At 39.0% G+C, this 266,206-nt stretch overlaps 8 protein-coding genes and 1 long non-coding RNA gene across 13 annotated transcripts; 4 read left to right on the top strand and 5 right to left on the bottom strand.

The window, feature by feature from the left end:
• Positions 1 to 6,231: 6,231 nt before the first annotated feature.
• On the top strand, positions 6,232 to 11,967 carry tmed10 (transmembrane p24 trafficking protein 10). Its single transcript, XM_042391358.1, has 5 exons — positions 6,232 to 6,459; positions 7,682 to 7,802; positions 8,271 to 8,344; positions 10,273 to 10,399; positions 10,560 to 11,967. The coding sequence occupies exons 1-5, from the start codon at positions 6,283 to 6,285 to the stop codon at positions 10,679 to 10,681; spliced, it is 621 nt and encodes a 206-aa protein (XP_042247292.1). The 5' UTR covers positions 6,232 to 6,282; the 3' UTR covers positions 10,682 to 11,967.
• Positions 11,968 to 14,914: 2,947 nt separating this feature from the next.
• LOC121882418 lies at positions 14,915 to 16,978 on the bottom strand. Its single transcript, XR_006092081.1, has 2 exons — positions 16,746 to 16,978; positions 14,915 to 15,241 (listed from the first exon to the last, which is right to left on the bottom strand). It is a non-coding gene; the product is annotated as an uncharacterized LOC121882418 (long non-coding RNA).
• Positions 16,979 to 17,089: 111 nt separating this feature from the next.
• Positions 17,090 to 20,171, top strand: eif2b2 (eukaryotic translation initiation factor 2B, subunit 2 beta). Its single transcript, XM_042390672.1, has 8 exons — positions 17,090 to 17,356; positions 17,867 to 17,987; positions 18,801 to 18,952; positions 19,098 to 19,261; positions 19,369 to 19,464; positions 19,544 to 19,681; positions 19,763 to 19,829; positions 19,966 to 20,171. The coding sequence occupies exons 1-8, from the start codon at positions 17,185 to 17,187 to the stop codon at positions 20,121 to 20,123; spliced, it is 1,068 nt and encodes a 355-aa protein (XP_042246606.1). The 5' UTR covers positions 17,090 to 17,184; the 3' UTR covers positions 20,124 to 20,171.
• Positions 20,172 to 27,957: 7,786 nt separating this feature from the next.
• zc3h14 (zinc finger CCCH-type containing 14) lies at positions 27,958 to 35,655 on the bottom strand. 3 transcript variants are annotated; one of them, XM_042390532.1, is made up of 17 exons: positions 35,514 to 35,655; positions 35,166 to 35,208; positions 32,710 to 32,824; positions 32,531 to 32,571; positions 32,228 to 32,396; positions 31,803 to 32,124; positions 31,555 to 31,718; positions 30,827 to 30,927; positions 30,578 to 30,736; positions 30,226 to 30,303; positions 29,900 to 30,056; positions 29,588 to 29,793; positions 29,327 to 29,465; positions 29,080 to 29,219; positions 28,719 to 28,798; positions 28,441 to 28,547; positions 27,958 to 28,177 (listed from the first exon to the last, which is right to left on the bottom strand). In XM_042390532.1, exons 1-17 carry the CDS (start codon positions 35,547 to 35,549, stop codon positions 28,174 to 28,176), a joined length of 2,061 nt encoding a protein of 686 aa, XP_042246466.1. In that variant the 5' UTR covers positions 35,550 to 35,655; the 3' UTR covers positions 27,958 to 28,173. The 3 variants fall into 3 exon arrangements, with proteins under 3 accessions (XP_042246466.1, XP_042246467.1, XP_042246465.1); XM_042390533.1 differs by having other exon boundaries at positions 28,719 to 28,801; positions 31,555 to 31,715; XM_042390531.1 differs by having other exon boundaries at positions 28,719 to 28,801; positions 35,514 to 35,654.
• A 53,922-nt stretch (positions 35,656 to 89,577) lies between these two features.
• Positions 89,578 to 96,163, bottom strand: bmf2 (BCL2 modifying factor 2). Its single transcript, XM_042390916.1, has 5 exons — positions 96,086 to 96,163; positions 95,726 to 95,765; positions 95,251 to 95,484; positions 93,681 to 93,898; positions 89,578 to 90,507 (listed from the first exon to the last, which is right to left on the bottom strand). The coding sequence occupies exons 3-5, from the start codon at positions 95,459 to 95,461 to the stop codon at positions 90,391 to 90,393; spliced, it is 546 nt and encodes a 181-aa protein (XP_042246850.1). The 5' UTR covers positions 95,462 to 95,484; positions 95,726 to 95,765; positions 96,086 to 96,163; the 3' UTR covers positions 89,578 to 90,390.
• A 29,398-nt stretch (positions 96,164 to 125,561) lies between these two features.
• On the top strand, positions 125,562 to 145,539 carry ptk2bb (protein tyrosine kinase 2 beta, b). 2 transcript variants are annotated; one of them, XM_042390056.1, is made up of 31 exons: positions 125,562 to 125,686; positions 131,770 to 132,005; positions 132,390 to 132,568; positions 132,712 to 132,799; positions 133,137 to 133,216; positions 133,501 to 133,563; positions 133,827 to 133,881; positions 134,035 to 134,175; positions 134,292 to 134,366; positions 135,334 to 135,435; positions 135,600 to 135,717; positions 135,860 to 135,899; positions 136,119 to 136,150; positions 136,326 to 136,370; positions 136,471 to 136,568; positions 136,782 to 136,863; positions 136,955 to 137,055; positions 137,311 to 137,426; positions 138,607 to 138,707; positions 139,168 to 139,257; positions 139,575 to 139,779; positions 140,574 to 140,682; positions 140,804 to 140,863; positions 140,965 to 141,087; positions 141,242 to 141,394; positions 141,635 to 141,670; positions 142,822 to 142,846; positions 142,986 to 143,020; positions 143,217 to 143,351; positions 143,505 to 143,585; positions 144,275 to 145,539. In XM_042390056.1, exons 2-31 carry the CDS (start codon positions 131,808 to 131,810, stop codon positions 144,488 to 144,490), a joined length of 2,982 nt encoding a protein of 993 aa, XP_042245990.1. In that variant the 5' UTR covers positions 125,562 to 125,686; positions 131,770 to 131,807; the 3' UTR covers positions 144,491 to 145,539. The 2 variants fall into 2 exon arrangements, with proteins under 2 accessions (XP_042245990.1, XP_042245989.1); XM_042390055.1 differs by having other exon boundaries at positions 125,563 to 125,674.
• Positions 145,540 to 147,213: 1,674 nt separating this feature from the next.
• baalcb (BAALC binder of MAP3K1 and KLF4 b) lies at positions 147,214 to 252,797 on the top strand. Of its 2 annotated transcripts, XM_042390060.1 has the most exons (10): positions 147,214 to 147,302; positions 147,699 to 147,867; positions 158,003 to 158,215; positions 159,089 to 159,264; positions 200,569 to 200,624; positions 247,460 to 247,530; positions 248,279 to 248,498; positions 248,984 to 249,225; positions 251,316 to 251,515; positions 251,743 to 252,797. In XM_042390060.1, the coding sequence occupies exons 8-10, from the start codon at positions 249,045 to 249,047 to the stop codon at positions 251,905 to 251,907; spliced, it is 546 nt and encodes a 181-aa protein (XP_042245994.1). In that variant the 5' UTR covers positions 147,214 to 147,302; positions 147,699 to 147,867; positions 158,003 to 158,215; positions 159,089 to 159,264; positions 200,569 to 200,624; positions 247,460 to 247,530; positions 248,279 to 248,498; positions 248,984 to 249,044; the 3' UTR covers positions 251,908 to 252,797. The 2 variants fall into 2 exon arrangements, with proteins under 2 accessions (XP_042245994.1, XP_042245995.1); XM_042390061.1 differs by lacking the exons at positions 147,214 to 147,302; positions 147,699 to 147,867; positions 158,003 to 158,215; ... (1 more) ...; positions 200,569 to 200,624; positions 247,460 to 247,530 and adding an exon at positions 247,547 to 247,857.
• chrna2b (cholinergic receptor, nicotinic, alpha 2b (neuronal)) lies at positions 147,299 to 155,826 on the bottom strand. Its single transcript, XM_042390057.1, has 6 exons — positions 155,752 to 155,826; positions 150,862 to 151,013; positions 150,491 to 150,535; positions 150,168 to 150,277; positions 148,078 to 149,245; positions 147,299 to 147,826 (listed from the first exon to the last, which is right to left on the bottom strand). Exons 1-6 carry the CDS (start codon positions 155,807 to 155,809, stop codon positions 147,701 to 147,703), a joined length of 1,659 nt encoding a protein of 552 aa, XP_042245991.1. The 5' UTR covers positions 155,810 to 155,826; the 3' UTR covers positions 147,299 to 147,700.
• On the bottom strand, positions 252,692 to 256,563 carry nme6 (NME/NM23 nucleoside diphosphate kinase 6). The gene is made up of 6 exons (XM_042390059.1): positions 256,295 to 256,563; positions 255,979 to 256,074; positions 255,006 to 255,108; positions 254,633 to 254,672; positions 253,515 to 253,675; positions 252,692 to 253,063 (listed from the first exon to the last, which is right to left on the bottom strand). The coding sequence occupies exons 2-6, from the start codon at positions 256,069 to 256,071 to the stop codon at positions 252,912 to 252,914; spliced, it is 549 nt and encodes a 182-aa protein (XP_042245993.1). The 5' UTR covers positions 256,072 to 256,074; positions 256,295 to 256,563; the 3' UTR covers positions 252,692 to 252,911.
• Positions 256,564 to 266,206: the final 9,643 nt, after the last annotated feature.

Raw genomic sequence — 266,206 nt, 5'->3', positions numbered from 1 at the left:
GAGAAAGTAGACGGGCTGCACAATTAAAACACTTTCTCCGCTAAAAACACTCCGATTTAGATATTTGTGTCTCCGTTTCTCTACAGAGAAAGTTGATTTGACTCGTCGGGTGTCTGTGGGAAAGATGAAAAAGGTGATGCAGTGCTTCCCTAACAGATGCGATACGTGGTCGTTGCAAGACAACCGCAGCACACACACATACGGTTATACAAGAGACATCGCAAGAGGATCCGAAAGCAACATTTTTAACAACCATCTACGTTGGTTTCATTTATGCTGTTCCCTCAGAAGCCCTGGCACTCCCACTTTCAAATGCGCATTGTTTTAAATAAAGCACAATATGCGACCCGAGAGCCCTCAAATAATTTATAAAGGCGCAGACAGCAGTTTGGACTTAACCTGCCTTCTTTAGCTGTTCTTGTAGTGCTAATGGACTGGGGCATGCAGACAGCTGGACACGACGTGTAAAGTGGATGTCTGTAAAAAAAAAATAGATGTGTTTTTAATTTGTTCCAGCTGTTCTTTTCCACCAGACAGACTCTAAATCCACCTCTTCTGGAAGGACAGCTGGGCCACAGGGTTCATATTGTGTGCCAACATCTCCTCAAGTCTTGTTTGATGAAAAGGTCACATATAAATACTTGATTTGAAAGATGGTGACCAAGGAACTTTATTCACAAATAGTATATTTCACCATTAGTTCTTTGAAGCAATACACATCAAACTGAAGGTCTGCAAGCAAACACCTGGTGATATACAGCATAGACCTACTTACTGTAGGTATTCTTTAAATCCACAGACACATTAGATCGCTTCTTGTAACTGATTGAATTACATTATTTTATATAGGAGAATTCACATAAAGGGGCAAAGTGATTATTTGCTTCTGTTATGTTTGAGGTATTTAAAAAAATAGAGTGAACAGTGAATTCTTAAAGAAGATTGATCTTACCTCACTATTACTTTCTTATCTTTTTTGGTTTTCTGTATGGTTTTTACATCTTTAGGACATTTGGGTACTTAATTTCAACTCATGCTTTTATGGTGCAGGAGTATGTAGTTATATACATGTGTCTGGCTCTGGATAATTAAATGATGTCTCTCCCATTATCCCTAAACAGAAAGTTGTTATTCAGAAGGCCAATTTATAAGCATAAAGACCATAAATTATCACTGACATAATGGTCAGAGATCAATTTAATTTGAAATTAAAGTAGGTGAGTGATCATAATTTGACACTTTTGTGCTATTTTTACTGCTGAATTCAGTCAAACATCATGTTTTTCCCATTATCATATCAGGTGGTGATGATTTATTAGTTTAGTCTCAGGATTTTTACAACACTTGGCAGCTTTGTCAAAAATGGGGCTTATTGTTACACAATCTGTCATCAAACCAAACCCTTACTTCTCCCTTCTACTTATCATTCTTTCAGCTGACTTGCTCAATCAATCTTTTATCAATATTTCACCATGCAAAGAATCATCGGAAGGCAGATTGCTTAATGGTTTAAACACAGGAAATGCGTTGTAGTGTGCGCGTGAGGGACATGTTCGGCGGAAGACTACAAGTGCATAATAAGTAACTTACTCTGACGTTTGAGGCCTTCCAATATGAACACACCCTTTTGTGCAACACAGCCAAGTTATCAGCAGCTGTTACTCTGCTTCCTGTATGGACACAGGCCTGCTCCTCCAAAGTACAGCCTGAAATAAATCGAAAGATTAAGATGAATAATACAGTTTAAAGATTCTAAAATTGCAAAAGTACCTCCTTCCGTCTTTCTTGTGTTACACTTTTAAATTGCATGGATTGAACCTGTGTTTTTACACAGCCTCTTGTTCTATTAACACCGTGCTGTTGCATAACAGCCGAATTCCTGAGTGCCTATCTGTTTTCCTTTGCACTTAAGCAGAGCCTCCTTTTCCTCAATAAAAGCTCTATGTGCGACCATGCATTGCCTAATAACTCTGTCTATTAATACCTCTTTGCCAGCCCCAGGGAGATGGGGTGGCAGCAGAAATAGCAGGTGCCTATTGCTTCTTTTAACATCAGCATCAACAGCAGTAAAATTAGACCACTATGACGCCAACCTGCGTCGGTGCTGCAACCCAGGGGAGGAACCAGAGGAGGAAAGTAAGAACGAGGCGAGGGGAGGCGGAGGAGAGCAGAAGATGATGAGGATATGAGGTAGAGAGGATGGCAGTGAGAGGGAGACGGACAGACAGAGAACCCTGCCTGGGTGTAATTGTGAGAGCTGAAGTGATGATGAAACAGCCAGGTACGCCTCCATGCCACGACGACAAGAGCTCAGTTTGGCTCGGCTCCACATGCACAGAAACCTATCCTCTGATGCCTTTGTGTTCTCCAGAGAGGATCATCTTCCCCCTGCAGCCGTGTCTGTCTGAAATGATAAAGGGATACAGTAGTGTGTATAGAATGACGCCAAAAAATACATTTACAGAAGCAAATGAAGAAGAATTTGATATCTCTGATGTGTCTCTTTCTTTACTCTCACATTGCAGATATTCAGTGAAGTTTCTGTGGCACAGCCTGTTTGCTCATTTTTGGTAGTGTATGACAAATCAAATCTAGAATGAAGCTCAGTCTCTACTGTGCTCTTATCAGCAAATGTCTGCCTTTTGTTTGTATTTTCAGTATCTATAAGTGATAACAAGCACGACAGCAATTAGTCTTAGGGTGTGTATACACTTGCGTCAGCATACACGCTCATTTAAGGAAGTTCTCTACTCTGTAAAACAGGGCTTTCATTATGACATGCAACGATGAAACTGTGCCCAGAGGTGATAAAAGGTTAGTCAATCAATAGAGAGATTTGCGTTATAGCTTTCCAGATAAAGGCAGCATCTCACCCTCAAGAAATATTTAATCCACAATAAATATGGACCCAAATGTACTTTTAGTATAGTCAAAACATGTAAATTATACAGTAGATTAGTCACAGGTATATGAATATAAAGTTTTGTTAATTTCCTCTCTTGCCTAAAAGCTTCATAGCACGGAGGAGTGTATGACATGCTATTCTTAGAGGTTATTTGACACAATAAGCTACAATACTGGTGGGATTTCTCTGGCCAGTAATTACTGTTCATTTAGTGCCAGACTCCCCACTCAGCAGCGTGTCCTCCTCTCTTCTCGTGGGATCAGTAACAAGGATGTTTCCCTGGAAACTGGACAGCTCTATCATATGTAATTGGGTAATCCCTGAGCTGCTGACAGAAAAATAATAGCTTTTGGGATTTTGAAAAAATACCCCAGCCAACACTGAGCATGATATGTCTGTTTTGTAATCCGGATTTACCGATCACGTACACTGGATGGATTATTATGCAATTGGGGTAATATTAAAGACACTTTTGAGTGTAAATCTATAAATATTAGTAAGCTAATTGTGAACCGCTGGAAGACTATAGTACAATAAAATGAAAAGAGCTGATTCCTGATCTTAGGCGGTATCAACATAAAAACCTAAAGCACATTTCTACAGCCTTAAAAATGTTCACAGGTTCTGAAACAGTTTCACTTCAGCAACACTGTCACCACAACAGACGAAACTCTGGCTTCCTGACTGGTATCAAGGACCTGCAAGGGGGACCTCATCCATTAAACTCCATTAAAAAAATATTTAAGAGCCACAAACTCCCATCTAAGATTATTATTTGTTATTCTGTAAAATGAGTGAAATCCCCAAATCAATCAACTGTGGTTTCCTCAACCACAAACTCACATTTTGGCAGAAGTCCTCCTGTACTCTGCCAATAGCATCAGACTCTGGATCATGGCCATTTTGACCCACTAGGGGGCCCGAGCTCAAAAAATTACTAGGCTACAGGACCCTGCAAGGACTGGGATCTGACTCGCTCTGTGGGCAGTTCAGGAAACATATCCAGTCTGTACAAAGCACAAAGCACATCCTATATTTTCACCTTTGGCTGCAGCTCATTGTGTGCCATTTATAGTCCACCATCTATTGTTTGTCTCATACTGTCCCCCTTGAATGATGAAAACATGCAACTATATGTCACAAAATACTCCAAGCTCAGATCAGCTTACTTATTTTCAGAACTTTCAATTGCATCTCATGCATCTTCTTTGGTGAAAGGAACTGGATCAGGTGTGTGGAGTTTCAATCATAACAGGTGGTTGTGCAGGTATATGGGGGGAGGTTTAACTCCTGGTCAGTTGATGCTGTTACTGGTTTTGGTCTAGTTTTCCAGGGATTATGCTGGTGCTAATGGGGATCCTAATAAAGAAAGAAAGAAAGAGAATAAGGACATTTTTGTCTTAAAATTGACTCCAAGCGACTAATCAATTATCAAAATAGTTGGCTATAATTTAATAGTTGACAGCTAATAGATTAATAGACTAATCATTGCAGCTCTATCCACTGTTTTGTTCCCACGTAAAGAGCTTTCATGCCCATAGTTCATTATTATGAACTTATGTTTCCATCTCTATGTTTTTCTAATGTTATTAAGGCATGGTGGACTACTCCCAGGGGCACAAACAGGTTTATCCGGCCCTGCACAGTCAGGTTGACCTCACCCTAACCTCATGGGGAAAGACAGGCGTTAGTTGGAGCAACTCCTATTTTTCTAACAATCATTGGAAAAAGAAATGAGGAAAACACAACTAAACATTTATTTTGTGAATGTCAGTATACATCTGGATTCTAGGAAAAAAAGATTATTTTGACACTAAAACCAACCATTCAATTAAGCCTGGAGCCAAGGATGTAATATTACACTATGAAAACAAAAAAACAGAAAGTTCAACAGACTGTCAATTTATTGATTTTACTGGGAAAATCTCACATCCATAAATCCCAGTTCTCCAGGTCTCGCCCATTTTTTGAACTTTTCATGATTGAGTTTAGAAAGTATTTTGAGTCTATCCAACTTATAAACAATAAGACATGTGCACATACAGTTAGTATGCTCTAAGAGTTTTTAAAAGAAATCTGATTTTATTGTATTCTTTTTCTATTCTTTTTCTATCTATGTATTTATTATTATTACTTTTATCTCTAATGATACTTTGGCAAATACCTTTCTCTATAATTTACTATGCTTACATTCTTACATTCAAACAAAATATGATACTCGTCTCCCAGACGGTTGTCATTACAAAGGTTGCAGATCCTGTGATTTCTATCCAGCGCTTTATATCTTCCAGTGACCCTGGGAATCCTAGTATTGTTCACCCTAAAATAGTAAATAGCCTTCCAGTACTTTTTTTTTTTTTTTTTTTAACAACAGATAGGGTGAATTAGAGTAATGTGGGAAAATTTCTGCAATTGGCACTTCAGCAATATATTTGGATATGAAGCCAATATATTATGTTCATCTAATCCCTAAGGTGTTTTCTAATCATAACAGAAAAGCCAAATTGTCCCAGATTATGTGCATTTACTAGTGTGGGACAGTTCAGGCTGAAATATGGGACACTCATTGGGAGGCTGAAAGGTCTAAATCACCTTAATTCATAAAATAAAAACTCTGGTCAGTAACACCTAAGGCCAAAGTGTATGCCCAAATTTGATCATTTCAGTAATTCCAATGTTTTTGCTGTTACAGATAGTATTGTATTGTATTATATTATGTATTATGTATTAATATTAGTAATAGTATTGATAATGTATTTAAATGCATATTTCACCAATTTAACAACATATATGACTGTACCATATTAGTAAACCCATGCTGTCTGACATTTCAAACCACATTTTCTAAAGTGGGACAATGAAAAATGAAAATGAAAAAAAACAAACATCTTTTCACCATATTATAGTATATTTTGAGGTATGAATGTATTGTAAACACAACAATTGGCAATATTGCTTCAATTTATGACAAATTTGTATCCTTAACATTAAATTACTCAAAAGCCTTTGTCACTGACCTAAGACTGGACTTCACAGCAAATACTTTCTGGTGAAAGATTGCCCAAATCTAATGGCATCACATGTGTGAAGTTATGTGATTTTAATTACACGACACCCCGGGTTTAATTAGAAAGCAGTCCTATTCATTAGCATTTGGTAGCAAAAGAGAGAGATGCATTTGAGCTTACGTGTACCTAAGACCCTTGTTTTTTCAGTTTGGGCCCTTGTTTCAACATAGAGAATATGACATGATGTAATTCCCCCTCCAGGCCAGCGGCGGCGCTGGAGTGCGCAGTAGGCCGGCTGCCTGAGCTCGGAGCTCGGCGTTAAGCTGGTTCGCTGGCACGGGCTGGTTGGCTGGTCGGTTGAGGGTAGCCATGGCTCGACTCGCTGTGCTAGTGCTGTTACCGGTCCTTATTGAATCGGTTTTTTCCATATCTTTCTTTTTACCGGTCAACTCAAGAAAGTGTTTACGGGAGGAGATCCATAAAGACGTTCTCGTCACGGGAGAATATGAAATAAGCGAACAGGCGAACACCAAAACTAACCTGAAGGTGAGCTCCGAGCCGCGGCTAACTATTAGCTGCAGCCAGCGCAGCCAGCGCAGCCTGCTTTCACGGAGGCCGAAATACCTCCAGACTGCTAATGTCTGTGTTTAACCAAGCAAGAGGTGGTGAAAATTATATTTAATGTTAAAAAACAATCTCAGCTAGTGGTTGTATACAGCTGAGATAAGTGACAACTGTTATGACTGTAGCTAACTCAGGCCCTGAAAACCCGTCTTCCTGGTTTTAGTCGCGTTAGCTAATTAACGTCCAGAATATATTTGTTTGCATCTTGGCACATAATAAAGCAACGTTGACACTAATAGACATCTGTTATATAACAGATTGCTGTGGTTTGTTGGGTTATTGTATGTTATATTGTGTGAAATAATCTCGTCAGTGTCATCATTTGGGCTCTGCTGCTGTTACACGTCAGTCTTACTTAAGCTAGCCACATTAGCACATTAGCCACTTAGCTAATGGCACGTCAACGGCTTCTTGAATACAAGTTTAATTTAATTTAACAGACTTGATTCCCCCCACATATCATACAAGAACGTCTTTTCTCATGATGTTGTTATTAACCCTTTGCATCCTCATCAATAATAACTAATAAGGTTTAGTGTAACAGTCTCCATCTTCTAACAGCTGACACATTAATAACAGTAATTGGTTTGCTGGTTATGGAAAAGAAACTTAATTATTATCCTCGATTAATGTTTTGAATTAATTTTAATGCAGTTAATTAGGGCTGCAAGTAGCTGTTATTTTTTCATGTTTAAGTTGTTTTATTTTTTCAATTTAAAGTTAAATCTGTTTTTTTTTTTAAAAAAAGGACAGAAATTGCAAAAAAGCACGTCAAAGTTGCCCAGAACTCATTTTAAAAACATTTTTAAAATTACATGTTTTATCAACCAACACTTTAAAACAAACATCAACAACAACAACAACAAAACTATTTACAATAATGTAAAAGAGAGAAAAGCAGCCAGTACTCATGTTTCTGAATCTGGAGCAAGAAGAATATTTGATATATGTAATAATAGTAATAATAATGCATTTAGTTTGTGCTGCACTTTTCATTTGCAGTGAATCCTAAAGTGCTACAGTGCTGCAGCTGAGCAGAAGGCTTTTAAAGTTATTGATTTTCAGTATTCTTGACATTTAATTTTCTGTAGATTAACCACTTCAGCAAAGTTAATATTTCTATAATTGTTTTTTTTTTTTGTAGATCACAGACTCCTCCAGTCACACTCTTTACTCCAAGGAAGATGCAACAAAAGGAAAGTTTGCATTCACCACAGAAGACTATGATATGTTTGAGGTGTGCTTTGAGAGCAAATCCCCCATGGGTAAGTGTGTTAACCTCCAAAACCAATCAACACATTCAGAGCGTTGTGATATAAAAGATCTCGTTTCTCTGCCACACATGTTTACTGATACATAAATAAATACCATGTTACTGTTATCAGCATACACATACAATTAATTTATCTTTATCATTGTGCAAGGAAAAAGAGATTATCGGTGTCTATGATGAAGATTTGGCTCTTATGTCCAGAAATAAAATGGGCAATGACATTTTAACCCATTTCTAAAATGTTTTTGTATGAAAATATGAATATTTATTTATATATTTTAAAGCAATAATTTATAAGTTAGGAGATAAAACTAATGTTGATACATGCAGGGAGGTTATGATTGGAATGACAGTGAAGAAATCTTAGTGCGTTAGTTGTATTAATGAAGACTTTTTTCAATGCTCAAGATGATGTGAAAATATCAATTAATCATGTTAAATTTGTGCTGTTTTTAATCAGGAACTGGAAGAGTGCCTGACCAGCTGGTCAATCTGGACATGAAGCATGGTGTGGAGGCTAAAAACTATGAAGAGGTAAATGTCTGAGTCCGAGCTGTTGGCTCACTTTTGTTGAATGATGCGGCTACTGCATGCACATCAGGAATGTCTGGCTGCAGCTTGCAGACTAGGTCAGTGGATGAAGGACATTGGTAATGCAATTTGATTTTTAATATGTATATTCACTATTCTGCTTTGAAAAACTAGAAAGCCACAAATGAATTTGATTGCCAACATTCTTGAGCCTAATGTCAGTTAGAAGACACCCAGATGTCTAAAATACTTAATCCAAACTCTGGGTTGAAGTTGGTCTTGGACTCTGAAAAATGAGAGATTGACCTACTTGGTTAATTATGTACACATGTATTAAGTACACGCGTCCACAAAGTAAATACCCTTATTTATCAAACATCTTAGAAACGAATGCAGATTCAAGAGATAAATGACTCTTACAAACCTCCCTGGAACTATTGCACAACATCAAATTATCAAATCAAGTTGAACTGTCAAAACAGGAACTTTCTTATTCAATACCTTATTTACATTCATGCCACAGTAAATATTTTTCTGATTGCAGCAATGCTGATGCCTTTTACTGTTTACGTGGCAATAAGTGTCCACTGTAGAAACACAATAATGATGCCAAAGATGGCCTAATATTAACGTTATGGTGAAATCAGTGGAGGAGGATTAACATTTATCTAAATAGGGACACAGTGTTGTGCATCACTGCTTACGTTACACCACTTTATTTCATTTACCGCTTACTTTTCAGGGCTTTCAGAGTGGCTTAGCGCTCGGTACTGCTGCTGCCTCAGGCAACGCTCGATAATAAGCACAGAAGTGATAAAGCTGAGAATCACCCCTCTTCCCACACATGGCGCACGAACATGACGTTCTGTTATCCTGAGTGGGTGTGTAGGTGGGCGTTCAGGGAAAGCTCTTGTGGGCATGCCCGTTTGCGAACTGGTGGGTGGAGCTGAAATGACACATGTATTGACCTACATAGACGGGTGTGTCACTTTGAACAAATTTACAAGCAGTTCAGTACACAGTGTATTAGTATTTGGTTATATGCTGGCCGGAGTCCCTGTGTGTTTTACACAATAGTTGAGAATATGTACTTGGCAGATGCAAGCGGGAGCTTTTAGTGTTTCAAAATTCTGCACTTATTTGATGTTATTTGCAAGATGCAAGTTCTTAATGGTCAAAATGTCCATATCAGGTGCTGCTATACAGTGTAGTGTTGTAGTTCGGTTTCCGTGGTCCACACCTAAGAGAGAGAGAGATCCGTTGTTGCCATTAAATTCTAATCAGTTCAAGGTTAACAGACTTATTCGAAGTCAACCAAAAGTCGGTCACATGGACTGACAACACAGCACAGAGAGCAGCTTGTCCTCGAATCGCGAGGTTGGCGGTTTCACAACCTCAGGCTCCTCTGGTCCACGTGCTGAAGTGTCCTCGAGCGAGACATTGAACCCTAGTTGCACTCTATGGGCATCTCCACCACCATCACATGAGTGTTAGTGTGTAAATAGGTGAATGAGAGGGAGTAAAGGAAGTGTCCTGCACCACAACATGAGGGGAAAAGATTGTTGTTAATGTTGTTGTTGTCGTTATTATCAGGTAAATTATGTAAATGTAGCTGTTGAATTTGTCACATGTCACATAACACATAATGTGGCTGGTCCACAAACCAACCACACCAGAGTTTGTTCAAGATCAAAAGCCGCCTTTGCCTGCAGTGCAGCTGTTTGGTTCACACCAAAGATTAAACAGCAGGTTTATCACCAGCCTGCAGTAAATGAACACGACTTAACTGCCACACACGAGACATGTACACAGTCCGAGAGTGACACCTACTGGACAAACTATATAAGAACACTGTTTAAAAACTGAAGTTTTACCTTTTTCTATCACTTCTCTGTGGTTGAGTATCCTCTGTTTTGTTTGTTTTCTTCCAGATTGCTAAAGTGGAGAAGCTGAAGCCTCTGGAGGTCGAACTGAGACGACTGGAGGACCTGTCCGAGTCCATCGTCAATGACTTTGCTTACATGAAAAAGAGAGAGGAGGAGATGCGGGACACCAATGGTAAGAAAACACTGAAGTGAAGATAGAGGGAATAATAGAAAAGTTCTTAAGGGGAAGTTTGTTTTTGTTGGTTAGTTCATTGTATGATCAAAAAGTCAAAAGATCAAAAATCTCTATAAAAATAACACAACAACCGTCTTTTTTTCCCCCTTCTTAACAGAGTCCACCAACACACGTGTGCTGTACTTCAGCATATTTTCCATGTGCTGTCTCATTGGGCTGGCCACATGGCAGGTCTTCTACTTGCGGCGCTTCTTCAAGGCAAAGAAGCTGATCGAGTAGAGCAGCCCCTGGCTCCGTACCTCAGGGGGACGCTGTCAGTCAGCCAACACATCCCAACATCCACCCTCCTTGGACTAGCTTCAGCAAACAACAGCAAGTGGGGTTGAGGGGCTCAAATTCTAATTTCTTCATGGCTGTGAGCGAGAGAGAGTACCAAGGTTGTCCTCTGAGAAAAAAAAAAAAAAAAGATTCACCTGCTTATTTAGTGGTTTGAAACATGAAAAGCGCTGTAGGGAGAAATGCACTGTGAGACATGGGGAGACGTGTGTCACCGCATAGGTGAGATATGTCCATCTCATAGTAGTTCACGTTTCTGTCTGCACTGTTTTTTGAATGTTGCAGCTTGCTGAATAAGAACTTGTTCCTTCAAATCTGTTGAACAGTAACGTTTGATTTTGAGCTCAGTTTGAATGGATGTGCCATGAGAGAATGTCTTTTGCCCTTCTGTTGATGTACACATTCTTTGCCATGCCAAGCAAACTAGATCCTTGGTGCCCTTTTTATCAAGTGAAGGCTATTTGAAATGGTGGCTTGTTGATACTTTGATGAAAAAATTGGCAACCACTGAACTTCTGTGTTAAGTCACTTAATTTGCATTCATGTTTGGTAGCTAAATTTAACCGTGTCTTTAGTTTGTTTTCATATTGTAAATGCTACTTAGTTGCTTCTACAGGTTTTTTTTTTTTTGATGCGGGGGGTTGTGAGTTGTCAGAGTGATTTTCTCTGGTTTATAAATTAGGTCACGTCTATGAGCTCTTGCACATTCTAGTCTTGTTTTTGAAACACCTGAACAGTCACCAATCAAAACAGGCAGCGTCATATGTATGTGTGGCTCCAGCCCCGAATAACTTAACCACCTGACTTCTGTGAGATCACAGTTCATGTGCAGCAGATGGAGGTATTGAAGGGAAATGTACAGTAGGTTGTCTAAACATGTTCTGGTATTCCCTTTCAGTCATTCGCCCCTTTTCTTCACACACACTGGTAAATTATATATTCTTTTGAATTTATCAAAATATCACTTCCCAATTACAGTACTTGCAGATCCATCCAGCGTGCTTGTTTTCTTTAGAAATGCTTATGAGGTTTGGGTTACAGGAGAATGTGGGTGGTTGCAAATATTCAGATTGTTTCTGATGGGGATTAATTAAGGCATCTGTCATGGGTACATTTTTAACAATGAACATGCGCTTTGTGCGCAATCAATGATTTTTATGTTGACTGATAAATTTTGTAAATTTGTGTTGGGCTTTTATTCAATAAAATATTGGATGGATTTACATTAATGTTGATGTAGTCTAATGTGTAATTTTGCCATTTAGGATGTTAAAATATGGATTCTGAAAGACTTTCAGACTTTAAAAAGCATTTTAATGAGCTACAGGTTTAGGCTGTAATCATATCACAGTATTATAAGTACTAGTACTTAAATTGGTAAAGGACAAGATTTCTAGCAGTATAGCATGAAATGGAAAAGGTAGAAATATTTAAAATATTTTCTATCTTCACTATAATGAAGCAAAGCTTAGATTGTGTGGCTGGTCACAATATTGACCAACAAAATCTATTTTTCAGTTTCTACGGATTATGTGCAATGTTCATGTATAATATCTTAACTTGTCTTGAGGAGGTTTGATCAGTGTCACCATTACATTCATTTGGATGACACTTTTATCCTAAGCAACTTACAATAAGTTCATTAAAACTCCATAGCAACAAGCACAAAGTGTGATCAAAAATGTGGAGCTCATCCCTCCCAAATGAACAAAAACTAAAAGTGTGTACGTTGCTACAGTACAAGGAATCATTCTGAAACTCATACGTCATAAAAAAAACTCCACAACGGAAGGTGAGCAATCCGTCATATTAGTTAGACACAACAAATGGTTTTGTTTGATAAAATCTTGGAAAATCCCATTTGTTGACCAGTGGGATAATATAGGAGCTTTAATATAGGAGTAACATTTTAGTCACTCATTCTTGTTACAGTTTCTCTTCATTGATTCAAATTGGCTTAAAGTGAGGTTAGAGACATCCTCGGTAAAGACGAGCACTCAGAGGATACCAACAACATTACAATTATCCCCCAGACTGAAACACAAATGCCATTTCAATTATTATTATTATTATTCTGACTGTAACAGCTCAGACCTCATCTATGATGGAGAAACTTCTCATTTCATCAGCTGAACTTTTTCTTTTTGACGGACCAGACAGTTATCAGATGGTGGAAAATTGTAGTTTAAATGAGACCCCCCATCACCTTACATGTTACAACACCACTATATGAGACAACAGACAAATTTAATAAATACCATGATGAGGAGCTCGCTTACCGTATAATGATGTCAAAACAAAATCTCAGATGAGATAAGAACCGGGGGAGCAATGCTACAAATTATCCAAGAATTCAAATGTTAAGCAATATTCCAGCATATGACGTGATCTATGAACTGACTGCTGTGAAATGTTCCAAGGAGAAAAAGTCAAATCCAGTGGAAAAGTACTCAGACCATGGACAAGCAACTCAACCTGACCACTGATGAACTGTTGACAAATAGAACAATAATCAGGCATAGATAGCTATTTAAAAACAGATACATAGAAATTAATGGCAATAAATAATCTGTTTTAAAATATATTAAAATCATAGACTGCAACATTGTTATGGTGTTAGTGTTAAATTGTTATTGCATACTTTGTTCATATATTTTGAGTTGAACTGTGTATCTTTTTTTTGAAAAGGGATAATTGAATGGGTCAGATTAAGTGGAACAAGGAATTAAAGATGACCTGTTCACATGAAAATAGTTTACTCAAATGGGAAATGACTAAAATAAACAGGTTTAACCCATTAAATTAAGAAAATACAGACCAGTCTTAAATGAAAACATACAGACGGATGACAAATCAAAGGAAATGCTTGACCCCTACAGTGAGGGGATCTGGTGGCTCTGTTATGCTGTGAGGGGCATTTTGCTGGTATGGTTTGGGTCCACTTGTCCCCTTAGAGGGAAGGGTCACTGCAAATCAATACAAAGGTGTTCTGAGTGATCACCTTTATCCTGTGATGAAACATTTCTATCCTGATAGGAGTGGTCTCTTCCAGGATGACAATGCCCCCATCCACAGGGCACGAGGGGTCACTGAATGGTTTAATGAGTATGAAAATGGTGTGAATCGTATACTATGACCTTCAGTCACCAGATCTCAACCTAATTGAACACCTATGGGAGATTTTGGACTGACGTGTTAGACAGTGCTCTCCACCACCATCATCAAAACACCAAATGAGGGAATATCTTTTGAAGAATGGTGTTCATCCCTCCAGTAGAGTTCAGAGACTGAAGAATCAATGCCAAGGTGCACTGAATCTGTTCTGGCAGCACATGTTGACCTAAAACCTTATTAAGATACTTTACATTGGTTTTCCCTTTCATTTGTCACTCGTCTGTAATTCACAAAACTAATTTGACAAGATGGAAAATGGATTTATTCTAAAAAAGATAAGGAACAAAAGGAGTTGAATGAAACTTACCTATGTTTTAATAATCGTAGGTGTTGTGTTACGTAATATTTGTTAGTAAACTGCCATCTTATTGATTTAAAGGTTCTCGTCTCTGCTTTATTTTATTCATCCCATCCTCTCCTTCGAACCTAGACCTGATCCAGTAGCTCACAGCTCTGTGTGATACAGTGACATGAGTGCTACACGTCTTTCACCAAGAACCTCATACAATGTAAACAACTCAAACTGATGGGTGAAAATCATTCATCATATTGAAATCATGTCTGTTTTGGTTTCAAGCTCTGAAGTGTATTTTAAGTATCATACTTAACCAACATTATAGAGTATAGCTTTGTGTTTGACCTTTTAAATCAAACAGACGTACACACATGGCTGCGAGTTCAAAAACCTTGTGAATGCCTCTCAGTCGTGGGATGACATCAGAACAGCTTGTTTCATGACCTCGCCACACCCATGACAGACTTTGAAAAGTCACTTTGTTTTGACACAAAGTAAAACATTTTGTGAGATGGAAGGACGGCAATATTATTATAACGACAAAAATATCAGTCAACCTGTGGAATAAGAAAAAACAGACAGGATCCCACAAACAAAACGCATTAATGCTTTGAACCACAACATCTGTAGTTGATCTGTCTGAGATTTCCACATCTAAAGCTTCAATATTCCAGTACAAATAGAAATTGTCACTCAACAGTCATTGATGTAATTGGTGAGAATTGTAATCTACTAAACTTCCAGACAATAGTTGGACAAAGGTTTCCTCCAGTTCGGAGCAACTGTGACAACACTTCCAATGAACCATCAACTCTGGGGATCAGTGTTTGAGATGCTTTGTGTGTGACTAATCTACCACGTTCCATTTCATATCCAGTTTTACACTGTAGTCACGGAGTCTGTTCTCTGCACATCCATCACTGTCTTCTTTGGGTCGGCTACCAAACAAGACAGGAACAGACCACAACGGACAGTCAGGTCTGCAGAAAAGATTATCGATGCCGATCTGCCCGCCATCCAGGACCTGGACACCTCTAGAGTCAGGAAACGGGCAGAGAAAATCACTGCAGACCCCTCACACCCTGGACACAACCTGTTCCACCTTCTCCCCTCTGGTAGGTGTTACAGATCACTGTTCACCAAAACCTCCAGACACAGGAACAGTTTCTTCACCCTTGCCATCACACTTATGAACTTATGTTAACTCACTGTGGCGCTGCAGTAACCCTGAACACTATAATACCCACTGAACCTACACATTATACACATTTATTTTAGTTTAAAAGTGTGCAATACATTTCATTTATTACTGTATATTTGAACAGGCTGTATATACTGTACATAAAGTATAATGTGTACGTACTGTATATAAAGTAACATGTCATTTTCTTTTTTACCATTTAATATTTATCTCATCACCCTTCACTTCTTTACACTGTTTGTATCCTGTTTACAGTTCACAGAAACAGTTTCACCTGTGTATAGTCATTCCTTGTGTATCTTTCTGAAAATTGATGTGTTGTAAGCACATTCAGAGCAACTAAACTGGAGTCAAACTCCTTGTATGTGTAAACATACTTGGCCAAAAAAGATGATTCTGATTCATACTGACTGTCTACAAGCTACCATGGACTATAAATCAGAGGGTTAAAGAAAAGACAGTTAGGGAAGAAGGATGGAAATCATCATTTAAATGACTCTGAACTCAAGTCTGTGCTAACTACAGGATTTGGATGCTTGCAGCATATTTGCATCTGACTTGTTTACAGAGCTGTTACATATCGAATGCTTGTTTTCTTTTATTTCTAGTGACTGTATGCACTATATATTTACAATAAATTGACATTGTTATGAGTTTAGATGATACCTGCTTAGGTATAAAAATGTTTATCTGGTATTTTCCTGTATGTATGAAATAAATGTTAAACATAATCTGGCTATTTACTTTTTTCTATCATTCTGCAGGAGATACAGAATTTATCAATATACCTGTGCCACATTTTGATTGACCTGCTTGAGCTAAAATGTTTAAGGAAAATTCACGACAAATTATATTCTCTTAACTGTATATGCAGATCTCTTATTGTTTATAAGTTGGATAGACTCAAAATGCTTTCTAAATACAGTCATGAAAAGTTCAAATGATGGACGAGACCTCAAGAACTTGGATTTATGGATGCGAAATTTGCCCAGTGAAATTAATAAACTGACAGTCCTGAACTTTCTGGTTTTTGTTTTCAGAATATAGTATTACATCCTTGACTTCCAGTTTATTTGAATGGTTGGTTTTAATGTCAAAATGATCATCTTTTTTTTTCCAGAATCCTGACGCAAACTGACATTCATAAAATAGATGTTATCCATAATTTTGTAATGTACTTCTTTCAATTTGTTGGAGGTTGGAGATGTTGTTTCCCATTGAATGTTAGAAAAATGGGAGTTCCACACAAAGTCCCCACGTAGAATAATTTTCCTTTTGCTGTAAAAATAATTTCTTACATGTTTATCCAAAGTCATGCTTATTTGTAGCTGACTCACCGAGAAATTGATGCAACAGTTTGTAAAGCGGTCCTCCAATAGACTGGTCGTGTCTAGACGGTAACCCTAGATTTGCTAAACTCTCGCGAGAGTCATACACGTTGTTCTTTCATTGCGTGCGTTGTTTGTCATTGTACAGACTAATTATGTTTTATGGTGTGACAAAGCTATGGTTAAGGTCTGGTTAGGTTTAGGCACAAAAAGACGCTTGGTGAGGGTTAAAAAAAGATCATGGTTTCAGTTGAAATGATCACTCTCGCGAGATCTTTCGCGAGGGTTACCAACAGTCTATGGTTACCATCCAGACACGATCCAATCAAATGACGCCGCAGTCAAAATAACCCGGATGTACTCTTGAAGTTCTTCCTCATCAAAACAATTGCATGGTAGATAAACTGCCCAGTTATTTGTCTGACAGAGAGACGTTTTAACAACAACAATGCCGGGCTCGGATAAAGAAACGGACCTGACGGAGAGGATAGAAGCGTTTCTGTCCGACCTGAAGCGAGGAGGCAGCGGGACGGGACCGCTGCGGGGCTCGGCGGAGACAGCCCGAGAAACGACCGCCCTGCTCCGCAGAATCACAGCCCAGGCTCGATGGAGCAGCGCAGGTGCTTCATGCTGATCATTTCTTTAATTTACCTCTTAAACTCAGACAGTATAGCGGTGCAGGGAACCAGTATGGAAGCTGTCAACAGTGTAGGAGTTTCTAAAATATGTTGAAAGTGCTAAAACTACAATTTAGTGGCGACTAACAGCTGCCAAATGTGTGGGAATAGTTTGATAGTAGCTAATTTTAGAAGTAAAGGAGGTTTTGATTATGTGACTCAGCTTCTAATAAATGACTTTGGTGAGTTGCTGAGTGAGCAAGCAGACATGGAGGCCTGTGTTTACTGTCTGAGTCAAGTCACTAAAGTAAGGAAATACAGCTTTAATCATCTCAAATGTAATTAGGTGCTTAGTACACAAATACAATCAATTATAAGGGGGGAAATATGCAAACATCTAGGTAAATGGAGATTTCAAAGTAAAAATGTGATTAAGACAATAGGGAAAAGTAGTTTAAATAGTGTCACCATCTTTAGCATTTACAGATATCTTATTTCTGCTTTCTGTTTCAGGTGATCTGATGGAAATCATCCGGAAAGAGGGGAGGAGGATGACTGCCGCTCAGCCCTCAGAGACCACTGTTGGTAACATGATCAGGCGAGTGCTGAAGATCATCAGAGAGGAGTATGCCAGGTGATGATACACACATATGTCCCATTAAAGATTATGTTTGCCGATTTAGATCTAATCTACATTTGTACACAGGAAACTCTTTGGGGTGTCACCTTGTATGCTGTCAAGTTGGTAATCAAAATCTATTCCAGCAGCTGAGAGATCAAGAGGAAGTTTTTCTTATTGTCAAGAAATCCTATAAAAACAACTAAGAGCAACAGTGAATTTATCCTTCTAACATTGTTGCCTGTGTAGCCAATGCCTGATATAGTCCATTTAAACAATTATAAAAATGATTGCTGATTTATTTTTGTCAGTGGACTCACTAATCATTTAATAATAGCAATTAAATGATATAAAATCACAAAAATGAGTAGTTTGCAGCTTCTCTGATGTCAAAATTTGCAGCTTTTCTCAATCACATTTGTATAAACTAAAAACCCCTTTGCTTTGCTAAGCTAATTTACCTCTAGAGGTTTCCAGTGGTCATTTGTCCTGATTTAGTCAAATTTTACAAAGTGAAAAATTAATCTATCAGGGGGAAAAGTTTATCAATTTATCAATAAAGCAAATAGTAATTTGTTGAAACCTCTATATTTGTACAAAAACTATAAAAACTGTTCACACTGTTGCACAATCCCTCAAACACCATCATGCTGCAGTAAATACTTACTCGCTCTCTAAATGTGTATTAACCCGCATCTGAAAGTTATTTTAATTATACCTGACAAAATGTTTAAGTTTGAATTGTTTGCTATTTGTTTTTTAAGATTTACTTCTTGCATAAAAATGTCTTTGCTGAATTCCCTGTTAACTCCACTTTGTTTCCTTCAGATCTCGAGGAAGCAGCGAAGAGACGGATCAGCAGGAATCTCTGCACAAGCTGCTGACCTCAGGAGGACTCAGCGAAGACAACTTCCGACTGCATTTTGCTCCTCTTAAAGCCAACGTCATTGAGGCCATCAATGAGCTGTTGACAGAGCTGGGTAAGTTATCCTTATTTAATGTTTTTTAGCTACAGCCCATTTCTTCTGCTGCTGTTAGATTAAATTTGTATTAATTAAGCTTGAGAAAAGTTGATATTTATTCTGTGATTTTAAACAGTTTTGTGGGTGTTTTTATTTTCTCCAGAGGGAACAACTGACAACATTGCAATGCAGGCCCTGGAGCACATCCACTCTAATGAGGTCATCATGACGATTGGTCGTTCTCGCACCGTGGAGGCCTTCCTCAAAGACGCTGCTCGCAAACGCAAGTTCCATGTCATCGTAGCAGAGTGCGCCCCCTTCTGCCAGGTAGGTGGAGTAGCCTCTTCTCAAACATATTAGATATCAGATGAAATTATTTTTTTATGCAGGGACGTTTGTTTTAACTTTCATCTTATTTGTTCACCTCTCACCAGGGGCACGAAATGGCAACCAGTCTCTCAGAAGCTGGCATAGAAACAACTGTGATTGCAGACGCCGCCATATTTGCAGTCATGTCTCGCGTTAATAAGGTATTTTTTCAACCACAGGAGACTATGAAACAGTGCTGTCAGAGCATGTGGGTGAACTGGTGCGGTCGTCTCTTTTCAGGTCATCATCGGTACGCAGACAGTTCTTGCGAATGGAGGACTGAGGGCCGTCAACGGGACACACACTCTAGCCCTCGCAGCCAAGCACCACTCGACGCCTCTCATTGTTTGTGCTCCCATGTTCAAGCTCTCACCTCAGGTAAGAAGACACTCAGGTCAAGTCAGGTTATTATAATTTCCGCTGGCAATAGATGACGATGAAACTGTTTTGTGTCTGTAGTTTCCAAATGAAGAAGACACCTTCCATAAGTTTGTCTCTCCACATGAGGTGCTTCCTTTCACTGAAGGTAACTCTCATATTGTGAACAAAATGCTCGTGAATGACCACTCAACCAAATTTTCATCTTTTAAAGCCTTTAAAATAAATGTTCCTCTTTTGCACAATAATATCCAACATTTACAAATTTCCTGCTTGTATTTTAGGTGAGATTCTCTCCAAGGTGAACGTGCACTGTCCGGTGTTTGACTACGTCCCACCTGAGCTCATCACACTGTTCATCTCTAACATCGGAGGACATGCACCGTCATACATCTACCGACTGATGAGCGAACTCTACCACCCGGAAGATCATGAACTTTAACCAGTGTAATTAACAGATAAATTAAATTAAAATGGTCCATGCAGTGTCGTTTGGTGTCTTTTTTTGATGTGATATGTTGTCTCTGGTGGCTGGAAACCTCAACAACTAGAATAGGCTTTAATTTACAAATAATTTTGTATAAAAAGAATCTTGAAGATTTAGATGAATGTGTGATGTGCAGTTTAATGTAACTTACAATGAGCAGTCACATGACACACCACTTCAAGTTTTTATTTTATTTGTGTTTAATTTAATTTTGGGAGAATACCTAAAATGGTATTACTCCTAGTGTGAGAAATCTCATGTGAGAAAGTTGTGAAAGTGCAAATTTGCATAACATTTAGATTTGTATTTTAAGTTCCATACAGCTCCTCTGACACCAAAGTTTTGCAAAATGCATAAGTTATTTCTCTGTAATCAAAGCTCAGTATCCACACAACACAATGTTTTACATTTAGAAATAAAATGAAATAGTGAATGTTATTGCAATGGGATGAAAAACTCAGAATAACTGATACAGTCTGTATGCAGGACAAACTGACAGATAAATGTGAGATAAAAAGAAAATATCACTTCAGTCCACATAAACACAGACTGAACAAAACTGAGTAGTTGCTTCACAGCAGAGATGTTTTGCATTGACTACAGCAGTGGCTCTCAAAGTGGAGTCCGGGGACCCTGGGGACGAAGTCCAGCTGCAGTGATGAAGACTGAGCAGCCAGTAACCAGAGTAAAGATCAGAAACCAGAGACACACAATCAAAACAAGTCACAACATCTTCATATCAATCATATTTTCAGAACTCCTCACAAAAAAGACAAAGCAAAACCAAAGTAAAACAGACAAAACTCAACATAAAACGACATGATTTCTGCTCTGAGTCAACTCAAAAACTACATTAACTGACCGAAGAAATTATGAATACAATAAAAACACACGAAGAGGGTTTTGATGAGTTCACAAAACGGTCATAAACTGACAGTTCAACTTGATTTCTCAGACAATCAAAGCTTCATAATGAGAATCCAAAACCACAGAAAAACTGTCTGTTGCAACAATTTGACTGTAACATAAAAGGCTGAAACACTTCAGCAAATCTGTCATCTCTCAGAAAATGATTAACAACATCAATGTGAGAAACGACATTTAAATAAACAAATAATTTGTCAGACATTATAACACCTCTCCGCCTTTGTGATCACATCAGAAAAACACTGAATGACTTGAACTCGTGAATTTTTGCTCGGCTCTTTTTTAACACTCGAGTCCTTGATGTCGTGTTTAAACCCACTAAAACCAAAGTGACCCACATTTTATTCTCAAACAGAATAAAGGAGGTCGTATCAAAGGTCTGTATGTTATATCAGCATAAACACCTTTAATAAACATGCCTTAATTACTGTAATATTTTTCTGAAATTAAACATATTGTTGGGTTATTGGATAACAGTGAACTGATGCAGGAGAGTGAATGAACGTTAACATGTCAGTTAAATCAAGTATCAGTGGCTTCAGACAGCAGATATCAGCCTCTAAACATCCAATTAACAGCTTTCACACCAAATTATACAAACAAACTCATTTCAGTATAATGGACAAAGAACCTGGATGGATCAGTTAAAGGTAATAATAACAACAATAATTCTTCACTTCAGAGTTTTCTTTGGTTAAACAACTGCTCACTTTCACATTTCACTAGAATGAAACTTTTATCACAAAAACACTGATAAAGGCGAATGGAGAGCGTTCATGATGAACTGATCAGGAAGCTGTTTACAGTTTTTATCTGAATGTTTAAACATCAACAGTGATTCTTGAAGCATCATCTGCGAAACCTTTAAGACTTGTGCGTTTATCGAGTGTGCCAAACCGAATGCACGTTCTCTGCTTTACACTCAGTTTGTAATTTATTAACTCACTTCTAGCAAAACTGTAAACATTTGTCTCTACATTGCACAAACTGACACATGTGAAAACACTTTGAGATCATGAGCTCACTTACAAATCAGAGCTTGAGTTCTAGAAATAGACCACAGGTGAACATTTGGCATGTCATGTCAGGCCTTGATATGGGACTCTAGGCGATACTTTCCATGCTGCCTGACTCATGACAACATCGCATGTGATGTGCATGAAGTCTTATGGCCAAACCCACAAAGAAGGCGAGATTTAACGTTTTTTGTTGTTGTTGTTCTCACACAAATGTCTTTGTTTTCTTCTACTGTGCTTTTGTTGTTTGAGGAGTGTTACAGTAGAACATTTTGAGAAGAAATAAATAACTTTTTCCCTTATTTGTGATGATAGTGTGTTATGTTCAGAATACACATCCATAGATTACACATTTGGATACCTGTGTGTGTGTGTGTGTGTGTGTGTGTGTGTGTGTGTGTGTGTGTGTGTGTGTGTGTGTGTGTGTTACTACATGTATAACAAAACTGTTTTGCAAACTGCTACAGTATGCCCTGCACACAGAAAAAAGCCCCTGTACTGTACTGATGAAAAAACACATTTTTTAAAAACAGTTTGAGGAGTTTTGCAAGAATTGTTTGCAAGAGCTGTATGATGTTTTGCTGGTTTGGTTTTGTGGTTAGTGTTAGTTTCGCAAAAAAGACCCTGTAGTTTCAAAGACAGTGTCTAATGCAATCAGACAAAAACTATAATCTGTGTAGTTTTAGTTTGCCTCCACCTGCAGGGCAGCAGCAGTATTTGCTGTGGTTGATGTAGTGTCTCCTGTCCTCCAGGTGGAGGTGGTGTAGGACGAGGAGAGCAGCTGCTTTATGAAGCAGTTTGAGGGGAATAAAGAAGGTAAAGAAGCGGCGATGTAGCTGCTGTGTGATGTAAAGACGTGATGTTTGAGTGTGTGTGTTGTGACAGCAGTTTGTTGGTGAGTGTGCAGAGTGTAAAAAGACTGGGTCCCGCTGTATTACTCAGGCTGCACTACAGCGTCTATTCACAGGCGCGATCCCACTACTGAGCGGCACGGGGGCTTTGACCTGCTCCGTTTCCGACCTGGGCCGGTGCACCCCTCCTTAGACGACCTGGTGGTCCCGGGCTCCCCCAGGAGCACCATATCGATACCGAACTTAGTGCGGACACCCGATCGGCATAGTCCGCTGCAGCTCAGAGCTCCTGAGCTCAAACGATCCGCCAGCCTCAGCCTCCCGGTAGCTTGGATTACAGGCGCGCGCCACCGCACCCGGCGATCAATTCATACGCTGACAGGGCTTTTGACTGATACTGAAGTGACGTCACCAGGAAGAAGAGAAAAAGTGCAGCTGCAGTGATGAAGACTGAGCAGCACTGGAATAATTTACTAAACTGATAAAACATCAGTGTGTCTGTTTGCACTGATCAGACTCTCTGTAGTGAAACTAACTGCACGTGATTATATTCTCGTCAAAGACTGTCCTGCTTCAACAAGCTGCTGTGAGGAACAGTAACCAGAGTACAGATCAGAAACCAGACACACAATCAAAACAAGTCACAACATCTTCATATCAGTCATATTTTCAGAAAGAAAAGACCAACAAAGCAAAACCAAAGGAAAACAGACAAAACACAACATGAAACAACCTGATTTCTGCTCTGAGTCGACTCAAAAACTACATTAACTGACCGGAGAAATTATGAATACAATAAAAACACATGAGGAGGGTTTTGATGAGTTCACAAAATGGTCACAAATTGACAGTTCAACTTGAAAAAACTTTAGATCACATCTTAAAACACTGAATGACTTTTGACCTCATGATTGATGAATTTTGTCAACTTTTCCCCTGAAGGTTTATACAGTTATTTGACTGAAATGAAATTATGACAGGGTCTTGACCTTTATGTCATCAAACGTCATTATCTACATTTTTTCTTTTACTTTCAAATAAAAATCAAGCAGTGTTGGTCTCCTGAAAGACAATACTATACAGGAGGAGGCTTACTTCAGCCAGGTCACTCTATTGCAAATTAATAATACTGGAAATTAATGTGGCCAAAACAAAATAACTTATAATACAAACAAAACCAAAGGGAACCAGTAACATCCTCCCTGTCATACTCAATAACCAGCCTGGAGAAGAAGTAGAACATTTTATGTACTTGGGCACAATCATTAATCAGACTCTGACTTTTAATGAGAACTCAGAGAGTATTTTTAAGAGAGCCAATCAGCGACTGTTTTTAATCAGGAAGCTGAGGATCTTTGGCGTTAGCCAACACGTACTAGAATTGACATACAGGGGCCATGTTGAAAGCATCTTATCATTTAACATAAGAGCTTGGAACGGCAACTTGAGTGTAAAGAGCAAAAGGAAGCTCTCCAAAATTGTTAACATTGCAGGGAGGGTGATTGGCAAGTCACAAAAACAACTCTAACATATTTGAAAGTGCTGTAAACAGGAAGGGTAAACATATAACTAGAGTTACCACACAACCATTACATTCAGAGTTTGAGCTGCTCCCGTATGGCTGTTGATTCAGGGCCCCGAGGGCCAGCAGGAACATATAAAAGAAGTATTTTATTCCCTTTGACATACAGGCATTGAACTAAGAGTGACTGCATCAGGGAACACTTGTTATTATATAAGATTTGCTCTCTGGTATTATTTATACCTATCTGCTGCCACCTGCCTGTTGTTATGTTGTATATGTTTTATGTTTTTTAATGGTGTGTTGTGCTATGTGTAGTGTATGTACTTAAACTGTACTTTGGGAGAAGCCAAAGAAAAATTTCCGCTGAGGTGGACAGTAAAGTCAATATCTATCTATCTATCTATCTATCTATCCATCTATCTATCTATCTATCTATCTATCTATCTATCTATCTATCTATTAACACTGTGAGACAAAACAACAGTCAACATGTTTGCTGGATTTTGACACAGTCGTGAACATCATACTGTACAGATTCAGTATATAAGGCCTCAGTGTCTTTATAGCCTTTAATAAAATAAACTACAGAGAAGTAAAGAAAGAAAAGTTTGTATACGTGATGAGAACAAAGTGAGGTTGAAGCACAAACAGCTCTTTTTTAACACTTGAGTCCTTGATGTCGTGTTTAAACCCACCAAAAGCAAATTGACTCACATTTTATTCTTACACAGAATAAAGGAGGTCGTATCAACACCTTTAATAAAACAGGCCTTAATTACTGTAATATTTTACTGAAAAGTAAATATGTTGTTGAGTTATTTGTGGTTTCAGATGGTTTATGACCTTGGTTATAGTTAACATTTCACTAGAACGAAACTTTCATCACAAACACACTGATAAAGGTGAATAGAAAGTGTTTTTATGATGAACTGATCAGGAAGCTGTTTAATGTTTGTAGTGTAGTTTGCCTCCACCTGCAGGGCAGCAGCAGTATTTTCTGTGGTTGATGTAGTGTCTCCTGTCCTCCAGGTGGAGGTGGTGTAGGACGAGCAGAGCAGCTGCTTTGTGAAGCAGTTTGAGGGGAATAAAGAAGGTAAAGAAGCGGTGATGAAGCTGCTGTGTGATGTAAAGACGTGATGTTTGAGTGTGTGTGTTGTGACAGCAGTTTGTTGGTGAGTGTGCAGAGTGTAAAAAGACTGGGTCCCGCTGTATTACTCAGGCTGCACTACAGCGTCTATTCACAGGCGCGATCCCACTACTGAGCGGCACGGGGGCTTTGACCTGCTCCGTTTCCGACCTGGGCCGGTGCACCCCTCCTTAGACGACCTGGTGGTCCCGGGCTCCCCCAGGAGCACCATATCGATACCGAACTTAGTGCGGACACCCGATCGGCATAGTCCGCTGCAGCTCAGAGCTCCTGAGCTCAAACGATCCGCCAGCCTCAGCCTCCCAGTAGCTTGGATTACAGGCGCGCGCCACCGCACCCGGCGATCAATTCATACGCTCACAGGGCTTTTGACTATTGCTGACGTGACGTCACCAGGAAGCACGCTGCAGCGGCGGGAAGCTAAACTGCAATTTCCTAAAAGACAAATATTTTCTAGTTGGATATAAAGAATTGGTTTTTGTAATAAGGGATGTTCCTACGGGTATAATTGAGTTAATGAAATGTCAATAGGTTATCAAAATATTCATGTCCAAGTTGCTTAAAAGTTGGTGGGATAAAATTAACAGACATAAAATGTACAAACAAACACATAAGAAAATCAAATTATAATAAAATTTCACCCAAAGGAAAATCTTATTGGAATTCACAATTAGATAACATAAACTGGTACAAACATGTTTACAATTCTGTATTTCAAACAAGGTTGGAGAAGTTCATTTTAAAATCTTACATCACATTTACCCATGTAACGTAATAATTTCCAGATTTATTGACATAGATGTGAAGTGTGACCATTTGTGGCGATGAGCCAGAAACAGTTATGTATTTGTTTTGTTACTGCCCCTAGTAACACATAGAAGTTTTTTTTAATAATAAGACTGGACTTTCTATAACAATTACGCCAAAAACATTATTACTAAATTCTAAACAAATAATAAACCTTTGAGTTACATGACAAATCTTACACTTGAGATTGGTTCATAGATACATTAACTCTTATGAAGAACAAAAAAAGTGAATATACGCTGCTGTACTTCAATGACTTATCTTCTGTAACCCCTGATTAAGTTATATTGACTTACCGATGTTATTGTTTGTTTATTGTGTTTAGATTTTTATTCATTTATTTATTACAAATATATATGTATTATATCCCAATCTGTAACCTTCTCATATTTTATTTGATTGATATTTACCATTTTTAAGCATTGAAATCTTAAACTGTACAATATCTAAAGCTGAATGTCTGTATGTTCAGAATGTCCAATAAAGAAGTTTTGAAGCCTTAAAAAAAGAGAGAGAAGCAAAACTGCAGCTGCAGTGATGAAGACTGAGCAGCTTCAAACTATGAGATAACTTGACTAAAATGTGCTGATGTGTTTATGTGAATTTGAATAATATGAATAATAATTTACTGCATCTGTAATGTGCTGATTCGCCTGTTTGAACTGTTTACCTTCATCAGCCCGTCTTGAGTAGCTACACAGAGAAATCTACAAATTAATTAATGCTTGTGTTTTCATTTTGAACATAAATGTATTATGTTTACCTTTTAATAAAGTGAGGTAAAAAGAATACCTTCTGTTCTTTCAAGTCTTCTCAAATATCACTTTGCAGGAAACACCAAGGCTATCTAACTACCTCCCGAAGACTCACTTACAGTTCTGTAATCATCTTATATTACAAAAATCCCACAAATTAGACACAATATTGAAAAAAACCCACATTTACACCTTGATCTTGATTACAGAGAGACACACACACTCAAACCTTCACAATATGGAAGATACAAATGGAAAAAATGTAAGAAAATGCTACATAGTGACCCTGATGTGATATATAATTGTCAGGTGTGGAAAAGTAAGTTTGGATACTGTATTTTAATAGTTGTTAATAAATTTCTTAACTTCCCAGGAATTAAAGCAAGAAAAGATTTGTGAGCCTGAAAACTTGTCCAGGATGAAATGTGTACAATGTATTGAATTAAGTATTATATGAATTTAAATCTGCTCTATACCTGAAATCAGACATGATGCCTTTAAGAACTTTAAGCTCTGACTTCCACATTTTAGTAGAATAAAAACTCATCAATCATACAGCATATTCATTAAAAAAAGGCTTCATTTGTGTGTCAGCATCTCATAGTTTATCAGTAGGTAACAACTGCCTCTTTTCCAAATGTTAACAGTGAATCAAAACTTTTTCATTCAATGTACATTGTTTATATTTGAACTTCCATATTCTGCATTTTATCATCTGCTACATTTCAAAGAACAAAAGACAAATAATGAGGAGATAAATGTTGAGTTCATCATCATGATGTATTTTAATGTTCTCAGAACATCAGCAAAAACCTGACAACTTACAAAACACTTTTCTTAAAAACCGGTCCAAACAATACAATAACAGAAATGAGAATTAAACATTTAAATCTAAAAATGAACGTTCGTAGACAGCATTACAGAGCATCTTCCACAGTTTCACATCATCAGACTTCAGTCAGACTCCCTGGACTTTATTAGCTGCGAGACAGAGAGACAGAAAACCATTAGTGGCTGCAAAGTAATATAACAAAGATGCATTTCAGCCTTAACATGTCTTATATACTGTACATGATCAAATCAGATGTAATGATGACATTTAAAACATGACTTTAACAATCTTCTCTGTCATACATTGGTTGAGTCCTCTTTTTCTACTTGCTCAGTATATCACAGCAGCTCCCAACAATATATAAACTTGTTATTATTATTATTTCACTTTGTATTTCCCCCCTTCTGTTCACCTGCTATTTGTCTTTGTCCATTTCAGAGCGTGTCTCGGAGGCACAGCTGTGTTTGGGTGGTAAAAGGTGCATCCAGCTCGTTTACAGAGGCCCGCAAAGCGACAAGGCTGTGAAAAGACAAATTAATTCAGAAAAATCTAACTTCATTTCATGGCTTGTTTATACTGTCCTCAATGAAAGCATGAGTGGAAATTAATTTTAACTGAAGTCTGTTCCCTTTTACCAAACCCTATGTGCATAAAAAAGAAACACTTCCCAGATACTTCCAGATGTTTTACCTTTGGATGATAAAACGGACAATCCATCTTCTTACACGCCGGGAAGAAGCGACACACACTAGTGGTTTGCATTGGTTGCGCTGCTGTAAACACAAAGAGTCAAAAAGTTAGAGACACAGACTGGAAGATCTTAACACCAACCTGAAGAAATTACAATGACGGCTAAAATACAGACACAACCGGGTTCATGGAGACACTTTCTTTGTGGAATCTGAATGAACTCTTACTGATTAACTGCACTTTTATTCTGTGTTTGAAATGTTCACACAGAATATATAAAAAGGAATAAAAAAAAAAAAGCCTAGCAGATTTTTTCATGCGGAACAGAGTTAATCACAGGAGGTAATGAGAGTGAGAGCACCTGGCCGGGGCGGAGGAGCCGCTGGGCCTCTGCGGCTGACATGAGTGAAGGGACACTCTGGTTTGGTACACCTGGCGTCATATTTACAGTTGGGATGGACGAAAAGGCATTTATCCCCAAACTTGCAGCTGGGAAAAGTCCTTTGGAAAAAACAAAAACACATTAAATCATGAATATCGACTAATAAGTCAGCGCTGAGCGATTGAAAACTCCTCCATCGTTTTTGCAGTTCAACAAAACTACTCACTTGCACTGTGTCGTCGGGTGATGGTACAGACACTCATCTCCACTCTTACACACTGGCCAGAACTTGCAGCGCTCCATCACTTTCTGTTTCTTCAACGGGGCGCCATCATCCTCTGCCATGTCTACATCCATCACATCCTCTGTTAAAAAAAGGAGAAAACAAGACTTTTACTATCTCTTTACTAAAGCACTTTGTAACCCTGTTTAGAAATATGCTATTTAAATAAGGTATATTGTCATTATTGCAGTATTATCTCCGTACCTTCTAGTGATGTAACTCCGCCTTGTAGTCTGTGAAGGACGCTAACTTTAGACTCCCTGTTGACATGAACAGTTGCCTCAGTGACCTTTGTGGGTGGTCTCACGTCATCCAGCTCCATGTCACATTCTGCAAAGTTCCCCAGCGGGCTCGGTACCCCGTCTAATGTCACGATGAACTTGGGGCTGCCAGAGTCGACTCTCTCCTTACTAGTGTAGAGAAAATCCACAGTGAGGAGAGGACAAAACAAAATATGTGAGGACAAATGACATGCACTTTGGTTTATGTACTCGTATAGTGCACATCTGTATGTACCTGGCCTGGATGGTGCGTGGTAAAGCAGGCAGGACTTCCTCTTTGGCTTGAAGACGCTGCTGGCTTCTGATTTGAGGTTCTTCCAGTTGTGGCCGACTCATTATGAAGGAGCGGGTATCGAATGTCTTTGACTCGTTGTTCGCAGCAACCTCCACACCTAGAAACAAACAGAAATGTGGTCACAGATATCTTGTTGTTACGCATCACCGAAGAATCTTCTGGGATATTGATAACGTTTGTTTGGGAGAACAAACTACAAATAATGTAGCATTTTACTGAAATTGCCCAACAAAAGCAAAATGGGGCAAAACAAATAAAACACTCACCGTAGTCGCTCTGTTCTCGTCCATCATTGCTCTCTGCTAAGTCCAACTGAAGACGTGAAGCTAAAGATCTGGCTGGAGCTGATGGGAAACATAACAAAAAATATAAAAAACTGAATTTTGTCCTGTAGTCTAAATATCTAATTTAATTATCACTTGAAGAAACACTAGAATTTAACTATTTTGGGTGTTGAATCATTGGAAAGCATTAGTCAGCGCTGCACATAGTGAAATATCTTGTCATACATTGATTATGCAAGGATATTCAAAATCTATGTGACAAACAGGACGTGTGTTAACTGTAAGACTTTGGGTGGCTGGGTGTTGTTGTTCAGCGGTTCAACTTTGTACATACCAAGAGATCTGGATGGAGGTATCTCTGCAGAGGTGTAGGTCCGCACCCTGGGGGCCAGGCTGTGGAGGTGTTCTTGGACCAGCTGGATGGCTGCAGTCATCTCCTCATTGCTGGCTAAGCGAGTACGAGGCGCAACAGGAACAGTCTGCCTCTGTGGTACTGTGAGGGGAACAGCCGACATCAGAAAGTGATGATGACCGCCTAAAATAAAACCACATAATGTTTCTAACACGGCGGTGTGCAACATACTTGTCGGGTAGGCTGTAGTTTTGGTGATTGAGTCCTGGGCCTCAGAGATGGCCTTCAGTATCAGATTCCTGTTAGCTTGCTTGGCTGGTGGGAGAGAAGGTCTGAAACAAATGAAATTACAATCCTGTTAAATCCTACAAACTGGAGTATTCTTAAATATTTATATTTTTCTGCCATCCCATTGACTTGAATGAGAAACTGTGTCTAGTTTTGGCTGGTACTGTATGTCATGTTTATCACCACTGGAGGAAAAAAGGCCTGAGTTTTGAGTACAGCAGTTAAAGATCCGCTTCAAACATATAAAAATACTTTATCTTTTATCTTGAGGTTTAACTGCTGGACACAAGATGTCTCCTACTTCATTGTTAAGTCCATTCTCAGCGTTTGTGCACTGGAGGCTTCAAGTTTCCACATCACACACACGTGTGAGTTGCATACTGGACCACGACTGGCTCTTAAGTAGTTGTGATGTCACAAATCATACTCATAGGTACACACCTATGACTCAAATTTTAAGTGAGCACAAGGAAACGTTCAACTTTCAGTAGATAATTGTGAAAACAGTCTTCTAGGGTCAAACTCTGCACATACATCTTTCTGCACAGTGAAGCTCAAACATCAAAGTGAGAGAACAAGAAGAAAAACATAGTTTGACTAGAGGAAGACTTTAAGAAAGCCCAATAACCAATACAGTTATCCAAAGTATGATATGAGGTGCTGACACTGACTTGCGTTCTGGTTTGGAGGGAAGCGACACTCTGCTGGACAGGCCTCTTCCTCCATAGCTTGTATCGTCCTCCTCAACGTCATCACTGTCCTCATCTGCCGCCCGGTTCACTCGCACCACTGAACTCGCAACTGGTGCTTTACGTTTACGTGAAAACTCCTCCTGCTGAACGGCGGAGACAGAATATTAATGCTACATTATCCCGCTCTGAGCAGAAGACCCGCAGCGCTTTCACTCAGTCAACATTACCTTACTGGATCCACTTCTAGAGGTTCTGCTGCTTCTGCTGTCCTGTTGCCTGGTGTGAGAAGATCCTTCTGTGGGCTGACACGTGTCTGCAGAGCTTACCGATGTAAACCTGCTCTGACACGGTCTGTAGATTTCAGCTGTTGGTCTACTAGCTGCCCCGCGCGATCGTCCCGGGTTGGTGCTGATTTCTACAGGGTCCTCAGCGATGAGGTCGTCGTCCATCTCTGGTTTGATGTCGATAATGGCCTCTGAGGGGAGTGGCTCCATGAGGGGCTTAACTGTGGAGGTAAGGCGAGAGGAACTCTTCTCTATAGGCCCCCTCCTGATAAGAAGCAGCAGAATATTTGTGTTTTACATTCGTGTTGGCATGAGTCTTAGACAATGAAATGTGAAGGAAGGAATTAAGACATTTCTGCTTTAGTCACCTGCTTTCATGAGCGGAACTAGACACACGTGCTTCAGTCCTATCAGAGCGTGAGCTGGACACTGTCAACACCTTTGACTCTTCTCTGCTGTCTTCACTGACTGACGATGGAGTCTTCCCCATCACAGTACTACTGTCAGACTGCAGCTGGTGTCTGAGAGATGCAGGCTCTTCAACAACCACGTAGACAAGAAGAGGAAGAAAACATGAGCTCGTCTGGGACAATAATTATAAAACAATTTCCCCTTCAGCAGATTGGAAAATGCAAGAATATCAGGGATGTGTCCAGTAGAGATAGACTTACCAACTGCAACAGATCTTAACTTCTCCAGGACGCCCTGCAGCCTAAAAATCAATCAACAAACCAGATTAGAGCAGTCTTGAGAATAATTGTATTTTAAGTGTTGAGGACAGATGGCGCTACAAGAAGAAGAGAGTGGAAAATGTGATTTGACATAAAAGACATTTTGTTTTGTGTCATACCAGGCTGTAAACTTGATAGTGTTGTTTCCAAGGAAAAGGGAGAGGTCGTCAGCCATCTGTTGAGAGGTTTTCTTGTTCGCCACCATCACCATGATGTAGTCAGGAAGCTCCTCATCTAAAAAGATGAAACGCGATGTCAGTTTTAATTACGATGCTGAAGTTAGCTTCCAATTCAGGGTTAAGGGAAACATAAATAATGATATTTAGCAGCTGATTCTCTGTTTTTTCACCACTTACACATACATTCACCAGCCACTTCATTAGAAACACCTCCAATGCAACAACTCTGCCATAAATTCTACTTTTACGAAGCTTATACGTTTTCAGTTTTTGTTGACATTGTCAGAAATGTGACAATTCTACTTTATGTTTATATTGAAGTTGTTGTGGGTGGTGGTGTACTGGGGTTTATTATATTGAATGGTGTTCCAAATATTTTGCCGTCCCCTCATGTATGTTAATGGAGTGGACAAAATATTAAATATTATTAATATCCACTGTATATGTATTTTAAACTTATTAACTGTATCAATGAATCAATAAATAAACACTGTCAATTTCTTCCCGTGGAGCCGACATGCAAACTATTTTGGTTCAGTAAATTTCTGCTGGTGAAGGCAGTTTGTCCGGCTGCTTCTGTGGACAGAGACGCTGAACTAGCAACGTGCATAGATAGACCTCAAAGGGGGCTTGAGCACCTGCTGTTTGGCCTCCAAGAGAGAAAGTCTCCCTTTATTGGGGTGTTTTTAAAAAAAATAAATATATTTATTTAACAGGAATTTATAAATTCCTGTTATTCCAGCTACATCCAGTGTGACACAACAATATACTCAGTACCTCATATCTTGTTTCTGAATGTAACTGACAGATAATTTATATTAGTATATGTTAGGGTTAATAGTGTTTGCAATTACAGCAAGGTAAAGTGACAGAACTCAGTAGCCCAGAACTAAGGTTTGGGGGGGACTATTATTGTCATTGAACATCCCATGCAAAGCGGGTACGGATGCTGTCATGACTCACGCAACACGTTTCTACAACTTGTTTAAGTTCATTATAAAGTTGTGACGATATGATGCACTTAAGAAATACAACAAAATTAAGGTTTTCCTCCTTCTGTAACAAGCAGCCAGTGAGGTGCATTCAATGTTAGCTAAATTAATCTGAGTTTCTAGTGTCAAATGGATCTGCATTAACTATAGTCAGCAGTGATGTTGTTATTGTGTTTGTGATATTAATGTCAGACATTTAAGTAACACCTAATGTGAGGTTACTACAGAAAGCACACATATTTTTATGTGTTATGTTTGCTCAACAGGTGAATATGTGTTTAAGGACAGTGAATGCAGCTACATTTACATGAATGCTGAATGTTAACGGTTTAGAAAATGTCATTATATATTTAGACAAACAGTTAAGTTAAAGCTTTCAGTTTTTTTCCAGTATTTTTTGGAGGGAGGGAGATGATGGATGAAGGAATCTTAACTATTAAAATCGTAATAACAAACCAGTGTCTAATACAGCTTATCTAAAGTCTTGCTTTTTAGAATTGTGGCTTAAATGCGTGATGTCTTCCAAACCTCAGTATTATGATATGATATGTGAATAGTGGCAGTGTTTGAACCAACCTCAGTCATGTGTTCAATTAATTTATGAGTTAGGGCCTGAACGCAGGTGGAGTGACAAGTGGGGAGTCATCAGAGAGGCGGAGAGTGTGGATGGACTGTTGTGCTCACATGAGACGAAACTGTTTCTTCTCTTGTGATAAAGTGTGAGAGGAACAGAAGTGACTCTACAGCTGATGCATCGATCTGGATTCTGCCATATTTCTCTTTTTACCTCGGCAATGCGCGTCCATGAATTTGAGGGTCAGAGCTTCTGTATTTGTTTGAGTGCTTAGTTCAAATATCAACAATGTTTCTCCAAAATGACTGACTCTACCTTTCAAACCCAGTTTCAGATTTGTGAAACCTTGATTCTCTTTGTGAAAACACAAAAAAGGTGCAATTTCACTGATACGTCTCCATCCAGACCACATTATAATAGATCCAGATCAAAAACCACCAAATTAGACTGGTCAAATCTGGATTAGATTATTATTATTATTATTGTTAAGATTGAGTCTAAATGTAGTAATTTTTGATCTGGACTTCAATGTGGTCTGAATGGAGAAATATCCGTGAAATCGCCCTTTTTTCAGTTTTTACAAATGAAAGCTTTCACAAATCTGACATTGGGTTTAAACAGCGTTAAGGCTTCTTGTCATGATGTCTAACACTGTTTCATAAGTGTAAGTGGTGAAAAAAGGAGAATCAGTCGCTGAATACCAATATTTGTTTCCCTTAACTTTCTCCTTAACCCCGAATGTATCGGGAGCTAACTTCAGCGACGTGTTTTGATTGAAGTATCAGTCAATGCTCATAATAAGCACTAATGTTGTGAGTTTATTAACTTACCGATATAGGCACCGAGCTCCTGAAGCTTGCCCTTGATAGCAGCCTGCAACATACCAGAAGCACAGTACACAATTCAGTGATATAATACAGTAGCAAAAAGTACCTAATTTACCTTAAAATCTAACAAAAACAGCTGCTAGCACGCCTGTTAATCTGCCTGCTGGCTGACTTCTCAGATAGTGTAATATTAGCCTTGGTCGGCCTTGTAAACAGAAACCTCGCTCCCACTCTGCACGACTGATGACAAACTAAGCTAACAGGCTAACAGGCTAATATTAGCCAGCAACGTCTGTTTCAGCGACTTTAACGCCGAAAAATCACTCAAACACACAACGTAACGTCACTCACTCTGATTTTCTTGCTGATCTCCGTCCCGATTTCCATGCTTGTCGTGTTTTTCCAAACGAATAAGTTGTAAAAGAAGCAGCTGTTTATCCAGCTCCCCCGCTAACCACCACGGACAAATATGATCACGTGACCGATGAAGGTAGCCGAAAAGGGACAATCCGTGGAAAAAAACCCCTCAAAATCACAAATATATAAAATAGTAACATTACACTAGAGCCACGAGCTGAAAAACACTTCAGAGACAATTATATGAATTATATCATCAATAATGGTTTAAAACATGAGGAAAAATGAGACAAACGGTATTTATGAATACTGTTTGCTGAATAAAAATAAAAAATGGAAATACTGGATAGGTAATGAAGAATAATTGATTTTTTTTTTTTTTTTTTTATCAACAAGAGACATTCAGATAAGGGAAAGTGTGATGAAGATCTGTCAATTGCCAGTCTTAAATAGTATAAGACTTGATGTTGCTGCTGTTTTGCTTCCTTCATACAATAACAGGGTGTCATGCATGAAGGTAGAAGTGATTTAACTTAAATCAGGACAATTTTTAATTAAATTTTTATGTGATGGACCAACAGTGCAAAAGTTTTGTAATACTGGGGTTGTCGCAAGATTCTCACTGTAATCATTAGGAAATAATCTTTGATCATAGTATTACATCTCTGCTGAGTCTGTCTAGGATGTGGAGACACATGTATCTTCGTGAACAGGTTAAGTCAGGAGAACAAACTTGTTTTTATCTCTAACATTTTTTGCATGGACAGAAAGAAAAATAAGGACAGAAATTAATTCAAATCTGACTGCTCTTTCCACAAGATGGCACAAGAGACCATTCAATGCACCACTGTGATTTTTTTACCCTCTAAGGCTCAGATTAATTGTTTCAGTAACAGTAAATAATGTAAACTGATTCATAAACCTAAATCTGAGATAACTGACAGACAGTCAAGACACACAGTGTGAAGCACAAATCAGTAAGCAAACAGACAGACTTACAAAGTAAAGGATTAAAGTTAGGCCACTACATCTAATCTTAATTATGTTAAACTGATATAATCATCAGTTTTTTGAAGTCATCATCAGTTTCGTCATGTCCAAAAGAGCCATTTGAATCTTATGGACCACAGCAATGTGACAATAAAACATGCAAGGCTTGCAAGGTAATCAGCCCAGCCCATGTTTTGTTAAAATACTGAATGCCATTGTTAAGATATAAAGAAGAGTAAATCTGCTATTAAATTTCAGGACACTGCCTGCTTACACAAATGCAGCCTAAATTAATTTAAAAAGACAAAAATCACATTTATTTGCTGTATATTATTCTATGTGTGTTTCACTCTCTAATATCCATAGCTTTATGTTTTCTCTCAAAGATGATATCCTGTTTTGCTGCACCTCAATGCCAACCAACAATGACGGGAAGGATCTTGCTCACTGTCTAGACAAGCGTCTAATACACTCTCAGCCAGGGCCGTCTGCTGCATTTCACTGTCTGCTTTGTTCACACTGTCTGTGTTAATCAAAGCTGATGCACAAATTGTTTAATGTGTCAAAACACACATTTCACTTCATGTTGTGCCTCAGTTATCTCACTGACTTTTCTTATCAATCCTCATACATTATTCCCAGTATTATTATCATTATTATCATACCATTATTAAAATTTACATGGTGAAGGACACTTGTACTGCAGCCCACTGAGCTTTATCAAACATCTGTATGAGAATTTACCATTTGGCCGGATGCTGTTTTGTGTCAAGTATTGTCAGTCTTTTCCTGTCAGGTTCAGTCAAAATGAATGTGAGTTTGTAGCATAAATAATAATAGAGGAACACATTTATTTATACATAAAAAGATTTGTTTTTTTTGGCCTTACATGTGTATATCAAGGTCAAGGTTGGCCTTCTCTATCTGCTTTAAAAGGGACTGACAGAGCACCTTGAATGGCCCCAGCTGAAACCTTGGAGCATTTCATCTCAGAGCAGAAAGGTGCTCTATGTCATTGTTCATTTGCCTACTTGGATCAAGTGAGAGGCAGGACTTGTGCAGTGACCCTGCAACAATAGTGTTGCAACAACATCCATAAGCAGAACCAAAACAGTGCCTGTAGCATCACACACACAGCCAGTCTGCCCTGTTACATGTTCTGAGGCAGAGTGTATTTACATCCAGAATGTATACTTCCTTATTGTGTGACCTGTACAAACCCGATGCCCACATGTAGACCATATGCAGTCAAAAAAATATGTACCGTTATGTTATCATGATACCTTAATTAATACCTAAATGTCTGTGTACTAATAAACATGCTACTAAAGTTGCAAATAACATGCTTCCACATTCATCTTTGACATTATTATCTCTAGTTAGTTTATAGACTTTAATATAACAACATAAACGATATAAAATATACCTGTAAAGCTACATTAAATTATTGTTTGGACACAAAATGAAGAACAGCACTGATACCATATCAACTTATGAAAACTTGTTATGACTGACATTTAGGCAAATAGTTGCCTGTTTGCCTATCCAACAGACACAACATGTACTTGAGTTGTTTTTCTGTCCAACTGTCAAATATAAGTCCAGTATTCACTCTTGTTTTACTTCCGTTTTAGTCTCTACCAACTCCTGTAGCTGCAAAATGCTCCACTATGTTCACTAAATAGATGCTAATATGTCTGTTTGGTACGTTTGGTGCCGGGCACATAACATACAGTTGGTTTATCATTACTTTTTTGCTGATAACAGCAGCTTCCTAGAAATGAGGTTGGTCAGAACAGAGTTTGCAGGCCAGGAAACAAAAAATAACGTGCTGAAAGACGTTATAAAGCTCCACACACATTGATGCAGCTTTAAGAGATCAAATAAGAACATTAGGTCCAAACAATACAAATGTATCAGCATATCATTAAAATTACTGTACAACATGGCCATCATTCTTGCTGCTGCCATAGTAAAACAAAGAAAATTACATATATCTTGTGAAAATGTTAAAGTAGAGGTACTATGTGGAGTTTTTGACCATGTATGTCTATATCTCGTACTGCATTGTACGATCACAACATTTTACTTTCATTCTATGTACTTTGGCAGTAAAGTTGAATGATTATCTGCTGGTGCAGTGACAAGATGTACATGTAGCCACAAAAACAGCAGGTTGATGGTGTAGACGTGTCATAAACAACAACGCTCTGACAGGTGACCTCTTCAAAGATCATGTCATGTGATTTATCACTCTGGCAGCATACTATCTAATCTTTAAGGTTTTCTTTCTCTGAGGTCTGTATACTTTTGTTCGAATAAAATTTTTTGGTGATATATTTACTATGGTCTTACAGTATTTGAAATATTCCTGGTAACACACAGCCTACTGCATGGAAATTTTCACCAGCATACCAGTATTATAAAATAAGATAACAGTGTAGTGTGAAAACACTTCTGGGAAGTTCTGTGTTCATCGTAACTGCAACTGCATTCATCTGAACTCTTTGCCTGTGACCACAAATTTGCTATCCCGTGGCTGGAACTGGTCTCCCCTCATACCTATACACAGGGCTGTGGTAATTCAACTTCCCTTTTCTTTAAAATGTTGTCACAAACTCAGAGGCTTCAGTTGTGAATCAGCTGATAAACTTCCGCAAATTCTTTAACCGCATGCGGTGTGATGACGATAGTTCTGCCACCGAAGCATCTCGCCTCTTCCTGACCCAGAGACACGATGAAGCATTGTGGCTGCCTTCTTCTTTTTTTTCTGACACATGTCTACCATCAAGGAAAGTAATACTCTTTTAGTGTTATGTTACAGTTCGGATAAGTCAAGATCCTGTCCTGAGGCTGGAAAGAGGTCAAATAAAGGAGTGAAAGGAAGAAGGTTACAGAAAAAAAAATCTTTTACAAAGATGTGCACAGGAAGATAATTCATTGCACCTGCTCTGACAATGTTCAGAAACCTAATACAGGCTTTCCCGGACAAGATGACACCTGTATGAATGAAGCTGCTGCAGCTGGGTGTCAATTTCACATGCATAACTGCACTCACACATTATGTAGCCTGTGCGCACGCTACACAAACGCTGAAAGGAAGACCTGCATGCATGTACAGTCACACAGGGGAACAGCTGCTCAGATGTTGTGCACAAACACTTTGATTGTGAGACAGTGGTGATGTCAGAGAAGCTGAAGAGGAATTTACAGAGACAAAAACATCATGTAACCAGTTAAAGGAGCAATCAAAGCTTTTTTGCAACAGCCAAGTGCACACGAATTTGATGAAGTGTCTTGTTTTGTGCTGTTTGTCGAGACATCCAGAGAGGTTGATTGAGGACAGGATTAAACCATATCCAGATGTTAAAGGGTTAACCCAGTCCTGATTCACAACTTTGACTGGTGAAGCTTTTACTCATTAGTCTGGCAAGGAAGTGAAGGCCCATTAAGATTTACAGCTGGTCCAGTCACTGTTGCCAAACCTGCTGGAGGTTCAGCAGAGGGACTCGGTGGGTCACTGCAGGCTCTGTAGCACCGACTCTGGATGAGTCAGTTTACACAGTCACACAGCTGGAAACAATTTCAAATATCTGTCTTTCTGTTGTGTAGGAGTGCAGGTTAAGGTTTGCTTTTATATATGACATCATATTTAGAGGATTATACATCCTGAAAACTGTCCTGCAATTTCAGAAAGTTTGTGAACTCTGTACTGCAAACTTCTGTTCCAGTGGTCTCACCAGCAGCATTGTGTCAGTGCAACACTGCTTTTACATTTATTATTAATGGACCCTCAGGAGAGCTGCAGCATTTGTGAGGACTGAATGTTTTATTTCTGTTGGTATAAACCTTCTTCTTCTTTTTTTTTCACACACACACACACACCTTCCTCCCACATAGACTGAGTATGTTTTGGTAGCTTCTTCAGGAGATGTGAGCTGCTTGTTTAGAACAAATCCACACTGTCTCTCTGTTAGTAACCAGAGTTCAGAGGATAAGGGGGGTTTCTGGATCATATGGGGGCATCAATCAAATGGGAACTGCAGTATTTTGCACTGACGTGATTGATTCTTGCTTTAACATTTAAGGAAAGCTAATGTGATTTTTACAGAGCGAGTTCTCGGTTGTCAAGTATCAAATGTAGCCTTCTGATTTTACTCAATTTTCCATAAAAATCTGTGGGTTTTTTCATAGCGCGGATTGTGTCGACACTGCAGGCCCAATAAAAACTGTTGTTACGCCACCATTTTCGAGTGCGGAGATTTTGTTTAAGAGATCAACACTATAGTTGAAGAATGAAGTGTGATAGTTATAGAAAAACATGATAAGAATATACAGCCATGCTGACAGCTCTGTGAGGCTTTCAGCTAAATGCTAACATGCTCACAGTGACAACGCCACATACTGATTTTTATTAGATAGTATTTTTCAGGTTCACCATCTAAGTCTGGCCTGTTTGCATGCAAACAGGACACACAGGATCACCAAAACCAGTAGGACTCATCCTCTGGGGATCATGAAAGTCTGCACAAAATTTGATGGTAATCCATCCAATAGTTGAGATATTTCAGTCTGAACCAAAGTGGTGGACCAACTGAGTTACATTATCTCTCCTAAAGCTGTGCTGCTAGCATGGCTAAAGAACATCAATGAGAAGCCCATCTGACATGAGGCTATTTAAACAGCCATAAAAATATCAATGCAAAGTATTTAAAACAGCACGAACGTCAGCATTTACCAGCATAACTTTGTGGTTACAGGTACAAACCACATCAATTCCCATAAGAAGAAAAAAACAGGTGCATCTGTTATGTTTATGTTGAAAAACATGGTGTGAAAATTCTGGTAATTTCAGACTCACGTGTTAATGAGACCTGTCAGGAAACCAGACGCTGACAACACCGCATTTTTACATTTCATCCACATGGTCTTCAGTGTTAGTTTGTTTTTCTTCAGTGGCCCGCTCCTACCAACACTTTGCATCATGGTTAGCGACATCCTGTCTGACTTATGTGGAAATTTAAGAAAGGTTCTGGGTGAAAGTTTACCATGTGGTTTTCTCAGTTGAACGGTTGTTGAATATTTGCTGCATTGTTGCTGAACTTTTGCATCCTTATTTGACCTTGTCATCTTATACATGAGGACAGTTATGTAAATTGCAAGAGTATCAAATATTATCCGTTTTGTGCAAAAGACCCAGATGCTCTCCTCTGATATGTCACTACATTAAAATTGTATTAACATTCCACATGTTTTTGTCTTTTGCTTTGACCCAGGGCTCAAGATTACAAGTGTGGCTTGTGCACAATTATTTATGCATTCGGTGGGTTTGTGTTGGTCTGAATCAATGGCAATGACAGGTTCAGTTTGCAGCTACTCAAGACACTTTCAGCTGAAGCCTGTTAAAAACCCTCACATCTTGGCATGCCTCGCAGAGTCATCTAACAACCTCCGCTGATTGCATTTGCAGCTGGTTGGCTTCAACAAGTGCATTTTCCCATTTGAATAGACAACATATGTGGATTTTCTTTGTTTGCAAAGAGTTTCAACCCCTTTTACCCTATACTGCAGCTTTCAATAACACTTTTATTTCTCTAAAGGCCCTGACATTTGGTACTGCAGTTCCGAATATTTTATAGACTGACAGAAAATGAAAGTTTAGCTGTCAAGTTTGATAAAATTTTTTGAAGTAAGTAAACATTCAGCCAAAGGTTTTTTTTCATAAACAAAGCTTTTCTTCTAAAGCACACCACGTTCAGGCTATTTTAACTAATAATCTTCTTATAAAGGGAGAGTAAGGGAGATAATACATGCCATTGTGAAAATGAATCTTAGTGAAGGGGTGTCTGATTATGTGGTGGAGCAAGCTGTGCACCCATTTGGCTTTAATTAGATTATTAGCAGGATGCCGAGCTGTGCTTTTCATCAGCAGACCAAAGGAGGGAGAAGTTTCATAATGAGACACCCTGCAGAGCTAATTTATCACTGATGTTGATAACACTAATCTCCTCTATGAATGTTGAGATATCATATTCTCTTAAAATCTTACAATAATTAACATGTTGCTTTTGAATATATTAGGAGACATTATGGAGCTGCAAGAGAGATAATTATTTTTCAGTTGGTGGTTAAGGATACATGGTTGACTCATTCGTGGCTGTTCATTTACTGGTTGTTATCAAAGTTCAACATGACCGTTGTTCCTGGTTTGGAAAAAGATTTATTGTTTTCATTATTATTATTATTATTAGCTTTTTCTATCAACAAAGTTCAGCAACTTCTGACAGGTTTATTATTTCCTGTAATTTATACACAGATTAAATGTTTTGTGTGCAACTGATCTTGATCATCCTGACCTGTAACTCTCTGGTTCTTGTGTGTAATACTAAGAACTAAACTCCTTGGAGAAACACTTACATCCACACAGAGGACTTTTCCCTGCAACAGGAAATATTAATTTAGACAGGTCGTGGGTATTGAATTGCTCACTGTGGGTGACGTGCTGTAAAAACAACAGAGACATTTCCTTCCAAAAACCTACTTCTAGAAAGTAATGGTCGCTACCAGTAAACAGTCTTGTATGACAACCTGTTCAAGCATTATACGCATGCTGAACAACATGTGGTTATCATTTTTGCAATATAAAAAAAACAAAATGCCACAAACAACTATATTGAGATATTTCCCTCTCTCCTCATCATCATCTCAAAATATGAGGTCTTGTGAAATAACTGCCTTTTTTGAGATTTTTTATGTCAAGCACTACATGCCAAAAATATTACAGCTTATTCTCTTAATGTAATTTACCATAGTCTGCTGTAATCCATTTAGCCTTAAAGCTTAATGAATCATTTTGCTCCCCAGAAATACAGTTATATTCATGTATGCATTGCAGAATACAGCAATTATGTGTCCAGCTGAGTTGAAGCAGCCAATAAAAAAATAATTTGTGAAATCAGCAGGAGTCTTGTTGACTTAAAACATTAAACCGTTTATCTGCTCTACATAAAGTGTCACATGACACTGTAAAGTAAAGCTCCTTTTTTGCTATGATGGAAAGAGTGAGAGTGAACTGAAAAACTGACTGATAACACATTACAAAACTCACATCTGTCTACTGGTGTTGGGTGGGTGGACTGATACCTAAAGTATCGATACAACCGATACTAAGTCTTGTTTTGAGTTTCGATACTAGTGTAAAAAGGAAAAGGATCCGCCTCATGTTAGATCAAGTTTTGGGTAAATAAACATGCAGCTGCTGTGTGGTTGAGCACAGCAATCACCTCATCAGTTCAGAAAATTCACACGATAAATGTTTGTTATTTACAACTGTCTTGTATTTTAATGTGTGTGAACAAGTAATATGGCTCTGGTATTACTTGAACTGGAGCCAAATTTTGTGGTATTACATACGTCTACTGTGGATGTGCAGCCCAGAATCCACTTTGAAGCATTTAACATACCGACCACAAGTAGACACATAACACTGGAACATCCACATGATGCAGTTAAACCATTAATTTCACTGGTACAATTGGGATAAGCATGTGACGAGAGATATGAGTTCAGTATTCAAAGCAAACTGAGCTAGAGTAATAGTTTTACAGTAACCATCATCTGTCAGACATTTAACCCATAGTTAGGGAAGGTATGAAGGTTTTTATTCAATTTTTTAATCAGTCAAACATTAGTCCTACTGTATATCCATTTGGAGATAATTGTTGGAATCCAACGAAGCAAAAGACACTAATTCCTACAAATATCTTTGACCAAAGCAGTTAGATGAGGTCAAATGTCTAATGCAAAAGGATTTCAGCTGATCTGGAATCCTTCAAACATTGTGAACTGTCCAGACAATACATTTGTTAAACTGGTCATTTTGCGGTCACGGCCTCCAGGTTTGAACTGTGACCTTTGTCCTCTCAACTCATCTATCTGCACCATCATTAACACAGCTGCACACGTACAACACGCCAACACTCCTGCCGTGCCTTCTGTTCTGCAAAAGTGCTGTGAGAAGATTCAAATAGTCATTTAATGATTTAAAAAAGGATTTTATATTCTGTTTTTATAAAACATACAAATTATTCCAATGGGGGATTATTATACTGTGACCGTTACTCCAGAAGGCAGCTGGTCAAAGGAACAAATGAAACTCTGGAGGCTAAAACATAAAAAAAACCTTTAAATATAACTTTTCATTCTCTCATTTAAGCTTGTCTTTCAACACTTTCATTGCCCTCGTACCCCCAAAAGCCTGTAGCTATAATTATCTGTCTAGTGCGCTGTGAATGGGGAGCAGCCTTAGGTTCCCAGATTAATTACCTTTGCGTAGACTTCACTGCTGGTGTTACTGCATGAATAAAGCTGTCTGACACACTACACCTGACGGCTGGGAGAAAGGGAGGCAAACACTGAGGAGCTGGACTTATCTCAGAGGGTTAGACAAGCCTTGAGAGATTAAGGGTGCTAAATGATGAGGAACAGAGGAGTCTGAGGTTTTTCTTTTTCAACAATACATTTGCCACATATGAAAAAAAGAGGGAAAGTTGACCTAACTTGCTGTGTATAAGGATTTCTGATTCAAATTGAAGTTGACCTCCTGATGAACGTCATGCTTTATAAAGTGAATATGAGAATAAACAATCATCATGAACAACAGCTATTAAGGCTTCAAGGTAAAGTGATATTTTTTTCTATGCGGCCAAATCTGTTAAAGCTTTAAATAATTTTTTTTAATAAAAAGTCTTGAAAACAGTTCATTAGTGGCAGCATGTCAAACTCACAGTACACATTGTGCTGTAGAACTGCTCTTTAAGTCCAGTGCTTTTCTATTTTTTACTGTGACATTTTCTCTAATCTTGTTAAAAAGGTTATAGTAGCTATTTATAAACGACACCACCAACAAGAGCTGACTTCAGGGACATGCAGTGTGTTTCTAATGTCCCCTTCATTCATATGGTCTGGTCTTGTGTTCAGAAAGAAATCCCCCCAGGGACGGTCCCGGGAATCTTCTTTAACTTAATCGATGTTAAGGGACCTCAGAGGGGAATTCCTTCATTAGCTTGTCACAAATAATCTGAGCATGAATCATGTCTGAATACCTGCTCTGGCTCAACAAGAAGCAAACCATCGCTCTCTGTTTTCATGAACAATGACAGAAATTATTTCCTCTTCATACCCTTTATTTCTTTCTATAATGTAAAATAAGGTTTGTTGGGAAAAAAATGCTAACGCTAATGTTCAAAGTGACTTGTATGGATGTATGAAAGTGGACATGAAACGTGCATGTTTTGGCACTGGTAGTGCCCAAATGCTTTAGAAAAACACCTTGCCTAAAATTAGATTTTGAAAAAAGTTGTAAAAACCACAGACATGACAGATTTATTTTCATAATTTCTACCCATTGCCTACGTAACAGGGTTGGTTCTGTTGGCCAGTGAAGACAGTGCGCATTTCATAATCTGTTTAATGATGATGGTCTATTCTATTCCTTTGATAATCTAAAAAAAATTTACAATGTCCCTGGTAAACACTTTTTTAAGTGTATAAGTAAGGAATTATATATTAGTGACACTATGGCCTCTTAGTAAAGCAGCTCTGTCTTGTCTTAGAAGTTGTCTTAGATCATCTTACTGACCATGGCCAGATATCTTATTTGTATCAATCATTTATGGACTATGCCGTGAGGTGGACGTGTTGCAGGTGGCAGTGCTTTCACTAAAAGGTGTCTGGGCTGAAACACTGGAGCGTCCTGTCAATACAGCAGGCAAGCTGGTTGTAATCATTGGCAAATTAATCAATAACATTGTTAACCTTATGCAGTACATAAAACAAATACACTCTACATGGTGTTGGAGACAGGAATGTGATGGCATAAAATGCCAACAATGTTTCCATGTGCAGTTTGTTTACATATGAGACTCTTGTGGATCATGTGGAACTTTAGGCTAGCATGATTGCATGCTAGCCTAAAGTTAGCATGATTGCAAGCCAAGAGGGATGACCACCATTCTTCAAAAAGATATTTCCTTATTTTGATGATGATGGTGGAGAGCACTGTCTAACACCTCAGTCCAAAATCTCCTATAGGTGTTCAATTGGGTTGAGATCTGGTGACTATGAAGGCCATAGCATATGATGCACATCATTTTCATACTCATCAAACCATTCAGTGACCCCTCGTGCCCTGTGGATGGGAACATTGTCATCCTGGAAGAGACCACTCCCATCAGGATAGAAATGTTTCATCATAGGATAAAGGTGATCACTAAGAACAACTTTGTACTGATTTGCAGTGACCCTTCCCTCTAAGGGGACAAGTGTACCCAAACCATGCCAGCAAAATGCGCCCCCCCCACACACACACCAACATAACAGACCCATCAGATCCCCTCACTTTAGGGGTCAAGCGTTCAGACCTGTACTGGTTTTTCCTCTAATTTGTCACCCGTCTGTATACACAAAAGCACATTTACACACACATTCTTTCTGTAGCTAACACACAAAGATCACAGTTTAATCTTTACTGAAAATGTTTGGGTAACATGTTGAACAACAGGACACAAACATATCATTTTACTTAAAGGTATGAGTTTTTGCCTTTGTTAAATTGATGGCATTAATAAAGTTCAAAATTATCTCAAAATTGTTTGATTTTGTGTCATTTTTATATCAGTATTTAATGGGAGCACTAATTACCCCTAGAGCGCTCAATTTACCCCTACCTTGGGGTAAGTTGTACCACAGGACTAACTTTTTTGATGGGTTATTGTTCTAAAACCATAATAATTAGATAACTTGTTTTAATTTCCATGGGCACACAACAAACTGAGGTATATATAGTAACTATTATTTGAAACAAATACACTTTTATTTTGCAGTAAAATCATCATATGTAAAAAGTGTTTAATGTTACCCCGTTCTCCCCTACTGCTTTTTGGTATGGGCACCGTTGATGTCTTAGCGCCTGCTGACATCTGTGGGTTGCTAAATGCCCTACGTGTCTCTTCGCGGTCTCTGGCAGGGAAGAGATGGCGGACCGATGCCTCTGTACCACTATAAGTGGTGTAATGAAATGTAATTGATCCATGATCCATATGGGTTGCCCCCACAATGGTTCAGCACGCATGTGAACTGCGCTTAATTGCAAAATGTAATGTCTAATTGGGGACAAAGTAAACAAACTGCTGCAGCTACAAGTCATGGACAGACAGCGTGATGCTAACAGGGATTTTGAAGAGCAACAACCAAACCAGCATCCAACGGGTCCGAAGTGAAATCTGCAGGTATGTTTACATGCTGTTTAAATTCTGTTTATGCTATCTAGCTGCTAACTGATGTTAGCAGTGCACTTTTCCCTGGTGAATGTTTGTTTGGTGGCTGATTCAACAAGCTGAGCTGCAGGTCAAGACATGCACAAGTTATCATCAAGTTTTGATAATGTGGATGCAGGCTATTGTTTCATTCACTACCATGTTTAAAGGAAGAAGGTATCATGCCTCATATTGCAATTTAATTTAACAATTGAGTGTTTAATAAAAAGATTTTATTTAAACAGTGGACATCTTGAATGTTGTTTTTGTTTAAGACCACTGGCAAAAGTTCCTTGTTTTAAGTATTTTAGAGAATAAATGGAAAGTAAAGTTATGTTTGTCTCCCCCACTGATCTGAAAAATGATCCCATCCTTGACTCAAAACCGTGATATGATCCGAACCGTGAGTTTTGTGATTCGTTGCACCCCTAACCACTGTTGTCAGAGTATGTTGGGCGATTGGTAGCACATGTCACAGGCGGTGAAATTGAAAACAGACGGCGCAACTTCAGGCTTTAGTTTGTTGGTCTGGCGACCCACTAGCTTGCCCAACTCAAGCTGGCTACAAGAAACCAGATTTAGGACTCAACAATAAAATCTATAGTGATATCAGTGCCTTTGTGAAATTCATTTTTTAAAAAAATCCAAATCTCTCTCTAATGTGAGCTGAGAGTTCAGCTTGAACGCAGCGTGAGAATGCTGCGGGCTGTTCTCTGGAGATTTTAACAACATCAGGGGTCACAGCCCACAGTCTCATGCTGTGACACATTAGCAGGTAATTACAGACTATGTACCAGTACTTTGCAGCTGTATGAAACATGCCTCTGCAGGTAGATGCAAACATACACACTCACAATTACAAGTGCATGTATCATACTGGTCATGAATAGAGTCGCTGGATTGTAGAAGCACAAGTTTGCCTTTGTACAATCAGGCCAGCACAGAGATAAGTGCATTACACATATATAAAAACACAATATGTGTCAAAAATATAAACACACACACTATTTTGTGGACATTTCTCTTGTCTAAATGAAATACATTCCTGAAAATGAAATACGTTCCTGAATATATATTTGTGCTGTTGGATAAGAAAGTCAAGAGGAGAAGTGTTGTTTGATATTGCCTTCAAGTTGCACATTCAGTTCTTATCATGCTTGGTTTTGTCTGCCAAACCAGTGTGGGGTTTCTGATTACGCCATATAACCATATTTTGTGTGCTGTGGTTTTCTTTTCCTTTGCCTTCAACTATTTTAAAAACAGCATTAAATTTAGAGTCAGTGTACCTGACAGTAATCAGTTGATCAAATTATCCAGTTTAAGAAATGAAAAACTGCAATAAAGTGAGCAAAGGTCATTTTTTTGTTATGCTTGGATCTAAATGGAAACGTACAGTGAGACAACAAGAGTCAAAAAAATTGTTATTTTTCATCTCACTCTATCCACACTGTTATTTGTAAGAGACACACAGAGTCTGGATCAGGATACTGTGGATCCATGATGCAGACAAAAGTGACTAAGAGTAGTCATAGGAGGTCATCACCTCAATCTGGACCCAGTCTGGGAACAACAGAATCAGAGAACTCATTGTATGTCTTCTTCCTATGGAGGAAACAACTGTCAGTAGTTATTCACTGTATTTTGACCTCATCTATCAGCACCGTGCCACAGGGCAATAACAAACGAGGATAGGATGACTAACAATGGCACCGAAAGCACATTCACATCTGCACCGTTTCCTACCTGAACTTTAGTGCAGTGGAAGAATGAAAGACAGCACTGTGATGGACTGATGACACAGTGCATGCTGGGATTGCCTGCAACAACCCCTGTGACCCTGAATGGGATACACAGGTATGAAAAATGGATGGAAACTATACTGTAAATTGACATTGGATTCCTATGCGTGTGCATTTACCACAATAACATCCGATTAGTCATTCAGACCACTGTACAAACCACTGTGAGTTATATGAAAAGATCAAATGGTTATCAATGACATCTAGAGGTTATAGGCAGTTGGTTTCCGCAAAAAAGCTGAGAGAAACCTACTATGCACTACCTATCAAACATCAAACAGCAGACAGAGGAAGTTAACAACTAGTTGGTGAACATAAGGGAGCATTTAGCAGTTGAAGAGACATATTTTCTTCAGGAGTTGGTGGAGACCAAACTAGAGCTAAAAGAAGAGTGTATTGGACTGAAGAAGGTCCTAACTGTCCAAATATAAATCAAGGCAACATATTCTTGGTTTAAATTCTGGTCAGACATTGATTTATCCTCCGGCTAGCTGTAGCAACTGTTACTTTTGCTCATTTGCACCCCAGCACACAAAGCACACCCTGTTACATGAGCTATTTAGCGCAAACTTTTAAACTACATCTTGTAGTTGGGTCAGATCAAGTTCAGATCATGTTCCCACCACAATCAAAATGCTCCAGAATTAGTTTATAACTGGACTGAGACCACTTCCTCTAAAATCTGCTCAAATGAATTGTACCGTGGAGGAAAACAAACCAGTGTCAGATTCAAAAAGACTAAACAACATAGGCTTGAAAACACCCCTTAGATTCGCCAAACAGATTGTCATCACTTTGTAAACAGGCTATAGTTTGCTCACACATTCAACAAGTCAATTCCACAAGGTGATGTTAGCTTAATGATGAGTTTACAGCTTGTTACTCTGCCCTCAAGTGGCCAAAAAATGTATTAATACTGATTTAATTATTGTTTTCAATCAAATATGCTGTTGTGTCTATTTACTGGATCTGGCTCAGGAAGACAATATCTTAATCACAACTACAAAGCTCTGATTGGATCGGTTGTTTTTCCAACATCAGAGCTACTGTATATGAATAGCTGAAAAGATGTGAGCAGCTATTCAAAGGTCTGGAAAGAAACTATGTTACTACTGGAATAAACTGCAACACAACTTCCCCAGAGGCACTTTAAACCCTTACTTGCTGATATTTAGAACAATATATGTGATTATTTGTATTAGTGTGTTTGTGTGATGATTGTTTTTTTTGTGTGTTTGACTCATCTTGGAGTGATCTTGCGTATATGTAACTTGTTCTCACGTTTCAAAAGAGACTTCCTCAATTAAGATACACTGTGTATATAACCCTGTGTATTACCCTCCACATGTGCATAAACAACACGCTCAAGATGGACTTTTTCACTTGTGTAGCAACAAAGTGGTCATTGCATTGCTGTCACAGTGAGAAAAACAGAAGTGTGTCTTGTTATTCCCAATTTTGAAAAAGCTCACTGACATTTCTCTTGTCGATAAACGTTCAATAAGTCAGCAGATCCGTGGTCCCTGTCAATGAGGTTAATATGAACTGTTACTCTGAGGTTTCCTGTTCTCTAACCACAAAATGTGTCACAGAATGAAAAAAAAACAGCTTTGAGCCTGCGGTGTAAATCCGCCCTGACAGGACTGCTGAGATGGCTCTGCGTCCACGGCAACGCTCTGAGAACTGCCTGCCTCGCCGTCCACACGGCAACAAAGCTCACACAGCGGGTTTCGACCAATCAGGACGCTCCAAAGGTGACAGGCCCGGGCCAGGTCTTCCTTTGCTCTCTGTCGCTATGGCTGCTGTGGTTTTTTGTTTTCCTGAGAGGAAAACCTGGAGATAGAGCGAGAGACGGAGTGACAGAGAGATGGAGAGAGAGAGGGAGAAAAACATTTCTGCCATTCGAGTCCACTAAAACTCCCATTGGGTAAACATTCAATACAATACACTTCATATTACACAATGTATACTGTCGGTGGTACAGCAGGTTCACTGGTGCCGTGCATGAATGTGAAAGTTACATTTGAGGATGGCGTGTGAATAAATGTGTGATGTTTTGTGGGTGGCACATTTCTTTTGAGTTTGCACCTTTCTTATTTTGCGGTTTGCACATGCATGCACTTTTTTATATTAGCATACATACGTGTCTGTCTGCCTGTCTACATTTGTCTAGACATTAGTACCACAAGTAGATATTGTGGGAGATGATAATTCAACTCTGTGTAATCATTATCACATCAGACTGCTGCTGTGTTGACATACACGTCCTCTGAGTAAACAGCAACCCGTTAAATGTTTGCACACTACCTTGCAAACATAGATACAAATCAGGTGCAGAAAACTTTTCAGAGGCACCTCACATCTTTGTCTCTATACCTGCTGCTATTGCAAAACTATCAGCTAATACTATTCTACAGTTTGCAGTGGAAACAGTCAAATCTGCTTGTTAAACTGGCTTACATCAGTGAATTCAAACAGAGAATGTTCTTGAATTAACATATATTTTAGTTTCCTTTTTCTACATACTTTTTAATGCACCCGTTCCTTTAATATTGCATATAAAGGCATCTTTCAAGTTCAAGCAGTACAGTGCTGGCAATGTTCTGTATTTACATAATGAATTTTAGCAAGATCGAGGCACTGAAGCAGATCTTGAACCAGAGCCTAACAATGACTGAATCTCAGTAATGCTTACACATAGTAAAACAGTAGATTTCCTAAATGCAAAGGTTATTGTGTGTCTGTAATATCTCTCTTGTGGACTACTTATAAAAGAAATTGGACCGGTCAATGCTCTGCATGTTAATGCATTTAGCTCACTGCATTATTGCTGTTTTTGAGGACCTGCTCTTTAGATTTGAGACTAACTGTTCACCAAGTTGTTCTCCTCGGTGATCTACCTAGATAAGGTCTGCGAGCAATGAAATATCTTTGAAAAGAGACAGCCAGGGCACAATGGATTTATTGTGTGTGTATCCTGAGGTGACCTCTATTCTCTCGGTGTGTGTATTATTGCTGGAGCCTGTTGGAGTCCATCTGGGTGCTTGGATTTGGTCGCTTCGATCCATGCCAAGAACAATACTCCTTCCTCTTGTGGCCTGGCTATTCTGTTGGCACCGCTTCACTACTTCACTCTCACATTGAGTCTTGGCACCACATCCTGACCAATTTAGAGATATTGTCAATAAATTCTTAAGTCACTTCGGAGTGGTAACCTTTGGTTCAAATAATTAAACTTTTCTTATTCCTTTCCTCTGTTCAGCTGGATCCTGGAAAGAAGCTGGTGTTAATGAAACCTTCTAGTTAGTTGTAAAACTTCAGTTTACAAAAATTACTCAAATTCTCACCTTTTTCCTGCCAAAACTGACTTGTTGACTTATTGTGATTTTGTGAATAGACCTGACAGGAGAAAAAGTGAGAAAAATATATTTTCTGGCCACAGAAGTATGAACGGTGTCAAAACTGAAAACAGGCAAGAGTGGGACACAGAAACAGGCCAGGTGGAACCTTAATTATAGTGTTCATTAAAGCTACTGTAGTTACCTAACCACTCAACATTTCACCTAACAAACCAGCTATTGGATAGACTGTTTGCTTAACTACCACCCTGAACAGTGATTGTCCAGTCTTAGCAACCAAAGTTAGCAGATAAAGCTTCGGATTTCTCCACACAATGGTGTGCATGGTGCTGTAGTAAGTTTAAAGAGTTTGGATGGTGTTATTTCCAAATTCAACCACACAACAGCAAAAGTTTAACAAATTTATTAACTGTGTTTATCTGCTATGGTAAGCTGCAGTCATTAGCACAATTAGCGTGTCTGGCCAACTAGCCAAGGAACACATCATTAACCAACCAGTAAGAATCTTCATTTTATTTCCCATAAATAAACAGTTACCAGGTAGAAATGTGAAGCCTGTTTTTGTCTGCCTCTTCCTGAAACCAAGGACCCATTTTTTCATCAATTACTAAGAAATTTGAGTGACAGAGTTATCATCCATGCAAAAACGAAAAGCTTGACAGGCTTCTTCCCTTTTATGAGAATTATCACACACTGTATTGGTTAAGTGTCTTAAAAAGTGTTCCTCAAATCATACGTCACTGATGAGATGTAAACAATTCACTTGAAAAGTGTGGTGAGCCACGTGCAGAGAAACTCAGGGTGGAGATTGACATCTCTCCACCACCACCCAAGTTCAGACAGTGTGGGTGATGTGTGAGACAGGGTGTGCCAAACCTTGTCAGCTTTCTTATCATGAAATGAAAGTTGCATCACTGGCAGTTAATGAATATGCTGAATAGCATAAATTGAAATAACCTGTTAATCATGATTAATATCATCTTTTATAAACTAATGAAACTAATGAAAAGGTAATTCTATTGCTGAAAACCTTTGGAAGCAAAAGCACTTCTTAAAGATATGTGTTTATTTGTGCAAATGCAACAAAGGTAAGAAAATCAGAATTTATTTTCTCCTTTCATTAAAGTTTCTCTAAAAATACTCTGCGGAGATTAAAATATAATTCTTCCTGATCTTTGTCACATAGAGCTATGGCACATTTGGCCAGTCAAGTGCTCCAGTGGATTGTAAATTTAGCTCTTGTCCCTCAGCTGGCGAATCATCTCTTTACTCAGCTGAGACAGACTAACAAAACATCACAGCGCAGCATGCTCTGATTTTTCCCACGACCGTCTGTCCTCAACAGTTGGCCCTGACAGTTAGCGAGACAGGTGCACATTTTTCACTATGCAGTGCATTCAGTGTCAGGGCTGCTCCAACATCATGACCTTGACTCTTAAATGAACAGGGAGGACCTCTCTATTTGCAGTTAAAGGCGCTAACATTAAAAATGCCATATGTTTACATTATTAAATTAGAGGACTCTGTGCAAATCTGTGGTCTATTTGAACAGAGTCTACATGTGGAGGCGTTCACTCATTGTCAGTGTGTTTGGAATAATATTATTAAAGATAATTGAACCAGTTACTGTATGTACCATTTTCATAGATAAATACGGATAGGTGTGGCTTTAGGTGCAGACATTTGCATTTGTACAGACAGCAAATCAAAGCATCAACCGTCTTTGACTGTCATTTGGAAAATAAAAACCGAAACATGTCCTTGTCTCGTGGAGCTCAACCACATTGGCACGTGTTGCTGTGTGTGGATGCAAAACCAAATGGTCAAAATTAAATTCTGTGTTGTGCTGCAGCAAACACAGCTCACCCTAAAAAAATGAGGTGTTGTATTTGAAATTCAAGTGATAGTTGAACACTAAGACATTCAGTTTGCAGTGTGTTTCAGCCACAAATGTATGCATGTAGTGTAAGAGGACATTGTGCTCAGTAGAAACAATCCAGTTTTGGCATGGTCTACTAGATTAGAGGGAAGATATTGTAACACCACAAACAAAAAATAGGTCTGAGCCAAATGGAGCAAACACCAGAGCCTCTATTGTCCCACCAGAACAAACTTGCATACACAACCTCACCTTGGCAGCAGCACACATAGTGAAGCTCCTCTGATGGGAAGGAATGAAGCTGCTGCACCATCCCATCCCAAACCTCCTGCCCATCATGCCCTGCAGCTGAAAGTTTTGACCTTGCTGTTCAAATTGCTGACTTTTCGACCTCCGCTGAAGTTTGCCTTGACCCCTGCGCAAGTGCACAATGCCCCTGGCTTGGGTCAGATCGCATGGCGCAAATATCTGGAGCGTGGGTTTACTTATGGAGTAAGGCGTGCCAGCAAGCGTGCACATGAGCAGAGCAGCAGCTGCTGTGTAAAGCTGCTTGTTATGAGCCTGTGATACTTTCACATACCAAACTATCAGTGAGTGGATATGAGAAGTGGCACACTCTGGGGAGTGATACAGATATGGGTGTAACTGATGTGTGAATATGTCTCGTGTGTGTGCTAGTTTGCGTGTTTATGATACACAAACCATCGCCGGGTGTAAGCAATGTGCAATGCATATAGATGCATGGGATTCTTACTAAACTATGCCCTGCATGTGCTCAACAGGCATGTTAGTTCATGTATCACGCTGTTTTTTTACTTCTGAAACATTGTTGACACAACTTAAATACACCGGTCATCAAGTGTTTACAGGTTGTGTAACCATAGCAGTCGTACTGGCACCAGTAGAAGTGGGAGCTGATGAGATTTTGTCTATCTCTACCTGTGCAATACACCCTCATCCAAATGCAACTTAAGATAGCGTTTAAGGGTGGGATCTATGTAACATTAGCTAAAGAGTAATGGAGATACGATGTCTTAATGAGGTGGGCGGTGCAGGAGGAGAACGACAGTGATACCAGCCGTACGGGGCCCCTCTCGGCCGCTTCGGCCCCTAGTCTGAGAGGAAGCCTGTGAGAAAACAATAAGGGATGTTTCCTTGCCACATAGACCATTATAATGCGGGCCATGATAAGAGCGATAACAACCTCCCTGCCATGCTGTGCTATTCTGGGAGGAGTGGGCTCTGGAAAAACAGGATATCCCCCTTTGTTTTGGTTGGTGTTAGTTGTTTTTTGTGTGTGCTTGCGGAAATTTATTTAAATCTATTTAATCTTCCACCAACAATGTTTTATTTAAATTATTGGCTTTCATAGTTGTAGTTCTGGGTTGTGTCATGCCACCACTTTTTTTTTTTTTTTAGGATACATTTTTCACCCTGTCTTTTCTGCATGTTACGATAAGGGTTAGAGGGTCATAGAGGTCAAGTATGGGGTTACAGCTGGTGCTCTCGATGTCTACCCAGTGATACTGAAGCTTTCAAAACACTGAATGCCTGACAATGTAAACCTCCCAGCAATCTCATAATAGATATAGAACCACCATGTAAGTCAATCTTTACTTTTATAGCCCCTTTCGAGTAAGCTAAAGCTCTGCCTTTCAAAGAACGAGCAAAATACAACAATAAAATAAGGCCACTATACAAAGATGAGGTGAGTTTTGCATTGCTAGTTCTACGGCAATAATTAAGTTTAGCAAGTGTCTGGGGCATCATGAACGTCAGTGTTTTAGGCGACATGCACAATGCTGTCTTGATAAGTTTGTGTTATAAATATGGTGTTGAAACTTAAAAACAAAGTGTGTGATTTGCCATCATTTTGTCATGATGTCATGTGAATGTGAATGAATGTGAGTGTGAATGTCAGCTCTGTGACTGACTGGCGACCTGTTTGGGGTGTATCCTGCCTCTCGCCTAGCTCCAGATGAATGGATGGATGGATGAATGGATGGGTGGATGGATGGATGGATGGATGGATGGATGGATGGATGGATAAAACATCCATGTCCACAACCCCGAAGCTGAATTTTCATAAACTGGATGACATCTGCAGGAGCATAAAAGTGTTTACAGCGAAAATATATTCTATATATATATATATTCTATGAGATATTGTGATGGATGTCAGAGATAACAGTGTTGTCCTTAAAGTATATCCACACAATCCAAGATCAGAGATCATTTAATGGGTAACCAACTTACTGGAAACTAAAGAGAAACTTTGCTGATTTTCAACCAGCGGCATCATTATAATGTGGATAATATATGCAAATGAACAATGTTTAACTTCCCTGCATGTTGCCTGCTCCCAGAGCTCCCTGCTCAGTTGCCGGCAAAAGGATCTTGGAGATCTGCGTCAGACTACAAACTACGTTTCTGCATTTTCAGTAGTAGTGCCTTCAAGGATGGTAAAATCTAAGACTTTGTCTTTGCTAACCAGCTGGTCGTAAACACACTCTGAGTAGCTCACTGGAAGCTCATTGGATGAGACACAAGCAGTGCATTCTGGTTGTTGTAGGATTCCCTCTTTAGAGCAGTAAGGGGAATCTACAGCCTTTTTCTCAGTTTTGTCTAGTCATTGGGCACCAATTTCAAAAACAATTGCACATTTCTACTACAGGATGACCTACTAGGTGACCTAGCATTAAGAAATCATCATATTCACAGCAGTGAATTTTTCCTTTAAGTCTATGCATGGATGTTGACATATTTCACTGAATGAGACATAAAACTGTTTTCTCTAATGGTACTTATATACAAAAATATCTTTTTACAGTGGGGTGGTTTTCTTAATTGCTTGCTGATTATCACCGACGATACATTATTATCCATATTTAAACATCCACCATCTGGTTTAGTCCTCAATGCACCTTTTTCATAATGCAGAGCCCAAACAGTCATGGCACCACAGTGTTCTCTCACATTATCAAAAATCACAGCAGTTACTTTGTTTCAGCCAATTTTGAGGTTTCAGTAATGTGTTATTATGTCTTTTTATCTAAATGGCATATTTTTTCTCTTCTTTTGGCTCTTCTTTCTCCATAAATCACCTCCGCCTTTGTTTCTCTCTGTACATGCGTGCAGTTATCTGTCAAGGAAGGGGGAGGGATGCTCCACCTCCTCCGCCCTGCACTAATCCATCCCTCTCTCTTTAACACACACTGGCAACATTGGAAAGATTTGTTTTTCTGCGCTCCCTCTGTCTCGCTCCCTCAATGGCTGATCTCAGGTTACAGTGTCTCTATGTTTTACTGTCAGCTTTGTAAAAAAAAAAAAAAATCCCTGCTGAGACCTGGGCCTGGCCAAGGAGACACAGCTGGTGCCCCCAAAGCATTAAGTGTTTCCCCTGTTTCCCTCAGCTGACGCTGAAATTATAACCTGCCACAGCGTCTTTATTTGAACTGCAGCATCAAAGTTTAAGTGCTTTTTAATGTGAATCATGAACACATTTTGGTGACAGTTTTGTAAGTTGTTTATATACTTAGCGCAATAGCTTTGCAGAATCTGACAGCTGGTCCCACCTGATTCCCATATTTTACACTGCACAAATAGAGGAGATCATGTTATCTAAACAAAACCCGCTCCCATACGTACTTAATGTCTGTAGTTTTATATGAATATACTGTAAATTAGGGATTTCTTTAAGCAGGCAGCGCTAAATGACAGTCAAATGATAATAAATGATAACTTTAGCCAGGTCACTGACACTTATGGATGAAATACACCCAAGAAGATGATGTGTCCTGTGATGAATGCTGGTCTCGCTAAAGTCTGTTCTCACCTTTCAACAAGTAAAAGGACAATGGAATAGATTTCTGCCTGCAACACTTAAAGGGAAATTGTGGTATTTGTCAGCCTGCATGTAACTTTTGTGCTTATAACTGAGTGTATGAGGAAGTCTTTTTTGGGAAAGTGGGCATCATTTGCCTTGCAGTTCCAACTGTGGCCACTATGCCACAATCACCTTACAGCCCAGTGCTGTTCCCGAGGGCTTGTTTTTTTTTTTTTTACTAGTTCTTCAGCATATGTGAGAGAGTTTATATAATATCTATTTCAGTTGCCATAAATGCAATAGCTTTAGTGGCTCATGGATGCCCTCTTTCAGTAGGTAAAGGCCGCTGTGAAACTTTTCTAGTTCATGAGAACTATGGCCGAGGTATAGGATTGTTGTGCTCAGCGCTACGCACAAATTTACCACCAGATCAATGTATCCTCTGTATTATCACGTTAAGGTTGTGACTTGTCACTAAGAAGGGAAATGAATGAATATAATGCAGTTCACAGTGCTAATTTTGTCATATATCATGAAATAGTGCTCTCTGCAAACAAGCTAGCTTGACCTGATGCGCCAGATGGTTTGTTACACAGAACCATCTGAGAAGTCATCCTTGGAAACTGTTTGGAAAAGGGCAGGCACTTTCAAAAAATGATTGTCAGGTGATTGGATGAACCATCTGTCAATCACTGTCTTACCTTGTGAGGCAGCTGGATTTGCAAGATTACGTAAGAATCCTCATAGGACGCTGACTGGTCTGAACCACCGGTGGCTCGGACACAAGCTCATAACTTGAAGCCTGACAAGATGGATTCTTGTGTGATCTCGTGATGCTGTGATCTTGCGAATCCAGCTGACTCACAAGGTAAAAGCTAGTTAGCAATTGTTCTAAAACTTGTTGATCTTTTATTGAGCGCTGTTTCTGAGCCAACTGTATGGCTGACCAGGACAAATATTCTGTTCATGGAACATATTTTCATGTTATTGTATTTGCTATGTGATTAACTTGACCACTTCATAGGAGCATGCCCCACGACTCAACACAACACAACACTGAGTCAAGACGTTACTTCACTTGCCAGTTTCAGTGGTACACATGCAAACTAGCTTAATTGAAAGCAACCCACAACCTCACATCCACACAAACAAACCAGCACGTGTGCATGAATACGGCCTGAATGAATAAAGTAAGGCATGGCCAGGCAATTGGTTACAAAACCTACAGGAATTTCCAGGAGACTACTCTCTCTGTTTACTTTTGGTTGAACTCAAAGTTCTTTTTTAAAGTTGTAGGAGGTTTGTGCTTCCGTGATCGACGCTGTTACCCAAACCTCTACAATAGAGGTGGTGAGTAAAATGTTACAGTGAACAATACTCATAGTGGACTAAAATTTGAGAGTAAGTTGACATCATAATATTCCTTTAAAAGGAATAAACAGGCGATAAAACTAAATGTAGGAAATGAGCATTCTCACACTCATTATATTATACTCAGGACAATGGCAAGCTCAGGACAAGGACTAAACTCATAAGATGTCACCATGCCATCCTATTAGTGTCCATGGACAGTGACATCACCTCTGCAAGTGTTAGATAAGAGCTTGGAAAGTCCCCAGTGTGTCCAGGCTCAGTTCAGAAACTGGTTCAGTGAGGTTTCTTATCAAGAAAAGTCCACATGCTCCCCTTTGAGGTTATTTTTTTAATGCAAACACACTCATGCACACGCACATAATCACACTCCTTGGTGCTTCCCTGCAACATAAATAAGTGTTGATATTTGCTTATATATTAGTTTTGAGTGTCCTACCTCTTTCTAAATCAGCTCTTTATAAACAGTAGTGAAACCTAAGTCACCAAAGCCATAGCGTGATGTCTCATCTGTGTGTTTTCAATACAGAGATGAGTAAGTTAGCAATCACATATGAGCCAAACACAACGTTCTACACAAAAACCTCATCACCCACAACTTTCAACCAGATGAGGCAGGCAGTGGCATTTGCATTTGCAAATATCCTTTTATGCAGCAAGTCTGCGTGCGCGTGTGGAAATAGAGGTTAAAAAGGGTGTGTGTGTATATACAGTTGCTTGTCACACAGCATATAACAGTCTAGAACAAATCACCAGTGCTGTTACACACAAAGCTTTGATAATGTTGTTTCTTGAATCTACAGGCTACTGAATTGTGTTGTTTCATTAACCGTGTGTCTGTGTGTGTGCGTGCGCGTGCGCCAGCAGCTGGATGTCATTACTCATGTTTGTGTGTGCTCTGCTCAGCTCCCCTTTTGGCCTTTTGTAAGTGTCCGTGGAGCCAAAGGCTGTTTCCCTCTCCACTGCTGAGCAACCAGAAGTTTAATGTTCTCCACACGAAATTAAGCCTGTGCCAAAATGGACAAGCTCCCCATCACTCAATGTCGTGACAGTCAGTGCAGATTTCTTATACTTTTTTATAACAAGGCCTGCTCACACTGGGAAAAGTTGGCTTTGGTGTTATTTAGATTTGAAATGAAATCCCTCAAATCAGGAGCTCCATGTTAGTCAGCTGTCAGAACAGTCACACAGGGCTTATAAGATTATGTTATGAGAAAGATGTTCAGTTTCTGACAGCGCTGTTTATGACCTTGGGAAACTCTTAACGGCTTGTGATCTAATAGAGCCAACCAGTGAGTGTTGCAGATAATATTATAAAGCATCTCTGTGTCCTGCAAACTACATTCATGTGCAACTCATTTGCAACAAGAGTTTATATTTACTGCTAAAATTTTGTGTCGATGCACGAATAAGTGTCACATTCATGTAGTGCTGGGGAAAGATAAGTGTGGAGTTTTTGATCATTTCATAACAAAGTGATTTTAGTCACACAACCATAACGAAAGCCTTAAAGGTACCCTGTGGAGTTTTCAAATGCGCAATACTTATTCTCATGGTTTTATGCTAACCTATAGATCAATATCATACCAGCAGAAGGCGAAGCAGAAGAAGACTGCTAAACATGGACAATGCAGATCAATGTGTTTTATGATATATTAAGAAATAGCTATGCAAATGTTGGTGGATATTAATGAGATGAGTACTTTTAAGGGTACTTACGTTGTCATGAGTGGTTGTAGAAAAAAAATATTTTGCACATAAATCATTATTTAAGATAAAATGTTTAATGTCTTATGTACATGACAGTTTATATTCTGGTGCTGTTTCATTCATAGTCACCAAGCCCTGAAGCTGTGAAACTAATAAAGGCTCACATAAGCAAATACATCATTTTAATCTTATGTCACGCTATTTAACATAATTTGCTCTGTAAGCAACACTGTTCTCTCAGTGAGTTTGATGATGTAATCATACAACACCAAACAGGGAACATCCACAACAAACAGACATAAACAATTCCTTTAACATCCACAAAACAAAGACCTTCCTGTAATGAGAGCACCTAGACTGCTGATGAAGCCAATGTTTGTGTGAGCAGGTTTGTTTTTTCTCTCTGTATGAGAACAACTTGTGCAGCAGCATGTGCAATGCATGTGGGTTTATTTCAACCGTATCTGTATATATCCCTTTAAATGCTAATATCTGAAACCACAACATTATCAACAGCAGTCAGTGTCTGACACGAGGTTTCCATGTGTGTCTGTCAAGCTGTGGGAAAGTGTTCACACTCTGATTGTGACATATGACAGCACATCCTCAGCATGAAAGATACAGTATCAGATAGTGACACTTTTAGACACTAACCATGAGAACAACACCTCTGATGAGAATAAATGATCATGGTAAAGAAATGGTTAATAGCACTTACTATGAGTAGGTTAATCTGTATTTTAAAGTTAATCCATAACATTTAGTTCTTTCTAAAAGTTTAGTGCAGATGGAGCTTTGTTCCTCTTAATAAGACATGAGCTCCCCTGAAAGCATGATTTGTGAAATTTTGGGGGGTCTCTAAAATATTGACAATATGCTATTTTTGCCATGCTTTTTAAATAAAATTAGGCTATTATTGATGTATGATTCATGCATGAGGGTAATTCATCACTAATTCACTTTAAGAAAGATACTGGCATGCATGCTATTTTTGCCATCACCATCAATATGTGGTGGTTCAATATCATAAACTTCACTCACTTTAACTCAAAGATCAGAAAACAAAGACAAACTTTCAAACTAATAAAACTAATGACACTCCTATTAGTCTCAGCTTTACTTTGGGTTTAGTGCTAATTTAGCAAATGTTAGCATGGTGCGCTGAACTAAGACGGTGAACATAGTAACTATTATACCTACTTCAGCTCTTGCTAAGACTGAGAAACTTGTTTTATCTCTGTGGGTTAGAAGAGAAGATAGGTTTCACTCTAGCTCAGCACAAAGACTTCAAACTGTTGTGATGCCAATACCAAAATATTTTAGATGTAGGCCGTGATCAAGAGGTCTGCTAATGATAAAAAAATGCAGCTTTAAACAATTACTTAGCAAATTATTATACTTATTAAACCCTCATTAATTATCTTATTTTGGCCACTCAGGGGCAGTGCGACAATCTGTAAAAACAACATCAACATACTACCACCTTATAAAGTTGTTGAGTGTGCCTATTTACACATCCAGCAGACATGGAACAATTAGCATAGTTGTGCTACTGCCCACCTGACTAATGTCTCCACCAACTCTTGAGGGAAACATTTGACTCTTTAGCTGCTAAATGCTCCACTATGTTCACCAGCTAGTCGCTTTGTCTGTCTGCAGTTTGGTGCTGGGTAGGTAGTATACAGTGGATTTGTCAATGCTTTTTTAATGAAATCAGCTGTTATATAACCAAAACAATGAGCTAAAAGATGCTAAAACACTCTGTAGAGATGAGGGAACTGCAGTCGGGTGATACTTCTCTGTGGGTTTGTCACTTTCACATTACAAAAATGCTGATTAGGAACAACGTGAGCTCTGCAGAGTTGTTATTCTCTGTATCCACCCAGTGAAATCTAATGCAACAACTGATATGTTTTGCCTTCACAGCTGTTGTGTGTCTAATAAATATTGGTGTAACTAGAAAAATACCATGCATGTTTCATTATACAGAGCTCCAGACACTTGTAGTTGTCATGTAGGGTAAGTTCTCTGCAGTAAGCCATGTTGTTCAAACATCAGGCTGCATGACACAGACATATGCAAATTAATTGGTTTCCAGCGATGAACTGCTGACTTCTTTTATCATAAAAGCAATTTCTCCATTAGCCTATTTGGTTTGACTTGGTTTCTTGCCTGCCTGATATAATGGATTTGTGCTCAACTCGGTTGTTAAACGTCAGTATAATCCCAGACTAAAACAACAGCAGTGTGAATAATGAGAGACATGAGTTTCAAATGGTGGCTTTTCAACCCCTCTGAGAGACACACTAAACACTAAATAGCCATCTGGTTATGTGTAAAATACCCAAGAGTGTTTCAAATGAGTCTTATTTACAGAATGGGTGATATATTCACATCACAAAACTCAGCAGAACGAGCTAAAAATGCCAAATTAATTTTCCTTTTTCCTTGTCCTTTTCAAAATGTATGACTAATGCAGTTCCTATCTAAAATCTCCGTAACACTACACTGTCATCGTAGCTGATGTCCACTTGACGGAGATTTAGTTTTTTAGGGAGACACAGTCCATCACACTCGGTGCTTTTACCATTAAGCAAAACCTATTAAGAGCAGAAATCCAGATGTTGTTGCCTCTGGAGGCGGGCCAAACTACTGTGTCCTCTGAAACAAACCAGAGCCCATGATGGGCTGTATGACTGTCAACATCAGGGCCAGTGGTTGGACCATTTTGAGTTTGTCTGGTAGCTTACAGTAAATGGCTCTGACTTGCAGGAATCATAACAAGGATATTTTTTTCAGTGTATGGATTTTACAGGAAAGACTCACATGGAACAATATTTTAGTTGCAGCCTGTTGAAACAGGATGAGGCTAATACTAATGTGCCATGTTTAAGCCTGCAGTTGGGCTGTCTAAAGCTCAGACATTTCTTGACTACTAGTATTATTAACATGCTCATCACTGGCAACCTAAATCAAGTGAAGATGATTTTAATTCCATGGTGTTACCATTTTTAAGATAACTGTCAGAAACATGCAATCTGACTTGGTGGGCGGCTCCTGAAAGTCACATCAAACGTAGGACAAAAAGCTTGGAAAAAAGCTTAAAAAAGTAGAAATTTTATTAAAATGTGACAAGTGTAAAAGTCACAGACCTGCAATTAATGTTCATGTTTTTATTAACTGTAACCAACGTCTTCCCAAAACCTTTCCTAAGTGTTTTAGTTGCCTAAACTTAGCCATATTTTACTGATCATACCCACAATCTTTCCATAACATTAACCATACCGTGGATGCCATCAGCAGAATGTGAGAATTTTAAAAACATTGGCATTTAACATAATCTGAGGTAATGCAGAATCAACGAACACTGATGATTTTGTCTTGTGAAAGGATTGTTATTTTTATCTGTACCAAAACAGAAATAGACACCCATCAAAAAGATAGTTCGCCTTGCTAATCTGTGCTGCGATTTGTACAGAAAAGGAAACTGAGGAGGAATGCTACATTTAGATGAGATGATTTGGATTATTCTTATTTTGCGCTTTCCACAACTTAAAAAGGACGTATTATGCACATATCCAGGTCTATATTTATATTCTGGGACTCTACTAGAATATCTTTGCACGGTTACAGTTTAAAAACTCCTTATTTATTGTATACTGACCTTTTGTGGAGCTGCTCAGTTCAGCCTCTGTGTGAAACCATCTCTTTGAGGCTGTTTACACTTGGTTTTAAAATGCATTTCGGTGATCTGAACAAAAGTGGACAGCCGAGACACATCGTTGTTCACACCTGTGTCTATTGTGCATCTCAAAGGTGTCTCCAGCTGACCACTTGAGTTCCAATGTTGTCACTGCCTACGTCAGTTCTGCTAGAAGGTCAAAGGGCCCTGCACACAGTTGTACATGTCACCAGACAAGCACCAGATTTGTTTCGCACAGGCTAGCTAAGAAAACAAAATGTTTCAAGAACTAATATACATGTATGGGCTATTCCAACTGTTGAGATTGGCAGGATAAAGTCATTTGGCGATGGCGTGCAGTCACCAAAAAACCACCTCGTCCTGCATTGATGACGTATTTTCCTGTTATGTCCTTGTTGGGGACGCATCAGGACACATTAGCTTTTGCCCTACAAAAGATATCTGGTCAAACGCGTCCCAGATCACCTCGGCAAGTGGTTTGAGTGATCGGATCACAATGAGTCATGGTGGGCGTTTATACTTGTATTTAGTGTTGTCCACTTGTGATCCAATCTCTCAAGATGCATTTTAAAATCAAGTGTAAACAGAGTCTTTAAGGCCCCTCTCCTGATAAGTCTGCTCTGTTCTGATTGGTTAGCCTCTGGAAGCTGCTCCCCTGCAGGCTACGTTAACAAACAGCAGTAGCAGGAATTAACTTCTTTTTCTTGTTCTTTACTCAAAATGGAAACTTTTCAAATACATCCGTTCATGTTCAATCCAAAACCTGATCCGAAATATGGGAGTAGACAACGTGAACAACTGTAGCAACAACTGTAACAACAAAGGCTACAGATAGACATCCGACACACTACAATATAAAAATTACAGGCAATCACAAAAAGCGTGTTGTCCTCTTTACAATTTATTTACAGCCTTCTTTCTTCGCTTAAATGTCTGAAAACTCAGCCAACTTTATCAGAGGAAGTCCAACACATGACCATTCTGTCACAGTTTCCTTCCTCACCTTCACTCAGCAGAGGAGGCCTTTTCCTCAGATAGAGAAAGGACCTCTCAGCTGTAGCTCACGTGCCACAACACGATAAAAAGCCCGGGGCAGACAGGAGCATGTGAAGGAGTGTGAACAATAAGCCGGCGTGGTGACAATGAGCGCTGCACCGTCGCCTCTTTTCCTTCCTTTCTACTCTCTCCCTTTCTCCTGATGGCACCGTAGGACACAGCTGTCCAACGACATTGTGTTTCAACTCCTGTTTTCAATTTTATGCTGTATAAGTAAATGTAACCACCGTCAGGTGAACCCACATATACTGATCCTGTATTTTTACACTTGTCAAGACAAGACTTGACAACTTCATTGTTCGGTGGTGTAATATTGGCCCAAATTTTAAACCTCACATTCTGGTTCAGCTGGTTAGATCTGTTGATGTCTGAAAAACAACTCCATTATCTTTGCTGATGGCACACCAAGTTATGTTACAGAACTGGCTCACAGGTATGCTCTCAGGTGATTTGTAACATAACAGACTTTATGACTCTATTTATTTAATTATTAATTGGTGACATGTAGAAGCAGATTGGTACATGAAAGTGTGATTAAGGTGTTTAGTCTTTGAATAACAGACGCTATGCATGGAAATAAGAGACATTACTTTAGATTACATGTCCTTAATGGCTCTAATGACAGAAACTTATAGTCTCTGCATTTTGGCAGTGGTGTTGGAGGCATTATAAGCTTGCCAGAATAAAACAGGATCATGTAGCACTCATGTCTCTTAGTTCGTCGATTTGAACCACTGCCATGTCAGAGTGCCAGGTTCAGGTCACAGTTTGTTAGTCTGGTTGAGGAGGGGGAGTAAAAACTGATGTGAGGGCCATTGTCTGATGGTCTCTGGAGGTGGTGTAGGTTTCTCTCTCGCTGATGCTGCTGATTGAGATGGAAAATCAGCATTGCAGCTCTGTTGAAGTGTCTCCTGAAGTCATGAGAAAAGACGTGACAAACAGGGGATGAAGTTGTAAAAAAAAAAAAAAAAAAAAGAGGGATCCGGCTGCATAACTTGGTTCCATCTTGAGGTCCGCTGGATATCACTAAATTTCTTTCTTTCTCATATCTACAGAAGCTGTATGCAGAGCAGGAAAGGTTTGTGTTCTCATTGAAAACTGAATTACTCTTAAGTTGCTTAGTACAAAGCAGGGCCTTTGTATGCTGTGTTAAGGGTAGATTGGGAGATAAGATTCATTTGTTTCAGACCTTTAAGACTGATTATAAGACACAAATCTTCTGACCTCAATGGAAATCATTCAAGGTCATGCTTTTATCCTAAAACATCACTTAAGAATAAACCCTGATAAAACACAGATAAAAAATACAAGTATATACATGACTTAACTAACTATTCCTTGGTTGGGATTGGTCCATTAAATACTACACAACCACCTTACCGTATTTTTAAAGGACTTGTGTTTTGTTTTGCCACTTTCTGCTATGACCAAGCACTTAGAAAGAAGATAAATCAAATCCTTATTGTCATATGTACAGACAACAGTCAGTTGTACAATGAAATTCTTACTTTGTACTCCTTTCCAGCTGCCATAGATAACCAAACAGAGAAGAGAATTAAATATAAAACTAATTTAAACTAGAAGCACAGCATACACAAACTTTACCGGAATATAAAATACAAAATGAGATATGAATGTGAGCATGTGACAGATATGATCATGACACAAAACAGACTCACTTAAAAAAAACCTCACATCTCAGTTGATCAATAACTGAAATATCTGTCATATTGATACTCTGTTTATTACTCGGCGTTGGCACTGGAGTTTCAGGCATGTGAGCTGCAGCAGATCCGCAGTGACTGAGGCTACATGCATGACCTGAAATGAGAGAGTCATTCAATGTAATGTGGCAGCTCAGATAGTTCTCATATATACAAAATAAGGAGGATACTACAGAGAAGTATTTTCATTTATCAAGATGTTTTATGCTGTCAGGGGGATGGCTTTCTGTTGTGTTATCTGTAATCGTGTCGGTCAGTATAGGACAAATGTGTGTTAAAGTTATGATATTACCACATGTATGAAAGTGATTTACCTGCCAGATCTGAGGTTGGGGAGTGCAACTTGGCTTTATGTTGTTTTTCCATGAAATCTGTAAAGAATGTTTATTTTGTACAAAAGAGGACAAAAGAGCAGCAGAAAAAAAGCAATGAAGGACCACTTTTCTTGGGAAATCTGACAATGATCAGACTATCTGTGCCTGAAAGGCACAAACTAGTGCTCATTTCCTGTAATTTTCTGTTGCTGTTTCAGTCTCAAAAATAAAATAAAGAGGGAAAGACCTATCTTTCAGCCCCCAAATCAAAGAAAAAGTTCCCTGACTTGTACAGCCAGGAATAAGTTAGCGAACTCTATGAACTATCCCCCACTTCATCTAAAGAGGCAGGTTCTTCATCATCTATAAATCTGAGCCTCCCATTGAGTGTCTCGAATTGAGATACAAGCAGCCACTCATGCTCTCCCTTAAGTGTCCTCATAAACCACATTGTTTCCAGCTTATTCTCCCCTCTCCCTGGAGTCAGGCGATGCCAAAAGTTCCCCTCACGGCCTGTCCTACTGGGCTTGTTTGGGGACATCTGCTGCCATGTCCAAATATTGTTTTTGGCTGAGCCGTCGCTGGCTCTGCTTCGAGAGAATAGAGCTGGGAACTATTTTTACCTCAGCGGGATAGACTGTGTTAACATACAAAACAATGCCTCTGTCCCCTGGTCTTCCAGCTGCAGAGCAGGGCAGCAACTGGAAGGGTGTGCGAACACACGAAACATCCGAGTCAGTTGCTCGTGTTCAGGGGGCGAGCTGGTGGTGATAACAGTATGTGTGAACTTTTAACCTCTCTGGTTTTCACTAGTGCTTGTTCAGTCTCAGGCAAAGTTTCTTGTTTTTTAACGAAATTGAGACTATCTTGTGAGTTTCAGAGTATGCTTGTTTCATTTGGACAGCCTGGTGTTGATATTGAACTCAAGTGAACTGAAATGTGTCACTTGTTAAATGAGTTTCAAATGATGTTCATAATTATCTGTGTTGTCTGTAACTGTATGTGAGCCTATTGCATTGCCTTGTAATGAATTTTAAAGGGGCATTCCACCAATTGCACACATAAAAGCTCAACATGTTCTCATACAGATGCACAAGATACCCTTGTATGGCAACGCACCGGGCTTTCAACTAAATTCAACGTAGACACATCCGCAGTTATATTACATGTTCACAGCAACTGGTCTAGGCACAAAAACCACTTGGTTAGGTTGGCGGAGAGATTGTGGTTTGGGTTAAAATGATTGCTTAAAACGTGGTCATGGCAACAAAAAAACACCACAACAAAAAACTGTCCCGAGTCGTAGTTGGAAATGTGACACTCATGGTTGGAAAGGGGAGACGAACAGTGGTCTCCTGCAACAAAGTTGACTTCTAACTATACAGCCATCCACCCAACCCGCTTCCTCCTAACAAGGAAATGCCATCTTATATAGATGTCATTGGTCTCATTGCGTCTAATAATGATGCAGATGGGTTTACATTGGTGTTAGTTGAAAGCCCGGTGCATCTCATACAGATGCTAAAGGGTGCTTTGCACGTCGATATCAGATGCAGAGGTGTGTGACGAAGCGTTGAGAATGATAGCAGGCTTGAAAGCCAATAAACTTCTCATGGTTAGTACTACTCAGCCTGTGAAAACAGTTAATGTAATAAAAAAATAATGTCTTTTGTGGCTGTGGAGGAGCTTCTCCAAGTCTGAGAAAATAACACCGATGATGTCATGGTGATGTCATCAGGGAAGTCTCAGCTTGGGTTCGGAGATTACAGATTTATGACAGAAAGCGTTTGTTACAAACTGAGGGCGTGGAATTTGAAACACACGGGCATGTACCAAGCAGGGGGGTCTAATGAAAGATGCTATCTAGTTGCATCATGGGAAATGTATTACATATGGGGTTTTCTTTGGCTTGACCCATACAAGAGACTTACTGGCCTCTGTTGACCATTCTTATCTTAAATCTGTCTCTCACAGATTCCCCAACTTTATGGAAGAAAAATAATAAATCACTTTAAGGTGTACTTGATGTTTGAACCCAAACCCACACACATACAATGAGGTGAACAAAATAGCACCTTATCAATTCTCTAACATACTATACTGAACGTATTCAGAAAGTTTATACTTATTGCAGAACAACTGTAATATATTACATTATATTATAAAAGAGCAGATATTCAGTGTCTCAGTTATGGTTTGTCTGAGATACACCCAAGTAAATGTTGCTCTAACACTGTTATCAAGGGACTTTAATAACATTATTAAAACATTGTACCACAAACAACAAATACTACTCAGTGGTTCCAAAAAATATGCCACCTTGTTTTGACTTCTAATCTTTGCACCCTTGGCATGGGTTGCATCATTTCTGAAGGCTGTTTCAAAAATCTAGACACACGGATGCATTAACTGAAAGGGATCAATCAATGCATCATTCATTTAAAAACAAAGTGTCAGAAAGATGTGATGAGATGCAGCATTTGAAAAAAAATAAAAATCCATAGATCCCAGACACATTTTCAGATCGGTTTCAGTCTTCTTGCCTCTACCATAGTGTCTTATCTTAGTGGTTGTTTAGTTTTTGAATTGATTGACTACTGGATTGTTATTTGTTACTGTATAGCTCTTCGCCACTGCCAGCTGGAAGAGAGGACGTCCATTAACACTGTAATATGATGTGAAGGGGAAACAACGCAGGCAGTCATTATGCCTTCCCTTAAAACACAGATCCTTTCCCTTCCAGTGTTTTCTTTTCAATTACTCAGCCCATTTATAATTTCCTTTGAGTGCCCTGAAAAATCTGACGTCCCTGCAGTAACTGTGGCCTTAAGAAGTCCATTGTAAACTTAAAAGAAAATGAATTGGACACTCTCCTCGTCCGGCCAAATAAACGGATATGAAATATGACTTTGGGTCTTAAGGGAATATGTAAGAAAGAGTCTGGGAGGAGTTACTGGGCAACTCTTCTCAAGCCAAGCTATTGTGTTTTATCAGTGTTTATAAAGCAGGGCAATGGCATGTGAGATGAAAGAGTACTTTAATAGTAACACAAAGTCATTCATTGCATCAAACATTTGGGAAACTACAGGATGGCATTTGGGGGAATAATGACTATATATGGACTATCCCATCAAATAGTAATCAGCGATACTAACAGTCTACAGCCATGCTAGCGGCTCTGTGTGTTCAGACAGGATTTTAGACGTGGCGTGATTGCATATAAGTGATAAGATGATCAAATTCTCATGAATGACGCAAAGTGAAAATTTGCTTCACACTCTGTCTGAACACATCATGACGCTGTACTCAGGCACAGTGGGGCTTTAAGCTAAATGCTAACATGTTTACAGTTAAAATGTAAAATGCTGATGGTTGGCAGGTGTAGCGTTTACCATGTTCACCATCATAGTTTAGCTTGTAAGCATGCTAACATTTGTTAATTAACAATAAACACAAGTTGATGGTAATGTCATTAGTTTTGCTGGTATTTTGTCGTAAACCAAATTATTGGACAAATTGAAAGTTTGGCCTTATGATAGCGCTAGATGAAAAGTCAATGGATCATCAAAGTTATTACAATTTATCCTGAAGGGAACATGAATGTCTGAACCAAATGTATGCAGTGCAAATGGTAATCCATCCATTATATGCCAAGACTTTTCACTAAAAGTCACCAAAAATGTCAACCTCATGGAGGTGCTAGAGGAAAAACTTGGGAATCACCAAGTGATTAGGATCTTCTGGGCACCATGGGTATTGGTACCAGATTTCATGACAATCCATCCAATAGTTATTGAGATGTTTTAATCTGTAGTGAACCTATAGACCAATGGAAAATACCATCCTGTGTGCTGAAGTACTGTTAGCTTTTTAATCACTACCCTCCTGTACGTACACACAGTACTGTATTTGCAGGGGATTTTTGTTTACCCTGCAATAATTAAACTAGTTGGTTCCCTTGTTCCCATCCCATGCTCCATCATTGCCATGAGGCTTATGCTTCCTATAAATATCTTGTCTGTCTGCATGCACTCACTACCTGCATATAATTCATGTCTGTGAAAACACACACACACACATAATTGTTTTCTTTCATTTACAAAGCTAATTCATCATGTTGGTGATTCAAAGGCTGACTGCAGGCTGGATATTGTTGCTGCACTGAACACAATTAGTTACACGTCACACATGTACCTGACACGCAGGGCGTCGTGTCACCAAGTCATTATGTCACTGTGTAAACTGATACTGCCACCAACTCAGGTTTCTGGAAGTATTCATGGTTGTTTGCAGAGTCAACAAACAAGATCATCAGAGTCTGAACCCTCATCCAACAGCCAGACTGTCATAAACAAAACTTTCCGGGAAGTGACACACCAGAGATTCGCTATAAACATCAGGGGGAAAAAACGCTCTTCTTCCAGATAATGCTGTAGAGTATGCAAATTCAAAAAATTAGACAAACAGAGAACTGTGTTTGGACACTAGAAATGAGTGATGTAATTATCATGGAAAGTGAGTGATATTTGAATAATTCAAGACCAAGACCATTGAAGAGCAATGGGATATTTTACTATCACAGTTTGTTTTGTTGTTACAGTCTGAAAAACACCCTCAGACCTGTTTGCCAGTGACGGGCAGATTGATATCAACATAAATAACATGCAAAACTCAAGCTCTTCTCTTCTCTTGGTGAAGGGCATCAGTTGAGATGAGGGTGTGTGATTGAAATAAGAAAATATATTAAAATACAATAACATTTTATTGCATACATACCTTCCCACAGAGAGGGACACAACAAGAGAGAAAATTGTGGTTTTTTGAGTCTCCGGAGACTATCTGTTACAGCCATTTACCACTCATCTGTCTTGAATTAGACAGCAGTCACCACCATATAAATACCCAGTTATCATCTCCTCCCCCTGATACAGGCCTGAGATGACACAGACAATAGCGGACGCCAATTGCACCAAGTCCCGCTGGAGGCATGTCTCGACTCATGGGCTGCATTTAACTTTTATTACCCGAAGAGATGGATTGGCCGCTCCCCACCCTTATTTGGTGGTGTGGTTGTAAAGTGAAGGCAGCGTGGCTCAGTCAGAGCGGAGCCAGGTAACTGAGGAACGCTGCCGCCAGTTTGCAAAAGAAACCGTGACTCATGGTTAATTTTGCTTTTTTGTAGATAGCCTATTTTTGTCGTGATAGGGTATAACTTGTGGCCCTGCAGGTTTGGTTATGGAAAAAGGTGATGAGTGCATCTGTAAAGCAGCAGGGTAACAGTGGTCAGAGAAATCCAAATCCAATGTTGGTCAGCATTCATGCTGTGTGCAAGTGTTCCTAAACAAGAAGATACATTTTATTGACTTTGGGCTGCAAAAGACCTTCCTCAAGAAGACCAGTTTAGATATTTGCATTATTTCTAGGAATTTTTCTATAGCATTTTGCATCCAAGTCTTGATTTCCATTATCTATTCTGCCTGACAAATGCAAAGAGCAAGGTTAGTGTTTTTTTCTTAATTTTGTCAGAATTTAGCTAATGTCTCATTACTTATGTTGGATAACAAACAGAATTACAAACATGACAGTTGATCATAATATATATATACATACATATACAAAAATTTAAATATTTAAGTATTTAAAGTTGCAATACATGACAATCAGCCACTAGATGTTGCACTATAGCACCAACATCTCAGACCAAAACAAATGTGTGTCGTTTACTCAATAAAGTTGGAGGAAAAAAAAAGAACACCGACAGCTCAAGGAATCCAGATCAAACTAGGCAGTGCTGATCAAGTTAGTGCATTGCCTATTTCTTGCCTCAGATGCTTTCAGAAACATATGTTAGTATGCTGTTCAGCTGTAATCTGAGAAAGTTAATGACGCAGCCGCCATCTTGGAAATGGACGTGGAGGACATGGAGGGAATCACATGTACTGACATGCATGCTAACACGTGTGGCCGGACCAGCCACCAAAACAAAGAACAGAGAAGCTCGGATAACAACACACATAGAGGGAGTGTGACTTCATTCACTGCTCAAGCCACCATTACTCAACTATATCTTTACACAGCAAATGGCTGTTTGCTGACATCCGTTAAGGATGAATGTCATTTATTGCACCTTTAATGTTAGCTTTAGCTATAGACTAGTGCGACTTCAGTTGTTGTTTGGTTTGGTATTTAGATCTGTTTTGTAGTTTCTGCAAATTTTACATGCATAATGTCTTTTAATGTGGTAAAACAGGTGCCAGAAAGTCATATTCGGCTCCATATTGAGCACATTTTTAGCTATTGCGTTTTTCCTTTGTAGGGCTGTATTCAAACACACTAATTGTGATCTTTTCTGACTATAGCCTACTTACTGACTATTGCTTGATGATACCAATCCACACACAACACAATTCTGCAGATTTGTTTACACACATAAAGCAGTTGTCACCTCCAAAACACAGGTAAGTGTTTGGATGCGAGTCAGTTATTATAACATGGTCCACAGAGCAGAGACTGCGTGAAGGAAGTCATGCTATTCCCCAGAGCCACTCCTCAGCTGCAGCTGCATCAACGTGTTTTGACCCAACACCCCGCTAAAGTGCTACACCTGACATATGTGCCCTTTCACAGCGGCAGGACCTATTCTCTGTGGACGGGAAGTTTATTTCCTCAGAGGATGGAACCACACCTATTGAATTATATTATACCATGTTATTATTTTTCCCCTAAACTGCTCTTCTGTTCTTTGTCCTTTTCTTTCACTTCCACATTACACTGCAGGATGATGTAAATGTGTATGCTTTTTTTGGTGAAATATTTGCTATTTGTTGTTATGCAACAGAAAACATTTCAATTTTTTTTTAGTGAATTTTAGAAATGCTCTCTTGTTTTTTCTGTCGGAGGTTATATCTTTAGGCATACTGTATATATGTCAACACGGTGATGACGAACATCTGAAATCAATGATTTCTCACAGCCTATGTATGCAGTGCAGGAAGATGCTCCCTCCCATGACCTATTTTCCCTGACAGCAACTGTAGTAAGACACAGAAAGGTTTTAGAAGGTGATAATTGAAATGTCATCACTCTCTAATACATCTCATGAGATTGGATTCACAAACCTGGCAGATATTGCAAGTTCATTGCCTTGTCCTCACTTTGTCTTAGCAGCAGAGCAAATGGAGAAACAGCTGAACAAAGAAATGTGGTTCATGAAGGGGCATTGATGCACAACGTCATGTTAAAACCAAACTATATGGCAAGCTGATAAAATTGCAAACTATCGATGAAAGGCTTGCATGTGGTTGCTAGATGTCACATATTGAGGAATATATCACTGCAGAAAAGGCTCCCTGTGTTTTTCCTACTACTTGGGCTACCAACACCAAAGACTTAATTTGCAGAGCAAGGCAGAAGTAAACAAAAAGATCCAGTGACTGGAGCTTCTCTTGCTGCTGAAGTTGAGGCGTGACCCTTGAGATAGGCACCAGGCTATCATGAGGGCGTCTCCCTGAGTGACTGGCCAGGAGAACAGAGAGGCCTTTGTCAGGGCTGTGTGCGAAAAAGTGCTGAGCCAAGCAGGTCCTCACCCCCACCTCCCATCCCCACTTTTTTTTTCTCTCCCTGAGGACACACACAAATGCTCATACACACACTTGTCTGTATTTACCAGCAATCCCACAGGAGAAGGCTTTCACTTCAGCTGGTGGGAGGTTGGGGGGTGGGGGCGGGGGAGTTGTGGTTAAAACCTTACCATTGCATTCTGGGATCTAAGCTTCAATATAACCTGCTGCTAAGGAGTTTCTGGGATTGCAGTTAAATCAACACAGAGAGATATGTCGTCCTGCCTAGCTTCTTCATCCCTAAACCATTATGAGGATTAAAATAACTCGTGTTTTGTGCACAACAAACTCTGTGTTTACTGGTCTGCTTGCAATTTTCACAGTGAGATTTCGAAGAGCACATGGAGAGAGAAAAAAAAAAAAGCCCTTTTGAATGAGCAATGGCTTATTTACTGCTTGGGCAAAATGAAAATGTCTCGCATAAATCAGAGCATCTAATTATTCTGAAATTAGAAATGAAAATGAACATGTCAGCATCTCATTAGGTCAGTGTACAATGTGTACTCTGACGGGTTATAACAATATGGCATTATACTTAACAATCCAAAATGAGTCATGATAATCTTTTGTCGTCTTTGTAAGAGCCATTTATCCATTGTTTGCCTTGGTGTTTATTTGGTGTAATACACTTTTTGAACACTGGGGACACTTATATATATTTCAATTTTATTAATATAGCGCCAAATCATAACAAAATTTATCTCAGGGCACTTCTCACATAGAGCAGGTCTAGACCGTACTCTTTAATTTACAGAGACCCAACATTCCCCCATGAGCAAGCACTTGACGACAGCGGCAAGGAAAAACTCCCCTTTAACGGGAAGAAACCTCAAGCAGAACCAGGCTCTAGGTGGGCGGCCATCTGCCTTGACTGGTTGGGTTGAGAGAGAAAGAGGGAGGGAGGGGTAGAGGGGGTAGAGAGAGACAGAGAAGCATAATAACAACAATAATAATGATTATAATAGAGATATGACTAGTAGTAATAATAACAATAATAGCAGGGGAAGGTGTCAAGGCAGGAACCCCACAAGACCATGCCACCATCCCCGCAGCCATGGCTCATAACTTGAACTCTGGATTTTCCTGTGAGACGAGAAAGCACAAAAACTCCGGAGAACAAGCCAAGTTAGTAACATGCATTAATGGTACATGAATGCGTACAGATGGAGAGGAGGAGGAGAAGAGAAGAGCTCAGTGCATCATGGGAAGCCCCCCGGCAGTCTAGGCCTATAGCAGCATAACTAAGGACTGGTCCAAGGCAAGCCTGGTCAGCCCTTACTATAAGCTTTATCAAAAAGGAAAGTTTTAAGCCTACTCTTAGACATAGAGAGGGTGTCTGCCCCCCAGACAGAATGGGACTGCATTTATACAGGAAGGAAAATGCAGCCCGATGCGGCATGCCAGGTGTGGCATACAATTTTTTGGCTGTGGCCATGGTGTCTGCAGGTAGTGTAGCAGTAGCTCAAGTTTGGTTAGGCTATCTAACTGTGTTATTAGATATGTTTTACCTGGATGCAAGAAACTTGTAAATTGTCAATATTTATGAGCAATGAATGGAGCAGGAAAAGCAAAGGTTAACTGGACACTGTAATTGGTTAGTGCGTTACACTGCTGATGCCTACAGTACGCGTCAGTTAAGTTTGCTGACATGCAGCACCTCAGTGACTTACTGGAAAGCCACTACATTAGTCAAAAAACTAGCTTCAATAAACTTTGAAGCTAACGTCACTCATTGCCTGAGCTTGATGGATTTTGGATGTTCCTGTGCATGATTGGAGCTGTTGTGGAGGACAAAGGACCTCGACTGTGGATTGTCCAGTACGGGGACGCCAACTCATGGGGAACAGGACCAGCACAGCCACGAATTTTGGATTCAGCAGGATAGGGCAGGACGCTGATCAACATTAATTCTTCATCTTGAGGTATGGCTAGCGCTACTTAACAATTAATGACCATTGAACTTAGTGTGCACACATTTTTGGGCGCAAATCCAAGCTTGGTAGCTAAAAAGGAAACAAAACTTTGACTTTGACATTGTTACGTTTCTCTGTTCGTGCGGGATTGTTGCAATGGAAAATGTGAACAATGGTGATGATTGGTTGAACTTTCCTGCCATGGGTACTGGGGCTACCGCTAATGACATGAATGACAATGGGACGTTTAATGACTCATGAGCACAATGGGGAAACCAAATCAGATAGGCCAAAGCAAGTTGTTAAACTAACTTTCAAGGCACTTTGTGAAAAATTGGAAAGGTTACAAAGCACAAGAAGGGCTAAGTTAAACAAAGCAAGTAATTTGAAAAAAATTGTGAAAGAGTTAATGCCAGAAAAAGATTGTGAACCTGAGGTAAAATGCACTTTTTTAAGTTTGTTGGTTTGTGTGATGAAGCTAAAACACTGCATAATTCATTGATGGGTTTGTTCCATGGGTAATGAATTTGAAAGGCAAAAAAACATGGTTTAAAGCAAAACTATCATAAATAATGATTTAATTTATGATGTGCAAAAATGGTTGACACACTATCAAAACTGAAGATAAAAATGACGATAAGAAAAAGGTCGTCACAAGTTGAAAACAATGACAAAAATGAAAATGAGGTCATTGATGATATTCTCCTTGAGGATAGTGTCAAATGTCGCAGCATCTGCATGCATTAAAGCAGAAGCTGAGAGAGCTGCATTTTTTGCCCGTGCAGCAGCTTTTAAGGGGATGGATGTGCTGGAGGAACAGGAACAACAGCTATGGAGAAGAAAGGAACAGCTTGAGCTAGAAGCTGGAATAGCTGTATCAACTGCCAAAATAACAATCCTCCAAGCTTCAGACAGCAAAAGTGTATCCAAAGCTCCATCAGATGGCATGGATTCCTACCTGGAAAGGAAAAGTAAACAGCATTCAACCTCCAAATCTCTCAACCCCATGGCAAAAGAGTATGAACCTTTTTCAGGAAATCCATTAAAGCACAGAAATGAGCTAACACCAATGCAAAATGATCTATCCTAAATGGGTGCATGTCCCAAGGAGACAAGTAAACAACTCACAATCAAACCAAGCCAAGATACTTATGTCAACCCAGGCTACCAACATGAACCTAAGGTCGTGTTCAGACGAAATTAAGCAGTGAGGCGAAAATGCCAGTCCTTCCATTCAAAAGAATGGGGGTAGTGCGCCTAGGCTGCACGGATTTTGGCTGCAGTGGCGTCGCACAGGCTTGCAGTGAGAAGTTGATCCAGAGTCAACTTTTGGAGAAACACAACACGACATCATGCTGTGGTGGCATATCACAGCCGACGATCAGACTTATCAGAGCTGTAAAATCCTGCCATGAGGGAGTACAAAGACATTACTAGGAGGAGGGGAGAACATTTCTCTTCGTTTGATAATGTTAAAAATAAAGTTAGGCTTTGCTGTCAGCTTCCCAACTCATTTAAAAAAAGACGAGAGAAAAAGAGAGAGAGCTGAGAACACCAGCGAGAGAGGGAGAGCAGCTGTGGTCGAACAAGCTACATAGTGTATGAAGAGAGGGAGTGGTGGTAGCAAGAAAGCTGGTGAATCAGATCAATAAAATGTTTTCTGATTGTTTCACAGTGGTTATGTTCTAGAACACAAACACGCCCACATCCCCACACACCTCTGCTCAACCCTGAGCAGGTGCGCTGCAACGCCTGATTTGGTCTAAATACAGCCTAATGTGTATGAAACAACACAACATGGTCTCTTTGTTCCCTATGTGCAATCATCACTGGATTTCACACAAACTACGCAACCGCAAACCAAAGAGGAAGCATTTGGAGGCATCTACAACATAATGCAAAGACAGAATGAGATTACAGGAGCTCTTGTTCAACAGCAACGCTCACTGTCTTTACCAACTAGAAACATTCCAGTATGTGATGGAAATCCTCTTAAATATAGAGCCTTCATTTGAGCATTTGAGCATGGCGTGGAAGACAAGGCCAGCAAAGCTTGCATTTGCTGGCATTGATTGCTTGTATTTTTTAGAGCAGTTCACTAGAGGGCAGCCAAGGGAGCTCGTACACAGCTGTCAGCATATGTTTCTTGAATGTGGCTATGTACTGGCAAAAAAGCTCCAAAATGAACATTTTGGAAATTCAAAGTCACTGCTGCATACACCGAAGGAGCTCTGGCTTGGCCTGCAGTCAAATCTGAGGACGTGAAGGCATTGCAGGCCTACTCTTTGTTCCAGCGTGGTTGTTGTAACATGATGGAAGAACTTGAATATATGCAAGAGCTGGATACACCAACCACCATGAGAACAGTAATGTCATAACTGCCATTCAAATTGATTGAAAAATGGAGGACCACTGCACATGAAGACTCTTCATTTGTGAAAACTGGTTTGAGGAGTGTGGATAAGTCTCTGCGTAGGAAAGACATAAGAGGAAATAGCTTTGTCACCGGAAAGGAAATAGCTTTGCTGACTATGTGGATGATTTGGGAGCTAAAGGTAATATTCCAAGAAAACAAGGCATGACTGAGAAGTGTAAACCCACTTCTTCTAAAGGAGAAAGGAATCTACTTTTCCTGCCTGTGTACTGGACACATGAGCAAGGACTGCAAAAGGCGCCTTACTTACAAAAGTTGTGGTCAAAGTCATCAAACCATGCTTCACGTTAAGACAGAAAGAGCTAGTACACACTCAGAACAGTCCAAAGGACCACCAGGCATTGGTGCATTAGTTTCTCAAGGAACTTGTGGGCGTACAGGGGCCAAAAAGGATGATTGTGTCCTGTCATTACTGTCCATCAAGGTTAAGTCCAGCAAGGGAGACAAAGTGACACACACTTAGGCTTTTTTGGATCCTGGTAGTTCTGCCAAATTCTTTTCAGAAAGTCTCATACAAGAACTGAATATTGGAGGAAGATGTACAAACTTTCTCCCATGCACCATGGGACAGGACAAGGTTGTTCCAACATACGTGCTTACCGGCCTTGAAGTGTGTGGTCTTAACAAGTGCTATTACCAACTACCGGATCTGCTCACTCAAAGGAAAATGCCTGTAACAACTGTTGACTTCTTGATTGGTAGCAACGCTCCCAAGTTCCTGGAGCCCTGGGAAATTGTCAACAGCTGTGGAGGAGGCCCATCTGCCAAGACAGTGCTGGGCTAGGTCATTAATGGTCCCGTGCAAGGCAGCAACACCACTAACCTGGAAGATGGATTCGCTGTTAATGCTGTGAATAGGATCTGTTTGCAAGCTGATGGAACCGCTGAACAACCAATACGTGCATGATTTCAATGAAAGGACTCATGAGGACAAGCAAATGTCGAGCGAAGACATGAGGTTCTTGAACATTGTAAGGTGCTACATCCTAAAAGAGCAGGCCACACTCCCTAACAATGTCTCTATGGGCAAGCAAAACTTGCTTGGACTTAAGAGGAAATTTAAGAATACGCAAGCTTATTCACTGAAGTCATCAGTAAAGGTTATGCAGAGAAAATACCTCAGCACCAGTTGGACTGTGAAGAAGGAAAGGTCTGGTATATCCCCCACCATCTACCATCCAAAGAAGAGTACTTTGCATGTGGTATTTGACTGTGGGGTAACTTTTAATGGAACATCACTGAACAGCCAATTCTTGCAGGGTCCCAACCTCCCTAGTAGTCTGCTTGGAGTGCTCACAAGGTTCAGGCAGGAGCCTGGGGCTTTGATGGGAGTCATACAGCAGATGTTCTAACAGGTCAAGGTCACAGAAACAGACAAAGGCTTCCTTTGTGTCTTGTGGTGGCCTTAGGGTGACCTGAGTCAAAAGATTGTGTCCCGGATGACCATCCACTTGTTTGGGCTTGTGTCCCAAGCTGTGCTTGCTATGTACTTAGGAAGACAGCCGAGGACAGTCAGACACTCTTCCCAGCTGATGTGATTCAAACAGTGAAGCAAAACTTTTACGTGGAAGACTGTTTGAAGAGCACATCATCAGAAGAAGAGGCCATTAACTGATTAAAGATCTTACAGCTGTCTGCCAAAGAAGAGGCTTCTGCCTGACAAAGTGGGTCAGTAACAGCCGCGTGGTACTGCAGACAGCAGCAGAGGAACACAGAGCCAATGACTTAAATGAATTAGATCAGGACAGGGACAATCTTCTCTTAGAAAGAGCCCTTGGTCTGCAGTGGCCCATCAAGAGTGATGCCTTCCAGTTCAACATGTTGGTGAAAGAAAGGCCTTACACTAGATGTGGTATGTTGTTTCTGCTCAGTTCAGTGTATGACCCTTTGTATGACCCGTTACACCCCTAAAGCAGGTCACCATTCCATGCCTGAAGCTTAAAGCTGCGGTTCTTTTGTATGGACAGGATGTTAAGAGCAGATCTGCAGCTACAGTTGAAAGATTCAGTCTTGGACAGATAGCACCTCGGTGCTGAAGTATATACGGCAAGAGGACAGGTGCTTTCATACCTTTGTGGCAAACGGTTTCAAACAAGCTGGTAGATAAGATAAGGTAAGATAAGATAAGATATAGTTTAATGTCCCCATAGGGAAATTTCTTCTTTCAACCATCAGAGATGCTATAAATGTGTCACAATGGAGGTATGTAAATACTAAAGACAATCTGGCAGATGATGTGTCCAGAGGTATGAAAATTGATGACCTACTGATTGGCAGCAGATGGATTGAAAGGCCCGACTTTCTTTGGAAGCCAGAGAAGTATTGGCCAGAATATACCGTGGAAATTACCATTCCATCAGATGACCCAGAAGTCAAGAAAGACTTCATTGTGAATGCTGTAAAGGACTCACTTAACGCTACTGACCAACTAATCACTTATTTCTCAGACTGGAGGCGGCTCAAGGTTGCAGTTGCCTGGTTCCTCAAGGTAAAGAAGACTCTTTTGAAAATAAGCCAAAAGAGAAAGGAGTTTCAGGCTTCTTATGCAAATAACCCATCCACTCATATGCTGTTGGAGATGAAGGTCAGAAGTGCATTTGGGGGTCAGCATGTTTCATCAGATGACCTTGTGGAGGCAGAAATTTCGATCATTCGCTACACTCAGCAGCAGCGGTTCAAGGAGGAAATTGATGCACTCTCATCTGGAAAGTCTGCAGTCAGAAAGGAAAGTCCTATTTACAAACTCGATCCATGCCTGGAGGATGGTTTACTTAGAGATGGAGGACGACTGAGTGGGGTAGCACTGCCAGAAGAAACCAAGCATCCACTCATCCTTTGAAATGATCAGTGTATCTCATCTCTCATCCTTAGGCATGTTCACCAATAACTGGGGCATAGTGGAAGAAACCACACACTACCAAACTAAGGAGGAAGAAATGGATTACAAATGCTAATTCAACAATAAGGAAAATCATATCTTACTGCTATACTTGTAGATGCTACACTGTAAGAGCAGGTGAACAACAAATGGCAGACCTGCCAATGGAAAGGATTTTGCCTAATCTCCCTCCGTTTATGAGTGTTGGAGTCGATTATTTCAGGTCAGCTGAGGTGAAGAGAGGGAGAAGCCTGTGCAAATGCTATGGAGTGATTTTTACTTGTTTGGCAAGCAGAGCTGTTTACCTAGAGGTGGCAAACTCACTGGACACTGATGCATGCACTAATGCTGTGCAATGATTTCTGAGCAGAAGAGACCAAGTTTCTCATATGTGATCGGACCATGGCATCAATTTTGTTAGTGCAGAAGGAGAACTTAGGGAGGCTCTTGCAGGATTAAATCACAGCAAAATACAGGGAGCACTACTTCAACATGGAATCAGGTAGAGTTTTAATCCACCATTAGCATCACACTACGGTGGTGCTTGGGAACATGTCATTCGCATGATCAGAAGGGTGTTCAGCTCCATTTTGCATCAGTGGACACTGGATGATGATGGACTTCCCACAGTTCTCTGTGAAGTTGAGGCCATATTTAACGATTGGCCCATCACTAAGCTGTCCAAGGATCCCAATGATCTTGAACCTTTAACGCCCAGTCACATTCTCCTCATGAAAGGCAAACGTGCCTTACCACGAGGACTGTTTGTAAAACAAGATCTTTATATGAAAAGAAGGTGGGAACAGGTTCAATATATCTCAGATTTGTTCTGGAAACAGTGGGTGCAGGAGTATCTTCCTTTGCTTCAGGAACAGCAAAAAGGGAACCAAGAGAAAAAAAGTCTCATTCCTGGGGATAGTCTTAGTATTGGATTTGACTGCTCCTTGTGGCTCTTGGCTACTTGGCACAGTGCTGAAAACCTTTCCTGACAAAAATGGTGTTGTATGATCTGTTTGTTTCAAAACAAAGTGTAACCTTACGGAAAGAACTGTAACCAAACTTTGCCTATTAATGTCTAACTGTTTGTGTATACAAATACTGGTTACCTCTAACCCTAAGAACATTATGTGTGTTTAATGGCTCTTTGTTTGTATTGTTTAGAATTCTTGTGTTTGCCTGCCTAACAATTAGGGGCCGGAGTGTAAGAGCCATTTATCCATTAATTTGCTTTAGTGTTTATTTGGTGTGATACACTTTTTGTACACTGGAGGCAGTTACCTATAAATGGATTGCATTTATACAGGAAGGAAAATGCAGCCAGGTGTGACATATAGTTGTTTGACTGTGGCCATGGTGTCTGCAAATAGTGTAAATAGTTGTAAGCAATAAATGGATTAGCAAAAGCAAAGGTAAACGTCTGGACACTGTAATTGTTTTTTGCGTTACACCGCTGAGGCCTACAGCACGCATCAGTTAAGTTTGTCAACATGCGGACTTATTGGAAAGCCACAACAGTCTTGTTCTATGCAAATAAAGGGCAGGCAGACTGTCTGCAAGTGATTTGTATTGAACGTGTTTAAACATACAGTTACTCTCACATACCTTAATACACTGTTTGCAAAAGCAGAAAAAACATGCAATGACTGTGTGAGCAGTTAAAACAAGTTAATGCCCCAAAGGTGACAGTTGTAACTGCTTTTGAAACATTATAATATCAACTGATGTCAGCTCTCCAAGCAGCACAAAACACTGCAATGTGTTCATATCTTTATGAGGTTTAGGTCAGGCCCTCTCTGGAAGTGTGGATTCTCAGTTTTCCCGAGGCTATGTGTGTGTATAAACTCCTTTAACCTTCCTTGCTGCCCCTGTCTGCACAAGGCAGCTGCCTGAGGGAGAGTGCTTTAGAAATTCGGTGACAGAAAAGTGAATCACAGTTTATGTAAGGTTGCACCTTTCTCCCCTGAGGGAAGAGCATGTAAAAGAGCAGCGCTGAGTTCCCAGGGCTTATGAAATGCCTCTATTGTTCATGCTAAATTAACTTTTTAGGGACTTTCAATAGGGGTTAAATAACTGGTGTCTAGTCATGAAAGTAGCTTTCATTCAGTGAGTGTGAATTGTCACTGGTTGTGACTTGTGAAGTCATGTTTTATTGATGCACAAATGACTAGAGTTGATTAAAAATTCAAATTATTTTAGGACCCACTGTGAGAACTATTCACTTTGTGATCTCTTTAAAAGTGGAAACATTCATTTATAATGCTGTATTGTGTCAAACTATTTCCTTTCCCTCACATACTGATTCAGCTGCATTTTCTCATTTTTAGGATTAGGATTAATCCTCTTCTTCCCCTGTGGGACATAACGCCATGAGCCGTTATTTCCCCCCCTCCCCACCTCCATCATTCCCTTCTCCTTCCCCATATCCTTGGCTTGGCAACATGTTGAGTCTCCCCTCAAGTTAAACTATTCTTGGCTAGCTGAAAAAATCTGGCCATCACAGCTCTACTGAAGGTCATTTTTGTTTGTTTGTTAGGCCAGAAGATGCCATATCTCAAGTGCCATTTTAGAATGCTTCAGTCCTTCACACATGGAGAACCCTGGTGTGCATTATGATGGACTTGATGTTGCTCTTACATATAAATCCTTTATCCTTTGTTTTCAGGCTATATTGCTAGGACTCACAGAGTAAAACACTCTCTCCCCAATCTTGCTGTGATGTCCTTTGATGTCCTTGCTGATACTGCTGCCTACATAACTTAAGAGGCTCACTATTTCTTAAAACTGGTCCTGGTGGTATTGTATTAATGTACATAACCTGAGTCTTGTCTTGTATGATGTGGGTGACTTATAAGTGTGGGTTTAAGTGAGACACTTTCACTGAATTGAACTGAATTTTTAACCAATTTATGTTCTGCATTTTACAGCAATAGCCTTTCAATGTATTTACATTCAGTAGTTACTTCTCTAGTAGTTTTCAGTTAGTAGCAGGGATTAGCTCTCTCAAGCAGAGTCCTTGTCGCTGCTCAGATTTGCTATAAATGGTCAATTCCCTGATGTGAGTGTCTCTGACTGAACTGTATGAACTCTACATTTCCTACTACTGCTGTACACTGTGTGTGCGCTTAAAAATGTTGTTTACTGTATGTGTGTGAACACTGCTTTTAAAATAAGAAACAAAACACAGGCTGTTTCAATTGTCAATAAAGTTTTAATGAAAAAAAAAAACAGCAAAGTACCCATTTAACAAGAAATTGTAAGATTTCGAGAGCCAAGCTCCTATGTACAGCATATTGCACTAGAAAAAGAACAAACATCCCCCATCCTCTGTTCCCTCCATCCCTCCATGTCCTGCGCTGTTTGAAAGTGTGCAGTAGACACAGAGCAGTCCCAAAGATAACACAGCCAATGCTTGAATGAAAACTGCTACATCTGGACTGGGTCTCACTTCATAGGACACATGAATGTGAAATCCTTGAGACCACTCTGAATGTAAAGAAAGCAATGTGAAGACAATACAAACTCCCTGGCGCGCAGCACAGGAGTCTGAAATAAGTTCCACTGTTCAGTTCATGTATTAACAGAGATATTGTGGTTTTCACTCCATTAACTTACATTCAAACCCTTAAGATACAGATTTTTTTTTTTCCAGGAATGTTGGACATGCATTTTTACTCCATTTACATATATTGAAAAAAAGCCCTTGAACTGAGAGTGACACAGCAGACTTGGCAATATCCAAAAGTGAAAAATGCCACAACATTGAAAAAAAAGCAATCATAGAAAAAGCAAAAAAGTTTTGTTGTTGTAGTTCTTTCTTCATCTTCTTACAAAAAGGTATGGAAAATTTTTGTTAAAATTTTGAATATAGATAGCAATAATAGCTGTCAAATTCATGTCTAATGTATAAAAAACACCAAATCACAGCACTTGACAGCAAAGATGCATTCTTTCTTGGATGTTCAAAAAACCGATCGAAGAAATTTGATATTAAAGACACTGAAGGTTGAACGTATAACGAATGTTTCATTTGCGTCAGGGTTGCAGCAGTGGTTGGTAACGACGACAGGCTCAGATCAACACCACACCGACTGGATGGCTGTTCAACCCACCTCACATACAAATAATACTGGGCACCATGGTGGCTCATTCCTCCTTCAAATGTAAACCCACAGCCCTACTAGATTGTAGATAATAAAGCACAAAAACCCAGACTAGCCAGGCCAGATCCAGCATATTACAGATCTTAAAAAGTTTCAAGAATCTAGAGGGGAAGTTCAGCACAGGAGTAGAAACAGAGAGGCGCAAAATACAGTATACAGGTAAGAAAATTGTTGTTTTTACAGTGCACATTGATTGCAAACAGTCGTTTCTGACTTTGAGAAGGTTTTGCGTGGTGAAACTCGCCGTTCCGTGCTGAGAGATGTCAAAGGTTGAGCCTGTGCCTCGTGAGCTGATGTGAGGAATCAAACTGGATTTTTTTTTTTTTGTATCAAGGCACAACGAACACGCTGTACTGTCTGTGCCAACGCTATTGTATCTGTTGATCTCACAGAGCCCAACTGAAACAAGAGCTGTTACCAGTGACTTTGGGTAATTATGCCAAGTGTTGATGATGATGTGGCAGGTCTGTTACTCACAAGGCACATTTTGTACATTTGATTGTCTGTTGTTCACGTGATTCATAAAGACTCACACCGTGCGTGTGAGAACGCACGAGGCACATGGCTTTAGTCCAACCTCTCCACACACTGGCATCTAACACACAACTGAATGCACATCAACAATGAGAAGAAAAAGGACTGTACACACTGAGATAGCAATCTATACAGTAGCACTGAGCAAATATACACAAAAATAAATTAGAATAAATTATCTCAAAGAAACCGAACAAAATGAAACTTGTTCTCGTTAAGGTCAGGGAGTAGTTAAACAAGATGTTGGGTGAGAGAGAACCAGAGGCTTTGGACTGAAGACCAGCGAGTGTGTCACAACTATCTGAATTGGCTCAGCGTTCAGTGTTTGCAGGAAACAAACATTTGGTTCAGCGACTCATGTAAAGGAAAAAAAAACCCTCCTGACAATCTGTAACACACTTCCATGTTGAGTAAAAAACTGCTTTGGAAAATGGAAACACTAATGAAACATCTTTGCTTGTTGAGCGTCATCTACTGCATCAATCAAAGACTGACAGCATGAATGAAGTATGTATGGATTCCTCTGTCAACAAAGGCAGCTTGTAACAAGCACCAGGTAACCAACATGTTTATTAACTACTCCCTGAAGAAAACAAAGAAGAATAAAACCCATCAGTGTCTTCAAAAGTTCATATGAATCTACAACAGACTGAAATAATACATCTACTGAGAAATTCTTATTTTGAGTCCTCAGACTTTTTCCATGTTAAACCTTACATTGAAGAACAGTGGCTGTGTCATTGCAAATTGCTGCACAAAATGCTGCAGTCGTCACACGAGGGTGTATAAAATATCTGCCCCGATGTGTCTGTGTTGATAAAAACGGTGTCTGAACTGTACAAAAGCTGTTCTTACTAAGTTGTCAGTGAAGCACTGGCCGTTTGGTGAAAGAAAGCACTTGTATGAGAGGTTGAGTTGAGATATTTCATACATTTAGATACAACTGGAGTGAAATAAAATAAAAATGCATTTCTGTAACTTTAACCCAAAGTGTTTTTCTGTAACAAAGTGGTAGAGATATTTGTTAAGATGTGTATTTCATTAAGAACACAACCATGTTGTGGGAAATGTCCTTCTATAGATGTCAGTTTGATTGCAAAAGCAACTGATCCCTAAGATTTTTACTCCTTTTACTGGCTTGAATATTGCTCACCCTAGTTTCATCTCTCTCACAGGCGACCCACAATGCAGCAAAGGGCAAATTTGTGATTGTCAAACTCCTGAAAAGCTTTAGAAAATGACACTTTTTCCAAATATTTTCAGCTGTCTGATTGTTTCCAGTTCCCTGATTGTAATCCCACAAGTGAGACTTGTTCGACTTTGTTTGTGCTTATTTGGTTTCAAAATTACAGCAGATTTTGGAAACAGTAAGCACACACTCCCACAAACACATGATCACGGATTGAAAGAGTAATCACAATTACGATGTTGCGTCTTGAAGTCACTTGACTAAAATATCTGCAGTACACCTAAATTCAAGTATGCATGCATTTATGCTTTAAATCAACAGGATCTGAATCTACACAGTGGGATTAGGCCACTTCTAACAAGATGAGTGGTACTGGAGGTGGAGATGCTGATGGCCGACACCAGTAAAAAGACACAGGTTGATACAATGTCTCTACATCTACAGTGGAAGTTGGTAAAACATAGCAGTGCAGCACAGTTGTGCAACACCGCCACAATGTTGTGACAACCATTTTCAAATTAGCCAGTGTGGAACAGTAAAGGATAAGTACAGGGCTTATTGTTTTTCTGAGAATAAATTAGAAACGTGCCTCGAGTCCTCAAGGTTTTAAGTCAGTAACTTCAGCACAGAAATGTCCACATCCACAGTTTGTCGCCAAAAACATGGCCTAATCTTAAATCTCTTTCTTATGATCTCCTTGACGCAAAAGAGTTGTACTGTGGCAGGAGAGAATAAGGCATTCCCTGGACTGATGGAGGTCCTTCAAGACTTGAAATACCAAATACAAAGAGCAGTTTACTGTACAAAATAGGCAATCTTACAAATATTTCGAAAATATCTCTTCAAACACAATGGCTTCTTCTTGGAGAGGCGAAAAACCCAAAAAACCCAGAAAAAAACAACAAAAAAAAGAATTGTAATCAGTCTCCGTCCAGCGGTGACCAGTGTTTTCTTCATCGCATCTTCATATTCAATTAGAAAACAAAATCCAAACCCGTGTTCCATCTTACAGTGCCATCTCTTTAAGTCTGGTCCCTTGTCTATATATGAGGGGAGGAGGGGGACAAGGGCCGAGGCAAGGACCAGCAGGAAGTCCCCTCATCTCTGCTCTCCCCTCAGGCGGGGGATGACGGCCTGTCTTGGAAACAGAAAGCCAAACAGGGCCATCGTAAGGCGCATCCAGACAGGCAGGTTTTGTCTCTGGTGCCTCATGAACTGCAAGGAGACAGAAAAATAAGACAAGAACTTATTAGCATCAAGGAGGAAGACGTTAGATATTTTTAAAATTCCACATGGACAGTGCTTAATCACAATTACTACGCTTGTCCGACTTTTATCGGTTGTGAAAATCACTTCACAGATCTATATTTGCATTCTCCGATTTCATCACAACAGGTTTTTGAGGTAAAGCGTTGTGAACTGTGGTAAACCCTGTGAGCCAAAACCATATGACCGAGGGGGGCTGGATGTTTCCACAACATTAACTTGTGTCTAGCAAACACGTCTGTTGCACGCAGGTCCTGCCTGATACGTCTGCCGAATGTATCAGGTGCAATGTTATTGTTTAGGGGGAGAATACGGAGGATGGACTAGATGAGAGGAACTCTACAGGCCGATGACTGAAGAACAAGACATTTCTAACCCCCAGGAGCTGTCTCTCATCACTCAAGTCTCCCTACCTCAGTCTTTAGACAGTTCCTCTTATTAAATCTGCACTGTTGACTTCTAAACAAGAACCTCAAAGTGAAACCCTTTCAGAGAACGTGCTACATGTTTCATCACAGCTCTCTTGTAATAGCGAAGTCAGCTGAAAAATTACCAAAACAAAGCAAAGGAAACTGGAACTGTTCCCTCCTTTGGAAAAGCCTTCTCCCAGCTCTGTTATTTCCTATTGGGGTGTGCAGAACCTGTGGACTACAGACAGATGAAGGGGTTCCTGCTGCACCCTGCAACCCCCCCCCCCCCCCCCCCCCAAACCCCCCATCTCTGATCCTGCACAGCTCCCACTGGCAACAGCCAGCGCTCAGATGTTGCAGCCTGTTGCATAAGCATTCTCGTTACAATCTCATTCTCTGCTCTCTCCATCAAGGTCTTTACCAGCCTAGCAATCAGAGGCTGCCACAGGCTATTTGATGCAGAACTAGCAGACTGAACTGCATTGAACCAGCACCGCTAAATGTAACCCTAATTGTCCTTAATTGCCTTAATTCTACAGTGCTGAGCTTATTTAAACAGTATTCTGGTTGGTTCCACATGAGGCTCATCTTTCTGCTCTCATTTGCGTGGGTAGTGGAGAACGGTGTGTATTTTGTTCGCCCTTTCTAGGTTAATGCACTCTGACGATTAAGAAAACTGACAATGTGCATGTTTGGAGGGGATTATCATTTTAATGGGCACACTTTGCAACCGAAAAGTAGTCAAAACTGACAGATAAGACTCAAACCTCAAATACAATCTGCTTCACGTAAACATAAAACCCACACATTAGCCCACACTGGCAACTTCTGCCTCAGAGAAATAAGTGAAAAAAGTCCAACAATAGAAGCAGAGAAGTGATTGGATATCATAAAGGATCACTTATTCTCCCTTTGGAATATTCCTACAACAGCAGTATCAGATCCTGCAGGATAAAACCAACTCGAGCGCCTCGCAGACAAAAAAGAAAATGTTCTCTCTTATCTCTCTGTCGCACAGTCACACACACACACACACAAACCAAAACACACACAAAGACGCACACACTGAGACAGTCAGCGGGACAACTGAGGTATTGTGGGTAGCCGTCATGTTACTGGCTGCGTCTATAAGTGTGTGAGTCAGACTCTATTTTTAGACGAGCATATAAACAGCCGGCCGAGTCTACCCAGACACAGACATGCTGCTCACTCCTGTTCGTGACAGTCGCATCGATCAGACGTGCTCTTTCTTAATCTATTAGTGGTTTTTGTTAAGATTTTTACATATATATATATCTCCTTCTCCACTAACCACAGAGTCAAGTGCTTTGCAAAACTTATAAACCACACCTTTGTTATCCACACAGACCCCATGGCAAAACAGTCACAGCAGCAGATAAGAAACTTGATACCCCTCCCAGTATATTTGTACTCATTAACAAAGTTTGCGATCATGTGACCAGTGTTAGCTCTCAGTCAGTCCGGTAACTGCTTTCCAAACACTGATATAAGCCGCCCCCCTGACCTGTTATCAAAAACACTGTGATACCAAACCTTGCAGAGGGAGAACAGAGAAGTGTGCGTGCAGCCTTGTAGGTGGAACATGTTTTCATCTCTTAAGTTTAAAGACATCCGTGAGGCTGTCCTGCCATATTTCCATGTGGATTTTTTTTTCTTGACATGCACAATTAGCTACAGAACATGAACTACACAGGGAATATATCCTTAACTATTCCCCGGGGAGCTGCGCAACAGTGAGCCTCTACTTTTAATCGCTTCATCATCCCTAAAGCCTCGGCACGTCCCAGTTTTGGTGCTTCTTGTGGACTGTTCAGTATACAGCACACTTGATATGCAAAACTGTCTAGTTTCAGGAAAAGCACACAAGAAACAAACAGAAAGTTGATTTTATCTTTTAAATTACAGTACAATTACAGGGACAGATGAGAGCATAGATTTCACTCATTTGTTTTCTTTTCTTCTGTCTTTGTAGACCAGGAAACTTAACCCTAATATTCCTTTTGACTGTAATGACACGGTATCAGTGCTACTGACACAGTATTGGCAGTGTAATCTATCTGTTCAGTTCAAGTGTACCATTTCTGTGGTTTATATGACACAGATGACACTGACCACAATGTCAAACTAAGAATCAATGTCAATCAAAAATGTCTTTGTAACAGATCGTTGTGATATTAGTTTCTTAGTTTAAGTATCATGTATGAAATGACTAAATCCTGCCTTATTAGTGATTTAGGATTTTTCCTTCAGTGTGGCCAAGAAAGCGGTTGAATCACTGCTCAGGCTATTTTTATCCTGTGTGGGTTGTGGCCAATCCAGCTGGCAAAATGTTCTGTCCCTTTCTTCCCAAGAGTGAGCTGCAAACTTGCACAAGGTAGCTGTGAACCTTGTATCCAATCAAGTAAAAGCTGACAAGCATAAAGAGTTCACACACACACACACACACACACACAAACTTTTTGTCTCAAGTTTGCATTACACTCTGTTCCACAAGAAAATACAATGTGTGTCCTAGCAGCCACTTACACCCTGTGTCACTTGCTGCAGCACTTTCTAGGAAATGTGCAAAAATCTGTGTCTTCTTTAGGGTAATATAAGTCCACGTGTGTTCATACAGTTGGCACTTTCACACTTTGTGCTTGAGTGTGCATACAAGCTGTATGGACACTGACGGATCCACCTCTGGCTTACCAGTTCAACGTGATCCTGGTGGAACTTGTCTCCGATCTCCCGAAGTTTTCGGCCAATTTGCGCCTCGACGCTCACCCCTGCCTGTTCCTCGGGCCTCTCTGCCATCCTGTCATCTTCCTGCCCTCTCCCCTCCTCCTCCTCCTCTTCAATTTGCCTCTCTCCCCGGTCCTCCATAGGCTCAAACTGAGCGGGGAAATGTGAGCGTAATCCAGCGTTGCCTAAAAGGAAAGTATCAAGCCTCTTAAAACTTGTGTTCATTGTCTAAAATGCTGAGAGAGGTTTTTATTGTCAGATGAGTATACGGCTAAATCTTAGAATAAGCCAAGCTATCTTGATTTACTGTTACTTCAAACACAGCTGTGTATGACTAGCTTAGTCAAACATACAGCATTTGCTGTACTTTACACTGCCGTCGTAATGCTTTCTGAAACCCGAACAGGTTTTATCATATCTTCCCGTGGATGGACAAATTACAAGGTACATACTCTGAGTACAACTGAAGAGTCCACAAACAAGAAAGAGTGTTAGTAGGTGGGAAACTCAAACACCTTATTAAATCAACAACGGCCTCAGTGAACTGCTTCTTTTCTGTGGGCTGTGTCACTGAGTTTACTCATTGCCTTGAGCATGCGCCTCTGCAGTCATGCCACTTGGAGGGAAAACAATTTTTTTATATTATCATGTGCAGAATGCCCCGCTATTCTGTCTCATCGTGGGCCATAACATCCCTACCAAAACGGAGCGCTAGGGACTGTTTAGGGAGAAGAAATGGCGCTGGGCCAAGTGCATGACATCCATTACTGGTTAGATTACAATGAACGACGGGGTAGTAAGAGTCAGTGGTGTTTATGTATTGATGACTTTTAAACACAGAACAATATGTACCTCTCACACACTGACACTGAGTCAACAAACAAACAACCTCCTACTTCAACGTTCATTCAATTCAATCAGGGTGATGTCACACTGATTTGATTAGACACGGGAAAACAATATTGAATTAAAACTGATGGACGTATTAGTGTGGGTATGTACCTTTATGTATGTATGAAATTATTGTTGTCTGTTTTTATTTTTTCTTATTCAATAAATGCTATTTAATAATGCAAAAAAATAAAATTCCAGCACCACAAAGGCTAGAATGTGATTATCATTTATCAAATTTAAGGTTAATTACATATTTACTGGGTATTATGTAAGACAGATAAACTTAAATATACACAGTAAACAAACTGTTTCTTAGAATAGCATGTTTCTCAAGTTCTCAGTAGGCATTTTACACTACTAGGGGATCGCCCAGCTACAAGGAAAATTAATTTCTAGGCCTATCTGTTTTGCTTTAATAATTTTATATGGAATTCAGTTTGTCTCACAGACCAAGAAAAATGAAAACACCAGAGTGTAGCTCTCATCTTAAACTGTCTGAAATCAATTTTTATCATTTGGAGCTTTGAGGACAGTTTCCAGCGATTGACCCACCAGATAATCAGAGTGACAAATACTTAATTCAATTCTGTACACTCAGTTTCTAAAACTGTAAGCAGGCTCACAATATCTCGCCCCTCCTTACCGTGAAAGGGTATGCGAGGCAAGCCGCAGGACAGCGCGTTGATGCTGATGCTGTTGTTATTGTGGCTCTGCGACGTGGGCACAGCAGCGGTGACAGTAGGGAGGGCCTGTCCGGCGATCTGCGTGGCTCGGTTTTCGTATTTGACGTCCCTAAAGGGCGTTCCCCAGGGCTGCGAGATGGGCCGTGACATGTCCTCCTCCTCATCATCCATCCGACGCCTTAGCGGTAAACTCCCTGGAGGGGATAAGGGGACACGTGATGGAAACTTTAGAATAAGTGTTTGAAACTGCTTTGGTCGGGTAAATATTAAATGTATTTGTGAGAATGTGTTTATGATCTTTGCTTCGCAGGTAATTTGGGTGTGATTTGTTTCAAGACCAAACAAAATGTGCCAAATATCATCCTGTTATTAGTGGAAACTTTACCCTTTAGCAAAGTTTCTGCCTACATTAAAAGGAAATAAATCATTAGTCACCATAATGCCTGGTAAGAGGCTTATGTTGTGTGAGGTAATGCTGAAAACAAACAAGCAGAGATGGATTGAGTCAGGAGCAAAGCTGGATGTGCCAATGTAAATTCATATGTTAAGTGAGGTAATAAACATAAAAGGGGCCAGATTTAGCTAAAGCTCTTTTATAATATAGTGATTAGTAGCAACAGAAGCATCATGTATGGAAACACCCTGTGTAGGGGGACCCAGTGGGCGGCTAAAAATGCCACGCCAGATCTGCCACCCTGCCGCAGCAGATTTTGCCAAGCTGTTCCTGATAATGTGCCAAATTGTAATTGAGTGCCAAAATATCCACCCGAGAGGCTTTTTTCCCCTCAGAGTTACCTTAATCTGGAACAGTGTGCCACAGAGCAGAGCAGTCAGGGGATTAGGGTCCTCCTGCACAAGTATGCTGCTCAACAGTAAGACCTATGCTCCTTGCCCCCCCCCCCCCCCCCTCTCTCTCTCTCTTTCAACCACACAATCACTGGATAGCTGCCTGTCTACACAATCAGTACACACACACACAGCAGCAGGTGGTGTGTGAGTGAAACCTCGGTGAAACCAAAGTTCTGGCTAGACTGTCATGTGCTGCGTGCAGCAGCCGTTTCATGAGGGAGATAACGAGTTTCACTCCATCCTTTACTGCGCCTGCTGAACGCAAACACTTGCACTCTTCTTCCTTGTTGGCCACATGCCACAATCTGAACTACTGTTTCATCTTTTTGTCATGGGTGTCTGTCTTTTCCTTTTGTTGTGTAAGTGGAGACAAATGGGCTTGGTTGACTGGCAAATGCAAAAGTTGAAACTGGATACACTGGTATTGTGTTTACTGAGTGTGGCGGCCCCAGTTGTATATCTCTCTGTTAAAGTGTCCCTTTGCATGATGTCATATTATATGGAGTCACAGGAGGAAACCGCAATTCTGAACAGCAATGGAAAAACACTGTCTGGTTATCAGATTGTCTGTGTTTTTAAAATACAATATTGACCAACAAATCCTGTGACATCCATTGTTCCAGGGACATTTGTGATAAATTAGTCCATTTCACCAATGCCCACTAATTAATTGTGCATTACTGATATTCAACACAGACCTACTCTGTATTAAGTTCTCCTCCAGGGAAATTAAGTAGTATATTAAGTAATGTTACTCAAGCAAAAAGGGCACCTCTGCAACTATGCAGCAAGTTTCACTGAGATCAAATGTGCACTTGTGTTGTGTGTCAAGCCCTGTCTTGAATTTCCACTGGCAGTCAACAGAGGACTGGCAAGATTACCATAGTGTCAGACACATAAAAAAACAAACAGAGACAGGGAGACACACAGAAAGACATTACACACAGAGACACACACTGCCCAGGGCAGCAGGGAGGCCTGGCAGCCACCACAGTGCTGGTCAGAGGCTCAAAGCTGCACAAGAGAGTGGCTCCCTCTGCTGCACCATCTGTGCACCGGGCTCTCCTCCATGCATGGACTCAGGCAGAGGGGCACACAAGGTGAGCTCTGTGGCTATTTCACCTTCTGGCTTTATGTAACCAGGAATACATATCCTATGGACATCGGTAAGAAAGTGACATGATCCAATAAAGTCCCAGAGCTTTACCTGTCATTGGAAAACGACAAGAGCAAAGCCCAACTGAATAATTTGTAACGTTATCTGTTAAGTGAATTATATTTTGGTGGTGTTGTTGCAAGTTACCACTGGGATTACAATTGTAATCCTGAAATGACTAACTAATTGGGATTTTAATTAAGTTAGTTTCGAGTGGTTTATATGTGGGCTACGGAGGAGCACCGGGAATGTGCTGCTTCGTTATCCGCATCAGGAGCACAATGCCCGGGGCTGTACCGGAGCGTAAAGACGCCAAGTCCGAGAGCTCAACACCGAAGCATTACGGAGCTAACAGAATTTAAAAACAACAACGACCACAGCTAAAGCATAATTTATTTCCTCGTCTAAAATAAAGCAGCTACAACTTTAGCCTTAGTTGTGATTAATTTTCTACATGTGACAGCGACCACCATCTGATTTCAGAAACATTTAGGACAGTTTTATAACGGTTAACGCTTCTCGCTGCCATTATCCTCCGTTGACACTTTCTCACGTTACTTCGCCTGACAACTCTTCCCCAAAACCAACACAACTGAGATAAGAAAGCCGACAGGTTCACTCACTCGAAGCAAATGTTACTTACTACTGCATAAAATACATAGAAAAAAAACATCACAAGTCATTTTACACTGATGCAATGACTAGTGTTGAACGCTAATTAGCCGTAACATTGTGTAATGACAAAACATAAAAGTAACGTTACAGACCAACGGTTTGTCCTTTAAATACCGGGACGCTGAGAATCCACACGCGCGCTGTCATGGATTAAACCAGTTATTTCTCCACTTTATTCACTTCGTACGTTGAAACGAGAGAAGAAAGCCTCGCTGATATGAAGAACAGGGCAGAAATACATCTATTAAAAAGAAAAATGCTCTCTGCCGTATGCCAACGCTCCGGTAAATCCGCTCATCCCGTCTCTGCCCGGGCATGCCCGCACATTTGTTGACAAACTCCCACAAACGGCAAAGCACGCGACGGCACTGACACGATTTCTTCTTCTTCTTCTCTTTTGTTGTAAATTTGAACAAGCGACCGTTAAACTCACCGCCAGCAAACGCGCTTTCCGTTGTGATGGGTGGTATCTTGACAAACTTGCTGTTACTCCTTGTTTCCAACAGACTCCGGTGATGAGACTTGTATCCCTCTTTGCATTGCAGCCTCTCATGGATGTTTGCTGACTAGAGTGAGGTTGTTTTTTTCTGTGTCAAAAACGGTCCGCCCCGACTGCTGGGACCCGCCCCTTGTTAATACTGTGAGAGGGGGGGTCAGCTACTCATCAGTGTTATGCATATACAGCATACTTACCGGGATAAAATGTGTCTTTGCCTTAAAAATGACTTTATATTTGCATTTTAAGGAAATAGGAAGTAGTGGAGCAATCATATTTTTGTGTGTAGAGTCTCAATAGTTAAATAGCTGAAAAACTATATTTCTATCTGAACTGAGTGGAGCAAAAAGAATAAAGTGGCATGAAATGGAAATACTCAAAGCACAAGTACCGTATATTTGTATTGAGTGCATTTTGTTTTATTGCACCACTGTGAGTTGACATCATCTTAATTGCCAAATTAATCATTTGTCATTTGGGTGTTTTATGCCTGAATCGCCTATTAAAAATGTGAAAAATATACACTGTTTCAGATTTAAAATGCATAAGATGTTGAGCTCATTCTGTATTGTTGTTAGTGGAAAAAAAATATTGCGGCTGGCCCTTTAAGAGAACAACCCTCCTCGCGACCATAAGCTGGTGACACGCAGTGGACCAATCAGATGCTTTGTTTTGGTCCCGCCTTTTGCTTCGTGTATCTTGACACGTGGAGGGGGAAAAACACAAACCTAGATAAGACATGTGACTGCTTTCAGCGCTCAGCTCAGCTGATTGGGAGCTGCTGCTAGATGGAGTGATTGCACCCACCCAATTGCGGGGGTCGATGTGATGATGAGCTGTGATATTGTCAAGGCAACAAATAGATTTACAAATTTAATTGTCATATGCATGTTTGTGACCCATTAGATAGCAAGAAATTCTGTGTTCTCTGTGACAATAATGTGTGTAGAAGAGCCATAACAAAACCCCAAAACTTAACATAACCACTGCTGAAATGTAACTAAGTGCAGTTATTCAAGTGCAGTACTTATGTGCAATTTTGAGGTACTTACTTTACTTGAGTGTTACCATGTTATGCTACTTTATACCTCTACTCCACAACATTGCAGGGGCCAATATTGTACTTGTTTCACTTCACTGCATTGATCTGAAAGCTATACTTACTAGTTACCTTGCAGATTAAGATTTTACAAGCCATGATATGCTTATAAATGATGCATTGGATCATATATTACCCAACAATATAGTAATCAAAACAATCTCCACTTTGATCAACTACAACATTAAAATGCTGTTTACACATTAATGAGTGTTTTACTACTGTATCGGTATTAGTACTCTAACACTCTGGAGGGGGCACTTCCACAGAATGAATACTTACTTTTGATACTTTATGTACATTTTGCTTCTGACAATTCTTCTGTATGAAATAATACTTTTGAACGCAGGACTTTTATTTGTTATGGAGTATTTTCTTTTACATTGTGGTATTTCTACTTTTGAATACTGATTCCACCATTAAGCATAACATAACATAACATAACATAACATAACATAACATAACATAACATAGCAGGATCCACCATGCTTCCTGGCTTGACAACAATGTATAAACATAAAGCCATTTTCAGTTCAGCCCCTGCAGGCACCCACTGTTGAACATGGTGTTCCCCTCTGATGGATGTACAGTGACAGTGGAATAAACAGCAGTTGTGGCTGGTGACCCTCATTACATGGCTGGGGCACGCCTACGCATGGCATCACTCAATAGGGGAAGAAAAAAAAAAAGTACAGTGAAATCAAGCCTGATCTGTAAAAAGGGGTTACTGAGTGCAAAACAACCAGGATAGAAGAGTGAGACTATTTGATCCATCGTGTGAGTCAGATTTTTCCCAGGAGACAATTTCTAGATGAAAGCAGATGCTGTTGCTTTTGCGTGGAGCACTGGTCAGCCCATACAGGATGTTATGTTTTCACACTGTCCCACTCCTTTGTTGTACAGCTGCTAACGTGTGAAGTGTGATTTTCTCAACTTTTCACAAAATTCCTGTGCACATTTTTTTTTTTTTTATGGGCAGCTTTGGGAGAGCCAGCAAACAACCCCTGCTTGGCCTAGCTTGTTTAAGCTGCCGCCTGACGGCTCCCAACCCCCCTCCACCACTCCAGTCATGCAGCGAAAGGGACCCCACCCAAAATTTGGAAGAGGAGATGATGGTTGTTTTTTTCTCATTCTCTCTTTCTCCCTCTTGTGTGTGTGTGATTTTTTTGGGGGGGGGGGGTTGTGCTGTAAAGCTCAAAAAAGCCCATCAGCTGTCAATCAATGAACATTCAAGCAGATTGCATGCAAAGGAAATGGACAAAAATAAACCGCATTTCAATTATTTTGCTCTACAGAAGCTGGCTTGTCTACTGCCTGCAGCTTGACTGCCGTCACATAAATTAAATCTCCACTACATAATAAGTGTTAGCATTCAAGTTGCATTAACAGTATAGAATAAAATGTTAAATTAGACCTACTGACACATTGCTAATACAACTATTGTTGCTTCTTCAGCTGCATCTATGACCCAGTGCAACATAAAGAACTGAGGTCAAATGACCCTATATTATTTTTTCTGTTGTCAACCGCTGTTTAGATATTTTTTCATTTGAAGGACACATCTGTGTTGTGAGAATAATTACTAATAAATACCTCGTCACACTGTTTGAAGAATAATAAGGAGGAAAACTCCCACTGGAATTAGAAAGTGAAAAGCATCAGTTTTGCTACAGTTTGATGTGGTAATCAGGCATTTTATGCTACTTTTTATAGGTGGAACATTTCAAAAATTAATTAGTCCACTGTGTGCCGCCTTTGGAAAACAAAGAAATGAAAAAAATCGAATCGCCCATAAACATTTCAACGCTTTTTTTTCTCCCCCGAGTTCCCTTTATCAATAACTAATTAGTGTTCCCAAACAATAGCTCTAAGAATAGTGCATTTCAATCACAGTCAGTTATCTCATTGCCAGTGGACTCTGGGGTATTCAGTCGTTTTTCATCAGTTAAACTGTGGTTTGGAGAAGTCTTGTTGTCTTTTGAACGCAGAGCTGTTAACCACATTTGTGTTGCAAATCTTATTTTTTTCCCCTGTTTTCACAGAGAACATAACATGATACGCTGTCAATGCTCGAGATTCAGAAACACAAACGTCATGCATTGTGCAATCTCACACACTGTTTTAAGTCATTTGCTGTCTTTTGCTTTCAAGTGCACAGCTTCAACCCCTTTGAAGAGGGAAAACAGCCTTTGTGTTGGTGCTGAACTCAGAACTTGTCATCTAAACTGAAACTTCCAGTACCTCTAATGTGTCAGGCGCAGTGGCAGACAATGTGTCCCAGCCCATTTTTATCTGAGCAATTCTCCCCAGTGAGGCAGTCAAAAATTCTCCACAGTGAGTTATTTCTGACTACATGCTGCCAGCAGAGGTGATAAGTCTCTGGATGTTGAAATTTTTCAAAGTTCACTGCATAATGATACAATTTGCTTTGTGGCTTTTTCCCTAATGGTGCCTGACGTCCAGACGCTTTGTCTTCAATCTTCAATCCGTTCCACACCCAAACAACTGTATCGCTGTTTGTGCATCTACTGCATTACAATTTTATGGTTTCCAACACCTTCCCATTTAATTATCTACACAAATCCCTGTTTTAAAAGGTTGTTTTTCACATAAATTGATTGTGAAATTATGTGACAGAGATGGCAAGTTTTCACAGGTTATTGAAAACCTCTGTCCGCCTCCGCCCCTCCTCCCCCTGTCTGTTCTGTCAACACCTCTTGATTTTAACCACAGGTACAGCAGGGGCTCAGCCAATGAATGTGGCTCTCCCAGAGTTCATCCAAAGGTAACACATTTGAAGCCCACAACCACCCGAGGGAAACGCTTTCCTCGGATTCTGCGTATTGTGACACCACTTTAATGCCGTGGAATAAATGTAATCCTATATAGAACACTGAATAGGTTTTGGAAATGAATCTTGTTGTGTGTGTTCAGTTTGTCCTCACATTTCCAGCTGTGATGGCATAATGTTGAATTAAATGAACACTTAATGATTACTGAACAGCAGCAGCAGCAGCAGCAGTAGCAGCAGCAGCAGCAGCTCAGCATCACCTACAACATCCAAGTCAATTGTAGGATCCAATTTGCAGGTGCACCAGTGTATAGCCATAGTTTTTTGTTTTACATTGCTGTTGTTTAAGATTGCCAGGCTGACTGACTTAGTACTTGAAATCCAGTGTGTTTTCACTCATTATGTCATAACACACATCCGTTAATTTACATTACAAATACTCTCTTAACTGATTGCTGAGACATGGGAACACTGTGACATCGACAATGAACCCAAGCAGTTAAACGGTCAGATAGACAGTAAACAGTTGAGCCAGATTATCTGAACTACTTTATTCAGAGGTAAAATTGAAAGTGAACGAACCTGAATTCTTGGTAGTAACCCCTCATTGTGCAAGAAAACTGCGTGCACACAACTAAGGTAAGTACAGTAGCATATAGTTGAATGTTTAAGTTATAGTGGATAAGAATAATGGTCGCAACTGCAAGAACAGCAACCAGGTTGTAAACAACTTTTAAAAAATCAATAAATACAGATTCTGGATGCCATGTGTCACTTGCGTAGATAAGTTGGGCAGTGAGAACAGTCATTGCGCTCATTGGTTAGATGTGTCTGGGTCAGGAGAGTAAATGTAAACAAAGGAAGAAGGTCCTGAAAAAGGACGTCAGCCCAAATATCCATGAAAATATCAAGAAGGCAACATACTTTGTTGCTAGTCCAGGATGAATTCTGCAGCTAGCTGCTTGCAACTGTTGATTTTCTTCACCCGCAACCCAGTTTGCAAAGCCCACCCTGTCAGTGGAGCTGTTTAGCTCAAACTTGCAAGGTACGCCTTGTAGTTGGGTCAGATTGAGGTTGGATCACTTTCTCACTGCAAATGAACCGCTCCAGAATTCATTTGTGACCAGACTGAGACCACTTTCTCTAAAAGTTCTCATACAGATGTTTTGAGTAAAATTGCTGTTTTCAGATCCACCCTAAATCAGTTTTCTTGTTTTGTGAAAGATACTAATAATAAGAGTTACCTATTTTAATTAGCAGCAGTATATGTGGCTTGGACAGATAAGTGAGCATGTCAGTTTTCCTTCCTTGTTGTGTTTCAACGGAGAATGAAGTGGATGCACAGTGGTCGTCTGTCCACTCACTCGCTACTCTCCAGTTTAATTCTTTTAACCCAGTGTGTACTCAAGTGGCAATAATGGGATTTTAGGAAGCCCATGTCAGATGTGATGAACTGCTTCCCTCTGTTGACAGAGGGGTTCAAAGGGGGGTGGGGGTGGGGAAGATAACATGCTGGCGAAAGATATGTCTGAGTTTGTTTTTTAGGGTGGGGGAGTGAGTCCAGGCTATGCTGTTAAACACCGAGATGGTTTGTTAATCTGCACCGACAGAGCTCAAAAGTTCAGGTGCCACTGTACAAGATGTACCTCAGCATGTGCTTCTGCAGTTCTTCATGTCTGTTTTTATGCAGTCACTCTTCAGAGCTGTCACATAATTTTCTAAATGCTTCTAAAAACTAGAGACTAAATATTTTAAATGCTGCTAAAGTGTCGGTAGGTAGGTGCTGTGCAGTGGATTAAAAAAAGAAAGCAATGATAAATCGTTGAAGGAAGGAGACATGGATGGAAATAGAGTTGGAGTTGCTCTTGTTTCTACGGTAACTGTCGATGGGGAGGTACCAGGGATGAAAGTGGAGGGAAAACAAACCTCCCTGCTCCGATGGCAACAGCACAGCAATTGGTTCTCGTTTCCTGCGAGGACAGGAAGAAAAAAAAAAACATAACAAGGTCCCCTAGTAGCCCAGGAGACACAGTTCGATGTTGCATCAGAAAGCAAGAGGCAGGGCAAAATGAACACGCGCTCACAAACATGCACACTGCACTTGCACACGCACACACACCTACTCGCTCTCACACGCGCATACACAATCACATGCTCCACTTCACCCTGCAGCCGCCCCTCCCGCTCCTGCTCTCCCACTCCCGCCAAAACATCTACAGCACGTGAAACCTGCCTAGAAACCGAGGGGAAACTTCCGCCTTGCTGCGATTGGCTGAGCTCCCTAGCAACCGCGTAGGCCCAACCAGCCAGTCAGGCGCGTTGTGAGAGGCACACTGACCCAATGAAACAGATTATTCAGAGGCGCGGGCAGGCACAGTGACCTGGTAACAGTCAGGAGAAGAAGTCAGGGAGACGCTGGAGGGAGAGAAGAAAAGCAGTCTGTGATTGGCTCACAGATTTCCTCTTTATTCTGATTGGCTTGATGCTCTCTTTTGCAGTCATTCATACATTTCTCTGCCTGCCTCAGCACTAGCTCCTCTGTTTCCTCCACCCTCAGCGGGTTCGTTCAACTTCCAGTGGCCACCCTGCCCTCAAGGAAATCCACTGCCCAAGGTCAAGGCAAAGACTACAATGCTGAAATGGGATTGGTTTAGACAATCAGGAGCAGAGCGAGATCCTAGTAACAAGTCTACCTCATCATGTCAGTGCAGGATTTAAGCCTGTGATCAACAACTTGTTAAACAACACAAGTGCTCTTCCTGTTGTCTCTGCTGATGAGCTTGTTATTGTCTTGCTTGTAATGGACACAGGCCAGTGAAAAGCATAATTAGCTTTTCATTTAATAATGCAGCATGTGACAGGGCTGTTCTCCGGGCAAGTTGCAAGACACAAATTAGCAAATGGTTAGTTTGTTTTCAAAAACTTAGCTCAGCCTGGGCGAGGTCTTTTTAAATATTCCAAACTGCTTGCTCCAGTAGTGTGGGGAATTAATGTCAATACCCTGCAGGATCAGGGGTTCACATTGAATAGTTAATGAGTTGGAGGAGAGAAAGACTCAAATAATTCTGTGAATTTAGCATGCCATACATACTGCCTAATTTAACATAACTGCAGGCAAAAACTCACTCAGGCAGGAATATTATACAGCTATGATTAGTAAAAACAACATTACCATCCAATACAGAAATTGCTCATAGCTCCCTAACAAATTAGTTTACTTGCGTTGGAAGATAAAGTGAATCTATATTACAGAATTTGTTTTCACTTTTCACAATAAATGCTGCACTGTGGTAAGCCAAAGGGTGTGTTATTTATTCTGCACTGAATGATTCATTTTAGATATTGACTTGGAGCTAATAAGTATTTTCAATCTCTTTACCAAAGCTACAATGGACAGTTTGTACTGTATTAAACCTCCCAGAAAGTATATTGTTCATGTAATGACATGAAGGAAGTATCACTCACTAAATGTGATGCAGATGTCAAGATATGCATAAGTGCTGACAAAATATGATATATGATCAGTAAATCCCATTTTCATGAAGGGTAAAATGTTAACTTTATGAGCATTTTGGAGGCTGTAGTTTGTGGTACTGTTGAATTGTTTTGCATTACATTGAGAGGTGTTTCTAACATTTTTTCCACCCCTGGACTAAAAATTAGAAACATCTCTAAGAAGCTAGGATTAATTTGCAAGTATGTTATATTAGACTGCATTAGTTTAAGTGTAGGCAATAAACTTGCAACAAAGTGTAATGTATCTTTAAAGCGGCTATAATCAATATCTTTATATTAACAAAGAATCTCATGACCACTTGAATGTAAAAGGGGTCGTTTGCAGTGACAAACCCACAAAATATTATCACCCAAATATGCAGTTTCTCTCAGCTCTTTGCAGGTTTATAGCTCTCACCGCTCTCATTAACGTTGTTTCACCATACGTTTCCTGCCCAGCACCAAACGCTAGACAGAAGTTAGCAACTAGCTAGTAAACACAGTGGAGCATTTAGCAGCTAAAGAGCCAGTTATACCCCTCAGGAGTTCATGGAGACCAAAAACAGAGCTAAAAGAGAGAGAATATTGGACTTACCTAGATCAGCTGGTCAGAAACATGACTCCAAATGAACGCTAATGTTACCTCATATCTGCTGGATGTGTGAATAGGCAACTGTTGCTAACAAGTTTGCCAACTTTAAAGGTGATAATATGTCAGTGTTGTGTTTACAGCTTGTTTCCACTGCCCCTAATTTGACAAAAAATCTGTTACTGCAGGTTTAACTAACTCAAGTGTCAACAGTCCTCTATTAAATGTGGACTTTTACCTTTTGTTGATAGCCTTACCCTTCCGCAGTTTGTGTGTGCGTGTGTCTGCATTTGGCTTAGTGTTAGACTGTATGCTCTGCTGTATATGATAGAAGCTGACTTTGTTTCCCAAATGAATTACTATTAGGAATCCCCTGGGCCCTTGGTAGCCTGAGGAACTATGAGACAAAGATCACAATGCGTTAAGCAGTCATCACAAGAGGATTTCTCATAGGGAAATGTACTTCTGTGAAATCTTAGATGTGATTTTCCAACATATACCCACTGTCAAAATGAACGCTAGCTGGTGGGAGCTAAGCAGAGTCTACATGATGTTTACAGTTGAGACTGAAAGAAGCCTAGAGAGCCCTATATCATAAAACAAATCAGACATCAGAAGGTTGGATCTTCAAAGTTGAAATGTGAACTGTCAGCACCCCAATAAATTCTGCAGACATTGCTGTAACAGGGTCAGCACTGAATTCATTTATTTCTTACAAAGTCCTCTATCTAACGTGTTAAAGGTCAGTGATCTTATTTTCCCTCTTTCCCAGGGCCTCATTAATGTCAGAGGGGATGACTTCCAAGACAAACAACCCTTGAGGGCCTTTCCAAATGGCCCGGAGCATCAGATGACTCACCTAATTTAAAGTTGCATTTTAAGTGATTGTAAATCCTCCCTTTCAATACAGGGCTCCGTCTTTCACCAGTCTCAGTACTTCTCAGAAGCCTCTATGTGTCATGATTTTGAAGATTTTATGTTCTGCATTACGTCATTCCTCCAAGCTATAGGGATTTACATATCCTTGGTTTCTGGAGGGGATAAGCGCTACACTGTGCTCATCCGTGAAATGACCTATTCAACTTTTTTTGTTTGGCCTGTAGAGGATCACCTCTGCTGTCTCTGTGAAGCTAATTGGATACAGCAGAGCACCGAGCCAGGCTTCACAGCCAGGGGGAATCATTCCAGGAAATAAAACATAAAGGTATTGTCTCCATGAAAACAGCATGCATTCAGCATTTTAAGCATATCACCGTCGCCGGAAAGGACTGGCAGAGAGAGCATAAAAAATGAAGGATGTTGGACAGGTCTGTGAACAGACAGCGAAATCCTCTCGCTGACACACAAACACACACTTCCTCTTAGTTTTGATTTCACAGGATGCAGCATTATTATGCAAATAGCAGGAAATGCCAAGGAAAGGATTAACATATGCAATATTCATTCATATTAAATAAAGGTTTTTAATGTTTGGCTAAAAGTCTATCATCTTGACACACTAACTGAATGGTTGTTATTATGGTACAATTAAAAACTTAATGCCCTTCTCATGGAAAGAGAATTTTAAATTATCCAAATGCTGGGATCTTAGTAACTTCAATTGCTTCTTTTTTTATGGAGCTCTGACCTACATAGCAACTTTTTCTGAAATAATTTATCAGCATAATCAATTACAGAGTCTTGGATTAGCAAACATAAAAGACCCACTAGAATTTCACAACATCTCCTCTTTGACATGGTTTAGATATACAGCAACTGAAATCAATTGAGCAGCCGCTCCTTTCTTTGAAAACTCTCACATTCGCACAGCTTCCTGGGCAGCCCTGGTGCATCTCAGGGGGGTCAGTGGCTCTGAAGGATCTCCTCTGTGCTGCTGGAGATTGCCTGGAGGTGTGACAGCCGCCCTCTGATCTACCGGCGCCTCAGAAGATCTGAGGACAGACTTTGCCCACATCGTCAGTCGCAAGCACTCCTCACATTAAAGCAATGGCACTTGAGTGAGCCACGCAGGCTCACAGCATGAGCCCTTATTTCCTCAGTCTTCCTCGGAAAATAAAGAACTGGAGAGGGAAGGAAATGGAGACAGTAACCAAGCTGTCAGTCCAGGGCATGTTTTCAGTTTTTCTAAGGTTGTCTTACAGTAATTAGACAACCCTTATCCAGTAGCTCAGTCAGAGCACACTAGAGTCACGATGAAAAGCGTTTTAACTAACACCCACCATACTTCACACCTCAAATGTTAGAATATGCTGCTATGCGGCTATGCAGAAATTTGTCAATTTCAGTGATCCCGTTACCACAGAGGAATTATATGCTTGCAAAATTCTATTTTCTGGTCAATTCAAGGAAAGACGAAGAGGTTGCATGACTGAGCAGCAAATTAATTTTACTGTCTCTACTCTGGCTTCCTTCCTCTTTTCCCAAGGGCTTTGCTTTGTGGGTGACTGAGCCATACACAGCTCTCTGTCACTGCTTGCATGCAGCACATGGGCAGCAGATGTTATCGAGCTGTCTGTCTGCCAGGATGGTATTGGTACAATAATAACCCCTTGTACAGTTTCGACAGATGTGGCTCCATTTCAGGTGGAGAGTTTGACAAACACATGTGTGGCTGGGACCACCTGCTTTTGACGACCTGCACATTCCTGCAGTTCGCACTCAGTCGAATTAATGGGTTGTTCTGAATTCACTGAGTGTGTGGGAGGAATGGCTATACCGCACTCCAAATATTGCTTTGACAGAGGTTTGAAAAAAAATCCTTCGTACGTTAAGAATATGTTACTTCACCTCAGGCCATGTCATATCTGAGAAACATGAAGTAGAGGGGTACACCTTGATAACAGCCACAGATCAATGCAGGCAAGTCAGGAGAGGATGCCATTTGTGTTTAAAACTTAGAGCATAAAATATGACGACTTAATGAGCAGCGTTGAGAACCTGTCTTAGGATTTTCAAGAAATGGCATCAAATATTCATGATGCCTGTTTCTGCGGCAGGGATTTTTAATTGTAAGAGATTTCTCCTCAGCCTAGTTAATAATAGAATATACCAGGTAGGCACCTGAGTAGCAGTAATGGCTGAAGACATTGTCTTCTGCTCAGAGCGTTTTCGTTTTTGTGCGGATCAAACAATCATGATCCAGGAGCGCGTGCACAGCTAGACATCATCGTGACAGCCATGCCTTTAATTCAGGAGCTCGCTAAAGCCAGGCTCAGACTACAGGGGTTTTAAAATCCTAACCTATTTTGAGATCAGGTTGCATCACGCACATAAGGAGAAACTTCACAGATGTTTATCTCTCTAATCTCAAACATGCACACAGTACAAGATTTGAAAAGAATGGCGCATCACACACTATGCACAGGATATTGTTAAGACTATCGTGCCAGAGGGAGCAATGCACCACCACATGTGATCTCACGTGATCTCATGGGGAAGCAGATGTAAACAAAATAGAGACTGACATGGTGCAACAACTTACTATAGTAATGCTTTGCAGTGATAAAAACAACAACAACAACAACAAAAAGGCTAAACGAGTCTGGATGAAAAAATGGTTGGGGAGACGGGGTCAACATGGGTTGTTGTTCTTCAGCGAGAACTGGAGGTGAGATTGTAACTGTCAGTTTTAATATCTGTCAACAGTAGTATGCTAGCTAACGTTAGCCTCAAGGGCTAGAATGTTTACCGTTGTTTGGCACCACCGTCTCCTTGTAGACTTGTCTCTCTCATTGGCTATTGTGGTCCCGCTTGGACAGTAGTGACGTAATCATCCACATTTTAACTCCTAAATATCAAACATGTGTGAAATTATCATGGCAGTACCCATGAGTCTGTGAGCAGTAGAGGTTTAAGATTGGATCTGTAAACCCCTCGCATTACCAGATAATCTGGGCTGAAACAAGGTCCCAGACCAGATTTCTGCTCTGCTTTTGCTTAAGGCAAATATGTCTCTGCCTACTTGAGAGAGAACAAGCAGGGTTTGGCAAAGTGGATGTGAGCTACAGCTGGCTGGTCCTCCATAGCCAGCAGTCACAGTCAGTCTCCTCATCTTCCTCCAGTCACCGTCCCAGGGGAAGCAGGAATTGATGTGCCATTAAAGAGACTTTGAAGAGAGGCAACTGTCAGCATGACTGCCTCTGCTTTTCAGCAGTGAGGGAATGGAAGCACAGATCTGGGTGCAATAAGGACAGAGTGAGCAGCTTTTCGAAATACATTTCACTGTGTCTTGTATACTACAAGGAACAGGAGATAGATAAAGCTGTCTCTGAAGGGACGACTGAGATGGAGAATTTTTTTCACAGACAAAAGATAACAAGGACAAAATTTGTTTTTAACCACCTGCAGCAACACACAAAAATACACCGAACATAAGATTCTTTGCAGACATTTTACCATTGAAAAAGAAATATTGTTATTGCTGTTAATAAATGGTGTCATTAAATAGTAGTCACAGCAGCTTTGATGAAGATTTTTTAAAATTTGAGACATCGCATGATAATTTAGAGTACATTAAAAGGATGAAATGGTGAGTGGTTATTGTCCACGACCTCAGTGACATCACAAGAACCAAATTATCTCAAAACACACACACACAGACACACAGACACACACACACACACACTGCAGGGGAGCCAAGCGTAACCAAACCCACAATGATGTCATGTGTTTTAGTAGCCGGTACAGTGACTCGACAGAGGAGATGACCTCATTTCCTGCGTGGTTATCACAAAAAAAGGAGTTTTGGGGACTTTCTCTGTTGGTTTCAAAGTCGTCATTAAAATTAAACAAAAACAACATGATGCATGTTTACTTTTTGAGAAACTGTGCAAAAGCAAATATGAAGAAAGTATTATTTTGAATTCTTGTGTATGTGAACTGCAGAGTAATCTTTCTACCCATGCTAAAGATAGATTGTATGTTTCTTTATATAAAAATGTCTGGTGAATGGCATTTCAAAGCTGTAGCCCACAGAAAATACCATCATTAGATTGCATGTCATGAATTCATCTTATGCATGTCATAAAAAAATAACACCGTAGAGCCATCTTGTCTCGTAAGCAACACTTTTAAATAAATCATTACACACATCAAGCCAGTTCATGCCACATGTCATGGCAGGCAATGAAATAAATAACATTTGCTTGGTTTCAGTAGCATACACGCTCTTCAGTAGCATTCACGCTTCATTTTGCACACTGGTCCTTGAATGATTGTCTTCATTGTTAGTCTGCCCAATCCTTCTGAATAAGCATGTGCCCCACCCCTCCCTACAAACACTATCCGCCACCCCTGGTAGCACAACTGCTACTGTGAGATCAAAAGACGACGTGTAAATAACCCATGAAAAGGGTTATGTTACGGATGACACCATCACTTAATTACAGTGTCTTTTACACAAAGTGGAGTCTTGCTTGTTGCCACCATGAAGGGAGATACAGCACATGGATCCAGATGATGCCTGCTGTTACTGGGCTGCTTTTTTTTAAATAGTAAAACCCAGTATAATGTTTAATAGAGAATTAAACAAACACGGTTTACACATGCAGTAAGTAGCTCATCATGAAAAATTAAATTTAGTTGCTGCAATAAAAGATCCAACCATCCATTTAGCCTCCTTTGATGCCCATAAGTCCACAACTTAAGTCACAAGTATGGTTTAATTGCTGAAGGAGGATTGGGAGCCGCCCTGAGGTCACATGCATTAAATGACCTTTCACCCTGTTTGTGTGACTGCTGGCATTCGATGAGATCAGAAACACTGAGCTCCATCTGGTTTCTCATAAATGAGTGCAAAAAACAACCTAAATAACTTTTTGTATGACATTGACATTGACACATGACTCACTCGTAATGACCAAATGTAAGAGAAAGTGTGAACTGCTGTTATTTCTATCTGTTGCATGTCACCACCAACTCAGCATTTGCATTTCTATCGCACATACTCTTTGAGGAAGTGGGGAATATGAGCTTCTACTCTTGCACTTCCTGAGGTTAATGCTACAGATTCACACTGTAAACAGCACAAGTGGGATACGCAGAAGTTGACGATCGTTATGTTTTTGTCCGTCACATTTGACCTTTCTCCTCAGCATCATCTGAGAGCATCAGTTTGTCATTTGTTAGAATTTCTGCAGTGTTCATCAGTAAACTCAAAAACAGTTCATAATCAAGTCTCATTTTGTGTCCCTTTGTTGCTATTTTTAGTACAGGTTTATTATTTTTACTCCTAAAACTCTTACAGGGCAGCTTCATTCCCAGAAGCAAACCTCATCTGTCCAGACTGGACATTAAAGACCGCCGCAACATCCGCAAGCTGACTCCCTTTTCCTGAAAAGCCCTACAGGTTGTCAGAGCGGGAATGTTTTTTAGAGCAATGGCTTTGAAGTCCTCACCCTAAATTAGCTGAGGGGGTGAATGTTTGCTCAGTGGAAAGTCAAGGGAGAGGTATGCGGGTGGACAGAAATAGCTGCAAAAACTTTCACCTCTCTTTTAGGTGGGCGGACAGGACTTTGGGGCAGCGGAGGCAAACAATGACATCAGGATCCCCTCCCACACACACATACATGCCTACATGCATAGCCTTCGCTCCTGTGGTGATTGAGGCGTCGACAAATCAGGATTAAGTGATGTCATCCCCTAAGCAGCTCTTCTGTGGTCTCCCTTTGGGACCCTGTGACCCCTCAGGAGGCACCTGCAGTTCATAAACATCACCCGTGTGCACGTATCAGGGGGGCGGGGGTTCACAGGAAAGGCCACAGCCCAGATGGCCAACAATGGGTGTCAGGGATGCAAAGGGCCCAGACCAGTGCATCACTACATTCCTGAGACGTGTCGTCAACCTGGTCGGGGGAAATCCATCTCAGGAATGTCTGTTACTTTGTTGGTTGAAACCAGTTGGGTCACGGAGTTTGTGGCCTTGGAATGCAGTCACGGCTTGATAACATGGTGGCTGTGCAACCAAAATTAGAGCACAAACTCTAATTTAATTTAATCTACTTAATCCATTAGTTCCTTAACAATCAGCCAGAAATGTTTAATCAAAAAAGTTATTAAATTTGAGTTCATTCTTGACCTTAGGAACAGGTTTCAACCACAGCTGACGGAAAGCTTTGGAAAAACAACCTGGAGTTAAAAGAAAAGTTTGACATTTTGGGATATATATGCTTATTTGCTTTCTTGCCGAGAATTAGATGAGAAGATCAATACCACTCTCATATCTATACGATAAGTTTCAGCAGTTAGCAGCTGGTTAGCTTAGCTTAGCATAAAGACTGGAAACAGGGGAAACAACTAGCCTGGATTTGTATAACGTAAAAAAAATCGGCCTACCTGCACCTTGTAAAGCTCACTAATTAGCACATTATATCTTGTTTGTTTAATGTGTATACAAAAACAGATTGAGGGGTTATGTACCGGACTATTTCTCAGCTGGGCGCAGTAACTACCTGGCAACCTCACGATGAGGACAAGACTCCATACTGCAACACTGAGGGCATTGTATTAAACGAAGGACTCAGAGGATTTTTACCTTTTAGCAGTTGTCATGCCCTTTACTCCAAAGAGCAGCTTTGTTTGTTGAGTGTGACTTTGAAAGCAAAAAAAACCAAACACATTTTGCTTACAGAGGGAAGATGCTTTCTTTCAGATTAGCCATGCACAGTCTCACTTTAAGATTATTTTGTCAAAGCTGTTAAAATAGTTTATTATGGCTTATTATGTAGTGAGAACTTCATGCCACTTCATTAATGACCTCCTCACTTTCTCATGAGCCATCAAGTCTGCAGTTAATAATGTTAGTAACTCATTAAAAAAGAGTCGTGGTGTTCTCACTTTCTAGGAAACCATCAAGACGAATTAAAGAGCCAACAAAAAAGAGGAAGGAGGAGGAGATAAACTACTTAAAGTGATCTATAAAACATGACTAACTGATTTATTAACCATACATAAAGCCATTTGTTAAAATGTAAACCCTTTTAGAAAGTGGCTCCATTTTTTTCTATTCTCTGACTTGAAGTGATTACCTTGACAGTTCTCCCAGCAGCTCTGTACCTGTGCTGCGACTTATTAATGTGGAACTAACTGCAGGACCCTGGGAGCATTTAGTATGAGTTACCTCAGGTGCCAGAGAATATCTCTACATCTTAATTAGTGTTTCTAATATCCATCCAGTGTGGGGAAACTGTGTCATAAACAGCCTAAGGGTGAACGAAACAGGCCCACTCCTGTACAGACATTGATGCGTGTCTAATGAGTCCATCAGCCTGACAGCACAGCATCCTGGGGGACCATCCGTTCATGATTACTAGTGTATCGCAGATGAATGTTCCTGGATTGAGAGTGCCATCTGTCATTACATCTGAGTGTGTGTTTACCAAAACAGGGGTGCAGGGTAATTCATGTGCAAGCGCACCTGTTTGTTGTTTTGGCAAATTAAAACAACTTCCCATCACATGTCACACCTCTCTCTCTCACATCCTCCACAGTTTCTACAACTCAAATGTGTGTATTCGTGTAAGGTTGAGAGCCCGCACAATTTGAGTCTAGATGTGTCAAAAGCCACCAAGATATGAATGATTTACCGCGAATACCTCAAGAGCACATGCAGTATATTAAGGGTTTCAATAATTGACGCTACATCCTGTAAGTCACCAACGCAAATGTCACACATCAGGTGAGGCAATCAAACTGAAAATGATGTATATCAACTTAACTTTGCACTCCAGGACTGAAAAAGGGTCCCTGGGGTGAGACACGTTGAGGTGGAATGGTGAAGTACTCACATCATATAAAAGGTCTTTGCACGCTACACACATCGCCAGCCACTCCCACGCTCATGGCACTTCAGTTTGAATGGTTTAACTCTCAGATTCTGTCAACACCTGGAAAAAAAAGCCATTTCCTTTCACTCAGAGTACAGTAAATATTTTGTCTCCTTTGCTATGAATCCTCAGACTTGAGATTGACAGCTTTTCATCAGTCAACACGACTGGTGGCATGTGAACACCACATTACATGTCATTATTCAGTAATTTGCTTTGATCTCACACTACGTAGAGGTGCAACTCTCTTTATTATGGCGCTGGAAGATCTTAAATCCAGGTCGAATGAGATGAAACAAAGTGCATGTGTAAGAGTGGGTGTGTTTGATTTGCCAACCTCTTGGAACACGATGTAACCCAAGCACACTTTAGCTCTTTGACACCTCACATAATCTCTAAATCTCAAACATGTATCCACGAGAAAAAACTCTTTGAAAAGAAGACTTTGTTCTACAGAAAGCTCATCTTGCAGCTTTGTTATTCAACATATATGCTGTCAATGGCTAAAACTCAATATCACTGTTATGTAACACATTATATTTTCAAGCTATTTTTCTTTAAAATGCATTTCTAAAGCCTCACGTCCATGCTAATGTTCCAACAGATATTCAGCATGAATGTAAAAATGTTTTCTTTATCTTTCATTCAAAATTTGCTGATGTGGAATTTAATATATGCAATCTAAAATATGAACATATTAAAGGAAGTGCTACAGGAATAATAACCGCAGAACTAAAAATAAAGCATTGCTACATGACATTTCACAGCTACAGTTTGTGTATTGTAGGGAGTGAATAATACATCCTATCATTCAGCAGTGTTTAGCTGCCATGCTGCCTTGTTATTGCTCGTCTTCATATTCTACACACATTCGTGGACAGTTGTTCTTTCCTCAGTCGTAACATGTGCTCTGGTTTCTGGCTGACTTCCTCTAGGTGTGAAGGGAAGCCTTCTGTGCCCCGTGATTCGAGTGTGTGACATACGAAATGCAATCATATGATAAGACAGATGCTTATGGTTTCAGAAAGCTCTTTTTGCCCAGATACAGCCTGAGTGTGTCTGTGTGTGTGTGTGTGTGGCGGTGTGGGTGGGGGGTGGGAACTTGTTTACAGCTCACACACGCTGCTTTGAGTCCTCTCGACAGGGGAAGAAAGACAGCGTACCAGAACTTGGCAGAGTGAAAGTGCAGTGCACTAGCGGTGAGTTTTCAGGGATAAAAATACTGCTGGTGAGCAGCCTCGAGCTCAGCGGTGAGAGGTACAACAGCCTTTGGGCTTTGAAGCATCACTATCTGTGGCAATCTTTCCAGTATGCTGAAGTAGGTTAAACCCAATCTCCATAATATGCAAATGCCCGGTAAATCTTTGGATTAAACTTTTCTGGAAAGTAAAGTTGCCTTCTTACAGTATATCACTGAATGTAGTCATGTGTTATTGTTGATGGTATATAGGCTATTGATGCTTTTTGCACACGTGTCTTGTTTCTGAATCCTCTTTGTATAAAACTTCCCCACAGCATGCATATTTTTTACAGCCAGCACAAGGCTTTGGAGCGGATAGAAACACTTAAGCCCTAACCACACTGACTGTAATTCATAATATAATACATTTCTAGAGAGAAATGGGGGTTGTGTGAAGTCAGGGAAATCTTAAATGAGCAGATCCTGAGGGCGAGGAGCTCAGCGAGGGACTCAGTGCCAACCAGCCCTGCAGCCTGGCAGCTCTCTGCTTGATTGGTCTCAGTGGGCAATAGTGATGGCGGGCAAAAATCCCATCTACATACACATGCATGCGCGCAGCCTGTGTGGACATACACATGCTGGCACACGCTTAAAAGTGATGTATACACATGCACTGACAAACGAGAATTCATGTAAAAGGTGACAGCCTAGAAAAAAAAATAGTGCTGGTTAAACAGCAAAAAAAGAGAGCACAGCCGTATCCAAACGCATACACACACGCACTCACACCCACATTCAAACACATGACACCCACTCACATTAAGAGTCTCACACATCACAGCTATGAGCACAGCACAAGGAGGGGGGAGGGGGGGAGGCTGGGTTCACATTGCCTGCATGCTCTGTGCCTATTCAAAAGCTAATTCTCCTGCGCTGGGATTCAAAAGAGCCTGGCCAGCCACCTGCACTGATGATGAGGAGAGGAGGAAGGGGGGGAGGGAAAGGGGTGGACAGGAGAGGAAAGAAAGGGAGGAGGAGGAGGTAGCAGTGGAAGAATGACATCACCTTCCCTGAAATGTCACCATTATCTCAAGCCTCGGCTTAGCTGTCTGCAGGGGTGACATCATCCTCTCTTTGCCCCTCCTCCCTCTGTTCTCTCCGAGGTGGTGGTATGTGGTGAGGGAGGGAGGGAGTGTGTTTTGTTTGTGTGCGTGTGCATGCAGGCGTGAGTGAGTGTGCACAAGAAAGCATTTTCAAGAGAATCATGAGTGGATGTTTGTCTGCGCTCCTTTTTTCATGCCTTTATAATGACAGAAAGTACTTCAGCTGTACTTTAATGGCATTTGCCTCATTTAGTGGGGATAAAACTACAATATGTTTTGTTATGCTCAGCTCAGCTTTAACGGACACGTTGCTGCGGTAATCTGCTGTATATACAGTAAGCTATGTGAACTGTGAAGGTGTGATGGATTTAAACCAAATGTTAAAGACAAAACATGTTTTCTCTCTTATCTCTAGTGGTTACTGGTCATACAGACTGTTTTGATTTTATTTGTCCAGGTTGTCTGCTTTCACTCCAGTACAATGGAGGTGAATGATTGCTTGTTTATTTGTTTTTTTTGTAACTGGGGTTATCCAACTATTTATGTCCATTTTGAGTCTCCTGCATAGGTCTATGCCCATTTTATCTTAAGCCCCTGTAGACTCCCCTTTGTTAAAGTAATAGCTCAACATTTTAAGGAAATACACTTATTCACTTTCTTGTAAGAGAGTCAGGAGAAAAGATAAATACCACTCTCATGACAGTGTGTTAAGTATGGAGCTCCAACCAGAAGCTGATTAGCTTGGCATAAAGACTGGAAGCAGGGGTAAACAACTAGCCTGGCGCACTCCACTATGTCTTGTTGACCAGCAGCAAAACTCTCCCTAAAAACACATCTTGCTCTTGATGAAACAAATGAGATACTTATTAACTAGTGGGTGTTTGAGGTGTTGATTTATGGACTTTTAAAATAGCCAAGCTAGCCTTTTCTCCCCGCTTCCAGTCTTCATGCTAAGCAAAGCTAAGCTAGCTAATCATCTCCTGGCTAGTTCCATGGGTAACACAGAAACACGAGAGTAATATTGATCATGAGAATATCTTCTCTGTGCTGGAGGAAATGTGGAATGATAGGGGATCATTCTCATATCCTCTGGGATTGTCCAGTACTACAGGGATTCTGGCAGAGCATAAAGAAGGGGGTCAAAGAAATCATTAATTTGGATATCCCACTAGATGAAGTGCATTTTATCCTCGGGGAGTTCTTAAAGAGGTAAGCAGCAAAGACCAAAGATATATCTTACATATTCTCTTAATGGTTGCCAGGAAAATGATGACAATAAGCTGGAAGAAAGTATTCTCACCATATAAATCAATGGACTCAAAGACTAAAACAAATATACACAATGGAGTATACGACTGCATATCTACAAATGAAGATGGGAACTTTTCCACAAAGATGGAGTTTTTTTTCTTATTTGTAATACCCGTCAACTCTCAATGTCATGAATTGTTGGGAAAATAAAGTTAAAAAAAAGAAAAAATCTTCTTATCTAACTCTCTGAAAGAAAGTGGATTATGTCTAAAGTGTCTAAAGTATTCCTTTAAAGCATTAATGACAGTGTGTGTTTTAAGTGCCTTCTAATAATGATTTGATTTCCAATGCCCGGCTGAGCAAAGTCGCACACAAACTACCTACCCCCACCCATTAGGCCACTGCTCCTGACCCCCATCATGTGTCTCAGTAGACCGTCTGTGAGGATTGACCTCTGTCATGTTATTACACCATCTGATGCCCACAGCAGCTGACACTCATAAAATCCACCGAAGCATGCCAGCCATACCATCACTGCCCTTTGTACGTGTCCCAACACTCCCAGAATGTACTCACACTGGATGACATCCCACGAATTCTTCGTTCAGACTGTGTCAAAGGGGCAGGGGAGTGACAGGTAAACGAGTCATCTTATTTAAGCTCATTTCATATCTAATTTGAAATAAATAGGTTCTCTATCTAGTCTGTGAACTTGCATCTCCCCACTACAAAGCTGAGAGAAACCAATGACCTTGTGGTGTCACTGGAAAGTAAAATAAAGCTCTGAGCAGGGCGGTGACTTTATGTAACCAGAACGTTTTAAGTTACCACGCCAAAAATAACTATATTCTCGTATTTTCAGTACAACAGGTGTATGACCTGGAATTTAAACCTCATTTTAGTGCGAGTCATCCCACAAAAATGTTACGGGTCAACTAAATCAACACCCCATTCACTGTTTATGGAGTTACGCCATATTATACATACTATTCAAAGCACACATTCAGCGGTTAGTACATGGTTTTTAGCTCTGATTAAAATGTTTCTATTGAGAATGGCACTAGACTACTGTAAGAGAGGTCACTCATTGTGACAAACTCACCCGACTTTGCTGTTCCCCTCAGCTGTACGGAGCGTTTTAACGTCTTTCAGCTCATTGTTTTGGTTTTACATCCCACAGCTTTACTGTTTAGCTCACTCTTCCAGCCTCAGGTAGTTTTTTTCAGCAAAAAGCTGAATAACATGTTTCAATTCCTAAAACTGGTGACATCCTTAATCCCTGAAATTTTGCTCTTACATAATTGTTTATTGTCAATGTTACTACAACATCTGTATAGAAAAAGTGACCCTCCATTGTTTTAAAGTGTCTTTCACCCTTTTTTGCCTTTTTCACCCTCTCTTCACTTTATTTGTAACTATTTTTGCCTCGATACACTTTATAGTTACTGTTTATGTTGGAGTGTATAGTATTTAGTAGTTTATTATTGTTTTTTCATGCTATATTTTTGTATATTGGATATTCATAATATATATAGTATTCTAGCTTTTTTAAATGTATGTATACTACGCATCTGTTCTATTGTTCACCTCAATTTCCCTTTGTGGGGTTAATAAAGTTTATCTTAATCACCTAAATCACTGTGATAATGCTTTTTTTTAGTGAAAAAGTATCATCACTTTTCTGTTTCTGTGTGTAATTTTGAAACAATTAAACAAACTGAGACGCATCATGTTCACTTATTTAACAATAGAAATAGCAAAGTAAAGTTAAGCAACCCAAATGATGGTATTATCATTGATAGGTCAATTTCCACAACATTTGAGAGTCTGTGTGAAAACTTAAATAGCCTTTTATAATGTTAACCAGCCTTATCTAACCTGTTTTGTTTACTGGTCTAACCTGTCTTTAATGACCAGCAGTTTTGTGATGTTTTTTACTACGGGGCCCATCTAATCACCACTGTGACCTTTACTCTTTCATCCAGGAGGCTCAATTGTATATCATTTCAAACAATAGGCCTCTTTAAGGATACACATGGGGTATTCTTGTGCATTTTGTCTTGTTTGCTAAAGCTGTAATGTGGGGCCCCTGCTGCTTCTCACCTCTATTGTAATGCTGGCCAGGTTTATAATCCACTCCTGGCCCGGGCCACTTCACACCTCAGTGAACACTGTGGACTCCCGCTGAGTTTGGATGGGATTCAATGACCACCCCTCTACAGGACACACACATTAACACTAGAGACCTACACACCTGCTACCCAAACCAAATAATTCCCCCTTTTTCTCCTCCGGCACTTCGCTCTCTAGTCTCTTTGTCTCGCAGGTGTCCATTCCTCGAGTCAAAAGGTGAGCAAATAGAGAAACACGGACAAGTCATTGCTCACCATTACTCAGAGAAGTGATGTCAACATTATTTGGGCTTCAGAGGTCAACGGTGGAAGAATGTGGACTTAATGACCATCAAGGGAAAGATAAATATTCCTCACATTATTAAAAAGACAGAAGGTGCGGCAAAGATTTCTTGTTAGGAGGAGGAGGAGGGAACAGACCTATAAGATCAAAGCATTCCACGTCAACCATTTGCACCGAGAGCTTAAGGGTGGGGATGTCGCCCATTAGGGTGAGATGCTCGGACATCAGAGCCTTTATAACACTTCATCCCTCATAAAAGAACAAAGTCTTAAAATAGGAACAAGTCAAGATAATTCAAACCCAAACAGCAATATTTACCCTTCGGGTAGTCAACACCATCAAATGTCCTGAGCAAAAGTGTCACGCTGGTAGAATAAACCTTCATTAAGGCTTTTGAAAATAACAGACTGTATCCCACACATATAATTTGTGTTATGTATCCTCTTGTGGAGAGAGACAGAACTGCTACAACAGCACAGCAACAAGGGTGTTGAAAGAAAAAGATAAATGATAAACACACACACGCCTGAGAAGTGGTGAAGACCAGTGTAACTGGGTACATTTTAGTATCATACTTGAGTTTTCGCTACTTTATGCTTCTACTTTACGTTTTACTCCAGTGCATTTATCTTACAACTGCAGTTACTGGACACAAACAAAACATTAATGAGTCAGTAATAAACACTCTTTATAGGTCAAATCTGGCAATATTCAATCTATTTCTCACTGTCAACTAATCACATGAACAGACAAAACCCAACAATAAACTGATCCTACTAACAAGTTTTGGTTATGAAGCCAAAGCCTGATTATGTTGTTAGGTTGTTACTCACTGCCATAATGCTACACTGTTGTCCAAAAACTATAAAAAACTGATAAATGAGTCACTCGATGCACTGTGTGACATGTTCCTTCATTACAGTGAATATGAGTGGATCCTACATGCACCACAACACTTTTTTTTTTGGTTATTTCATGGGATTTGTTGACAATAACAAAAATATAGAATGTTTCAAACCTTACATTTTAAAAGGAGCCAATCTGTAGTATGAGTAATTACTCTTGATACTTTAAGTACATTTTACTGACAATACTTTTTGATACTTTTACTCATTAAGTAAAGCCTTGAATGCAAGACATTACATTGTGGTATTATTTTTACTTAAGTAAAGGATCTGAATTTATTTATTTAAGGGCGTTTACTCAAGTACTGCACCTAAATCATTTGGGCAAAGTGTAAAATACTTAATCAGGAAGAGGATTAGGGCCACATGTGAAAAATGTATTTGAGTTCTAAGTTTAAACTCAGAATTCTGACGTTATTCTCAGAATTCTGAGTTTTCCGAGAATAAACTCAGACTTCTGAGAATAACTGACTTTATTCTCAGAATTCTGACTTTATTCTCAGAATTCTGACTTTAAACTCATAACAGAAACAAATTTTTCACATGTGGCCCTAATCCTCTTCCATGACTTCATCCATTTTATGCTGCTTTCTTATTCTGATCCACTACATTTTAAATGGAAATTTTGTCCTTTTTATCTGCTACATTTATCTGACACCTGTGTTTAAAAGTTACTTTGCAGATCAAGACTTTATTTATTTAAGATTAAGACACACAAAAAATATGATGCCTTTATACATTTTTTATAGATTAAACTATCATGGAGTGCTTTTATTTATACGTAGGATCTTAATACTTCTTTCACTACTGCACTTGAGAAATATTGCCAAATGGTTTTGTCTATAAAGACCAGAAAGCCTGGTATTGGTTGCATGTTTTTCTTTCAATCATCACGTTATATACTCATATAAAAACAGAATGACTAGAATAACAGTGACTCGTATTATTAGCTTGTCCCCTGCACACTGCCATAACATATCTGATACTTTTTCTCCATCAACACCTCAGATTCCCTGGAGTGACACTCTGTACGAGCATGCCGGTGGGCCACCTGTGTGCCCCGAGTTTATGTTTCTAAATACTGGTGTTACACCATATTTGGTGACCCGTCAGATTCTGTGACCTGCCCTGATATTCCTACCCTTACACTAACCATCTCACTCCTCATGCCTAAACCTCACCAACCCAACCAACACCGTCACAGCTCCATACAGGGAGGTGGCACCCATTCAGCGAGAGCACAAATGGTAGAGGAAGGGGAGGTGGTGATGATGATTTGGGAATTTTGAGGTCTCAAAAAGACTGCGTTAATGATCACATTGAGCCCAGTGAACAGTGAAACCATTGTAGCTGCTAAAGCTTACTGCGCCTGCTACTGTCTGGGCGCATACAAATCTGAGCTTGACGGGCACCTGTTGGGGATTCTTGCCCTTGACACTGCTCTCTGTCCGCTGGATGGTGGGTGTGGTTTGCTCTTGTTCTGCCCCAGACTTGAACTCGCTTACAGCTGTCACTGTTCCACGCAGCTATGCCAAACCCTCTGGCACAGAAAGCAGCGCTGGATGCTACAATGAGGGGAAGGGAGGATGAGTGAATATAAAGATGCTTGTAACAAGTCAGGAAAAAACAACCTATTCTATGTGTTCAGAAATATACACAAAACATCACAAATATATATTTGTTAATGAAGATGTCATTATTTAAAAACATGTTAGACTCCTCCTATATTCTGGTGACAACATACAGGATGCACGTGTGTCAAAAATGTTGTTGTATGTCAGCTACAAATAACTTTTTGGGTGATTTATGTGCCTTTTCTTACACTCTCAAGAGATGTGAGTCTATATCACAGCTGGTGGTTGTGTTGCAATGATGCCACATATAACAAAAAGGAAGCCCTGCCTATAACTGATTAGAAATTGGAAAACAGGCACTACAGATGGGAAAGTTATTGTATTCTGATGCTGTAAGAGCTTTGTTTACATCAGGAATCAGTTAATCCAGAACGCTGCTGCTAGAGTCCAAACCAAGACTAAAAAAGTAGAGCATATTAACTACATTATATTAACAATGGATCCCATGACTGCTGTAAGAGAAGCTGCTCATAGTGATGAATTTAAAAGTATCACTTTTTTAGCAGTTCCCCTCACCTGTATGGAGTGTTTTAGCTTCTTTCAGCTCATTGTTTTGGCTTTACACCCCACAACTTCACTGTTCTTCCAGGATGAGTTGTGGTTCCTAAAGTTAAACATGGTGACGCTGCTTTTAGCTTCTATGCTGCTCACATCTGGAACAAACTACCTGAAGATCTCAGACTAGAGATAATGCTGACCACTGTTAAATCTAAATAATTGCCATGGCTTTTAATTAAATTTTAAAGCTGCTGTAACTTCATAATTGTTATCCTTTATGCTGCCTTTTTAACGCTCCTTTAATTTAATTTTATGTATTTTACTGTTAATTTTGACTTGCCACTGTTAAGTCTTGTTTTTATTTTTATTGTTCTTAAATTATTTTGCATTATGTAAAGCACCTTGAATTCCCTGTGTAATATGCTTTATAATAAACAAGCCCTGCTTGAAGTTTGTGATTATTCATGGTTGGTCCTTTTAAAACACTGCCAAATCTATTTCTAAATATAAAATGCACTTGGTTACAGTATTTGCTTTTTTGTTTAAGATATGATCAACTTTAGATCTTCTGTCTTTGGGGCTGCACTTTTTGGACTGATATGAACGTTTTCACAGAGTAAAAGTATATATGTTGATTTAAAAACAAAATTTGCTTAAAATTCTGTTCTGTGAATAAACCTTTATAAATATGTTGTGAATATTTGTGATGCACATTTAACTGATTATTTTTTCATTCTCTTTAGTTATATATTATTAGTTATAGCACTGTAATAAACAGCTAAACGAGGTGAGGCCTGTTAAGACATAAATCCTGATTTTTTAAAAATCTTGCAGCTCCCTCTGCTGTTCAGACTCTGTCATTACATCAGTGTAACGCCAGTAGTTTTCAGTAAAGCTTGAAATACAATTAAAAATATCTGAGGAATGAATGACAGATCAAAACTAGAAACCCACATTCAGCCAAATTCAATGCTTTATAATTCCTCGAAGGCAGGAGACAAAATTAGTGTGTAAACGTATATATTAAAGTCACCATTTACAACAGAGGAACTACATCACGTGTTTATTTTTTTTTTGTCGTTTTGCAACTAAGGTTTTGAAACTTAACATAACATTTCAAAATTATTTCTGACACACCAAGTAAACTCTTGAAAGAGACACTACAAAGACAAAACAAAGAATATTACAGCTTTATAACTTTGCAAGAAAAATGAGACGGAAACAGCCATATTCAGCTTGGTTCATGAGTTTCATGTAATGAGGAAGTGGGCCCACCTTACGGCAGGATTGCTGAGGTGAGGGAGTGGCCACCTGCCACCTTCTGCTCGACGAACAGACAGACACGAACTGTCAGGACTGAACTCTCCGCAGGGAATAACACTTTCTGTCCTGCTTTCCTTCTTGGGAGGAATTCCCTCAGAATCAGGTAAGACTTCAGGTATGTAAATGTTTATTTTCAGCGCAAGGATCTCCTGCTTCTGCAGAAGTGAGTCGAATAAGTTACTACAGGTCTTGCTTCAACAGGCCCATATTTATAGGGGTTTAGATAAACAGACAGGCCCGCAGTTCAATGATTACCTGCTTATAAATGAGCTCAATTTTTTGTGAAAGGCTGGTTTTGCTTTAAGTGGTTTAAACATCCCCTCCCCGCCCCCCCTTTTTTTTAATTAAAAAAAGTTCTTTACTGTGCGCAGGGCATTGTAAAACGTGCCTTTGTGTGACTGTATTGTTAGTGTAATGAATTGATTATAATGGCACAACGGTGAAAAAGTAACTTCCATTTTCTCCAGGAGAGAGCAGTTTGTTCATTATCAAAGCAAGTCTGTGCAGGTGGAGAGGCAGCCAGCCACATTCCAGTGCCTGGGGTCATGGCTGCAATATGCAGACCCTCGGCAAAACACTGTTTAGAGAGCAGGCCTGTCTGAATGCCTGCCTGTGTTGACAAGCACCTAACAGAGAAGTAAGCTTTAAAATAACTACCAAAGGAATATAGTGTCTAGATTTCCAGCTGATACAGCCGCTATAAAAGCATCAGATCTATATCCCAGAAACACTGACTTTTCTCTGTTACCTTTGAATACAAAATGCTGTCTGATTTTTTTTATTTAAAAAGCCGTTTTGTTTGGGCAGGTAGCATTTCTTAAAGTCTACTGAAAAGTCTGACAAGCTTCCTCTGCTTTTACTATATTTCCTAATGCTGTTACCCACGTATACCACCTGATGACACCGCTACATGACATGGATATTAGTACTGTCAGGAGTGCGTGTCTTGACAGATTCTGGCATATAAATGCATTGCACCATAGTGCAGTTTACTAATAAAGACTAAAGAGAAAGAGCCACAAGTTGAACCTGTTAGGGAACTTTGTTAGTGGACTGAATATATTTGCTGCATAATATAGAAAAATAGCCAAGCAGAAAGTACATGAGGATCCACGTGTTATTTAGGTCTTATTTGGGCCTATTTTACATATTAGATTAGATTAGAGCCAGAAGTAAAGAAGTTTAACAATTTGTCATTTTTAAAGGCTTATTAAAATATGGAAATGGAACAAGTCAAATAATGCAGAGGATAGTACTCATGATTAGTAGGCAAAACACCCTCTAAACTTATGCCTATACATTAAATAATTTCTCTTTGCAAAATGACCCCCGCCTTTCTGTTGTATCAACTGTAGCCTGGTTGAAGTTCATTGCAGCTGCTGCTGTGGAATTCCATTCTCATTTGTCACAATCTGTCACCCTGAATCAGTCTCTGTCATTCATGTTTTTACGTATGAACTTGGTAGATGTCAGGGACTACTTTTTCAACAAGACCCAACAGTTCAGAGGTGTAAGGATGGCAGCAGTAATCTGGAGAGAACATTCCTAATTTAGATAAATGTTTGGGTGATGAACATTCCTATTTATTGTCCCGCTGCGGTGTCTGTTTTGGCTGGGTGTTGAAAGAGTTAGTTCGCCCTACCTTGGACTCTGTGATAAAAATCTCCCTCGGGACCAGTTGTTACCATAACAACTCAAGTGCCAGCATGACAGCGTGTGAGAGAGGCAACCACACTGTGTGCATGGAAAGTGTCGCTTTTGTTCACTAAAAAAAAATAAAAAATACTAGAGTGCTTTTTCAAACAAGCAGAAGAAAAGGATTCATGGCTGTCTGTGGTTTTAATTAGAGGCTTTTTTTTTTTTTTTTTTTAGTATTTTGTTAGAGGCTAATATTTAATGAGAGCTCTGCTTGACAGGACTGTCCTGCTCTTAAAGTATTCAGTGGATTTTCACAAGATGAAATGAAATAAACACGGTAAAAACAGAAGAGCACTGGACTGGGTATTGTTTCAAGATTTTCAATGCATTCAGTACCATACAAAAGAGAAACTATTTTCAATACCTTACTCTGTCAAATATAACCATTTTTTTCATACAAAACCCTTTTTATACTCAACAATGTAAGCAAAACTTCACAAATGTAATCTTAACACAAGCAGTTGTACAATAACTGGCATAGAAACTGTGAATGTTAACCTAAATTATAATTTATATCTGTAAATATCTGATGAAAGAATAAGTTAATAAGACAACAAATCTGACCAGGCATGCAATTTCGGGCTGCAACTAATGATTATTGTCTTTATCGATTTATCTGCCTGTTGTTTTCTTGTTTAATCAATTAATCGTTTGGTCTACAAGTTGTCATAAAATGGTGAAAAATGTCCATAACAATCACCTAAAGCCCAGCAAATTGCTTGTTTTAATAGCTTTAGACTGGACCCAGTCTGTCTATATGCTCCATTGTTCTGGGTTTTAGTGTTTACATGTTAAAAATCAAAACTAGACAAAAATCAAGTCTCACACACTTGTTACCTGACGAAGACTAGAGGTCACATAGATTCAACAGTTGAGAAAGCATGTTCAAAGCTTCGCCACCGCTAGTGCTATCCACAGTGTCATTCGTCATTCGGAGTAAACGTTTTTCTTTCTTTCTTGTTGTTTTACATGATTGATATTGAAGTTAAAAACCCACCACTATCTACTATGACATAGGCCATTCACATTCACATTTCTGTCATTCCTGTTTTCTTCTTTTTTTCATCAGAGACGTGGTTTTTTGCACAGGGGCTTTGACCATTTGAAGTGATCTATAATTTATACTGTCATGTGGTTTACCCATTGTTTTGTCCACATGAGCCAAGGAATGTATTTGTTTATCCAAAGCTCCATGTACTGTAATCCATGGATGTTTTTTTTTCTTAGAAGTTATCTTAAACTTAACCGGCTGCCTCCTTAAACCTCTCCCTCAGGCCTCCTACACTCAGGTGATGGTGCAACATGCCGGACATGCTTCACACTCATCTTTTCTCTTCCTCTCTCCTCTTTTCTCTCTTTACACACACACTTACACACAAACACACCCACTCGGCCCTGCTGGGGAATTCACGGCCTCAGGCTAACAAAACACAACCCTGTCCAACAGCGGCGGAAAGCCCTGAGAGAAACTAACATAGCTTAGTGGAGCTCCCTCACAGCGGACTAACAGCATGGAATTTCATTTATGAGAAAGCAGGTTATGACAATCAGGGCACTTTTCTGACGGACACAATTGTGAGGTGGGTAACTGGCAGAAATCTCTACCTCTTAGCAAGGTGTGTTGTCAAGGTTGTTTTAAAGTATTTAGCTCTAAAGTACTCTTATTTGCTGAGTCAACATGTCCAGTTTTTTTGATTGACATGGCAGACTATTAACGTGTAGAGCAGAGAGTTAGACTTAAAATTGGGTCGGCTGCTGCCTCTCGCAATGTCAGGTGTAACCTGAAAGTTCAATCAAAGTGTGTGCAGGGTTGTGAATGTTTCCAGATGTGCAGATTTGGCTGTAATTGGAAGTTGTTTTTTTTTTTTTTTTTTATCTACAGTAACCTGTTTAAAGCTACATATGTGATTGTAGCAGAATATCTTGTTTCTGCACCGTATTTCATATGAGGTTTTATTCATGTCTCAAAAGGAACACCTTGATGTTTTGAGAAATATGCTTATTCACTTTCTTGCAGAGACTTATATGAGAAGATTGATTCCACTCTCATATCTGTACTGTAATATAGCTGTGGTTGGCAGTCGGTTAGCTTAGCTTAGCACAAAGACTTAAGACAGAACTGAAACTGATATCGTGGCTGTGTCTGAAGGTAATATAATGCACCTAGCATTAACCTCACTAAATAATATCTTGTTGGTTTAATATGCAGAAAAATTAAAGTGTAAAAACAGCCAGACTCCAGGAAGTCACTGCACCACGCTAAAACATTGTCCCACACATTAACCCCTGTAAAACCACAAATTGTCATTTTTAGACTTTGGTTTTTCTACAGTTTAAACAAATGAGCTATAATGTGTTAAATTAGTGAGCTGGTAGAAGTATTTTGTGACATTTGGACAGAGCCAGGCTAGCTGTTTCCAGCCTTCATTTTTACCCACCAACATGAAGAAGGGAATAAGAATATTTCCTAAAATAAAACAATAAGTAACAAACAATAAATTTAAAATTATCCTACAACTTCTAAAAATATTAGCTCTATTTTGAGAGTTTTGTGGGATAAATGAATTCTGGCAAGATTTTTCTGTCACAGCACATCATGTCCAGACCATAAACTGTAAAAAATAATGGATGTAGCCACCGAGACATCACCCATTGGTTTGTGGACTCCTGTTTTGAAGCCTTATGTTTGCATCGTCTGCATTTTGACTGTTGCCATCTTGGATTTTTGGAGCTAGAAGTGACCGTATTTGGACGAGAGGGTGGAGCTGACCCTAACGCTAGCTGCTAGCTGCAGCTTGGTTAGCATGACGCATTTACAGTCTGTGGTTAACTGTGATAATGCTAATGCTCATTTTTGCAAATAAAAATCAGGCTTAAAACCATTAAAACAAAATGTACTTAACGGAAAAAAACTGAGCATCCAACTCCTTGGAGGGTCTTTTAGTACAACTCAATGCTGAACAAGACTTTTTTTAGGCGGCTAAAATGTTACAATTAACTTTCATGAACTGAAAACACACTGAAATAGCAACAGCTACGGCTACACCTATACTCTGTGAATCTGGGGTTATGCCATGGTTACATTACCTAATCAACTCTGTCTCTATGGTAGCGACTTGCCTGTGACGGCACTCACTTATCACTCAAAGTGGCCATGCCCATAATTATGCATACCTTTAAGCCTTCATAAAATTTAAACAGGTGAGTTGTATAAAAATGCACCTCCTGTTCAGTTGTCATGAACAGGGACATTAGCTATAGAGACCAAAACCGTTTTTTGTACCAGGCTGTAAACATGTTTATTTCTGCTCTAAAGTTGGGCATTTCAACATGGGGCTTTATAGGGATTGATTTGCTTTTGGAGCCAGCCTCAAGTGGCCATTCAAGGAACTGCAGTTTTTGGCACTTGGGTGTTGGCTTCATTTTTTAGCTTCAGAAGGTTGCGCCGGATCCAGACTAAACTGGATCACATCACTTTTCTGTTAGCATCCTTCAGCTGATTCTACATCATTATGTAACTACCACAGTTTTGCAAATGTAATGTAATCAGTCCGTCATAATTTCAGTCGTTGCATTCCTCTTTATTGTGCCTCAGTCTGTGTTTCTAGCCAACTTCAAAGAAGCCAGCTGTTTCATCCCCGGTTTCTAGTCTTTATACTAAGATAAGATAAGCAAACCAGCTGCTGGTTGTAGCTTTATTGAGCTGACAGGCATGAGAGTGTTATTGATCTCATCTCTGCAATTAAGTGAATAAGAGTATTTAATATAATCTTGGATTATTCCTTTAAGAAGGACAGAAGAGCTGCTTCCTTGCTACATTTTGAGTTTTTTAACCTCATTCTTGCATGTAGAACAAATCAACACAGGTTGCATAACAGCCCAGAGCTAAGAAGTATGTGTAGATTAGTCATCTGTGGTTTGGATAGATATGGGTATTGCTGTATCACTTTATAACATTTTGTTGTCCCTCTCATCCTGTTTGTAGACAGGTACTTGTTCCACTTTACATTTTAGGCAGTTATATTTTGAAATCTCAATCCTTATATTAAAAAAGACGAGATATAAAGGAGTTTTAACTGTTGAAATAGATTATGCAAGTTTCTATACTGACCCAATTTTGCATCATCATCGTACAGGCCCTCACTTGAAATTATGGTCAGAGAGGAATGTTATCAGTGGATCTCAGAATGAAATGATGTGAGTCATAGTCGCCACATGGCATAAGATCACAGCCTGAATGTGAAGGGTAGCATGTGAGTAGTACTATGATGAAGCAAGTCGCAGAACAGTTTGTACTCTTCTGCTATTGACACAGTAAACTTTCCATACAATAAAACCTTTACGACCTTGGACCATAACCTTGAAAACCAGTACCTTATCATATAAAATAGCTTCGGGGTTGCAGATCGCAACCACTTACGGACCGAGACATGGATCCCACAAGAGTCACTTTTCATTTTATATCTTAATTCAAAACTTTTTCCTCTTTTCTCTCCGAAGGATAATGTGGATATGACAGTGCCGACCCAACCTTGAGAATGTATGAGGTGATGTCCGGTGACACCTTGTCCTGGAAGGTGCCCAGTCCAAGAAACAGTAGCACCGAGCCCGACACCGAAGCGCTCTTCACTGAGGACAGAGGACCCTCCAAGATCCTCAAAGTGTGCTTCTGCACCAACAATAACCTGGGCAAGAACTTCAAGCTGGTCAAATGTGACAGTTCATGGCAAATTAGGGTGAGAGTAATCTAAAAAGTATGGGAAAGGGAGTTAACATGTCAGACCTTACTTTATCTTAGATAGTTAATATAACAAATCTGTGAAAGTTGAGGCATGTGGTTTCTTTGTCTGTTTTTTTTTGTACCAGAGCCAAAGAAGATGTTTCTTTTGGCCTTCTTAAGACACAAAAAAAAGTTCCTGAATCAGCGCATAAATAATTTTATTCTCTCTTTCTGTGTACACTAACAAGTTTAAAATGTTAGTAATGCTTCCTGTCAATCAATTTTATTAGCCCTTAAATGAAGAGAGTATCAACCACAAAGTAAAATATTTGGCAAGGATGACTAAAACTTCAGGATGGCATTAAAAAAAAAGTAAAACAGCTTGTTCCGTCCCCTTCAGGCAATCATTCGTTCAATTCTGATCAGCGGTCGACTGGGGCCAAATATCGAACACTCAGGATGCTACGGTCTCATGCTGAAACACCTGAAGTCAGAAGAGCTTCACTGGCTCCATCCAGATCTGACTGTCGGAGAGGTAGAGCAACGCTACGAGAGCCACCATGTGGAAGCTGAGTGGAGGTACAGATGTTACAGATATTAAGACGTTTGTCACTGATTTTATTTATATTTTTGAATATTATCTGTTTAGAGACAGCAACAGTATTAGCTATATATTAAGAAAGAGATTTGATAAACTGGTGTGGTTTTCCTTTGGAATACAGGTATGACCTTCGTATCAGATACGTTCCTGTAAACTTCCTGGAGAAATTCAAAAATGACAGATCTACGGTGATGTATTTTTACCAACAGGTAACAAGCTACACTGTATTTTAACTTGTATATGTTATTATAACATTATATCTCTTTAGCTGGTATAGAATTAAGCTTCACATCACCTTAATCCACCTGGAGTGGATGGAAACCTATGTCAGACCCGCACCAATTTGACCACCAAACTCCTTTCTCTGCGTATTAAAACTTCTGCAATTGGGTTGTGGAATTTTTCACAAACCAACTCCAGACTGTCAGGCTGGGAAACAACACCTCCTCCATTTTAACCCTGAGCACAAGAGCCCCACAAGATTTTTACAGTACAGTGTAATTGTCTAGTATTATATTGATACATCTGGTTCATGTTTTATGACAGGTGCGCAGCGATTACATGCAGTATCATGCCAGTAAGGTCAGTGATGGGATGGCCCTGCAGCTTGGTTGCTTGGAGATCAGGTGAGTCACTGTGTTCCCCTCTGCATTCTTTCTCTCTCGCTGATTAAACAGTTCATTTTCATATGTTTAAGAGTGCAATGATACTGTATGAGTGAGGAGACTGAATCGGTTGAACTGACGGTATTTTGTTGATGTACCGTAGTGCTGTGAATTTATAAAAATGCATAAAAGAGGATTTCCAGATTATCAGCATGTAGTAGTAGGTCATAAATGTACTTAGTGTTTAGGATTTGAGTGCATAGGACTTATTAGTTACTCACATGTTTTCTTTTTACATTTTACAGGAGGTTCTATAAAGACATGAATGCAAAGGGTCTAGAGAAGAAGTCTAACTTTGAGCTGCTAGAGTAAGTGTTTATTCTCTTAACCTTGTAACTAAAATGCTGATGTTGGTGATTTTGATGATTTAATTTTACTCGAAGGATAAATGACCTTGTATGGATTTCGATGATCTAAAGCTTATCAAACCTTTTCAAAAACCTGTTTGATAATGTAAGAAATATCTGGTAGTCAAGCTAAAAGCGATGCTGTTTTCCTAGTTCACTTTAAAGTTGATGAGTCATGTCTTTAATCCCAACTTTTTTTGCTGAATTTTGCTGTACAAATGAAGAAAAGAGGTGGGCCTGGAGCTTTTCTTCCCTGTGCAGCTGATTAACAGCATGAAGGTAAACTTTCTTAACCTTGAGTGTAATTCTTATTATTGGCTTTATGCGTGCTTCCAATCCCCAAATCTGTATGCCCAGATTTAGTTTCCTTAGATGAAATCTTCATCAGGAGGTGCATATAAAACAATTTCAAATATCCCTGTTTTGATCCAGTCCAAGCAGCTACGGAAGTTGATCCAGCAAACATTTCAACAGTACGCTACGCTCAAGGAGGACGACTGTATGGTCAAGTTCTTTGAGACCCTCAAGGAGTTCGTCAGTTATGATGAAGAGGTCTTTCCATGTGAACTGGTGGTGAGTAGCAACATTATATTCAGCATGATACTGAGGAAGGAAAGGTCTCTTTTTAGGAGCTCCAAACTTTTTTTTTTAAATATTACAAACATTTAACCACTTTCATGTATTAACAGCAAGGTTGGAGTCTGTCGGTGGAGCTGGTCATCGGTGGGAGAGGCATTCGCCAACGCACACAGAAGAATTCAGCGGTAAGCATGGTAGAGATTTGGGTATTTCCTGATATAGCTTTGAGCTCTCTTCAAACAGTATATTTTGTTGTGTATAAATGATATATCTAGCCTAGTTCCAGGATTTTTGTTATTTTTTGGAAATACACTAATTTTCCTCCTTGCAGAGAGTTAGTATTAGTATGTAAACATGTAAACATGTAACTGTAAACATGAAGCTACTGCTAGCAGCCAGTTAAAGACTGAAAACAGGGACAACAGCTAACCTAGCTGTGTTCAAAGGTAACAAAATCCACTTACCAGCACCTCAAGGCTCAATAGTCAATAGTGACTTTTTGAAGTCTCACTGGTTTCCTGCAACACAGTCCACCCTAACCACTTCCCTTTATTATGGTATACAAATGTAACACTTCATTCATTACGAAAAACATTGCCTGTGAACATAATCCAGGTTTGCAACTCAAAGTAATTGTTGCATGGCAACTACTTCTGGCCAAGAAATATCACTGCACGTAACCCTCCATAAAACCACAACTCGATGTTCTCACAGTTCCAGTTTTTGTATGAATTAAACACACAACACAAAATGTGTTGATTAGTGAGTTTTAGATGTACTGGTAGGTTGATTTTGTTCCCTTTGGAAAAAGCCAGGCTGTTTCCCTGTTTTCAGTCTTTATTTTAAGCTAAGCTAAGCAGCTGCTGGCTGTGGCATCATATTTAGCCACCCACATAAAGAAGGGACTTAGTGTATTTCCGAAAATCTCAAACAATACCTTAAAAGTTTTCCTATAATTTCTGAATCTATTAGCTGTATTCTGAAAGTTTGATGGGATAAATTAATTCTGACAAGAACTGGATCACATTGCTCTACCTTGGTAGCATCCTTCAGTTGACTCTAGGCTACATAATTATGTACCTAACGCAATGTTGCAAATGTAATCAGTCCATCATAATTTCAGTTACAGCATTCCTCTCTCTTGTTTTTCAGCCTGTGTTTCTAGCCGACTTCAAGCAGATCAAGAAAATACAATGCTTATCTCAGAGCGATGGCAAGGCCCTCATAAACCTCGAGGTAGAGGGGGTCAGACAAGTGAGTATCACAACAGCACAGCAGTATTTATTATACAGTAACACTGCTAAGATTCACAATAGCCAAATACAGTAAATACATTTACTATAGAGAACGTTTGCACAGGAACTTTGACCCAGTACGGCAGCCTACAGTGTCACTCCTTTGTGTCCTCTCTCTGCTAGCGTCTGTCGGTCAATGTGTCCACGGTCCCTATGGCAGAGAACATGATGGATCTCATTGATGGGTACTGCCGGTTAGAAAATAACACAGATGATTCTGTTATCTACAGAGCAAACAGAGGTGTGTATGAATCACAGTGGTGGTGTTTAAAGATTAAAAGAGATTTTAAAGACGGCTGGATGCCTTTATGGCTTTATTGAAGTCTTTAAAATGTATTATTCAAACAAACATAATTGTAATTCTCATTACCAATATCTCCTAGATGCCAATGCACGATGTTCCCTCCCTGAGATTCCTACAGAGTGAGTGAATTTTGGCTCTTTGTCAATTTTTTTCACTTGTGGTGTAGCTGCTGGACTCCAAGCTGTGCTCATTCCCTCTGGTTGTAATATGAAATGAAAAGTTTGAGTTATTGATGAGAGAGGCTGTTTTATTGAATCAGTCTGTCAGAGCTCTGAGGAGCTATAACTTGATAATTTATAACCAAGGCTTTCTCTCATTCTGTCTCTTCTCTGGAGCAGCAGAGACACTGGCTCCGTCAGAAACAGTATGGGTGAGTGACAGTTTTCATTGTTTCCACAACCTCTATTGTACAATACGCTGCATTTCTTCATTTCAAATTTTAACAGTCAAATCTTTATGGCATTATCTCAACAAAGAAAACACATTGATGGGAGGTGATGGGGTTATGATCAAGAAAAAAATAACTCTTTCTTTTGTATTTTTAGGGTCAGATATCTACTGTGAGATTCTCGATGAAAGGCCCAAATCAGGTTTGTTGGAAGTTTGTATTTATGTGTTTTGCAGAATAAAAACAGTAAGAACTTGCTTTTGAGCTTTGACATATTTTATTTAACAAATCTTGTCATGCAGTTGTGAAATATGGGATTGAACGAGAAGACATCGTTCTCGGACGAATCCTCGGTGAAGGGTTTTTTGGAGAGGTCTACGATGGAGTTTACAAAAAAGAAGTAAGTATATCTTTCGGTTGAGGAATATATCAGTAATACCAGTAAAAAAAAGGTTCACTATAAGGCAATAAAACAAGGGTCACAATTTCTGACTCAAATATGAAATCATAGACCATAAAATGTTGTCTTGTATTTCACTTTTTAAATACAATATTCACTTTGGAGCATACATGTTCTCCATTAGTATCACAGTTTCTTTTTGTTTGTTGACAGAATGGAAACAGGGTTAACGTGGCTGTGAAGACGTGCAAAGACTATTCACCTGATGTGATGGAGAAGTTCATGAGTGAAGCAGGTACTATTAAGCAGGAAGTATGTGTAGAAAATGATTAAATGACAGAAATAAAATTAAAATTGATCATTTGTGAACTTTGTGTCTTTGCTAGTAATTATGAAGAACCTGGACCATCCTCATATTGTCAAACTCATTGGAATCATAGAGGAGGATCCTGTGTGGATTGTCATGGAGCTTTATGAGTATGGAGAGGTAAGTAACAATCACGTTTTTTTTTTTTTTTTAAAGTCCAGTTGAACTGTTTGTTGTGTGAGAGGAAATTACTCTCCTCAACAGGTTTGACTCAAAAAGGAATAACAGCCCTCTGAAATCTTGCACAGTTCATACGTGTCCAAAAACAACATGAGTCATGTCCGAAGTTGTTGCATCTCAGCAGGGGAGAAAGAAAAAGTGTCAGTGCAGATGTAGAAAAGGTCAAATCTAACTGACATTTTGACCTTTTTGCAGCTCGGGACCTACCTAGTTCAGAACCAGAACAAGCTGACAAATACAACTCTGGTGCTGTTCAGCCTGCAGATCTGCAAAGCCCTAGTCTACCTCGAAGGGGTCAACATGGTACACAGGTGAACGTCTCCTTCTGTTTTGTGTGTTTTATTCAGGGGGTTGTTGTACAGTATGCTGTTCCCATCACAGTGAAAATTGCTAAAGCAGAACACACTGTAAGTTAAAATGTCTTTTTTTAAGCATATAGTGGACAAATGGTAATGATCAACTGATAAATATAGAAAGGTGCTTCTTCATATTTTTGTTCTCCTGTAAATGAACAGAGCCATATTTAATGTAACATTGAAGTGTTTATCAAAGACTACTAGGCTACATATATGTGAATATTCCATCTTTAGCTTATAATTTTGCAGTAGACAAATGACAAATCATATGAAAAATTGTCACAAAACTTTAGCAGATTGTCTGTAAGTTCCATAAAATGTTATGTAGAGAAACAAGACTTCATATTCAGAGTGTAACAAAACTTTCCATAGGAAGTTGACACACTAACTACTGCTTTTTATATGGAGTGATGACATATGTACAGTAGCTTGTATCTGCAGAAATTTTCATATTTTTTCAGACAGGAGTAATTGACTTTTTGGGAAAAAGATACTGAGTTACACTATGTTCTTTAAATAACTTGACAAAGCAGCTGAATAGTCCTGTCAGTAGATGTAGGTAGAATAAATCAAAATTTGAGATATACATTTGAGAAATCAGAGATGTGGAACCAGCTGAAAACAAATGAATATAAAGTGAAGCTTTTGCCATGTGAGGTAGTGACAATAGAAAACTTTTATTTAAATTTTATATTCATACAAAGATGTGACATTAGAGGAAGCTGATGAGAGATAACAGAAGGGCGTGTTCCACTCAGTCGTCTTTGCAGAATGTTATCAACAGGTTTCAGGCAGCGAAGCAGCCACTCGTGGATCCAATCTCCTGTGACGAGAAAACACAGACAAAGGAAATTAGTTTTTGCCTGCGTGAAAAATGTCAACATTCCTTTTGTATTATTTAATGCCGCAATCTCTGCAGCACCACAGTAATCAACGGGTAAATTCGAGTCAGTCAGCAGGGACTAAAGACCATTTGAGACACTTTAATTTGCCCATAAAAGACTTTGTCATGTTATCAGTAATAATATGTACATTAGGTTTCTCTACAAGATCTGATTGCATTATCATCAATTATCATGTCTTACTTACATCTCTACTTACATAAACATTTTCTTTCTGTCTTATGTTTTGTCAGAGACATCGCGGTTCGTAATGTGTTAGTCGCCAATCCAGAATGTGTGAAGCTTGGAGACTTTGGTCTGTCCAGATACATAGAGGATGAAGAATACTACAAAGGTAACTAAAAACAAAAGCTGATTTGATTCTTGCACTCAGTCATCTAAATGCCTAAATTGTGATAAATCACATTTTATCCACTTAAAGTGAATCATATATGAAAAATAAATATTCCCAGATAGATTAAAAAATAATTTGAAGGGAAATTTTTTTACATAATTTGAACATTTTTACGATTAATTCATGTCATTATTTTTGCCCACAAATCTATTTGTTAATGTAAAATTTCAAGCTTTGACCCCCCCTCCCCATAGGAAGCTGAAGAATGAAACTTAGTTCAAAAGTGTTTCCTTAAATGCAGTCCATAAAAAGGAGAGACACAAAACATACTAAATATAGAAAAGGAAGAGGGAACATAAAGCAACATAGTTGCCCCATTTGGAAAATGTACCTCCTTATACTCCTTACGTAAACAAATGTTGAGCATCGCCAAATACTGACCACTCCCATTTTATTGCAGCGTCTGTTACCCGATTACCAATCAAGTGGATGGCTCCAGAGTCCATCAACTTCAGACGTTTCACCTCGGCCAGTGATGTCTGGATGTTTGGTGAGTTTGTGTATATTAGCATATCAGGGGTGTGGGACACAAGATGTGGAAACTCACTTACTCACAGCCAGCAACAGGCAGGTGACAAGTTAATCATTAACAAGCAGTTTTTCCAATTCACGATTTTATAACATGAGAAGCATTGGTTGAACTGATATTAGAATAACATTGACATCATGGCTGAAGTATGTCTTAATTAAGTAGTTATGCAGAAAAGCCAGTTTGTATGTGGTGTCACTTGTCTTGACCACACAGATCTTCGTGCTTCTGCTTTGTGGCTTCTCCTAAAGTTTAAATATGTTTGCATTGCACCATAGCTGTGTGTGTGTGGGAGATAATGAGTCGTGGGCAGCAGCCGTTTTTCTGGCTGGAGAACAGAGATGTGATCACCCAACTGGAGCAGGGAATCAGGCTGCCCAAGCCAGACGACTGCCCTCCTGCCTTCTACTCACTCATGACCCGCTGCTGGTCCTACGACCACAGAGAGAGACCCACCTTCACTGAGCTGGTGGTCAAGATCAGGTATTTCTTTCCTCTTACAGGCTCTTTTAACGTTGTAAGCCTGTTGGGATGACGAAATCAGAACACATTTACAAGTTAGATCTTGTTATGACCTTTCTGTAATGATTTTCCTCTCAGGTTGTGTTTATAGCAAAATAAAGCACTACAGTTCACATAAATAAATGTTAGTTGTTTTTCTTATAAGTAAATGTTTTTTCTAATTTGGATTGCCAAGAATAAACAAGAAGGACAAAGGCTTCACAGTGTTGATTACACTGTTTTATTGCCTAGAAGCCTCTTTAAAGATGCAAAAACTTATTTAATGTAATTCTTAAAGGAATAGTTCATTATTTTGGGAAATGCACGTATTTGTTTTCTTGCCGAGAGTGAAATGTGATACCACTCTTGTGTCTGAAATAAGTCAGCAGCCGGTTAGCTTAGCACAAAGACTGGAAAAAAGGGGGGAATACCAGCACCTCTAAAGCTCACTAATTAACATTAACATGTTAAATCTTGTTTGTTTTATCTGTACAAAAACTGAAGTGTAAAAATGACAATGGGGTCATGTGCCAGACTATTTCTTGGCTGGGAGCAGTCTACAGCCAGAGTCAGCTGCTGACTGTAGTCTTATATTTGACGGTGAGATATAAGAGAGGTATCAGTCGTCTCCAACTTGCCACCAGAAAGTGAATAAATGTGTTTCCAGGAATATCAAACTACTTTTGCAGTAGCTAATGACCTACACAGCTCATAAGCTGTGATTTTGTACTTCTCTTACTAAAACATGATCTAATGTGTTGTCTGAAATCTGTCAGTGATGTCCACAAGATGGAGAAGGAGCAGGAAATGGAGAGAGAGAGGGACCGAGCGCGCTCCACAAAATTTTTTGACACAAAGTTCAACCTCAATGAGCCTCCTCCCAAGGTACACGTTTTTGTCAACTACAACTGTCGCATCTAACAAAAAAGCACACTAGTAAAATCTGATGCATGTACTTGCACATACTTTTTTATACATTATTTTAATATTTTCACCTTTATTGTAGCCTTCAAGAATGAAACCAGGGCGGTTTGGGAACACGCTCAGTATTGGTCTGCACATTCAGGTACAGTGTGCACGCAATTTCTAAAGATGCGGGTTAGCAGGATTCTGTTCAGATATAACTGTACATAAATTGTGTTCATGTGTGTGTCTGTATCTGTACAGCTGAATGAGGCTTTGTGTGCCAGCTCACCTGACCTGGCCAGTCCATCTGAATATCAGTCTCCTGTCGACTCCATGAACACTCTCGCGTTGCCGGTTAAGTCCCCTCGACGTCGCAGTATGGGGGTAAGAAACTTAGCATAAAAGTTTAAGCTTCTGTATGTATATCTGTTAGTTTGTCGACATACAAAGTCACAGTTTCATAAATATGTTATACTAAAGTTTTTTTCATGCAGTAAGAGAAGGAAAAAAAAGTTTGTGTTCCTCAATACTCTTCCAGGAGGGCGAGTTCTTCCGAGTGGAACCAAACAGCAAGGAGGCCGCCCAGCGGCTGTGGCAGAAGGAGAGACAGAACATGCAGGACACTCTCCGCCAGCAGAAAGAGCAGATGATGGAGGATAAAAAGTGGCTGCAGAAGGAGGAGAAACTCCTGGTGGGAAAGAGAGCATCATTAACTTTTGTCAACCCACTCTCTCTGTCTCTGTGTCCCCCTTCTTCCAAATTCAATGTAGCCCTGGCGGCTACATGGAACGAGGCATCCTTAAACGGTGTCAACCCACTCGTTCACTCTCGACGCCCCGCTAGTCTTAATTTGAATGTCCCCCTGATAACAGTTCCAAAGGGGGGATCCATGTCCATATTCTATAAAATGAACCTGCCTGTTCTTTTGCAGGACCCCATGGGACCAGAGGACACCGCCGGCCCAGTGGTAGGTGTCCGCTTTCACATACTGTGATTTCAGAGTCAGATTAAAGGAAGAATGGACTATAAAACACGTGAACACTGTTGCCACATAGTTTTGGCAGTGTACCTCACATTTCTTAGCCCAGTTTGTTTGATGACATATTTTTCTTATTCCTATTGGACAAATGACAAAATATAGTCTGCATGATTTCACAACATGTAGTAGTCTACACAATATTTTCAGTGAGCTTGATTATTTCACTGAAATATCAAACCAAATAAAAAGTACAGTGATGACAAGTGGCTACTGCCCTCGCCTTAAAGGATAGGTTCACATTTTTTAAGTCAATCTTAAAACAATAGTCAGGTGCCCATGTGAACACTGGAAGAACTTTTCCTTGCTGTAATCGTCCCTCTTGTTCATACTCGCTATTAAAAGATCCTCTTAAAATGCATTTACAATGTAAGTGATGGGGGCCAAAATCCACAGTTTGTCCACACAGTCATTTTATGCAAAAATGCATAAAATGATATCTACTTGATGAACTAATTTGGATGGCTGAAGCTTCATATTAGCTTTAGATAATTTTTTTAATATATTTTTGCACAGAAAGAGGCTCCTGGATTTTGGCCCCTGTCACTTACATTGTAAGTGCATTATTAAGGGATCCTCTAATGGTCATTATGAACAGGAGGAATGTTTACATCAAGAAAAACACATGATATTCATGTGGGCACCTGGCTGTTGTTTTAAGACATACTTAAATAATTTACCTTCCAAAATTCTAAAATATCACAAAAGGGCATATTAAATTATCTTTTCTCCTTCTCCAGTGATAATAAATATATGGTCCAATGCACTTAACTTTATTGCAAACATATGCAATGCAACCTTCACTCTGGTCACATAAAACCAGCAATTACTTGCAAAACTTCATACATTGTGTCACAAATGTACAAAACCAACAAAAGAAGTAAATTTATTGAAAAGTGGATACACTGAAAAATAATTAACAAGATTAAGTCATAATGAATAGAGTAATTGTTGCGGAACAGAAATTAGCTCTGTACCTTTGTGGATTACTGTTGACGGAGCATGTGAGCTGCTGAATATCTTGACAGTGACAGGTTTATTTTCTGGTTCTCATGAGGTTTATCTTTGTCTATTCTTTTTAGTCCCCTGAAGCTGGCGCTGAACATGGTAAGTGCTCAAAGAAAATTCACAAAATCCCATTTTATTCAGAGTGATTCCGAATACTGTTATTTCTCTCTTTCAACCCTCCCCTTTTTTCTCTCTCCTTCTCTGTGTCTCTTACATTGTTCATCTTTCTGCCCTGCAGCACCGCCAGAGAAGCCCCCGCGGCTCACAGCACAGGTAATTATATCAATTGACAAGACTGTTAAATTTTACTAGATTTGAGTTTTAGATAAAAAGGACTTAATCATCCCAAAAAGTAAAGTGACCCCTTAATTTAAAAGGGCACTGATGTCACAGTTCATTTAAAATATTGTCCACCAATCCTTTGTGTGATGAAGATGAGGATTTTAACACATTATTCTCTCTTTCGAAGCCTGCGCCCACAGCCGAGCTGGACCGATCTGATGACAAAGTCTATCAGTTCGTTATGGATCTGGTCAAAGTGGTTGTCCAACTCAAGAATGACATCACTGAGCTGCAGCCAGAACAATATATTAGCATTGTCAAGGTACATTGAGAAACAAATTTTCTGTTTTTCACTTTAATTTTACAGTTTTTTTTACTGATTTAACAGCAATATTTAAGGTGTATGAATTGCAATCAAAGACAAACTTCCTGAGTTATAAAACCAATTAATCTTTGCATTGATTTCTGCTCACAGTCTGTAGGGATGGCCTTAAGAGATCTGATTCGCAGTGTGGATGACATACTGCCCACTCTACACGAGTCTGTCAGGACTGAGGTACAGTATATTGTCTGCAGCTTGTTTGCTCTGTCATCTCATCCTCTTGCTTCTTTTCTTTATTGATTTCCCCCCCCCCATGCTGGTCCCTCTGTTTGTCAGGGAAACAAAAAGTTACAGTTACAAAGTTACATTATGATAAGATAAGCCTTTATTGGTCCTTAGGGGTGAAATTCGGGTGTTGCCGCAGCACAAGAAGTAAGCACAGATAAACAGATAAAAAGTAGGAAATAAACAAATAAATAAGATGTAAAATAAAAAATAAGAAAAAGGATAAAAATAAAAACTATGTAAGAGTGATTCATTTATTTCATGTTTGCTTTTCTGGCTGAAGACACCCAAAATAAATAGTTTGCATATTAGAGCTGTTTCTACAAAGCCTTATTAATCATTTCATCAATGTGGAGTACAAAGTCATTTTAAATGTAATGCTTACAGTAATCAACACTAGTTGATATGCAAACATGGAGAAGGCAGAATGTTTGTACATATGGACAAAATAACATGAACAACTGACAGTGTAATGTAAAAGTTTATATTGCAGAGTGGAATCAACATACTATACTACATACTATATAACTGGACATTTATAACTTTCACAAAGACATTACTAATGTCTATATAAGTTGATGTAAGATTAGAACATGAATTTTAAAAAGCGACCCATTCTTTGGTTACCGTCCCCACAGATCGAGGGCACCCAGAAGCTCCTGAACAACGACATGGCGGAGCTGATCAGCAAAATGCGGCTGGCCCAGCAGAATGCCATTACCTCTCTGAAGGAGGAGTGTAAGAAACAGATGCTGGCGGCAGCTCACAATCTCGCTATGGACAGCAAGAACATGTTGGATGCAGTGGATCAAGCGAGGGTCAGGGCCAACTTAGCCAAGCCTGTGGCACCCTAATGGACTGTAAACTCTCCTGTTCAGTTTACACATCAAGCTTAAATCATCTGTCAGTCATAAATTACATTTGCACATTTTTGTTGTGATTAAATAACAAGCCACAAGTTCTCTGGACAGTCGTCATACCTGTAAATGTGTGTCATTACTAATGAATACAATACTACAACTCAGCTGTAAATTTCCCCACTAAATAAGTATATACATTGTATATACTGAAATCATATATATTATTAAATGACGGTCTAGAATTGATAGATTAATGTCAAGCATCATATTTAGTGGGATGAAAGTTCTGATAAACTTAATTATCCCTTGTGATTGATGAGTTATTAAATTATCTGCTCAAAAATATTAGTTACCCTTGTAAATACAAAACATGTCTCATGACAAATACGTTATACAGCAGAGAAAAGAAAAAGTTATGTAATGCAGATGGTTCACTCTTGTAATCCTGAGTGAAAAGTAAAAATAGACAAAACCAAAATGTCTGCCTGCCATTCAGCTGTTCAACAATGTTTTGTATATCCAGACATATATGATGTTTGACCATGATTCATTATGTTAAAACAATGAAGACAACAATGGTATGGATAATTAATCATCAGCAATGTTTCAGGTACCTGTTATCATTGTTTTGAAATATGAAATTCTCGTACGTAATTCAAGTGATATAACAGTAAATATCGTGATGTATGCTACAGTACTTTAATTCCTGTTGATAAACCATGTTTATTGAAACATCTTGTGGAGTATGAAAATGTAGATGTTTTGTGTTTCCTAAACTCAATGTGAATTTTTTTTTCTTATCACAATGAACACAAGCAAAAGTTTGTGTGTTAAGTATCCACGTATACTCATTTGGGAAATCCTCACAAAATCTAACAAAACATTTCTGGAAAATTGACAATGTGTTTTCATTTTGTCTGTACTCGTTTTGCACTATAACACGAGTGTATCAACATTTTTGTGCGTTTCAACATACAGTACACATTTTGACATGGTAGGAATAGTCAATGATGTCTGTGTAGCTACATAAAGTTCTGATAACCCCAGAAAACTTGGTTGGTCTTTATTCATCACTTATCAAAGGTCAATTTTGCATGTTACTATGACATTAATAACTACTGTTAAGTTGAGATGCAGATGCAGGTCAGCTGTATGGCATTCTCAGGAAAAAGAGTGACTGCAATACAGTGTTTAAAATGATATTATGGCAGGAATTACACAATTTCTAGCCTGAGGTCTTTCTCAAACTACCCAATAAATGAAAAACAGACAGGATTTTCATCATGGTATTTATTACATAGTATGGTCATTCAAAAATAAGATTAATCATGGCCAAAAACAAACCCTGTAAAAAATGTTAATTATTTCCAAACTAGAACAAATGACCCCAATTACTGTGTCTAATGTTCAACATAGACTCTCAGTACAGCATGTTGTGAAGTTGAGAAACCTGTAAGGTAAAATTAATCTTATCTTAAATGTGGTTTTTCAATCTGACACAAACCCAGCATCTCAATGCAGTTTTTTTAATATCTATATTCTATCCACAAAAGAAGAAGAGCTGGAGAGTTGTGGATGAACATGAATTTAAGTCTGTCGCTGTGACAGTTCAACATATATATGACATTGACAGCTTGGATGGATTATCATGAAATTAAGTACATTCAGAGGATTAATCCTAATGAATTTTGGTGATTGCCTGACTTCATTTAGCACCACCCACAGACTAAAATCTCCACGTTACACTTCATGACTTGATACCTCTAGAAGTATTGAATGAATTCCTGTCAGCATCAATTGTATTTTTAGTTGAATGTTGCTGATCAGTGCTGGACAACTTGGAAAATTGAAGTCAATTATTGATTTCTTATTGGTCACTTGAAAAAATGTAATCATATTTCTTTACTGAACAGTAACAGCAATTAATTACATTACCCAGCCCATGTTGTGCCTTACTTCAAAGCAACCACACCCTCACACTTTGTGGTTTAAGGAACAGTTAAGTACCTCCAGCCTGCGTCGCAGGTATTTAGCTACTGTCCATTAACGGCTACCGTTAATGGCCCATTACTTAGCCCCAGTGACCTCTCACACCTGGAAGTCTAAACCCTCCCTCCAACTCTAGCTAGCTAGACAGCTAAGAAGAAAACAACTTCTATAAGAGAAACAGGTCCTTTTTCACCCTGCAACTTCCAGTAAAACACCTACATCACTAACTGCCGTTTCTAATCCCAACTGTTACTTTAACAGCTGATTTATGCTTTACTGTAATGTCATTATTTGAGTTGTATCTCTCACATTAAGTTACAGAATATAACATTAGCAGTCACATTAGTGTAACACTGTAGCATGTTAAACTAACTAACTGCTGAAGAGATAATAGATTAAACATTTGCATGTTAACATTCAAAAATTGGTAATTATGCTAGAGGTATGTTAGCATGCTAATGTTAGCCCCAGTTTGTACCTCTCATGTATTAGCATACATTTGGGTCACAGAGGTTTCTCTAGAAGCTAATGAACTGGGCAAAGTTTGAAAAACCCACAAGGTTAGAAGACTCTTCTAACCATCTGGATAAAATAAATTCTGTCTGCTGCACAATTAAAAAGATTTTTAATTTGTTTCCAAAATTGCGACTGTTTCCTATCCAGGTAGCTGACGGGCTGCCATCTTTGTTTTGATACAGAAAGAGGGGGACAACTTGGCAAACAGGTTAAAAATCTTTCTTATGATTTAACAGGCAACATATTTTTTCATCTAGGTGGTTAGAAGAGTCTTTGGGGATTCTGGAAATACTGACAGAGAGTAAGTGTTTTTAAACTACCTTCTGGGTTTTTCAAACATTGCAGTTTAATTAATCTTTTAGAAAAACTGATTGTTACTTCTGACCCAAATGTTTGCTTATACATGAGAGGTACAAGAAAACATACAGATGAAAGTTGGTTAGCTGAGCCTGACATGCTGAGTCTAAGAGGTCCCAAAGTTAACGCTGTACAAAAGTGCCCCACTGATGATAAGAATCTAAAAATAGCAAAGTTCTCTATTCGTAATTTTGGTTTGGTGGTGTGTGGAGGTCATTACAGCCCTGAGGCCAGTAACATTCCCTGTCTTGAAGAGTTCAGCTATATTTTAAATGTCAAACATCACCCAGTGATGATGATTATGGATTTTTTTTTTCTCTACTTGACTCTTCCTCATAAGCTCTAGATCATGCCAGCTAGCCAAGGAGGCAGGAAGAGGCCAATGGTCCCAAGCAGGCACACAATAATGAACATCCACAGAAAGATGCGGTCAATCACCATGGCGACATACTTCCAATCCTCTTTCACCTGTGTTGAATGAAGAGCAACAGAGAGGGAAAATCGTTATGGTAAAAGCCGTATAACAAAGTGCATTTAGACATGTGGCAAACAGTACAGCACTTATCTCAACATGATCCACATACTCTGAGGAAGTTACTGTAATTGAGGACGATGAAGTAAATCATCAACATTTGCAGACTGACAGTGATGCAAATTAATGTTTTGTGTTTCAAGTGCCCCTCTGATAACAGCAGATGTGTTTTTTTATGGATACTTACACTGAAGTCCGCATCCTCAGCCCTCAGGTGGTCTGCAATGTAGTGCACTCCTTCCAGAGCACGCATAACACTTGGTGAAAGCAGGAATGCTGAGTCTGATACTGTATTATCAACTTTAGTCGGCCGCTGAGTGGGATTGACTCTGGTCCCTGTTAACTGTCTGTTCGTCCCTCCAACCCCCTCCTGCCGGTTCTGGCTGTTCTGCGGGTTTTTCTGTTGCGGTGGCGGAGTTGAACCTGGCGGTCTGGGTGAAGGAGGACGGAAGGAGAAATATGACGTCAGTGTTCCCAGTTCCAAGTCCTCATAGCAGCTTCTCTCAGGGTCCTCCAAGGTATTCCCATCTCTTAACCAGTTAGCCGAGGTGCTGAGGCAGTTGCCAGATTTGTACCCGGCTATCCGGCCCTGCCGCCGTTCTGCTGCTGCTTCCTGCTGGAGCAGCAACAGCCTGCGACGCCGGCCATCTGGCGCAGGCCGTCGCATGAACAACCAGCGTGGGATCAAGTCCAGGAACACAGAGTGGACCCAGCGGGGCATCTTGTGAGTGCTGGGAGAGCGATGGTGCACATTGAGCACGAAGACAGTGATGACGATGGACAGGGTGACAAAAATCATAGTAAAGAGGAGGTACTCGCCAATGAGCGGGATGACAAGGGATGTGGATGGAATGATCTCAGTGATGAGGAGGAGGAAGACAGTGAGGGACAGCAGCACAGAGATACACAAAGTGATCTTTTCACCACAGTCTGAGGGTAGATAAAAAACCAAGACAGTGAGGCAGGAGATCAGCAGACAGGGGATGATGAGGTTTATGGTGTAAAACAAAGGAAGCCTTCGGATGATGAAGAAGTAGGTGATGTCAGGGTAGATCTCATGGCAGCAGTCGTACTTCTTCGTATTGTACGTCCCCACAGCGTTGATGATGGCCCATTCACCGCTCTCCCAGTAGTTGTTCAAGTCCACAGTGTTTTCAATTCGCTCCAGGTCGATCTTGGCCTTGTCATAGGTCCAAGAGCCAAACTTCATTTTGCAGTTCTGCTGATCGAAGGGGAAGAAGGTGACATCGATGCTGCAGGAGCTCTTGTAAATGGCAGGCGGGACCCAGCGAATTTTGCCCGTGTGGAATAGATGAGCCTTTGTCATATGGGTCACTGCAAACTCTCCATCAGCGCTGGAAGAGTAGACATTGTCATATGAGTAATGTTGACAAGTGAAACCTTAGTTTTAAATATATGAGAACAAAGGCTGATTTAGGAAAAAAAGATAAGCAATCATATCCTGCATTATGATGAGTTTTACTACCGTTTTGCCAATCTTTTTTTTATTTTAATTTTAGAAATCATACAGTGAAAATAGTTATCATTTTCCAGCAATCTTCTCTCCATTTATCGCTTAATGGTGATAATAGCTTCTCTACATAATGAGGAGTCTTTATCATTTCATCAGTCTCACACCTTTTTAATTTCACTTACAGATTTTAATTACACAGACTAAATGTAGCAGAACTCCATTATCCTTCTTGGTTTAATCTCCAGCGCTGGCACAGCGCTGTGGAGATAGGTCTGGCTATGTGAGACTACCATAAGGTGCATTTAGGAGAAAGGAGAGATTTCTGAAAAGGATTAAACAATATGTTTCAAACTGAAGCAGTGCACATGTAGAAATTATCCTCACTTTTAAATGAGTATGCTGCACCAGTAGATATAGATGCACAATGCAAATGAAGTTAACAGAAATGTTTAACATACTTTACAAATTGAAAGAATTGTTTATGCTATATAATTTGAACTAGAGCTGTCTTAAAATGTCAGGATATGGAAATCATAGCAGAGAGCAGAGGAGTATTTGAGAAGTCCACTAGATGGCGTCATGCTCAAACCAGATATCATCCACTCAACAGGCATCTATGTACATGAGTCACTGTTAGACTCAGCTATTATGTTTGAGTGCATCCTGTACGATGGTATGATAACAAAAACCTTAACTTTAGAGTACTGTAAACAGAAACAGTGGCTTGTTCTGGTCATGCAAAACATAAAAAAGGTGTCTTTAACATTCTTATGTTATTGTTTTCTTGTGGTATGTTTGCTCACTTATTATAGAGGACGATGTCTGGTACCCATATGAGCTCTGATGGCACTCTTATGGACGTCACATTGTCATAGTCAGACGGTCTCCAGCGAAGCTTGTAGTCGTTCCACTCCTGTGAGATAAACACAATATACAGTAGGTGTGTTTGTTTGCAAAGCAATAACTTTTTAAATTATGTCATACAGAATCTGTTAGGGCAGCGTTTCATATTTTTAACATGTTATATTGCCAAATGCTTTCAGAGGAAAACAAAATCATCATTGAACATTGTTTAAATTGAAGATAACAGATATATCAACAGATAAATCAACATGTTTTTTCTAACCTGTTTTAGCCACACGTTGGTTGTCATCATTTGGTTCTTCTCATCCTAACAGATACAAAGAGAGTGGGAAAGAGATAGGTAGAGTCAAGACTGTCAGCTCAGGGTTCAGGACAGAAGAATATACAGTATGTGAGAGGTTGCTGGAAGTCTGTGAAAGCAGAGTCAAATATAACTTGCAGCAACTTTAGTTCAATAACTTGATGGATGTGAAGCGTTGTGTAAGAGTTTTTTTGCTGTGACAGGGCAGAAAGTGCATATTCTAGTTTTCCAAAAGTTGGTTTTTGCTCCATACTGTTACATACATACCGTTGAAAACCTCATATAGTGTAAAACCTACAGAGTTAAAGTGTGACTTAAAGGTAAAGACTCACCACGTCAATGAGCTGCGCTATGGACAGTCCGAATTTGACAATGACCACATCAGAGATGTTTGGCACAGGTCTCGACCACTTGTTGTAACCAGCAAACAGCGTCTTGAAAAGCTCATCCTCGGCATGTGAGTGGGTCTTCTCATGACAGAGAACTGTGGATAAATCATTATTTTCTTTAATTTAAAAAGTATCCACTCTGTTAAAACATTTATAGGAGACAGATACAGCTTTGTCACATTTATTCAAGATTGTACAAATTAAATTCGAGATTAGATGTAAATATGCAGTTAATTAATCTATAAAATATGTCTTGAAACTATTTCTCTGTTGGAATCATGTGCAATATAATGTTTTTTCAACATTTAAAATCAGCCAAAACTAAAGTAACTGATATTAGAACAAACGTTATCGTATAAAATGACGTCATTTTATACAACAATAAACTTCCCTGGGAATTTAGTAATTATAAATAACTACAAATAAAAAAAACTAAAAGTACCAAAAATATGTATATATTAAACTTTAATTAAGAGAAACTATCAAACATATATAAAATACTGCCTATATAACTTAAAAAAACAACAACAAACAAACATATATATCAGCGCCGATACCTATATATGTATCTGTGATAGGCAATATCGGCCAATAATATCGGCTGACCAATGTATCGGTCGGGCTCTAGAGCAAATGTCCCCTGATATTTTGACATCAAGGTCATTTTGACAGTTTTAACTCCATTCTATATTATCAATTAACTGCCATTCAGCAGTTAATTGATGGTATATAGAGAATGTAAAGATTAAATGGAGAGTGAGTGATATGGAAGATGACAGCAGTGAGGAAGTTGCAGTGTATGTAAGAATCATATCCATGTTCTCTCATCCGTGTCTCCACTAGTCTCCACTTAGTAAATCAGGCTGGTGTAATATTGTGGCTTTTGGTCCTGTGAATGTATCGAGTCTAAGCACAGAAGCCCTCTCTAAACATCTAAGACTTTTCTTGGTAAAGTATTATCGACTTTTCCACTTCTTAGCAAATCTTTTGATCTCTTGATCTTAGCTCTCCATGCGGATCGCCTGTTAAAATCTCTCAAGGTGAGCAGGTGGAGACGGGGGAAGTATCTGTTCTCCACCCTTGGCTGCAACAACCACTTCAGCTCTGACTTTATCTCTGAGGTGTTATTGTTATAGGTGGCTTCACGGTGAGAGGTGGCTTAATCAAATTGATTTTGAAAATGCAGTCTAGACAGATTTGCATACAGCCTTAGACTGAGTCACTGTATTATTTTTCTGCAGAATGAATAGCATGGAAATAGACAGGAATCCCGTCCCTCTGGGATTACCGTTTCCCCTCCATCAGTGTAGTCAGAGTCAATTACACACATCATTACATGCTAGAGTTAAGCGGAGGTGAGCTAATTTCTCAGTACTGATGGTTGTTTATTGTCGAGCTGTCTGTCACTCTGTGTTACAACTGATGCATAAAACAATTAACTGACAGTTTTCACTTGAAGTGGGGAGTCACATTAGTGTGTGCTTGGGTGTGAGTGTGTACTATAGCCAGACTGATTTTGGATTTTTGAAGCAGATACTAGAGTTAAAATGATTGGTCGATGAAACAACTTGTGAAACTTAGCAATTATTTTGATAACTGACAGGTTGTTTAAGTCATTTTTCAAGCCAAACATTCCCTGGTTCCAGCTTCTCAAATGTGTGGATTTTCTGCTTTTCTTTAAATGATATTTACCTGAATATCTTTGGGAATTGTGGAGTGTTGGATAAAAAAAGCTGTTTGAAGACGTCACCTTGGACTTTGTGATGGATTTTTAACATTTTTTCATATGCCAAATTATTAGAAAAAGCAATTATCAAATTAATTGGAAATTAAAATAATCGTTAGTTGTAGCCCCAAAATATGAACTGAGTGGGACACTTTACAGCTGTAAAAAATACTATGTAATGGCGTTACTGTTTTAAACTACCTCAAACATATCTTTGGCATTACAGTAAAGCAATTTCTTGTTATCTATTGACTCACATATATGCCAATACTGCCAATAACAGCGATAAGCTAATATCTGCAGATTTATTGATTGGGCTCTAGTGTATACACTACATGTGGACCTGCGTTAGTCATTCATTCTGCTGTTATAACATTAAGTCATCATATTTTTACAGTTGGATAACATTTCATGATTAATGTAAAAAAAAAATTCCGCCTCTGGATTTATTTAAGGTCATTTGAAAGCATCACACCAAAGCCAAACCTGAAAAATCAATATAAAGATATCTAATTAGATGCCATTGGGTTTACATGCCATTAACACCCACTTTATCTGAGCTCTGTTTGGCAGTGTGAGGGTATAACGCAGCCCAATGAAGTGTGCTTCCATCAAGGATCCTAAAACAAGACCTTGGACTACCTGCATCTGGCAGCAGTCATGGTTGCTTAGCCAAGGCCACATCATTACCTGTCCAAGGGTGAGTTGTGGTTCTGAAGACCACACGGACAAGTCTTCATAACTCATTACTGTAGGACATTGGACTGTAGTCCAATGGAGGGTAACCAAGTGAGGGTCTAAATGCTACACAGAGATAACCTGAGGCATACATGCTAATCTGTTGAGGTGATTTATTGCCCATGTTAATTGCTTGGCATGAGGGGCTTTAGCAGAGAAAGGCTGGACCAATATGCAGATGCATTGCCAAACAAACCAAACAAATGCTTGTCTTAAAAAGGACATCTGTGGATATCATGGTGGCTATTTAGGTGGCATAAAAATGTTTCAGTAGTGGTAGAAAAGAGGTAATGGACATGGTTAAGTATGTGAATTCACATTTAATTTGCCCAAGGTACACTTGTGCTCATCTCTGACCATCATGAGCTAATTTCATTCTGGCAAACAAGCACGCACCAGAGACTTCTATCTGCTCTCTTGACAGTCAGGGTGGCGTGTGTGTTCATCTGTCCGTGCATCTGGGAAGGACCAGATGTGAGGCTTGAAAAAAGGCTCTTGGGTGTCATAGATCAAAGACTCCTGCCAGCACAGACTTGAAATGAGATGACACCTCCAACATGCAGCACACTGGGCCATGGATGTTGGACTGTAGCCAAACCCCTTAGGCAAGGTGTATGAAACGCTGACCAGGTCAGCAGCTTCTCAGGCCAGAGGCGCTCTCGGTGAAATTGGACTGTCAAATACTTACAATAAAAAGTTTACTAAAAAAAAAAAATGCAACAATTTTCTGTGAGTTTACTAAAATTGCAAGACTCACCAGCTGAACTCACTCAGCGTGATAATGAGAAAATAAGTGGACCTACACTGTACCTGTACAGATGGAGGCCGGGAACTTAAAGCTACATTTAATATTTCAGTGTGTTTTTAAATCTCCTCTCACACATTTTACAAAAAGACATAGTGGGCACTAGTTTATGCACATGTGGTTGAATCGAAAGGGAAACATGTTCATGTAAAAGCTGCTGAATCCAGCTCTCCAGGGCTGCAACTAACGATTATTTCCTTTATTGATTAATCTGCTTATTATTTTGTCAATTCATCGATTAATTGTTTTGTCAATAAAATGTCAGAAAATAGTGAGATATGTCCATTATAATTTCCCAAAGTCAACGGTGAAGTCTAATTTTGTCTGACCAATAGTGCAAAACCCCACAGATAATCAATTTACTATAACTAATGACAGAAATGCATTAAATCATCACATTTGAGCAGCTGAAACCAGCAAAAATGTTGGCATATTTGCATAGAAATTGACGAAAAACCATTATTAGATTATCAAAATAGCAAATTGGTTAATCAACTAATTGTTGCAGCTCTACAACTCTTGCACTTCATTGCTGGAGTTTAGGAATTTCATTCTGATGTTTACTACGCATCATACAATTAATGTGCACAGTTTTGATCTCTTTGGCAATTTCTGAATTGACATTGCCAAGGAAAACTTCCAGATAGACTACTACTAGACTACACCAGGGCTGGGCGACATGGACAAAATAAAATATCACAATATTTTTTGACCAAATACCTTGATATCGATATTATGAAAATATTGTAGGGATGACCATTGGTGCTTTCACAAAATATTTACACAATGAGACTTTTGATAAATAATCACTAGTAATGTTGATATAATGACTAAGTGGGTAAAGACAAAAAATAGAACAGCTAGATCAGTCTGGTAAGTTCAGAAAATGACATCACTTTACTGTAATGCAGCCTTTAAAATCAGGAAAAGACAACACTTAAGCCATATCATATTACAATATCCAATATCTGAGATGATATCTTGTCTCATATCACGATAATGATATAATATCAATATATTGCCCAGACCTCCTGTACACCTTCAGTATTTTGCCAGCTAGTTTCAGTAAAACTAAATATAAGTGACCAAGGACTGTTGAAAAAGGGTTTCCTACATTAATATGCAATGAAGAACATTCAGAGTAAATTTTTGGCGGTCATAGTTCTGCTTTAAGAGAACATTAATACTGGTGGGGCACTGTAGCACAGTACTAAGGTGTGAAAAACAAACAGACCTTTCTCTCACACCAGGCGATGATTTATCTAAATATGGGAAAAAAGATTGTGGGAGTTGTGGATGAAAAGCGCGCAGGTGAGAGGAACGACAGGTAGCGACTTTTAGTAATTCTGTCCTTTTTAAAGTGGAAGTTTATCAGTTCCTCAGTCTATCAGCAATCTGTATAAATGTGTGGTAGCACACAGACTGTCGTGTATTACACAATTAGTATTGTCCCTGGTAAAATCTATGCTTAAACTTGACATTTTGCTTTTGCGACTGACATAAACGTTTCTTTTCTGTGAAACCACGAGGACATTTTTTTTTTAAAACTACTTACCTGACTTACATAAGAGTAGCGACCAGAGAATAGCCGTCCTCACAGGGAACAGGTGGTTGTATCCCATTTTCTGGTTGTAAAGAGTCCAACTTCACCGGAGAGCACGCAGTCCACTGTCAAAACGTTATCTTGAAAGCGTGATGTGTGCGCAAAATCTGTCATCTTCGCAGCTGGGAGGCATATCAGGACAAGTTCACCACTACACTTACTACATCTGCTTTTATATCAGTGGGCGGGGAGTGAGTATGACGAATAACTTTACTGTCTTTTTCCCTTGAAGCCCAGCATCGATAGCTGTGTCACACTTCTCACTATCAACCTTGTTCAGACCCGGTGAGAACGAGAACTGTACCTTCCTTTTCTGCGCTCCAAAAGCCGGTCGGAGAGCTATCCATCACACGGTGCTGAATCAAAGGAGCGGCACTGTAACACTGTGGCTACCTCGAGTGTAATTGTAGACTTAGTTCACAATACTGTCTATACAATTCTGGTGTTAAGAAAATAATTCTTGGAAAATAGTCCGGTTTGTTTCTTCCCTAAATTATCCACACAATTGCGCCTTTTTACGCACGGTGCCAAGAATTTACGCTCCTAGATGGCCCTGTTTTAATTCGAAACTAGGTATTTTCCATGTTTAGGAGCCATTTTAATTGGCCACTCTGGTCTGTCAGGTTCGCAAAATAGCATCCACCTTGAGAGGACAGGACACATCTGAGCACTTAGCGTCTTTCATCTGGTACCTATACTGTAACAGTCCTCCCCTCCTCCTTTGTCTCTCTCTATACTGCTCTCTCTCTCTCTCTCTCTCTCTCTCTCTCACACACACACACACACACACACACACACACACACACACACACACACACACACATACACACGCACATATAAACCCTGTGAACTATGTGGGAGCTTGCATGTATTGAAAATGGTCTGCCAAATAAATTACATTAGATCCAGTTTGCTCCAAAAGTGTATAAAGACTTACAATTTATAGTATTTATTTAGTAAAACACTGAAGGATGAATGATGAGTGACACATGCAGCTCAACAAACGTCCATTGGGATATTTCTGTGTAAAACAGCTAGAGGGCAGAGTAGTTGAATGAAAATGCTTTGTGAACTTTTAGTTTCCCCTCAGAGTATTCAGATGAGTGGAAGCTGCGGAAGCGAGGAAACATAATGTTGGTTTATTATTAATTGCTGTTTATTAAATGAAACATACAACACATTGTACAGTACGTTGCAAATTCATAATGATACACATTTTATGATTGCAAACATAAAAGCCATTTCTCTCATGAGTCCTGGCGGGGTTACAGGAAAGAGAGAATAGCACAATGGACCTTGACACACAACCAAAGCATGATTCGCACATTTGAACGGTTAAAAGCCAACTAACACACAGTTTGTTTGTTTTTTAAAGCTTTATACATGTTTAGATTCTCCTAAACCATAATTTCAATCACAATTTATTATTCCTTATTATTGTATCCAGCAGCAGGATGTAAAACGTCATCAGGTTTCCTTATGGTGCGTTTGTGTGTGTCCCTTCTCATTTTCTTCCTGATGACAGGAATCGTCTTATAGTTTATACAATATTTTGTCCTTCATCCACAGGTTTTTGCATATTTTCCCCCCAAATAACAAATATCCCTCAATAGCTCAGCTCAATGTGTCCGTCTTCTCCCCTTTTTCCACAGCAAAACCAAAATCTCCATTAAAACACACCAGTCATCCTGAGCGTATCCTGGCCTCCATCCTTACCCCGGAACCAGATGGCCCATACATAGCTCCCTCTGGAGAAGACTATCAGAGTCATTATGCTTGGGCTCTGAAGGCCAATCTAGTGTGATCCATAAACACTCAATTTGGCTCAAACCTGCACCACACAATGTTGCCGCGTTTGACCTCACCAGATTTTCAGAATAATGCCTGGATGGAAAATAATATTTTATGGGTTACAGGGTTATAACATCAGTTTTAATCCCACAATTCTTTTGTTTTCTGTGTTCTCTCAAAGTTTCTTTTTTTTTAAACCGTGTTGACTCGTACATTTTTGATATAATGGTCAAGTTGACACTCAAGTTGTGTCTCTCTATAGGTAAAATAATTGCTGTAGGTCTTATTTCCCTTGAATGACTGATTATTTTGGATCTCACACAGATACAAAACATCATTCACAAGTTAAGAGGATGACGTGAGCAGTGCCTAAACACTGTTCAGCTCTTCTTTAGCGATGGATTTTGACAATGTCTTTCAGCTGCTTGGTGAAGGAGGCATGCAGGGCCTTCGATGAGCTCTCTAGCCGGTTGGCGATGTCCGCGGCAGCACGAAGCATGTCTTCAAAGGCCAAGGTCTCTTCTCTGATTCTGCCCCCGAAGACCAACAGTCCAGGTCATCAGAGGTGGAGTGATGGGAGGAAGAAAACACCACACATTGGAAGAAAGAAACGGGCAGATGTGGAGAGAGAAAAGTAAGTGAAGGTAGAGTTAAGGACATAATACTGCATACTGTACATTATAAAGGGGGTAATACATATGGTTCCTGTTGGTGTACTATTGTTAGATTTATCAATAATTAAAGTAATCGTTAGTTGCCACTCTAGTAGATATATTCTCTTCACAGTCTGAGGTGCCTGGGGTTCTCTCTTGGTGTGGACTTGCAGGCACTGATGAGGTCAAAGCTTCATTGCTAAATATCACATTTCTGTATTCACATATTAAACTCTTTTCATGTGAGTCGGCTGACAGAAATAACAATAAAACAGTAGCCATCAAAGAAAATGCCAACTACGTGATGAATGGCAAATGATTTCCTCTCTTTGCCATAATTTGAGCACAGACCTGTGTTCTGTTCTGGTCTTTTTTAGCTGCTCTCTGCACATTTCAACCTTAAAGTTAATAAAACTCAGCACAGACTTATCAACTTGAAAAACTGATTGTCTGCACTCACTTCTGCATCCCAATGAGAACGTCCAGTGCGTCCCCTGCCAGCTGCTTTTCTAGATCTTCTTCAGCTTTCTCAACCACCTCGTGGCAGTTCTTGGTTTCGTTTTGGATGCCATCGATATTTTCCTTGATCACGTCTTCGTAGCTCTGATCTCCCAGCTCTGCCCCCACGTACTGCACCAAGTTCTCCATCACCGCCTTGTTTCCATGCTGGATGGCCTGCAGATAGGCCAACTCCTCTTTCTCGGCCTTCAGCCTTCGAGCTGAAGCTGTGCTGGTGCTGAAGTGGACTGAGCACTTGTCCGGTTGGGGATCGTAGTGCAGCGTAGGTGAGGGTGAGGGCGATGGTGAAAATGCAGTTGATGTGATCCAGTCATGGTTGTTTCTCATCCTCACAGGCTCATCACCAACTGCCTGGGATGTGTCATTGGTGGCCATTATCGCAGAGTAAATGTCAGAGCCTGAACCCCAATCACCATCCCCACTTTGGCAGAGTGTTGGGGTTGCCATGGATACCCAGGCCAAGATGAAGGGCATCCAACAACGCCACATGGTAACCTGGAAAGAGGTGGAGGTTAGTGACTGTGTATAACTTTTGCAAACATGATATTGACAGATGAAGGAGCAGTTAGACATTTTGGAAAATAATAATAATAATAAATACTCTTATTTGATTTCTTGCACAACGTTAGATGAGAAGATCAATATATCTCTCATATCTATCTGCTAAATATGATGCCAGAGCCAGTTAGCCTAGCTTAGCATAAACATTGGAAAGAGGGAAACAGATAATACACCTACAAGCACCTCAGGACCTCGGTAAGACAAGACAAAACAATAAATAATCAGACACAAAACCCCTCAGAAAACTCCAATTTGTTGTTTGTCCTCTTTCATTTCTGTATAGATAAAATAAACAAGATGTAACAGGCTAATTAATGAGCTTTAGAGGTGCTGCTTAGCAGATTTTACAGTCAGATAGAGCCATGGACATAAGAGTAATTATCACATCCTTCAAAATGAACTAATTCACTCAGTGTCTCTAGTGGTAATCACCAAATATGTCAAGATGCTAAGATAAAAGAAATGTAAATTAGTGTTTCAATCGTCTTTAAAAGTCTGTACTTGCAGAACCTTCTAGCACCGAGGGAAATATTCAGTACGGACCCTCATTTGTCTTCTATCACCTCTTTAAATCAAAGCTTCTTCACTCTGCTCCTTAAATCATCAAGGACAAACACTTCAATTTTTACATGAATTAGCTGTGAATTCAAAGAACCACAAACCACATCTCCCATGGTACTTTCTCTATCTCCACGTTTTAAACAGCTTCATTCAAATCACAGTAAACATTGCTGATAACTATTATGCCAAAAGAAAGGTGTTCTGGTGGTTTCAAAAGGCTAAACACATACAGGGAGCTTAAATCTGTCTCATGACCTTTAGACTTTTATTGTATGCATTCCCCCAGTTCTCATGCCATCTTCTATTTAATCATTAATACTGTCGTGGCTCAAAAAATGTGACACTCTGAATGTCACACTGTATATTTTAGCAGTGACCATTCAACTAGACATACATCTTTTTCTGATGTATGTCTAATGTAATAAATTGCAATTTATTGTATTTTATTAAAGATTTTATTTTGTTATTTATTGTATTTAGTTAAAGAAAAAAACTGTTGTGCAGGCTGCTTTACTAATGGAAGAATTGATCTTGCTTTCATCAAGTCCCACATTACCAGAGATGGATTATGCATAGTACTGGACCACCCTCTGTTAGAAGGAAATCCACGTCAACATCTCTTAATCGTGTGTTTCCTGGAAAGTTAGATTGTTTATTTGTGCTTTTTTGACTGCTTTTCAACGCTACTGGTGTAAAAATATGTTTGGAATTATTTTTTGAAATAATTTCTTTGGCAAGCTGTGTGCTGCTTGTGTTGTGGTGATATACTGGAGAGGGCCTCCGAGCTCAGTGGTTGGGTTGAGTTGTCTCACACTGGGGCTGTAAAATCTGACACAACTCCTTTTAGCAGTGTTTGTGTTGTTTTTGGTAGCTCTCAGTCTCTCTGGGGATCCTTCGAAACATCTATTCACCTCGTAAATCCTGACAACACATGAGAGGACAGAGACCGAGTGAGTTGCTTTTGTTAAATCTCTATTTTCTGCACATCAGGTGACCGCCCCTCTGCATGTTCAGTCAAACATCAGTGTCACTTTGTCATTTTCCAGACTGCTATCCGTGCGTCTCTCCTCTGCATCTGGAAATATATTTAAAAACACGAACCGGGTCGCAGAGCTCTTTCTGCTGTCAGAGCACATTTGGTTTCAGCTGTAACCCAGTTTACTCTTACAGCAGCCTTGAAACTATTTCAGCTTCTCATAGCTGAAGTCAAAATTTAACTCAGTCGACCTGCACCTATTGCCATGTTTTGTTGAGAAACACGGAATGAATGCCTAGTCATGCCTGCTGCTAGAACGGGCACCGTAAAATTGTCTATTTATTTTAAGATGAGTTGCAGTGTGGCCCAAAACCCATAAAACAACCAACTGCTGGCTGCTCCCTCCCTCTCTCTGTTTCTGATTACTTTAAATGATGACCTCACATATGCTACAGCAGCTGTAAGAAGAATATTTGCAGAACCCTTCAAATCAATCCCGACTGCAAGTAGAGACACAATCCCGGAGCCTTACATCACGATGTTAGGGTAATGAGTTTGCTCATTGCTTTTGATTTACATGTGCAGTGTGAAAGACCGGCTGTTATCACCCTCTAGCAAAAAATGATTTAATGAGTTTTTCTAGAGGCGGTACATGCCATGATGAGAATATGCAATGCATTAGTGAACATCTCATACTGTATAAATAGGATATTATTTTTATTTGGCCAGTTTAAATATATGATATTTACCACAAACAGCACTGCATCGTGTCCTTAAACCCAGCGCTAAGTGTGCTAATCATGAAAAGAACATTTAAACGTGTCTTTTACATTTAAGTCATTTTAAAAAGAGTTGATAAGGTCCAGAAAACACACTTGTTGATCAATTTCATGTGAAACCTGTGATAAGGTGAGAGCAGGAAACACATCTCCATCTTCAGAGACATTTACAGCTCTTTAACTGCAGAGCAGCAGCACAGCATGTCCAAAACTTTTTACTACTCTGAACTTTTACTGCACTCGTTTGGATGTTGATAAATGAAAACCTCATGGCATAGAGTGACAATATTTCCAGCCTGATGACAGAATACACCCAAATAGAAATGTTATTCATCCTAAAATATAACTTAACTATCTCTGTGTTCAATTACCATCTCAGCAGTAAAAGGCACAAGTCAAAGGACATTTAGTGACATTAATTCAGTCTCTAAAAAGCTGGCTAACTCGAGGCACACATGCTCCTTTGTGTATCACACATTGGCAGGAGCAGTTGCCTTTGTCTTTGGAAAATGGCTGCATAATTTCCACACAGGCGTCTTATGGTTGAGTTGAAACAGTGTTTGTGTTAGATTCTCTGTGGCCTGTAGTGACCCTTTTTTGGCTTCGCTCTGAAGGTTCTGTCATTGTGAAGTAGCTTTTATGGGCTGAGTTTTCTCTTGGCTTAAAATAGCAGAAGCTTGCCTGCAGGAGGAAAGCAGTTTGCCTCCACGAGCTCAGAATACCATTAGGAGATTTCAGTTCTTGTTTGTTCTTGTTTGGAATAATCAAAAAAAAAATAGAGGGAGAATGATTAATTGATTAGTTCATCGACAGAAGATAGTATATCTGCAACAATTTTCACAATTGATTAATCTTTTAAGTAGGGTTTTGAACTGATGGTTAGACAAAACAAGCCAATTAAATATGTCAGCTTGGGCTCTGGGAATTGTGATGGACATTCTTCAGTTTCTGACAACAATTAATTTATTAATTGAGAAAACAATCAGAAGATTGATTGATGATGAAAATAAAAATGAGTTGCAGCCCTGAAAAGCAAAAACTTAATATGCTGAAAAAAAAACCCTACACAATATTAATTGATTTAGCATACAACTCAAATATAACTAAAATGAATTCCAAAATTTTAGAAGATTTATCAGCTTAGACTATGGCCATTATGCATGTTGATGGTGCTGTAGGTTGCACAATTATTTAATATAAAATATGCGATTGGTTGGGGGTGTCCTGGTGGCCTAATAAATGTAAATGACCATAAAGAGAATTTAAAAAAAATGTGATTGGTTGAAGAAATCAGTAGTACTTTTCCTAATTTGAATGAAGTAATTAAAACAATGAATTTATAAATTATGTCATTTGCAAAATTTGCCAATCAAATCTCTGTATTCCATCCTTTTGGTTGTAAACGTGCATGTTTAGTTTCATGTTTCACCCTCCTTAGTTATGGGTCAGAGATAATCTGAGGTTTTGTAGGGGGCTGCAGCTTGGCCCTGTGGCCCCTCTTGTCAAAGTCTGAACAGGTGTGTTTCACAGGTGTCACAACACTCAACCGCTTTAATGTCGCTATGACAACAAGATCTTTGGCAGTGAGCCATTAGAGCTCAGAGAGGCCTCGCAGGTTCAGTGTTGACATACAGTTAAATTACAGTGAACCATGTAAGGTGGAAACATACTTGGCAGCGTTATTAATCAAAAAGACAAGTAAAGACATGTTTGATCACACACACATCCACACATATACACAGATACCATTTACTGTATATATATATATATATATATATATATATATACACACATACATATTCTGTACATCTGACATAGAAAAAAGTCACCTCTCTGTTCCTCTTACTTAAATCTTTAAAAGTTTAAAGCAACCATCCGCATCAATAAACATATTTTAAAACTTAATAATAATAATTTAATCAACTGTGTATAATGAAGTGTAAAGGCCATACAGTTTTAATAGTAGGCTCATTGTTAATTCAAGTTATATTTCTCTACTTTTACCAATGGAGTGTAAGGAGAGAAAGCCCCAGCCTCCCATTATACTCAAACTAAAAGTTTCATAAATCCAAAAAACAAACTTACCAAACTCCAGTAATTTTTCACAGCTAAATTCTGCCACTTCCACTTTTTCAGTCAAGCAAAACGATTCAAAGTGTTCAGGACTACCATTCACAAGCACAGAGAACAAATACTCACTCCGTTTCCTTCTTCATGTCAGGGAAAAAAAATGCAGACACACGCACACACAATCAGGGTTTGGCTGGAGAGTGTGGTCGTCTGTGTGCCCCCGTCTGCTGTTGGAAGGGGATGGTAGGGGAGGGGGATGTTTGTAGAAAAGCCTGAAACTCAATGATTTCTTTCTTTGCAGTGGAAAGAGGGGCTGGCAAAAGGAGGGGTGAAGAGGGGGCGTAATCTACTTCACATCTGTGGGCTGTGGTGGGGGAAATGAGGGGGGAAATGCCTTTTTATGACCATGCTGGATATACATTTCCCATTTATTCTAGGAATGGACCCATTAAAATATGTAGGTGTGTAGTTAGGTCATTTAAAATGAGAAAAAAAACATCACACTCTTTTTCCCAGCAGTTGTTTTCTCAAAAACACTTTAAAGTATTGGGGTTTAGAGAAGAAAGGAGAGGAGTAACACAATGTAAAAACTAAACTAAATTTAGAAATCGTTTTTGTACTTGCTGCAAAATGAAAATGCAGCCAAATTTTAGTGATACTAAAAGCTGATTGTGTAAAGAGTCCTTAGTTTTTCACCTTAATATTATTGGCCACATGAGTATCCCAGTGACTTATTTGGAGCTACATAGCATGTGATCAATGTCTTCCAACCCAGTCTCACATCAAAATGTGTAATAGCTACATTGGTCCACAGCGCAAAATATATTAGTTTTACAATAATGGCTCTAAAATTGTATTAATGTTTTTCTTTGACCTATTCTTTTCTATTGGCCTGCGTCCACGTCACATGACTGTCAAGTTTCTGTTTGCGAAAACAAACAAAATGGCTGCCATTCCTTTTATTCGCAGAGGAAAATGCAATATTTTAAGATAGTTTCAGCATTTCTAGCGAGAAATGTGCATTTTATTTTCATAATCTTCGTTCAGTGAATGTATATGATGTTTAGTTTGTTAGTTAGATGTAGATTTAGATTAGAAGATTTTTTCAGGCTTTGATCGTTACTTTGGTGGTTGCTATGGATGTTACTATCACTGAAACCATGTAGCTTACATGTTTGAATCATTGTCTTTGTGTTGTGTAGTTATCTGAGCTGTTATGTTATTTGTGTTATTTTATGTAACTGTTTGATGATGTTTTTTCAATAAATTTTTTTTAGATTTTAGAGCACCCCAGGGATGAACTGAATTGCGATTGGTTGACTGGAGGACCCACCGCCTGGAAGTATTTTCTCACTGTCACAATGTTAAGGTTTTATTTTAATGACATCTTTAACATTTCTCAACACAAATCGAAAGTATCCTTGATAACTCAACAATACGATAGGTTAATGTTAATTCTTTAATTCTGAGAAATAAAGTTCTATCTGAAATAAACCAACATTTTTACTTTTTCTTAACATAGATCATCTAGATGCAGTGTAATTACTAGTTCGGCTGTACTAGATATTTGATATATTCAGTAGATATATCCTTTTTCAACCTTATTTACAACTCTACTTTAAAAAACAGGAAGAACTACAACTGTGGTGCTAATTTGTATCAAGCTGCATGGTGCGGCTCTAGGGAACTGTAATTTTAAAAAATATTAGTGTTTTTCCTAGAATTGGAAGTTGTAAATACTGAATTGAGACAACACTGAGAAGTTTAAGGTGATGGTAAACACATTTTTGTAATCAGATTTTAAATGTCTAATTGTCAAACGGGTGCAAATTACCATATTTTACCCATATCTGATAGTTGTTAACTATACTCACATGATAGCTGAGATAAAGCGCTCTCTGTAACAGTTGGTCGCATGTCTGAAGCCCCTTTTGTTGCTGAATTATAAGCCTTCAAACATGCACCGAGGTCAAGGTTCAAAGGTCAGTATTTCAAAACCGGAGCCATGTAGAATCTTCATACTGACATATGTTACTCTCCAGGTCAAGACCTTTCCAACAATGTATTTGGTTAAACTCTGCGACAAAGTCTTAACTTTCTCATTTCATGGACACAAGCCATCCCAGGTCTGGTTTCAGAGAGCACGTTGAAGGCACTTTGAATATATATAAAACGAAGCTTTTTATTTATTTGTTTTCCTTTTTTAGTGGAAATAGTGACCAAAATGAGCCACCTTAAGAGAATACAATACTGCTGACAATCTAGTACATTACTATGGGCTTGGAGGAAGACTTGAAGTGCTTGGGTTAGGGTTAGGGTTAGGGTTAGGGCTGAAAAGACCAACCTGTTCTCATTCTCAGGTCGTCAAATACAGTCACATGCATAGGCTACTATTGACAGAACCCTGGAGATTTTTTGCACCTTTATGATCCTTGGCTTTGAGATTTTATGTCAGCATGAATCAGAATCTGTTTTATTAGCCAATGCAAGCATACAAAGAATGTGTCTTGGCGTTTGCTCCCAAAAAATGCAACACAAGAGAATAAAAATGGACAAAAGTGAGGTAATAATGATAATAATGAAATAATTAAAGAAATAATAAAATTAAATGGAAATTTTAAAATCTATTTACAGAATCGAATAGTAATAGTTTTGAAATGGGATATAAAACTTGAAATTAAATATTGACTACAAAGGAAATATGGGCTGTGCTATAGACAAATAAATGAAGTGTATGAAATATATGAAGGTGACAAGAGCAAAAATTAAATGTGACATGCATAAATAACTAAATTATGTAAGAGTGGAGGTTGAATGCAATGCACAATGTAAAGTCCAATTTGATAACCCCGTCTTCATCCTGTTTATATGGCCATGTTGCAGGATTTGATGCACACACACAACGAGTGCTTTATTGAATGACATGCCTCAATATTAATTGAGTTAGACTCTATGTTTTAAGAAAGATGGTTTCATATTAAATATCCTCAGCCACATATTCTTGGAAATATAAAATTTAATGATCAACTTCACATTTTATAATCACAGGCTATAAAACACCCTTTCTTAACAGAGATTGTGGTGTTTGGATTTGGGTTGCGGCCAACTGGTGGCAATTTGAAATGGAATGAAGCCCACTGACGGCAGGCAACCCAAAAGAGGTCAAACGTGCCCAGTCTGCCTACAACACAATGGTCTTCCCCAGCCTTCTGCTATTAAAACTTGATGAAAACACTTGATTTCTCAGAATCGAAGGAGAAATAATTAAAAGGGGTGGCCTTATCATTAATCTTTCATATTGTTCAGTTATCAAAGACACTTCATGTTTTTATGTTGAGAAATGTGAAAGATTTCACTCAAATAAAATCTTAACATGATGACACATGGTGAGGAAAATACTTTCAGGTGGATCCTCTGGTCAGCCAATTGCAAAGCTTCAGATTCTGGATTTCAAATTCAATTCATCCTTGGGGCGCTCTAAAATCTATGATTTTTATTTAAAGAACATCATCAAACAGTTACATGAAATAACACAAATAACAGAACAGCTCAGATAACAACACAACACAAAGACAATGACAAACATGTAAGCTACGTGGTTTCACTGATAGCAGCATCCATAGCAACCAACATACCAACACAGCCTGAAATATCTTGTAATAACTGATGAACTGAACATCACATACATTCACTGGATGAAGATTATGAAAATAGAATGCACATTTCTTACTAGAAATGTTATCAAAACACATTTTAATGCCAAAACTATCTTAAAATATTGCATTTTCCACTGAGAATAAAAGGAATGTCAGCCATTTTGTTTGTTTTTGTTTTCGGAGACAGAAACTTGACAGTCTTGTGACATGGACGCAGGCCAGTAGAAAAGAATAGGCCAAAAAAAATGTAGATGTCTCACCATTTTAGAGCCATTATTGTGAAACTAATATGTTTTGCGCTTTGGACCAACGTAGCTATTACACATTTTGATGAGAGACTGGGTCGGAATTCAAGCCAAGGATCGTTTATCATATTTACACCTCATATAAAAAGGTAATTTTGAGTCGAAATATGTTTCTTTCTACCTGTAATATACTTTATAGCTATTTAAAATTATAATTTCCAAACTGCACTAAAGCTTCAGGCCATGGATAATTGGAAAATTGAAAGCAGCAGGTCTCCTTACACTATGAGTGTTACTGTGTTGAAAAAAGCAGGACTCCCTGAAAAGTTAGAGGTGCATAAAACTTTACAATGAAATACTGTACTTGGTGAAATTTTAATAAAAATCAATCCTCCTGATGGAAAAAACTAGGAAAGCAAGTATTGGATCAAAATAAATGGAATTACCCTTTAAAAAGCAACCAGGGGTGTCTGATTTCAGCCAGTTATCCCATTACAGAATTACAGCCACATTCAACGATTCTGCAGCACACAATTTTATGTCCAGTGTCAACTTTCAGTGCCAGTGCAGGAAGTAGCATGCCCTTTATGTAGCGAGGTGCAAAATAAGGGTGTAACGTCCATGCAATTATCCATTCACTTTTTTAATAACTGTAACCACAATCTCTCTTCTTTAGTTCTTTAGGTGGATAACCCCATCAATACCTTAACTATAGTTTGTTTGCCATAACCACTATCTTTCCCTGACCTTCACCATACCATTGTTGCCACGTTCAGACATTGTAGACAGCAAGAGTTAATTAAACATAAAAAAACATTTTCATTAATCTGGGATTTTGCAGAATATTAACAATGTTCTTGTTTGACGACACAGTTGTTGATGTTTTTTAAAGTTGATTATGTTTGTCCATATAAGGCTTTAATTTAATCGACAATCTGCTCCCACCACTATTTGTTGCATCCCATCATCCTCAGTTCACAGCAGCTGCACACAGTTGGAAAAAAATGACCATGATTTCAGTTTTTCTGCAAAAGAGTGATAAAGGACAACCCTTTCCACTGAAAAATGGCACAGTTTCTCTATCTAATGTTTGTTTTGTTGACAGTCCAACCTCCACAGAGTGCATTTTAACTCCAGGTATAAATGGGATCTTTTTCACTTGCATTCCCCCTCCCCCTTGTCTCTACAATGCAGACTAATAGACAAGGAAAAAATGCAGGAAAAAAAGAGAGAGAGAGAATGAACATGTGTCTGGAATAGTGCAACGGGCAGGTGGGTTCACCGAATAGAAGAAAAAGAAAGAAATTCAACACTTAATCTTGGAGGTACAAATCCATGACAGCTACTGATGGCACCCAGTAATCCAGATCAACTCTGCTTTGGATGATTCATGATACCTGCTGCAGAACAATGTTTCACTGGAGGCTGAAGTTAAAAGGGCATGGAAGAGATCTATGATTTTTATCGACATCTAATCAGCAACCGAGAGATAACAAAATTGACAGGTTTTTGGCACAGTTCGACTTATCTTAAAGGTGGATTATAAACATTTTAGGTCATGGGTAATTAGATATCTGATGTAGGAATTTGTCTTTGCAGTGTCAGTGCTGTTGTGTTAAAAATACATATTCAACCTTTAGGGTTTTAGTAACCTAAATCACTGTTTAATGCAGCTTTGCATTAGGTGATGATGTCAAACATGATTTTATTTATTTTATCCTCAACTGGGTCACTTTCACATCTGTAGTTTGGTTTATTTGGTCTGTTCTTCTCTGGTTAATGTTCACACTGACATTTTACAAATGGACCCATGTAGGGAAATCAAAATCTAGTGACAGCAAGTCATGTGTATATTTATACTTGTGTATATTCATGTTTTCTGGTGTCTCAAAGAGTTCATTAAGCAATTACTGATCATGAGAATTATTAGTCTTGACTCAAAATCATTTATGAAGGATAACAAAGAGGTACAAAGAGGTTGAAAAAGAGGTTTCTTGTACCTCAATATTATGGTGTGGTTTCTGTGTTTCACGTACTTTTAATCAGGAAGTGCCAAAATACGCGACACACCTCTCAACACCTTTTCATATGTTGATTTATCAGGAAAAAGCTCCACACTCATGTGATGATACACATGTGTGTTACCATGGATTTTCATAAATACATACGTCACTTATAAGGTCACTTAGATTGCTTCCTTGACAGTTCACTGCCAGAGGATGGATTTAAAAGTAATTACGCTTTTGAATTTATGCTAAAATAGACCTATATCGTCTTCTATAATAAACTCTGTGGTTGTTCCGCTTTGTTTTCACATCTTAAACCTTCCATCCACAACCTTTTTACCTAATTTCCTGTTTTTATTGTATAATTTTCATATGTCTTAAAGACTTAACAACTACACCTTTAAGACACACGTTATCCTCATGTTGCAGTAGACCAGATGGTATTTGTCAAACATCACAGTGTTAAAAGCCCTCAGCCATGTTTGGACATGCATGTAGCATGTCCAAGATGCTCTGTTTAGCCCCAGAGGACAGGAAGGCACCATATGGAAGCTGTTTTTCATTCTCAGTGTAAACCATGGCACATAACTGACCGCAAAATCCTTGACATCTGCAATGAATATTACATGATGTGGACAGTGAAATGCAGTAGTTTCCATTGCATGGGTAGGAAACTGTTTGGATTGTACAGCATATAGTAGATCCAGTCATCTGTAACTGACGGTTTTTGGTAAAGGGAAAGTGGAATTTTGAACTAAATGCCCTCTAAAACCTCACATTGATCTGCTGTTAGGCAGATACATACCATGACATGCAGTAGATTATAATCAATTTATTGATTTGTTGTATGGAAACAGAGAATTGGTTTGTGACACATTCTGTCAGTTAAGGCTTCATCATTTCACCTTTAAAAAGCCTTTTAAGTGTGGAAGTCATAATCGCAAAATGTTATTTTTTTATGAATTTGATGTAATATTTTCAGAAGTTATCTGTTGATATTTAGGAAATGTATGACTTTCTTCTTGCTCAACCAGGGCTGGGCGATATATACAAAATAAAATATCACAATATTTTTGACCACATACCTCAATATCGATATTGCAGCAATATTTTAGGAATGACTATTGGTGCTTTCACAAAATATTTACACAATGAGATTTTTGATAAATAATAATCAGTAAAATGGATATAATGACTAAGTGGGTAAAGGCAAATAATAGAACAGCGAGAATAGTCTGGTAAGTTCAGAAAATTACATCATTTTACTGTAATGCAGACTTTAAAACCAGGAAAAGACAACACTTATACCATATTACGATATTACGATATCCAAAATCTAAGACGATATAATGCCCAGCCCCATGCTCAACATATATCAATATAATAAATCCATATTTTTAACAACACTTTCTATAGCTGCTCATAGTTTTTATTTAATTTGTGTCATCCCTCCACGTTCTGTTTCACCCGTTCCTGTGTTAAAATCATTAATTTAATTTCAAATGGATGCAAAAAAATATGAATTCACATAGCGATCCACTGGAGTGTTTACAAAGTACATAGCAGATTAGTCTGTGACCGTGAATATATTGACCAAGAAACTGTTTCAGCGTTTTCTAATTGACCAGCACCTTGTGTACCCCAAGGGCTGTTATTGACCAAGGCCAAGGACTCAGTGCTCTCTGCAGCCACTTATCCACAGCAGTGCACAACCAATGAGTGCCACAGTGTGCTGGTGCTGATAAACTCTGCTAATCCACTCTGGGAGCCCAGCACAGTACAGGCGTTCTTAGTGCTCAGAACCAGTGTGCACTGCCACTTTATCCATGTTTCCTTTTACAGCACAGATTTGGGAGCTTGAGAGTAACAGGCAGGGATTTGTGATAACGTTCACTTGTTAAATCTATAACATGCCAAATTGTGTGCAACAATTAATAAATCTGTCACTGGAAATGTTCTGTGAAATTTAGGGCTGTTGCCGGTGGATATTCTCTAACAGTGACAAATTTCATTTCATAGGGCTCTGACACACCAGGCTGACCTCAAATAAGTAGCATCAATGAAAGCCCACTAACCAAGCACCTCACATGTGCCTCATGTTGCAGCACACTGCAAAGACAGCAGCCAGCTGACATGCATGTACAGTCTGACAGTAAGTCAGCTTACACTGCAGATTGTTTTCTAGATATTAGTAGTATCTGTTTACAGCTGCCTGTAGGCTTTATGAAGACCTTCAGATAGATTGACTCTCTAAAGACATTTGAACAGATAGCCTTAAATCTGAGTGCCACACATTGTCAAAATAAGATTATGCATGGCAGGTCCACTGCTTTGCCCAGGATGTTGTAAAATAACTACGGTGATGTGCACTTGTGTACATCAGACTGGTTATTTATGACTCTCTATATATTTTACACAGCTCTTCAATTCACCATCATTAGCATTATTAGTGTGGATCGTTGTGATTTCAAATACAGTTTATTACATATTATACACACATGCAACCAGGCTTGTATAGAGACACAAGCTGCTGTCTGTAACATGTTTTTCCCCCATGTATTTATATTTGAGTATATTCAGTATAAGAATATTAGTTTTCTATTAGAAGAAGTTGTTCAGGATTCTCTGCTGACTTACCAAACTTTCAGGTTGTCACAGTGACAAGACCGGTGCTTTCAAAGGAACAAGATGAGTTGTGATTGAACATGATTGAGCCCCTAACATCCCCACTGATACCGCACAGTATGTTCCTCCTAATTCCGTCCCATTTTCAAGAAGTCCGCAGGTCACAAAGATACCAAAGAACCATTACGCCCTCTACACACTTCACAGCTGACTACAATGTATGTGGCCTGTCTTGTTTCACAAAAATAGGACCCTAAACCCTCAGCGGCGTTTAAGTGGAAACTGAAAGGCTATAAGTTGTGTCCCCGGTGCAATGAAGGGGCATTTGGCTCTGTGCAAGCTGTCTTGGCTACATTATGTGTTTCACAACAGATGCCACCCTGGACAAAGAAAACACAGACCTCCGTCCAGACCTCATTATATAAGTCAACTAGCAGGAAATGAGACAGCCTGAGGATATTATGAACACTGATCAATCAGACTGACACTGATTTGGACCAATGGAAATACAATTGTCTGCACATATCAAAGGCAGTGTGTTTTAACATCCCAGTTCTCCTAGCTTATGTTTAATGTAATTAAATATCCCTAATATAAGATAAATGGTTAGAAGGGGAGCCAAAATTTAATCAGGCAAACATAATTAGCCAGTTTGTATGCTTCCTGGAGTCCATGAGTGCAGAATAGATTACTACATAATGCAATACATTGCTTGACTCCATCCTCTTAAAGCTATGTCGCCACTTACCAGAAAGGGTACATGTAAATTAAATGATAGATAGAAATATTGTTATGAAGTAACATACAATAGCACAGTGTCACTGAAGGATATTAAGCCTCTAAGATCTTATATATTCAAGGAATGTTTATATCCTGCAATGTTTGTTTCCACAACTATTATCTAAATCATATATCTGGGACTAATGTAACACTTCAAATTGTAGAATAGTAGTCTTAATCAAGACAACTTTGCACTTTTTAAATTGCTGTTGACTATTTAACTGCAATATCATTAAAAGCTTGGATATCTTCCACAGTGTTGCTCACCGATCATTAAATTCAAGGGAGATATCGCACTGTTGACTCCTTGCTCACAATTTTTCTGTGGTCATTTTATTGATTTATGTGGTTAAAGAGAGATGTGTTTTTCCAGCAGGAGGGGAATACACTGCTGGAGAGAAACCAGAAGGCGCTTTGATCAGCTCCACAAGACAGAGAGGTGTAAAGTAAATGGGGTGTCGGATGTTACAGATTACAAATTTCGAAAGAACTTGTTTTTTATGTCAGTGAATCCCAAGTGGGTCCATTAGTTGGTGTATGACACGGGCATATGGTGTAGTTTAGTGTCAAAGTCCACATTTTTGTGGCCTCAGACTGCAATTTTACTCTGTCTTAAGGTGACTTAATCTTGGACCAGCAGGATAGGTGTGTGGGAATTGTCTATAGAAGCTCTGACCTTGTTTTTAGACGTGACTGAGAACTGATTATTTTGGCTCTTTAAAAAATCACAGTAAAGGATTTTGCCCCCAAAATAATTTGTTACACACAGAAATGTTGCATTTACATTCTAAACAACAATTTTTCTACAAGTTAAACATACAGCAGTGATTTTATTGTTCACACATATGAAAGAACATGCAGGCCGAGTTAGCCTTTCATGGATAAATTGAGATTAAAAAATATATGCCAGTGAAGGTCAGCAGAAGGGTTTTTTATTAGCTTGAATTTGGATTATGTCCACCAGCATACTGTATTTCTGGTGCAAAATGCTGGTGAGGTGGTTCTGGTTGGCTAATATTAATGTTTTGATGTTCAATAGCAGCATTACCACCACCGTTGCCTGAAGCAAGATATATCAACCAAGGAAAATGTTATCACACTATGTGCACAGGGAGTGGACACAGTATAATGCAGTCCAATACAGCACCACAAAGTACAAGTTTAGAAAATTAAAAGATGTATTAAATGTGCTCTGACACAGTTTTAGCACATACTAACAAGTTTTCTTCATTATGTACAGGATTGTACTGAATTGCCTTTGATTACACAGCTGTTCCGATTATGTCTCCCCTCCTGCACAGTATGTGATGCCCATTTCTAGTGGTTTTAGTTAGACTCATCTTTTGTGACTGGGAACTAGCCAGGGCATTTTAGCATGATTTGCCAATTTAAAGTAGCTGAAACAGCACTGATTAGAGGAGTGGTAATATAATACAGTATTTATTTCTCTGGAAAAGTAATGAAAGCTGGAACCTGATCTTTTTGGTACCCAGTCATGTGATGCGATTTATTCATCCATATCATCCTTTCTCTCTGAAGTGATCCATCATGACGTATGTTGTATACAGTAAAGGCTGCATTTCAGCTGAACAAAAATGTGCTATGCCCCACCACTGGAACAAGTTTTGGCCTGGTTTCACTAAAAGTCTCCCCCACAACAGTGAAAGATGAGCTTTTTTTTACTGAAATCCTCGTGTGCCTCCATTGTGCTCCTCTATCCCACCCAGCGGCAGAGGTTTAGTGCACGCTCCTACTGTCTGACCTCTTGAGGAGGTCATTCGTTTGTTTGATGTGATAGTGATACAGTAATACAGGCCCCTGGCCATGTAGCTTGCCGTAGTCCTTTAAGTAAATAGGAGAAATCAAAGCAGGATAGGAAACAGCTCTAAAAAAAACATTTGAGAACCCTTTGTGTTTGTGTGCCACAGTAAAGCCTACGAAACTCAAACAGCAAAGTAAAACTTTTCAGTGGAAAGCACTCCTTAAAGTTTTTTCACTTCTCAAGTTTTTTTTCTTCACTCCCTATTTCTTGCCTCTTTATGTCTCCTGCAGTCTCCTACACATTAATCCCTATTTTTGGCCCTATTTTTTATCATCCTTTTCTTCCCTGGTCTCCCCTTTCCTCGCAAATATCCATGAAGTTAAGAATATTGTCAGAAAAGCGATAAGGGACCTTTAGGCAACAATTTGCTCAATATAGCAAGTAAAGAACCAAGTCTGTGATATCATGTAAGTCACAGTTGGAGATTCACTTGCTGAGGTTGTTTGATTAAGGTTGGACACAGTGATCTTTTTTTATGATTATGATACGTTTGATCTTTTCCATACATCTACTGTACATGTACTGAATTTGAAGACCCAGAGAGCAGCACGACATAGATGTGAAAAAAGTAAACTCAAGTGAAAAAGGCTGTTTCGTAATTGCCCTTGAAAAAAAAAAAGGTGCGTCATACTGTAAGATATTTGCTTGTTTGAGATGGTGTTAGCAGGTCAGCTAGGGTGCATCCTCTGTCACTCTATGCCTCTCTTGTGAGTAATAGAGGAAATCTGCAGGAGGAAAAATGAGAATCAAGACCCCAGCTGTGTCCTCATCCATGCAGGATCTCTTAATCAATACAAGGAAGCCAAAAGAGGCATGTCAAGAATAGTGAGGGTCAGGGTCACAAATATCAAACCAGTCTTATGTGTCAAATTGAACACTGGGAATCCAGAGGTGCAGAGAGTCTTTTGGGTGCTGACCTATGTGAATGAATTTTAGATAAATAATAAAAACTAAAATGTTTTATTCCTTCCCCCAAAGCCCAAGAAGGTCTAGCTTAAACTTTCAGCAAAAAGAAGTTATCAGAGATGTTTTCTGGGTTTTTTCCCCCTTTATTCTCTCTTCAAAAATGAAATTTGATTGGAAAGAGCAAACATAAAGTACATAATCAATTCTTCCTTCATTCTTTTTTTGATGTTGCTTTTCAAACAGGCACGCTGCTCTGCTACCTGCCATTGCCATTCAGATCACACCGGTTCCAAATGCACTCAAGATAACTCCGAGGGAATCAGGCTGTCCTTCAGGCTCTCGTCAGTCTGCCTTAATAATGGGATTTCCACATATTACATACAAACTCACATGGGCGCTAATGTGGGAGAATAATATTTCCAGGAAAAGGTGCACTCGAGTCCCAAATTGAATTCCGAATGTTACATTGACTTTAAAAAGGGGCCTGTGGCACGTGTAATGCCCAGGAAATAAGAGTTTGCTCCACTGAGCAGCCAAGCACCCGGCAGAGGATCAAATCATGTTGCTGCTCTGGATTTGCCACATATTGGGACAGACTCAGTACAGTTCAAACATCAACGCTGCATGAAGCAGATCTGCTTACTGTAAACATGTTGTTGAGCACTTCTAGTGCTAATATCCAGAAGCAAGCTGTGTGTGGAATTTCTGTTGTTTTGGCTTCTTGCTTGCTCATTTCCTTCACGTTTCCTGTTCTCTCACCTTCACATAGACACACAATCACACACATACACAAATACGCTTGAACAGTCATTACTTACACAATATTTCATGAAGTTTGACAATGGCTCAATTTGCTCAGTGAACACATTAACACCTTGACTTTACAAAACTCTGTCTGAAGCATCACAAGGATATATTGCATAAACTACGTCTGTCGCATTTTAACGAGATGCTTGATCTCTCAAGGTGGAAGGAACTCTTTCCGGGATTGTTGAATGAAATAAATCAGCATAGATATTGCTTGATTCAAATCACTGATAAAGCATCCCCCCTTTTATCTGACTGAACCAATATCTGCAAGCAATTTCTTGATGCAGCCTATTATTGTTCTTTTATTGTTTGATGGTTATGGACAGTGTTGCTCATGCATCTTTTATGTCTTATTTGTGGATTCAACTGCAGCTCTCATGCTAGAATCTTAAATGTTGTATAAATGAGCAGATGGGCAGGCGGGGCCATCCAGACCTCCACCTGCTCTTTGCCTTTGTTTGGAGAGAAAACCCACTGAGGTGATTTAGTTGTTTATTTGGCGGTTGGATTCAAAAGTCAAAAGGCAGCAGGAGGAAGCAGGAGACAAACATTTAGTTTGTCAGCTGAAATGTTTCTTATGGGAAACACAAGTCTATGGAAGCCTGCAGGGGACTATATTAAAATGATAATGTAAATTTGAAAATGAAAATGTAATTCCACAATAGCATTATATAATTAACATAATTTTCCATTTGAGTAAAAATTAAAATGAAAATCCAATAACCCAATTTGCATTTTTTTCATTTTCACATACTCATATGGATGTTCTGTGACCATATTAAAATGAAAATGACATGTTTGACATGTCATTTTCAAAGATTTAACCAGCTGTACAGTAGACAATATTCAAATGTTAATTTAAATTTGAAAATTAAAAATGCAATATAAATAATGTAACCCGATTTTCCATTTATGCAAGCAATATTTAAGTCACAATTAAAATTAATTACTGCAATTTTCTAACAATTTGAAAATGAAAATGAAAATGGCATTTCACTTTTCATTTTCAAAGACTTACTAACACATACATATGTGGAAAATTATAATGCCATGTAGAATTACATTTTCATTTCCAAGTTTACATGATCCTTTTTAATATAGTCCCTTATAGGCTTCCATACAGTCGAGCAATCACTATGCTGACTACAGTAATACTGGATGATGAGACACCTTCACTGCACACACTTTTCTGCATCAGTACTTTATATTTAGTCAGTTTGTGAGTTGACACTTGGATGTTAGCATGAAAATGAAAAGTGTCATTTTATGACTAGAGAGACAGCACAAAAAATTGCTCTGTGATACAAACAAAGATTTCAATTTGTTCGATTTATTTTTAGTGACGGGAGAGTGTATTTTAAATGATTTTCTGGCAACTCCAAGTGGAAACTCAGTATTGATCAGACATACTGTCAGCTTCTTCAACAGATACCAGTATCAGCCTGATCTTGGAAAACTGCCTTGAATGGCAAGAAATGTGTTCCTGAAGGAAATATACACAGGTCCATTGTTTTTTTGCATCAAAACTATTAATGTAAACCAATGAAATGACACTGGCCATGAAGTATGGCATGAAATTATGTATGAATATCGTGGTTTCCAAAAGATGATGATTTAGCACCACTGTCAAGTCAAAATGTCCATGTATATAAGCTGAGCACATTTGTGCTTCCTAAGGAATAAAGAATTTTATTGACCATACAGCCTAACCTCTACCAACACCTTCAGGACAAATTTTATTTTAGCCCCAGGGCTGTTGATGCTCTGACATTCGGCAGCATATTGCTGCCACCATGACAAATAAAACATTTTCTCAATTTTCTGACATAACGAGAAAATGCTCTCATTATAATGTGAAAATAACAAGAAAATGTACTCCTTTATTGTGAAATTTGTTATAATGGTAAATATGTCGGTGCATTTACTGTGATCAAAGCAAAGCAGACCAACCACAGGATTTTTAATAACAGCTATTTGATTTTAGAATTCAAAATCTTAACTTCAATTAAATTCACCTTCTGGACATGAACTGTCAAGGAAGTGATCTGTATGCATATATGGTGGTGGTAATGAGGGAGGAGCAAACGTTGCTTCTTCACTTTCCCCACCCAGATTTATACTGCCGGGGATTGATTCGGTGACCCTCCAGTCACAAGCACACTTCTCTAAGCTTTAGGCCACCACTGCCCACAACTCATTTACAGTAAATGAAATGTGGTGACCACATTGTAATTATCTCCCATGGAATATTACAATCCGGTTTCTATCTGTCTGTCATTATTCATAACATAAGGTCCAGTTGTAGTTTTGACTAATATTATCACAATAAATAATTTCTTCTGTTCTTTTTGAACAGCAGGGAAGAAATCAGCACATGAAGTGCAAGAATGTGCTGCAACAAGTTGCTATACAGGTAAACCATTTTCAACACAAGGTCCAACTTGACCAACATGTTGTCTTCAAGATGTTTTTTTTTTCAAACAGCTATTTCCAAGGTCAAGAATGAACCTTCACACTTAACATGACTATGCTGTTTGTTCCATACAAGACTTCTGTGTTGAGTATAATGAAAACCACAGCCTCTATAGTATATGTCCTTGTGTCGTGTTTTGGTATGTCTGATATAAGCAGCGGTGTAGCTTGGACAGCTGGCAGATGCATAAAGCGTCTATTTGTTCATCATTTCTGCAGTGAAGCAAGCAGTTACCATTGGAAGCTGCAACTATCAGGGCCATCAGTGAAGAGAATAGCACACTGTTCACTATTATTATACGTAAAAAGAAAAGAACCAGAGGTAATTTATTACAAGTCTACTTGAACTACAAATGCGAATAACTTCACATTATATTCCCTTATTCATGTGTTAGCGGAGGCTCAACACCACACAGGCGCAAGGTCAGCCTTGTCATACTAAGTCTATTTTCTGGTAAAGTTTCTAAAATTACGTGGAGTATTGCAAAGTATAATACATCAACAAATATCTCATCAAAGTTGACAAAAAGATTTGGTTCAAGGGATAAACTCTCATGACCCTTGAAGAATTTCATTGCCTAGATATTTGTCTTCGTATTCTGCAAGAAAGGTGTGTAAGAAGAAGATTTCTGCAATTACATTACTTAGATTCAAGGACCCTTCTACTGCATTAGCCGCTGCACTTATGACTAAGGTTTATCCTTCATACCCTTGTCCATTAATGGCAGTTATACAACACATTTCCTAAACACTATGGTCAACAGCCCATCTGTCTGTGTATACTGTTCTTGGTCAAGGGCTCAGTTCAGAACAATGCTGTCTTGTTCCTCTCACATTACTGTGCTTAGTTACAAAACAAGCTGATGGCATGGCTTTAGTCAGGGTCAAACACTGTTGTCCATCTCTATATATCAAATTCCATGTTGACTGCAGAGAACTATGATTTAGCTCTCTTAATGGCTCAGTGCTGGTGGACAATGCATGTACAGTACAAGGCACTGGTCCAAAAGTGCAAAATAGTCAGTGACCATCATTTAATAGCTTTGAGTTTGTGCCATACAGTATCTCATCTCATACCAGAAAGACTATTTGTGCTCACATTTAATAGATAATGGAAAATAAGGGTCAAGTATGTGTCAACATAAGGCCTCAGTATTTATTTTGTGCAGGGTGGTATGGTAAGAATTAATAAGCAGTGTTTTGGTCATCAGGGCTTTCTGTTTATATTCCCCACACTGAGAGGTTATAGCCACTAATGGCTCCTGCAGGACGTTCTGTGCCTCAGACACACTTCTCCATTTGAGCGATTATTCAGACTGAGGGCACTGGCAGGCCTTGGTGTGGTAAATGGCATATCTGATTTGATTTGCTATATTTGGTCACTTCCGAAATTATGTGCATTTATTAAAACTTCGCAAAAAAGTCTGAAGTAATTCTTTCAATGGTGTTTTCATGCTGAGTTTTGGGCTGATAAGTTACAATACCATTAAATCCATTATTTTCCATTAGGGAAGTAGTTTGCTGTAGCTCTATAATTCTGCAGGCGGTCGGTCCAGCTGTCGGTCCAGACTGAAATATCTCAACAACTATTGGATGGATTGCCATGAAATTGTGTAAAGACATTCTTCACTCCCAGATGATGTATGCCATATTCAAGTATTGGATGGGTTGTCATGAAATTTGGTACAGACATTCATGCTCCTATCACAATGATTTGTAATAACTTTGGTGATCCCATGAATTTAGCCACCATCGGGTCAAAATTTTAATCTGTCCAGCGCCGATCCATTATGACCAAATAGGAACACTGGCATCAGCTTGAGCTGTACCTGTGCTAATTAACAAATGTTAGCATGTTAACACACACTTGGATGGTGAACATGTTAAAAATGATACATCAGCATGTGAGCATTTTCATTGTGAGCATGTTAGCTTGCTGATGTTAGCTGTTACAGCTGCTAGCTGTAGACTCTTAATCTTGTTGTTATGTTACAGTGAATTCATCTGAATGGTCCTAAAAAAGTTGTCGGTTCTCATGTTTTGTGTTTTTTATGATCTTTTGGATGGTTGATGCTTGGTCCTTAGGATTGGTTGCTATTTTTTTAGAGTATGTACATGCAAGGCTTGTCATTTGTTATATGAAACACCCAACAAAGGTTGTTTGACTGAAATGTAGCTATTTAATCAATTTACCATAATTTCCACCAGTATGCACCAGTATGTATTTTTGTTACTTTTAGTCATCACTTAATCTCCTCTGCTCCTGTCTGAATATGCATGTGCAAAGATCAGTTTTCAGTTTTAAAATGCTGTAGTGTTTTCTGACCAATATATAAAGACCAAAGTCGTCCTCCTCCTGTGTAGGTGATGTATGCGAGGAACAGTAATGGAAATTTATTTTCATTAACACTGATCTAGCCCACAAATGATCAAACATTTGACTTGAGTGCATGTATCAGATGACCACAGATTCTACAGTACTAATCAAAAGGCACAAATGCAGTATTGTTAGGAGGACAGTGATGATGAGCAAATTATTCCATACAAGGGTATATTTTTTGGCAGGAGTTGTTAAAATTCACGGCCGATTGGTGCTAAAACTGGCAAGGTTACCCTACTTTGTTCCAGTGTCATTTCTGTTTACAAAATATTTTTTCATTACTTTGAGCCCTAAGTTGGAGTCAGAGAAAACGTCCCAATTATGCAAATAGGACAAAGGCTTATTAGTTCTGAAGGGTATGAACCGGGTTTGTTTATAGAATGTCAAATACACAGACAATGTACTGGTAAGAGGACAATTATCTTTAAAACAAAAAAGACTGTATCAGTTTTAAATGTAGTCAACGGATCAAGAGTGTACCTCTTTTCTTTTTAAAGGTTGATGAAGCTGCATTTTCTTCGGTCTCAGCTTATTGCATTAGTTTAAAAATGCAATCAAATGGATGTGGAGGCTTGATGGCAGCGGGACAGAAGTGAATGAGGCAGATAAAAACATTCTTGCAACTGCCAAAGATTTTCTTGAGATAGAGGAGTAGTTTCTCCCAAGTTCACTTAAAATTTATAGTGCTGGTGCTTAAAATGCTTTTCAACACTTCCATTATATGGGAAAGGCACAAAAGATATTGCTCTCCCTTGTATTTCCCTCTATTATCACAGAACCCAATTTAGGTTTTTAAGCAAAAATGCCAAAAAGTCTCTGGTTCCAGCTTCTCAAATATAAGAACTGGCTACTTTTTAATAGTCTTCTATGATATAAAACTAATTATATTTGAGTTTTAGTCTGTTGGTTGGACAAAACAAGACATCTGGGGTGATTAACTGGATTTTTAGGAGATTGTGATGGACATTTTTCACACTCATTTGACATTCTAGATAGTAAAACAATACATTGCTTAGTCAAGACAATAATGGGCAGATTAAATGCAACATATTGAACTGAACTAGTCATAAATAAATAATGTAAATAATTATTTTGTTTGCCAAAATGTGAGCAGCAGGAGTGTATGCAAACATGTGGTGACGGTTTTTATTTTAAATTTTAAAATTTGTGATTTTCATACTGTATTGTTGTTAACTGCAACCAGCAGATGGCTGGAAGGTGAGAAAAAAGATTTATTATGGTGCTTATGAAAATGAGCAGTAATATAACATGATTCACATGAAATGGGCTGAAATATTAAAACAGCAATGTTAACATATATCTTCTGGCTTTGCATAGATTTAACTGGGGCCTTCATTGGAGATCTTCTTATATTCTTCAGCACACGCTTTATGGAGGAGCTTGAGGGGAGCACTCTGCAGCTCTGTGCAATACCCTAATTCATTCTCATCACAGTAAGTGAAAGTGAGAGGACATTTGAGTCCCTTAAAGGGGAAGTCAATGAAGGAATACGCGGATGATTTATTTTTTGCGACAAATACATTTTTTACCTCCCATTTGACACAATTGTACAACTTATTTTAATTAAGTCTATAGGTTTTATCATAAGTGCCATTTTTCAATCTCACCATCCTCGCTTAAAAGAGCTTATGACACCATAAAACACAGATTTATGATTCCTTTTCAATATTTGAATGAAATACAAACCATTAATCTAATTTACCTCGGGCAGAGAAAACATCTTAATCCTATCAAAATATGCCTGAATCAATTTGACAAATGAGCTATTAGTAAACAAAGGAAAGGCTTGTCTAACTTAGACTAAATAATTACCACTCATGTATGCAGATTAATTCTGCTCTTGAAGCAAAATTGTATTATTTTATTGATATGATTCTTTGGTTACATACAGTTCTCCATAATGAACACATTCATAATTATGCACAGTACATAAATACTGCATTATTTAGTCTAAGTAAGTCCATGAACAAAAGGTCATGATGTGCAGTATGCATAGTGAGTTAAAATGTAAAAATTCCAGAGAATATTAGCCAAGCGCTCTGCTACAGTAGCACTGTTGCTGGAACTAAATATTTAATTCACACATTGAAAACTAGAGTTAGAAAATCCTGGATACTTCTTGTTAAGTGAATGTACATCACACAAGTCTGAAGCTGGTCGAGGCTTGTTTGGCTTGTTATGTTTGCACTGCTGTATGAGCGCACACTTTCCTTCCCTCAGGCAGGATTCTGTGTTAACAGTGCTGCACCATAGTCACACTGTACAAAATGTTACACAGCAACGAATGAATGACCACACAGATGAAGAAACCAAGGCACACGCTGCACATAATGTTATTTTAAACACTTTTGCTAGTTGCTGATTAAATAATTGATCATTCTGTCAAATATAAGAACAAATGTGGACCACAAAGAACCAACAACTGCTATTTTGAAACAGATTAATCACCGTCTATCAAAGTTCTCCATGCTCCTGTAGTGTGACAAATGGACCTATTAGGTGCTAATTAGGCCGAGATTAAGGTGATGGAAAGCAGTGACAGAGTGAAGGATGCACTTCCACTGTGAGGAGGCACGGGGGGCATGACTAATAATGTTTTTAGCCCTTAAGTCTCGCTCACGACTGACAGTTTTGATAGCCTCCAGTGTTCGTCATCAATAGAGATGTTTCCCAGCACCCCAGAGAGGTAATTTCTCTTAACATGAAGAAATGAATTGAACTGGGAGAGAGCCCCGTGACGATGTTAGAATACCCTAAACAGTTTTCTGCCTCTTGGTTGAGTTTAAGTTTCACAAGTTGAATAACTAAACAGGCTTCTGGAGCCTCAGTCTTATCTGTTTTGAGAGGCCTAAGGCAGCTCTCAGACTGACAAACCAAAGCACTGGTATGTATTTCATTGCAGTCTTCTGTGGGCTCAGTGTGCAATCAAACTTCCCAGAACACAGGCAGTGACGTCGTGGACGGCATATATATTTTAGTTTATACGCTGCCAAACCTCAGCGCATCCTACCCTCGCTCAGTTTTCTACAACAGCATTTTTTTTAATACCTTTGAACTCAGTGTTAGGGCTTGATTTATTCTCTACTCATCTCTACTTTGATTGGTGTTCTGCTTAAACATGCACTACTACAGCTAGTTGTAATTGAAAAAAGACAGGTATATGTAATAACAATAATAGAAGATGAGTCAAAATAAATATTTGAGGAGAACATTTTTTCTGGAAAAGTCTGTTTTTTATAATAAAACATGTTTGACCTTTTTAACTTCTAATTAAGTTTTCATCACACAAGATAACTCTGAAGTCTTTTGCAGTGTGGCAAAATGATCTTTCCTGTTATGGTATCTTTGCCAAATGAGCCTATTTAGAAATATTTCTACTGCTGAAATGCTGCAGCTGTGCAGTGTGGTGAAGTGGCGCTCCCTTGAATCTGCCTGCAGGAATTCATTATCTTGAAAGCAAGCGTGGCAAAGACCATGGGCAGGTGGTATGGGTAATTTCACATTTCTCCCGTGCCCTGTGAGTGAAGATGCCATTTTGTATTACCTCTCTGTAGGGAGAGAGCACACTGGCGTAGTGTGTCTAACCGTGAGTACATGTGAAACGAGCCGGTGTTGATAGCCAGCTGATTAGATGAGGAGCTCTGAAGTCCTCTGCAGTAATCTGTCTTCACTCTTTGACTGCATCTCAGGTTGGAACTTGCAGGAAATGCTCTCATTCTCTTAAATTACTGATTGTATCACAGCTATTGTCATGTATTTCTAAGGTTGGAACAGTGGTCACTAACATAATAAGAATTTTTTTGTTGAGTATTTGAAGTGAATTTTCATTGAAGACATAATCTGGCCGACATGCTGTTTCCCGAAAAAGTATTTGCAATTGCAAATTAGTAGTATATAAACATAATTTCCACAACACAGCATTGGCTGGGCAGTGCACAGTAACAAAGACGTAGTGATGTTACAAAGTCTGTTTGAAGCAAGTGCTCCAGATTTACATTTTTTAAGCCTGTCATTATCATCTGAAGCTGCATCACAAGAGGCAAGCTGCACTTAAAAGCCCGCAAGCACCTTCTTTTAAAGTTCTTTCAAAAATTCCTGGTTTGTATTGCACTCATGTCTCGTGTTCAGCGTGGAAGCGGCGCAAGTTTTTTGATGTAGGTGCGCCTGATACACATCTCTTCTGTATTTCTGTTTTCTGAAGGTTTACAGAAGATTTTGAACAAAAGAAACCCTGCTCAAATGTGAGATGACCTACCTCACCAAAGCCATTGTAAATACGCCCATTTTATCACACAATGGATGTCACAACACAGATGCTCTCATAGATTTTCTCACACTTATCTTGAAAGCAGTTTCCTGAACAGCTTGACAACACATTTTCTGTGTATCTCAGGTGCACATAAAGGAGATGTGTGTATATATGGTTCATCGCAGGTGGAAGTGTATTTGCTGTCTTTTTTTTCACCATGCGGCCAATTTCTGAGCCTTCTCACAAAATCATAAAGACACACACACAAAGTGCCCTCTCTCCTGCTGATGCAGGGTTGGCACTATTAAAATCCCCATTGCTGTCCTTTCTGTTGTTTATACTGGAGCAGTGTTGTGCTAATCAGGTGGGGTACACACTCTCAACGCCAACCATGTCTTCATCTGAGGAGTCAACCAAGAGATGAAAGGACACTACGTCCCAGCTCACATGGCTCGCTATGAATGGGAATCCAATTTCATTTCAGATAAAATGCATTATTTATATTGTCTCTTTTACACAAACATCAATACAAAGTCATTGTGTTGCACTGCGTAGCACTGTTTTTAGCAAGGTTTATTACTGATGGTGCGATAAATGTAAATGTTCTGTTGACTGCATTTTCATTGTTTGCAGCCAATGTATTTTTGTAGAAATCTGTACTGTAGATGCAAAACAACATGAAATTAATGCTTGTGAGACACTGAAATGACCAGCCTGCAATATAAATGAGGCAGCAATGTTTGCTCAAACTAGCCAATATTGTGGCAATTTAATTTATCGGCAGGTGTGTACTATCAATATTTAAAATAATGATATTTTTAGCCATATAATTTTGAATTAAAAATTCCCAGAAAAGAATGTGACACACAAATCAAGTGATAATGAAGTAATGATGTGGTAAAAAAAAAAAATCAGAATTGGAAAGAGAAAGAGACCTGCACAGTATGTATGTTTCTAATAATACACAGCCAATCTAAACCTGGCCTCAAGCAGTGGAGATAGAGAATGGCAAGCACGGTTTCTCATTAGCTAGGTGTCTTTTCCACGGTCAGTGGGTATGTAAATAAGGAACATTGTGGAGGAAAATAAACAGAATTTAAAAAAAAAACATAATCAGAAGCAGAAATTAAAATTTGTTTTCTCAGAATCATATCTCTGTTTGCTATTGCACCATGGTGTTATATTGCTGACCATAAATTAAATACGTTTGAGGCTGGGTAAGGGTCGCAATCTCATCAACTCCGTCCTGGTAAAGGTTTTCATTATTGTGTATCAAAACATATTTCAGGGGGAAAAAAATCCAGCCCAAGGACACAAATCTAAGTATAGCCTATATATTTATTTTCTGAGCAAGTTCACATTAATACAATAACTTTAATACTTGAGTCAGATGTTTCTTTGCCATGCATGAAGCACTGCAACAGCCTGGTAAACACACTTTTCAAAGTGGTTTTTCAAAGAGGGCAATACTTTGAAATGTATTACTGTCTTGAAATCCAATATACCGTGTTAATAAAGAGATAAGCAGCTTTTTCAAACCTGAGTCCTTGTTTTCCTTTGATTAGTGGACCTCATCTGTGCAGCCCACATGTCCTTTCATGACACAAGTTCATTGGATCTTGGTTGATCAATGAGAGCCGTCATTGAGGAGGAACAGTAGCAGCTATACAGAAACTAACCCCATAAGACAAGCGATGATGTGTGGAATAAAATTTATAGTAATTGGATGCTGAGGTTCTACAAAGGATGAATTAAGCCAGGTCTTACAGGAGTGACAGTAATGATAGGGTTGGGATCTGACTATGTAAATAATTGAGCCAATATTGAATTATTAATGCATTATATTAAACATGTGGACAACTGTGGATCTCACCTATGGAGGGTTCAGTGACATTTTTTTTTAAATGAAAAACGTGAATGTGTTTTAAATCATTCCATATTTACTATGTAGCACAGTTTAGTTACTGTCCACCACTTTATTTGAGTGTCTGAATTTTTGATTAATCTTACAAAGCCACAAATAGATACATTACCTCGTCGCTATGCATCCTGCAAACAGCTGTGTTTAAAAAAGAAAAAATAGTATTAAAGAGTAAGTTGCTCTTTCTTTCACTCGCTTACAAAACAAATGCACAAGCTAGCCAAGATTTTTACAACACAGGGCGGTGGTGCTCATAGGAAATGCAGTCTTCATTCCAGGAAACACTACTTTTGTCCACAGGGGCTGCTAAAATCAACACAAAATGAAAGTTCCTTTGTAGTGACTTTAAATAAACTTTCACCTTAGCACCAAATATGCTGTTTATTCATTGCAGACAGTTTCTTATGCTTCGCGGTAGAAAAGTGACTGTCCAGTGAAGACTTACAATGTTAACATTGTAGTTAATGTCAACTACAATGTTACAAGGAGTACAAAGCAGTTTTCCTCTACTGTTGTGCAAAACATTTGGGAATTGTTTTCCATGGTCTATTCACCATCTTTCACCTGAATTCGCACCTGAATCCTTGCTGAATGCACATTGTGACGACATAAGTTACCACAACACGAAATGTGACAATTGGTCCAAATCACAAGTGGTCTTTTGCCATTTCATGAGGAAAAGTTGCAGTAATTTAGCAAAATTGCAAACTCTCGCAAATATTGCAGAGATTTCTTGAATTTACCTTATTTATTGTGATTGCAGCATTTTTCTGGAATCAGTTGACTTCTTACAAAGTTAGCTAGTTAGTTGGATTAACTGTTGTGTATTTTACTCTCTTTACTTGTGGACTCTTTGTGTATGTTCATCATATCAATTACAATGCTGTGCTTTCTGTGGGGACTTCATGTTAATCTTTACTGGATATTATTTCTTCCTGGCATGAGGGACAATGTAACAGCTTTGAGTTTCTACTTTTGTGAATCCAGATCCATGTTAATGTGCTAATTCAATTTTACAGTACCTTTGGTCTAACTCTTGTTCATGCATGGTATCTCATCATTTTCTGGTTTGTAATAACTGTCATTGAATTTATTGTCGAATACTGTTTTCACGGTTTGACAGTTGCTTCCAGTAAAGGCTTTAAAGGCCAACTCCTTTCCTCAACCTTTATTGGAAGTGTGTTTAGCTTCCATAGTGTTGTGATATATTTTTAAAATCAATCACTAATGCAGTCTTCATGTGACACCAGTGATCATTGTTTTGAATCCTAATCAGTGCAGAGGATGAAGTAGATGTGTTTATTACTTCACTGCCACTCTAATCATTTCATTTCAAATCCAGAGTTTCATTCTCAGCGTTTAACCCAGAATTAAGGTAAACTTAACTCTACATCCTTGTTCTGTCTGGATGAGAATTGTGGTACACAGACAGCAAGCCAGAAAGTGAATATTATCTACCATTATTTCACAAATATAAATGACCTACAGCTAATTTGACTGAATCCTAAATGAAGTCATAATGCAAATCTGCTATTAATTTGGCTGAAATTCAGTAGATATTTAGTATTGCGATGTCCGTTCTCCCTTTCTTGTAATATGCAGAACAGCTATATTTTCCAGTCATATGGCCTAATGACATTTCTCAATTGATTTTAATGGCTGCAGTCAACATTGAATAGTTTAGCCATTATTCTGAATGCCATGTTTGTCGGGCATGAAGGTTATAATAGCTTTTATCAAACGGACTTCTTGCTTTAAATAGAGCTCAGAATGCTAGCCTGCACACGTACATCTTACACTGTTAATCAATAACTGCTTTATATTGCATCTCAAACAAGGACAGAATGTCAGTGGATGTTTACTTGCCAAAAACTACTTATCAAAGTACAACACTGTACGTTTTTATCCTCTTACATAATGACACATGCCTGAACGTTTGTAGTGAAGGAGAAAGCAAGAGGTCAAAGGACACAGGGAGTGTTGGATAACTTTTACTGCAATGGAACCCAAAGTTTGCCATCAACTTGAAGTTTGTCGGTTTAGCGGTACTTGGATGACCTGAAGCAGCAAAGGGAATAAATAGCATTGTTGAATAATAATAGTTTAACAAAAGAAAGCTCCTTCTGAAACACTCTGTTGGTCCATAACATCCTCTCTGTGCAGAACAATGCCAAATATTCTTAGTCCTCACTTGACTGCAAAGCCTTAAGAGAGGCTTATTCTCTGTAGAAAGAAATAAGTGCTGGATGGCAGACCTGTAAATGTCTGCAAATCATTGCACAATAAATCTCATAACTTCAGCGGAGAGAAGGAGGATGAGGTACTATCTCACAAGTGACATGTCAATTATTCCTCCCTCCCACCTCCACCGATTTTATATGTAGCTACTTTCCATAAACACCACCAAGCAACAGCTATCTCAGACATCTTGAATCTAGGCCTAAACACATTTTTCAGCACCGGGCAGACACATGATTGATGTACAGGCTGCTCTTCCTCATCACCTGGGGGGCCAGGATTACTCTTGATCCAAATAATTCATCCAACCTGTTTGTAATCGTCATCGCTTTAAACTTTGAGGCTCACGCTGCAGTAAATTGGAAAACTTGTAGTCGCCAGCCACTCGTTTCTTCTTCCGCTTCCCTTGGACATGCACACAGCTGTGATTACAATTAGAGGTAATTGCATTTTTTTCAAAATGGATGTGGGAGTCTGTCGATATTGACTAACAGGCGCTCCCTCAGGGCGACATCACAGTCAGTCAGTGAGGTGACTGGTGTCATAGCAACACACCACATCAAAACTGCCCCCGTCTAAAGGCTGTTTAAAAATTTGCTGCTGTTTGCAGTTTGCTGTAGGTATGTGAGATGCTTAGCTGTCATTTTGTTTGCAATGCTGACAAGGAGAATGAAATTCACCAAGGGGAAATTTAGTGACTTAATACTTCACCTGCTCAACCTTGCCAAACAAAACTCATGACATTTATTTGTCCGTGATGCAATTACAACATAAATTTAGGCAGTGCTGTCAAAGCTTTTTAGGAGCAGCGGATTTTGGACACTTCTTAGAATATGTCACTTCCAATAAAGAGTTATTGTTAGCAGGAAAATAAGCAATAGAAAGAATAAATTCTCTGCGATCAAAACAATATTTCTGCAACAGGAATTTTCTTCCCAAAAGCAACAAAAATCATCTTGAACCCACTTCTCTTCATATTTATCACCTCAGAAGCAGCTGTTTGCTGTTATTGATCACCAATATGACATTGTGTAACGTCCTATGGCTGTGATATGACTTACAGCCTGAATAGGAGGGGGGCATTTGGGCTGAAGTATAATTAATGTGTTGATGATCACATATTTTATCTCTGGACCCACATTTCTGCTGAGACAGTAATCAATGGCTTAACCAGTGGAGTCGTATATTACAGGACAATCAATGAGTATGTACCCTGATTCAGTATCGCTATCATATATAGATATTGTAGAGGGATAGATGAATTCACAAACATGCAAACCACTCTGAACTTTATGACATCTTTATAACAGTGGAACAAGATTTCCATTGTTTTTCTTTAACATTTTGGTAAAATGATTTGTTTTTCTTTTTTTTCCCTTTAGAAACAGGTGTTTTGCATGTACCGCTAACATCCATGTACTCTCAAGGCCCCTGAGCGACGAGCTAACACTTTGCAGCTCCTAATCAGTCATTCACTTAACAGATGAAACAGTGTACAGACCAATATCTTCAATATACCAGCAGGGCCATGGCCGTATTAATCACAGGCCCAAGCTGACAGAAAGAGAAGTCATCTGTATTCCCAAATGCCGTTTCACGAGCATCACCCCATATGTAATTTAATACACAGACGCAGCACCTATAACCTTGCCAAAGGGATAGAAATATGTCATCAACTTTGACAGAAAGCTTTCCGAAGTCTGTCAAATGCAATCACAGGAAATGGGAGAATTCTTATTCCCAAGTATAAACAGATAAACAATCCTATTAACTTGAACACCACTGGGAACGGAGATCCACTTTTTTTTTTTTTTTAGGTTGTTTTGATGTCATATATTCACAAAAGGTGAGATCTAAATCCTGCTATATTTTGTTTGTTTGTTTTTTTGTACTACATGCTCCAATTTTATGTGTATAGCAGTTCAGCAAACAAAAAAGCTGTCATCAGAAAACACCTCCTTGCTAGGTGCAGTATATGGTTAAAGCAGGTCAAAACATTCTAGGTTGAAAAATAGGTGTCAGGACCCGTCTTGAGCACATCACACACAACACACAAACAACCCATCAAATCAGTAATGCCAGGATGACATGTACAGAAGAGTGCTGCTTAGCCCCAAGGTCAGGACTCAGCCTTGAGTCACCTCTGCAGACCCCCCAAATAACACTTACAATTCCAATGCCCAGGGCTGTGATTTACGACCAAACTGTCACTGCATTTTATTCTAGCCCACAATTCAGAAAAGTGCCAGGAATCCTTACGACCGCAGTCGATGCTGACCCAGTATCTGTAGTTTTAAGTGTCTCAAAAAAAATCCTTTACATGGCATAAAATTACAAAGAAAAATACATGTTTTTGTGTATAGACTAAGAATGAAATAAATGAGTTTAATAAATTTGACAATCCTGCTCTTAGGACTGATCTGAGCTGAAATAATGATGAAGATGTTTTGGTGTGTGTGTGTGTGTCTTTCCTTTTTGTTCATGGGTACTCATGCTTTTAAGAGAACACGTGTCTGTGGTGGAGTCTTGTGACCCGCATGTCAGAGGAAGTCTACAGAGATAAATTAACAACCTTGTAACGCTGACAGCAGCCAGTTATCATCTGTCATTGTGAAGCTCGTCTCTCTGTACATCTGAGGATCACATGAAATATTCTGCTTAGAATCCTTCTCAGCGTCAGTCAGTTATTCAAACGATTTGGTCCAAAAAAATAACCCGCTCTCATTCCCAGGTTGTCAAATACAGACGCTTTGTCACGTCCCTCTGTGTCTCATGCAGAGGCACAAGGTGCCCTTTGGCGTCTGTATGAGACTACTCCGGCTGTCTCTTGATTCCAATGTTAACTTGCCTGCAGTGCTATACAACTCTGTGAGCTTCAGTCCTTCATGGGTCCTTCAGTCTCCAACGGAGAACCGAGGACCCATGTTGAGGTTTTCTTTAAATGAAATTCTCAACATTTCTCAACACAAAAACACAAAAGTCGCCTTGATAATTCAACAACACAATAGGTTAATGTCATGACCATAAGTTCTAATTATTTCTCCTTCGATTGTGAGAAATAAAGTTCTTATTGTCAGTTTTGGATAGCGGAATGCTACATTACCCATGATCCTCAGCCATGTGGCCATAATAATACATAAATATTGATTATAACCATATTTTAGTTAAGATATGCAGACATGGAGGATTACCCAACTAGTAAATATTCTGCATGTATCCTCAAAATTAAAATTTTGCTTGATACATTGAAGAACAACAATCTGAGCAGCATTATATTCAAGTTGTATATAGTTTGCAGGACTTAATTATGACTTAATTATAAACTGTAACTTAATTTTCTCTCTCACTATAACAAAGTAACACATGAGGTCTCTCTGCATTGGTCTAAATGTATTGACAGGCTCTAATTTGTCATTTTCAGTCACTGATTACTGAGTGTGATCAATGATTGCCTCTAGCTACAGTAGCTTCTTAACAGACTGAGTGCACCTGGATGAAAATGGAAATCTTTTGTCAAGGCTCAACATCGATAGCTGCTATTGATTTATTGTTTTTCCTTTTGTCTTTATAGCTTCACATTCTCTCCACTCTAATAAGCCTCTCTCTCTCTCGCTCACACACACACACACACACACACACACTTTACTTAATCAGGAGTCACCATGCTGAGTCATTTGACATGGCAGTCTTTCCTGAAGTCTATCAGGACTGCCAAGTCGACAATGTCAAATAGAGGAAGAAGTTCCTTTGGTTTTGCAGTCAATCATATTATAAACTGTTTTACATTTCATTATTCTCTCACCACTGAAGAGTATGTCTATTTGTTTTTACTTCACTTTATTGTAGAAAGTGGAGGTGCAAGATTGATTCAATTTTTTGGATGAAACAATCAAACAAGCTTGTGGGCTGCTTAAAATTATGGATACAAAGATACAAAAGCTGTACTGTGATATCTTGCCTAGTATTTTATCATTGAATTCCCTGTACGTCTATTGCAAGAATGTAAAATATTGCTGAGAATTGCCTAGAATATGGCATTCAGCATCCTCTGCCAACAATACAACTGCGGTCAACATTGTTAAAAGGCTGTTCTTTGTAGCATTTTGAACAGAATTACTGCTTTTCAATAATGTGTAATAAATAATACATTTTGAATTTTTTATTGACTGACTTGCTGTTGTTGTAAAAACTTTGGATCGACATAACTCGAAAACCAAGGACAATGATCATTGTGAATTCAAGTAATAATATATGAAAGGCCATTATTTATCTCATTTATCTAAGAACATACATTATTTACTCCCCTCAGAACTCCAATCATTACTTATGCATAACAATACTATACATCAAATGAGAAACAACCTCTCTGCTGTCCGCACTGAAAGCTGTTCAATACTAACATCCACAGAAATGACAAGATGATAAAGCATTAATGTTATTAATGGACAGTATCAATAGGGTTGTGGTAATGAAAGGCCTGGAGTTCAGTTGCCAGCCTACAGTGGATCGCCCCTGAGAAGCTTATTTTACAAATGAAATGCCCTCAGGGGATTCTCCAGCATTACAACCTCAGACTCCCACAAATCAGCCCCATCCATTATTACATGACTAAAGCCACAAACAGCATGTTGTGTAGGAGGATGTGTATCTGATAATATGAATGAATGAAGTCTTAAACATCACATTAAGGTTGCTGTTGCTTGTATGTATGGCGTAATTCACACATCAGTCAAAACATAGAAGTAAATACTTAACATTTTCTAAAATGCACAGTGAACTCTGACTTTCTCTGTTCTTTGAATGTACTGCTGGTTTGCTTCAGTGACTTTGCCATCCTGTATGGAAAACACTGCCGATGAAGGATATTTCAAAGAATGTGAGCATCCATTCTTCCTATTCATAAAATGCATTTTGTATATAAAAATATACACTTTCTTCAGAGAGAAAATAAATAAATGATGAGTACAAAAACACACCGCTTGCAGCTTGTGCAACTGAAAACTGTACCTGGTTATATGATTTGTTTCTTGTGTTTATTTTATTTTTGTCTTCCCAGAGCCAACGACTTAGTAGAGACCAGTATTAGGTTATTGCAGACATGTCAGTATTAGCGTAAACCAGTATATATGTCAGTACAGAAATGCCAAAAGTATATTTGAGGAAAGAAGGGAGCCATATAATGTAGAAAAGTGAGAGAATTTATGTGCACCGTCATTGACTGTATATAAATATGGATGACGAGTCTCCACTTCCTACTGTTATGCAAAAAAGAAGCCAAAATAGAGGTCTGAGAGTGGCTGTCACAACTGTCAATCATGGCATCACGGCATTTGACACTGTTGACCAAGAAATCCTCATAAATTGTCTCAAGAGGTGGGTTGGCCTCTCAGACTACGTTTTAAACTGGTTCTGGATATACATTACAGGAAGGAAATTTTTCATTAGTTTTGGAGAACATGTGTCAGAGCAATATGAAATAACTTCTGGTGTTGCATAAGGGAGCTGCCTCAGGCCTTTACTATTCTCATTATATGGGCTTCTGCCAGGTGATCAGAGAACATGATGTTACCTTCCACAGCTATGCTGACGATACACAATTATACATATCTGTTGTGCCAAGCGATCCACTTGCTCTAAACCCCCTGACTGCCTGTCTGTCTACAATCAATAAATGGATGAATGATAACTTCTTAAAATTAAATGAGGAGAAAACTGAAATTTTATTAATTGGCCCATCTTTAAAATACTTGGCAACCTGACTCCATTAATCAAACCGGAGGTAACAAGTTTAGGAGTCATTTTAGACTCTGACTTGAGCTTCAAGTCCCATATAAACAAAGTGACTAAGACAGCATTCTTTCATCTCAGAAATATTGCCAAGGTTCGACCATTCCTAACTCAGCAAGCTGCTGAAAAACTAATCCATACTTTTATTTCAAGTAGGTTGGACTGTTGCAAGGCACTTTTTACAGGTCTCCCTAACAGGTCCATTGAAAGATTACAACTTATTCAGAACTCCGCGGCTAGACTGTTAACGACACAAAAAAGAGAGAGCATATCACTCCAGTCTTGGCTAGACTACACTGGCTCCCTTTCCACCAGAATTGATTTTAAAGTACTCTTACTTGTTTATAAAGCTCTCAATGGTTTAAGGCTGAGCTACTTTGCATACTCTCTGTTACCTTATGTTCCATCAAGATCTTCTACTGCAGGCTTGCTTGATACCCATAAGCCTACCTACCCAAAAGAAAATTGGAGATGCAGCTTTTTTCATTTACGCTCCCAAATTATGGAACGCCTTACCTAAAGATGTCAGAGAAGCAGTCTCGGTTGAAAGTTTTAAACGACACTTAAAAACATATCTTTTTAACCTAGCTTTTCTATAGTATGCTTTTTGTACCATATCCTACCATCTTTAAGACACTTTATTTGTTTTATTCTTTTTCATGAATGATAATGTCTTTTACTTAAGAATTTTAGCTGTGTTTCCTTTTTTAAGCTGTTCTCGTCCTCTCTTTTAATGTAATGCACAGTTTTTTGTTTTTCTTGTTTGCCTCATTTTATTCTACGCATGTATTCCTGATTAATGTTCTTAATGTCTCTCATTTGTTTTTTATCTTTTCAATATGAAGCACTTTGAGCTGCATTCTTTTTTGTATGAAAGGTGCTATACAAATAAAGTTATTATTATTATTGTTATTATTATCACACCCCCTTTCTATATCGTCAAATAACTAATTAAAAACAAACTTATCAGAAAAATGAGCACTTGGACAAACATCAGCGTGATTAAAAAGTACCTAAAATGACAGAAACTGTCTTTGGAACAAATTTAAATGACATGTACTTTGATTGTAACAGGAAATAAAATAAATACATTACATTGTAGGGTGTTTACACCCTTAGTAAACAAACAATCCTCTTACATTTTGACATCTTAACATAATAATTATCTTACACTACTGGTACCAATAGTGTAAGAATTTTATATTTATGTTTAATAGTGTCTCTAAGTATGTTCACCAGAGAGCAGTGACATGTTTATTTTTCAGATTAAAAATGTCAGACTTAGAATATCTCAGTCACAATTCTTTAAGAACTAAATTTAAGGGATCCCAAACAAAAAATGTTCATGTTATGAGTTTATGTAAAAGAAATAAAAATATTGGCTGATATATCTACCAGATATTTTAATAATCTTAAATATCAATATAAGTATGTGTCATAAATCAAGTCTAGCCATACCACTCATACGTGATTTCACAAAGGTACACTATTTTACATATTGGGTTAATATTTTGTAAGGGGCATCAGAAAAGGCACAGCATATGTAACCATCACACACATTCTCAATCGTTCATTCCTGTTCGGTTTCCCAATTTATTTGTGTGGGAGAATCAATTTGAACCAGCTGTCTTCATGTTCCAGCAGACGTCCTGAAATGAGAATAAATAAACATATTCAAAGTGACAACCTGGTTGCCTGTCTCTGAATGCAGTGGCTATGCTTGGATTGAATTGGCGACTGGCAAATGAGACCGACGCTCAAATAGCAGAGGCCCCTGATTGGATGACAGATGGAACTAAACCTTTCTCTCTCTCTCTCTCTCTCCCTCTCTCTCTCTCTCTCTTTCTCGGTCTGAAGCTGTTTTTTTAACTTCTCAACCTGATGCCACACAGCATCACCACCCCTCTCCTCTCTTTGTCCATTTTTCTATTTTATATACAGATCGAGTGAAATCAAATCAAATGAAAACCTTAACAGTGATTATATTTATTATTAGAACTTACTTTCATGTATGCGGTCCTTAAAGGACCAGTGTGTAGGATTTAGTGGCATCTAGTGGTGGGGTTGCAGATTGCAACCAGCTGAATACACCTCCCCTCACACTCCCCTTCCAAGCAGGAGGAGAACGTATGCTGGCTGCGAAATCCGTGAAAAACGCAAAAGGTCCTCTCATTGCAACATTGCAACAAGGTGGAGGAACAGAGCAGGCTCCATGGAAGAAAACCCGCTCCCTTGGTGGAAATAAAGGGCTCATTCTAACAAAAACACAATGTTTCTTATTTTCAGGTGATTATACACTAATGAAAATATAATTATGATTATTATATGCCATTTCTGCCAAGTCCGTTCCACTAGATGCCGCTAAATTCTACACACACATATAGATAATGTAGTATGTCATTCAAATCCATTTTGCTTTACCCTGTCTGTCCTCTACAAATTAAGTTATTATAACTAAGGTTCATGAACATGACCACGCCTCTCTCTTGCTAATTCAATCACCTGTGCATATCTATATAGCATCACCTTCCTCAAATAATGGCTCAAGTCATTTTTTCAGGTTTCTCAGAAAACACAAAAAAATCATCATGGTGTGCATGCACCCCTAGGGATGTACAAGCTGCCTCTAGGCACTGCACAACAGGCATACTATAATACCAGTCAATTTATGTTATGATTACTAATATTATGTTCAAGTGAGATTTTCATTAAATAAAAACTCAAAAATAAAGGTGATCCTTTGTAATTTTTTAGTTATACACATAATTTCTAGCTGTTAGATTACAATACGATATTCAAATCTTTCTTAATTAGATAATGTAATGTGGAAAAAAATGAGACAAAAACTGTGGATGAAATATTGTTTAAAAGGCAGAAAAGAGTTAACAGAAAGCCTATCACTTGTAACAGCCACAGATTCTTGAGCCTTTCAACTCTTTGCTAAATGCTAGTTTAATGGACTTAGCTATTTTGCTGACTAAAATGCTGACTAAAAAGACTGAATAAAAAGACTAAACAACTACGCAATATGACGACTTAGTCACACTCTTGACATAGGCCATCATACTACAGGGGTAGAATCGCATGATCTGTTCAACTGAGGATGTAGGCTATTTTACCAGAGGTGGCCAGTATCATGAGGAGATGATTTAGGCAAAAAATCATTTTTGTCAAAAAATGACTTGGGTCATTATTTTAGGAAGGTGACGATAGGTGTGTTCAACCAAGTTCTCTCCTGTTTGTTTCAGTTCTCATGACCTCAACACACCATTCTTTTCCTCTCTCCCCTGTCAGTGGGCAGCATGGTGGTTCAGTGGTTAGCACTGTCACTTTACAGCAAGGAGGTCTTGGGTTTGGACCCTGGTTGTCCCAGGTCCTTTCTGTGCAGAGTTTGCATGTTCTCCTTGTGTGCGTGTGGGTTTCCGCTGGGTGCGCTGGTTTCCCCTCCCACTATCAAAGATGTGTGTTAGTGTTAATACGTCCATCTAATTCCTCTTCTTCCATTATAGGAACCACAGGGGGATGATGAAGGCAACGCTCATTGAGACTTGCCCCCATCCTGAGTCTCGCTCCCTGGACATTCCAGACGATTCATGACCTCCATTCATCCCCTCACACTCGACCCCCTTTATCCCTCTCCTCCACCACCAATCATCCCATCATACATGACCCCATCCAACCCTTCTCTAATCCTCTTGCCAAACCAAATAAACTGGTTTATACTGCACAAAAAGTGTGGTCTTTACTAGTGAACATACAAGTAAAAATAGCATGACCTTGAAATGTGTCAGTCAGTTTAGTGTTTCTGAAGGTAATCTATCTATTGATCTCTCTGTGCTACTTGATGAATGTTGTAAGCCTATACATGGGTGTTGAAGGTCAATAATGACATTCGACTGAATGACTCTTTAATGGCGCAGACTTTACAGTGTTTCATTTATCTACTGATACATTTGTTAATACTGGAACGAGATTGATCACGGCTGTTTATATATATCACGCACATGTGTGATGACAGCTGTGAACTGACCTGAAGGCTGCTGGGAACCTTCACAGAGAGGTTTTATGCTCTGTGGCTTATTTCAACAAAGACAATAAGAGGTTGCAAGGAGAGTAACCTTATAGGATCTGTTGAAGAAAGACACTATACTGTATGATCATTTTTAACCTTGATCTAATTTCCATAACCGTGGAATTTCTATTTTGAACTTTTGTTAGACTTGATGTAGGAAATGCTCTAGAGAGGAGAATAACAAGAGTTGCTAAAATGATTCATGACAGGTTCCCTGAACATAAAAACAAAATTAAATTCCTGAGAGGCCGCTGGGACAAATATTTTTGAATGTTTCCTCGACTGTTAGCTTCCAGTTTTGTCTTCATTATTTGTTGATAGCCTCAAACGAAAATGTGACCACACTTCAAAGGCACTGTGTTGTTAAGCTATTATAGTGCCAATTTCCTAAATTATGAGATATCATCCTTCCCCCGAATTTGGTAATAACACCATTTGAATTAAATTACCTGGATTGAATAAGATTGCTACCCAGGGGATGATATAGCTTTTACTGTTGTTGGATGAAAATTGTTCTGCAAAGCAAAAGCAAAGCCTGCTGAGCTGTACATAATCATGAAGTGCATACTCATAAAATTAACTGCTACTCCAGTATTAAAGAAATTAATTTGACCATGCTGCTCATTGCAGTTTTAAGCCATATTTTACTGAGACAGAACACATTAAATATACAATTTACTGTAGTGTGTGCACTAATTAGAGCTGTTATTTAATTTTCAGACTTGGTCTCATTGCGTCATTTTAACAGTTTTGTTATTGTATTTGACCAAAATGTGAATTGTCACAATATCAATTAAAAAAATTACAATTATTATGTTATCATTATATCTTTGAATCTGTTATTATTTGTATCACTCACTGGTCTTTCTTTTTAACAGGCAGAAACAGCCCTCAAAAGTACCATCTTCCTGACGAAGACAGGAAAGCTGGGGAGGTGAGTCATGTTATTGATTATGGAATTATGATTGGTTTAAATCCTGTAGCGTCATGTCTGGCTTGCAAAGCTAACAAACAATTGAGTTACTTGCATCCTGATCTCTGTGCCTTCGATGAATCCAGACTCATACCCACAACAATGCCATCCGTCTGAGCTGAAATGTAATTCAGGACTCAACAACATTTTTATTAACTGCAAAAATAATACGATGATAGGAAAGACTCTGCATGGTTAAACATGACTTACCCTTTCACCCCTCCATAGACAGTGTATTTATGAGAGGTGATTGCTTCAGACATTGCTTGATAGAAGTACAATGAAGAATAGATTAAATGTATTCAGCACTTTCATTGCACAGCTGAGCCTCCCGTCCTCCATGGTTATCAAAGTATGGCAAAAGGATTAGCTTCAGTTGGAATTCACTCTTATTCCCATTTTGCAGCTATTTTTAGAGAACAAGGTCACTGGAGCTGTTGTTTAATTGTGTTTTCCCTTGGTGGCAGCTATACTATTATTAGTGCCTTTTCTAGCCTGGATAGCTGTATTTTAAAAGACTGTACACCAGATTAAGACAACAGGTGACACCTGAACATATAGAGTACCAGTCAAAAGTTTGGACACATCTTCTCATTTAAGGGAATGGGAAGGTGTATCCAAACTTTTGACTGGTACTGTATCTAGCCTCATATAAGTTACAAACATGTAGTTTTAATTAGAATACAGTAATAGCCAGTAATTGCGTTTTATTCTAAAATCGTACAGCACAATACAGTAATCTCTCTAGTACAAACAATGCTGTAGACCCGTGGAGTGATGCCTCAGCACTAGCTCTCTCAAAAGTGTAGTTCGCACAACAGAATGTATACATGCAAAATTATTTTTAGTAGTAATTTCAAACTAAAAAGTTTGAGCAAAAAAATCTAAAAAATCTAAACTCAAACGCATCTCAAAGCGACAATTTTCATCTGTCACCACAGACAGTGTTTGGAGAGAGACATGAGCTTGAAAGCCTTGAAAAAGCCAGAGGGTTAAATTACTGTTTTCCAATGTCAAGAATAAACTCTCACACTCAAATACAAAACAAGTATTTATAATGACTTGTATAGTTACTGCTCCCAAACCTTGGACACAATCTTTCAAATTTGCTTTTCTATACTTTTCTTTACTCTTATAATTCAAGTAGTTAATTTTAAATGTAATGTTTTTAGTAGAAATACCAGTATAAAAGTGGACCATACTGTACATATTGTGAGTACAGGCTCTAGTGCTGCTAAACCACAGCAGCTTACTTATAATGATGATCATATCCCTATAAAATAACAACTTGACAGCAGTGAACCTCTTTTATATTGCAATATGTGATGTGTAATGATAAGAAGACAATAGAATCACTGGAACTAAGCCCATAATTGTAAGTGTGACAAATGTCTTCTCCTCTAGATATCTGGGGTTAAGGGGTGGACAAAACAAAACAAGCAGTTGTTTTCCCTTGATGGTAATTATGTCCCCTGCATGATCACTCACAGTCTGTCGATGGCCAAAACATCACAAACCCTGCACATAATGGAGGTTGATTGAAGGACCCATTTCCTCCGAGATCTAATTATTAATTATCGCCTGTCCGGGAAACTTGGAAGTGTTCACATTTCATGGATAACAGTAACCTCGTAGGGTGATGGGTGGCTGCCCGACAGTGGCTGTTGTGACGTGTTAAGTGTGGCCAGTGTGTTTCATGCCAGTTGATGTTTTCAGAGTAGGGACTTGTCACAGGCACCGACAAAGCTCCTCACCTGTGATGACACACTGAGGAACCATTATTCATAGCTGTCTTGCTCTCACAGTCACACACACAGTATTCAGAGCCACAAGAGCCACCCAAATGCTGAGACACAAAAAATATAAATGTGAAAGAATAAGGTCTGACTGTAGGGATCATAGGTCATAGGCTGGAATACAATACAATATTTCAAAAATCATGCACAGTATATTGTAATAAGAAGTCAGTACAAGTTTGTGTGGAGTCTATCAGTTCGTTTGTGATAATATAGACCCAATTAACTAGCAGTTTATTTGCAAGTGATCTCATCTCTCTCAGGCTCTCTAGTAAATGAGCATGATCTATTATACTCTACCTCGTAGTGGACAGATTTCATGTTGATATAAATGTTCTCACTTTCACTAATTTGATCCTGGCCAGTAAAATTAGACATGATCTATAAATAATGTTTTCTATGACAGTTTGATTAGGTACTCTGGTGTTTTTGACCATTAAAGGTGCTGTTGATTATTTAAAGATCAGGTAACCATAAAGTTTTTATTTTGTGTTCTACCAGCACCTGTACGAGGATACCATACCACTATTAAAACTTAGAGTACGTTTAAGTTTAATTTGGCTGAAATGCAGATGTGACGCATTTTGCCCTGATTAACTGACCTGCATTTGTTTTTACAGCAGTGACTAAACCATCTGACATGGTAGACATGATGGATGACAGAGTTTTTAGAGGGGAGTCAAGATCACACTCTTTCTTGTAAAGTGGTTAATTAGGATGCTTTGTCTTTGACATGGCCAACATAGACCTTTGCAGAGGAACATGACTTGGCATCAACATTTTGGCTGACTTATTTTGGCCCTCCCTGTCACTTGTGTATACAACTTAATGATGGAGCCAGATGTTAATTTGAAGGCACCACTGAGTTGTATCAGAGACAGCAGCTATATTGTAATTACCATCTGTTGAGGATCATACCAACACGATCAGTTTTTAGTAAAATCCATATGGCATTGCCATAGGAAACCAGATTGGTCAATAACTTACCATCCACTTTGACCAAATGGTTTTTGGGGAGAATGGAAATGGCTGTTACATTAATCTCTTAAACTCCACAAGGACGCCGGCGTCCTCTGTCTTTCAGAGGCTCGGATTTAAAGCTAGAGTGAAGGTATTGGTTTCATATGAAACTAGGCAACCTAAGACATCCACTGGTACCAACCATGTCTAGCTTGTCAGGAAAGGGGATAAATAATGGCCCAAAGTTAGGCTAAATTTTGGCAAGGAAAAAACCGGCATGGCCATTTTCAAAGGGGTCCCTTGACCTCTCACCTCAAGATATCTGAATGAACATGGCTTCTATGGGTACCCACAAGTCTCCCGCTTACAGACATGCCTACTTTATGCTAATACCATGCAAGTTGGGGTAAAAACAGTGCAGTTGTTTGCATGCAGTATAGATGTGTTATTTTCACCTATTCTAAAAATGGTGTATTTGAATATTTCTGTATACTTGACCTCACTGTATAAAATTACCTATTGTGACCTCTAGGATAATCACAGCCTCATGAAACTACAACCACAAACTAGAGCCCAAGGGTATTCAGAGGATGTATTGCCCTCCTAGGTATATTGACAATAAGGGATTTCTGAGCAATTTCCAGAACAGAGATGCTTGTCATCCAATCACCAAAAAATGCAATTCTTACAGAAATCTCCAGATGTCAAAAGTTTTTGATACCAAATCACAGCATGGATTTTTCTATGGTTTTCCTCAAGGTCATGGTGTCTTAATGTGGAATTTCGGAGGGATGTTTGACCATTTTTATCAATTCTTGAGTGGTCAAAAATGGTTAAATTTTTGTACAAAATCTGTGTAACGAATGGTATCAACACAAAAATTGCTGCCACAACTTATGAGACATAATGTCCCAAAAATATGAAAAGGTAGCACATCTCAAATGTCCTAGTCAAGGAGGAAGCACAGAGCCCTCTTCAGAGCAAAGGCTCTGTGCTGAAACATGTAAGAGTTTTTTTAATTGTGATGTGAGCCAAATAATCAAGTGAAATGTTAGTATTTTGTCCTCCTTGACTAGGAAATTTGAGATGTGCTACCTTTTCATATTTTTGGAACATGCTCACTGGATCTTGCGTTTACCACTCCACTGAGAATCCCATTGTTGAAGCATAACCTCCTTCTCCAATTCAATGTCATCATTTTTAAGCCCTTATACACTCTAAACTTTCAAAATTTCAATAGGCGCCTAACCAAAAGACGATGTTTATTACAGATTTATGACTAGAAAAACTTGACACACAGTGCTGAGCTGCATGTGTAATTATTCTTCAGGTTCCCAGCTTTCAGATTATGTATATCACTTCTATGTGGCATACAATGTTGACCTTCTATTTCCCCCTAAAGATCCCCTGCCACCCCCCGATAAAAAAGACAAAAATGGGTCTATGGTAAGGAGAGGGGAGTGAAAGAGGTTAAAAGTGGCTTTGAGCAATTGAGTTCTTGTGCTCTCTGCAAATTTAATAACATTAGTTCCTGTTTGAGGTAAAAAGAAAATGATGTCAAGCACAGAAACAAAGACACAAAAAGACTAATTCCAAGTCTATGTTTTAAGTAAATTTGCTTTTGTTTGACCAGTTTGCAATTTGTATGACCTTGCTGAAATCTCACCTGCACACCTGGTTGTGAGGAAACAAGAAAGACAATGTGGCTTCAAACTGAATGTCATGTCATTCTGTTCTTTTCTCACATTGCCTACACCTGTAGTGAAACAAGGGCATACAACAGCCTGTAATCCACTTTTGCTTATATTTTGTTCTCTTGAGGGCTTACATCACGCAACATTGTAGACTTGTTAGGAAATTTGCCTCATCCATCAAATAATATGGACCTGGATTAAGCGGGACAGGTGTTGTCACTGCAATAGGCAAGGCTCTCCTGTAGTATCAGCTGTTACTTCCAATGTATAGTGGCAGCATTCACAATGTAGGATGAATCTTAACTCCACCATGTCTGATTCAGGTCTACCGATAGTACAAAGTTTAAAAAACATTGTTAAAAAGGAAAAAAAAACTGCCACCTGCTTCACTGATGCGAGAGATTGGCCTCGACACTTCAACAGGCACCAGCACCATCCTTGCAATAATAATGAATCGCTTTATGCAAAGCCCTATTAGTGGATGTGCTCACACTAATAATGGGATCCAGTTACTTTCTCTCCCAGTGGCTGTCATGTAATGCAGCCCTGTCTTTGATCTCTGCACAGTCTTTGCACCGGACACCCTAATTGGTCTTTGATAGGCTTTGGCTTTGATCGTGCCCTGCAGGCACAGCAGCTCAACGTTTCTCAAAAGAAATAAAATAACAAACCTCATCTTTCATCATGAGTGTATGTGTACATTTGGGTAATCATAATCATTGTCAAAAAATAAAAAAAATACAACAGAGGCATGTTGGACACTAGTCTGAGTCAGACTGGTTCATGATGTGCTCCACACTTGATCAAAAACAGTTTGTAATATGTTCTGGGTTGAGAGAAGTCAAACCTTTTCTCTTCCAGGGAATGATGATTGATTGTGGAGTGTCCAGAGGCTGATATGGCCCCGGCAGTATTTTACACTGTCCTGCTGTCAGCACAGGTGCCCACTTCTGGCTACAGGAGAAAACCTTATTCAGCTTTATTAGTTAAAACAATGTATTTTCTTGAAGTGGCTCATAAACTTTAAAAAAGTTAAAAGTTGACAGACTCTGGAGGACTTGTACAGTACATCCTCCTGTATCTCTGTCCTGTTGCAGCTGATGTGATGTAGTGAGCGTTAACCATTAACCTAATTGACCATGAGCTGCTAAATTTCAGGTCTTTCTTTCTTGCTCCAACTGCTGAGAAGTGCACTAAAGAGGCAGGGAGAAGAGAAACTTGTGGTCTCACGTAAAATTTTTGACAGTTTGCCAAACTTCATCTGCTCAAACAGGGAATAAAAGTTAAGGTTTCTTTTTCAAGAGAGATAAAGAAAAACAATGAAAGTAATACTCAATGCAATTCAGTCATATATTTAGTGTGTCAAGTAGTCAAGTACATGCAGACAAACACATCCATGCTTTAAAAGTAGTAAAGAGGCCGCAACAAATGTGAAAGTGTGATACAACATTTTTTTATAAGGTTAATACCAGGAATTAGCCATAGCCCTGTGATTTGATGCAATAATTACTGTATTCAAGCTGTAGTAGAGGAGTGCAGTACACTACAGAGATTACTTCAGTATAGCTGTAAAGACAAATGCAATGCAATTCATTTCCTTTCTTGTTGTTGAAAATCAGCCAGCTTTTTGATATAAATCACAATGGTGAGTATGAAATTTATCTTCTGTAATAAAAAAGCAAGACCCTGAGGTACAAAGCATCTATTGGCTTCAAAGCAGCAGGAGCCAGTACTGTATGAAAAAAAGTCTCATATTTATTTATTTAATTGTTTTTGTGTTTGTTTATTTAGTCATTTATCAAAGAGCTGCATGCTTTGTTTCTGTATAAATTCAGTGATCGACAGATGTTTTTATAAGGTGAACATGGCTATTTAATGATAAACGCATCTAGCCATACATATTCCTAGATGTGTGTATAATTAATATGGACACTGTTCCATTTATTGTACTGATACTGATATTTTCAGTATTGCTGCATTTTAACAATATAGAAGACAAATAACAGTTTGCTATTAAATGTTTTCTCATATTTCAAAGGACTTGATGGTGACAACAGAGAAGTCAGTTTAGATTTTTACCAAGAAGCTTTCTCAGAAATTAGCACACAACTAGAAAACACAACTTTATTGCTTGAAATTACTGTACATTATATAATACTGGGTTGAACATTGTTTCTGATTTGCAAATAAAAGAAATGTGACTGACAAAAGTTATATGGTTTTGGCTTGTACAAAAGAAGCAGATATGTTATCTGTATAAAAGTCATCTATACAGAGCAATCCTGTTTCCCTCAATGCTCCATTAGTCTGGGATGGAAGAAATAGAACTGTTTGATAATTTAAAAGCTTAATTTATCTGATTTAAGATCCTCAAAAGGTTACTCAAACTATAATTATTACTGATCTGTTTGGTGCAGGGTTTTAATCTTTAGAAAACGAGATGACAAGTGGAGAGATGGTTTATTAACAGCCACAGTTTCCGTCTTTTGCCACAGAGGAGAGATATTTGGCAAAACTTCCCAGGGTAAGTCCACTTCCCAGAAGACTGAATTTGGTTGATCCTTATCATATCTGAACCCTGGAAGTCCATGTTCTTTTGAAGATTAATTAGCGATATACAATACGATGTGTCTTGTATAACTGACCGAACGTTTAAGATATTATTAACTAGATATACCAAGGCATATGAAATAACTTTCAACCAGAACGCCAAGGATTTCTGAATATTATTGTGTACATCAGATATGGAACTGATAGAACTAGAAGACTGAGAGGCTCGTTAATTAAACAGTTGCAACTTAAAACACTGTGAATTCATGTTGTCACAAATGTAGCTTAGTGAAAGTTCAGTCAGAAAGACTATCTTTTGCATGATCAGATCTGTAGTATTATTTCTCAAACCATCTGTCATTCCCATTCTTCACGCATGCTTACTCATAATTTCCTTGCTGTCATTCCCCTTGGCGTCAATTAAGACATTAGCTGTTCACATCAGCTGGTCACATCTAACCAATAGCACAGTGACACACCTTCACTGTCAGCCTATGGTGCTGTTTTGCGTGCCCCACCACCTCCCATCACCGCCCAGTCTTCGCAGATTCATCAGTGCATCATTTCATCATCCTCGTCAGCCTTATCAGTGTCAGCAGAAGTCATCAGCCACCACAACCCGTGTCTAGACTCCATGGGGGGATTTATCTTGCTGCTGCTCAGGACTGATGTCCCTTGATTCAAAATCTCCCTGTAGAGTCTAAGTGCCAAAGACGTTTGGCAACACTTAATCATCAATATCATCTGTATAAATAATTCTTTTTGCTTCATTCACTTGTCTCTCCTGATTTAACTAAAAGATTTAAAGTGGAAGATTCAGGAAATACCACTGGAAATGTAGGCTTCCTCTTAGTGTCATGTTTAATGTTCTCTCCAACAAATGTGCAATTATTTTTCTTAAGCAGTTTTACTTTGTCTAAAAGTGCAACTTAAATGTTGCAAGAAATATTAAAATTCCTTTGATGTTTGGGGGACTCTACCCATAATTTAGGATCCAACTCAGGGAGCCGTACTGAGAACTGAGAGCACAGTTGTCACTGAAGTTTGACTACAGACTCTCAGGATATATTACACTTTGTAGTTGTACAGTGAGTGGGCATCATGGATCACATACTGTAGCACTGTACTTTTTTTTATCAAGGAGCAAGTTTTGTTATTTATCTAATCAGGCAGGAAATCTGTCAAATCTGTGAGAAATGTTGTTGCTGTTGCTTCTCGTTTTTGGTTTTGCGACTTCTGTACTGTACTGGCTGCTACTGCATTAATGTTAGTGCCATGATGTGATGTATATAATAGGAAAGTTGTGTTAATCTGATTGAAAAGGACCAATTCAGCGTGAAAAATCTTAAATTCTACATGAGAAATGCTAAACTGATTGATAGAGACACTATAGGAAATGCAAATGTGATGTTTAGGTGAGAAGAAAAGCTAAAAATGTTGGTTTTACTTGAGACAAATAATTGTGCTAAAATGTGAATTTCTATAGAAAAAAGCTGCTATTCCATCTCCAGCACAGCACGCTGTATTACCCAGAGGGCAGACCGTTTGGTCAGTGAACTCAAACAATGTACAAAATCCCTCATATAGACCCACTGTGACCAATAGATAGATCAACACCAGAAAATAAGCCCGAGCATGTTTATCAGAGAGCCTCTTCAGATCGGTGCCCTTTCAAAGCAGCTTTAGAAAGCTCCCACTGGGCAATCGAGGGGAATTATATGTCATTTTTTTTCTCAGAAATGAAATCCGCCTGTTTCTGAGAGTTAAAGCTTTGTGGGCAAACAGTAAAATCAGCAGCGGCATTGTATGGAGTTCCGCTCTCCACAATGGGGATTATGGTGTGATAAAGCTGCAATAACACACGTTGTTGCTGATAGTGTGGGGATGGATGCAATATATAACAGACATTGTAATATCAACATGATGCAGGGTATCTCCTGCGAAAGCTTAACTGAGAAACTTGGAATAATTGCTGGCTGACATCGACTAGGCTGTATTTTCTGGAGTAATTTGATTGAGTTGAGATAAGGAAATCTAAACAGAATTTATCTCAGTGATTTAGACCAGTGGTCCCCAAACGTAATACATTAAATGTATTTCTTTCAATTTCTTCGATTAACATGAGCTTGTATTTAATATGCAGCCTACAAGGAAAACAACAAACAATTAAGACCCAAAAAATATTGCAGGCATTTTAATGGGACCTGAACTGCTGTTGACGTGGAGAGAGAACAGCATGCAGGTCTGACTGCACTGATAGGACGTCTCTTTTTTTTTTCATGTTTACCAATGATCAGAAAGCCACATCACACAAATATGAATTTGGGGAAATATAACACTACAGTGAATGCGCACTGATGGATATCTGTCGTCCACAAGCAGCTGTCCGTTAAGTGTTAGTTGTCAGTCAGCTCAGATTCAGCCGTCTGTGTTGAGAGCTAATCATTTTTCCAAAACTGACCCTTGACTAAGCTCCGCTCCCCTTAGTGACTGTTGCTACTCCCTTCAATCTTCATGTTCTCACACCGCATGCACAGTTTATATTGATAACTCGGGCTAATTTACCACTCATCATTTTTGAAACAATGGGTCCTTGACCTCAGACAGAGACAGATAAAAGCAGCTTCTCATTTCTAGTCCGTCTAGTCAACTGTCTGTCAGCTAGCTAGCTAACTGAGCTAGCTTTACTGTTAAATCTGAGACAGCTAACTTCTAGTTTAGCCCTCCAGCTAACTTGAATGGGGGATAAAACAGTTCAATCATGTGGCTTTTATAGACTTTCAAAATGTGATTGGACCAAATGGATCAAATTCTGATAGTGAAACAAGTCTTTTCATAGGGGTTGTGACACTCAAAAAAATGTATCTGCTGATTTACAGAAGTCTCTTTCACAATGTAAGTCTGTGAGGAAAAATTTTTTTTGGGCCAGTGCACATCACATGTGTAATTACAGTTTGGCCGCTATTGGCTGCATTCCTGTATCCAGTTCTCTTTATACATCCATGGTATATGTTCCCAAATCCCATAAAGAACAGGAAGGAGCTGCTAACATTACCCTAAACTCAGATAGCACCCAGGACAACACTGACTTCCACAGGAGGAGAAATACTACACAATTGATGTGAACAGAGTTTTTTTTTTTAATGTAGCCTTAAACCTCACAGAGTGATTAAGTTATTTAATGATATGCTCCTTGGCTTTGGAAGTAACATAATGCTACTACTGTAGGTAGTGTAATGGGAAATTGCTGATCACTCAATAAACACACAAAGAGAGCATTGTCAGGTTATGAAATAATGTAATCAAATAATACAATCAGAAGTATAATGCATCATAGTTCTGGAGACAAAGATACATACCACCTAGCTATCTTTTCTTTGTCTGAAAGGTTGGCACTTAACCAGTCCCTTAAATACTACTTGTAGAGAATTTAAGACATCTGTTTACTAACCTTACAGGTCAGCAACCAACCCTCAGATAGAAACATAAGTCAAAAGTTCAGCTAATCTCGGAACAGTCTTTCTTCACGACCATATATGACAGTACATAAGCATGCACCAAGTAGCATCACAAAATAACATTACTACTATATTAAATTAAAGACAAACCACACTATCCTGTAAAAGCTTATCAGTTTTACAAATAAACATCTACATAACTATAGTTTATCTATCACTGGCTCAGGTAAGGGTAAAACAGAATAAACTTAACTGTTAAACACACAACTGCCTCATCTTACACAGCAAAGAACTAAGTTTAGAATAGACATGGCACAGAGGATTTTAGAACATGTGTGAAACACAAACCAACACTAAACTGAACTTAAACACTATCTGAAACATGTATGATATACTCAAGAAATACATCAAATGATAACCTATTATTCAGTTTTCTCTTACAGTAGAAAGCTAGTTAACTGCAGTTTACACTTCAGCAGATGATCACACCGTTTAATCCATTCCTTGCAATTTTGCTCTAAGCCTAAGAACAAAAAAACCCTCAAAACTCTATAAATGCAGAGTATCGCTGTTACTGCAGCACCCTGCGCACCGCTTTAGACATAGTGGTTTAAATGAACTAAAATCATCCATGAGATAACCCTTTAAATTTTCCTGAATCTTTAGCTAAACTAGTTAAATAATTACATATGAGAGTACTAAATGTGCAGATTTGACTGTGGCGATATGGTAGACATGTTAAATTGGTAAATAATCTGTTCTCCACTCAGGCAATTATTTGTTTAAAATCTTGCTAGAGGCTCTGCCCTTGAAGTTTCCACATTCATTTCTGCAGTGAAATAGCACACACATTGTCACATTGTCTGCCACATCGTTACAGTCATTCAAATTGTCTGACAACAAATGCAGGGGGCAGATTCAGTTTATGTCCATTCGCATACAAAAGCCAGTCAGTTTCCTCCTAGTTTAAAATGTCTAAGTGACCCTGCTTGACCTGTGTTATTCTTCACTTTCTATTTATTATTGAAACTTTGTATTTTGAAAAGAAAACATCAACTTGAGATGGGGCCCCTTATGTTGAATTTGCTACAATACACATTGGTGATGATTTGTGACAGGCAAGTCAAATCTTTTTGTCGCATCATAAGAACCAAATCAATACCTCAAAATGAATTGAATCTTTAAGATTCAGATTTGTGAGTGTTGTCCAAGATAAAGGTTCAGGTGCGTATAGCAAGGCTAACTAATTGGTATGCAGCTTTGAGGGCAAAGCAGCTAATAGTTTTTTTTTCCTAAGTAAAAGTGGAACTAACTTGAAATATCATGATTGATATGGGCATATGGAAAATCCATTACATCAGTTGATTCTTTGCTTTTTTTCTGCACTCTATATTGGACACAGTGTGGAGAACCAAATTCCTTGTTGGATTTGATTGATGTCACCACTCAGTGTAATGGTCAAACCATGAAGCTGCCAGTGCACATGATTAAAGTTAATTATCCAGCTGTTCTGGGACTTTCGTGGCTATAGAAGATAAGAGTGCAGGACCGTATGGAGACTTTCTGAAACATTGACCTCTGCCAAGCCTACCTGCACATGCATGTGGATTACAACTCAAGACAGCGTTAGACGTCTCCTTATAAAAGTAAACGTTACCAAAGGAAGGCTTCCCTTGGAAAAAACTTGAAGGTACAGTTGCAGCCCCACCTCCCAATACCCCAAAAGTCAGGGTTTGTTTTGTTTTAATTTTATAATTGGCAAAATAAGATGTTCTGTAATTTTAAAATGATCCAGCTCATATTTCATGTCAGAGTTAAATATGTGACCAGTATACTGTGTCTCCACATAATTACCTCTACCTCAATTTGAGGTATGAAGCTCCTGTTGGGAGGCCCACTTTGAATAATTCAACTTTAAATTAGTTTTTCGATTATCTTTCGATATGAATGCTATGAATTATTTATCAGTAATTGTTGCAACTCTATTTGGTTCCTGATGGCAAATGTATTACTTTGTTTCATTATGAAAAACTAAAGCTGCAAGGCACACAACGCTCAGAAAATGTTTTGTTGTGCAGAAACCACAAGAAGTGCCGACTCTGTCAATGACAACTGACTGCGAATTGCTAGAAGGATGGAGGCATTTTTTTTTAAGGCTTTTTGTTTACAGATCAATTTTCAGTATTTTAAGGAAAGAATGGTAAACAAGTGAACTGGCTAAACAGACAATAGGAACTTGCTGCAGTTTGAGTGAACTTCAAATTACCAACACATCATCCCCTTTTACACAGTCATCTATCATATAGAAAACCAGTCACACATACTTTGCATTACAGCCTCTGATCTTGGTTGCTCACGGTGCAGATATCCCAACTGTATGGAAATTCATCATGATGTATCCCCGAAAAGGTGTTATTATGAGCTATCATGGAAAAGGACCGACCCTGATCTTCAAACACCAGAGGGGAACCTTCAGGGCCTTCCAGGCCTTCAGAGAGGGATTTTAAATGTTAAATTTTTATTCTCTTTCACAAAATAATTATTCTCTTCTAATTATAATTTTAGCCTAATTTTCTATCAAGTTTGGTTCAGAAATGAAAGGGTTACTGTCCTTAAACCATGAAAATAGAGTTATCCAATCAGATTTTTTTTGTTGTTGTCTCTAGGCAGAGAAAATGTTAGCTGGCTCACTCACTGGTTAGGCCTTCATAACTGGAGGAGAAAACCACAGCCATCATAGTGTGTGTTTGTTTAGAAAGTCACGGGTGAATTAACCAATCACATTTTGATGTATAGTGGGTGAGACTAAAAATCATCCCCCTAGGCCCTCCCAAAGGCCAGAGCCAGGGTTGCCAGGTCTGCGGTTTCCAATGGAATTGGGCTACTTTTGAAGTGTTGCCGCGGGTTGATTTTTTTGTCTGCTGGTTGGGTAGACTTATTTTGCATGCATATTACATGAATAATATCTATGAATAGAAATCCATATTTTAAATGAAATAATTTATTTATACCCAAAACCTACCAAATTGATTCCAGATCAGCACGCACACACACACCAACACGCCACCCATGTACATACACACACACACCATGTGCTGTAATGCTCTCTACCGCCCGGCACCCACCTCTCGATCTCAACTCTGGAAAACTGCTTTTAATGCTGGCACACTATTCATTTATGGTGTTACTTACTAGATATTACAATACATATACAATGATAGCAAAGCTGTTGGACTTAAAAAACAGTGTGTATGGTTTGGGAGAAACATATTTTGAGTTCTGGTATTGGGATGGTTTTTGGGCTGGTTTTGATTGGCTTTTGTGGTGGTTTTGCCACACAGACCTGGCAACCCTGACCAGAGCTTAGCTATCTTGTAGCCTAGCTCACCGCATATGGTGTAGTTATGTTCGTCATGTCATAATGCAAGGCCCTCTTGTCATGTTGTTTGTTTGGTGATACTGCTGTTACATCTTAAAAGTTATTATGGGTTCATAAAGACCGTTTAGTGTATTCATCTAGTAATTGTTTTAAGTAATAGTGTAACACTAACTCTGCTAGCTTTGCCCATTTTTCGATGGGATTTCCCATTGAATTAATATGTTGTTAGCATCATGCTAGGCGAGGATTAGTGTCCTGTCAGCCAGTCCACCTGGAAACCTATTTGCAAAGTAGTAGTTTATTGAAGATTTAAGCAACAGACTAAACGAGTTTGGAGAGAAATGTATTTTTCTTTCATTTGTACATGAATAATAACAGCACACATGACTGTTGTAGTTTTGTTTGTTTGAGAGAGAGAGAGCTGCAAGTGTCACTGTTTGAGTGATTTTTGTGATTATTCTGAGTGATAAATGTATTCTTTTCTTTGATTTTGAAACAGTAGCCTTATGTTGTTGTTATTTAGCCTTTCTGGGGCTATTGCATGGTTAAATCAAATTATTTTATTTAATGAAAAAAATTGCCCCCTTGCAATTTTTAACAACCCCCCCACCATCACGTCATCCTGGTGCCGGGCCTGTAAGAGACAAAGGCTTTTGATATCCATTAACAAGATATATAAATATTATATATATATTCTGGGTGGCCAGATTCCAGTTGTTATCTTCATATGGTGTTCATTTTGTAGCCTAAATGATCTCTGTGTTTTCTGTGACTTGTTTTTTCATTGAGTAGGTATAGAGAAGACGCCCGAGGTTAAAATGATTACCATGCCTATTCTTGGTTACCTTACGTCATGGTTATTTTAAGTGTTACAGTCACTTATCCCTCGCAAAATCTTTTGCCCTGTTGCTGATTTTTTGGTGTGCGTGTTTTTTTGAGGGGAGTGGGGGTTGCTCTGTAATCTCAGACCCTCCGTAATTTAAATTTTAGGGCTGGACATGATGAGCATCAATACCCTTGATTTTTCTTCTGATTGCATCACACTGATTGCTCAATAGTGCACTTGGCGCTCCGTTATTATTATAGTTAGGCCAAAAGTAATTTTGTAGTCAACCAAAAAGACTTAAACTTTCAAGCAGCCATTGTTTGCCGCTTGTATTACTGTCATGCAAATGTTCATGTTACTACCTAGGCCAACACTGCAAATGGTGTACAGCATATTTTTGGCCTCAACTATCATATGATGGTTCAGTCAACAAAGTCTTTTTTACACATTTATTTCAATTTGAAAAGACATTTTGATCCAAGCTGGGTGTTAATACAACAACAACAAAAAAAAAAATTCCATCAAATGTTGGTTTCCAGCCTTGCACTTATAGAACACCATACAGTATAGTGATACAATGCTTAGTCAAACCCATCGGGTACAAGGTCAGAGAACAAAACTCCATGAGGTTTTTCTGCATTATTTTAGCTGTAATTTCCACCTTACTTTTTTTTGCATGATAAATTTTAATGATGTCAAATTACAGTTCAAAGCCAGGTATAGCAATTCAAATTTGTTAATTGTTAAAACCGTGCCAGTTATCAAATAATATGATTTTTACCTTTGATTTACTGAACGAGCTCCTAATCTAATCAGTCGTAAAGGTTTAGCAAATATCAGGCAGGACAGAAGGGGAAGTATTGTGTATTGTGACTGACATGTGACTTCCAGCTACAAGCTATGTGTCATCCTGCTATCAGCGACTTGAATCTGGATGTGCCTGTAACATTTGTCGCTCCAGGTAACACTAAGGGCTAACGTTATAATATTATACAGATCTGTCAGATGTGCAGGATCTGAAGCTGTTGACAAGCACCCCTGACAGAGAGACGTTAGCGGATGAGAATGTCACATGCCAATATTTTCTGTAATCTCACCAGCTGCTCTGAAGGAAATGGAGAGCAATAAAACATAGTAATTCCGTCTAAATGACTTTTTATGTGTATCATTTATTCCATTTATGTCATGCCATAGCTATGAGCACTTTTACGAATGGAAGACAAACCTTTCCTAAATGGGGTGGCTTTAAAGCAGATGTTTTAAAAGAAGATACCTGAAAATGATCATTTTAGGGTTTTTATTCAAACCACCACCCATTAAAACTGTCACATTACAAACTGGCCACTGTTTTGTCACTGTACTCTGCATTGGAGCATATAAATAGGTGATGCACACTGTTATCATTATTTAATGGGTTTTGTGTGAAAGATGATTAGCGCACCCAAGTTAGAATTTTTGCTATTTCAACTTGAAATACTGGTTAGAAAGACAGAAACACAGGGATCGAATCCAGTTCACTTTTGCACAATAACAAGTTATCCTTTTGAAGATAGAAATAGCTCTTTGTTGATGTATGTAATGGATTATGTGGATATCAAGGGAACTGCACTTCTCCTATGCAGACATGTCTGTTTAATTGAGCTCCATCATGTTGTGCCCTTTTGCACATCTCCCCTGGCCCATTCTCCTCTTTGCGTAGGTTAATTGAACCACACAGAATGATGGCTCTTCTCAGATCTGCACGTAAACCGGTCGTATTTCACGGTCACATGGCAACTTTATAAGAGCATTCATGTCACAGGTAGATGGACCCTGTTTTTATAGAGCCCTGTAACTGTGGGATAGTTAACCAATGAAGTGACGATCTTTAAGCTCTCACTTGCACAGAGTCATTTACATTTATTAAGCTCTCCCATAGGGTTTCAGAAACAGCTTCAATTAATATTCAGACATATTTTCTGTAAAACACTTCAGTGGAGATGAGGCGATCACACAGAGCCAGAACAATTTAATAAAAACCAAACATTGTTCTCATCTTTCACATTCTCTAAAGACTATAAAACTCAACTTTTATAGTAAATGTTCAGCAACATTGGGTACTTGGATATTGACCGGATCAATTGCCTTGTATAATACAGCTCCATTTTAAACTACTGTGTCACCAGCTACTCTCTGATGTAGAAACATTCCAAGCAATCAAAGACCTTATCAGTCGTTAATGAGGATGAGATGAAAGCATCATTTAAATTCCACAGGGGACCATTTAAACATGTCTGCTTATAGAATACGTGTATAGAATCAGTGTGACCCCACAAATTACTTTCATGGGAGTGTAAAGATCTCATCTCATCACCTGGTGCTCAGATTGCAGTGAGGAATTCTGAGACAGTTTGAGACTGTCTGGCATTTTAAACTAAAACATATTACCTGCGGTATATTGATTGTGTTTCTGTGGGGAAATGCTTGTGACTGAGAATGTGACTTGTTGAGTCAGGCAGCTACAGTATGTCTTCACTATACAGCAGTGAGTTTTGTAGAGTGTATAATATTTAAAAAACGTATGTATTTTGAGGAAAAGTAGTAATGATTGTCATGATAGTACAAATGTTTAGAGGAGGAAACATTTACATGGAGTCTTTGTATATGTGCAACACCAGAATAAGCCTGTGTACCAAACTTAAAAATTCTATCCAATTAGCAGCTATTTCTGACAAGTCCAAGAGTTAAAGCCTTCATGTCATGATATTTCAGAGAATACAGAATGATCAAAGAAAAGAGATAAAATAAGAGCTATAGAAAGAAGGGATTTTAATAGAGGGTAGGAGGGTATGATTCGCATGATCATAGGTCGAGTACTGGCCCTCATGACACATCAAAGCTGAATAATATACGAGCTATAGAAAATGGCATTAGCTAATATTATACCCGATAAAGAAACTGATGTATATCAGTGTCCATTGTCTGCTCTTCAAAATCCAGCTTGAACTTTGTTTCCCAGCTAGCAGGGAACGTTCCTACAATATTGGCTAATGTTACCTACAAATTCTAATAATGTTTTAAAGAAAATGTTTTAATCTAATCAATGCAACATCTGGAAAATGTTTGGGGAGTGTAATTTGGGCCTGATATGACAGAACGTGTTTATAAAACGCTCCTGTAATGTAATATGTAATGTAATATCGTTTGATTACCTTCACCTTCTGGGTTCCCAGCTAGAAATTTTTTATTCAAAAAACTTTCAGAGACTGTTACCTGTAATGTTCTAATGATGTTTTCAGCGAGAAGTTTTCTTTTGGTTCCCAGAAGGTCCTAGGATAACGTTCTCTAAAAACATCCTAAAAATGTTTATTGATAACATTGTTAAAACATTATGCCCAAATATTCCTTAAAACGTTTTCAGCAGGAAGTTTTTTTTTGGTTCCCAGAATGTTCTCATGCAAATATATTCCAGTAAAGCCACTGAATATAAATATAGCCCTGGAAATTTGTATGATATGTCCCCTTTAAAAAGTATGTTTTCACTGTGTATGGGTTTTAGTCATTAAGTTTTCAATGCCCTGGCATGTGTGCCTGTCTTCTAGTTTTTTGGCTACTTAAGGGTCATTTTCATTTCTGTCCTTTACAGCAGGCTTAACAGGGCTTAAGTAGGAGGAAAGTCTATTAATAATATTGGCACTTCATGTCTTATTAGTATCTGAATTGAATCCAGACCATTAAATGAGGGCCTGATGCTTCATGATTTTTTGTTATGTCCTCAGAATTATTACTTTGCTGTCAAAACCTGCAAAGTTAAGCATTTTCTCTTTTAGTTGCGTCCATGAGCTATTTTTAGTCAACTGTCTGAAATGACTCTGCATTTAGTTTAAGTAGTGCCATCAGAATGGCAACAAATGTGCCGACACATCTTGGCACAGTAAGAAGGAAGCTCGCCTCAGCAGCACCTTTGTTCATTACTGAAAATGGCTGCTCTTGGCTTTTGTACCACACCAAGCCAGCCAGAAGAGCTGAATTTATTAATGCACACTCAAGTGCTTTCAGTCCAGGTTTAAAGAACAAGTGTGTCCTGTTCTTCCATGCCAGTACTTCAGGTATCCATGCGTATACAGTTTAAAGATGGTGGGAACAGCTTGCGGTAACAGCCTTTTTCAGCCATAATGATGAGGATGTGAATGCAGTAAGTCACACATTTCTCTCTGCTGTGTGCTGTGGTTGTTAAGCAGTAAAGCTCAGACATGTATCTTAGAAAAAAATTTATTGTGTGCTCATCACTAGTAAATGGGTAATTAGTGGCAACCATTATATCTAATACTGTCTTCCCAAGAAAAATACCATCTGTTGTTTCAGCAATTATGCAAAAATGTGTCTAAAAAAGCCCTCTAGGATTTGTGGGAATTATGACTTTTGTCCACTGAGGGAAAAGGAGGAAGTAGTGCAACGTTGTTATAGAGACAAGTTTGGAGAAGGAGGGGTTGAGGTTATCTTAGCTTAGCACAGAGACTGAAAATAAGAGGAAACTAACTCACTAATTCACATTATATGTTGTTTTTTAATGTACAAAAACCGATGTGTAAAAACGTAAATTCACCATTTCATGTGTATTATGTATGGAACTCCAATAGTTAATTTAACCATGACCATGATCTTTCCCTAACCAATTAATTTTTGTGCCTAAACCTAACCAAGCTTTAACCATAGCAGTGCATAGCAGTAAGAAAACTGTTTGATGATTGGTGATTTGTAACTGTTTTAGGAGGCACTGACAAATAATCTCACCCTACAGATCAGAATCAGAAAACACTCATTGTTCTAGAGAACGATTACAAACTAAGTATTTTTTTATTGAATTTGGGTGTGTTGATATAAGTGAAGTGCTTTACTCCGCATTCTCCCCAAGTTCTCTCCTGTCACTGTCCTGAAGCTCCCTGAAGCTGCTCCTATTCATTTTAAAGCCTTGCTGGTGACAGACAAAGCTACTAAAACCTACTGGGCAGCTGTACGACAAAGTTGAACCCTAAACCGCAGCATGTGTCCTGTTACACTCAGACTTGACTTTTCTTCCTCCTGGCTCACTGGTGATGGAATGACCTCCCAGCCGCAGTGACTTCCCCTGTTGTAGCATGAAAACGTTTCTCTTCAGGGAGCTCTTCACTTCCCCTCCAACCTCTCCTTCCTTTACTCATGCATTAACTTGCACCTGTCTTACTAAGAACATGAAAAGAAACGTTTTAGTTTTTTTCATATTTAGGACATGTGTATGGTTCATTAAACATACATTAATGTACAGGTAATTGGTAGGTAACTAATGCGTTTTAATTAATCATTAATAGGATCTGTTTTCTAAATAATTACCATTATTTGAGGAGAGTTAAGACATATTCAAGCAGTGACATTCAGTGTATCATGTTGAGTTTCAGTTGTCAAATTTCACTTCTCTGAGGTTCAGTTTAGGTTACTTTTACAGCATCAAGGGTGACTGCAACAAATGTCTTCTGGCTTGAAAGCCGCTCTTCTCTGAGGGGTTGTGTGTTTGGCCGAGCAAACATACAAAGTCAACAGACTCCTCATGAGAGCCGCTGTAGCACGAACACAATATGTCCTCTGGCCTGTTGTGTTTCGGAAATGATAACCACAAAATGGGAATGGGAACAGAAAGCAAATGTTTCTGCTGCCACAAGTTTTCAGTGTTTCTGTAAAAAATCTGGCAGTGGGTTTTTTTTTTCATGAAAGTAACAGAAGGTACTGTATTCAAGGAATACAAAGGAAAAGTTTTATTTAATAATTTATACTGAATGATGATGAAAAAGACTTCTCTCTTTAATGTTTGAAGTGGTCTGTCCTAAAGTTAAATACCCCAATGACCTTTCTACAATCTATTTTTCAACAAAGGAAAATTGGACTGCAGTAAATCCTGTTATCCTTAGAAAAGGTCAATGACATATTCATGAGAAGAATAGTATATATACGTTCCTCAACATTTGCTTTATCTTTCTGAAGGAGAATGAGAAGCCGCCATGCTTCTGATGGTTACTGGAATACAGAGGAGTGGAGATAAAGTCAAGATTTTGTGCAGATGCTGTACAACTTCAATAGATGATTTCAGTGTTAGGGTTTAACTTGTATCATTTGATGGCTAACTAGCTACAGACGTCTCTCTGTCCCATATAGTGCTGACCCACAGATGGCAGCATTATTAACTCGCTTTACTGAGATCGGTCTGAGTAGGAAAGATTATGAAGGGATCATTTTTAATTGATCCAGCAGTGCAACAGTTATTCCAGTGCAATGAGGAGTCAGAATTTGGGGACACGTTTGAAATATATGATCTGTTCGATAACTAAGCATAGCTTTTTTCTTCCTTTTCTTACATTATTTTGTGTCAGACTTTTTTGTGTTTTGCTACTATGCAGCAACCTGTGTATTCATTGCATAGCCATTTCCTTGCATGAAAGATTCAAAGAAACAGAATATATTTTAAATCCCAATGATATATTCAAAGGTGACTTCTAAGTCAATTATTAAACTCATTGTAAAAAAAAAGATCACATCACATCACAAGATGGTTAAATCTCAAGAGAACAAACTTTCTTTTGGACAGATATTCACCTGTATTTTTTTTTACCGTCAAATCCTATCATATGTTTTAAAACTACATCTGAGATGTCAGTGACAGCGAAAAAGAATTCAGTTCTTAACCTCAATGCTAAAGTAGTTGAGTTTTGAGTTGACATGTATATATACAGCTGGTTAAGATGCAACTCCGTGTTATGCAGCAGGTGTCTGTGGCATGCAAATATCTAATTCAGTGGTTTCAGCCATCAGCACAACCCCACACAGTTTCATGGGTAAAAGTCGATCATGACAAAAATGACAGTGGAGAGCATATACTGCATAATGTTATTATCACAGCTGGGATTATACTTTTTTCCGCCATTATTAGAAGTCATTTATTACTCTGTCAAAGAGGAAGGAGTATCTGCACCTTTTTACGCTGCTTGGCTGGCAGGGGAAAATGATGAACACACAACACAACGAGACTGTCCTTCTATGAGAAGTTACAGCATTAGTAATTTCAGCAAATCCCCGAAAATGACACACTGTATGTTTACATTCAAATGACAAAGCCCTCTTGCAGCCGTAGGAATTATGACTCTTGTCTGTTGCGTGGAAATACAGTAGCGTGCCGTTGTTATAGTAACAAAACATCCGACTTTAACACGGGAGACTGCTGTTCATTTCCTTTTACCTGCCGACAGTCAACCTTGGTTTCTTTTAACTATAACTAACCTTGTAACCATCACAACGAAGGTCCCCTAACCTTGATAAAGCAGTAATTTCAACCAAAACCATTATCTTTCCCTAGAGTTATGTAAGATGTGTAGACAGGATTGTGGGATTTGCCTGATTCTGTGGGTTTCCTCTTGGTGTGAACACACTTCTAATAAATAAAATAAAATATTGATGTCGATTTTCAAATCAAACATGATTTTGATGAGTGAAGGCAGGCAGGAACTTGGCCACAGATGTGGAAGAATATATATAACAACACTGACACAGAAAAATGTGCCATGACATAAGCTGGGGCTGTAATCTATGACCATGTACAGCTGGAAAAAGTTCATAAATCAGTAATACACATCCATGGCATCCACATCTGTTTATACCCTCATACTGAAGGAGAATACTACTCAACTTTGAGAACATATGGCCAATGATGTTTGTTTGTTTGTTTTTGTAAAGATCTGTTTATTGGATGAGAAATTACCTGTAAGTCAAGTTTTATAGGCTATAAAGTGCATTATCACATAAAAGTGTCTCTACACACTTAACAAAAGAAAAAACAATGAAAAATAGCAGAACTGACAACAATACAACTGATACAAGAAACACATCAAAATAGAAATAAGAAATAAGATATATAGATATAAAACATAATGTCTTACATTTAATTCTCACTATTTGAAGTCATGAGGAGGAGAGAAATGAAAAAAAGGATAAAATTCAAACTTTTTAACATTAAAACACTGAAGTGAAACAACAACACTTACCAATCAGGACAAACATAAAAATAAACTCCCCAACCAATGGTAATAAAATGAAGTGGATCCAAATAAATGTTGTCAAATGTCAGTCATCACATTTGGAGGCAACGTGTTAATAATTGCTCCCCAGACCTTCTTGAAAGCAGCAGGTGTTTCTCTAACAATAATAAGGAATTTTCTCTGGAACACAGTGGGAGGTAAATTCATTGATCCATTGTCTTTTTCATGCTGGAGAATTAAATTTCCAGTCCACTGAGATATATTATATCCCCAGCAGTTGGCCAATGACAATTTAATCAATATTCATTCGCACATACAACTTTAGCAAGTTTACTCATTTGACCCTTTCGGTCTGCTTTTTTAATTAATTAAGCGCTGAGCATTGTAAAAGAACATTTAAAATTGATTAACCCTCTTTTTGATTGACTTCTTGCCATCTTCCACGGAATTAATGGGTGGAAAATAACAACATGATTATATCAACATACATGTTTCCAATGTCCAAAATCTTGTTCATAAAGTCTCTTTGTAATAAAATGCTTCACAAAATGTTGAACTACTCAGGCATCAACTACCTAACATGGAACATGCAGTTCTCCTGGTGATATGAGGATGCAGTGTGTACAAAAAAAGAGAGAATGTTTCCATTGTACTTTGTTCAGTAAATTGTTAAATTCCTCATGAGGCCATTGTATAAATGTTAGTGGAATTGTATTAATACTGACTGCTGGAAAGGAATAAAAGGCATAAAAGAACTTTCCTCTATATTATTTCTGTTGTCAAAGTTCCAGAGTTCATTAAGGAAAATGTATCTTTTTAATTTGGTTTGCTCTTTGCTTTTGTCCTAAATCCACTACACTAACCTGCTTTAATGTCAAAGCAGAGCCATTTGGACTATGAAATCTACAACACAATTAGAGTGAACATTCTCTGTCTGCTGTATGACTAATTTGTTTTTTCATGGCTATTTAAAGATAATACATTCTGCAGAACAAGCAGCGCGCTGGCAGCTTGAAAAGAGCGGAGAAAAAAACGTGGCAGAGTGGAGTCCAATTGATAGAAGAGAAGTATTTCTATGCTTTCATTCACCTCTTTCTGAAAGAACTTTGAGGCAGTGCTATTGATGAACTGGATGTGTAATTATGCCCCATAAATTATGTTACTTTGATACATTTTAATAATCTTTGTCCTCAGAAAGGACAGACAGTCGTGGTTTTCTATGTTTGAGTTTGAGCTTTAATATGTCTCAGGTGCAGATACAGACATGGGGAGATATACTTACCAGAATAGTTTACAGTTTAGAGCTGACTGTCAAAAATGACTGATTTAAGAATAATAGGACAGAAAAGAAACAATGTTCCTTCAAACTAAATCTTTTCTGTGTTTGATGTACTCATAATACTTGCTAAGCTGCCATTTTAAGATGAAAGAAAGTCTTCCACAGTCGCAACATTCACCAATGCTTTGTCATTTTTTTTCTCTGTTCTGAGTCTAAAACTTGAAGTCACATTTGTAGCACACAAATTTCTACAAATCAAACGGGAACATTATAATGCACAGCACACAAATGCTTCAAATCACCTTGTATACTAGAATTCAAAGTGACTCTTTCTCCACAAATCGGTATTTGAAGTGAATAATAAAGTTCTTTTTAGGCAGATGGAGTCGATGTGACATGAATGATATTAGTCACTTTAGTCGCGGCGTTCAAGAGGTAAACACTGCTGTTCCAGTCTGTTCTTGTTGTTTCTGTGCGTATATGCAGGATAGTTGTTTTGCTCTGCTGACAACCATGACAAAGAAAGAGTGCAACAAGTCTACAACATAATTCATCCCCATTATAGTCTAATACTACTAGATGTTAAAGTGAATTATCTTCACAGTCATCTTAAGCAGCCTCATTAAACCATAAGACACACGTCTCTGACATCAGACACTATCTGCTGATCTTAAAGGAGAAATAAAACTTTATTACACTCTGGAGAAAGTAGCATGCTTTAAAATTCCTCCCACAATGTCCCAAATCTGCCTGTTCTCTCATTTAGCAATATTTATGCACTGGTTTATAATTTTGTAATTAGCCATAAATCATTCTTTGCCAGTATGATGAGATGATGTTTTTGTCAATTGCAGTCTTGAGTCAGTGCAAATTAGGTGGGACGTGTATGGAAAATTCAAGTCAATTAAATGAAATTGTATCACAAAAGCCCTAGGGTGCTGAAAACATAGGGAAATGATAAACTTTCATATCACACACAAAGCAAATGTGCTCTGCAAAACAAAAAGAACCTCACAAAGTATATCTGACCAAACTGTGAGTCTTGAGGGCAAACATGGCACACAGCTGACAATAAAAGTTATTTATCTACCAGCATCTACCAGCTGTCGGTGGCTTTGCACAGCACTAATCAAAAGTTTGGACACACTTTCTCATTCAAGTGAATGGGAAGGTGTGTCCAAACTTTTGAATGGTGCTGTACTTCCACAGTGGCTTCAGCCACTGGTTGCAACCCCAACATGGGTCACTTGAAAAATCTGAAGTGTCAGCAGAAGAAGAACAGGATAGGAAAGACAGAAAAAAAATGTTTCCTTGTGAATTATCTGATTACCTTTTCAGCCCTCCTAAAATTACCCATATAATGCAAGGGAAAAGATAATTCTTTAGTCTAACTGGTCACCTCTTCTATAGACCATGATGGATTAAAAACGTTTAATGTGCTGTGCATAAGCTTGGAGCAACGGCCTCTGTATCGTGACTCTGCAAAGCCGTCCTCACTTGAGTTTGTGCCCCACCTTTGACAGTGCTAAGTCATCTGAACGCCCATGCTGCCTGATTCAAGTTTTGATCAATATAGCTGACTGAGTAAGAGAATCCCTTGAAACAGGGGTTGAAGAGGGTTTTCACTCACAAGTTCAGATTCACAAGTGCAACTTTTAAAAAGTTATAATCTCTAGTGAGATGAGTGAACTTGAACAAGCAGCAAGATCTTTTTTAATCAGTCCCTCTTGTTTTCAAGTCTCTTCTACCTCTTCAAGAAGTGCAGACACAAAGGTTCAGAATGCCCCTGCAGAAACGGAGCTGCTGCCCTATCGCGAGTTTAGACAAAGTACAGGGGGGTGCAGTGATATTCCTGAATTTGCTTTGATGAATGCCAAGAAACCATCTTCAATGAGGTGGCTGAGACTCAGCCAAGTTACAGTAGCTGATTGCAATAGATCCAGATGTTTAAAAGGTTTGCTGAATGACCTCATGGCACCCTCTCCTTTATCACATCCTCTCCCTGTCCTCTCTCTAATATGCTCTTGTGCTGAAATTAAAACATAATTGAAAAATAGCTCCATTCTATAAGCCACATGGAGTGTATGGATTGAATAATGAAATATTGTCTTAAATTAGCTGCACTGATGTTGTCATATGCAGAGATAATTTGATATTGTTAAACAACAGAGTTATTAATAGTATTGTTTCAAGTAAAGGGAAAGCTTAATCCTTTGAAGTTAAAACGAGTTGGTCAGAAATACAAATCATAAAGAAGGCTGGAGACAGAAAAAGCTTAGCAATACTACTGTCTAAGATTAGCATCATACATGTAGTCTACTTGTTATTCCTGCAACATCTCTGTTCCATCTGAAATTACTACCATAGTACCGTAGAGAAACAGTATTCACTTTCTTGCTAACAGTCCATTAAACGTTCTATATGTAATAATTGTGAAGCAATTTACATATTTTAATCATTTTTTATTGCCAATGAGTTAATGGATTGTAACGTAACTTAAAAAATGAGACCTGCCTCAACTTTTTTGGTTGTCTGTAACAGCCTGTAGACTGATTTCTATATAAAGGACCCAGGCCGGATTTTCCGCAAAAATCCAATGGAAGTGACGTTTTTGTGCGGTCCTGAGTGCCTTGCCTCTCTCCCGCATCAACAAATGACCGGCATAATGACACAACACAACAAAAATGGTGCTATCCAAGTAGAAACACCCTACAGATATTAGCTCTTCAGCTAATGAAACAGCTAGCTGCCTCCATCAACCACTATGCATTTCACAACAAAACGCCATTGCAATGACAAGTCACCCACTCCCGAGCACACACAGCTAAAACATTATTTACTCAATGAAGGAGCAGAAAACAAGTTCTCGAGCAATAGCAGAACATAACTTACCCTTTTTGTTTTTCCTGTTGGTAGTCCAAAGGTCGTAATTAGCACACATTTCACAACAAAACCGATGAGAAGTGTAAGCGAGGAAAGACATTACCTACAACAGTCTCAGGCTGCATCTCACTCAGTATATAAGGCAGCGCTTCACTGCTGCTCTCATCCAGAAACCACTTCAGTGGACGGCATAGAAGTGACAGGGTCCATCGGTAGAGGGCTCCGCCTGTGCTTATATAACTACATTTACAATATCGTAACCTTCGTTCCATCTCACACAGGCTCCGTCCTCTACTGGATTCTATGGGTACAGTAGGCGGAGTCCGATGAATGTTCACCCTGCTGCATCATGTCATCAGACTGCCTCACTGAGCCCAACTGGCTATAGGTTAGTTGCTTTATAATCCAAGCCGTCTCAGCGGAGCAGTAGTTGGCCCAACCCAGTCCAGTTAACATGAACATGAAACTGGGTGTAACCATGGCCTGACTTTGCACGGGTCAAAAACCATATTACAGACACCCTTCACACCTCATTCCCCAAGTCATCATGGAGTATGTTAGGGTGGGGGGGGGGTTCAGGTGTACCACAGATGACACTCACATCACCTTTTCACAAGTCCTGAGTTGCCCCTGTGAACACAGACCCTGAAAAGGAGCCCATCATGTCCCAGAGATAGAACCTTATGAGCGGACAAGGTGTAGACCAAGACACTGCCATGCATATGTCCTCGACACTCGCCCGCCTGAATAAGACCCTCGGTCCAGTGGGGGGTTCCTTACCCACCTGCCTGTAGGCTTGGGAGATGCACTCACAAAGCCAACTAGTTCTTGAATAGGGCTTTACCGGCCCTTTCCTCTCCATAGCACACAAATAGCTGTTCAGTGTGCCAAAATGGGGATGTGCATTCAGCATAATATGCCAACGTACGTACTGGGCAAAATATATATAAAATATTCAACGCTCAGTTATTGCAATATGAGGCACGAAACCTTCCTCTTTTAAACAGTGAATGAAACAGCCTCTGTCCACATCATCAAAACTTGATGATAACAAACATTCACTGCTAACTTCAGTTAGCAGCTAGATGCTAATTCGCTGCTCAGCTGCAGCACATTAAACAGCAGGTACACATAACTCAGATGTCATATCGGACCCGTTAGATGCTGGTTTGATCGTTGCTCTTCAAAATCCCTGTTAGCGTCTGTCCATGACTTGTACTTACAGCAGTTTGTTTACTTTGTCTTGAATGAGACATTAAATTTTGCAATTAATCCGCAGTTCATATGTCTTCCGAACCGTGGGGGGCGATCCGTACGGATCACGGATCAACTACAATCAGTTACACCACTAGTTAACACTTGTTATTCTAGCTACTTTAAGCTTATTACTCAATATACGGCTCAGCTTAAAACGAACTAAAGAAACTGTCAGAAGCAAGCAGCCAGACCTCCTGCACACTAATCATACAACATCAACAGGTAACTGAACAATCACTCAATTAAAAACAAATGAATGAGTGAGTCCAGACAGCTCACTGTAACTTCAACAAGCAAACTAACGTTACCCACAACACATTATAGGATCTCTGCTGCATTCTTGTTAAGGAGATAAAAAACACAAAAAAGCCACACAGAGACATTTAACCATCAGACATGAAATTAGCGACCAAAGAGACACAGAGAGAGAAGCTGTATCTGACTCACGTTATCTGACGTCTTCTTCTCTCTTTCATGGTGATGAAGTATTCATGTCATAATGTCCATTTGTAGCTGTTGGTCATCTTCATCTTGTTTGTTAGTTGACAAACAAGCTAACTCTCCTGGTTGTTTCTCCGGTTACCCCTCTCTCCAGCCTCCATGGCAGCGTCCTGCAGCTGCTGCACTGCACAGACCAGATAATTTCTCCCGTTAGCTTAACAACAGTCCTTAACAGCCCTTCCATGGATGTATAAAGAGTCCTCCAGGCTGTTACAACAAGCCAGCTGTTGCATTGGCTAACGCAAGGAGCTATCTACTGCTGCTACTCTGCCTTACAGTGGAGAGAATTGAAGATGAAATCTGGAAACTATCATTGGACCAACTCAATGTCAATATTGCATTCTGGTTGTTGATTGGTAAGGGAGGACAGCCTCCCTTGGAGCGTCATTTTACGTGTCATGGCCAATCACAGATTAGCATGAAAAAAAATTAAATACATTGAGTCCAATGTAAGAGATCCCTCCCTGCGGACATCAGCAGGCACCTGTCCTCCTCTGTCCCCCACTCCACCTCCACCAATTGCCCCCCCCACACACTGCTCTTTCTCCTCCTGTCCTGCAGGTGTCGCTGTTGAAGCATTTTAAACAGAATTTCAGCAATGGATTTTTTCCAAAGAAGAGAGAAAAAATACTTTATAAATACTGAGATTTGGCCCTTGTAAGGAATCTTTTTGTATTGGTTTGGGTTGCCAAGGTTGTCTCCAAGTGCAAGACAGCCCTGAGACAGCAGGAATGCAAATAAGCATATTACCCAAAAGGTTGAACTATTTCTTTAACTACCATTTTTGACCATCGTTAAAAGTTAGAGAGTAGCCAATTTTTCAAAATATTGTAAATTAGATGGATTTAGATATTTTAAGGCCCAAAGCAATTAAAGATACACCAGGGACCCCTTTTATCATAGTGATTGATAGATCTTTTTGCATACAGTATATAGTATATTCAATTAATTAGCTGCAAGTTGAAGCTATTGTAAGTAGAGTGTGAATGCACATGCTGGTGGTCCTTCAGTGTACTGACAAGAACAATGAGATCTGATCTGACACACATCACACCACATCAGGCCACAGTTAATTTAACACAAACCAAACAGTGTTTTCGGCTTCTCGTGAGGATTTTTTAAAAAAGCGGCATAATTGGAAATCCAAATGTCAGATGGCAAGGGATATGAAGATCAACTGGATGAAAGTGAAAAAAATGAAAGTGAAATGAATTAAAAATAATAAGAAGTAAAAGGGGACTGAGCTCTAGAGACCACGACATTGAACTCAGACCATGCAAGGTATCATGTTGGCATTTTTCATAGAGTAAGTCTAAGTAAATGTCATGAATTGGCATTTTAGTTGGCAAAATGAAACAACAGTGATGTTTCAAGCTGGATCAGACAGGGGAAAGGGAACTATTTGAATTGTTTGCATCCACATGCTGTTAATTATTCACATCTTATTATTAGCTCAATGTTATTCTCAGTGTAAATTGCAGTGGTTCAGTAAAGGTTCAAGAAAATATAAAATTAGCTCATACCACTTTCTGGAACATGATGTCAGATGTTCTTCTTTGCCCAAGCAAACATCCCAAACATCCTTGTATTGAGTCTGTTTCCTTTTTCATCAGCTCTAGTGGCTTAATATCAAGGTTTTTAAAAGGTACAATTGATGTTTAGCCTTTAGCCATGCTTACTGTGTAACTCTAACATCTCGTATGCTGACTTGGTTAGTTTCAACAGTCTTCAATCTACAGATCAATCTTTCTCCCACATTACTTAATTCAGCATATTTATAAAAACCCAAATCCACTAAATCCAAGTTTTACAAAAGGATTCAAAGATCATTATTATCCTCACTCCAGTATATACAACAAAGCAAACAAAGTCACGTGGAATCGGTGCAATTACCAGAGAATTTATTTGTGAAGACTAACTGGTTCCAAAACCACTTTGAAAACCAACACAGGAAACCACAAAGAAAAATGAACTAGGAAAATGTTCCAAAATGTGACTAGTCACCTCAAAAACTTAATGTGTTCTTTCAGTTCAGAACTTCAGTGCATTTCAGTTTCAGAAGTTATACAGGTCTTAGTAAAAAATGAGGAAAAGGTGATGTCCGGCCAAACTACAAGACTTATTTCAGTAGTGGAAAACATAAAAATCCCCTCAGAATCTCTTATATTTTTATTGCTCTCATACAATGGCCCTGATCACTGCTGTTCATAGTGTGAGTCATGCATGCATATAGCAATCTTTAAACTGAAATGCTGATGTGAAAACATTTCTGGTGCTGTGGCTGTAAAATTTCAGCCAACCTCAGTAGTAACTCTAGCAGTAATGCTTTTTTTTGACAGGGAGTACAGCTGATGTGTCCTGTCTCATTGGGTTACATCTATTTAATTCCACTTGTATAAAAGTCATCATTTAACAAGATGAGACACTGTTGCCACCAAGTGGTCTGGAAAAATAGTGCCCAAGATTTGTGAGAGCTGTTACTACAAAATATAGAGGAGATAGAGTAGCCTGCCAGCTAAAATCTCTTGTGTTGGCTATTTTACATGCCATTTTTAAGAGCATATGGACAGAAATGTGTCAGGTCTGGTGATATAAACTGAGTCAGAAAATGTTCCAATGCAAGGCTACAAAGGTAAACACAAGGTCAGACTTTTATCTCAGTAAATCCTTGCCTCTGCTACATACTGTTAGAGCAAAGATAAGTAACACTATGTTCCAGCAAAACAGAGAACAAAGCTCATTCATCAGAAGTCAGCAGCTCTCAGCCTAGTACAAATTTATAGCCCTCACTTGATGCACTCCTACCATCTGCTTGCAAAGCTTCACTGTCTAAAACCGGTAAATAAAATGGAAGCTAGGGATGAAATTCAAGCTTAATGGATTAGATTTTGTGTATCATTCATGTGCAAGAAGCGTGGAGTGTGGCAGGGAGCCCTGAGCCACCCAATGACCCCTCACTGAAGCGTTTCCATGGTTTTGGAAGTATGATGGACAGCTGGGTTTGGGGTGAGGTCTGAAGGTCGTCCTCACTGTTCCTTCCCTCGTGTTGCACGCTCACACTAATCACATCCTCAGCCTTGACAGATCGTCCATCTTTCCCATTCCATACTGTGTCCGCTCTTCCTCCTCCTCCTCCTCGTCTTTGTTACTCCTCAGAGAGGGCCGTGAGGTTGTGACCTCACCAGAAAAATGGAAACCACATCATGCATCTGTGGTAATTATCTGATGAACTTATGGCTCTTTTGAGGGACACATTGGGTTCAGGCATCATTTCATGCAGCGTTGAGCAGACTCAAAACACACCTGTCTTATCAGCCAGAAAGCAGGGCAGCAACAAGTCCATGTAGTCCCTGTGAAATCACATTATTTTCCCATATTATTGTTATTGTTGTCAATTTTGCGCTGAATATAGTCACTTGTTGAAGCTGATCAACACACACAGGAAACAACAAATTAAAAGTGATGATGGAGTTAAAAACCTACTCCTAAACAGATGAACCTGCTAACGAAAAATATGTTTTCACACCAAAGAATATCAAAAGATGTTTAAGGCTCCTACATGTTGTGACTGAGTATGATGAAAGCTGCCGATTGCAGTGCAATAAGCCTCCCTAATCACATTCACCTAATATCTCGTCTAAATTGCAAGGCCCATGTCCTGCATAGTATTCTCACATTTCCATTCTCTTTGCACCCAACCTGTCCTCATTGTGTTCCCTGGTTTGTGCTAGATCCTCTTTGTAATATCAAATATGCAATAAAAAGTGTCAAGTCATGTCCAGCCTGTGAGATATTGCATCACTGGCCTAATTGGATAGTGGTCAGTGGAGTGACATTCCCAACAACACCGCCGCCTTCATTTGCGTCATTGACTCATTTTGTCTTTGTTGAAGTCAGTTATTTTCAGATCTTTGTACATATTATTACTGTCAGTGAGTAATCTGTTGTTTCAGAGATACATCCCATCTTTCGTAGAGGAGGCAAATATTTGCTCAGCATTAATTTGATCTAAAGACATTCTGTTCATGGATGCTACTGGCTACAGACACTGAGGAATAATACAGATACAGACTTTGATCACAGCAAGAACTTATGGAAAGTTTGGTAAGTAACTTAAAATAAAATCAGTGACTGGAATTAGGTTTATAACTTCTACAACTACGAAATGTATGTTTGCTTTTTCAGTCAGTCCACTACTTTGGTCCAGACTTAATAACTGTTACACTGACATGCCATTTTGTACCAATATTCATGGTCCCTAGAGGACAAATCTTGATGAGTTTGGTGATCCTCTGACTTCATCTAGCACCACCTTGAGGTCAAAGTTTTCACTTATCATGTTAAATATTTCGATAATTTGATGGATTGGCACAAAATGTTAACATTCATGGTCCCCAGAGGATGAATCCTACTGACTTTAGTGATCCCCTGACTTTTCGTCTAGTGTCACCATGTGATTAGCATCTTTGGTTTCGAGTAAAATCTATTGAAAACAAAACAACTATTGGACGGATTGCAATTAAATTTAGAGCACACAGTCATATGCCCCTCAGGATGAATTGTAGTAACTTTGGTCATGCTCTGATTTTTTATCTAGTGCCTCATCAGGTCAAAGTTTTAATTTGTCCAATGCTTTGGTTTATGAACAACCTGCAAAACTAATGACATTCCCATCAGCCTCAGCTGGACTTTGTGTTTAGTGTAAATGTTAGCATAGTAACATGTCTTTAAATTGATGTTACATTGTAAATACTATGTGAGCTGTTATCCTCTGAGTACAAATTATACATACACTGAATTACAGCAGTTTTATTATCCCCTGAATGCTAATTAATGATACATTTAAAATAAATTTGAATATTCTCCAGTGTAATAATAATTTCATTATGGTACCACTTAGAGTGCAATTCGTCACAGCTAACTATGTGTCACCATCAGATCAATTATCATCATCACCTGCAATTAGGATCATCATTAAAATTAAGAGTCAACACAGTGGTAGTTGACATTGAACTGATGTGTGCAACTTGATTTTGTCAGCAGATGCAAACTGTTCTGTAAGGAGAGACATGAATCAGCAGTGGTGGCTGCCAAAATGACTGACAAAGTCACTCATTAACACAGCGAGCTGCTGAAGGTTGATATTTACGTCATATCAGATAAATGTTGGGTGTGGACAGTCATGGAGAGAGTCGACTTAATCAGAGGACTAACATCACTCTTTGGCATCAGGACTGTCTTTTTAGTTCATTTAGACCAAAGTGGTGCCGGGAATATGCAATTCTTTGAATCTCAGTGTTTCCATGCTCCCACACGAACATGAACACTGACGGAAATTAATTTAAATCAGACATGTCAGACTCACAGAATATACCCCTTAGAGGTGATGATTCATTGTATTTTTTAAACAGAACATAAACTAAAAACACACATTTATATTCATTTGTTATTCATTCACTCAAAATCTTGCACATATCAACTACATTCAGAATATGTAGGAGTTGACACATATGCAGCAGGAATGTCGCATTTCACCAAAACATATTTTCTGCACTCAACATGACATAGCGAAGTGACACTTTTCAATACTTTTACCTCAGCAGTGGTGATATACTGTACAGTCAGAGACATAAGAGCAGCGGACCCTTTCGTCTGCCTGCACTTTAAATCATTTGTGACAGTTTCATGATTAGAAGGGCGACATCATTTCAGGCTCATACTTTCCTGACAAACGTATCTTCAGCTTCCCTACCTTTGACTTTACCTCACTTACTTTCCTTGCATTTACAATACATGTTTCATTAAAAATCAATAGCTGTCCGGGTTTTGTTTATGCCGTATGACTGTTTATGTTTCATAACAATGATGGCAAAAATCCTCCCATCCTTTTGTGCACCACAGAAGTGCAGATTAGTCCTGTTGTAAACGCATTCAGCCATGAAATAGAATAACAAACAAAGGCTTCTGTTGCCAAATCTGGGGAACACCTTAACGATACGAGGTGGTTATGAGGATGTTGCTTTATTTTCAGAATTCTTGTTCACTTGTAGTCCTTACCTGTCCTGTCGGTTTGAGTTGTGAGAGGCATATATCAGATTTTAAGCTGCGGATGTTCTGTGTTCCCATTACAGTGAATCAGCAGTGTATGAAACAATCCCATCTGCTGCACCGCCTGCTCCTTTTTATTGTTATACACACTCATGCCCCTGTAATGTGGATTCATTTTGGTATGTATTGATTCTGTATGAGAGAGGGATGTGTGTTGGTTGGCAGTTGCATCTCTGGAGAGAAAGCACAAGGTGCTTTAGGACTGAGTTTAAATAGATCTCTGACTCAGAATCCACTCTGATAAAAAAAAAAAAAAATGTTCTGGTAATCAGAGAGTATTGTCAGTGCAGGGATTAAAACAAACAATGGCCCAGGATGACTTAACACTCACAAGTGTTGCCGGATGGTCCCCTGGCACAGCAACAAATCATCACTGTAACCTAGCAACACCACTCATACTTTAATTAGAGTGAAGAGATAGTGAACAGCCTGGAGTTGTATGCTAATCTCCTTTTGTGCACTCATGCTGATGTTGTTGTTTCTGTATAATGTCGTGGAAATATATGTTTTATGTGTATCCAGTCAATGACACACAGAAACATGGAGGCTGGTATTCAAATAAATGATGGCTTTTTGTCAGGTTTTTGAGTTTTACTAACTAAACAAATGCTCTGTTTCACATGCTCACACATTTACTTAATATTCTATGCTATCAACATGATGTACGTTGCTGAACAAATGATCTTGTGAAAAATATTTTCATGGGAAAGAAATTCGACAGTCACTCAACTTGATAAAATATTTTTGTGGGAAGAAAGTCATATGTTTTTGAAAGATAATATCTTTATACAAATAAATTCAAACTGAATTCACAGGCTATCTGAGAATCCACAGCTTATTTTATGCCCTTCTGACAAAATGACAAAAATGAATCTGAATTTGCTCTTTGATTGATCCTACTGACTTTATATATGTCCTACTGCTCCCCCGACAGCACATTATCATTCCTCAAAGTGTACAGAACAAAATATTGTTAAAAAATACTCATGGGGACCCAGGAAGGGTAGCCACTGTGGCTAATGGAGATCTGAATAAATAAACAAACAAACAGAGCGACTAATTACCCAAATTATCTCATTGGCTCATTAGGTTTTGATGGCAGTTGACACTGCTGAGACACTTTCCACCAGTGGTCAAAATTATACACTCCTATTTCTGGAGTGCAGGTTCAACCGACCTTTGTGGTCGTTTAATTATGAGGACGTGTTGGAAATAGCTGTGCAATTAAATCAAAACTCAGTGCATACATGATGTGTGTTAATCAGCATTTGTTTTACATTGTGTCTACGTTATTACAATGTCACTTCCACCAAAAGCACTCTAAGAGGTGTTAATACATTTCTACCCATGCTAGATGCTAGCCATGGTTCTAAGATAGCAAAGATGGTTTGTCTGTCAGTTGGCTTTCAGTGAAATATTGGTTTAACGGATGGCTATGAAATCTGTTACCGATACCCACAGTGCCTAGAAGATTAATCCATAAGACTTTTCTGCTTTCTCCATCACGAGGTCCACATTTGTGGTTTTGAGTGAAATATCTGAACAACTATTGGATGGATTTGGTGCACAAATTCATTTCCCCCTCAGGATGAATTGTAATCACTTTGGTGATCCACAGGCTTTTTATCCATCATCATCTTCAGGTCAACATTTACTTTATTCAGTACTTTGGTTTATGACTAAATACCTACAAAACTAATGACCATCCCATCAGCCTCAGCTACAGTTTGTGTTTATTGCCAATTAGCAAATATTAGCATACTAATATGCTAAACTAAGATGGTGAACAAGTTAAACATTATTCATGTTAGCATTGTCATTGTGAGCAGGTTAGCATGCTGAGCCACTAGCACAGCTGTAGAATCTTGTTAATACACACAGAACAACACAAACACACGAACTGGTCTTTGCTAGAAGTCCTTTTCTTATAGATTACCCTTTGATTCATGCAGTAGAATTGCTTTATAGGTTATATGGCTTTTCCTGCTAATGAAGCATAAAGCAGATGAACAGAGAGATAGAGGTGTTTACTTCAATGTCACTGTCATCACAGTTAATGATAATGTCGGACAGACTGTCCAGACCTTCACCTACACATTCATGCCTGCGCATTTGTTTAACAGCTGTAGTTAAAGTGGCCTTGAATGGTGATGGTTTGTACAAGATATTGAAAACTTTGCTATATCGACATCTTTTAACTGGAAGGATGTTTCTCAGTGGCCTCGTGAGATTACTATTTTGTAAAACTAATTTTTTTGGTTTCTCAAATTCAAATGATGATGAAAAGATGAAATTCCTCTTTTTTGTTAACACCTTAAAAAATTAAGTCAAAACTTCACCTTGTAAGGCTTTTGCCATAAAATTTGCTAACCACATTCATGCTCCCTCAGTTTTCCTGCACACTCAGCTTAAATTGTAAACAACATAAGATATCTAAGATAAATTTGTGGTGGATATTCAAACAATTAACCATTCTGATTGCGGTGGGTCCTTTAACTTTCCTCTTTTCTCTATTGCCAGGTGGAAATTTCTACTTGTACATGTTTCAAAAAGCAAAATGGGGGATAAATGTGACATTTACTGAACAATTTCATGTTCCCCAAAGGACCTGCTTCCCTCTTAGTCAGTACATGAGTTTTAGTGCCACTCTTCCAATTTAATTATCAACTTTGTGCAAATATAACTAGAGGCAAGATTTCAGAGGATTGGATATTTACAGTCTCCAGACAATCAAGTCTATTGATTTTGGTGTTCCGATGGCCTTTTAGACAGATATTGCACAATAAAACAGGGTGATGCCTTGACATTCTTTAAGCCTATTATTATTCCCTGGAGGGAGAAGCCCATTACTGTAGTTGATTTTGTGTCATTCTGAGACAATCTTTATATTTTAGCTCCAGAATCATCATTATGTTGTTTGTGCTGTGCAGCCTAAGACACAGCAATATGGGCTGCGCTCTCATGATATTCTACAGATGTTGGTCCCCAGAGTAAGAACAGAATTAGGCAAAAAAGCTTTTAATTATGCTGCCGCTTCTTCCTGGAATAATGCACAGAAGGACATGAAATTGTCAGAGCTGATTTTTACAGGGGAATTTAAGTCAATTTTAAAGGATCGAGAAAATAGTACTCTTGGTAAACGTGATTGCTCCTAAATTTTCACTGAAATCATTTGAGAAAATTATACCTGTTAATGCATCATCAACTGGATTTTTGTCCTTGACCTTGTTTTTCACAACTGGATATTGTGTTCACCCATCTGTTTGTGTTTATTGTAAAAATGTTTAAGCTGCTCTCTTGGTCAGGTCACACTTGGAAAAGAGATTTTAATCTCAATGAGACTTTCACCTGGTTAAATAAAGGACTACATGTTATACATTCTATACAGCACTAATGCGTAATCTTGATTCACCCTCTCGGCCCACAGAATAGCAGTTCTCAGAAGCTGAATTCAGTCAAACTGATCCTGCCCTCTTGAATTAGAAATACATAATAGATGACATAGCCTTCACTTCTCATATTAAAGGCTATTGTAAAACATGCAGTATTTCTAAAAATGAATGCAAAACATATTCGTACCGTGTCAAAAACTAAACTCATATTTTACCAGGCTTCACTGCATAACTTGCAGAATTTTTATTTTTATTAAAAATTCTGCGTTTTTATTCAGTTAACAGCAATCAATATGAGATATAATAATATAGTTTTTGACAACAGTAATGGTTCAAGTGAGTGGGGCCAAAGAGAGTCACAACCCCACGTCACAAAGTAACATCTTCTGATACATCCATCAGTTTGAGTGCTTATTTATGCACTTACTGTATGAGTGAGCATGTTAGGAAAATCAGGAGGGCAGCAAAACCTTTTTTGAGCTATACGACAGGTGGCAGAGCACTACTATCTCACTTCATGTGTGAAATGCTATCAACCGACTAGATCATTTGAACATGAATATATTATTTACTTTATTGGCATTTCAAACTGTGCCGTGCAAAAATCCAACATGTCTCAATGGCAGTCTAATTATTACAAGAAATTTCAAAATATGGACTAATTTCCTAAACATAATGAAGTCAACAATCTATATGAGGGCTGTCAAATCTGGTCCCCCCAGCTGCTTGAATGACATATAGATGCTAAACTCTAAGCATTTCCAGGGGTTATTAAAGTGGTCATGATGGTACCAAAACTCATCCAGTTTGCTGCACAGCTGAAAAAGTTTTGACAGACCTGGCATTCATAGACTGAATTTTCATCAAGATTATGAAATATATTAATGACCTATATTAGAAAGTTACGTGACTACATGTTGTAACATTGAGTTTAATGTCAGATGTCTTTTAGGTCATATGGGGAAATAATCATTCCGCTGACAGTTTGTTTTCCTTTTCTTAGAGACACCCAAATTTAATCACCCTCTAAGTCCACATTTTGGCTTCATCTCCAACACCCAGCATTGCTCTTTGTGGTAGTTCATAGTTCAATGTTTATGTGAGCTCCATCAGAGGTTCCCAAGATAATTTCCCTAAAACTAAGAGTCAGTCCCAAGAAATTCCATGAATACTAATGCTCAGTCTCTCGCTTCGTAAGCCTCTTCTAATGCCCTTTCTGGAATATTCTTTGCCTCTGATAGGATTTGAGTTATGTGTTTAGCAGGATAAAACGAATGAAGCACATAAAGTGCAAAGGCTGCATTTATGGGTCAGTCTTCACCAGAATTTAAAAGGCGCAAATATCAATTGAAGCCAGAGGAGTGGACGATCGATTTAGCATTTCCCCTGATAATGTAAACGACAGTAAGGGAAATTACATAAATCAGTCATGGAGAATGACTTTGTTATGGTGGCAATATTAATAACTTTTGGGTCAAACACGACTTTTAATACTGCACAAGTTTTGACACAGACTTGGCTTTCAAAGTCAAAAAATTTGTGCAGCTTCCTTATGTAATTAAAAGAGATGAGGCTGTTTCATTAAGATATAATGAAATATATTAATTTATACGTTCTAAAATGGAGGCTTTTTAGCAGGAAGGAAGATATGTATATTTAATCATGCTGTGCTATGCAGTTTCTTTTTCCAGCTTCCATTAAGGCTGAGTCCAGAAGACATCCCACTTTTCTTAAAACATATAACTGTTAATAATTTCAATGAATTGCACCATCAAAGCTCTTTCAAAATGGGAATTTAAGTCAGCTATCTCCAAAAAAACAAAGCAAGAGAGCATAAAAATGTAAAGTTCTAATATTCACTGAATAGATGAGCATGTGTGAGACAATAACATATATACAGTGTAATGCTCTTCTTGTTCCTAAATAGCTTAATAAACTTACAAGCAATAAACACATTCACATATCATTACCATTCTTACCTAATAAATACAATTGTGTTAGCCCTGCCTGCATATTGGGTGCCTCTCCTCTGGAGCACTTTGCACTAATGAAAAGGTGTCATGTTAACTCACACAATGATGGATTGAAAGAACACAACCTCCGGAGAGATCTCTGGCACGGATCCGCATGAGAGAAAGAGATTGCCATTGCCAGTCCGAGGAGGAAACTGCGTCTCTCACAGAAAAAAAAGGCCCCAAGATGTGATTGATGCTGCTGATCCACAACCTCCAGGCAAAACAAAATCTGAATAAGTCCCTCGTTGTCCTGCTGGCAGCTCCAATATCAACAATTTGCTGATGAAATCTGGACAAATGCGCATGATAATATCTCAATATCACTTACTGTGTGATTGTTTTGAAAATGTTGTTGCTTTTTTCAATGTTGTTAATTTAAAGAGTGTAAACTATAAAAGTGAAGCGTTTTTAGTGATTGGGACAAATTCTGCTTACATTTCAGGGTCTTTGTCTTTTACAATAGTATGTTATAACTGCAAGCATCGTACTACTTTACAGTTAGGAAACTGATATCAAAACCAATGATCCTGTATGACTGGGAGCAATGTTTTCAGTTTCCCAGCATTAAGCATCCTAATTAGTTTTCCAGTGTTGTAACTCACTGGCTGTCTCACTGAAATCCCAGTGAAAGTTTGGATTTGGCCGCTTTGCAGCTGCAAATTGGCACGTCCACTCCTACTCATGACCGAATTTGCCAGAAAAGTTCTTTTTCCTCCCGCAAAATTTTGCAAACCAGTGGAGAGTGCATATTATCCGCTATCAACCTTGACCAGCTGTTAAAAATTGAGCAGAGGTTGGGGTGAAGTCTGAGGCAAACTGAAGCACAGACTTTGGTTTAACGCACACACACACTGTATGCCCAATTTAAAGGGAATATGAAAACAAGTCTCTTGAAGAGTTAAAGAAGAACAATCTCTAAAATGAAAATGTCAGATTCAGATTTATTGCAAAGTAAGTTTTCACAACCAAGGACTTTGTCTCGGTGTGGTGGTGCATAACACTTCAAAAAATAGATGGTAAGAAAAAAAACAAGTATCTATGCAAATTGAGAAAAACACAACTACCACAAAAGACAAGTGGTATAAATATATAAATAAAATGTTACAATTAAGAATAAGTAAAAAATATGTTCTACATGAAGAGAGCTGTAGAGTTTAAAAAATATAATGTACAAGATATTGACTGTGCAAATATTCACAGTATGAACAGTATGATGTGCAAGTGTAATAATACAAAGAATACAAATAATTGTGTTAATGTAATGCACTTTGTTAGATGTGATGAGTTCACAGATGTGCAATATAATAGATTATACATTTCACATTAATATGACGTGTAGTGACTGTAAGAGGGATAGAGTCTGTGTCAGTGGGGGTGCTGGGCCTTGTCGATGAGGCCAGCTGCAGTCAGGATGAAACTGTTCTTGTGGCATGAGGTTTTGGTTAAGATAGACTGCAGCCTTTTGCCAAAGGGGAGTGTTGGAAAAAGATTATGTCCAGGGTGGGAGGGGTCGGCCATGATCTTTCCTGCTCGCCTCGGTGTCCTGGAGGCGTGCAGGTCCTGGAGGGACGGCAGGTTGCAGCCAATCACCCTCTTAGCAGAGCGAATAATATGCTGAAGTCTGCCCTTGTCCTTGGCAGTGGCAGCAGCATATTGGATGGTGATGGAGGAGGTGAGGATGGACTCAGTGATGGCGGTGTAGAAGTGCACCATGACTGGCTTTGGCAGGTTGAACTTCTTCAGCTGTCACAGGAAGTACATCCTCTGCTGAACCTTTTTAGTGAAGACGCTGATGTTCTGCTCTCACTTGAGGTCCTGGGTGATGATGGTGCCCAGGAAGCGGAAGGACTACATAGTGTCGACTGGGGGGTCACACAGGGTGATGGGGGCAGGTGGGGTTGCGTTCCATCTGAAGTCCACAACCATCTCCACTGTCTTTAGCGCATTGAGCTCCAAGTTGTTTTGGCCACACCAGCACACCAGATGGTCAAGCTCCCACCTGTAGGCAGACTCATCCCCACCAGAGATGAGCCCAGTGAGGATGGTGTCATCTGCAAACTTCAGGAGCTTGACTGATGACTGGTGGTGCAGCTGTTTGTATACAGGGAAAAGAGTAGAGGGGAAAGGATGCAGCCTTGAGGGGAACTGGTGCTGATGGTCCGGCAGTCAGAGACATGTTTACCCAGCTTCACGTGCTGCTTCCTGTCAGACAGGAAGTTGGTGATCCACCTGCAGGTGGAGTCAGGCATGTGCAGCTGGGAGAGCTTGTCCTGCAGCAGAGCCGGGATTACGGTATTAAAAGTGGAGCTAAAATCCATAAACAGGATCCTGGCGTAGGTTCCTGCAGATTTCCTGTGAAAGATACAGACCGGACATAATAATGGCCAGGCCTTGCATACATGTTTGTACAGTAAATATGAAGCTGAAGTTAGCTTTGCTTAGCACAAAGAGCTAGCCTAGCCCTTTACAAATGTGACACATCTGCCTACTAGCATCTCTAAAGCTAAAAATACAGATTAAATTAATTGTATATCTTTTTTAAAAAAACTATACAAATCTGTAGTGTAAGAATGACACATTAGGATTTTACGGGAGGGTTACTTGGCCAGGCTCAGTGATGTTCTTGAGTCTGCGTGGGTTGCCTGGCAACCTCACAGTGATGTCAACACTCCCAGTCACTGCTCCCTACCACGAAGTAGTCCAGCACAATAATGACTGAGAACAATGTGTAGTTCCCGAAATTTTGAACTATTCCTTTAATTATTAGTCTTATGAATTGAAATATGTAAGAGTTGACTTGGGCTTGCACCAAAAGGACAGTTCAGTGCTAAGTGCACCAGTGACTTGCTCACATTGAAAAGATGGCTACTGTATGCATTAAAACTGATGTAAAGGGAATTTTCAATATAATTCCATGTCATGCATCCTTGTTTGCAGCGAAAACCGCTGAGAGCTCACCCATGATTCACTCCAGTGTAGCATTTGGCAGCGCGCCACATTAATCGCCGGGGTAATGGGAAGACAGGCCTATTGACCAGTAGTCCAATAGGACAGAGGGGCAGGACATACAAATCAAAGCTGTCCAGCCTCATATTGACCAGACTGTCCACAGGAAGCGAGATTCATTAGCTGGGTGATGGGGGAATGAGGCGAGGGTTGAGTGCAGGAAGGCATTTGATTCAGCTCAGACCCTGCCAAACCTGCACAAAATAATGGCTGAATATGTATTTAAAGGGCAAGACTCCTGTTGGCAGCTTACACAGTGGAACAGAATCCAGTGTCTACCTAAATGAAGCATGTCCAGTAGCAAAGACAATGTGTTTCTGTCTCTTATTTATGATTATCATTATTAACAAGTCCTTTTGAATTATGTTTGAAACGCACAGGCAGATCTTCAACTGCAAATCATATATCAACACCTCTTTCTAAGTATTTAATGCAGCAAGTCAAGTCTTAGTAATGTGAAACAGCTCATGAAATTTTTCTTGGCACTCACATGAAGTGCCCATCACTAACTGACCTGGACATATACTGTATACCGAAGTCCATTAAATGTTTCCCTCAGACTGCTTTCTGACAGGAACAAGTGGTGAGCTTGCCCATTAGCAGATTGATCTTAAAGTTGAGGCTCCGTTTATTCTATTTTTTTGTAATGTGCTTTATTGGCAGCTGAAATAAGAAATAAATTAATAATAAATAAATATATAAATAAAATAATAAAAGCGTCTTTGCTGCTGTAGCAGCTCAAAGGCTGTAACTTCAATTAAGGAAGAATTATTAGTAACACCTGTGCTTTTCCTGCTATGACAAGTCAAAATGTCTGTCTGTTAAAGACTAGTCCTGTATCTTACATCATACTTAATAGGGCTTAGCAATAACTCAATAATCATATTAATTATTAGCTATCAGTTATATTATGTTTTGATAATATGTACGACTACATTGTTTTGTCCTTGTCTAAATGAATGATTCCAAGCAAATAGTATAGACCAACATAGTTATTGAAATCTTTGTTTTACCTTTTGAAGTTTTTCTTTCTGGTGTGATACATAATAGTCAATTGGATTTAAGATACATTTGATTATTGTGATATTTGGAAATCCAAAATATATTCTGGTTAATACAGTAATAAAACTTAATTCTAGTGATCTTTGCTTCAATGTGTTTTGGTTTTAGATTTTAATACAAAAACTTGGGACATACTGTCCCGTCACCAAAGTTTTGTGCCACATTTTTGTCACATCTTATCATCTCTTGCACATCTTGCAGTCATAAATTGATTCTGTCTGCATCTGAAGAGCCTTGTCTACTTTCTTTGTCAATTTCCTATAACATGGCACTGTTTATCTTGGTTACACGCACATGAAACTCCTTCTTAAAAAGCCTGGATTCAAGAGCGCAAACCTTTTCATATGTATTTGATGTTTATAGACATATCAGCTCTGACAAACGTCTGTGTGACTAAAAGCTTAGACAATAAACTGGATGTTTGCAATCAAGACAAGTATGTAGATTTTCACTTCTTCTGATTTACTTTTTTTTTGCATCCATCATCTTTGTGATTTGCTTAAATGTGCAGTACCTTTGTGAGTTTTTGCTGAGATGTATATATATTTCAAACAAATAGGAACCATTTACTTAAATATTTACCATATTAACCTTTTATAATTATGAATATGGGAATCACTCTGTCATTTACCAGCCCTGTTCATGATGTACTGGAGCAGGCTGTGACTGTCCCCTTGTGGGCAGAATAGTGAACATCTCATTGATATGCTAAGGGAATAGCCAGGTGGTCACAGGTTCCCACTGCTGTGCAACACGAAGGTAAACCCTTAACTTCCCTCTGAAAGTCACACTGGAAAGGGGTCAACTGCAAGCCAAGAAGTATGTAAATCAAATGTAATTTCTGGGGAAAATGTTTCAGTTATCCTCCAGTCAAAAATCTATTTTTCTTCTCGCCACATCAGTTGGATGTTTGAGCTTCACTGTACTTGAGTTCGAAACTAGAAGGATGCTGAAAAGTTTCTCTGTGCTTACCGAAAATCTGAGTGTAAGGCGGTATACGAGCATGATTTGTGACATCACAACAATTTTGCAGCCAGTTGTGATCCAATATGCAACTTACATAAGTGACAATTGACTTTAGTGAAGTAGGTGACATTCTTTTGTTTGCATTTAGTAGCAGTTAAACTTTGGAAATTAACAATATTTGCATGTTTGTAGATTGTGGATTTTTAATGAGGAAGAAGGAGTAGATGTAATTTTAAGGATTTTTAAGGAAGTAATTTAACTTTTATCAGAAAAAAAACATATCAGACACAAATTATTAGTCAAAGCAGGGTATTTTTATATATCTTCAAACGTGTTTGGAGGGGATCTTTAAAGATTTTGCATTTTTAGTGAAGTCTTTAACCTTCATATTGTCTTCCTATTAGAGGTGTGCCCGAATACAAATATGTTATTTGGCAAATCACAAATAGTGTTTTTTTTAACGAATATTTGTTTCATACAAATATTTTTTAAAATTATTTGTTTTCGGGAAGAAAAAAAAACCCATGTCAAATACCAGCACGTAGGTTGGTTATATCATTATCTCAGCATCTCTCCTCTGCTCTGCTGTTACAACTATCAGCAGGTCTCAACAAGGGGAGTCACATCCTCCTGCTACATGATGCACCTTTCCTAATTTGGACATCACGCCCGGAGTTGGGGGTGTTCCCCAGAGATAAAGCTGAGCTACTGACACATGTGAAGTGCTCCCTAGGGACTCTCCATAACCTGTTGTTCCCCTTCTCCTTTCCACAAAGTTAGGTTGTAAAAAATAGGCAATAAATGAAAAGTGCAAAGCAATAATCGCCTTTGAAGTTCTTCCCTACACATTTCGGGATGTGCTGTCAAAATGAACCCAGTCTGGTTTGACTATTTATAAAGCATAAAGTATAAATTATCACCCAATTCTGTGTTACACCTCTTAGCCAACTTCATTCCAACTCATCACCACAACTTTAACTCTGCCTCTTGGAATGTATGGTCAATAGACCTCATTAATATGAAATTATATCTCGTTTTTAGTAAAAATAAATAAAAAATTGTCAGAAATGTAGGGAAAGGTAAATCAAAGGTTGTGATGAAATCAGGTTTGCATACCTGTAGCTTTGAAGTTGTGTGTGTGTGTGTGTGTGTGTGTGTGTGTGTGTGTGTGTGTGTGTGTGTGTGTGTGTGTGTGTTTGCGTGTGCGTGTATGTTCATCTGCTGGAAAGCACAATAGTGTGACCCATTGCCCCACTGCACCACCCAGTGGTGGTCTGGTCATATTAATTTGCGAAGAGCATAATATGGATCCATCAAGTTATTTTCTGGCAATTAGATGAAAGAAACTCGTATTTCTGGTATCAAAACATTTGAAAACTTTGACCCGAGGACAGCAGGAGGGTTAAAACTCTAAAAGAAATCAATCAGTACTCATAATTGTGTGACTTTCTTATTAGTGTCATTTGGTTATTAACACATGCAATTGGGCCAAAATGCAGTTTGCTGAATGGATTTCAATCAAGTATCCACATGTCACTGCACAAGCACCTCACAGGACCTGTAGCTATATTTTAAAGTTTACCTGGCAACAGCTGAGGTAATCCACTACTGACAATATGTTACAGGTCCGGCAGGCTGGCAGACGACACGGAGGAGCACCGGAGCGAGACAAAAAAACACCGAGTCCCCATCACCAGTAAGCCTCATCATGAGCGTCTGTGTCACTGTGCGCTGTTTGCTTTCTCTCCATCAGCTGCATTCATCCGCGTCGTTTGCGTGTTTGTCATTAGACCATCGCATCCTTTTGGGTTTTTTTTTAAAATCTCCGTTTATTTCACGCTGCCACTGGTCTTTTCTTATGGCCTGTAGTGATGACAGTGTTTCGACAGCTACTGCAGGGGAAAAAAAGCTTATGTGAGCATTTACTGCGTCTATATCATCGCTTTTATACCATCATGGATGTGCTGATGCCACTTATTTAAACCTACCTGTCCGGGGAAAGCCAATCAAATAAGAAAACCAGGTATTATAACGATCTGGTCGTGTAGAGATCATTCAGTCTCAATATATCAATAAAATTCAGACTTCATTACCGTTTAATTCAAGGGAAACGAGGTTCAATAGCGTTCAATAATCCATACTGATCAGTGATTAAACCGTGGTTTAGACTGTGGCTGTACTGTCATGATATTCAGTGATATCCAATTATAATAGGTCTCTAGATAGATAGATAGATAGATAGATAGATAGATAGATAGATAGATAGGAAGAGTAATTGATTTAGTGTCTTTTGTATACCAAGCAGAGCAAAACCTTTATCTTAGTGGGTCAGAGTCTGTCACATAAAGACACAAAAGGATGCTTTTCCATCACTATATGTCGTCTGGCTCTCACTTAAAGCCCTACCTACCACCAGTCTCTCTCCTTTTCTTCTTTTCATACAGGTGACTGCATGTTGTGGGGATCCAACGGCTCCTGTGTAATACAGACTCCTTGACCTAACTGACTATCAAGAGATGCTGCCTTCAAGCACTGATGGAGAAATGTAAATGTGACTGGGTTAACACAGATGGAACCACTCAACCTGCTCTGTGAAGGACAGACGTAACTGGAGCCAAATCTTATGAGGGGCGCTCGTTTTTACCCACAGCTGTGTGCTCTGCTGTAAGTATTGGACATTTCTGGTCAATTGTTCAGGTAAAGAGTATTTATTTTAAGTCTGCAACAAACAATTCTTTTTATTATTGATGATTCTGGTAATTATTTTCTCAATTAATCTATAAAATGTAAGAAAAAGGGTGAAAATGCATAAAACAATTTGATGACAATCTCCAAATTGCTTCTTTTTTCCAACCAACAGTCCAAAACCTCAAAATATTCAGTTTACAACCACATAGGAGAAAGAGGCTTAAAAATTACAATTCATTTATTCTTTTTCTCTTAATCAACTAATCTATTAATAGCCTTAATCATTTAAATTTATTTTTATCATTTAGCAGTGTTTGTTATGGTAACATTAAAAAAATAAGTAGTTTTTTAATTTTTATGAGTCTTTCTGTCTTGAGGCAAAAAACTGGGTCAGTTCACTCAGTAAATATCACAGCTTTGTATGATCTGTTTCATACCCAGCTGTGTCAATCTCTTTCCAGTTTCCTCTCTCAGTTCTGAGGAACATCCAGCTGGGAAGTGAAGGCACCCCGAGGCAGAGCCATGGGCTGTGGGGGGAGCAGGACCGACGCTCTGGAGCCTCGCTACCTGGAGAGCTGGACCAAAGAGACCGAGTCGACTTGGCTGACCAGCACGGACGCTGACATCCCCCTGTCGTCCATCCAGAGCATCCCCTCCGAGAACTCTGAGGCCAGCTTCACTTCTGAGAAAACAATCAGTCCTGGTAAGAAGAATGTATTACTGTGTGGCTGCGTAGGATGGATGAGTGAAAACTTCATTGATCTCCTGACAGAAACAGGCAGCAATTTGATGAACAAATGAATAATACAAACATGGTTGTATGAATTAGAGCTCAATTAGGCAGAATATGGTATATTTGCAGACTGAGGCTGTATTAAAACAGTCATTTTTTCCGAGAGTTCAGTTAGAGTCAGAGTTCTATAAGTAATGAGCCAGCGGTGGTCCTTTTTCACTCTTTAACATCAAAGTGAAGTGTGACACCTTATATGTGTTAGTCTCTCTGCTCTTCCCTGTAGGAAAAATCCTCTAACACAAATTCAGAGGTTTTGCAACAAGAATCCATTATCCACACGGAAAATTGAACTGAAGATGAAAAGCGGTCATGTCGACCCTCCCTCATGCTGTAGAAGGATTGTGTGTGACATAAGTATGAGTGACAGACAAACCAGTCTGCTCTGGAAACCTTTGTTCTTGTGGTGTGCCCTTAGTTTCTTGTGCTTCTCTCTACATACAGCTGTAATTCTGTTCTGTCTGGATTTTCTCCTGAATTGCAGCTGCATTTTCTATGAAGCCTGGAGGTGGTGAATCAGTAAATGGGCATAATAGGCTACATCAAAAGCCACTGGGCTCAAACAGGACTTGGCTCTCATGGCAACAGATACAGCTGTTAGTCAATGCAGGCAGAGTAGCCTTGATGTAATTGTGAAGACAAAATTCAGCAAAGCTCCACTCCGAAGAGATAAAACAGCTTCAGAAATGGACAAATGAATCAGCAGCTGTATCAAACTGTTGTCCCACAATAATGTAACATTTATGTACATCTGTTAGATGTGGTAATGTTTTTGTTTTTTTATTATCCTACCATGCAGAACGTCACACTTCTGTAAAAAAGATACCACCTGCATCATCAGCGACTTGAAAACACGTGTGGTCTTGAATACTAACATGCATCGCTGAAATATACCGCATGTATATGTAAAACACTCAGTACACTTAACTCCACCAAATACTGCCTCCTAGAGGTATTCAGACTTCAATATGTCCCATAATTCCTCAAACTTCACTGCTTCACACCTTTAGTCAAATTGGTTGTAGGGGTGGCAGTAATACACCCAAAAGCTTTCTATAAGCTATAAGCTCTATAAGCTTTGACATGCAAAGCAAGAAGTGCTTTTAATTTACAATAATGAGCTAAATAAGGCAGAAATACAATATTTTTGGTGACATTGTTTGGTTTAAATTAATCAAAACAAACCATAGTAATAATGAATAAAAGCTTAATGCACATACATAAACCTAACCACCGTGTCCAAAGCTGAAAGAATGCATTACAGGTAAATAAATGGCAATTAATCTGCCTCAAAGGTTGTGAGAAAATGTTTTTGTTTTTTTTGTGCTAGAGAGGCAGAATTAATTAGCTGTGTTATTTACTGCTTGTAAATAAAAAACACAGTTTCAGCAAATGAAATAGTACTAATTCCATATTTAAAATCACAATATGAATAATCTCTCAAAAGGTTTATCTGATATTTTTAACATAATTATCATTATAGGTAAATACCATAAGATCCCTCCTACTGTTAGTAATTTTTTTAATTCTTTTTTTCTGTTTCCTTTTTAACAATTTATGTACAATACTATGTCTCTTTAGCTTTATTGTTCCCTCAGCCCCTTGAATGTTTTTCATTTTTGCTCTTTTGTTATCTGGCTTAATTAGAACATTGTTTGGATATTCTTGCCTTGTTTGCAGCTATTTTACATGCAAACACGTTTTTATAAAGGTCAAGCACCCAACAGCCTGTGGGCCTCTTACATAAACCGAGCATGTTCATGTGTGCTCTGTAAATCCCAGACATACTTGGACTTTGTTGGCAATTACCAGAGATACATGACACAGATATTCACAGACTGCAGGTGAAGTGTGTTTGGACAGACACTGTATGTTTGGTCTATTAACTGAAGGAATGTTCAGTATTTTCTGGTTTTCAAGGTTCATATCGATCGTTAAGCTGGTAAAATATCTTGTTTACAAGTGGCTTCAAGGGTCAAAACTGAGGTTTTCTTATGTTACAGTTCCAGATTTCTTTGAGGACGGCCTCCCTCCTCCTGCTCAGGCGTACCTGAAGGTCTGCTCGGCTGTGTCTGAAGCCAGTCTGAACGACGTGAAACCCAGCAGCCCCCCTGCAATACTCGCCTCCCCACCCCAGGAGGTGGTTTTAGCCTCATCTGGTACCACAGTGCAGCGCAGGAGCGTCCTACACACTGAGGAGATTGTAAGTATCTGTCTCCTAGATTTTTGACAGGATTTAAGTTTCGCACATCAAAACACTCTTTTTTATTTTATAGTCATTTATTGAAAAAAATGGCTGAAAACACATTGGGTAGCTCAGGTAGTATAGTACAGTTGTTCAGTGCCACAAGTTGCAATTTAAACAAACTTTACAGAGGTCAGGTGCTGCATTTTAATAACGTGCCTTCATAAATTCTTCAACGTTTACAGACAAAATGGCAGGACAATCGGATGTCCACCAAGCAGGTGACCATCACAGTGACACAGAGCATCCATCAGGTGGACAAGAACGGAAAGGTGAAGAAGTCCCTCACCACCTACGAGGTTATGAAACCCGTGGAGACCCTCAAACAGGTGGCCGCACAAAACACCTGAACACAACGGAGACAGGAAGAAGCCAAAGAAAAATGACGACGACAGTGAAATACATGAACCGTCGGTGGAGAAAAGTTAAAGGTCTGATGGCTGAAAGCACAAAGAGGACGTGTGACTTTGCTCTGAGACGTCAAACTGTACAAGTTTAGATCATCATGTTGAAATCATGCCTCATTTGTTCTTAAAAAAAACATTCACTAGGCTGTATTGTAGTTAATACTGTAAGATATATTTTTATGGTGCCAGTTAAAACAATGTTTTACTGTATTTTGGATTCAGAGAAGATACAAAACATGACATTTAACAGTACATGCGGTATCAGGCCAAAAATAAATGAGTAAATCATAGTACAGTATGTAATATATCACAACAGACAGCCTGTTTCATGACCATGGGAGGAAAATAATTACGTAGCACGTTCAAATTTCTTTAATGAGCTGAAATCATTTGAAGATGCCTTTAAGGGGAAAGTACAGTACTATTTCACATTACTTATTATTCACAAATGATAAATATTTTGTAGTTTTGTTACATTGATATACAACATGTAGTTGCTGCTGTCTTAATATCTGTATGGCTCAGGAAGCTGAATCTGATTGTGATGATTGCACTATTCACAGTGAAGCCTGGACAGGAGTTTGTGTTCATGTAAAACTTGTCTTAATAAATTACGTCGTTTTTGTACAACACAGTGTCTGACTTTCTTGTCATTTGTGTTTTATCCTGAGAATAAATAAAACAAAAACATGTGAGGTTCTTATTTTAAATGACTTCATATTATATGTTCAAGGAAAGTCGGTTTTAATGACACAAACATGAAACGGACACAATGGCACTTTGAGGAATTTGGGTGAACAACGAACATGCAGTTTTCTTTGTACTGACATAAATAACATATAATATGTAGCATCAGCTCTGGCAGGTTGCATTTTCACATGGATGGATAAATAATTGCAGAGTCCTTATGCTGCTGTTGATCTGTAAACGTAACAGCAGCTCTGAGGTCAGCTTTGCTCTGAGAGTGTGTGGATCTGTTTTTGATGGTCATAATGAATCTGTCCTGATCTGAACGCCGGCTCTTCCTTCTCCATCCACTCCTCCTCACTGAAGTCTGGGAAGAAGAAATTGATTTCTCTTTGGGCCGACTCAACGGAATCTGGGAAAGGAGAATTGGAGATTAGAAATGTGATGTTTTCTTAATCATCTTTATGCAAAACACCAACCAGGCTTTCAACCACAGTCTATAGATCTGTTTGTACAGGAAGACAACAAAGGATTCAAATAATAGATTTAAGCTTTGCTTACTGAAAATAATGTAAATGATTAAAATGGATTATTTTGACAATGCACCAAAGTAGACTATGTTGACACATCTTTTGCAAACATTTTGCAATGCAACTTGCCTGAATTTTGTGTTTCTGTGATACAATTACAGAGAGCAATTGTATGTCAGTGTTTAACCTGCAGTATGAGATTTGACAGCCCATGTGACATAATGCACGGCTGTCAGACATGTTGTAAATCTGCTGGCCTAAATATGAAGTATTGTGGAGTTAGACCCTTTTAAATTCTAAATAACCTTATTGTATAATTATATAACTTCATACCTGAGCCATGAGTTGTGTTTCGTGTGTCTGTGAGTCCAAACTGCGCCCGGATGGAGGCAGGGGAGGTGTATCTGGCTCTGAACACTTTGGTAGGTCCCATCAGTTCTCTCCAGTGTTGAATAGCATCCTCTCTGGCTAAAATATATGCACGCATTGGGCCACTGTGGGAAAGAGTTGAAAAGAAGTTTGAGTAGGTCGTGTGGCTCAGGTCCCATCTGTTTAAAGGCACCTGGAGGTTGCTCGACGTCCTGCCAAAAATATTCTTCATATTGTGTTATCAAGTTCATTTCGTCATCCTGTTTTTCAATACTGTCATTTTGCTCTCTGGTTTATTCTGTACACACATCTACTGCATGTCTGTCCATCCTGGGAGTGATTCAAAATTTTCCCTGTTAAAGAGTTTTTCCTTCTTCAAATCAAGGGTCTAAGAATAGAGGCTATCATATGCCGTACAGACTATAAACCCCCCAAGACAAATTAATAACTTATGATATTGTGCTTTATGAATAAAAATGAATGGACTAGTCATGAATTATGGTTAAATATTATGTCCTGTAAGCTACACATTCACTGAGGAAGCCATTCCCTGCCCTATCCGGCTGTTAGAGACATTTGATTTTTTTTTTGCACTGGACACTCGCTGATTCAAACTTGACTAGACTGAAGATATTTCCAATAACTCTAACAGCACCCAGAGAAAGGTTGCTGTAGCAACTACTGATTCGCTGTTGCAACGAGACAAAAATGGCGATGTGATTGTGAGCACCTTCTGTAATCTGCACGCAGAGCCAATAAAAGCTAATGCGGGCAGGCTACATGGCGATTTTCAGACAATTGTTACAGGTGTGTGGTGTGTGCTAAACACGGCAGTCTGCTGTTAATTGAAACTCCTGCTGTGATGTTTCAGAAGATTATTAATTGGTGACTTGCTGAGCATGAAATAGGAGAGCAATCACCTAAGGGGACTTTATCTGTGTCAGCCCAGTGGGTTATGTGTTTATTCCATTTTCAATACATCAGACAGAAAACAACATTTATCCAAATGCATAATAGCATCAGTAATTAATCAACACGGTAATTGTTTGGGGATCTATGATAATGACAGCATGGAGACTTACCTTGACATGAATTCAACAAGTCTTTGATAGAAGAATCGCCCTAAAAAGCAAAACAAAAGCAAGTTAATCAGAACTTTTAACATTTTTTCAACTCTAAAATATTTCTTAAAAATTCTGCACAATCCATAATTATTTTAAATACCGTTCTTCACTGTCTGACTCAGAAACATGAGTTTCAATTATCCGACTTACAACAAGAAGGTGTTTTTTCAAAATGTCAGAGTGTGGTTGTTCTAATAATACAGTACCCGATGAATCACTTGTTTTAACCTACACACGTCTGCTAAAGTTGGCTGTTGACGCATTTGTTTGCTCGGATAGAGTCACTACTGTGTAACTGCAGTGTAACAATATAGATGAGATGTTTCCACACCTGAATGTTCAGCGTAAAACCTCTCAGAGTCCTGTCTTCTCCACACCAGATCTTTGCATCTAACAATGACAAAGTTGTTGTCCAGGATTCTCTGGTGAAGAGCCTGAAAGAAAAAGGAAAAGGTTGTTTTTACCTTGTTGTGCCATAATGTAGTCGAAGGTATTCAGTGAACTATAGAAAAATATTTTGATTAAAAAAGACATTCTTCTCTTTTATGATTGACACAGTTTTCATGACATTGAGGCCTCTGGGCTTGTGAATCTATCAAGGCAGTAAATGACGCTTCTTTACAGTTTGAAATAAATGAAAGTGAGAGTGGAGCATGTTTAGGCCATGTCAACGAAAATTCCACTCCTCCTTATAATTTTTTTATTTAACCAAAATAATAAATTATTAAAAAGATACAGCCACTTGGTTTATCAATGAAATGTTTAATATTGTCCTTATGACATAACTTAAGGCACAAAGAACCTCAACTCTGTGAACACAAGATGCAACAATGAGTCAATTAATCGCTTAGTCAATTGACAGAAGATTAATCAGCAACTATTTTGATAATTGAATTATCACTTTAGGCATTGCTGGTTCAAACTTGAGATTTGACGGATTTAAGTATAGTGGTTTTTGATCTGGACCTGTTAAAATGTGGTCTGGGTGGAGAAATATCTGTGATATCATCCATTTTTTACTTTTCACAAACAGAATAAAGGTTTCACAAATCTGAAACTGTGAGTCTCTGGAGTCTCCTTGTTAATCTAGTCCAGATTTTACAGGTCTAAGTATAGAGGTTTTTGGATCTGGACCTGGTCTAATGTGGTCTGGATGGAGAAATATCAGTCAAATCGCCATTTTTTCAGTTTTCATAGCATGTTTCCCTTAACTTTCCCGAATCAGAAGCTGACTTCAGCGTCTTGAGGATTTATAAGAATAACAGATAATAACAGATAATAATAGAGAGGTAGTTTGAGCTCACCTCTAACATCACAGGATGAGCGACAGCATCTGGTTTGATGACCGCCAGGGTGAGCTGCAGCACTTTGGACAGGCGACCAGCTGTTAGTAACATTGTCTGGAGAAAAGGGCAGATATTACATCGTAAGTTAGACACCACATATAAACTAAACCACATTAAGCTGAAGAAGCTAACTTACTGCAGACTCGTTACTTCAGCATTTAACAATCAAGCTAACTGCTAATGCACCTCAAGGATAAACTAACCAGGCTCTTTGCAACCTTGACACAAAATGTCTTGAATGTAACACTGAGTTAATTACAGGTAAGTTACAAACCTTTGTTGCGACTCGTCTCCAAAACACTGGTCAGTTTACAGAGAAAAGCTGCGCCGCCATATTGATACAAATATTTACACGTTAACTAACTTCAACATCAAGTATCCTCCTCTACAAGTGTAACAGTCTAAAATATCATCTGAATTTTGCTTATGTAGTTATGTCCTAAGTTATAAAAGTGAACTTTACGTTAAACTGTGATTACAAGCAGAATGACTGCCTCGCACCGGTCAGTCCGTTTGTATAAACTGTCCCCAGAAACTGAAACCAGCACATCGTGTTCCCCCAGCGAGAGGAATAAATAATAAAAAAAAAATAATAATAACCCGAATAAATCGCAGGCTGTGTTTGACAGTAACGATTATTTTCATTATAGATTAATCTGACGATTATTTTCTCGATTCATCGATTAGTTGTTTGGTCTATAAAGACGTCCAACAGTGACATACACGACCCAAAGATATTCACTTAACTATCATAGAAAACTAAAGAAAGCAGAAAATATTCACAATTAAGAAGCTTCAACGACTGAATTTTGGCTTTTTTCTCTAAAAAAAAAATGACTCAAAGCGATTAATTGATCATCAAAATAATTGCTGATTAATATTCTTCCCCACAAAGGGTTGTTGGATTAATCTAAAGGGTCATGAGATGATAGGACAGAATGGGACAGCAGAAAAAAAAACAACATATTTCTGACACACAATTTTCTTTTTTTTTCTTCAAGCTTTCCTCAAACCTTTGCTTTATTTATTGTGAATTACTGTATTTTATCTCCTCAAGCCTCTAAAAGTTATTCAGATTTTTCAGAAAGCCCTCTTTCATTTAACTGGTAGACGTCGCAAAATGTTACACTTTGCTTTATTTTAAGGGGACACAAGCTGAAAAGGGAACTAAAAAGGGGACTAATCAATTAATCATTAATCAATTAATCATTGTAGCTCTATTTGACAGTTTGGCATATTGCAATTTCTAAAGATTAATTATTATTGTATTAACATTAGTGCTAATAAAAGGATGAGGAAATTCTCTTTCTGGCTACAACTCTTAACAAGAGTTAAGAGGTAATTACAGAGCAGCATGCTGGGGCTATAGGGGGGATTCAATGCTGCAAGGTGGATGCCTCCTACAGTATATGAGAGCTTCAGTCCTGCAGTTTAATGACCGTGTTCCTGTTCACTCAGTAACCTGCTGCTCATCTTTGCCACATCACTCCTCATGTCACTTCCCATATATAGGCCTACCATAAAAAGATGATTTATGCCCACGAGTAGACTTAATGAAAAACATGTTGAAGGATACATAGTGTGCTACATAGTGCATATAAAACTGCATTATTTCATCTTTGATTTTGTCATCATAACCAGGATGCTACTTGTGTTTGTTCCACTCTCATTTCAGAGCAACAGTAGCTTCAGGACATTGACAGTGCAATGACAAATCACAGTCACCTTGAAATTAGAATCTTAAAAACAAATATGTCTTAATTTTATTACCATTTTTAAATATATATATACCCTTTTATCCTCTAACTGTTCTAATCCTGCTTTTAAATTGTTTATCTTCCAAGTAAACCAAAACAATTGAAACAAATAAAAGTCACTACAATTTCATTCCTCATTAATAATTGGGAAAAGAAGTACAGAAGTACACCCAAAAAATTTCCATATTTCTATAATGGTTTTACTACAGATTTAAATAATTGAATTGAATTAAACTGAATTTATTCTCCGTTTTGTTGTTGACATTCTTCCAAGTAGGATTGTTTTGCTTTGTTTTTGCATGATTAAAATCAACCATGTATACAGTCTGCATGTTAAATTCTGCTTTTATATGACTTTTTTTGGGTTTTTTTGGGAATATAGCAATTTTGATGCACAGAAGTGCCATGGGAGGGTAAGACCAAAATATGTGAGTTAATGATTCATTATCATCATCATCAAATATGAACACTGGAGTAAAGTGAAATTTACTGTGACTTGTTAATGACTAGTTGCTCTCTCTCGTGTAGCTGACAGTCTCTGGAGAGAAACGACGACACGACAGCTACAAGCACGGACTCGAGCGAGAGAGATTTCTGTCTGTGGTATTTCATCAATGTGGGGGATCAGACGTACAGTATGAGTTACAAACACGGAGCACATTCCAACGATGCAAAATGGCCACACCCTTGAAAAGAGGAGATTGTGTATGTGTGCTTTGACATTCAGAGAGAGAGAGAGAGATAGAGAGAGAGAGAGGGAGAGAGAGAATAGGAGGGAAGAAAAGGGGGGGGGGTGGATGTCCCACATAGGTTTCTCCCACCTGCCCATGTCATGTGACTTGGGGTGACACCACAGCTGTTACCTCCCATGAGGGGGATGGAGAGGACGAGAGGAGATCTCGGGTGGGTGTGGGGGTTGAATGGAGCTCATTTTTGTAGGATACAGCAGAAAGGCCTATATCCATACAGTACATTATAAATACGAACTTTGTAAGAAGTTTGGTATTATTATCATTTATTTTACAGTAATTATAGGTCTTATGTGTATAATTCAGTAGTGGGGATGACCTGTGAGGGGAAGAGAAAAAGGGGAATGAGGGTGACGCTTTGGTGATAAAGTGCTGTAGAAAAATAAAATCAAAACTAAAATTTGTACTGCAGTTTTCCTTTTATTACAGTTCCAGTTTTAGTACTGATGTAACAAACATCTGTACATGAGTGATGGGGATCAACAAATGGTGCTGGTGAAGACTGTGACTACAGTTACTCACTGACTGCTTCAGACAGCAGGCCATTGTCTTCTCTGAACCCAGTACAGGGTTGACCAACGGATATGCAACAGTGGGATGGAGACAATAACAAGAACATAACATGACAGGATATAGCCTAGGCTAATAACAATTACACAGGCATCCTGCATATGGTTTAGTCATTTGAATTTGACAGCACCATGTGTCACCTTAGACTGTAGCTCAAGAGATTTATTCAAGTATTTTTGTTCACTTTTAAAACTAAATAGCACGCTGAGCTGACAGGAAATAAGCAGAGGGAGATTGGGGATGACATGTATGCTGTCATCCCCAATCTCCTAATCGGGAATCCTAATAAATGAAATATGAGTGAAAACGTCCCAGGAATAACTCAAAGCAGGGATGTTGGGATTACATGGTCAGCACCTCAAACCCCTATGCCCCAGAACACTCATCTGATATTTTATTAGAGTTTTTTGGGGGGATTTATTTCCGAGTATACACAAGAGAGATGACAGGAAGAGACCAGACCAGAATGGACTCAAACTGAGGATGTTGCAATTTATAGTTTGCACCGGAAACCCCCAAGACACCCACCCCACCCTAAATATATTTAATGCAGCTAGGGGAACAACCTCAAACATTATTGCAACACATGCTTAAAGACTCAGTTTACCCAAATTACAAAAAAAATAAACCCCAAAACCATATTTTCTCACTTACCTTGCATGCAGATTTTAGTTTTAATTTGTCCAGCTTTTGAGATATCTGCCTCTGCCCAAATACACTGGAAATTAATGGATTTTCATGATAACTAACATTAAAAAGGTCAACATTTTTTACCATCTCTTTCAGGAAATAGTGTCCCAGTAATTCTGGATAATCCACAGAACATGCATCAGTAGTTTTCATAGGGATTATTTATTCTGATAAGTGTTCACAGTGAGGTACCAAAAACTGTCAGTTGTTAGTTTGTGTATGTGTGATCTGGAGTGTAAAACATGGAAAAGATAATATTGTTTTTTACCAGTATGACTTCATGATTTCTCCATGTTTTGGGGGAAAATCTGGAAAACAGTTCAAGAAGATTTCTACCACCTTCATCCCTCAAGAGCTGGAGAATTTTCTTGGATGTCAAGGACTCATGGGAGGACCAAACCTGCTCTGAAGAAACTCAAAATTCATCATCTTCTATGATGTCTTTGTTACACTCTGCAGGTGATATATCCACTTAATCTAGTATCTCTGCAGATGATGGACGGAGGAGCAAATAGATCATCATGTGTAGCAGTCAAACAGAAATATTTCCTGAAAAGATTCAAACTAATATTGTTTAACAGAAGGAACAGGTTTCGGGGAAGGGGGGCAACAGCAGACATGTTGGACAGAACAGAGACCACCGTTTATCCCTGCTGACTCTCGCTTTAAACATCCTCAGCTGGGCAGCTGATTCAGCCGACCCTCCCCCCCCCACTTCTCTCTGCCGACCATAAACCCCATCTCTGTTTCATCTCGGTGTCACTGCTGCTGCTGACTGCTGCTGCTGTTGCTGCTGGCGCTCCTGCAGTTGTCATTCCCTTTTGGTGGGAGCCGGGCAGCTGACTGACGACCCCCACCGGCACTTGGGTGTCCAGAGCCTGTACTCTACATTCATTCATCGATCAGGAGCCACAGTAAAGGATCATGTAAAGATATGTGGCAGAGAGAACGTTTTCAAGACAAAACCTTTGACATTCTGGGTAAAGCTGTAAAGTTTTATGGAAGTGTACTGTGTGTTGATAATGATTTAAATATAGATTTTTGAAGTGATTGAAACTGAATTTAAGTCTAATAAAGCCTAATGTGTTTGTTGGTGTGCTACTTTATACATGGTATCATATGTACTATGTAACAAACATTAAGTGAGCTTGTATACTGATAGAAAAATCCATGTATTAGTTAAGTAGGTATGGTCATATGTATGTATATGTTTGGCGGCAGGGCCTTGAGGGGAACACTATAATAGACATATGGACATCATGGTCATCATGTGAACCGAGAAATATACAGTAGCATGTATCAAAGTCCTATAGTTTCCAAAATCAGCTGATATGTCACTATAATTTCATAGGAATATTCCAGAAAGACAATGTAATGTGGTAATAATTATAGAGAAAGTTTGTGTTAAATTGACACACTTCTAATTGATGAATTCCAATAATATTGCAAGCAAAACTGGAGTCTTTTAGTCAGTGCACAAAATGTGAAATCTGTTCTCAGACAAGCATACAATTCAGCTTTTATGAAGAATGAAGTTCCCAATAGTAAATAAATACATAATGCACATTTACTTGGGTTTAAATGGAGCAGTTAATCCAAAGAAAGTCCACTGGAAACCATCAACGACCTCAAAAAACAAAATAAGTCTCAAAATTTTGTCTCTATAAGAACCAAATTACATAGCTCTTCCCATATGCATATATATATATTCCTTATATCTGATACAGTTAAAAAAAAAATTAGACATTCAAAGTATCATACTGTAAAACTGCCATCAGCAGTGCATTTGATGGATACACAACAGCCATGAATGACAAGCTATTTGAAATACTGCCTACATATTATCATATATCTGCTGCCCAGAACTAAAGATGCAATATAAACATGTGTCATCATTCAAACATGAATTACTATATATAGTAAATAGCATTACTTACTGCTGGTATGCATCTTAATTTGTGTATATCTATATTATGCTACACGTTTAATGTATATATGTGTATTGTTACAGGTTACTTTCCGTACTTTCTTCCTGTATTTGCACTGTACTTACACAATTACAACATCTCATCTGACATGTTTAATTATGTAATTTCAATGAAAAGTTCAGTTTTCACTTTGCAAAATAATGTTTCAAATAAAATGAACGTTCAGTCATTTATACTCAGGTTTTACCTGCACACTGACTGTGTTTTCATTAAAATGAGGACAAATAAAAGAGTGAAAACCTGAAATGGACAGTGGCACTTAAGTATGATGGTGTCACACGGTATTTTGTATTTTGTATTGATCCACCACATTGCAGCTCACCTGTCATCCGGTCACTCAGAGGCCGCCTCACCATTACAACAGGGCCAGTTAAAAGAGGACACAGGCCCCCGTGTAACACCCAGCACCCTTTCATGTCGTAATTGTTCGGTTGGTGAGAAAAGTCAGGGATGTGTTTCCTGTCATGACACCTTTTGGGGGTTTTTGTAACAGATCGGAGCCTACAGTAATTAGGGTGCCACGTTAAAGAAATCTCCAGAGATGAAACTTGAATGTAATCAAGAGAGAGAGCACCTTTTGTTTGTCCTCCAGCAGTCATTAACACCTTGATGTTACCAGAATGAGAGTTTACACAAAGTCTGCTCTGATTTATTTGCAGAGAACACCAAGCTCATAAAATTTATTCAGCTTTATCTAGTTCTAGTTTTCACATTTCACAACATGGAATTGTTTGTTAAATTGTCACCAATGAACAAAAAAAAGATGATATAATCAGAAGTTGTTGCAGATCTTTATTAAAACTGTAATGACCTTAAAGCATCCGTCTAAAAATCCTTCTGCTCCTTCCGTGAATCACTTGAGTGAGTCCCCTTCACCTCTCCATCACCTGTTCTTTCTTTTAGCCTAAATGCCGATGACCTTTGACCTTTTCTGCTCCATTGCTTCAACACACGGGACCAGGCTCCCTGTAACAGCTGTGTCAACCTCAGCCCTGGCAACTGGTGTGCCCAGGGAAGGACAGAGAGTGGCATTAATGTCATACCACGTAATGAGTCGGCAACATGGTACAAAGTGATCTGTATTGATCTTTGTTAGGATCAAGCACTTCACTTTGATTTTTTTTAGTTTCTTGCTGGAGCATTAGCAACATTTACCTGTTTAAAGTTTTACCGTTTACCCCCTCATATTGTGAATTTCTTCTTCCGTATGCTGCTATTTTCTTTGGTTTCTAAGATCTTTTGTTTAAGAAATACATGTAATGTTCTATAATGTATCATTCGCACATTTGTGTTGAGTGTTAAAAACTACTTTGCTAAACTTAAACATTATATTTGTGGACATAATCTTACTGTCTAACATCTCAAAACATAAATTTCAGTCATACTATAACAGATTAATGTAGAAAAAAATGGCAGACAGGAGTTGTTTTGTGATTTAAAGTTTAGATAGGTTTAAAAATATGTTACATCTTAAGTGGCTTATTAGGTTACCTCTTAACTTCCTGCAATGGAGCTTCCTCCAAAGACCAAGGGGTTAATTTGCGAGCTTGTTCCATCCCCGTGCACGTCGCTGCCCTGTGCAGAGTGCAGGACCTGATCTGGTGTCAGCTGCCAGTTTTATTTATACCATAGAAATCTGTGCTATCCGCTGTTGAAGAAACTGCTCTGGGGTTAGTCAGTCTAACTCTTACCTGCCTGTCCCGAGGGAAATTATTTCCCCCTGCCAAGAAAGCGTGTTGTGACCTCCCTAGAAGCAATGGTACGTTGGCAAGGGGGCAGATGAGTATGACAGAGGGGAACAAAGTGATTAGCAAACGGGGGCCCCGGTATGTGAACATGGGATAAAAATAACCTCACTGACCCAATTTGTAGATAACATGCAACCCAACCGCTGAACTCCAGAGCTGTCTTCCTCTCATTTTGGCTTAATTGTTCTTAAAAAAGTGACTCAAAGACCTTGTTAAATCACACTAACTGTTTGTTTTGTGAATGTTTTTTTAATTTTTTTTATTGGGATTCATTTAGATCTGTAAATGATCACCAGACTGATGATTGGAACACAAATAAATAAAACAGAAGAGGGGTTGACAGATGAAAAAAAATCACAGGGTAAGATGAGATCTTTTGCATGATGCATGACACATGATGAAAGAGAAACAGATGATTAGATGAGAGTCTTTGGCTGATAGTTGCTCTGTGAGCCAGTATGTGACAGTGATCAGCTGTCCCGTTAAGAGGAACAGCAGGATTATGATTTGTGTCTTAACCATTGTGTCCGGTGTGAGCGACCAAGAATCCACTCAACAACAAAAGTCATTTGATATTTCTAGCACCCAGATATATCTGGCGAGGCCTTGGCGCATAGCTGACATTAGTGGAAATGTTGCATTTGTGATACACCCTGGCCCCGGGCCATGGGAAATATCGAACAACTGTCGAATTTAGACAACATCCTGCGGCAGAGAGAAAAACGGGAGCTACAAAGATTCGATGGGGTGCTATTTGTGGACGGCGGGTGCCTCGAAAATAGCGAGAGCGTTGGGTTTCAATATAAGCCCCCCTCTCTGAGCTCGAGCTTTCTGTGAATGAGGCCCGGGTTCCTATCACACCCAACCCCAGGGCTGATTTTAGAACACAGGTGTTGACCTTAGTGGAGCGGCTTGTGCTTGCAGCAGAGGAAAATGAACCCCTGAGCTCGGCCCGTTTGCCTCTACAGTATTGGTAATCACCGTATGGTCACACAGACGCTTCAAAACAGTCAAATATGGATCTACAGACTCTATATAGCTACTTAGAAGATATTAACAGCAAGTATAATGACAAAATCATTGATAATCAGTGGTTAAATGGCTGAAGATGGCTGATTAGCTCTTGAGAAATTGTTGCACTTCATTTCTGACTCTTTTAATTTACAGATTTTGTTACATTTTCAACATCTTGATTGTTCCCTCCCCTCTGCAGTAGCTTCTTTTACATTCACTGCTGTTTTGTCAGTGTCATGGTGGCAAGATGGTCACCTTGTGGCCGCTGGTGCTTGTTTTTATGGTGCCACAAGCACACCCATATAACCTATTCACACTTCTCACATATCACTGGTGGTGCTTCATTAACGGAGGTTTACATTACAGTTTATCAAAGGATTTACTGCATTTGGTTGACCGCAAGGCAGATTGATGTGTTTTTTTGGCTGCCTCACGAAAGCTGTTATCTCAAGCCATCGTGTCATGACATGAAATTGGCTTGAAAATGCTTTTGTCACAAGCTCATGAGACTCTATAAATGCTTTTGATAACAGTGAACGTCACTTTTTCCAGCTATACTGTAAAAAATACAATGAAACCAAAGTGAAGCCCCAGCAACCAAAACGGGATGAAACTCAACCTTGGCTTCAGCTGTGACTCATGGACTGCTGTAACTGCTGTTCTGACTGTACCCCCAAAACCAATAAAACACGCCCATCCTGCAGTTGCTTCCTTGTTTCTCTCTATCCCCTCTCTTTCACCCTTTTTTTTCCAAAAAGGAGCCATTGACATACGGTGTAAAATAGAGGCAGGGTGGGGTGGGGGCTGAACAGAGGAACGGCAGGGGTGTAGGGTGTCTCGAGCCCAGTGTGAACAGCTGAGAGGTGTGATTTCACAGGCTGGCTCCCCCCTGTCAGGGCCCTGATTGGGCCGGACAGGAGGCGCAGGAGAGGCCCGGGCTTCTAAAGGACACCAACAGGTGGGAGGCCGCTTTGGAGGGGGGCGCTCCTGGCGGGATAGAAAAGGCCGATCTGCAAGGCCTGTAGTGGGCACAATCCACCGGCGAGATACGGAGGAGGATGGTTGATCTGCAGGAGGGCTGAGGCTCAGAGAGGAGAAGGAGCAGGGTGAAATTGGGGAATGGTTGTCAGGAAGTGGAGGGATAGTTAGAGGAGTTTGGGCTTCAGGGACAAGGAGTAAGATTGGTCTGTGAGTTTTGACTGAGCTGTGGGAGAAGAAAATGATAGTTTTTCAGTTTAATCTCTGCTTTTAGAACAACTTTGCACACAGCTTTTCTTTTTGTTGGTAAATGTCAAATGTTTTACTTTGCAAGACCAGGAATGGGTATAACAGTTAAAGTTATTATACTGAGTCCAGTATCTTCTAGATTCATATGTTCAAGGCCTGACTTCTTCAGTTTCTTTGATTTGCAGCACCATGTGAGTAAAATCAGGCATCAGACCAGTTGTTAGATGTTTTCTCTCAGTTTTACGATAGAGAGCCTGACACCTCTGTCAGGTGAAGGGGAAGCTGAGGTGCGATACAGGAAAGAATCCGGAAATTTGGTGACCTGACATGTGTTTCTTAGAGGAGCCGTCACAGTCTAATCAAGGTAGTCTCTCTAATGGCCATTTGGTTTGGAGCTGTACTGTAGCAGTGGTCAGATTTATCAAGGAAGTCACCGCTAGATA

Source organism: Thunnus maccoyii, chromosome 17 (genome assembly GCF_910596095.1).
Source record: "Thunnus maccoyii chromosome 17, fThuMac1.1, whole genome shotgun sequence".
NCBI lineage: Eukaryota > Metazoa > Chordata > Actinopteri > Scombriformes > Scombridae > Thunnus > Thunnus maccoyii.
Note: the sequence above shows the minus strand (reverse complement) of the source record. Positions and strands in the feature narration are given on the sequence as shown.

Bases quoted from the DNA above. Each gene is read 5' to 3' on its own strand.
- chrna2b (XM_042390057.1), bottom strand. From the start codon at position 155,809: ATGGGATACAACCACCTGTTCCCTGTGAGGACGGCTATTCTCTGGTCG. The intron at 150,278-150,490 runs GTTAGAAAAAAC...TTTATCTCACAG, and splicing joins CCAACGTGTGGCTAAAACAG to GAGTGGAACGACTACAAGCT. The intron at 147,827-148,077 runs GTAAGTATCCAT...CATTCAACACAG, and splicing joins CTGAGGATGCGGACTTCAGT to GTGAAAGAGGATTGGAAGTA.
- nme6 (XM_042390059.1), bottom strand. From the start codon at position 256,071: ATGTTACTAACAGCTGGTCGCCTGTCCAAAGTGCTGCAGCTCACCCTG. The intron at 255,109-255,978 runs GTGAGCTCAAAC...TTTTTCTTTCAG, and splicing joins CTCATCCTGTGATGTTAGAG to GCTCTTCACCAGAGAATCCT. The intron at 253,676-254,632 runs GTAAGTCTCCAT...TCTTTCCCACAG, and splicing joins CTTGTTGAATTCATGTCAAG to TGGCCCAATGCGTGCATATA.
- ptk2bb (XM_042390056.1), top strand. From the start codon at position 131,808: ATGTATGAGGTGATGTCCGGTGACACCTTGTCCTGGAAGGTGCCCAGT. The intron at 136,371-136,470 runs GTTTGTTGGAAG...CTTGTCATGCAG, and splicing joins CGATGAAAGGCCCAAATCAG to TTGTGAAATATGGGATTGAA. The intron at 141,395-141,634 runs GTGGGAAAGAGA...GTTCTTTTGCAG, and splicing joins AGAAGGAGGAGAAACTCCTG to GACCCCATGGGACCAGAGGA.
- eif2b2 (XM_042390672.1), top strand. From the start codon at position 17,185: ATGCCGGGCTCGGATAAAGAAACGGACCTGACGGAGAGGATAGAAGCG. The intron at 17,988-18,800 runs GTGATGATACAC...TGTTTCCTTCAG, and splicing joins ATCAGAGAGGAGTATGCCAG to ATCTCGAGGAAGCAGCGAAG. The intron at 19,830-19,965 runs GTAACTCTCATA...CTTGTATTTTAG, and splicing joins GGTGCTTCCTTTCACTGAAG to GTGAGATTCTCTCCAAGGTG.
- bmf2 (XM_042390916.1), bottom strand. From the start codon at position 95,461: ATGGATGATGAGGAGGAGGACATGTCACGGCCCATCTCGCAGCCCTGG. The intron at 93,899-95,250 runs GTAAGGAGGGGC...CTTTCCTTTTAG, and splicing joins GCCTCGCATACCCTTTCACG to GCAACGCTGGATTACGCTCA. The intron at 90,508-93,680 runs GTAAGCCAGAGG...GTCTCCTTGCAG, and splicing joins ACCAGGATCACGTTGAACTG to TTCATGAGGCACCAGAGACA.
- baalcb (XM_042390060.1), top strand. From the start codon at position 249,045: ATGGGCTGTGGGGGGAGCAGGACCGACGCTCTGGAGCCTCGCTACCTG. The intron at 249,226-251,315 runs GTAAGAAGAATG...CTTATGTTACAG, and splicing joins TGAGAAAACAATCAGTCCTG to TTCCAGATTTCTTTGAGGAC. The intron at 251,516-251,742 runs GTAAGTATCTGT...CAACGTTTACAG, and splicing joins TCCTACACACTGAGGAGATT to ACAAAATGGCAGGACAATCG.
- zc3h14 (XM_042390531.1), bottom strand. From the start codon at position 35,549: ATGGAAATCGGGACGGAGATCAGCAAGAAAATCAGA. The intron at 31,719-31,802 runs GTAATGTTGACT...TCCGCCGTTCAG, and splicing joins CTAGAAGTGGATCCAGTAAG to CAGGAGGAGTTTTCACGTAA. The intron at 30,928-31,554 runs GTCAGTGTCAGC...CATTTGTTTCAG, and splicing joins CCCTCCAAACCAGAACGCAA to ACCTTCTCTCCCACCAGCCA.
- tmed10 (XM_042391358.1), top strand. From the start codon at position 6,283: ATGGCTCGACTCGCTGTGCTAGTGCTGTTACCGGTCCTTATTGAATCG. The intron at 8,345-10,272 runs GTAAATGTCTGA...GTTTTCTTCCAG, and splicing joins AGGCTAAAAACTATGAAGAG to ATTGCTAAAGTGGAGAAGCT. The intron at 10,400-10,559 runs GTAAGAAAACAC...CCTTCTTAACAG, and splicing joins GGAGATGCGGGACACCAATG to AGTCCACCAACACACGTGTG.